This window comes from Natrix helvetica (assembly GCF_964273705.1).
Source record: "Natrix helvetica genome assembly, chromosome: Z".
NCBI lineage: Eukaryota > Metazoa > Chordata > Lepidosauria > Squamata > Natricidae > Natrix > Natrix helvetica.
The window spans coordinates 125,078,481-125,366,838 of record NC_138554.1 but is presented as its reverse complement, the minus strand read 5'-3'; positions in this window follow the sequence as shown (position 1 = coordinate 125,366,838).

The following is a 288,358-nucleotide window of genomic DNA, read 5'->3' as shown; positions in this document are numbered from 1 at the left end:
TGTTAATACAGTTTTAAATTAAAGTTTTAACTATTGCTTAGTTTTTTGGATGATAAAGATTCTTAATTCAATTTTTTTTTCAATCTTCCTTTGTACTGTTGCAAGAGAATTTCCAATAATTGGTCTCACCAACTCCTGGTGATCAACAGATGGGATACTTAAAATATTTTCATTACTTGCCTGAAGAAGTTGCAACAGAGGAAATAGCTGTTTAACTTCATCACTTGGTTTGGTAGGGGGCAATTTATAAGTATGTCAGTAAACGTATTTAATCCAATCTTACACTGCTGATTAAAAACTCATGTTACTTTAATACTACAGTATCAGAGGTGGTGTTCTGCCCGTTTGCCCCAGTTTAGGTGCACCAGTAGTGGTAGGGATGGAAGGTTGTGCCCACTTGCCTAGATGTCATTAGGGATGCTCTGGGCATGCGCAGAAGGTTCTGTGCATGTGCATAAGTGCTCCCATGTGCGCTCTCGTTTTTGAACCGGAAGCAAAAGTAAGAACATTTCATGCCTGTACAGTATGATATTTTGGTATGCAGAAATATATTCATTTTGGAAGCTAGTGTGATAAAACCATACAAGTTTGAAATTTTAGTTAGATTTCAACTGATAAAAATTGCAACAAATATTTGCTCTTTTCTTTTATCTACAAGGTAGTTTGATATCTCTCTCTCTCTCTCTCTCTCTCTCTCTCTCTCTCTCTCTCTCTCTCTCTCTCTCTCTCTCTCTCTCTCTCTCTCCAACAATCTCTTAAAAATAGCATAGACGCAGGAAATTATCAAATAAACAAAAGTATTCACTGGTATTTCCACCAAGTTTCCATACTCACTGAAGAGAAATAACATTTACTTTGGGCATTCATAACAAGCATTATTATAATTTTTTTTAACTTAAGTTGTAGTCAGTAGATGTTTGCTTTATGCCTGGTGATATAGGATAGTTCTAGCTTCATAAAAAGAATATTTCACAAGTAAGGGTGAAACATGAAATATCACTCCAAAAGTTTTGTACTCTTGTGTTTACTCTCATGATATGGTCTATCTGCTGAATTTATTTCACAAATGTTATCTTCCCCGATGCTTCTTCATCTGATTACACAAAATCAAATTACACTGGTGGACAAATCATGCTCATAAAGATGACATATAGATGGTCAGCTCCAGCACAAGGCTGCAGGACAAAAATTATTTTAAATGTACATAACTCCCTTTCCATTTATGATAGGGGAAAAAAATCCAAATTCAATTCCTAGCACTAATCTAATTTTCCCTATCTAAAAATGAGCTTAACTTTTACACAGTAAAAACAAAGCATAGCAAACTACTAGTAGATAATTGATGTTTGCTACATTTTCCATTATTTATGTATCTATTAGTCTTAACTGTCTGTTATTGTATTATGCAGTATGCCATCAATCGCTATAAATATTGTGTACTTTTTCTCATTGGTTTCAGAATATTATTATATTCTGTGGGAAGACAAATGAAGTAATTCCTCCCATAATGTGAGTAGATGCTCACAGTGTAACAGAGAAGAATACTAGCACCAGTGACGTGCGGTGAGGTTTATGGCTGGTGAGGCTGGTGACGTCATCAGGAAGGCGGGGAATGGGATGTGTGCTGGAGGCTCAGGCTGCCTCAGCCTCCAGCACACGTGATCCCATTCCCCGCCTTCCTGAGCGTGCTCCACCGGCTCGCGCTCCGCAGTCCTCTAAAGCGACTGGGGAACGACGAGAACCTTCCTGCCTCTGCTGGACTTTGCGCACTCCTCGTGACTGCATATTGCAGTCGCGAGGAGCACGCGAAATCCATCAGAGGCAGGAAGGTTCTCGTCGTTCCCCAGTCGCTTTCATGCCTTCGTCATCTGGGAGCACCGACAACATTTCTGCCTCCGCAGCTCCCGGGCACGGCCGGACGGATGTATATAATATTATATACTATTATTTCATGAAGAGAGATGAGGCTCTGCCTCCCTTGCCTCCCTGGACCGCACGTCCCTGACTAGCACTAGAAGTACTTCAAACAGTTCAGTTAGATCAGCACCTCCAAGAGAAAAATGAATGATGAATAGGTTGAATAAGAAGGTAGAAAATGAGAATATTTTTCTTATAAAGATTTTTTTTAATATAACATTATCCAGTTGACGATTTAATTCATAAGGGTAGGAAAAGCAAGCAATCTTAATAAGAAGGAAAGAAGGAAAGTACGTGAAAAATATATGATTGTGCAAGATCTTTTCATGGAAGAGACTAAAGGGAAGTTTTAAAACAATAGATAACTTTGCCAGATAGTTCAATATAGTGAAATAAAGGTAGAATAGCTACAGTTTCTCAATAAATAATTAGCAAAAGTGGTCAATAGGAGTCAGGCTATGGGCAATTTGGCAGTTAATTAAGGACTTCTCTGCAGGAAAAAAATGTCTCTGGCAAGGAATCCTGGAACCTATTAATTTGTCATCAACTTTCAAACATCATTCAGCCTACGGTCAGTTAGGGAAGATTTCATTTTAACTCTTGTACATCATCATTAGTAGCTTGATGGGGGCATTATTTTCCAATCTCCGAATCCACTGATCCTCTATAATAACTTAAATTAGTGCTCATAGTTCTGTTGCATGTATCAGGAAAGGTGGAATTTTTTTCTCCCCTTTCACATCTTCTTTTAGCATAAAATCATTTTATCTTGTTAACCTTTACTTCTTTTAGAATTATATTAACTTTCTTTATTGGAAGTTCCAGAACATGAAGGCAACTACAAATCCAAAGACATTATCAGATCATTTTTATGCATTGGTCATGCAAAAGAATTGACAAATGGTAACATTCTCTTCACTGACAAGAAGGAAAATTTAGAGTACATTTTATGGTGTTCTGCGTGTCTTTATTGCTCCATCTTCTTGGGCACCTATTTCTCCTCCACCTACTTCAAATTGGGGGCAACAGATTGCTATTTACCCTTCTGAGGAATAACAATCTGAGAAGGAAGGTACCACTTTAGTATCAGAGATGATTTAAACCTGTAGGCCACCCATCTATCAATAATTTGAGACTTTGTGTGCAGTCTTGTATATATATATGCACATTCATGTATTTCCTGGCTTTGAGTGAAGACAGGGCCTTGGCTCATTACCGGTCCTTGGGAGGTTTGGAACTGGGCTGAGGAAGCGTGGGCGAGTGTGTATGTGTATCCCACATGTGCACACTTGCCCATTGCTCATGTGGAACCATCCCCCCTCCCCTCACCGCCAGTCCACAAAGCTGGAAAGATTGGGGAACTCTGTGCAAAGGTACCGGAATCAACCTGAACTTGAGAGATTGTAAGTTCTAAGCCTGCCTTATGTATGGAAGGCAATTGGTGATTTTGGGTCAGTCACCCAAAAAACCTGTGAGTTCTAATCACGCCTTATTCATGAAAGCCAGCTGGGTGACTTTTAGCCAATAGCTCTCTCCCTCTCTCCCTTCCCCTCCCTCCCTCCCTCCATCTCTCCCTCTCTCCTCCCTTTCTCTCTCTTCTTCCCTCCCTCCCTCCCTCTCTCTCTCTCCCCTTTCTCTCTCTTCCTCCCTGCCTCCCTCCCTCCCTCTGTTTTTCTCTGTCTCTCTCTTTCTCACTCCCCCAAATCCACCTCACAGTATTGTTGTGAGGAAAGCAGGAGGAAGGACTAATAGGTATGTATGCCACCTTGAGTTATTTACAAAAATAATATAAAGATGGGATAAAAATAAATAAATAATAACATGCCCTTGCACCCAGTGTGTTTCTTGGCCAAAATAAAGATCTACTGTTTGATGCGCTGGCAGTAAGATTAGAATGGATAAGTTAGATGGTAATTGAGTCCTAAGTGCAAAGACTGCAAGCATGCTGTGTGTGTATGTGTGTGTGTTCGTTCATGAGTAAGGGAGAAACATAAGCTGTTTTTCAGCTGTTAGGTTTGAGGTAGCTGATGGGGTTGCCCATCTGCTAGTTTTGGCTTGAAGATTAACTTACCTGGCGCAAATAAGACTCATAGCCTTGAACGTCATGTCTAGCTCCAGGGCAAATCTTCCCCACTTCCTGCTGGACTTCCTCAGAAACTAAACTTTGGAAATATAATATGCAATCCAACAAAGCAGAGTCACTAAGAACATTCATTCAGTTTCTCTTTCTCTTTCTCTTTCTCTCTTTCTCTCTCTCTCCCCCTCCCTCCCCCTCCCTCCCTACCCCCCTACCCCCATCTCTCTCTCTCACACACACACACAAACACTCACTGGGGTAAAGGTTTTTGTATTACATTAAGAATGCTAGTGCAAAGATCCTTTTATGGGCTTCAAATGCTGAGAAATCTTGTCGTTTTTTCTTAAACTGTCTCATTAATGTACTGCTTCAGGCATAAGGTATGATGCTGTCCAAGGTATTATCTAATCCTTTGTCCTTCTTCTATTGCAGTGATCAAAGACACCTTGATACTGGCAAGGAGAGCAAATTTTTTTGCCACTTTTTTTATGCAAGCCTCCTGGATGCACTTAAAAAGTGGTTGGCTCCACAGTGGAAGGAAGTGTGAAGTCAATAACTTTTCAACTCTATTCACTGGAAAATATGTTGCTGAATGGAACGTCACCTGGGCAATTCATCATCAAAAAATTTATTCTTAAAACAAAAACAGTGGAAGAGATATACTTTCCCTGCATCATCCCCTCCAAGAGGGATCCCCAAGGATGAGCTCTGAAAATTTAAATGTCAGCAGCATTCATATCTAAATGACAGATAGAAAGAAATAATGTTCTCCTTGCCTTGTGCAACACGCTAGGTTGATATTTTTCCTGAATTTCTCTGCTGTTTCTTTACGTACCTGTTTATTTACATTATTCATAAGCCACCAAATAACAAGTCATTCTCTGGGCAGATCACAATATAAAAATAACAAATTAAAAATACAACAGCAAAACAACATAAAGAGCAAAACAAACAAAAAAAGTCAACACCCCCCACCCAGATCATGGAAAACAGGAGAGAATAAAAACCAACAGAGCAAAAGCAACAATAAATAGAACATGATTTTTGAGAATCAGCTTTTAAAGAAAAAAATAAGAAAGAAAGAAAGCTGTTAAGGCTAAGTCTAGGTTAACTTGTCCAGGGAAGCAGGGATCTAGGAAAATTTTGTGTAGTGAAAAGATTGCAAAGAACAAATTGAACCTAACACGCCTAGCAAGCTTAACAGTCCTGATCCCATCCATCACCACATTAAATAACAACTTAGCACCTTTTCAACCTCAGTAGCATATTATGAAAAATGAACCAAGTATCTGGGTCACATTATGGTAGTATCTGTACTAGAAATCTCTGGACTATCTTTTAATAATATAAGACCAGCAATAGAAATAACACTTAGATTTATATACTGTTTGATAGTGCTTTACAACCCCTCTCTAAGCGATTTACAGAGTTAGCATATTGCTCTCAACAATCTGGGTCCTTATTTTATGGACCTCAAAAGGAATGGAAGGCTGAGTCAACCTTGAGCTGGTCAGGATCAAAGGAATTGAACCCCTGGCAATTGTGAACACAGGTAACCACCGCCACTCACAAGTACACTGGAAGAATCCAAGAAACAAGTCTATCCCAGAAGAGTACAACAGGGGTCAGAAATCTTCAGTATACAAGTCAAACAGGCCTCATAATGTTTTCTCATTACTGTATTTTTTTGGAGTATAAGATGCACCAGAATATAAGACGCACCAAGGTTTTGAAGAGGCAAAAAAGGGGGGGTGCACTTTGCAAATCCCCCCAAAAAGGCCCGTTCTTCACAAAAACGGGCCCATTTTTTTGAAACAAAGGCACACATAGCCCTTAGGAGGCTTGTAGAGTGCTCCTGGGAGCTGGGGGGGGGGGCAAAAACGAGCAAAAAATGGTGTGTTTTTCGTGAAAACAGGCCCTTTTTTTCGCCAAAAGGACGGCATACATAGCCTTATGGAGGCTTATAGAGTGCACCTGCCTGTTCTTTGCTCATTTCTGCCCTTTCCAGCCCCCAGTAGCTCTCTGAAAGCATCCATTAGGGTCTGCAAGGCCATTTTGGTGAAGGGGGGGGGGGGAAGTTTCAGTGTATAAGACACACCCTGATTTTCAGCCTCTTTTTTTGAGGGGAAAATGTGCGTCTTATACTCCTAAAAATACGGTAAGTGTTTTCTCCAGGGGTGGGCTTAAAATTTTTTAGGGGTTCTCTGCTTGGTTGCTAGGTGGGTGTGGCCATGGTGAGCATGGCTTAGTCAGCCCTCCCCAGACTCTGGAGACCCTCAAACTTACCCCCATTTCTTGCCCTCCGTGAGCCTCTGTGTGTGCCATGCACTTGCCTGCATCCAAAACAGGCCACATAGAGTCTCCTGGGAGGGGAAGGGTGGGAGGGGTCAGCCAGGAGTGGGATTTGGGGGTTCGCCAAAATGCACAGAATCTTTGCTAGAGGTTCTCCCGAACCCCTGAAAACCCCAGCAGCCCACCCCTGGTTTCTCCATTCCCATCCAATTTCATTTATGTAAACTTCTTCCTTCCTGGAAAAAATACCTTCCTTCTGGGAAAAATACTTTTCTCCATACAGAAATAATAAGAAAACAATTCTTTTCTCAGGAACCAAAAATAAGGATTAGGGGTGCAATCATTCTCTCCCTCTTTCTGAATAAAGGAAGGCCTATCAAGGTTGGATAGAGACATGAAGTGGAAGGGGGGGATGTCCCTCAGTAGAAATGCCCTGCAGAGATGTTCTTGTTTAAGAAAATATTAAGTTTCCTAGCAGTCTATAGGGTGCTTGGCAATTGTTCTCATTCTACTAATACATCTTATATTGCATTCGTAGCCCGATTCAAATTAACTTAACAAGTAGAAATGAAGGTGATGTTCTCATGAAAATAATGGTAAGACTTAGTGTTGCCAAGGGTGACCTATGCCTTGTTTTAATGCAAATGATCTTCTGTGGAAAATGAATCTATTTTAAATGGGAAAACCAATTCAAAGAAAGAGTAAAAAGATTTGGTTGCATCTTTAAGAAAATTGGCCTGTTTCATCCTTCTCTCATCAATTGATGCATTGGGAAGCATTTATTCTATGGAAACTGCTCAATTGCAAAGTTTATGTCTGTAGTTTTTTTTAAAAAAAAGATATGTTTTTTTGTGTGTGTTTGTTTGTGTGTGTGTGTGTGTGTGTGTGTGTGTGTTATTTACATACCCACACATGTGAACCCACACCCATACATCCACAGAGGGATAGAAACCTAGATAGAAACAGACACTTTAAAATTCATATTTTCTGTTCAGAGATGTATAATAATATTGCTGTTCAAAAACATATTTGATTTTAAGAAGTGCATGACAATAATCAAGTTGCTGAATAGTTGAGATGGACAGCCTATAAATTGCATTAAACAAACAAACAAACAAACGAGTGTGTGAGTGAGTGAGTGAGTGAATGAATGAATGAATAAAATGTCCTGTGTGAGCTTTTTATTGAGAAACCTTCACTCAGACTTTTGTATTCCACTCAGTTCCAGACACTCTAAATCAGGGGTGTAAAAATAACTCCATTTTATTGAGTGCCACAACAGAATTCTGTTTGAACTTGGGAGGACTGGGACGGTGTGGGCATAACCAGAGTGGGTGTGGCCAGCTGTACATCACTCATGCCTGTAGAGGGACTCAAACACTCTGCCGGAGAAAACAGGCTTCCAAGCTCTGTTTTTGGCTACAACAGCCTCCTGCAAACCTCTGCTAGTGAAAACCACGTTCTGTTACTTTGGTGTTTTTAGGGTGGCCCCATGGGCCAGTCTAAGCACTCCATGGACTAGATTTGACCCCAGGGCCTTGAGTTTGACACCCCTGCTCTAGATAATTTAAAGTTATTGTCAAACCGACAAATCAGCAACAGCCAACTATGAGTAAAGACAATGAATCATTTCATTGGGGAAGCCCATCCTCACCATTAAATCTGAAGGCCTTCAGGAACCCCTGAGTGTTGAGACTGCCATAGATTTAAAAAAGATGCTTAAAAATGTATGGCAGCTCATCTAAGGGCAGCTGAGGAGTTCTTTCTGCATGAAAAGAAAGCCAATAGCAATAGCACTTAGCAATATTACTTAGATTTATATACCGCTTCATAGTGCTTTACAGTCCTCTCTAAATGGTTTACAGAGTTAACAATTGCCCCCAACAATCTGGGTCCTCATTTTACCCACCTTGGAAGGATGGAAAGATGAGTCAACCTTGAGCCTGGTGAGATTTGAACTGGCAAATTGCAGACAGCCGGCAGGCAGCAGAAGTAGCTGCACTCTAACCATTGTGCCACTCCAGCTTAATATCTAGATTCTCTTGAGGAAACATTTGTATTTACATGCCTACTAATAACACATCTTCAAGGTAGATTAGACTGAAAACTAATCTCATTATTCTAAAGCTATAGTAATAAAATCTTACACGTCTGAATGGCTTTCTTCTCCCATCCCTTTATCTTCATGAGAACTAGGGTTATCTGAGATGTTTACTCACTCTACACTCTCTCTCTGGACTCAGGCTTCTTTTATCAGATCATTTCCTTGGTAGCAGGTTTTCTTCCCATCCCTCAAGATCATTTCCTCTTTCCTCTACAACCATAAATAACTTGGAAATAGTGACATTTAATATCAATGTTATTATCCTTCATCTTCATAGGGCTATATTAGTGTTTCTGAACCTCAGGAACTTTAAGATGTGTGGACTTCAACTCCCCAAATCCCCCAACTTAGTAGTTGGGGAATTCTGGGAGTTGATGTTCATATATCTTACAGCTCCTGACATTGAAAAACACTGGACTATTTATAGAGAGCAACTATGTGTTTCAATACGTTCAGATAATACCTATATAAAGATAACAATATAATTAGCAATGTGCAACAGACTTGGCCAATAATGCTTCAATTTTAAAGTCCAAGATTTTCTTGGACAGAACTGCAGGTGGTAAAGAAGCCAGATTTCAGAAGCAGCCATTTGGTTGATCAGCACAGCCTTCACGGTAGGAGATAAAGATTTATTCCTCTTGGTTATTAGATTGATTTCTAAATCCAATTTGATTCCTTTTAAAACTCAATGCCAGCAAGAACATTGGCCAAAAATATAAACTCCACCCGTTCCTTAAGTAGATTTATTCAGATCATTAGGTACTGGGGAAAAAAGCAAATTAGCCAGATTCTTCTTTTTGTTCTTTAATACCCATGATTAAGAGAAAATAAAACAAGCATGGCTAACTGAACACTTAATAGAGGTGGTTCTATATTTGTGCCTATTTTGTGACATATTTGTTTCACCGAAATGCAAATAATTCAGGTTAGCCGAGGAGCTGTCCAGCATCAAGCAGAGCACGGAAGACGCTCCTTCAACACAACCATAGTTAGACTCCAATTGAGTAGGGTTTTTTTTTAAGCAAGGTTGAACAAATGAATGAATGAATGCTCCATTATAACTAAAGCAATTTGAAATAACCCACAAGGGGTAAAATGTACTGACAATAAACAGCCAACAGTGCATAGTAAAAAGAGATATTAGCATACTAAAATAAATAATCTCATAAAAACAGTGGGATAATATTGTTGAGATGGCGGGGTTGCCTGTCTTGCTGGAGAACCCCTATTATCTTCTGCCACACTCTGTAGCTCATTGCACAAAACATTGTTCCTTGAGAGGTTAAAGCAGCCCTCCTGTCTGCAAGTTAAAAGGGTGAGAAGGATTCATCTGGGTAGCTAAGAGAATTTGCAGACAGAAGCATCATAAGTTTCCTGCCGAGATCCATATAATGTTTGAGGCATTACAGGATCACGCCCAATTGTTTCAACCACTCATGAATCATAAGGACAAGTGAGACCCTCATAGGGGGCTCTATCTGTTTCCCAACCTAGCAGATGGGAGGCTGTTCAATGAGGCCTGGGAGAAAGCAGTTCCAAAGTGGTGACATATGTGGCTGGCTGTAAGCCACCTTCTCTGTGTTCCCATTAGGCTGTGATTCAGAAAATATTTTCTGCTCACAAGTAGGACCTGGGGATATCTGATGTCCTGCCAAGCTGGCAGTGCTACTCTGGGCATGCTGTGGCTGGAAATGATACTAGTAAATCTTTAGCAGGAGAATGGAACATATCAAGAGAGTCTGATTAGTTGAAAATAGTTTTAGAAGGAGTGGGGTTTTTTGGCCTTTCAATTTCCCTTCTACCTGTCAAGTGATGAATGCATCACAAGAATGCAGAGAATGTAAACATGCATTATTTCACAAATACGCCAGAAAGGAAGGCTTAACAAATAATTTACATATGAGGAATGCAAGAGAACAATATACCAGGTTGCAAAAAAAAAAAAAAAAAAAAAAAGGAGGGGAGAAATTATGTATGTATGTGAGTGTGTCTGTTTGTATATACGTATGTATAAGAGTATCTTATCTCTGCAGGGATGATGTTCGACAGGGAGGGAGCCACCACAGAGAAGGCCCTTCTTCTTGGTTTCACTAGATGTATCTCCTTAAGAAAGGGAACCAGAACATATCCTCCTTCCCCACTCTGGCTTGTTGGGTAGAAGTAACTGGAAAATGATTAACCCTTGATTAACCTGGCCTCAAGGGCTTTAATGTGACTACCAGCACCTGGAATTGGACCTAAAAGTGTAGTTTCCAGAAGAGAGGTGGTATGTCTGCCAATCAGACTTGCACAAAACCATGCAGCTTGCCACATTTCAAACCTATTATGTTGTCACAGTAAAAGGGTTGGGTGGTTCCCCTTGTCCTTTGAAAACCCTTCCCCCTGACACACTCTACCCTTCTAGCCTTCCAAAAAATACTTGGCTGTTCCCAGAAGCATTAGGACAGTGTGAGTCTAGAGCTCCAAAATATCTTTTGTGCAGGGTTAAAATCAACTTATGTTCACCACTGGTTAGCAAATGTGAGTGCATGCGCTTGCTCGCTTCACACGCGCACACCACCTCCCCGCATGCAGAGAGCATAAAAAACAGGATGTGAAGATGTCCGGGTGAGTGGGTAGAACCTCCCGCCACTGCTACTGGGTCACCCTAACTGGATAGAACTGGCTGAATTGCACCACTACTTTTGTGACTGTGTGGCAGTTGTGAGACTCTGGGAGTTTTCTGGTGTGGGGTCCAACAATTCCATTGCTTTTATCGTTCCTGGTTGCACAAGATGAGCCACTGCACAGATCATTTACATAAATAAATAAATTTTAAGCAAAGTCTGGTGCTAAAGATTATCCCCAATATCAGTTTTTAATTTTTACATCATTAGAATCTAGAGAAGCACTGAAACTTTTTCTAAGCACTGAACATCTCATAAAAAAGAGGTATCTTAATAGCAACAGCACTTAGACTTATATACCACTTCATAATGCTTTACAGCCTTTTCTAAGCGGTTTACAGATTGTTGTCCCCAACAATCTGGGTCCTCATTTTACTGACCTTGGAAGGATGGAAGGCTGAGTCAACCTTGAGCTGCTCAGAATCAAACTCCTGGAGTGAGCAGTGAGTTAGCCTGCAGTATTGCATTCTAACCACTGTGCCACCACATCTCTTCTTTGTTTTCCTTACAATGATATTTGTCTGGGAGATTTCATTGAGCTTTTCTCAAATTGGCTGGCTTGCTAGATATTCATCTTGGATAATTGCTAGCAGTAAATGAGAGGAAATGTTCACAGCCTCTGGAATTAATAGCAATCGAACCTTCAGCGTTTCTGCCCCTCGACCAGTCCACATCCAAGTTAGCTATTGATTGCCGTTGACAGATATCATTGAAATAGCAATGAATAATTGATCAGGCATCAATATTTCTTCTCCTTCTCTCTTCCTGTCTGATGATGAAGAGGATTTTAATGGAACTCGTAGCTTCACACCATCCTGAGATGGCTGAGGGGGTCACTTATTTTATTTCACAAGATAAAGTTGTGCCAGATTACAGCAAGTTTAAGCAACATGATCCAAGTGGCAAAAGCTCTTCTTAGAATTAAAGCAATGGAGAACAACATTTCAATTTAAGAGCCGAGGTTAGAGTGCAGTACTGCAGGCTATTTCAGCTGACTGCTAGCTGCAGTTTGGCAGTTCAAATCCCACCAGGCTCAAGGTTGACTTAGCCTTCCATCCTTCCAAGGTGGGTAGAATGATGACACAGATTGTTGGGGGCAAGAGGCTGACTCTGTAAACCGCTTAGAGGAGGCTATAAAAAGCACTAGAAGTGGTATATAAGTCTAAGTGCTATTGCTACTGTCAATTTAATTGTAATTTAAAAAAGGTTCCCCTGTACAGTTGTGTCTGATTCTAGGGGACGGTGGTCATTTCCATTTCTTAGCCAAGGGAATCAGCATTGTCCAAAGATATTTTCCATAGTCATGTGTCCAGCATGGCTATATGCCAAAGGTGCACAGAAAACTGTTACCTTTTCACCCAAATGATGCCTATTAATCTACTTACATTTAATGCTTTCAAACTGCTAGGTGGACAGGAGCTCATCCTGTCTTGAACCCAGGCTGTCAGCTTTGCAGGTGGTGAGATCAGCATCTTTAATCACTGAGCCATCATGCCTCCTTTAATTCTAAAAAAAAAATACCCAAAATAAGGAGTCTTCAAAAACTTTTGAGGCATGCAAGATCATTTGCATCTGTAAGAATGCATTTCTGGATTGTTTTTAAGGGACATTTCTTCCCTCTTTCTCCACACATAGCAGCTATTTATTGTGAAATGTGTAATTATCAATTGGAACTGATCCCATTTCTAATGGTCTATGATAAACACAAAAAATGAACAAAGGACTAATGAGGGAAGAATATCCTCCATCCTCCAATCTACTTTTCACCCTTGCTCACACTTTTCTGTTTGCCATTGCCTGTGGACACAGTTGGTTTCATATTCTGATTATCTCTAGACATCTAACACAGGGGGGCTTTTGTGCATTCAAATGGCAGTCCAGACAAGTGCTGTCTTGATGAGTTTGTTGATTCTCCAGTAAATATAACAAAGAGTTCTGTTTGGTTGGGAATAGGAAAGCTGCCAAAAAGATATTTTGGAAAGAAATGTCTTTATTTGAAGCAGGGTAGGGTTGGCTTTGAATCATCAGCGAAGAGCCAGAACACTGAATTTTAATTGCAGGCTGTTGGTGGTATCAGAAGTGACAATCACAAGTTTGCACACCTGGACACCTTGCACTCTCAGACAAAACTTTTGTCAGGTTTTGCTCCTCAAAAGGGGGAAAGGATGCATTCTTTTGTGGTTTCAGAACAGCATGCATTTTTGTTGGTTTTCGAAACAGAATGACAATCCAAGAAATAAACTTTAATTGTTGTTGTTGTTGGTTATGAAGCCATGTCCATTCTTGTATAGTTCTTCTGTGTAATTTTGTCACCTCTTCTTAATCTCTTCTGCCTCTGTTAGGTCCCTGTCATTTCAGTCCTTCATCATGCCCACCTCTGCATGAAACATTCCCTTCATATCTCCAATTTTCTTGGAGAGATCTCTGGTCCTTCATACTCTAATATTTTCTTCTATTTCTTTGCACTGTTCATTTAAGAAGGCATTTTAATCTCTTCTAGCTATTCTCTGAAATCAGTTTAGTAGATTGCTATTGAAATGCTTTTTCTGGACTACACTATCATGCTGCCCAAAGTCACTTAGATGGGATGGGTGGTACAGAAATGTAACAAATAAATAAATAAAATACAACAAATGTACCTTAAGGACCAACACAGTATAAAATAAGTCAATTGGTTCCTAGCCATGTAAAACTGGCACTGGCAGTCCCAGTTTTATTCCAAACTTTTTATTTGTTGGATTTATTCACTTATTTACTTGTATGCCTTTCAACCCAGAAGCTAATAGCATAAAATAATACAGGAACATTTTAAAACATTTAACTTTAAAAACAAAACAACCTCTAGAGCATGGCAAATATGAAATTTTAAACTGAGTTGATCAAAATATACTGAGTCATATTTGGAAGTTCATTGCCACTTTAAGAGACCCACTTGAGAATTCATATCCAAGAAATGGTTTGATTGAACTGTTTTTGTCAAATTTTGGAACTTCATAGAATCATACAATGATGAATACTGTAGTCCAACTGCAAACCAAAAGAAAAGGACACATTTAATTGCTCTCCTAAAAATAGATCTATGCTCAACACAACTTCAGAGGGAATCTATTCTAAAGCTTGGAAACATAATGCAAAGCTTTCTAAAATGTAAACATCTTTAAGGCAGTTTTAAAATTATTAGTCAGTTATGCTTGAGCTATCTTTCCTGTTCCTTTGTAACTAAATAATAGTTTGTTCTTTCAGTTTGGAGTACAGAAAAGCTTGGAAGCCAAACTGAAATGGTTACTTTTTGCCATTCTTTGCTTCAGGATATAGGATATAATATCCAAGCAATGAAGGAGGACTCAGTTCAACAAGTCATTTCAGGACATGAGTGCCAACAGTCTTCACTAGTTTCATTCATGTTTCTTTGGCCTGATGTAACTGAAACTCAACCTGTGTTGAAAAGGGCAAGTGGTATGGATGAGTGAATCCTCCTATATATGATCTCTGCCACTATCCTATATATATCTAGGAGAGTCGTTCCACTGATTGTTTTAACTATAAGGAAATTTCCCTTTAGTTCTAGGTTACTTTTCTCCTTGATTAATTTCCATCCATATTCTCCAAAGCACCAGAAATTAAAGACAAGAAACAATGGATGAAAACTAACTTAATTAGTGACTTGCCTTCAGAAGTTGTGGTTGCTTTATCACTAGAGGTTTTTAAGAAGAGATTGGAACACCATTTGTCTGAAATATCTTAGGGTTTTCTCCTAAAAAAAAGGGTTGGACTAGAAGACCTTCAAGGTCCCTTCCAACTCTGTTTTTCTGTTATTCTGTCTCATAAGCAACTTCAATTGCCAAGCTACCGATAGATTTTCCAGATTACCATTTGAAAAAAAAAATCTCTTTTATGTATAACATGCTTAAACTTCCTTTTTTGGCATTAGATTTGAACTCTAGAAACATTTCAATTTTCTGTAGTATGTTTAGGTATGAAATGATTCTCTGTTAATTTCAAGAATTCACAACATGTGCTAATAGTTTGAACTCCTACATCTGCAAATCATCTGTTTAAATTTATCCCAGGCTTCACTGCATAGGGCTTTTCCATGTTCTTCAAATGTTTCATATTTTTTTGGTCTGGCACACTCCTTCCTTTTGAAATGCATTCCCCCACTTAATAATGCATTGTGTGTATAAGCTTTATTTGTGCAGTCAGACGCGTGAAATTGACACCTATGGAAATGTACCTGAGTGCAAATGTCTTTTGCTGCCACCTCTAAAATCAACATAAAGCTGGAGTTTATCTGGAATAAACCTTTAATTATGCATCACTTTCTCTCTTGTTATTTGCTTAAGTATTTGCCATCCGTGCAAACCTGACATCAAACAAACCATTTGTGCCTGTCTTTCCTGGAGGCACTAGTAATTCCCCAATACACTGGAGATTCATGAACTGCAGTCATCATTTTGCTAGCATCCTTTATGACCCTGTCAATTGATTAGCAAACCATGGGTAGCTCTTCTAGTGATTAAGAAACAAATTATACTCCCCCCTCCCATTCTTTATATGTAAGAGGATCTGTGGTATTTTTGTCCAACTGCTAAATATTCGTTTTTTGCATTGCATCCCACGTATTGATTAATCATGTCCAAATCAGCCTTGATTCAATTTGAATTGGAGATTTGAAGAGGGCAGGGCTTGGTCCAAGCTTGTGATCTGAGGCTCAGGGGGAAACAGATGTAAACTGAGCTACTTTGAGATTTGATTTGAAAAAGATTTGCCCTCAGGTGATACCTGAAACTGCTTGTCTTGATAGAAATGGAAGAAAATAGCCATTGTGAATAACAGAATAACAGAGTTGGAAAAGACATTTGGGTCTTTTAATCCAATTTCCTGCTCAAGCAGTAGACTCTATACCATTCCAGACAAATGGCTGTCCAATTTTTTGTTAAAAACCTCCAGTGATGGAACACCCATACCTTCTAGAGGTAAGCTGTTCCACTGATTAATTTTTCTCACTGCCAAGAAATTCCTCCTTAGTTCTAGGTTGCATCTCTCTTTGATAAGTTTTGATCCATTACTTCTTGTCCAGAAATGTTGGACAATAGAATGACCCTCTCTTCTTTATGACAGTCCCTTAAGTATTTGAAGATTGCTGTCATGTCCCCCTTTAGTCTTTCTTTTTGTTAGACATATCACTTTCCTAAAATCATTCTTCATACACTTTAGCCTCCAATCCCTTAGTTATCTTTCTTCATCTTCTCTGCAGTCTTTCGAAATCTTTTTGTATCATGGTGATCAAATACAATGCAAACTTAATACAATGTTTGAAGTGTGATCTTACCAAATAATTATAAAGTGGTACTAAGACTTCATGTGATATTGATTCTATCATTCTTTTGGTGGATGCAGCCTAAAACTGCATTAGCTTTTTTGGCAGCTGCAGGACATTTCTGGCTCATATTTAAATGGTTGTCCATTAGGACCTCTAGATTCATTTCACAATTACTACTTATCAGCTACATACCATCTAATCTACACCTATGCATTTGTCTTTTCTTGCCTAGGTGTAAAACCTTGCTTTTCTCACCAATGAATTGCATTTTGTATTCAGATCTATCAAGTGCTTCTAGATCTTGAGCCTATATTCTAAAGTGTTGGCTATTTCTCCCCTAACTTGATGTTGTCTGCAAATGTGTTGACTTTTATTCCTTTATCTGAATACTTTATGAAGATGTTGAAGATGACTGGCTCTAAGAGAGAGAACCTTGGAGTATCCCACTGCATGCTTTTCTCCATATAAATGTAGCTCCATTAATGACACATTGTGGTTGGTCAGCCAGATACAAATATGTCTGGTGGAGATGTTGTCTAACCCATTTTTTTTCTATTTTACCAAGTAGGAGGTTGTGGTCTACTTTATCAAATGCCTTACTTAAGTCCAAGAATAATAGGTCTACAGCATTTCTGGTCCACTAATTTAGCCACTTTGTCAAATAATGCAATAAAGTTTGTCTGACATGATCTGTTTTTGAGAAACCCATGTTGGATTCTAGTTTGCTTGCTTCTAGGTGTTCCCAGATTCATTGTTTTATGTTATTTTCCAGGATCTTCCCAGATATTAATAATATAACGTTAATGATAACTGTTGAGAAGAAATCAAAGGCAATATCAAGTAATAGACACCAAAATAGTTGGAAAACAGTTGAACTGCATAGGTATTGATAACTTCTCCATCAATCAATTCCAAAAGGCAGCTTTATTTGGAACAGCTTACATCCTGTGATAATAACTGTATGACCATCAAACATCCACATCTGCCTATCCCAAGTCCTTAGAAGGATTCAATAGGCAGATAAAAATGTGAAATCCAATCTGAACATCTGGCTGACTGTGCAGCAGACCATAATGATAATGATAATCATTCATGATAATGATAATCATTCATGGCAATCATTAATGATAATGGTAATGATAACTCTTGTCAAGACATTAACCTCTATAAATGACAGGTCTCCACTGAAATACATTTTTGAAATCCCACCACCACCATACATAGACACCCATAGACACAGGTTTTTAAAGGTAGAAATAACAAAGATGAGAAAAGGCAACACACAGCAGCCTCAAGTTGTGCTGGATCAATTCGGTATTTCAAAATAAAAATGTAAAAAACTATTTCCAAAGTTAGTTTTTACATTTCCAGTTATTTATCAGAGATCCCTTGGTATGACATTAAATAATGGCAAAGAATGTTCTTGTGACAAAAGATAGGTTTTCTTTCTTTCTTTCTTTCTTTCTTTCTTTCTTTCTTTCTTTCTTTCTTTCTTTCTTTCTTTCTTTCTTTCTGATCTTGGAATTTGGGAAAATAGGTATCTTCTGGCACTATCTCCTAACCCCGGGCATATTTTAGCTACATTTAATTGAGAGTTGCTGACAATACTCTAGTTAGTTATTTTGTTGGCAAAAGTATTAGAAAAGTGTTGTTGATCCAGGGACACATGATGCCATGGATCAGCAAGCCACAGAGAAGAAGGCTGGCATAGAACAAGCAGTTTTTGAATCCTTATGTCATGTCAGTAAACATACACTCTCTTCAGGACACTGAAATGACATAAAATTGTTGATTTGGCCCAAGAAAACATATTGAATTTGTTAACCCTGAACTCAGATTCCGAGAAAAGATCAGTTCCCAATTGTTCCTGTTTGGACCAGCATAGAAGAGTAACATGCCAGTATCACCAGACAGAGCAAAATTGTGCTGCACCATGCTAAAAAAGGGGAGAGCTGACAAAATGAATGGAGCCCAAACTTATGTTAACCCTCCAGTGGTGGTTTCCGGATCCCGTTGCAACTGGTATGGTGTAATGGGGCCGGGCGTCCATCACATGCACACATGCAGCATGTACTTACTGCCCGCGATGCTCTGCAATGCTCCAGCTGCTCAGCAGCGCATCACACATGTGCCATATGCTCTGATCAGCTCAAATACAGATAAGGAGGGTGGGCGGGTGGGCATCCGGAGCTCTGTACAGGAACCTGGTGCTGCCAGCAGGCATCGATACACCCGTACCGGGGCATACTGGTTGTATCCCACCATTGTAACCCTCCCACCCCAAAACAGCTCTCACATACTTGGTCTGAGATAATAGAACTTATTGGCTATCAAGTTATGTCAGTGTTAGAAATTACAAGATGCTCACCCCCCAGCATTTTCTGTATATGAGAGTCTAGTTGCAACATTATCTTGTTTCCACCTTCTCCTGAGGCCTGGTGAAGTGAAACCACAATAGCTTTAGAGGTTCATCACCTTCTATGTCTGTTGATGCAACTTCCTAGGATTTCCGTATTGATGTTGGTGATATTCCTATTCCTGTCTCCAACCTCCCCAGTATCTTCTCACTATAATACCTTTGAGTCTATATAAGAAGACCACCTTCTTATATGAGCACCTTCGGCATTTAGTCATGCCGGGTACGTGACCACGGAGATATTTTTTGGACAGTGCTGGCTCTTTGGAATTGAAATGGAGATGAACACCGCCCCCTAGAATCAGGAACGACTGGCACTTAAGTGCAAGGGGAACCTTTACCTTTATATAAGAAGCACAGTCTTCCCTCTTTTCAGAAAACTATGGACGGTTTTTTCTAAAGCACGTCCCATTCTTGGGGGTCACAGAAATATTTACTGGTTGTCCAATATATGTCTCTTCTTCTTCTCTCGTCTCCAAAAGTAAAAACACTTCCCTGTATCCTTTCTGATTTTGCAATATTTTGCAAGGTAGGAGGTGGGTCAAAATTTCCACAGATGTTAGAATTCCAAATATAGAAGGCATAGGGAATGGCCTTCAAGGCAGGAGTAAGAGCCATCACCAATATCATGGGAAGATAAGCAGAGCTTGAGTCTGGTTCAAGAAAATAACTTGTGAAAACATCTCAGCAAGTGAAGATAAAGTTAGGAAGGGAGAAGCACATTCAGACTTGCAAGATTTTATAACTACAGCTAGGAAATAGTAAAGTTAAAGGTTTCTCCTCACATGTATACTAGTCGTTCTCAACACTAGGGGGCAGTGCTCATCTCCGTTTCAAAGCCAAAGAGCCAGTACTGTGCGAAAACATCTCCATGGTCATGTGGCCAGCATGACTAAATGCTGAAGGTGCACAGAATGCTGTTACCTTCCCACCAAAGGTAGGTTTCAATAAGGGACGTGATGGCTCAGTGGCTAAGATGCTGAGCTTTCGATCAGAAAGGTCAACAGTTTGGCAGTTCGAATCCCTAGCACCACATAATGGAATGAGCTCCCGTTACTTGTCCCAGTTTCTGCCAACATAGCAGTTTGAAAGCATGTAAAAATCCAAGTGGAAAAATAGGGACCACCTTCGATGAGAAGATAACAGCTTTCCATGTCCTTCAGTGTTTAGTCATGCCGACCACATGACCAGGGAGACATCTTCAGACAGTGTTGACTGAAACAGAAATGAGCACAGCCCCCTACAGTCTGGAACAACTAGAATGTATGTGCGAGGGGAGCCTTTACTTTTATGCAATAGTAATTGAGAATGTCTTTGAAAGATAGTGCGGGAGGGGAGGATTCTGTCCAGAAAATGCTCAAATAACAGAAGTGAGTGTTCCCAGTGACTTAATAGTCAGAGCAAGACATTTAAGAACTTCCCCTTTTTATCCAGGTACTTAAAACTGGCAGCATCTGACTTGAAAAATTCTGTTGATGTAACCTTACAATAGAGATGCAGTTAGTACTCATGGCTGTGCTTCTTTTATGGACTACATCAAAGGCTTCTCAGTGAGAATATACTGGGAAGTTGGAGAAGAAGAGTATATCAGCACATCTCAGTAGGGGGGTGCTAGAAAGTTTTGTAGAAGTGTACAGCAAGACCAATTGGTTGCTAAATGGCACCATAACAATGCTCAGTCCTATGAGTAGCTTGCTTCACTTATTTTTCTGGAGTGGTGGGGTGTGTGGACAAGCAATCCTTCTTAATTTTTGTGCCAATCTAAAAGCCAACTCACTGCTGGCTTGAATTTGAGCCAGAGTTGTACAATTTATGGTCCCAAATCTCTACATTTCAGGGGCCCCTATCAGTTTGTTCAAACATCATTGCCAAATTGCAATTCTAATTAATATCAGGATAAAATTATATGTATGTATGTATGTATGTATGTATGTATGTATGTATGTATGTATGTATGTATGTAATCGAATTGGTTGCATTCAGTTACTCAGTTGATTTATTTTAAATGAAAATCTGAATTATTTCACTTCAGTTTTAGTTTATGTCACATCTGCTTTTTGGAAAATAAGTGTCTTGTGCATTCTGTTACACACACACACACACACACACATACACACACACAAAACATCACCACCACTACATAGGCAAATATTGCATTCAGCTATATTAAGCAGTAGAAGGCAAGAGAATGGAACAGGATGTCCAGAACAACAAGCCTTTTACCTTAGTGTAATCATATATTTATACCAATTTGATCTGGTGCTGGAATTATTTTATTTCAAATATCTGCAGAGAGAAATATTTACAAATCTCCTTCACTTACCTGTCATGATGAACGGGCTGCGTGGAGACTCCTGGGACGGGTGGGCAGGTAAGGGTGGGCAGGTAGGGTGGGCGGGGTGGGATGGGAGGGGCCAGCCAGGGGTGGCATTTGGGAATTCGCTGAACTGAGCAGAATCCTAGCTAAAGGATCACCCAAACCCATGCAAACCTTAAGCAGCCCACCCCTGGTTACAGAGTTATACAGGTACTGGATAGCAGATTGGAAATAATATAGGATCTGCTCCTAACTCACTTCTATTAACTGATTCTTGTTTGTAGACTGGAAGTAGACTATTTCTCCTGAGAACATTTGACATACATATTCAGGGTGACTGTAGATGATTAAATGTTCCTGACAATATTTATAGGAGAATGATAAGATAGTATAGCAGGAAACTTAATTTGTGCATTCTCTTTTTCCTCCTTAAATTATTTTGATGTCAAGTCATTTCCAAAGTCTTGTTATTTGGCTTTAGATCAAAACTCCACAGCAGCTCAGAATAAAAATACATCAGATGCATGTTCAAAATAGCAGATCAGATTACTGGCATATCTACTGCTCAACCCTAATGAGCAATAATATATCAACCTCATTAAAAATTGCTAAAAGCCTAAGGAAAACAAATACATCTTTCTAAAATTGGGCAAAGGTGAATAAATCTCACTAAATAGAGGTTTCCATAATTCAGGAAAAGAGATGGTTAGTTAAATATTTGTTTCATAATATATATTTTTAAATAATAGACATATGATCCTTTTAATAGTCTTCATACGTTTAATTAGATTGCTTGGGCATTCTTTATTTATTGTAGTCCGTCCTTTCTTATTTCTCCTATGCTAAAATATAATGACCACACAGAATATATTTGATCTCCAGCAGCTTCTGGGGTATGTGTCCATAACATACTAATTTCAAAAAATTCATTAAAAACCTTTTCACATAGCTATATTACTCACTGCCATGTAGTAATCTTAAAACAACTCTTCTGGCTTAGCAAAACTGTTTCTGATATCCATAACTTATAGACTTAGAATAACTTTATTGTTACTTTAAATGTATGCCAACCCTCATACATTAAAATGAAATTTTGTTACATACAGCCCTGAAAAGATCACCATTCCCAATATACACTACATAAAATGACAAAATAAATAAATAAACAAACAAAATTATGCATAGCCACATATTTTATATGACACACAAAAAACAACAACAACACAGTCTACTTCGGATGTATACATGTCCTTGGCGAGAAAAACTAATCTTGTGAGTTCACTAGATGGATGGAATAGGGCACGGACAGACAACTCTTTTTCGCCTCGGGTGCCAAAAGCACAAGCATGCCCACCTCATAACTTAATTCCCTCTGCGTTGTTACCTCTGCACATGCAGGCATGAAGTTCCATCCCCAAACTTCTGGTTTGTGCGCTGGGTGGTTTTTTGCCTTCCGGAGGCTTCAGGAGGCTTCCCTGAAGCCTCTGGAAGGAGAAAAACAGCCCAACACGCAAACTTGAAGTCTGTTCCCGAACTTCCAGTTTGTGTATTGGGTTGTTTTTCGCCCTCCAGAGTCTTCAGGGAAGCCTCCGGAGGATGAAAAACAGCCGAAAATGAAGGCCAAAATCAGCTGGCCAGCACACTCATGCATGCTGGAGTTGACAGGGCAACACCTCATGTGCCCTAAGAAATGGTTCTGCATGCACTTGTGGCACACATGCCATAGGTTCGCTATCACGGGCATAGGGGAACAGAATCTGGTAGAAATACTTTGAAACTGCTTCCCAGAGGGGAGCAGCAGAACCTGATCATAATGTGGGTCTGTGGGGTCTCTAACAATGCTTTGAGCTCTAAGCACATAGCACTTATAAGCAGCATTCTGAATAACAATAAGGTGCAATGGAATAATAACAATGCAAAAGCAGAGCATCAACACAATAACATTTCTCCCGCTGTTTCAATGACATTCTGATTTTTATTATGGACTTGAAACATTAAGGGCTTAAAATCTCAGTCATTTACACCTGTGTCCCACATAGATAACAGTGTACCTGAGTTCTACCTGTAATAGGGACAGCATTTATGAGAAACATTGTTTTAAGCTCCAAGCTGTTACATGTTAACCTTTGAGTAAGCTCTATAGAATTCATTTGGACTCCAACTAGAATAAGCAAATACACAGATGTGTTGCTGAAGCAGGCCTATATTTTTCAAACACTGCAAACAAATTCAAACCAGGAATGTGGATCATAACAAGCTTCGCCATATAATTCTCTCTTCTTTATGAAAAAGTGTTGATGTTGTAGCAAGACCCTCCTTTTAAGAGTAGCTGTTCTAATTTATCAAGGGTGGCGGGAGAAGGCATATCCTTAAGAAGCAACAGGCTAATTAGAACACACACAACCTTCCAGCAGATGCTGCTGTTATTCTACCAGGAGATAAAAATAATTAGCCTTCTATAGACCAGCAGAAATAGCAGAATCTGAAATGTTGAGGACAAGGTGAACAACAGGGTGCAGATGTCAGAATTTTGCTTCAGCTTTTAAGTGCATTAAGAGCTGGGGAGGTTGTAGATGAATGTGGCACCATTGTGTTTTCAATTTTCTCACAAAGAAAGGGGTGTTCATCTTGATTTCAAGAATGCTGAATCTAAATAATTCTAAAGATTCGAAAAGTAACAGCTTAGAGCTGGAAACATGTACAAGGGAAGCAACAAAGTGATCCTAAGATTGCAAAACCAAATCTTCAAAGTTTTGGCATCTTAAAGACACCATAAACCATGCATTAAATATCAAAAGCTTTGGAAAGAGAAAATGAATAGATTAGATCACCCTAATAAGTTGTGTTCTTTTTCACGGTTAGAGTTGCTGAAGACTTCTTCCCTTCATAATGGAGGATGCTTTATAAGGGGTTGTCCTTGAAAATAACTCAAGGAGCTGAAATGTATCCAAAACACAGCAGTGAAAGGAAGCAGAATTTGTTGTTTATTTATTGAAAATTTATGAAGCTGCCCAACTCACTCATAGTGACTCTTGGTAGCTTACAGAAATGCAACCCCAATACAAAACACCCTAATTCCCCTTCCACACAACAATCAAACCAGGCAATTGCTCCTGAAAAAGCACCCTTGGGTTGCATCCATATATACAAGAAAGGGCATGCTCCTTCTTTTTTGTGAGAGGAAATTGTTCCAGCAAAAGTCTCTGGGGCACCCTCACAAATTGTTCTGATTACATGAGGAGACTCACAGGTGGTAATAGAGGTGGTATTCAGCCAGTTCTTCCAGGTTCTGGAGAACCGGTAGTGGAAATTTTGAGTAGTTATGAGAACTGGCAAATAGGCTGGCCCCACCCCTGCTGCCTCCCAGTCTCCCAGCTGATATTCTTTTGTTGACCTGAACAGGAGAACAGAGCTACAAAGCAGGTTAGTAGGGTGGGGAGGGAATTGGGATTTTGAAGTATCCTTCCCCTGCCACACCCACAAAGCCATGCCCACAAAGTCACACCACTCCCACAAAGTCATGCCCACAGAACCGGTAGTAAAAAAAATTGAATCGTGCGCGTGTGTGCGCGCGCACGCACGCATGCATGCACACACACACACACACACACACACACACACAGGGCTAGTTTACTGATTTCTGGTAGGCAGGAGGCTGGAGGTATCATCATGTTTATTCATGTTGTGGGGGTGTTTCTCTATTTCAATAGCTTCCATAATTATTCTCTTGTTGAAGTGTTCAGTTTTGGAGAGTAATTTATGGACTAGAAAATCAAGGAGTCTCTGAAATTCCAAGCAAAATCTGCCCAGCCACATACTTTGGACAAACTAATAGGAGAATAAATGCACACATCACAGAACACAAGAACGCAGTCAGAAAAAAAAAAAGAAAAGAAACAGGACATGAAATTGATTTTGAAGGATTAAATTAATCTCCAAAACTGAACACTTCAACAAGAGAATAATTATGGAAGCCATCAAAATAGAGAAACACCCCCACAACATGAATAAACATGACGATACCTCCCACCTATCAGACATCTGGAAACTATCCCTAGTCAACAAACGAGTCCCAGCCACCAAAACCGACACTGGACCCAGAACAACCCAAGACGCCACCACCAATCACCCTCATCAGACTCAAACCCAAACCCATCCCATAGACGAAATGCAACCTCCATCCAGAAGCCAAACCACAGCGGCATCACCAATTGATGCACCCCCCAACCCCCAACACAAAGCAAAATGACACACGCCATGAACACATGGCCAGACCGCAAACTCGGAGCCAAACCAAAGCCCGGGATGTTACATCAAAGCCATCTGCTCAGGACATTACATCACAGAACTCAGGAGGTTACAACTCAAAGGCTCAGGATGTTACAACGCAGCCAACCTCCCATGATGTTGCAGCACAGGACTCAGGATATCACTACACTAGGGCTCAGGATGTCATCACACAGCCCAATACCTAGGTTGTTACAACACAAAAGACTAATGGGCACACAGCTAGTACCTCAGCCACACAGGATGTTATGAAACAGCTGACTAATCTGCATACATCAACTCCATCAACTAATCAAGATGTAACAACAAAGCCAGCACTCCACGCACATGCACCAATATTTATAGAAAGACGGCAGCTTGTTGAATATTTATTTTGTGATTGAAATAAAGTTCAGAGATCGCAATACACAATGTCCACAATGTTAGCCAGGACCCCATCCCTTTTTAAGACTGATGCTTGAAAAGAAAGAATGAATGTATGGTTCTGTGTAGGATCTAAAAACATTTTGCTTCTGATTTTCTTAATAACATGGACATTCTTTTTCATAAGCAATTATCAGAAAAGTTTCTTCCAGCATCCACCTCCTTTCAAACCAAAATAAGCTAATGTAGGTTCAGTGTGCAACCCAGGGCATGTTTTCAAAGGAACCAGGTAAAAATAGACTCACCACCTGCTTTGGAGACTTGTGTTCCAAATCACTTCTCATTAAACAAGGAAGGAAGCAGAAATAAGAGAGCCTATTTTAAATTAATTATCAAAGCATAAAAGCAGGCATTTTCCTCTGAAGTCTACCCATTCTCAGGCATTCTCTCTTTGCCCAGTGATATACTCCTTTAATTTGATTGGTTATTTGTTTGCCAGGATTTTACCTTCAGGGCTTGCCAACATCAACTCTTCAGGATCTGTTTTGTTTCCTTTTTTAAAAAAGCCCAGTTTATCCAAAGCAAAACAAAAACAAACAAACAAACAATGGACTTGTTCACAAAAAAGTAATGGACTTGTTCACAAAAAAGTAAGGATCTTTTTCATTGGACCCATTACGTTCAAAAGAAGCTATAGGGATGAGCAAATAAGCCTCTTTCATTCCATGTGCATTCAGATGTAACTTGTTTTAAAATTTTATTTTGTTCAACAAGTCTGCATTTCTAAATGGTTTGTACTTCCCATTTGCATTGACGTCAAATCCCAGTATGTTCTTTGAGCCAAAAGCTCTGCTGAAACATTGGGGGGGGGAGAGAAAATCAGGGATATGAGCCAAAAAAGGTGGAATATAGATATTTTAATGAAGTTTGGAAAATCATTCCAAATTATGTAATAGTGTGGTAAGTAATATATATTTCATATCAGTTTAAATTGGGATATATGAAGATCAAATTCCATTTAACCCCATTAAGTAACCTAAGACCACACTTAATTTTTATATTCTTATAGCTGATCACATGATCTGTCAGATGTTTAGATTGGATTTGGCATTTTTATCTAGTCTAAATATCTGGCTGGCTATGCGACGAATAAGATGATGGAATGGTGAAATACTATTAAACAATTAATACCGTTAATCAATATGTACTTTGAATAGTTGAGTGGACGTAGGTGAACTTGATAACCTGGATTGGAAAACAAGAAAATGAAAGTGATATTGTTTATGTGTATTTGCCATCCTACAGATGAAACAAACTATGGAGGAGGCAAATTGCTTGAATGACTGCATTAAGAAAAGCCAAGAACCCTTACTGAAGGAAGTCTGACTTCTTAATTGGAAGAATGAGTCAACTCAGGGTCAATAAAGAATAGATGTGAAAAGCTGTTAAAAAAAAAACACCTCATGGAGTTTATTAACATCAAGACTGTTAGAGAAGGAAACTGAAGGTTTCATTTTAGGGGCTGAAGAACAACCTTTGCCAACTTATTTTCACAGAAGTAAAACTTCAACATGCAATACATAATAGCACATGACACTTTTGCAGCAAAAAAATAAAACAATACAATAATACAATACAATAGTAGAGTTGGAAGGGACCTTGGAGGTCTTCTAGTCCAAACCCCTGCCTAGGCAGGAAACCCTATACCATTTCAGACAAATAGCTATCCAACATCTTCTTAAAGACTTCCAGTGTTGGGGCATTCACAACTTCTGGAGGCAACTTCTGTTCCACTGATTAATTGTTCTCACTGTCAGGAAATTTCTCCTCAGTTCTAAGTTGCTTCTCACCTTGATTAGTTTCCACCCATTGCTTCTTGTTCTACCCTCAGGTGCCTTGTAGAATAGCTGTACTCTCTCTTCTTTGTGGCAACCCCTGAGATATTGGAACACTGCTATCATGTCTCCCCTAGTCCTTCTTTCTCTTAAGCTAAACATACCCAGTTCCTGCAACCGTTCTTCATATGTTTTAGTCTCCAGTCAATTGACCAGTTGATCAGTGGCTGCTGCAAAATTTCACAAACTAACTACAAACAGTGTCATGAATTGCCAGAATTATTCATTGGACACTTTGCTAGCATTTTAAATCTAAATGTACTATTGTGATCATCAAGTTGAGAAGGTTTTGGAAAATGAGCAAATAATCAGAGGTGGTATTCAGCCAGTTCGGACAGTTCACCCGAACCGGTAGTGGAAATTGTGGGGAGGCTCACAACCTGCCCCAGTTCTATGCCATCCTATTTAGGCACATTTTCAAGATGTGCACATATGAGCAAGCTGTGCATGAGATCAAAGCTTATGCACAGAAAGCTGAGCATAAGAATGGATGGGAGCGCTGACACTTTTGAACCAGTAGAGAAAGTAAGTGAATGACACCCTGAAAAAAAACAATTACTACACAACCTACCTTCCACTGAGGACCCGTACAATGCATGAGTCAAAAAGAGGGCTGTGAAAATATTTACAGACCCCTCACATCCTGGACATAAATTGGTTCAATTCCTACCCTCAAAACGACACCATAGAGCACTGCACACCAGAACAACTAGATACAAGAACAGTTTTTTCCCCGAACACCATCACTCTGCTAAACAAATAATTCCCTCAACACTGTCAAACCATTCACTAAGGCTGCATGACTATTACTCATCATTCCTATCACCCATCTCCTTCCACTTATGACTGCAGGAGTGTAACTTTGTTGCTTGCATCCTTATGATTTATATAGATATTGATTATTTCCTGATTGCTTATTTGTACCCTATGACTATCATTAAGTGTTGTATCTTATGATTCTTGATGAATGTATCTTGTCTTTTTATGTACATTAAGAGCATAAGCACCAAAGACAAATTCCTTGTGTGTTCAATCACACTTGGCCAAGAGAGAATTCATCTATCTATCTGAGCAAGTTGATATCTTATGGGACTTTAAGATCCAAACAGACAGGATATATTGTTCATAACATGCTGGATATAACAATTGTTGAAATTTAAAAAGTCTGACTCATTGATGTTTCTATACTGAGTGATGCTAGGATTGAAGAAAAGCAATTGGAAAAATTATGAAATATTGGAACTCCCGGATCAAAGGTGAATGATTATGGAAAAATCAATTTGTTGTTATATCAACTGTAATTTATTCTCCTGGAGCAATACCTAAAAGGCTTCCTTAATATCTGGAAATATTGAATTTATCAGACTTGAACATCTTAATTTTGTCAGCAACAACAACAACAGCAACAACAAAACCACAAACAAATCCCATCCCTACTTGGAACTGCATATATTCTTAGATCGTTTCTCAGTAATTCTTAAATCCTTGGCTATGGCTTGAATTATTAAATTTCCACCAGTCTTAGACTGTGAATTTAATTATACAGTAGATTACCCCACACATAGGATTATGGTATAAACCAGCTATGGTGGTAACAGTGGTTATTTGTACACTGAGTGCCACATCAAAAATCTTGGACAGTGCTTAGAAAATCTGTGTGTTGAGAAAATTTCCATCTGTCAATTGCAAAAGCTAACTGCTTGTATCCACACATACGTATATTACGCAGATACATTATTTGGGTTAGGTTCTGCCTAGGTTTTTTGGAGGGACTTGCTGATGGCCAACACCAGCTAAAGAACTAAGAGCTGTGACTTCACATTGTTGTGAATATAATAATAATAATAATAATAATAATAATAATAATAATAATAATAATAATAATAATCCTAGTGTATAAGCAGTGCATATTTAAAAATATTATGTACAAAAGTTAAAAATTGAGCTGAGTATTTTAAAAAGTATGAATTAAACCTAACTACATTTAGTTCAGTTTATTTAAGATGTAGTTGATTTTATATGTGTGTGTGTGTGTTGTATTTGTGCTGATAAATAAATAAAGGGAGACTAGTAAAGATCTATTTCAAGCTATTTAGCTCTCATCAGCTAGCCATACCCTTACTGGGATTTGGCTAGCTGATGAGAGCTAAATAGCTTGAAATAGATCTATACTAGTCTCCCTTTATTTATTTATCAGCACAAATACAACACAACATAGCAAAGGCAACATTAAAAAATAAAAATATAGTTTTCTGCCTGGATGATCTTCTGTAATGAACCGAAGGACAGAAAGAGGGAGTAGTGAGCTCCCTCCCATATTTGGGTATACCAGGGGTTGTAACACAAATACATACATATACATACATACATACATACATACATACATACATACATATGCATGCACACGCACACACACACACACACACACACTTTGTACAGGAAGTTGCAGTGGCAATAAATAAAAACATGTAAATGGTTTTACATGTAAATAAAAACATGTAAATGTAAATAAAAACATGTTCTCTAGGAATACTTATGTACATAGAGAAATGCACATAAGCCTTCTCATATTTTTAAGGCTCATACATACAAAATCTATACAATTATGGATATTTGATCTATCCATTGATTCATTCATTCATTCTGTGTGGTTGTGCACACATTAGGGGTTGTTAACTCCATTTTCTCTAAGATGACATTTAAAATCAATTAAAACATTCATTTTCAAGTTATTTGATAAATTGGCTTTGATGAAGTAATGCTCAATATAATGTTACTTGAGGAAGCTGCTTTGTGTTCTTTGGACAGCCAAAAGGTTTAGTATTCTGTATTAGAGTAAATGAAGCTTGAATGCTCATTAGAAGCCAGGATTATGAAACAAAAATGATTGTATTTTGAATGCTTTATGCAGGCTGATGCCTCTATGGAGAAATGAAGAATGTCAGGAAGAAGAAAGAAGGAAAGGAGAAAGAAAAGAGAAGAAGAAAGAGAAAGGGGGAGAGGGAAAAGGAAATGGAGGGAGGAAGGAAGGAAGGAAGAAAAGAAAGAAAGAAAGAAAGAAAGAAAGAAAGAAAGAAAGGGAGGAAGGAAAGAAGGAAGGAAGAAAGAAAGGAAGGAAGGAAGGAAGGAAGGAAGGAAGGAAAGCTTGTCAATTAGATTAGAAACTATAGGAATACACCTTTAAGAACTGTGTAATGTGGCAGAAGAGCATTTATTTATAGGATCACAAGAACTCCTCCATAACTTAATATAACATAACACTGTGCAAACCCTAATTTACCTCTAGGTCAGATTTGGATGAACTTAGGACTGATGATAGGACTGGAAACATAAGATGAAGGGTGTGTGAATACTTCATTTACTTCAATTTTAAGTTTCATTTGCCTTTCCTGTGCCTTTTATAGAAAAATCAGGCCCAACCTTAACTTAATCGTCATGAGTCACAAACTAAAAATTCTACTTTCCAGTTGTAGAACGTTCTGTGTTGCAGTGATCATAACCAAACAAGGCTTCCTTAACAATTTCCCAAATGTTTTCCCCCTCTTTCTCCTCCCATGTATAAATCATTTAATTTCATAGAACACCCAACGTGTGGGAGGAATGCTGAATTCCATTCATACAATTGTGTTCCCAGTTCTTCTCCCATGGGCGTTCTCCTTTTTAGCTGTTCTACTTTTAAATTGTCTCTGGGACTTCTTGTATTTCTCCCCTACATACAAAGCTGCCTGAGGAATTCAGTAAGTTGGAGCCCACAGATCCTAAGGTTGAGAAATACTATATTCTGCCAAACATCTATGGACATTCTCAGTCATTCAGGTCGTGATTTTCCTTGAAGACATTTTACTTCTCACCCAAGAAGCTTCTTCAGCTCTGACTGATTCTCTAGTCAGAACTGAAGAAGCTTCTTGGATGGGAAGTGAAACATCTTCAAGGAAAAACAAAGAAATGCAGTTGCCTTTTGCAAAAGTACCTTTGGGCCTGTATCAGGCTGTTTCCAGTCCTTCAAAACCTTCATTATGGATCTATTTCTCACCAATTTCAGTTATGCATATATCTAACAAAAAATCAATTTCTTTTAATTTTAAAGTCATAACAATTGCTTTAATGATAAACTGTATGCATTATTATATTTATTTTCCCTAAACTGTGGCATGTATTTTTAAAATGTACTTAATGGAGCTGGTAATGACATCACAAAATAGGGAGAAATGCACAAAGTGACACATAACAATGTTCTGATTCGTCTATTAGTCGGGGAATTGCAAATTGGGTTCAGATTCTCCAATATTATGAGGCCTTTTATCCTGCCAGCCTCTTAATATGAATGTACAAGAATTGTATGCCACTCTTTTTTTTTTGCTAAGGCAGCTTAACCAATTGTCATTAAAACATCAACTGTTAGGGGAAAAAATAAAGAGCACACACAATAAAGGAGGACACTAGGCAAGAAAATGCAAAAGCAGCAATTGAGCAATTCAGCAATCTTTACCTTCCTCCATTTTAAGAACTGCTGAGAAGCTTTGGGAGCGAAACCAGGTATTCCAGTTAATGAATGAAATTACCAAGATAAACGATTGCAGGTTGATACAACCAAGGTAGCATTAGATCTTCTGTTTATAGAGAACAGTCCTCTAACTGAAGATTATTCGATTAGAATTCTTGGGAAAGCCTACATTCCATTCTGTCATTCTTAGATGGATCAGATGGGAAAATCAATTAGAACAAACTAATTCTACTTCAACAATGACTCTAATATATAAATTCCTGTTGTCTCTTCTATAAGCTAAGAGGTTAGAGTTTCTTTCCCGGTCTGTTATGCAGCTGTGGGCTCTACCCTTCCATATCAGATCATTCCCTAGGCATGTTTCTTTCACCATCTCTCCTCATTCCCATTATACATTAACCACTCAGTCTAAGTATTATTTCCATTTTGGGTGTTCCAAAGATGCTTTTTCAAAAGGCAACTGGGCTTTCTTGGGTTTTTTTTCCCTTGAAAATGTTTTGCTTCATATCCAAGAAGATTCTTCAATTTGGGATGAGTTCTGGACTTCTTGGATGAGAAGTGAAACATTTTCAAGGGGAAAAAAATCAAGAAAATCTAATTGCCTTTTGAAAAAGCACCTTTGGGGCAATCATGAACTGGGTTGAGAATCTCCATAGACATGCATCCAACTTGGTTGAGTTGCATTCCCTTCAGTCCTACTTTAAAGTCTTGTTGTAGGGATTTTTAAAAAGGGCAAATACTATGTCCCAAACTCACCATCTTGACCTTCAGAATAGAAATACTTTTTTAAAAAGTATTAAAAAAATACAGTACAATGAGGAGCCTTAAATTAGAGCTTAAAAGATAATAAATAAATCAGTTGATGTCTACACTAAGAATAGATTAAAGAGAAGAGGAAGATTGCAATGTAACTTGCTAAGCAAATATTAATAAAGCACCAATGGGGGTTATGACTTTTGGAAAGGGTTTAAAAGAAGAGTTGGCTTTCCAAATCTTTTGCTAAGCCAAGATGGTGTCAGTCACTGAGCATAATGTAATTCAATCGCTGATTACAAAGTTAATGATGCATAAGAAGGCAGGAAAGTAATATATTTAAACCCTTTGATTTTTGTTCAATGAGGTAAACGTAGTTGCCTTTGGAATGTCATTATAATAACTAGATTGCCTATTTCTACCAGGAAGCCCCTCAAATGACTTTTCCACTTCTGACCATTTCCTGGATAACTTTTCAATGCCACAAATAAATCAGGAAAGAGCACACCTTGATTGTGACCAAATGGAATAGCAATATGTATGTTTTAGAAAGAATGCTATTGTGGATTGTGTGTACTCAAAACATTTTGCCTTCACTCAGATCAGGGGAACTAAATCAATGTAACTGATCTATAGAGCCCTTTTAATGGGATTTACTTGCCATGGATTGAGGCCTTTGAACTATGGGGCTGGAGAAGAACCACTGTGAGTCCTTTGGACTGCAAGGCAATCAAATTGGTCAGCCCTTGAGGAGATCAATCCTGACTGCTCTTTAGAAGGCCAGATCCCGAAGATGGAACTCAAGTACTTTGGCCACCTAATAAGAAGGAAGGTCTCACTGGAGAAGAGCCTAATGCTGGGAAAGACTGAGAGCAAAAGAAGAAGGGGACGACAGAGAATGAGGTGGTTGGATGGAATCATGGAAGCAGTCGGTGTGAGCTTAAATGGACTCCAGAGCATGGTAGAAGACAGGAAGGTCTGGAGGAATGTTGTCCATGGGGTTGTGATGGTCGGCATGACTTTGCAGCTAACAGCAATAACTTGCCATGGTTCAGGTGCAAGAAGTGGTTGATAAGAAGAAGATTCCAGACAGGGTTCTGTAGCACCACATTTAGAAAATTGTGAATATATTTGAAGTGCAGCTGTATTTGTTTCATTTATTGGCTCAGAAAGTATGTCTACAATAAGATCATTGTAGCAGGTGAACTAAACCAAGTCCTCCCCTATCCCATCAAGAACAATATTGTATGATACTTTTAAAATCAAAAAGGACTTCAAAGCTTGATGGGTAAGAATTCCAAACAGCAATTGGTGGAGATCACTGATGGAGAAGGATTGTTGCATTCATTTATGGAGTTTACAGAATCCTTGAGGTGAACATGTTGGGGGCAAAAAGATTTAGACTGATTTTTCAACCTTTAACATTTTCTGTTTTTGAGTTTATTAAGATCATCAAATATGCTAAGAAAGGTTGATTGACCCCGATCAACGAACTTGGAGTTTCCTGTACATTTGACAAGAATAAATTGATTATGCTCTGAAATATTTGGAATAAGATGCTTAGTTCATGTTTTGTTTATTGCAGCTAACTGAAAATACAATGTTTAGCAATAAACATGTGTCAGCCTGCTATATAACTGCTTATTATACACAGTTAGGGAATCACTGAAGCAGACATGCATAACTATTCATATCTTTGCTCAGCCCTAGCATTAACCAATCCTGACCTTAATATAATTCTTAAGAGCAGATATGACTAGAATTGTTCTACTTAACCTTTATTTCTTGATTTAAGTAAGTGTGCAGAAGCCTACCCTGTTGATATTTACAGGAAGAATAAGAGACCATTGTAATAACCAGGAATCTACACAAACTTGTTAAACAAAATAAGCATCTGTTTCAATGAGATTATAACAGAATAACAAACATGGAAAGGATTTTGGATATCTTCTAACCCAACCCTCTGCTCAACTAAGAGACCTAGTTACTTGCGGGATCGTATCCTGCCCCATACATCCCTGCGACCAATTCGCTCACACAGAGAGGGACTTCTCCAGGTGCCGTCTACCAGACAGTGTCAGGGGGCGACGCCTAGGAGCAGAGCCTTCTCTGTGACGGGCCCAGCCCTATGGAATGACCTCCCCCCTGATATTAGGACTACCTCTGACCTCCGCTCCTTCCGCGCAAAGCTCAAGACCCACCTCTTCCAAGTAGCTGGCCTGGCTCAACCATAGTTTTACCATATCGCTCCTGACGGGTTTTTTAATTGTGTGTTTTGTATTTTAATTGAGGGGATTTTAAATTGAAATTTTAATTCTATTTTATTCATTTGTTTACCTCCTCCATGCATATGTATATGTATATGTACTGTTTATATTTGTATATTTTATGTGTTTTTATTTGTATATTTTATGAGTCCTTCTGGAGAGGGTGCGGCTAACAAATAAAATTTATTTATTTATTTTTATTATTTTTATTATTTTTATTATTTTTATTATTTTTTTTATTATTATTATTATTAGTATTATTAGTATTAGTATTAGTATTAGTATTAGTATTAGTATTAGTATTAGTATTAGTATTAGTATTAGTATTGTTGTTGTTGTTGTTGTTGTTGTTATTGTTATTATTACTATTACTATTACTGTTACTGCTACTGTTGTTGTTGTTATTGTTATTGTTATTGTTATTGTTATTGTTATTGTTATTGTTATTGTTATTGTTACTATTACTGTTACTGTTACTGTTGTTGTTGTTGTTGTTATTATTGTTATTGTTATTGTTATTGTTACTGTTACTATTACTGTTACTGTTACTGTTGTTGTTGTTGTTGTTATTGTTACTGTTACTGTTACTGTTACTGTTACTATTACTACTACTACTACTACTACTACTACTACTACTATTATTATTATTATTATTATTATTATTATTATTATTATTATTATTATATCATGCCATTGCAGACATGTGGCTGTCCAGTCTTTTGTTAAAGACTTGACAGTCTTTTGTGGTGTTGGAGCACTGCAACTTCTGGAGGCAAGTCATTCCATTGATTAATTTAACTGTCGGCAAATTTTTCCTTAGCTCTAGGTTGATTCTCTTCTTGATTAGTTTCCATCCATAACTTCTTGTCCTGCCTTCCGGTGCTTTGGAGAATAAGTTGATCCCCCTTTTCTTTGTGGCAGCTCCTCAGATATTTAAAGACTGCTATCATGTCACCCTTAATCCTTCTTTTCACTAGACTAGACATACTCAATTCCTGCAACCTTCAATTTATTGCCTCTTCATGCACTTACAGGTAATCCTTGATTTATGATGACAATTGACTCCCAAATTTTCACTGTTAACCTAGGTAGTTGTTATATGAGTTTTGCCCCATTTTACTATCTTTCTTGCCGCAGTTGTTAAGTGATTCACAGCTGTTATAAGTTAATAATAGGCTTGTTAAGTGAATTTGTCTTCCCCATTGACTTTGCTTGTGTTCAGCTTAGATTTTCCATTTTAGTTTTTCCCCTTATTTTCAAATCTGCTAATCTAGGCAATCAGAGATGCTCATACTTGAATATGCTAAATTCACACTGCTCTCTACCCATCAGCTTTTTACATGAGTGTGAGAAATCACAAGAAGCAAAATAAATGCACTGTGTGTGTTGCCCTGGAAATCTCAAGAAAACAAAACAAATCCAGTAGCATATGAAAAGGATTGGTCCCATATGTAGTCAATCACACAAAATCAAAATAATAAAATTTTCAAAAGAGAACTGATAACAAATTTCATATACTGTAATACAGCTTGGACATATCACCCAGTTGGTCTAAACTGGTAAAACATTGCAGAAAGGATGACTTTTTCTTTGCCTATCCCAAGGTAGACTACAGGCAATTGTGAAGTTAGATTAGAGTTGTGTAGATGACCACAGTCCCTATGCATTTGCCTGATTTTGATCTGCCCTGTGATTGATGACAGCCTTTGATCCTTGAAGCAGATACTTGAATACCATTTATGGAAGAATTAAAAGACCAACAGTATTCTCACTTGTAGTTCATTTACAGATCTCTCATCCAATATGCTAGTACTTAAAACCCTGCAACAATTTTGGCAGGGTCTCTTGATGGAGCAGCAATAAAAAAAAGACAGTAGAACTGAAAAATGTAATATGTTCTTGTCCGGAGAAGGTGATAATTAACTCAAACCCTAAGAAGCATCTAAGTAAGTTCTCATTTGTAACTGATGAATAGAAGCAATGGAAAGTACAAAATATTAAGAAAAAGCCCACATTTAGAATATTTGTGAAGATATTTGTGTTTCATTTTCCAGTCATCTTACCAGAATTGATGGTTTCCCTAGCTTCTAAGCATTATTCATTCATGATCCCTATATATTATTATTATTTTCCTTTTCTAAGTTATTATTTTGATATTCAGAGAAACATGTTTCTGTTGAATCACTCCATTAGGTTACTTGAAAATTCATTAGTTAACATACATTTCTTGTAAAGCTGTGTAATGCTCCAATTTTTATTTGGAAGAGATGTTTTTGGAACATGTAAATGCACAAATATAGCATCAATCTGGGACTCATTTAAGCTATCAAATCCACTCAAATATTTATAGCTAGATGTATATTAATATAGAAACAGAACAAGTTGGTCTATGTCAAGAATGGTAAATCTGCACTTCGTAATTGTGAGCTGAGCTAGATCTTTTAGCACTGATTATGCTGGTTGCAATCATAAGGAGCAGCAATTTAGGATTACAAATTAATTCCAGAAAAATGTTAATTCAGCAAACATCTTCAAAAGCTAATACTCGGACAGAACAACTTGATTGAGAGAACACACTGATGTTGGGATATTCAGATGAATCCATCATGTTACTGGCAATAGACCAATAATGGGGAAATGTGGGGGGGACGACAACTCTTACTTCCTTCTTCCCTCCTTCCCTCCCTTCTCATCTTCCTTCATTTATATTTAAACTTGTTCTCCTCAATCTCACCCTCTCTGTCTCTCCCTTTTCCCATTGTCTCATCCTAGCTTCCCACCATTCATCTCTTCTTCCTCCATTTCTCATTTCTCCTTGTTGACTCTCTCTTATCTTCCTCTTCTTGTCATCTGGCACCCATCTCTTTTTCTGTCAGCATTTCATACATTTGTTCTGTTTTTCTCATCTCTTCATGATATTTCTCATTTCCTCTGGTTATCCCTGTTTGCACTATCTTATGTCTTCTTTATTATCATTTGACTCATTTCTTTCTCTTCATTGTTTTGTCTGCTTCTCTTTTCTTATCCTTGAATGACTCACCTTTCCTTCTGGTGTGGCTTTATATTTTTCTTGTCTCCTATTTCTATAATCACTAACATCATTTTAATTTTATTTATTTAAAACTGATAGTCACCCATCTTATAACCAACTCCAGGCAGCTGCCAATCACCACCATCATCATCATCATCATCATCATCATCATCATCATCATCATCATCTAATTTCTTCTCTCTGACTGATCTTTTTAATAATTATATTTTCTCCCTTTTTCATGGTAAAAACATATTTCTTCCTTATATTCTCTTCCAACCAAACTCTCTTTGCAACACCTCTAATGGAATTCATGTAAATCTATCACTGCAACGGTCCAAATTTGTCCCAGGATAAAGATAAATTAGATGATCTAGTCCACACTTATCCAAAATCCAATGCTCATTAATTCATAATAGGCAGCAGAGAAGGACTGCAGGAAATATCAGAAGAAAACAGAAGAAAAAATATATTGTTGTATTCCACTTCCAAGATTGCAATCTTCTCTGTAATCTTATGGGGAGGCTCTAATATAATTGATATTATACAGAAGTGATCAATTCATGGAAAAAAACCAGCTCCCAACTGCCAAGTGCCTTCAGGATGGGCAATGAAATAATATAATACACGTGGCAAGTGATCATGATAGAATTTCTGTTTTCATCATTACACTTCTCACTAAGTTTCATTTGGTCCCAAACACAGTTTTATTTATTTTTGTTTCATTTATTAAATTTATTACACACTCATCTTCTACCAAAGGCAAATATGGCAGATCTACAAAGTTAAAAACCCTTAACCCTAATCCTAATTCTATACAAAACATGCACACACATACACACACACACACACACGCATGCATGCATACACATACATACATGTGTGTGTGTCTATATGTGTGTGGTATATGTATGTATGTATGTATGTATGTACATAAAATACAAATCTCAACTCTAATAAATGCGAAGGGAGAGAGTAGGATGACTCAGAGGGAGATTGGGATTTCTGTTATTAATCTATCAACCATGTCCAATGTGAAGCTGGGAGGTCTCCATTGGGCCTCCAAGCTAACTGTCAGAGTATTTAGGTAGCTGGGAAGTCTCCATTGGGCCTCCAAGCTAACTGTCAGAGTATTTAGGTTCTTACAGGAAAGTTGGAGCCAACCTGATGGGAATGGGGGGGGGGCAAGATGTTCCAAAGGGCAGGAGCAATGGTAGAGAAGACTTTTCTTCTGGATCCCACCAGCTGATGGGATCTGTAGCATGTCTCCTCTGCCAGCATTGGTAGAGCAGGCCAATCCCATTGAGATGAGATGGTTTATTAAATAGTTTCAAGTTTTGAACTATAATTGTTCTTTTACACTTTGTCCAGAAAATATGATAAATCTCTCTTTTCTTCTCCCTATTCCTATTCCTTTCCCTCTCTTCGTTTTCCTCTTGTTTGCTCCTCTCTCTTTCTCCCTCTCTCTCCTCTCTTTTTCCCTCTCTGCTCTTTCTGTCTTTCCCCCTCTTCTTTCTCTCTCTGTCTCTCTTTCTGCCCCCTTGTTTCCCTTCTCCTTCTCTCTCTCTCTCTCTCTCTCTCTCTCTCTCACACACACACACACACACACACACACACACACACACACCATCCTCTAACTTTTCCAATTCAATTGATTGTTGTTTCTTATAACCTCTATCACCATTTTCAAGCTGCCTATATTTCAATCATTCCATTTTGTTCAAATGTCTCATTCTTTGACCTCTTGTGCCTTACACAACTGGAATAGTCTTTTTATTTTTACCCTAATTATTTGAGAAACAATGATCTCTTTCATTTTTCTAATTTCACTGTTTTAAATTTGATTTTCTTCAGCTGATTTGTTATTTTTTTATAGTCCTCTTTGGCCATACCAAATGTTCCATTTCTCCATCTACCTGTCATTATTTTGATAGTGAATCATAACAGTTATAGAATATATATATATATATATATATATATATATATATATATATATATATATATATATATATATATATATATATATATATATATATATATTAGAAATGCTAAAATTGTATAGAATATTATATTATACAAAAAGCACACTATTTGAACCTAGTTTGCAGGGCTCCCAAATGAATCAATGAGCTGTGTATCTCAATGATTAAAACAAACTCATTTGTTTTATTCCTTTGAAAAAGTTCACATGTAATTACATTTTGAAAGATGGAAATATATAAGGACATCTTGTTCCTTAACAGAGAAGCAAAAGTAGCTATGACTACAGCAGCTTCAGTAAGAAATCACAGTCAGTGTTCTCAAACTTTAAACCATTCATTGAAAGAAGAATCTATATAGCAGATTCATATTTTCGTGGAACTGTACGATAGGTCAAGGATGGGCAGCCCACAGTTATTGCACTGCATGCTACCTCAGATCCCCTTTTGGGCTACCTTATATAGACTCTGTTTAAGCCTACATAAACACCCCATACTCTTTCCCTTTCCAGAGAATCTGATTCCTGTCAAATTGCATTGTTCTTTGGCAGCACAAGCCATGGGGGAGGGGGAGAGAGACTCCCAGCTGCTGAAATGTTGTCTGATTTATGGCTCAGAAAGTCAATGCCAGCATTTTAAGCTGGATTTAGAAAAAGAATTGGAAGCCAAGATGCATAGCTTGATTTGTTCCCTAACACTGAGTCCTTCCAAGCCTTCTAGTTAAAATTAGACAACGTTCTAATCTCCATAATGTTAATTGCTGTTAAATTCAGTTGGAATTCAATGAGATCAATAAATTGCAACTCATTGACTTCAACTCAGTGGTTGATTTTTCTTAAGTAGTGTTTTTTTAAAAAAAAAAAAGTTATAAACGTTATGCAATCTTGAGCATTGCCGAGAAAATAAACGGCTGTTGAGCGGTATCCAAAGGAATCCTTATTTTGTTATTCTGCTTTAATGGAAATTTATGTTCAAATCCCAGGGCTATTTATTTTCCCAATTTCTGATGATTTTGAAGAGGAAATCATCCCTAAAGAAAAACCACAAAAATAATAATTCATTGAAAAAAAGTTATATTCCCATGGCAGCTTCTTTTTTTGCTTCTTGTATTTGTTACCTTTCCCCATCCATCACTTTATTGTCAAAACAAAGTAGGGCAGAGAATTTGTATTTGCCCAGCCATCTTGTTTTCCTCTTCCTCCTCCTTCAGTTTTAAAAATTGGGAGGTTTTTTTTTAAAAGTTGGATGAAAACATAGCTAAGGTATAGCTAGTATTTTCCATCGGCTCATGTCAGAGTTATTTTGCAGATAATTGTTTAAGGGCCTAGGTGTGCCCTTGGTAGTCACAACTCTGCCTGAAGATACATAGAGTAGTACTGCAAGAATATTCATGCACATATATCAGGTCAAAAAGGCTACAGGTGAACTCTGTAAAGCAAGTACAAGGCCAAGAATGACTTCAGAGGAATTCTGATAGAGGTGAATAAATAAGCCACAATGAAATGATTTATTCATCCACATTTTTCAAGAATGGTTGAGGAACAGTAGGCAATAGTAACTTTTTTTTTGCAAATTAGTAAACACCATAAGGAAGAATGACATTTCATGTCTTTTTTCCCCACAGGTACAGTGGTTATTACATTGATGACTAGCTGATAACCTGATGTTGCCTGGGTATTTATTTATAGGGGGAAAATGTCCGGATCAAACGTAATTTCTAATGTTGGATTTCCCCCCCTACCAGATGGAGCCCCCTTGTGGAGTAACATTACCATGGCAACACCACTGCACTTTATAGTAGAAGCCATTTTATGACAGTACAGTAGAAGCCATTTTAAGGCACAACAGCGTGCCTTAAAACCTGTGCTTTAAGGTTTCCCTTTTAACAGAATACACAGAATTCAAGAGAGTAAGTCATCTGTGTAGTGTGTTCCAAGTTTGGTTGAAATTGCTCGAGATCTTCCAGAGTTATGCACGCACGCACGCACGCACGCGCACACACACACACACCAGAGCCATTGATAGATAAATAGATAGATGATAGATAGATAGATAGATGATAGATGATAGATAGATAGATAGATAGATAGATAGATAGATAGATAGATAGATAGATAGATAGATAGATGATATATAGGACAGACATACAGACATACAGACACTTTTCGTCCCCTTGGAGGAGGTTTCAGGGTCATACAGATTTTTCAGATTAATTCCTTTCTTTTTCTTTTCATCATGAAATAGAACATTGGCCAGCATGTATTCCTATTAGGGGGAGGGTTGAAGTAAGGAATGAATTTCATTTAGAGCATAGTCTCTGATTGTATACTAGCTACATTTATATAAGACCGTTCATGATAAAGCATTTATAACATTTTTAATGATGTAAAAAAGAAATGGATTTAGTAATTTCAGCCTGGAATTATTCCAGTCTCTCTCTCTTCCTCCCTCTCTCCCTCCCTCCATGCATGCATACATAGATGGATGGATGGATGGATGGATGGATGGATGGATGGATGGATGGATATGGGAGTATATATATTCCTATAAATGTGTGCCAGTCGTTTCCAGCTCTAGGGGTGGTGCTCATCTCTGTTTTAAAGTCAAAGAGCCAGTGCTGTCTGAAGACGTCTCCGTGGTCATGTGGCCAGCATTACTAAACACCAAGGGCACAGGAAACACTGTTGGTTCCTATTTTTCTACTTGCATTTTTTATGTGTTTTCAAACTACTAGAAGCTGGGACAAGTAAAGGTGGTTCCTATTTTTCTACTTGCATTTTTATGTGCTTTCAAACTACTAGAATCTGGGACAAGTAATGGGAGCACACTCTGTTACACAGTGCTAGGGATTCAAACTACTGAACTGCCGAACTTCTGATTGACAAGCTCAATGTTTTAGCCATTGAGCCACTAAGTCCCTTTTATATATATAAAAAACATATATAAGGATTTTTTTTCAAATATCCCAAACAATGGACAACCTGCTATTTCACGCAGTGGCCAATTAGACACATTTGGGAAGCACTAAAGCTCTTCTACTGTTACGCTGTAGCAGCTGCTACTTAAGATATGATGTTTGTATTCCGGAGGTAATATGCAGTCAAGAAAGCTAGGAGTTATTGATAATTCAGAATTTCTCCTCTTTAAAATCATCTACAGTTCATCCTTGATTTATGACCAATTGCCTGGTGATCATTCAGAGTTACATCAGACATCCCCAGAGCTGCTTACAACCTGGATTTGAAGCTCTGACTTTTGTGTTCCAAGGCAAGGAGTAAAAGGCGGCTACTAGACGTTGATCTTTATTTAAAAACAACAGTAACTGACTAAGCCAAGATACACAATCCCCGGCTGACCGCAATTTATGCAAACGCCGTGAGTCGGGGAACCAATAGGGTAATCAAGATTCTCCCGCCGGATGTATGGACCAATGAAAGGAAGGTCTACGCGCGCCACCTACTGGTGGACCGGCTCAGTACACAACACTGACAGCTGCCCCTTCCCCATGGTTATATACTTGCATTTGGGTACTCAGCCCTGATCCACACTTGTAGTTATTTTCAGTGTTCTATGATTTATGACATGTTTATGTTTCTGGAAACTGGCATTTGCTTCTGGTTTCTAGCAGAAAAAAAAAAGCAAGACCATTGTGGACAACCATGCTGCTTGTTTCGGGACTGCCAAATTTACTTAACAATTGCTGCAAAAAAGATATGGTCACATGGTGACCCACTTAATGATTGACATGACTTACAATTGTAATTATGGGCTTCGTAGATTGAGGACTACTAGTACACTAGCAGACATGGTCATACTGGATAACAATTCCATACTTGTGAAGATTTTTTTAAAAAAAAATAATTTGGAGTCTTCCTGAATTCTTCGGAAGAGAGTGGGGCTATCTTTTCGCTGTTCATATTTTCAACATTAGGCAGTGTGCTGTATACATCTGCTATGTTTCCATTCCCATAGCTTCACACAAAAGTAAAGAAGGTCTAAATACTGCAGTGTTTCCTCCTATGGAAGCTGCCATAAGATACACTATATTGCCAAAAGTATTCGCTCACCCATCCAAATAATCAGAATCAGGTGTTCCAATCACTTCCATGGCCACAGGTGTATAAAATCAAGTACCTAGGCATGCAGACTGTTTTTCCAAACATTGGTGAAAGAATGGGTCGCTCTCAGGAGCTCAGTGAATTCCAGCGTGGAACTGTGATAGGATGCCACCTGTGCAACAAATCCTGTCGTGAAATTTCCTCGCTCCTAAATATTCCACAGTCAACTGTCAGCTGTATTATAAGAATGTGGAAGTGTTTGGGAATGACAGCAACTCAGCCACGAAGTGGTGGGCCACGTAAACCCGTCCAACATCAGTGTGTGACCTCACAAATGCATTTCTGGAAGAATGGTCAAAAATCCCCATAAATACATTCCCATGAACCTTGTGGACAGCTTTCCCAGAACAGTTGAAGCTGTTATAGCTGCAAAGGGTGGACCGACGTCCAAATGAACCCTATGGATTAGGAATGGGATGTCACTTACAGTAAGTTCATATGTGAGTAAAGGCAGGTGAGCAAATACTTTTGACCATCTAGTGTAAGTGGTGCAGTGGTTTGAGTGCAGTGTTGCAGGCTAATTCTGCTGACTGCCAGCAGTTCAATTCTCACTGGCTCAAAAATGACTCAGTCTTCTATCCTTCCCAGGTTGGTAAATTGTTGGGAGCAATATGATGACATTGTAAACCACTAAGCTAGGGCTGTAAAACACTGTATTTTCTTTAAGTGCTATTACTATTGCTATGCCAGAGAACCTTTCCCACCCTTTTTCTTTCTCCCACTATCATGTCCAGAATACTCTTCCAAGTGAGGCCATACCAGGGATTCCTGTAAGTGTGTTAACATAGGAGCACTGATATAAGGTACTTTCCCATCCATTCCTAACATGGAATTCATCGTTTTGTTTTTAACAGAAGCCATGCAGTAGATGGTACTATCCAGTATTGTTCCAAAATTTCTTTGCTTGTCAATCATTACCAGTCTGACCACCTTAATAAATGTGCTGTGTTCAGATCTGTATGAATATGAATGAGTCCGCTCTAAACTTCCTAGTCAATATGGGGTTTATTTATTTTATTTATTTAGTATATGGCATCTAGAGGGATCATGCAATCACTGTTGATATACAATACTAATAAAACACATTATGCATACAAACACAAATAAGTATGTTGAAGTAGAACATCAGCAAATTAGATAAATGACAGAGATGATAGATAGATAGATAGATAGATAGATAGATAGATAGATAGATAGATAGATGATAGATAGATAGATAGATAGATAGATAGATAGATAGATAGATAGATAGATAGATAGATAGATAGATAGATAGAGTTGTGTGAAAAAGTCCCACACACTTTACGGTTTACGATTTATGGTTTACAGTTTACGACATTTTTTAGATAGACCATTGATTTTATGATATTTTATGCTAACTGCTATGCAAATATTGTTATATTTAAATAATATAATTAAATATTTATATTTAAATACTGGCGGTTTTTAAGTGAAAAGCATAAGCTTTTTGCAATTTGGTGCAATTTGGATGGGAATTGTGAATTTTCTTGCATGCTACAATGGATGCTTATCATGTCTATGAAAACAGATTAACTGATGCAAACCCAGTGGCATACATGTTGCACTTACTAAGGCTGATGCTAGTGTTTTGTTAACATTTTTAGTTTGTGGCTCTGAAAAGGACCATTTATGTAACCAAACATGGTTACTAATATGAAATTGCCCAGTCCTTATTGCTTATCACCAAGTGGCATCGCTTCAGCTTAGTCTGTATAATCCTTTGCACATGATCTTTGGTGACAATATGGTGCCAGTCTGCAATAATGGATTCAATGAGCTCCTGCTTGGTCTTTGGATGCTTCTTGCTTATTTCGAAACTAATCTTGGCCCACAAGTTCTTAATTGGGTTCAAATCTGGGCTCTGAGCTGGCCAATCGAGGAGTCAAACAACATGGTTCTTCATCCACTGTTAGACGAACTTGGCTTGTCATCCTGGAAGTAAAAGTCCTTCCTTACAAGTTCCTGAGCTGAAGGAAGCATGGTCTTTTCCAGGACTTTAACATATTGCTCAGAATTCATGATTCCCTGCACGATTTGTATCCGACCAATACCATAAGCAGCAATACAGCCCTAGATGATCACGTGCAATGAATGCTTCACAGATATGATAGACAGACAGACAGACAGACACACTAGTAGATAGGTGGATGGGTAGATGGGTAGATGGGTAGATGGGTAGATAGGTAGATAGGTAGATAGGTAGGTAGTTAGGTAGATAGGTAGGTAGTTAGGTAGTTAGGTAGATAGGTAGGTAGATGATAGGTAGATGGTAGACAGGTAGACAGGTAGACAGGTAGACAGGTAGACAGGTAGACAGGTAGACAGATAGACAGATAGACAGATAGACAGATAGACAGATAGATAGATAGATAGATAGATAGAGATAGATAGAGACAGACAGACAGACAGACAGACAGACAGACAGATAGATACTGGCAGACAGGTGGATGGGTAGATAGGTAGATAGGTAGGTAGGTAGCAGTGGTGGGTTTCTACCGGTTCGCACCGGTTCTGGCGAACCTGTTGGACAATGAACCCGGAAGTAAGTTCCTGCCCCGCCCCTATCACTCACTTGCTCACCCCTGCCGGTTCAGAAGCCACTCCATTGCTCGCTCACCCCCCTTTCTCCCGTTCCTCCTCTCAGCGATCTGAGGATTCCCCACCCCACTTTTCCCTTCCCAAAAGATCGCTGAGAGGAGGAAAGGGAGGATTCCCCACCCCACTTTTCCCTTCCCAAAAGATCGCTGAGAGGAGGAAAGGGAAGGGAAAAGTGGGGTGGGGAATCCTCCCATTCCTCCTCTCAGCGATCTTTTGGGAAGGGAAAAGTGGGGTGGGGAATCCTCCCTTTCCCCCTCTCAGCGATCTGAGGATTCCCCACCCCACTTTTCCCTTCCCAAAAGATGGCTGAGAGGAGGAATGGGAGGATTCCCCACCCCACTTTTCCCTTCCCAAAAGATCGCTGAGAGGAGGAATGGGAGGATTCCCCACCCCCCTTTTCCCTTCCCTTTCCTCCTCTCAGCGATCTTTTGGGAAGGGAAAAGTGGGGTGGGGAATCCTCCCATTCCTCCTCTCAGCCATCTTTTGGGAAGGGAAAAGTGGGGTGGGGAATCCTCCCATTCCTCCTCTCAGCGATCTGAGGATTCCCCACCCCACTTTTCCCTTCCCAAATGATCGCTGAGAGGAGGAAAGGGAGGATTCCCCACCCCACTTTTCCCTTCCCAAAAGATCGCTGAGAGGAGGAAAGGGAAGGGAAAAGTGGGGTGGGGAATCCTCCCTTTCCTCCTCTCAGCGATCATTTGGGAAGGGAAAAGTGGGGTGGGGAATCCTCAGATCGCTGAGAGGAGGAAAGGGAGGATTCCCCACCCCACTTTTCCCTTCCCAAATGATCGCTGAGAGGAGGAAAGGGAGGATTCCCCACCCCACTTTTCCCTTCCCAAAAGATCGCTGAGAGGTGGAAAGGGAAGGGAAAAGTGGGGTGGGGAATCCTCCCTTTCCTCCTCTCAGCGATCTTTTGGAAAGGGAAAAGTGGGGTGGGGAATCCTCCCTTCCTCCTGTCAGCGATCTTTTGCTAAGGGAGGCTTCTCAAAATGGGAAGCCCATCTCTTTGCACCCTTCAATCCGTCTCTCTCTCCCTCTGACCTCCCCCAATGGCTCAGCTTGAAAAACTGGGGGGAACAGAGGAAAAGGAGGAGGAAGGAAAGGGGGGAGAGAAACGGGGGGAAGAGAGAGAGAGAAAGAGTGACACACCAAGGGGGGAAGTTGGGGGACTTCCCTCTAAATACTGACGCCCTCTGCTTTTGGGGGGAAAGGAGAGGAGGGTCCTTGGTGATTTGTGAACCTCTACCCCCTATTCACCCTATCCCAGTTAAGCCAGCTGGGTTTGGGACCCAGCCTTTCTAACTTCATTTGGGATCTTCTAACATCCCACTCCCACCCGGTCACACGGCCAGCAAGCCACTCCCACCCGGTCACATGGCTGGCAAGCCACTCCCACCTGCTCACATGGCAGGCAAGCCACTCCCACAAAGCAGGCCACACCCACAGAGTAGGTTCCAAAAAATTTTGAAACCCACCACTGGTAGGTAGGTAGGTAGGTAGATAGGTAGGTAGATGATAGGTAGATGGTAGGTAGGTAGGTAGGTAGGTAGGTAGGAAGGAAGGAAGGAAGGAAGGAAGGAAGAAAGAAAGAAAGAAAGAAAGAAAGAAAGAAAGAAAGAAAGACAGACAGACAGACAGACAGACAGACAGACAGACAGACAGACAGACAGACAGACAGACAGACAGACAGACAGACAGACAGACAGACAGACAGACAGACAGACAGACAGACAGACAGACATGGCACAATGGCTCAATAGTTAAAGAAGCTGAGCTTCTCAGCTAGAAATCTGACAGCCTGGGTTCAAGACCCAAGTGCCATGCGACAGGGTCACCTCCCATTGCTTGCCAATCTAGCAGTTCAAAACCATGCAAATTTAGGTAGATAAATATGTTCCACTTTGGTGGGAAAATGACAGATTCCATGCATCTCAGTCTAAGGTCATGCTGATCACATGGTTAGGGAAGTGCCTTCTGACCAAATGCCTTCTGTCATTATGTGGACAGTACAATCTATGAAATAAAATATTAAATTAAGGCGAATGTGGGGATGATATGCTCTATAAAACCAAAACTACGTGCTTATGTGTGGTGGCTCTTGATTAGGTTTCTCATAAAATACCTACATACCGTAGGTTTAATTGCAATTGCTTGAAGAAAACATTAGCAAATGCCAAATATTTCCTTTTAAATTGCTTCATAATCATGTATTATTATTATTTTTTTGAAGAACACAATGAAATCTCTATTGGTATTTTCAGTTCTGTTATGAAAGTGCAACTTTATAAAGGGCAATTTTGACCATATCCTTGTTCAGTGCCTGCCCTTTTTAGCTGATACAGTGAATGAGAACTGGCACTCCTTTCCTTTTATTGCTGGGTGTTGCTTAGCAATATATTACCCTGACATTGAACAAATGTGGAATAGTAAATATTATGGTTTCATCTAACATTTGGACTGTGAAAATAAACTGCCTCCAAATGAAGTTCAGAGAACAGATTCCAGGGTCAAAGACCACTAGAACAGGCTTTTCACAACTGCCACAGTACCTTTCACACAAAAGAGAAATTATTTATTGGAACATGTTTCCTTCCAACGCTGGTGATTCATTGCATGCCATTCTCTGGAAAATTCCACCCTCCGCTCTTAGCAAATGTGAACTGAACTATTTGTGCATTAGGTGTTGCATGGGCCCCTCTGGATGAGCCTTCAAAGTGACAGCCTGTCCCACTTGAAAAATGACAGGTCTTTAATATGCTTGTCAAGTGGACATGATCGAACAAAGCAACATCTTCATAGCTCTTGGCCAGACAGATCTAAATGATCAAATATGGGTGAAAACTGTTCAGATGGGCTCTTGGTACTTTTCATTTGAGTTTCAGCATTTTTCCTGTGTGATTTATGTGAGTGTCCTGTCCACCCCATTTCCTTATTAAAATATCTTTCTCTCAATCTGAATTAATATAAGGGGTTTGCTTTGCTTGTTAGATGTTTTAAAGCGTCTTTCCTCCTCCCATCAAACCAACCTTTTTTGCATTTCAAATTCAGCTAAAAATATCCCCCCCATTAAAATAGCAATCATCATTAAAATTAACTTCCTGAATTTGTCAGTTATATTTTCTCCCCAGTAACAGGCATGCTGTAATTAAACATATTTTTAGATTAAACCTGTAATGTAAAATATGGGCACAAAGATAGGCAGTGTGATGATACACCATTAAAACACAGGGAATAAGAAACAGAAACATGTTTTTTTTCCCCAAATGTAATGAGTTACATTGATCACTTTATTGTAATTGTCATCTCCTACAACCAGCACTAAATATTCTTAGGAAAGATTTAGTTAATCTTCTAGTCCTGTTTGAGGATGGACCACCTTTTATCCCAATACAACAGAAGTAACTGAAATTTCAATTTCAGCAATTCTTATTTTTTGTCTTCCCAGCTTTATAGTTAGTGTATTAGCTTTATAGTTAATTCAACAGTAGATGTGGCATGGCTCAGGGAATCCAATAGACAACACAACTGAAAGTCACAAAATTATTACCAGGGCATCTATTCAATTATTTATCTTGACTATCTTCTCCCCTACCTGATTTAGGGGTGGTATTCAGCAGGTTCTGACCAGTTTTGGAGAACTGGTAGCAGTCATTTTGAATAGTTTGGATAACCGGTAAATGCCAGCTCTGACTGGTCCCTCCCCCATCTATTCTCTGCCTGCCGAGTTCCAGCTGATTGGGAGGGAATGGGGATTTTGCAGTAACCTTTCCTGGAGTGGGAGAGAATGGAGAGTTTATAGTATCCTTCCCCTGGAGTGGGGTGGGAATGGAGATTTTGCAGTATCTTTCCCCTGCCACATCCACCAAGCTACACCCACAAAACCAGTAGTATTTTTTTTTAAAATCCTACCACTGACCTGGTTCATATTTTAGTACAGAAGATTCTCAAAACACATATAAAATTCAAACCAGAGTCTCTTCTTTTAGGTTTTTTGAACAAGCAACCTGAAAAAAATATCTGGAATTTTGCTGTTGTATATTCTGACTGCCGCAAGAATGGTTTATCTGCAAAAAATGGAAAGTGATGCTAATTCCCACCATGGAAGAATGGCTGGAAAAACTGATGCAGCGGGCAAAAATAGTCAAATTAACAGCTTTAATAATAATAAAAAAGAATACATCCAACTTTGATTCTACTTGGAAATCACTTCTAGATGTTGCGCTCAAGACAAAAAGAAAGAAAGAAAGAAAGAAATTCTGGTATTTGCTGATTAGATAGGTTTATTGTCACAGAAATGCCTGTCATATACTAAGCATGCAAAAGGAAAAAGTTGAGACTGCAATTTTATTACCTTTATTCTACTGCACTCGAAAAAAATTGGAAATTAACACTTTTCTTGAAGTTCCCACACTTCTCTTTTCCTCTCCTTTTCCTTCCAAATTTCCCTATTAACATTATTTTACTTCTATTTTATATTTTGATATTTTCAATACTATACATAACAAAACTGCCTTCTCTTCTTCCTGTGGAATGCAAATAGTGGGAACTTGTGACACAGCAAAGCCCAGATAGGGGTTATATACAGCCTGGGACTTTGAATGTCTATGGAGATTCTCAGTCATTCAGCTCATGGTTGTCCCAAAGGTTCTTTTTCAAGAGGCAACAGGACTTTAGGTTTTGTTTTTTTTGGGGGGGGGACATCTCATCTAAGAGGCTTCTTGAACTCTGACTGGATGCTGGGGAATAGAAGGGCAGAGCTGAATAAATTTATTGGATGAAAAGTCAAATGTCTTCAAAGAAAAAACAGGAAGTCCAATTGCCTCTTGAAAAAGCATATTTGAGTTGCATCCATATATACAAGAAAGGGCATGTTCCTCCTTTTGGCCTTGCCTTTTCTCCTTATTGAAAAGAAGGAAAGAGAGAGGAAATGGTTCCAGCAGAAGGGTCCCTGGGACAATCTTCCCGGATTGTCCTGATTACCTGGGGAGACCCACAGATAGTAAGTAACTGGATGAGTGAGACCACCGATGGAAAAAGGATGCATGGCCATTTCTAACCCAGTATGCTTCATTTTAGGAATGTGCTCAGTGATGTGTATGTATGTATGCATCAAAAAACTGGATATGTTGTCTATGTGACCAAAGTCTTCTTTAGATATTGCCTTCTTTAGATATTGCCTAGTACAGTGATAGCTAACCTTTTTTGGCTCCCATGCCAAAAACAGGGGGGGTGCAGGGGGGCATGCAAGGGCATGCCACACCCATAATGTGATGTGCATGACAACCCCCATGCATTTGTGCACACGACCAGCACCACCCCACAACTTTTCGTACATTTTTTTGCCCTCCCCAGACTCCAGGGGTTTTCTAGGAGCCTGGGGAGGGCAAAAACAGCCACCCACCCCTCGGAGGGCAAAAAATGGGCCTCCTGGGAACCCGGAAGTTCGGGAATGGTGACTTCTGGTTTGTCCATAGAGCTGGTTTTTGCCCTCTGGAGCTTTCAGAGAAGCCTCCTGAAGCCTCCGGAGGGTGAAAAATGGCCCCAAAAGAAGGCCAAAGTCAGCTGGCCAGTTTGTGCATGCTTGCTGGCCAGCTGACAGGCCAAAGCCTTGCGTGCCCTAACAAATGGCTCTGTTTGCCATAGGTTCACCATCACAGGCTTAGTGCAATATTTTCCCAAATCTTAGGAAAATGAAGGTGACTGTACTTTAACTCCCAGAATAGATATGCTGGCTGTGGAATTCCAGAAGTTGATGTCCATAAAGCAAGAAGCTTCTTCAGCTCTTCAGTGCCTTTGGGATAATGTGGGACATTGAGTTTCCCATCCTTTAGCCTTTGTTACCAGCATGCCTTTCTTTACTGCTTACCATTAGCTTGTATTCCCAGATCCACAGAATCAACCCAACCTCTCTGAAACAAGCTTATTGAAATTTCCTATGGGGGACCCATTAAATTAATGCTCACATATTTACCAGGATGGCAATACTTGGGGTGACTATTTCTATATAAACTCATCCTTCCCCCAGAAAAAAAAATATCAGCAGGGAAGTCAATGGTTCAGTTTTCCTCCTGGGAAAGTTTCAAGAGCACTTCCCAAAGATCTGATCTCATCTGTCAAGTCTCTTGGTGCACCCTCCCTCAAATTGGCAAGGAACAAGATATCCTCAAGTTGCTGGTGCAGGTGGTTTAAATGAGTATCCCAGTTTAGAGTAATATTTTTTCCAGATGCTTCCTAAGCAACAAGCTACTCTGACCGCAAACTTTACTTTCTGAAGTTTGAAGCATAAAGTTCTAATGCAGCCCTTTCTAATTTACATTTGTGATGAAAAATCTACAGTCCATTTTCCCTCCTGTCCCTGGAGCTGCTTCTATAGACTCTTGCAATTGATTTATTTCTTCAGTGTATGAGATGTCTTACATGGACATTTCACATCAATTAGTAAAACACAATAAAATATAAATGTTAAAAAGATCTATCTTCAATTACCAAGGTCTAGGCCATCTAACCATTATAGTGTAACTTTGTTTGTATTAAAAAAAAATCAGATACTGGGTTGGGTCCAGCTGGGTCAAAAAGTGATTTCTGGTTTGATGTGGATTCCTACAGTCAAGGGACAATTACTATAAAGTACAGTAGCTCATCTGTTGTATTTCCAGTAGGTCTACCTCACAAGGCTGGCATCATTCTTGCAAATTTGAAATTATATTTGTCCTCACCATTCCCTTTATATTCCATTAAGTTAGGAAGGGTTGCTTTGAGCCTTGGTGGTGCAGTGATTAGAGTGCAGTACTGCAGGCTACTTCTGTTGACTGCCAGCTGCCTGCAATTTAGCAGTTCAAATCCCACCAGGCTCAAGATTGATTCAGCTTTCCATCCTTCTGAGGTGGGTAAAATGAGGACCCAGATTGTTTGGGGGAAATATGCTGATTCTGTAAACTGCTTAGAGAGGGCTGTAAAGCACAAAGTGTTATATAAGTCTAAATGCTATTGCTATTTCCCATCACATTCATGATGTGGGTTACATTGTCTTTTATATGATGTTCCTTTGGCTGCATCTTTCCTCTGTTTCCCAAGGCCATTCTCACATACCATTACAACGTGGTCCTGTTTGTTGCAACAGTTTTGCAGAAGCAAAGAAGGGAAAAAAACATGCTACGAGGGGAATCATTACTTTGACCATGTTATTTAAAAGATTGTTGTGCAGAGTAAGATAAGGAATAGCAGCTACCCAATATTATCACTTCTTCTCAAATATATGACTTGAATATTTCCCTTTTTCTTTTAAAAGGAGGAAGCCCATAACATAAAAGAAAGTGAGATTTCTCTTTAAATGAATGAGCTGCTTTATGGGGGGGGGGATGGGAAGGAAAGTAGGTATCTGAAAGATTTCACTTCCTTTCCCTCTGCTATCATTTCAGCAATTGCAATTCTGTCATTTCAAAGCCAAAATGGTGTGATTGAAAGTATTTTTAGCTAACCCCTGATGTGGGGTCAAATAGAAATCTAGAGGGCCATATGCTTCACATTCATATATTAGTTTCTTTGTGTGTTTGTTTTTAAATCAAACTCAGATTTGGGAGCCAGAGAACTGTAGTAGACCATTTAAGCCATTGAGTTCAATTGCTGTTCAGTGTAAAAAATAAATAAATGAATGAGCCACATAAGCCTTCATATTGCTTGTTAATTCCCCCCCCCCCCCATTTCTGCTATTTGGCTGACCATAGCTTAACAACGAGTTATTGTTTATTAAATGTTGCAAAGGAACTATGTAAATTGTGTGATCCATCCAGGGCTGCAGATGGCTCAGCGGCAGACAGGAACATCTGGGCATTTCAAAAGAAATAATAACATGGAGGCTGTGACCAAGTGATTGAATTCACACTCCTTTTTGATAGGCAGATGGCCTTGCATGCAACCATTTGTGGCCCTCAAGAAAGAATCCCCTTAACCATCCAAATATTTAGCCCTTATTTTGCATTTTTGAGAATTGCAGAGATGGATCCAGAGAAAACTGGGCCATTCAACTCTTGCAACACTTAAGCTGCTGGTTTTGTTTTACAAAATTCCCATGTTCTCATGCACGGACCTTGGTTACATCCTCTTCGGGAAGGAGGCCTGTGTGCAGTAGTGGGATTCAATATTTTTTCCTACTGGTTCTTTTGGCGTGGCTCAATGGTGGGTTCCGGATTCCGTTGAACCGGTATGGTGCAAGGGGGCCAGGCAGCCACCACATGAATGTGTGCAGTGCGTGCATGCATATTTACTGCACATGGCGCTCTGGGATGCCTCTGCAATGCTCCAGCTGCTTAGTGGAGCATTGCACAGGCGCTGTATGCTCCGTGTGCATGCGCGGAAGCCCCAAACAGCTCAAATACCGGTAAGGAGTGCCGGGTGGGTGGGTGGATGGATCCTCCAGAGCACTGTACTGGAATGGTACCTGGTACTTCTGGCAGGCACTGGTATGCCCATACTGGGGCATACCAGTTGTAACCCACCACTGGCATGGCTTGGTGGGTATGGCGTGGCTTGATGGGCATGGCAAGGGAAGGTTACTGCAAAATGCCCATTCCCTCCCGATCATCTGGGACTCGGGAGGCAGAGAATAGATGGGGATGGGGCCAGCCAGAGATGGTATTTGCTGGTTCTCCGAACTACTCAAAATTTCTGCTACCAGAACTGGTCAGAACCTGCTGAATACCACGTCTGCCTCTGTGGCCCTTCAGAAGCTGAAGAAAACCTTGCATGAGAGAAGCCTTGAAGCCTTAATTGCAAACAGTTCAGGACCAACCAGTAGAAGACAAGCTTTGTTGACTTTAATAGGCAAGTTAAACAGAAAGTTTACCTTCCTTGCACTGAAGCCAGATTACTTAATTCTGCTTGGATCATTACGCAAACCCTTGCCACACAGTTGTCTTACAAAATTGCAATCGGCAAGGCTGACAAGATGTTGAACATTAGCTGAATTGTGCACTTTGTCTCATTTTCTCCACATCATATAGCACTGATTCATCAATCAGCAATCTTCAGAGATCGTCACTTGATAAATAAGCAATGTAAAGGAATTTAACTGAATTTTAATTGTAAATGTCTATTGATCAACCAAACTGCTCACAAGGAAGCTAAAAGGGGTGTGTGGGAATACAATTTTGTTTCCTTGATTTCAGTAGTGCAGGTTCAATGGAAAAAAAAGGAGTCCCTGTTTCCAGGGAGTGTGGGAATCCCTGGTCATCACTAACAGAGTGTGGTAAACAGATTAAGAGATTTCACAATCAGTGGATGAAGTGACACAGCTCAAATTATCTGTGCAGTGGTGGCTATAGCAGCAGGGTGATGTCACCATTTTGGTATGGGAGTTCTGGTAATAAACAAGCCAACTCTTAGAACATGCTCACTGTGGGGTCAGAGATATTCAAAAGCCTGTTTTGAGATCAGCTCTGCCTTGACTCAAGAGCTCTCCCCAGAGGCAAGTCAAGCATCAGAAACCTGACAGGGCATACTGGATATTTTCCCAGCTTTTCCTCTTTTTTTATAAAGTTAGAAATCTGGCTCATGAAAGAATGAAGATCAAAAATTATAAATATCTTTATGGTAAGAATGTTCTTGTTAGCAAAGAACGATTGGAAGAATGTGGGACTAAAACTTTACATATTCAATGCAGAGAACTCTTTATGGGCCTTTGTCAATAAGTATACAGTTCTAGACTTAATTCTGGAAAGAGAGCTCTGGTTTTCAATTTGGGGCCATGCTTTGATCTATGCTTATGAAAGCCTAGTGAATACCAAACTTTCTAATCATAAACTAGTCTAATGTGTTATGAGAGTCTTCCTATTATGAATTGTACAAATCAGTGTAATTGAATTAACTTCACAAACATGATTATATATACTATAGGGAACTATATCACACAAAGCTAGCCGTCCAAATTTTGAGAAAAACATTGCTGGATTCTCTCTTCTTCCAAGTCCTACAACATTGGAGGGAATTTTCAAGAAATCATTTTCATTATAAAGGCTTCTTCAGGTGCTCCAGGTAGTAACTGAAACCTTATATCCAACTCTCATATAACAACATGATCAAGGCATATCAAACCCAAGTAAGGATCTTAGTTGATATACCACCATGTGGGCAAAAAGAGCTACAACTATTCATTTAGAGCAGTGGTCACCAACTGGTGGTCTCTGGATCACTGGCGGTCCACAAGAAAATGTTGGTGGTCTGCAGAAAAATTATTTGCATTTTTTATATTGCATTAAACAGACAACAGACTCAAGCTCAACCCCTCCAAGACGGAGTGGCTGTGGCTACCGGCGACCCGGTTCAACCAGTGGATTCCATCACTGGCCATTGGGGGCGAGCAACTGGCCCCTGTGGAGCGGGTGCGCAATTGGGCATCCTCCTGGATGCCCGGCTGTCGATGAATGAGCATGTGGCAGCCGTGGCGAGGGGGACGTTCCACCAGGTTCGCCTGGTGCGCCAATTGCGCCCCCTATTGGACCGGGACGCCCTTCGCACAGTCACTCATGCGCTGGTGACGTCCTGTCTGGACTACTGCAACGCTCTCTACATGGGGCTTCCCTTGAGATGCACCTGGAGACTACAGCTGGTTCAGAATGCGGCCGCGCGGGCAATTATGGGGAGTACCAGGTACTCCCATGTAATACCTATCCTGCGCGAGCTGCACTGGCTACCTGTGGTCTACCGGGTGCATTTCAAGGTGTTGATTAGCATCTTCAAAGCGCTCCATGGCACAGGACCTAGTTACTTGCGGGATCGCATCCTACCCCATACATCCCTGCGGCCAATTCGCTCTCACAGAGAGGGACTCCTTCGGGTGCCATCCACTAAGCAATGCCAGCGGGCGGCGCCCAGGAGTGGGGCCTTCTCTGTGATGGGCCCAGCCCTCTGGAATGACCTCCCCTCAGATATTTGGACCACCACCTATCTCCGCTCTTTCTGTACGAAACTCAAGACCCACCTGTTCCAACTAGCCGGCCTGGCTCAACTATAGTATTATCTTCTAATCCTCCTGGCAGTTATTTTAAACTATAGGGTAGTTTTTAATGTTGTATTATATTTTACCATTACTGGACTAATTTTACCATTATTGGATTGATTTTAATGAATTGGTTTTATGAGTCCTAATGCCTCCTCTATATAAATGTAATTGTATATACATTATGTAATGTCTATGTAATTATATAAGCTTTTAACTTCCGATTGTACACCGCCCCGAGTCCCTTTGGGGAGAGGGAGCGGTTTAGAAATGCAATAAATCTAATCTAATCTAATCTAGGACCCTGAGCCAGATACTTGCAATGAGTGTTTGTGCTGCTGCAGAGAGTCTCCCCCTTTGGGTTTTTTTTTGTGTGGGTCAGAGTGGGGAAGAAATTCTGACTTGTGATCTGCTTCAGCTTCCTGGTGTGGGGCTTTGGGTAAAGGCTGGAGGGAAGTGCCGCTGATGGCAAAGAGCCGGAGGTCCTTCTTCCAGTGGGACTGCATCATGCCTGGAACTGGCTGACCATCTCAATCCACTGAGCCTCCAGGTGCTGGTACCTGGTCTTACACTCCCACAGGTCTTCCCTCTGCTTCGAAAGCCTATGTTCATTGTCCTAAGTGAGGTGCTTCTGCTGAGCCTCCTTCTCGGTCAGATCCAATTTGAACTGAGCCACCTGTTTTAGCAACTCTTTCTCATGGTGACTGCTTAGCTGCAACAACTGCTTCCTGTTGGGGCCCTAAGGAGCCCTGGGAGGGGAATGGTGAGTAGAGGCCAGCGAGGTGCCCCTTGACATGAGTGACCTCAGTTTGGCCAAGCCCACCCAACCAGTCACTAAGCAGATCATATTAGTGTTCTGTGGGATTTAAAATTATGAATTTAGTGGTCCAAAAGGTTGGGGACCTCTGATTTAGTTTTCATTCGAAGTCACAACAGCACTGAAAAACGTGACATTACTGTTATGACCATTCATGAACCGTCATGTATTTATGATAGTTATGCCATCCCAGGGGTCATATGATCACCATTTGTAACTTCCTATTTGCCTTCCAACAAGCAAAGTCAATGGGGGAAGTCAAATTCCCTTAATGACCACATAATTCACTTAACAATGCCAGTGATTCATTTAACAACTGTAGCAAAAAAAAAGTCACTAAATGGGCAAAACTCACTTAACAACTGCCTTGGTTAGCACTAGAAATCTTGGGCTCAATTATGGTCGAGGAGTATCTATGTCTACTCTAGTCAAGTTGAGGATTCAACTAAAATCTTTCATGAATAGAATTACCCAAGGAAAAATTAATATAGAAATGGATGGGGGGAATGATACAAAGCAAATCTTTATTTATCAAAGAAAGTTCTTTGAGCAAACTTTTTGAACCAAGGGCATATGTGGAATATTGAAAGAATACAGTAGATTTGAGGAGGACACATTCCCAAAATGGTTGCATTGAGGATCACAACTAATCAGAAACAACTTCTTGATCGCAAGTTATTTTTCTGCTTATCATCTAAGCAGGATCTTTAGGAGTCCAAAGGCAATGAATCAAATAATTATGAGCCTTGTGTTTTTCTCTGTAAACTACCAGCTTTCTATGATTTGTGCAAGCACAACACAATTGCCTAGTTCTGCCTTAAGTTCCATGTACTAGAAACTGGACCATTTCAGTTGGGTAGGAGTCCAAACTCCTAAAATAGCCCTAAAATCTATTATTTAGAGATTCTGCTTACTACTAACAAAATGGATGAAATAAATCTCTTGCAGGAAGAACTGAAAATTAAAATGAAATAACAATATAAAATGAAACAATACAAGAAATGAAAAGCATATATAAAAAGAAGTGGAAAAAAACACCCTTCCCCCTAAAAAATAACGCCTATTTCAATGACCCAACAAAATTTAACAAATTGTATACTAAAGGCTTAAGCTATGTTTAAAAACAAATGGAACAGGGCCATTAAAATGAGAAAATTCCTGACTTAGCATAATCATTACACCCAGTGTGACACTTGGCCACCAGAAGAATAGAAGCACAAATGTTTAGCCAACCAAAGATTGCCAAATCCTGGTGAAGAAGCAGAAAATAAAATACAAAGTTGATATATTAGTTTAATATCTCCCTCCAAAATCCTGCTTTGGCCATAGATAATAAGGTAATCAACCTTACATGGTACTTTAAAGGTAGGGACTGTTTTGAAGAAAGCATTTAAACAGTTACATGCTTTCCCTGTACGTTCCTCTTAAATGTTAAGATTAAAAGGAAGATCAGGGAAGAAAAGATTATGTTTAAATAGAGCCATTGCTTGGCAAGATGTAGTAAGCATCTGCAAGTCCATCTCTTCCTAGAGAACATGTCTGTGTCATCATCAGCTCGTATTCTTTCAGTCAGATGGAACACTCTTCACAATTAAATAAGACATGGAGCTCCTACAGATGTTTCATGAGACTCATATCTCTGCATAATCTGGAAATTAGAGAGGCAACCGACTGGAGCATATTAGTTAATGGGAGAAAATGACAAAGGAAGGCTGTCTAATGAACAAGGAGAAGAGTGTATGTACATATTAAATATTTTCTTCGCTGTAATAATCCAAATTATTTCACTGCATTGCTGGAAAATATTGATCCATGGATTGATAAATTGCTTTTAAGGTGATACAGACACACAAATATACACAATTGATTCATAGGGACTAAAGGTCATTTTGAGACAAAGAAGTATATAGAGATATACTTACGTCTCACAAATATGTATTTACAGACACTGACCATGGACAACATTGCTAAATTTAATTTCTACTTCTAACAGTGAAGTTGCTCAGCTACCAAAATACTTTTTGGGAAATTCTTTTAACTGTTAATTTCCTTTGTTATGGAATGGGAAAGTATCTGGATAGCCTATATTAGGATAAGAGTACTAGAGATTTAGGTTGATTTTTCTTCCAACAACTTGTTTGATTATGAATAATGGTGGGAAAACATAGATTGAATCAACAATTTAGCTCCTAGTATCTGTTTGAAAGGGAGAGATATCTGTAAGCAATAGCAATAGTATTTAGATTTATATACTGTTTTACAATGCTTTACAGCCCTCTCTAAGTAGTTTACAGAGTCAGCATCTGGGTCCTCATTTTACTGACCTCAGAAGGATAGAAGGCTAAGTCAACCTTCAGCCGGTGAAAATCAAACTCTTTTGGCAGTTGGCAGAATTAGCCTGCAATACTGTATTCTAACCATTATGCCACCTTTCACTCGTGCTTTAACTGGAGAGTTAAAGAAAATACCATAAAATTGATTGGGAATGCCTGTGGATTAGCTTTCCTATTCACACTGGATTTGCAGTAGCAACCTTTGGCTAGTATTCAATATGACTTCCACTTAGAATTTATGTAGGAAGAAGATGGAGAGAAGGGATGCAGAACAAGAAGTACATGCAATTAAATGTCTCATACAAAGACATTATTATTATGTTCTCAAAAGTCACTATTTTCAAGAAGCCCGCTGGTGACACATGTTTCAGAGGGCAGAATAATTAACATAAAAAAGGAAAAGAAATCTTGGGCAATTTAAGGCCACAGCTCTATAGCATGTGAAAAGTGTAGAATGTTACAAATAGAGGCAAGGATAAAGATTTTGATGAATTAAACACAAAATTGTAAAGGAAAAATGTCAGGCTAGAATTCTGTCTTGATAATGTGACAAGATTCTGACTTACATGTTTATTCTAATCACATGCTGTCTTTGTTTCATCAGCCCCAAGTTCTTCGCTCTCTTCAAAGTGGAATAAAATAAGAACGGCATCCCTGAATCCTGATTGTTGGCCACAAGCACAGAGACTATAATTTGACATTATCTTGTAATAGGTGGATAGGGATAAAACCATTTTGCTTTCTCCTGACTGGCATCTCTGTATGTGGAGTAGGTCAAAAAAAATGCAAGATGGCAGCCACAATCATACAAACTGAAACTCCAACCATATTTTTATATGTGAGACATATAGAAAAGATCCGGGGCATTTATTATGCAGTTGCAGCTACCATCTGGATTTTTTTTTAGCTTTGGGGACAATCCTAGGCCAGGCACTTCCATATTTTCCCACCAATGAACTCAAAAAGATAGCTCAAACAGATATCAAAGGCCAAACCATCCATTTCTGCTTCTTTTTAGTAACATGATATACCTCTTCCATAATTTAGGTGATTGAGATGACTGCACTTTGGTAGTACAATTCACAAGATAGAAGCTCCAGAATAAGCCCAGAAACTCTCAACTGTGGTAGGTTGATGGTGACCATCATGATATTCTTATATCCTTCACATGATGGGCTCAGAATCAGTTGCTACTTGTCTAACTCAGAGATCTAAAATGACATGACAAATTGATCAATTGATTTCCATTCACTTAGCCTTGGGTAACAGCTCTTTTAGGAAAGAGCTAGGAAAGATTCTTAGTCTTGTTATTAGTCTTTGTCTTCTGAGGGTCACAATGAAGCAGTGATGAGGTTTCTAGAAGGTTTATAATTTCAGATGTTCCAAAACTATTTAGCCTTTGGTCATGGAAGGTTTCTTTAGTCTGTAAACTATGAAAAACATATCCAGCCCCGAACTTAGAAATTTCAAACCAAAACTCAAAGAAAAGACCAGATTATTCCAAACCTTATAAACGGTTTAGTCCAACACATCAACTTTATCTGTTTGAGCAACATTTCCTGAAATCAGACAGCATATCTACCAGTTATTTAACAGAATAACAAATTTGGAAGAGACCTTGGAAGTCTTCTAGTCCAATCCCTTGCTCAGGGCAAGAAACACTATACCATTTCAGACAAACAATTGTCCAATCTCTTCTTAAAAACCTCAACTGTTGGAGCATCTACATCTTCTGGAGGCAAGAAGGTCCACTGATTATTCATTCTAACTGTCTGAAAACGTCTCCCTAATTCTAGGTTGGCTCTCTTCTTGATTGGTTCCAATCCATTGTTCCTTGTCCCGCTTTCAGGTGCTTTGAGAATAGATTGACCCCTCTTCTTTGTGGCAGTCCCTTAGATATTGGAACACTGCTTCATGTCAACCATAGTCCTTTTCTTCATTAAGACACTTGACATATCCAATTTCTGCAACTATTCTTCATGTTTTAGTTTCCAGTCCCTAATCATCTTTGATGTTCTTCTCTGTATTCTTTCTAGAGTCTCCACATCTTTTTTTTATGTTATGATGACCAAAATTGGATGCATAATTCCGATTATAGTCACCCCAATGTATTTTTTAAAAAAATAATCAATATAGATATTTTTAAAGAAAATAAGTGCCTTACGATAGAGACTCCTAAAGCTTTGATAATGGGAAGAAGAATGGGTTAAATGTTTATTGGGGATGACAATATGCTATCAATACAATAATCAGGGTCAGTCCAATAGTTGTGAGGAAAGCATTTGTGAAAGCAGAGAGGTGTGGGAAGGAGGAACAAAGAGGTAAATCATATGAATTCCTTCCTGAAGAATTTCCACTAAAATAAGCTGTGATGCAAAAGAAAGAAATGGGGCTTGGTGGACATAAAACTTCAGGGGAGGAAATCATTTGCCATCTGGAAAACAAACAGCAGCACAAGGCCAACACACTAAGCAAAAACATACAACATTTCTGTTTTTTCCTTTAGTGGCTGAGCTATGTAATGAACAGATGTGATGAATTGCCACTGGTTTTTGTTTTGTTGTTTTGCTTTATTTTTTAGGAAGTAGATTCTTATTTCGGGTGGAGTCACATGAAGATCTGAAGGAGTTCCCTTCTGAAGTTGTTCCATCTTACAATTTTCTTGGGAAATTTTTTTCTTTTCAAACTGAGGTGGGTGAACTATAGTCCTTGGATCCCACGTGACTTTCAATGTCAACATCTTTCTCTAAGACAACTGGTTCACACCTGTGTCCTATTCTGAAAACTCCTTTGTCCTTTTCCCCCTTTATTGAACTTGAAAGAAGAATGTCTTTCAAAGAAGAGAAGTCTCTTTTGGCAGGGAAAGAAAATCTATTGAGAAATCACAAAGCTGTTTTTAAAGAAAATGTTAGTTTAAGACTTCCCCCATGAATACATGATGTAGTATAGAATAAGGAAGGGATGAGGCTGTGTAAGCGTTTGTGTGAATGTGTGCATGATAGAGGGAGAAAATGACAGAAAGGCAAAAGAATGGAAGTGGGGTATCCTCCCTTTTTAGATCTGATTCACACACCAATGATGTGTTTCCACCCCTCAACAGACAAAAAACCCCCCACATTTCAGCTGTGATCTTCAAGGTCAATATTGATGGAAGGAAACTTTTTGCCTTAAAGCACCCTTTATTTTTCCAGGCATTTCCTGATCTTCCAAAGAAAAACATCTCCCAGAGACATTTCTACTCATGATATAGTTACATAGTGGCCTTTGGGAAGATTTTGGATCATCCTTCTGTGATGACACAATACAAATTCCTTACTTTACTTTCCCACAGTCAGATGAAAGAACAGGGACTGAATATTGCCTCTCTCTGCAACCCCCACCCCATGTGAAGTAATCATTTTGTAAAGAGTCACCCACTATTCTTAAAATGTTCTTTGGCTAACACAAATAACACTTCTTCAATATTGCTCACAAGGTAATGGAATGTCCACGAAAGGGTGCTTAAAGAAGTCACTCATATTGATCAATCCTGTGGAAGGAGGAGGGTGACATTATTTGACTCCGGAAATCATTTTATGTGAAAGAGGTTTAGGATTCCAGGTTCAGAATTCCTGGCCCTATCCCAGATACCTGGACATAGCCAACAAAATTTACTTTATTTTTATTTATTTATTTTGTCAAGCATGAATTAGATGACAGATATAAGTATAAACATGATTATGAAAACATGACATGGATATGAATGCAAGGGAATATTAGAACAGGGGTGGTAGGCTTATGAACACCCTTAAAGACCTCAAAGGAATGGGCTGAGGGCAACAGTGGACAGTGTAAGGTTAAAGTTTTGGGGGTTTGGGGAAGAAACCACAAAGTCAGGTGGTGCATTCCAGCCATTGACAACTCTGTTACTGAAGTCCTATTTTCTGCAATCACATTTGGAGCGGTTTAGCATAAGTTTTTTATCTATTGTAAAATGAATCAGGGTTCAAAGTTCGATCTTCTCTGGTAGGACTAGATTGCTACTGCTTTCTCCTCTTCCTTTTAAAGTTGCCATACCACCAAAGGCACCCTGCTTTTTCAGATTTGTGCTTCATACCTGTTTCTGCATTCCTAAGATTGCAGAAAAAAAAAATCAACACTTAGTGTAGTGGGTCTTAAGACAGAATTAAAGAGGGCACCATCTTGTTCTTTAGATCAGACAATAAAATAGATTCTATTGGACATTCTAGTTAGATCATCATTAGGTTATACAAATTTTGACTCTGCTTGTAACTAAAGTAAATTGTTGAAGTACTTCACTTATATTTTTGTATTTGGAAACATGTATGAAATGCAATTTCATTTCAGTCTCAAATTAAGCAGTGGGATAACGGAAATGCAGAAGAAACTTCTATGATTATATTGTTATTATTATGGTTAATGACATAATCAGCCAGATGCTTAGACTGGCTTGGCATTTTTATCCATCTATCAAGGAACTAGGATAGACAGATAGACAGATATTGTTGTTTGATGAAAGAATATAAGCTGTTCACAGTAAATCTGCCTTTTGCAATTGATGGTGGTGATTTTGTTAATGCCAATAGTGTTCAAATGCTGCTCCACTTGTTTTGGGATAGGAAGGTGCCCATCACTATTGGTGTTATATTTCCTTTCTTTTGCCCCAGTTGTTCTATTTGCAGGACTTTCTATCTTTTGATTTTTCCAGTTCCTCCTCCCCCCCTTCCTCCTCCCCCCTCCTCCTCTCTACTAAGCAGGCTTTCCATCATCATGTCAAAGAGGAAGAGAAAAACAGGAAATTGCTAATCATTTTCCTGTATTTCAATCCCAAATGGGGATTTCTAGTGGATGATTATCTTTATATAATCTGTAAATGTAAAGAGAGAGGGGGAGGGGGGAGGGAGAGAGGGAGGGAGGGAGGGAGAGGATTCCACGCTGAGAGAAATGGAGAGAAATCTAACTGTATATCCATGTACGTAACGATGGATGCGCTACCCTTTGTGATCAAGAACAATATCTATAGGAATAACATTTGTCAGCAAATCAAACAGAATATATGGAACATACTCCTATGAAAATTCATGAATTAAAATAATATCCTTTTTAAAGACAGGGCATCAACCACAAAGAATGTGAGAAAGACAGGCTACCCTGAGAAACGTTGAATAATAGATCAACCAGATCAACTATTTAAAACAAAGCAAAACAAAGAAGCATTAACTTACTAAGACATTTTTGAGTGATTAAAATGCAGGTAGTCCTCAACGTATGACCACAATTGAACCCAAAATATCTTTTCACTAATGAAACAGTTGTTAAGTGAGTTTTACCCAATTTTTATGACCTTTCTTGCCACAGTTGTTAAGTCAGGGGTGTCCAAACTTGGGAACTTTAAGACTTGTAGACTTCAACTCCTAGAATTCTGGGAGTTGAAGTCCACAAGTCTTAAAGTTCTCAAGTTTGGACACCCCTGTGTTAAGTGAATCACCACAGTTGTGAGATCATTAGCAGAATTGCTAAGCGAATCCGGCTTCCCCATTGACTTTGTTTGTCAGAAGGTTGCGAAAGGTGGTTACACGACCCCAGGACACTGCAACCATCATAAATATGTGTGAGTTTCCAAGCATCTGAATTTTGATCCCATGGCCATGGGAATGCGACAAAGGTTGTAAGTGTAAAAGATTTATTTATTATTTATTAATCATTTTTATATGCCGCACCCTCTCCACCAAGGGACTCGGGGCGGCGCACAATTTACTACATAACAAATAATGACAATGACAAGGAGGAGATATACAAAAAGCATTATACACACACAATAAATAAATAATCAATTAATTAAATAAATAAATTAATAAATAAATAATCAATTAATTAAAACAGCAAAAAGCAATTAAAAAAACAATTAAAACACCCAGAGTCAAACCTAATTTAAAATTGTATCCAGAGGGATTAGAATAGCTATAATTCAAGCCAGGCTGTAAAGATGGTTGTAAGTCACTTTTTTTCAGTATTGTTGTAACTTTGAACAGTCACTAAACAAACTGTTGTAAGTCAAGGACTAACTATATAGTTTTGGATCTACAAATGAAGCCCATATCAGGTGTAGAAACTTGGCACTCAGCATGGATCATTCTGACTTTTTCTATCCTGCAGCCTAAAGAAAGTTTGTGGAGATTGATCTCAACTGATATGGGCCTGATTTGGACCATAGGGAAAATGGAGTCCCCATTTTCTAAGCCTCATAGTCCCCCTCCCTTCAAAATTGTATAATTCCAATTCTTATGGGGTCTAGTCCAGTATTTTTCAAATTGAGCAACCTTTAAGATATGTGAAATTCAACTCCCAGAATTCCCCAGCCATGTTTAGCAATAGCAAATTATATTAGCTATATATATACTATTTTCAGTTCTTTACTGCTCTCTCCAAGTGGTTTACAGAGTCAGCATATTGCCCACAACAATCTGGCTCCTCATTTTATCCATCCAAGAAAGATGGAAGGCTGAGTCAACCTTGAGCCTGGTGAGATTTGAAGTGTCAAATTGCAGGCAGCCAGCAATCTGTGTTTCCTAGTCATCTCAGAATTCTGGGAATTGATGGCCACATGTCTTAAAGTGGCCAAATTTGAAAAACATTGATTTAACCAGTTTCATCAGCGTTCAGGTTACTACAACTACAATCTAGTTCTTTATAGAGCAGTAGATTCCACTACAGTTGAGGAATCCTGATACCCAGCCAATGATGTTCATTCCTCTGCTTGCTTCCATCTACCAAGGATTCCTTTCTAAGTCCTCTGATTAACAAATATGCCAACACATTCTCCTGCTCTTCAAAAGGAAGTCAAGATAGCCAGCCGATCTAAAAATGATTCTAGAACTCACTGTTCTTTTCCCATCAAGAATTGGGAACATTGTTTAACCAGATTATTTGGGGCCATGGTATTTTTTCTTGGAAGAACTATTCCAGCTGCTATTTCTTTCTCTTGTTGGTATTGCTACTAGAAATAGAGTTCTAGGACAGCCCTTCCTCCTACACACCACATGTTTTACAGTAAAAGATGACTCTAATCTCATCAACGCTGCCAATCAGGTAACCTAAACTGAAGGCTTCAGTCAGAGAAGGTCACTGTATATTTTGAGCCCTGCAAGTCACTCTGACTCTATTTGAATAATGCTACCTAGTCATTTATTGCTGGTAACTCATCAGCAGGTTTGAGAATTAGTATTATTCCGGTAATACGGTCCCTGCCTTATGCAGTATATCACAGAAGTGAGTACAGCCCTCACATTTTGCAAATATTTAAGTATATCTTTTCATGTGACAACACTGAAGAAATGACACTTGGGTATAATGTAAAGTAGTGAATATACAGCTTGTATAGCAGTGTAAATGTGCAAGACACAGCCATTAATGTCTAAACAGCTACAATGTCCTATCTGACTACTTCTGCTTCAATCACAATAATACATTGGCAAACAATAGATACAAACTCAAGGTAAACTGCTCCAAACTTGATTGCAGAAAATACGACTTCGGAGACAAAGTGGTCAATACCCGGAATGCACTACATGACTCTGTTGTTACATCCTCAAACCCCCAAAACTTGAACCTTAAACTGTCTAGCGTGGACCCCACCCTTTTCCTAAGGGGTCTGTAGGGGATGTGCATAAGCACACCAGCAAGCCCACCCTCCCTGCCTTGCTGTCCACATTTATTTGTATTCATTTCCTTTGTCCATGTTCATACTTAACCACGTTATCTCGTACATGTTTGACAAAATAAATAAATAAATAAATTTTCTCAGTTACATAAAAATGCCATTGAAAGGGTTATTGTTTCTTCAGAACATTCTCTCTTTTTTTAATAAAAAAAAGTGCGGCCTATGTTTCCTCTTCCTTCAAATACAGTATCCCAGAATGAAGCCAGATTTGTGGCATTTTGGAAGATGCAAATGGACAATTTCTCCAAATGTTCAATTCCTCATGTCCTCAACTCCCAACATTCTTGGAGTTTGGGGAGGGGGGGGAGGAATGAAATAATGTTATGTTCGCTGATGGCCACCAGAATCCTTAAGTAAGTTTTGTATAATTTCTGTCTAAATAATTTGCAATTTGCATCCTGCAATTTTGATAGAAAAGTTGAAGTTATTAAGTTTATTAAATAATAATGTACAAGTAACTGAAAATTCATTTCAAAATTTCAAAGGGCATTTTTGAAAAGCCTTTTTATTTTTATAGAGAAGATCGAGCAATATGTTTAATATTGAGTAGATTTAATAATAGGTGCTAGAGGTTCCCTTGGAGAACAAAACAGACAGTTACATAGTGTGTCGTTGATGCAATGAACATAAATTTGGGCAAATTCTTGGAAACGAGGAGGATGGATGGCCTAACGTGCTATAATCTATGGAGTTGTGAAGAGTTGGACACAATTTAGCAACTGAACAACATTATTTAATAGTTGAATTAATTCTAACATGTGTATTAAAATGGATCCTTTTATTCTAGTTCACTCTGGTCATAATTATGTATTCGTTTTTATTATGTAATCAATGATGCGGTTTTTTTTTCTATTTCGGTTATTATATTTCATATATATCCCTCATAAGGTTACAGAACCATATGTCTATTTCCTTTGCTGCCAACCACTTACTTTGTACTCAAGTCCCTTCCTGTCCTTTGTGGCTGGACAGGAATTGTTGCAGACACCCCCAGGAGCAACAGGTAAATTAGATTTTTAATTGGCCCATAGCTCTGTCACTTGTCAGCCACTTTGAGAATAATTTAAGTGAAAAGTTGCATAGACACGGTTGGAATAGTAATGGCAAATATCAGATTGAGAAATAATGTAAGATTACAAGAATAGAGGCCAACCAAGAATGCAGGCCTAATTAGAGGTTTGCATGAATGCTGCCTAGCAACTAGATAGACCTAAAGAAGTTTGGTGAGATTTCTCTATGAATGATGTTGCAGCTTTCTAGCCTCTTTTGATCTAGTTTGCTAAAAGTTCTTTTGGGTACATGAATGAGGTTTCTTTTAATTTACTTTCTTCTAAACTAGAAGAAACTAAACCTCCGGAATAGATTGATGTATTCTTTGCTCCTATTTTGTCTAAACTTCAGCTTATATATTCCAGCACATATTAATTTATTTAAAATTAATTGTAACATTTATTCCAAACTTGGTCTATGTACAATTGTGGAGAGGAATTCTACACTAGGATTTGGGCATGGTGATGGGTTGGATGGGAGCTAATAGTCACTAAAATAAGTTATTTCCTTTGAAAAAGCAGGATTGCAAACCTATACTTTGATCTGGATATGAATTTGCTCTGGAAAGCTATGAATATGCTTGCAAAATTTGTGTTGGTTTTAGAGAAGATTCATTCTGTTATGTACAATTATTGGGCCTTGGCATTCATTTAGATTGCTTTGATTTACATTGTGCTTGGTTGTCTTTTAAAAATGTTCAAAAACAACAGTTAGCAGAAAGCTGCTGTCCATTAGTAGAATGTTGATAGAACTTTTTTTTTAAAAAAAAATCTGCACTGGATTTGAGACACCCATGTATGGATAGTAGTCACCAGCAATCAGTGATAGTAATTTTGAGCATTGTTCTCAGATCCCTAGAGACTAGAGAACGACAATCAATTGGGTTTCTATCACAATCTGTATTTCTAGCAGAGTCATATAACAGAATCTTGAAATCCTGCAAAAGCAATTCTCCAAATCAGTTTACACCTAAGGTAATTAATACAGAGTTGATTCTTTGATTTTTTTTCCCACGCTCCCTTCTCACTTGCACTCACTTGCTCTTCTGCAATTGTCCGCCTCCTTCCTCTAGGTTCTCAGAGTCTGCTGGGTAGTCCATCAGAATTATATATTGCTAGCATCTCCAGAACTAACGACAGTGTGTTTTATAGGATAGGAAAGAATGAATAATGGAAGAAGACTTTTGCCCTTCTTCTCTCTAGTGAACTTCCTCCTTAAATTATTATTCTCTGACCCCATTCTCTTTGGGTTCCAAAATTGAAATTCCCAATTTTTTTAAATTTATTTACTAGCTGATAATCCGGCGTTGCCTGGGCATTTATTTATAGGGGGAAAATGTCCAGACCAAATGCAATTTCTAATGTTGGATTTTCCTTCTTACCAGAGGGAGCCCCCTTGTGGAGTAATGTGAAGCCATTACTATGGCAACTCCACTGTACAGTAGAAGCTATTTTATGGCAATACAGTAGAAGCCATTTAAAGATACAATAGGTTGTATCTTAACGGAACACCCCCCCCCCCGAGAGGCGTTAAGGGTGTTTTACCACTACAGCATTTTTCTCCAGAGAGTAAGTCATCTGTGCACCAAGTTTGGCTGTGCACCAAGTTTGAGGCATTTCAGAGTTATGCTGGAACACACACACGCAAACAATATATATATATTGGCATACCAGGGGTTGTAACACAAACATATATATATATATATATATATATATATATATATATATATATATATATATATATATATATGTGTGTGTGTGTGTGTGTGTGTGTGTGTGTGTGTGTGTGTGTGTGTGTTACCCTGGTATGCCCAAATATGGGATATAAAAATGCAACACACACACACATATATACATATACACATACATACATACATACATGTATGTGTATGTATATGTATGTATGTATGTATGTATATATATTTATTTTATTTTATTTTATTTTTATTTTATCAGCACAAATACAACATTTATATATATATATATATATATATATATATATATATATATATATATATATATATATATATATATATATATATATATATATATGCGTGTGTGTGTGTGTATGTATGTATGTGTGTGTGTGTGTGTATATATATATGTATGTATGTATGTATGTATGTATGTACGTACGTAGGTATGTACGTAGGTAGGTAGGTAGGTAGGTAGGTAGGTAGGTAGGTAGGTAGGTAGATAGGTATGCTGGTCTTGTTGTATTCGGGTCTTTTCCCATATAAGATTGAGATTGTTTTGGCAACGTTTCGGTGAGGTCTCACTTGCCATCTGCAGGCTGGGTGTTGGGCTTACAGCGTGGTTGGAGCTGCAGTCGTTCTATAAATCCTCATCAAACAACTCCAACTCCAACTCTATGCAGAATCCATCACCTCACATGTACAAAACTCACTCCACTTCATAGAAACAATAAAGAAACAAAACTGAATTACATGCTCTCAGAAACATATTCATCTCCAATGGATTCCAAAGAAAAACAATTACTGATAACCGCCCTGCCGCCCTGTTTCGGGTGACCCGCTCTCTCTTATCACAGAGGACGCGGGAAGCCCCTTTACAGGGCAGAGCAGAGGAGTTTGGGGAATATCTGCAGGACAAAATCGCTCAGATCCGGAGCGGATGGGCCCCCTTCAGTGGACCAGAGGAGCCGCCAACAGTGAGTCTTGTGAGACCATTCTGGGAGGAGTTTGATTCTGTTGCCCCTGAGGATTTGGATAGGTTGCGAGGACGGCTGCGACCGACCACATGTTTAATGGACCCTCCTGGTTGGTACTGGCATCCTGGAAAGTGACACGAGGCTGGCTACTGGGCTTGGTGAACGCCTCTTTGAGTGAGGAGTCCTTACCTGCCACCTTGAAAGAGGCGATGGTGAGGCCCTTACTCAAGAAGCCTTCCCTTGACCCGATGGAGCTAGCTAATTATCGTCCAGTCTCCAACCTTCCCTTTTTAGCGAAGGTTGTAGAGAATGTGGTGGCACAGCAGTTCCCACGACACCTTGAGGAATCCGAATATCTAGACCCACGCCAGTCCGGCTTCCGGCCCGGACACAGCACGGAGACAGCCTTGGTCGCATTGGTCGATGATCTCTGGAGGGCCAGAGATAGGGGTTGTTCCTCTATCCTGGTCCTATTAGATCTGTCGGTGGCTTTTGATACCATCGACCATGGTATCCTATTGCGCCGGCTGGGGGGGATGGGAGTTGGAGGCACCGTTCTGCGGTGGTTTGGCTCCTACCTCTCCGACCGGACGCAATGTGTGTTGGCAGGGGGGAAGAGGTCGACCCTAAGGCCACTCACTTGTGGGGTGCCTCAGGGGTCGGTCCTCTCTCCCCTTCTGTTCAACGCATATGTGAAGCCGCTGGGGGAGATCATCCATGGTTTTGGGGTGGAGTATCATCTGTACGCTGATGATATGCAGCTGTACATTTCCACCCCAGACCCACCCCAACAAGGCTGTCGAGGTGATGACCCAGTGTTTGGAAGCTGTCGGGGTCTGGATTGGGGACAACAGACTCAAGCTCAACCCCTCCAAGACTGAGTAGCTGTGGCTACCGGCACCCCGGTTCAGTCAGTTGATTCTATCACTGACCATAGGGGGCAAGCAATTTCCCCTGTGGAACGGGCGCGCAATTTGGGCGTCCTCCTAGATGCCCGGCTGTCTATGGATGACCATGTGGCAGCCGTGGCAAGGGGGGCATTCCACCAGGTTCGCCTGGTGCGCCAATTGCGCCCCCTACTGGACCGGGATGCCCTACGCACGGTCACTCACGCACTGGTGACGTCTCGGCTGGACTACTGCAATGCCCTCTACATGGGGCTTCCCTTGGGACGCGCTCGAAGACTGCAGCTAGTCCAGAACGCGGCCGCGCGGGCTATTATGGGGAGTACTAGGTACTCCCACGTAACACCGCTCCTGCGTGAGCTGCACTGGCTGCCTGTGGTCTTCCGGGTGCATTTCAAGGTGTTAATTACCATCTTTAAAGCGCTCCATGGCTCAGGACCTAGGTACTTGCGGGATCGCATCCTACCACACACTTCCCTGCGACCGATTCGCTCTCATAGGGAAGGACTCCTCCGGGTGCCGTCCACTAAGCAATGCCAACGGGTGGCGCCTAGGAGTAGAGCCTTCTCTGTGATGGGCCTAACCCTCTGGAATGACCTCCCCCCCCGATATCAGAACCACCACCAACTTCCGCTCCTTCCGACAAAAACTGAAGACTCACCTGTTCCGTTTAGCTGGCCTGGCCCATTCATAGTCTTATTCTACCTCCTGGCAGATATTTTAATTGGGTATTTTAATTGGGTATTTTTAGGGTTATTTAAATATTGTTTTTAGTCGCTTTGCTTTATGTACAGTTTCTTAGTGCCTCCTCCTTTAGGTACTGAGTATGTAATTATGTTTGTACTTTCTATTTATTTATGTGTTTTATCCGACTGTACACCGCCCTGAGTCCCTTTGGTGAGAGGGGGCGGTATAAAAGTCCAAATAAAGTCAAAAGTCAAAGTCAAAGACCAATCTAATCCAAAGAGAGACTCCCCCCAAAAAACGAGACACAGAACAGGACAATGGCATCGCACTCCTCCCTTGCATCAAAGGCACCACAAGTAAAATCAGCAAAATTATCCACAAACACTTCTTCTTTCTGTAAGTTGCTTCTGGGTGGATTGCTGGAGCAGAGGACATTGGTGACTTCAAGTCTGATTTTATTGGCTTCATCTGGGTTGATTTTGGTGAGGGTAGCTTCAACTCCGCAGATGATGTTTTCAGTGGGGATGCGTTTAGGGGCAACTGCAAAGTTGAATCCTCTGGAAAGGACATTGGTTTCTGCTGTGGTGAGGGTCCTGACTGATACGTTGTGTACTGTTTGTTTCATGAGTTGCTGTAGAGTGGGATTGGGCTTCTGTTGTATTTCTAGTCTGTGGAGTTTGTTGGTGTGTGTGTCTGACTTGTAGGAGGTTTCGGTTTTGGCTCTCCAGAGAGCTAGTTGTTTGGATTTGTTCCAGAGTGCTGGGTGGATTTTGTTGCTGAGTTTGAGGTGAAGAATGAGTTGGTCCCGGTTGATTTGGTCTAGTAGGAATCTTTTCCTGTGGAGTTCGTTTCTGATTAGGGCTAATTCAGTTCTTTCCAGGATCCTTTCGGTGGCTGAGGTTTTAGAATGGAATTTTAGTTGGAAGTATGTGGGGATCAGGCTTTTGTCTTGGCAGTTGGATAAGAATGTGAGGTCACATAAGATGGTGACTCTTTGGACTCCAAGTTTCTCGTAGGTCCTGGTGAACAGGAAGGTTTCCTCCCCATAGAGGTAAGATATTTGTTTTCGTAGATTTTCACGGTATGCTGGTCTTGTTGTATTCGGGTCTTTTTCCATATAAGATGTTGTCTTGGCAACGTTTCGGCAAGGTCTCACTTGCCATCCTCAGGCTGGTGTTTTTGGCTTCATGCTTGTGCGAGTAAGGCATGGTCGGAGCTGTCTTTCTATGAATCTTGGTGGGGGTGTGTGGAGTGCTGGCTTTGTTGTTGTAAGTGGGTTGATTGGTTGTGTAGTTGCATCCTGATTGGTAGATGGAGTTGATGTTTATAGATTGGTTGGCTGTTTCGTATCATCCTGTGTGGCTGAGGTGCTGGCTGTGTGTCCGTTGTTCTTTTGTGTTGTAATGATCTGGGTGGTGGGTGGGTTTTGTTTGTTGACTAGGGTTGTTTTTCAGATGTCTGGTAATCAGGGGGTAATGTCACATTTCTTCATGCTGTGGGGGTGTTTCTCTATTTCGATAGCTTCCATAATTATTCTCTTGTTGAAGTGTTCTGTTTTGGAGATTAACATGGTTCCTTCAAAATTAATTTCATGTCCTGCAGTTTTAAGGTGCTGGAAAAGGGAGAAAGTTTTTTTTTTCTTTTTTTCTTACTGCATTCTTGTGTTCTCCGATATGAGCATTTATTCTTCTGTTTGTTTGTCCTATGTATGTTGCAGGGCAGATTTTGCATGGTATTTTGTAGACTCCTTGGTTTTCTAGCTGGATCTTGTCTTTGGGGTTTCTTAAGATGTTGGCTATTTTTTGGTCAGTGTTGAAGGCTGTCTTGATATTGTGTTTGTAGAGGATTTTGCTGATTTTATCTGTGGTGCCTTTGATGTAAGGGACGAGGGAGATAATAATAATAATAATAATAATAATAATAATAATAATAATAATAATAATAATAATAATAATAATAATAATAAATTTGGATTTATTAGCCGCTCCCTTTCCGAGTAGGACTCGGGGCGGCGTACAATGGAGCATAAAACATAAAAGATAAATAACAGCACAAAAACGTACATACATACACAACACACATACATACATACACGGAGGAGGAAACAAATTACATCATTAGACAGTTAAAAATCAGCTTTAAAATACCCCAATTGTAAAAACCCAATATGCAGTTAAGAATTAATATTTAAGAACAATTTAAAAAACAGTTAGGAGGAATGAGAAAATTACGATTGCGATTGAGCCAGGCCAGGAGATGCCAGGAGAGCCAGGAGATGCCGTTGTCCTGTTCTGTCTCAGTTCTTGGGGGGAATCTCCCTTTGGATTAGATTGGTGATCGTTTTTCTTTGGAATCCGTTGGAGATTAATATGTTTGTGAGAGTGTGTAATTCAGTTTTCAGGTTGTCTTTGTTGGCTAGGTGATTGGTTCTGGAGATGAGGGTCTTGGCTACAGAGTTGATCTGTGCAGGGTGGTGATGGGATTATCTGTTTAAGTAGCGGTTGGTGTGAGTTTTTTTTCCAGTAGATGGTGTGTCCTAGGGAGCCATTGAGTTTTTTGTAGATTAGGACGTCCAGAAAGGGAAGTTGGTTGTTTGCTTCTATTTCCATAGTGAATTGAATTGTGTAGGCTGTTGAGATGTGTGAGGAAGTTGTCCAGTTTTTCTTTCCCATGTGGCCAAATCACGAAAGTGTTATTAACATATCTAAGACAGAGATTGAGTTTGTGTTCAGATTTAGCTAAGGTGTTAGTTTCAAAATGTTCCATGTATAAGTTTATGATGGCAGCTGAGAGGGGTGATCCCATGGGTGCTCCTTCTACCTGTTTGTATCTTTGTCCATTATGGATGAAGTATGTGTTGGTTAGGCAGTGGTTGATCAGGTGCAGGATGTGTTTAGGGGGGTTCTGTTTGTTATGGATAGCTGTGAAGGCTTGTTTTATAGGCACTATGGGTGAAGAGGGATATAACATTGAAACTCACGAGTAGGTCGCTGGGTTGTAGATTTAGTTTTTTTATTGTTTATTGTTTCTATGAAGTGGAGTGAGTTTTGTATGTGTGAGGTGATGGATTCTGTGTAGGGTTGAAGTTGTTTGGCAAGGAATTTGGCAAGATTCTGTAGAGGTGAGCCTATGGAGCTGACTATTGGTCAGCTGAGTGGTGTGCATTTATTCTCCTATTAGTTTGTCTGATATATGTGGAAGGGCAGATTTTGCATGGTATTTCGTAGACTCCTTGGTTTTCAAGCTGGATCTGGTGTTTGGGATTTCTTAAGATGTTGGGTATTTTTTTGGTCAGTGCTGAAGTGTCTTGATATTGTGCTTGTGGAGAATTTTGCTGATTTTATGAAAAAAAGGGCTAGTTGTTTGGATTTGTCCCAGAGTCCTGGGTGGATTTTGTTACTGAGTTTGAGGTGAAGAGTGAGTAGGTCCCTATTGGTTTGGTCTAATAGGAATCTTTTCCTGTGGAGTTCATTTCTCATTAAGGCTAATTCAGTTCTTTTCAGGATCCTTCCGGTGGCTGAGGTTTTAGAATGGAATTTTAGTTGGAAGCATGTGGGGATCACATTTTTGTCTCGGTAGTTGCATAGGAATGTGAGGTCACATAAGATGGTGGCTTGTTGGACTTCAAGTTTCTCATAGGTCCTGGAGAGCAGGAAGGTTTCCTTCCCGTAGAGGTAAGATATTTATTTCCATAGATTTTCATGGGTACAGGTATGCAGGTCTTGGCGTATTCGGGTCTTTTCCCATGTAAGATCGAGGGTATCTTGGCAACATTTTGACGAGGTCCCACTCGCCATCTTCAGGCTGGTGCCTTCAGCTTCATGCTTGTGCGAGCAAAGCGTGATCATCAAAACGTCACCAAGATAACCTCAGAAAAACTGTTTTCCTTGATCCTCCTTGGTTTTACAGTTGATAACTAATACCTGGAATTGGACCCCAAAACAAACCAGCAAACAATGTGCATTGCATAATAGTGGTTACACATACCATTGAAGATTGCATCTATGGAAACTATGGAATGTAGAAAATATAGACAAAAGTAAAGTTTACACTTAGGCAAGTAGAACATATAGACTGGATAAAACAAGGCTTAATAGCAGTAACTGTGAGAGGGATCTTGGAGTCTTAGTGGACAACAAATTAAATATGAGCCAACAGTGTGTGGTGGAAGCAAAAAAAGCCAATGCAATCCTAAATTGCATTAACAGAGGGATAAAATCAAGATAAAGTGAGGTACTAATACCACTCTATAAAGCCTTAGTTAAGACATGACATGTCTTAACTAAGGTATGAATATGGCATTCAGTTTTGGTCACCATACTATAAAAAAGATATTGTGACTCTAGAAAAAGTGCAGAGAAGAGCAACCAAGATGATTATGGGACTGGAGATTAAAACATATGAAGAACGGTTGCAAGTATTGTAATGGATAGTGAAGAGTGAAGAGAAGGACCAGGGGAGACATGAAAGAAGTCTACCAATGTTTGAGGGGCTGCTACAAAGGGAAAGGAGTCAAACTACTTTCCAAAGCACCTGAAGGCCAGACAAGGAATAATGGATGGAAACTGATCAAGAAGAGATTCAACCTGGAAATAAGGAGAACTTTTCTGACAGTGAGAGCATTCAAGCAATGGAACAGAAGTTGCCTTCAGAGGATGTGGGTGCTTCATCACTGGAAGTTTTCAAGAAGAGACTGGACTGCCATTTGTCAGGAATGGTGTAGGGCCATGATGGTGAACCTATGGCGCACGTGCCACAGGTGGCATGTGGAGCCATATCAGCAGGCACATGAGCTGTTGCCCCAACTCAGCTGCAGCATACATGCACATGCTGGCCATCTGATTTTTGGCTGGCCTGCCCATGCTATCTTTCCCTTCCTAGGAGTCTCCATATGATGCCATATAAGTACAGGGCTTGCACAGAGGCTCTGGGAGGGCGTTTTCAGCCTCTGTAGGGCCTTTGAGGGGGGTGGATGGAGGCCATTTTTGCCCTCCCCAGGCTCCAGGAGAGCCTCTGTGGAGGGCAAAAATGGGCCTACTCTGCCAACCAGAAGTCAGGAAACAGGCTGTTTCTGGCCTCCAGAGGGCATCCAGGAGGGTGGTGGGGGCTGTTTTCGCCCTCCTCATCCTCGAAGAAAGCTTGTGGAGCCTGGGAAGGGTAAAAACAGGCCCAGCAGAAACTGGGAAATGGGCCATTTCTGGCTTTTGGAGGACCTCAGGGTGTGGGGGAAGGCAATTTTTGCCCTTCTCAGGCTCAAGAAAAACTGTGGGCACATGCATGGGGCATCAGGGGGGATGTCACACATGCATGCACAGGGGGCATGATGCATGGGGGCATTAAATTATGTGTGTGGGTACACACGTGCGATAGCACATGCGATTGCACACACGTGTGCTTTTGGCACCCAAGGGAAGAAAGGTTCACCATTACTTCTCTGTGATGGGTCCAACCCTCTGGAACGACCTCCCCCCCCCCCCCCCCGATATTTGAACTACTGTTGATCTCCACTCCTTCCGTAAGAAACTCAAGACTAGCCGGCCTGGCCCAATTGTAATCATAAGTAACATCTATTACTGACCTTCCTGGATGGCTTTTTAAATTTTAAATTTTGGGGTTTTAATTGGTTTTAGATTGTTTTTAACTATTAATTAGTTTGGGCTAATATACAGACTGTATGTTTACGTTGTTTGCCTGGGTTTTCATGTTGTGCTTTGTTGTTTTTATATATGTGATGTCTGTACACCGCCCCGAGTCCCTGCGGGGAGAGGGGGCGGTTTATAAATTTAATAAACTCAAACTCAAACTACTAGGGTCTCCTGATTGGGCTGGGATTTGGATTACAAGACCTACAAGGTCCCTTCCAATTCTGTTAAATCTGAATAACAATCAAGATTAGTGCTGGATGTTAAAACAGACCCTAATAATTTTATAGTCTTTTTTTATACATCTCCTTTTCTGAAGCTCTCCAAAAGCAGTAAATATTGGAAAGCAGACATGTCGCTAAGATTACATCCATCTTTTCCAGAGGTTACAGATAAAGAAGCAATGTTGCAGATGGTAAATCTTCAAATCAGTTGTACCATAATCGCCAGCAGACAGCATTTCCAGTTTACGATCAGCAGGCAGAGTATTTCAAAACTGACTTCTAAAGTCATGCTGCTAAGAAGAGGGCTCTTTAGAAAAACACTGCGCACTTTGGATTGAGATCAGTAGAAGAATGTGCAGACAACAGCCTCCCACTGAGAGCTTTAGATTCATGGGGAATCATTGAGACTTTGATAGCTTGATGTTTTATTGCCAACCTAATCATATGCCCTGGCTTGAAAATGGCAGGTTTCTTAAAGCCTTTCTCTCATTTATTTTGAGTCCCATTTAACAAAACCTAGAAAGGCATTTTATTCATGGAATATTAAGGATGCAATCTAGGATGGGAGAAAAAATAGGGCAAATAATTATCTCTAGAAAATCTGGTATAAGATTGAAATGAAAACCTATGTTTACTTGAAACGAATGTGGCATTGCTTCCCTTCCAATTTCTGAAAAGTCTACCCCATTCTCAAAGAATATATAAATATATATATTTCTGTCCAAGGTGCTGCAGAATTATTTTCCAATTTATTATCATTATTGGTTTGCATTTAATTTATTTATGGATGTAGCAATATGTTCTACTTCTATGTTACTTGTCTCTGTTTTGAATCTTCCCAACTATCTGAACCAGTTTATACTTCCCAGTGATTTTTTTTTAATGGAACTTATCTGAAATAAGGAAAGTTAATGAGGCTTCTGGACAGTGAAGTGAAAATTGCAAAGTGAAAAAAGAACCTTTACACTTAACAGTATATCTTTGTTATAAGCCAGGGAAGGCAAACCTTTTAGACACCAAGTGTCCAAACTGAGCACTTGTGCATGCCCAAACTGAAAGATGTGTATGCGAACGTGTGAATGCACAAATGCACAGACATGCATGCATGCATGCATGGACATAAGTGCGGACTTGTGTGTTGACATCCATGCATGTGCAGCAGAGACCCGAAGATCAGCTGGCCGGCCGAAGGCAGGGCATTCCAACACCAGCAGCGCAGCTAGAAGTAACACTTTTTTCTTTCATGAGCTTCTGTTTAGTTGTTTGCAGGGAAACCGAAGCTCACAAAAGAAATACCACGGAGATCTGACCTGGCTCTGTATGCCACCTCTGGCATGCATGCCATAGGTTTGCCATCATGGTTATAAACGATGGTTCAGAGACTGACTCTGACCTAGAATGGGGTACTGCTTCAGAATTATCCATTTAGAAATCAGTAAGCCAGGATTCAGTTTAAGCTGATCAGTCTTACGCATCTGCTATGTTGTCAAATGATGAGGCACAATTCCCAAGTCTAGATGCAGATAGAAGCAACCAACCAGTGACGTTTCTGGAGAAACAAAGGGCAAGGCATGAATAATTGCAGCCAACTGGCTGCAGACAAATTTAGTTTGCTCAGGTGCATGCAGTCCTTTTTGGAGACAACCATTTAGCTGTCCAGCTCTTAAATCATATTATTGCTCCTTGTTTGTGTTTCTTGACCCTTGGAACAACTGATTTCCCAATTTGGTATCTCATGACTCTTGGAAATGTTTTAGGTTATGCTATTTCTTATCCGGCTGTATTGGTTTCCTTTCAGGCAAGCACTCTTTATGAGCTGCTATTTGCCTAAACTGCCTAAATTTGCCAAATGAATATTCCTGCTTATAAAGTACTATGTACATGTGAATCAGCAACCATGAAACACAGCCCTCTTTGTTAACTCAGATAATGCCAAACTACTCTTCTAATCATTATGATGTCATCAAATTCTTTTCTCCCAGGAGAGGTAGGTTCAGTGTAAGGCGTAAAAGTTCCTCTCACACATATGTGCTAGTCATTCCTGACTCTAGGGGGCAGTGCTCATCTATGTTTCAAAGCCAAAGAGCCAGCACTGTCTGATGATGTCTCCCTGGTCATGTGGCTGGCATGACTAAATGCTGAAGGCGCACGGAACACTGTTACCTTCTCACCAAATTTGGTTTCTATTTTTCTACTTGCATTTTTATGTGCTTTCAAACTGCTAGGTTGGCAGAAGCTGGGACAAGTAACAGGAGCTCACTCCATAATGTGGCACTAGGAATTTGAACTGCTGAACTGCCAACCTGCTGATCAACAAGCTCAGTGTTTTAGCCAGTGAGCCACTGCATCCCTATAGGTTCAGTGTAGAGGAGTACAGAAGGAGTCTTGAAGAAGATATGTAACATTATTAAAGGATGAAAAATAATGACAGGAAATGATGTTTCTTAAATCCTATAAGGACGGTGAGATGACTAGATGGGGAGGTGGGGAAAAGTTAGTGTTAGTGTTCATTTCTTGAAAATAAGAAGAAAAACTTGGAGCAATTGTGACATATTTGATCAACTTCTCTTTTGAGCCACACATACATGTGTTCATTGACAAATAACAACTTATCACTCTCTACCTGCTTCTGAACTTCTTGATCTGGTCCCATATTTGTTGTGGTGTTAGGAACTGTGGTTCAGGACATCTGCACAATAACAGCTTCCCTGTGCTTTTTCTTTTTCACTGATGGAAAGTTAGTTCACCCTAAAAGAGCACTGGAGCTACAATTATTTGCAGCTCTCCATCAGATGATCAGTTTTTCTCCTAATTATTCCATTTTGTTTAAAAGTCATCTAATTTCTGAAAATACCCATTAATATCCCATCTCTCCAGGACATTAAGTATAATTAAAAATTCTAACCCATTATGGAGCTTATCAGAAACCCAGGTCAAAGACAGCAGTCAATGCATTGGATGGCACACACAATATATATACTATTCAGTGTGGGTATATATATATATATATACACACAGACACACACACACACATACACACACAGTATAATTTAAAGTTGACCACCTAAGGGACTGAACAAAAGTAGTCAACATAAGGAGGGGATCAACAGACAGAACTGTACTGATATAAAAGATCAATATAACTTTTATTGTCATTTGTTTTCTCATGGACACTCTAGCACCCATTAAAATGAAATTATGTTGCCCGCTCTCAAAAAGTGTGCACATACATAACATAATACAATATATATATACATATATATACCTACACCCCAACATACAACTATGTACCCATTTTATTTGTACAGCTTTTATTCAAGAACGACATACAGGAACACATTGTCAACCTGGAAGATTACATATGTGTAGCCATATTTTATTTTAGCCTTTGTCTATTTCTTCTTAGTTTTTTTAGGTTTGCAAGTAAAGAAACGTAATGGTATTTCAAGCTCGTCACTCTCTAACTGTTGAAAGGGGGGTTTACTTAAAGGGGGAACGTTATGTCTAGGTGGCATTCCTTTCTCGTGGATGCCTTGGGCATTATTTCATGGGACATGTTACTTGGAAGCTTGGCACACACAGAGTGTAAGCACAGAGAAATACTGCGTCATACGTGTGTGTGTGTGTGTGTGTGTGTGTGTGAAGGTTTTCTCATAAACAGATTTTATTAGTTTATAATATAGCATACAAAAAAACTGCAAACGTAAATAGTAGGGAAAAGGAAATGGAAAAGTGAGGAAAAGAAAGGGGGAAAAAAGGCATTGACTTCCAACTCCCTCTGGTGCAGTAGAATAAGGCATTAACACCAAACCTCCACTTTTTACTTTTACATATTATAAAGTAGTCATTTCTGCAACAGCAAATCTATCTCATTGTTAAAACCCAAAATCAAAGTTTCGTTTTTTTTCCACCCCAAGCACAAAGTCCAGAAGAGGTTTCCAAGTAGTGTGTGTTTCTCTATGTTAAGTTGTCTGCCTCAGTGAGGCCAGGCATTTATTATCTTATAACCTGAATTATTTAATTAAACCATTCATTCATTAGCACTGTCTGCAATCACTTCCAGGCACATGAAGTGTCTGTATAGCAAAAAAAAAAAAAAATGCTAGTCAATATCTGAACTAAACGAAAATTGAAATGGCATTGCAGCACCTGAGACAGAAAAAAAAAGATTACTTCTAGATAGGAAAAAAAAAATCACCACTCCATCAACACTGTTGTCAGAATCTCCCCTCCTGTTGGACCTCCTATCCATGCTCCTTTTCCCTCGTGACTGCATCACTGTCACTGAACTTTTGTCGACACATCATTGATTGCCCTTTAGTTATGACTTTGGAGGCCTCTCTAGAGAATTCAGTTAGAAATAGTGATATTGAAAAACAGCTAGAATGGCAACCTTCTGATATATCATCCCTAAACCCTCTTTAGAGATGAATCTTGGTCTCTGTCCACCACTTATCCCATTCTGCTTCTTAAAGTCATTGCCTTATTTGACTGAATGATAGGCCAGCTCACTGAGGAAGGTCACTTCTGATTTAAATGGCAAAATATAGGCAGCTTCTGGAGAAAACATAAAGACTATCTGGAAAATAAAAGACAAGTTTTGTAGGCAGACTGACTGAAATGTCAATGGAAATTACTGAGTGTCCATGACTCAGTTCATTTCCTTGCAGAAGAGGGAATCAAAGTTTTCATTTAAGTTTTTTATCAATTTTTGGTCTGTTATTTTAATTGTTGAGGCTAAATATAACTATGCAAGATGATATATACTTGCAATTGAACAATGAGGAACATTGTTGCTATCACTGCTATCCTCCCAACCAATATGGTTTCCTTATATTTCTATTTCCTTTATTTATATTCTCTGTCTCATGCCTTCATTATTTACTCCTTACCATCCCAGGAATGAATAATGAAGGCATGAGACAGAGAAGGTAAATTGCTTGATGCCATTCAATGGGAATGCATGTTCTGGCCTGATCATCCCTTTTTGCTCATCTTTCTTAGCTTTGTGCGCAAAATCCTTCTTTAGAGTCCTTGGATGTCTTATGTTAAAATCTTGTGAACTGAACATCCACCCAGAAGGAAATATAATGATTTAAAATCATCTCGAAAAGGAAAAAAATATTGGAAAGAAAACCAAGCATAAGCAATTGCCCATTTCAGCCTCCAGTTATCTACATCTACAAATTTCACTGGAAACTTCCACTGGATTTCCACTGGACTCACTGGAGAAAATCCTAATGCTGGGAAAGATTGAGGGCAAAAGAAGAAGGGGACGGCAGAGAATGAGGTGGCTGGATGGAGTCACCAAAGCAGTAGGTGTGAGCTTAAATGGACTCCGAGAGATGGTGGAGGACAGGGATGTCTGGAGGAACATTGTCCATGGGGTTGCGATGGGTCAGGCACAACTTCACAACTAACAACAACTAGCTTCATAAATGACACACCAATAAATCAACTGAGAGAAAAATGCAGGATGGTTATAGACAACCAGGAATGTATTTCTCGCCTTAATACATGGAAGAATTGCTGGGACTTATTCTGGGGTTCCATAGAGCGAGCTTCAGATTGACAAGCAGTAAATCTGGGCTGTGTGGTAAAAGTTATGTTCATGCTGGTCATGTCTGGAACCACCGCTTTTCCCCCTTGAAGGATCCATCAAAGTAACTGATGCAGAAGAAACGCAATTATCATGAACGATAAGATGTTTGATGAATGGACTGAGGTGAGCAAAGGCAATGAGAATGCAGACTTGGTCACCAACATATCTGCTTTCATTTCCTGTTTCTTGAGATCTGGGCAACTGCTGAACCATTTGATATACTATGTCTGTTATGGGTGTCTATAAGACACCGGGGGGGGGGGGGGCTGTGGAGGAATCTGATTTCAGCTAGACATGAGCAGACATTGTGATATAAAGTGCAAGAACTCATAATGAGGACACTGTTAAGAAAAGTAAAACTAACAATATGATAATCACTCTATTTATATATTCTGTGACCCTACTGGGAGAGAGGGAGGAAGAAAGGGAGGGAGGGAATGAATGAATGAAGGAAGGAAGGAAGGAAAGAATGCACTGTTTATATAGTCCTTTTGTATGTAATTATTATTTTACAATAAAGCCCACATTTACATCATATTATAATATGTAGTCCTCCATTTTAATGTTGTGACTGTAAAAGGATTGCTTTAATTGAATTTTATAGATTATTTCTGGGAATATGTTTGAATGGGCTTTGCTCCAAAAGATGAGATGTCAGTTCTGGAAATCCAATAAATATTAATAAACAACTCAGCATTCATAAGACAAAATATCCAAGGAAAGGGAAATAGAAGTGGGTTAAAAAAAACCAGAGAAAACACCTCCCTCCCTTCCCACTTTTCTTCTCTCTGTTCAAAATGCTTTCCTTTGAAACTCCATTCCTGGCTTTAAAAAAAAAAAACTTGTGTTTTTGCACACCTCTGCATGAGAAGCACAGCTAGATCTTCAATTCCTGTGGTTAAATGTATTAATAATGAGGCATCATTGTAAGATTCTTTATAATGGGATTATCCTAAGAATCATGGAAAGAATGAGAAAGACAAGAAACACATGGGGAAAGGATGAACTGTTTGACAGTAGAAGAACATACAAAATGCAGAACAAATTGAATATTTCTTCCTCATGTGCTCTTCTGAAGGCTACTCCCCCCCCCACCATAGAGTCCTTTGTTATAGAGCCACTTTACAAGACTTCTGACTCATTCAGGAAGCCACAAAATACTGTGGGGGTAAGATATCCCTAACACCTCTCGAGGTGTGTATTCTGCTAAGATGCAGCCTGTTGTGCCTTCAAATGGCTTCTACTGTACTGCCATAAAATGGCTTCTATTGTACAGCACAGTGGAGTTGCCATGGTAACGGCTTCACAGTATTCCACAAGGGGACTCCCTCTGTTAATGGAGAAAATCCAACACTAGAAATTACATTTGGTCTGGACATTTTCCCCTATAAATAAATACCTGGGCCACACCAGGTTATCAGCTAATCTATTATAATAATATGAAAAATATCCTACTCTAGTGGTCTTTTCTAAAATACAGTCTGTTAGCAAAGAACTGAATTCAATTACAAGAGGCCAGATCTCCTTCAGATGTGTGTGTGCATGTGTGTACGTGTGTGTGTACATGTGTGTGTGTGTATCTCCCTCCCTCTCTTTCTCTATACATACATACGTACACACAGACAGACAGACAGACAGACAGACAGACAGACAGACATATTCAGTCAGCATCATTTTTGCTTCCACCATCTGTGAAAGAGGCAGGGTGACTTTAATCTAATACAGAACTTCGGGTATTATGAAATAGACTCTGGATGAATAGTCAACAGTGTTTGAGAGAAATAAAAACAGAAGGTAGCTTTACCACTTGATACAAAGGAAATATCAACAAAGGCCCTTAATCATTCCTGTGAAGAAGTTTCTCAAAAATCTGTTTCTCCTCAGTGAGCATCCGGATCCCCCAATGAAGTTCTGACTCATTCTCATATGATTTCATTCCAGTAATAACAGACCTTAACAGCACTTTCCCATCAGAACTTTAGAGCCACAATAATTGCCTTAAGAACAAGTGAGTAAATTCCATTGCTAAGTGGAACCTCCAAAGAAGAGTTAAATCTTTGTGGAATTTAGTTCATGGAGAGCAAAAATGATGACACAGTGCAAAGAAAGCATGAAGAGAAATAAATAAAAGTGGTTATAAGGAATCACTGCAGATGTCACTGGATTAAATGGCTTTAATCCATTTGTCCAAGATGCAATCAAGTCTCCTTCCTTCATGGGGAGATGGACTAGAAGTTCTCCAAGTTCACTTCCAGCTCTGTGATTTTATGATTCTTTTCTATAGTCCGGACAGGCAATTCCTTTCCATTGGCAAACTCCCCAGGAAACAAAATTCTAACCACTGCACCAGCATGGCTCATTAGAATAGATAGATGATAGATGGTAGATTAGATAGATGATGGAGATAGATAGATAGATAGATAGATAGATAGATAGATAGATAGATAGGTGGGTGGGTGGGTGGGTGGGTGGGTGGGTGGGTGGGTGGGTGGATGGATGGACGGACGGACAGACAGACAGACAGACAGGGGGATGGAGTTATGCAGGGGTGTGTTCCAGCTTCTGGTACTGCTGGTTCGTTCAGGGCTGGGCTTTGGGCACATATGTGCTTTGCATGTGCTGAAGCTTGATGCATGCTATGCACACATGCACAGTAGTAAAAACACAAGATAGAACTGGTTCGGGGGCTTGGCAGGCCAAGTTACTACCTACTCGGCCAAACCAGTCCAAACCAGTAGGAACCCACCTTAGGATGGATGGAGGAATGGATGGAGGAATAGATAGATAGATGATAGATAGATAGATAGATGATAGATAGATAGATAGATAGATAGATAGATAGATAGATAGATAGATAGATGAGTGTTGATTTCTGCTTCTTCTTAAAAGAAGTAAACTGGGTGATGATACTGAGTATTTCTGCTAAAGTACCAGCCAAGAAGAACAAAAATATATTAAGGGATTATTTCTTTCCCACATAAACAGAACAGGTGATGCTAAACTCGATGATTCATTGAAAGAAAATGTACTATTTAAATTGAGTAATTTATTGATGATCTAATCTGATTACATCAAATATTGGAAATCTATCTCAGTTCATCCCACTTCCATAATTTTCATTTTTTTCCCATTTCTATACGATAGTCCTTGCTTGTCAGTTCAGTGACCGCTTGAAGCTACAATGATACTAGAAAAATAACTTTATGACCAATGTTTACTTTTAACAACTTTATAGTCTCTCTCAGTGATGTAATTGCCACTATGGTCGTAAAACATGGTCTAGTTTTGGGGTTTTTTTGCCCCTTGAAGAGCACAGAGAATGGAGAGAAAGGAATCACAAGAAACTAAACTAGTACACAATGAAGAATACAGATCAAATGCAATGTATTTGGCAGTGCCTGTGCAAATAGCCCAGTAAATTCTTCATTTACGTTCCTGCTTATCCTTTTTTGTAATATTTTCCTTTCCAGCTTCTCCAGTTTTCTTCAGGAGGCATTTGAAAAAAAAACACAACAAGCAATTTTTGTAGAAAATTGTTTTGTGCCACACCTATTCCACCCTGCTCTGAGAGTGAAGCAATTGGAGCTAAAAGGATTACAAAAGAGTAAGCAGGCACATAATGGAGAATACATCCAGTTACTTGTATAGCATGCTCATAACTGCCAGTTCCTGGGCATTGTTTTTGATGTGCATTCCCCATTGTTTCCCTCTTACTCTCTTGTAATCCCTTTATCTCCAATTGCTTCTCTCAGAGAACAGGGTGGAACAGGTGAGGCATAACATGATTGGCTATAATAATTGCTTGTATTTTTTCTTCTTCAACCCCTTACTGGTCTCGGAGTGGATAAATTAGAGAGGAAGGGATTACAAAAGAGTAAGCAAGAACATAATAGGGAAATCACTGGACTATTTGCATAGGCATACTCAGTTCTGCCAATGGCATTGCATTGCTTTTGATACGTATTCGTCATTGTTTGTGTCAGGGTGGAATTTCAGCCCTGACCCCTCCTGGGGTAATTGTATTTAATGAGGGATGAACCGTGGTTTTTCCTTGAAGTATACTTCGAAATTAAGAAAAATAAACCTGAGATATATTCTAAGAAACACATTTTATTGTAAAGAAAATGAAAACAAAACTTACTAGCTAATGATTACATTTTGGTAGCGTTCCTGCCTACCATCTTGGCAGGCGAACAAAGAAGACAATAATGTGTGGAAAAGAATGTGGACATGCGTAGTGAGCTTAGTGATAAGAGTCAGATCAGTCTACCGTATGTCTTAGAGTTTAAGCACAGCTGGCAAACAAAAAACGCAGTGACAGTGTCCTTGTTTACTCTCTTGTAATCCCCTTTTCTCCATTCTTTCTGCTGTTCAAGGGGCTAAAAAACACTCAGGACAATGTATTATGAGCAGAGATGGGTTGCTTCTGGTTCAGCCCGGATCAGGCAAACCGGTGGTGGCAGCAGTGGGAGGCTCTGCCCACCCGCCCGGATGCTTCTGCGCATGAGCATGGGTGAAACAGTAGTGCCAGGATTTGCAACCCACCTCTGACTATGAGGCACAGGACAATACATTATGACCACAATGGCAATCACATGAGAGAGGGGCATGTGATTTAAAGAACAGATTGAAAGGAGTCATTAATGTACATTCTTACAATACTTTTTCCCCAATATATTTTTCAGATCATACATTTGAGCTAGCCAGATCTCCATCACAATATACGGAAAAAAGTGTGGTAAGGAATATAGATAAATTCAGGCAGGTTCACAACTTGTTATGTTCTAAAACAATTTATAAGCTGCATCCTTCAAATAGCAATGAAATGCAGTTAAAATCAAGCCTATTGGTTTTTGGTCCACAGAGCTATGCTGTGTTGTTGTTGTTGTTGTTGTTTGGGGGGGAGAACCTTCGTAAGTATTTTTCCCCATTTCAGAAAATGAAGACTATCTTTCACAATTTCTTCAAATATTACACAACTTAAGAAACTGACTTTGTTTGTTGTGAAAATTGTTGTGATGTTTATGGATTGAGAATGTGAAGTTGTGTGTAAATACATTGACAACCCAAGAGGGGAGAATGTTAGGGATGTAACCATAGGCTTGGCTTGGCAATGTATATAAGCTATGATTATTTTACTGTTACTTTAAATGCTTAAGAGGTGTAATTGGTTTGTTACCTCATGCAGCTATAAGAGGGAGCCAGAATGGCTGTTAGCTCTCTGTTTTGTTAGAAGCTGATCAAGTGTATTTTGAGGTATTGTGGTTTGCTACTGTTTAGCTATATTTTGTGTGTTAGACTGACTATTTGATAACTGAATTACTGAACCGTGTATGACTTGGACTGTTAACCGGACTCTGAATACCTCCATATTTCTACATAGTAAACTACTATATTTTTATACTATTCAGTGTCTCTGTATGCTGATTTGTGTGTGTTATTCCATATCACTCTCATTACCCTTCTCTGCATACTTGCTCTCCCAATGGAGAGCTTAATTACTTAACACATCCTTAAGAAGGGTATACTCAGAATGCATTCAATTACAAGAAATAATTTACCAGAATATTTTTTATAAAATGCAAAAGTTGTGAAAGTAATGGAAACAGAGAAATGAATAAGTGAACTATTGGTTTGTTTATTTTTAAAAAGATGACAAAACTGATCAGAAGGAGATTGCAGTAAATTTAAGGCTGGAAAAGGCTAGATAGAATTTGAGATTCATCACAGAATAATAAAGTTCTACACTTAAAATAAGTAATCTGATACTTTACAGAGGTTATGAACTATATCTTCCATGGTCTCCCATCATTGATGTTGCTACCTAAGGTTTGTGAAGGACAACAGAAACATTTTCTGCTATCTTCCAGAACAGCTAAAAGAGATTTTATAGCAACAGAGTGACAGCAGAGATCCATAAGGAATATCTTGTCAGTTTCTTCTTCATAGAAAAACAGCAAAGCAAAAAAATAAAAACACTCAAACTCAAGTGAAAAGTGAATAGAGGATAAATAGCAAAGGCATTGTGAAGGGAAAATGACATTGCTGGGAGTAATGATATATGGTGGATGGAAAATGAGTTGCAAATTTTTAAAAACATCTGGAATGCATTTTCTGAGATGTCTCTGAATAATAACACAAACCACAAGAGGAAAGTCAGACTAAGAATTACTCAGTTATTTTCTTCTTTCACTCTCTTGCTGTAAGAGTATGGGAACCTCATCTCAGAATTTCATTCCTCGCTGAAGGGGATGCCATGTTGGTTTATTTTTGAGAGGTGAATCTTAATCCTTTCCTCTTTTGATTTGTCTGGAAAATTGTGGAATTGGAAAGTTCCATTTACCCTAACAGGAAAAAAATGAAACTTGAAAATAATGAAACTTCCCACTGCTTGAATATATCCAGAGAAGGTATCAACCATATGTTTGAACAATTGCTTCCAGTTACCAAGTGCTTTTTTTTCCTGCTGTCCCATGACCATTTTGTGCTTTTATTTTTTAGCATTATAACTTTTTAAGATTTTAAACAGAAGGCAGGGACTTTCTTGTGTTTATTTTTCTGTGAAAGAATCTAGGAACCTTTCTGAGAAGTAGACACATGCTTTAAGTAAGAGTGTGAAACAAACTAGGATTTTCTTTAATTCATATAGGATTGTTTCATGTAGAAACTACAGTGGACAATGTCTTGTCTCAAAGGTGCTTTTCCAGGATGCAACTGGTCTTTCTTACTTTTTCTTTTGAAGATGTTTCACTTCTCCTCCAAGAAGCTTCTTAAGCTCTGACAGGAAAGCACCTTTAGGACAACCATGACCTGGATGACTGAGAATCTCTACAGACTTATACAATGTATTAGTTTGAAAAGAACATATTAAAAAAAAAACTTACTAGTCTTTTAGTCATTTGTCTTTTTAATGTGATAAAATAGGATTCTGTAGGAAGAGAAACTTGTGGAATCAAATCTTAGTGGCAAAGGCTTTATTATTGTTTCACTGTTTGCTCTTTTTAAATACATCTACCTCGACTTACAACTCTTTGTATAGTGACCATTTGAAGTTGCAATGCCACTTTAAAAATGGACTTACGGCCATTTTTCACACTTATGAATATTGCTGCATCTCCATGGTCACGTGATCCAAATTAGGACACTTGGCCAACTAGCAAGTATTTATGACAGTTGCAATGTCCCAGGGTTATGTAATCATTATTTGCAACTTTCCCAGCCAGTTTCCAACAAGCAAAACCAATAGGGAAATCAGCTTCAATTAATAACTATGTTACTAACTTAACAACTGCAGTGATTTGCTTAACAACTCTGGCAAAAAAGGATCTAAAATGTGGCGAAACTCAACCACTGTCTCCCTTAGCGATGGAAATTTGGGACTCAGTTGCGCTTGTAAGTCACAGACCCCTTGTAATGCTTTTGCAAAGCCCTAAGAGTGCTCATTAATTACAAAAAGATGCAACCTGTTTAGTGCAGTGATTAAAGTGACAGGTTAGAAAACAGGAGACTGAATTCTAGTCCTGCAGAATTCCCTAATCCACAAAGCCTATTAGGTAATCTTGAGTCAGTCACCCTTTCTCAGCCCTGTGAAAAAATAGACAGCTAAGGAACAAGGGTCGACTTGGGAGTAAGGCCACAGGTAGATGGTGAATGGCTCTTCCCATAGGGAATAAAAGAGGAGCGAAAGGGGAGGGAAGTTTGCAGGATACAATTAGTTCATTCCTGCTTCCTTGCCAAGTATTTCGGCATGTGAAAGATATCAGTCTGGCCACTCTCCACGCCTGATAAAGGTCAGTCATTGTGAACTATCTTGAAAGACTGTGGGCTGGGAGTTTGCTGGAGAAGAATTTACTATAAATTAAATAAAAGACATTTAGCGGAATGAGGATTCGGTTTCGTGCTACTGGGGAAGCCTAGAACAGGTTTTGACTTTCCAGAAAGTCCTGTTGCCTCTTGAAAAAGCACCTTTGGGACTTCCCTTCTAATGAAACAAGACTTTCATCCTCACCAACCATTGTTTCTAATTTTACTGTTGCTATCAAAATTAACTTGTATCTTTCAAATACCTGCACAAAAAAAATGAGCCATTTGCTTACAGGCATTTACACTGTACTCTACCTGCTGGTTCCGCATCTTCTATTTTCTGTTTAAAATATGTTTCCTTGCAAGCACATTGTAACACTCTTTGAAACAAGATCTGTAACCCATACAAAATGACCAAACAATGGGGACTTTCCACTGTTGTCCATAAACCTCTGAGTGAAAGAAACAAACTTGCTTTGTCCTCCAAAGATTGGTATGTTCATCTCTCAGTGCCAACAACTGGACAGTTTATGAGGAATAAGAGATATGGAGGAAGTTCCTTGTTGTAAACCACTGTAGGACAGAACTAAGTAAAAGGGGGGGGGACAAGAAAAACAGAGAATGGGGGGGGTGGAACTAAATGGTAACAGGAAGATCTCTGAATTAAACTTGCATCCTGTGGGTATTTTCTAGCTGCTGATATTTGGTTGAAAAGAAACTGGGAGTCTGTCTTCTATGTGATTCCCATCTGATTCCACCAGCTATATGATGCAAGTACACAAAGAACATTTCAGAATTTCAATGGAACAATAGCACAACTCTTGCCAAAATTACATCACACAAATTGGGTAGAAGGAGGTGGAGAGAGACAGGAATTGCAAGCATGCCAAAAGTTTTGTTTTGATTCCCAAAGAGGCTGAGAACACTATTTTCTTAAAAAAAAAATGGAACTTACATATACCAGAAAAACTACTTGTACTCTTAAAAGCCTCCAGTTTTGCTGACTACACTGTTTTGAAATGCCAAATTGCATACCCTTCTTCCTGTCACTCCTCTTAATGCTGTTTTCAAACTTAGTGTAACCAAAAGAAAACACCAACTTTTTCTGTTCTGCTACTAGAAGAACTGTCTTCCCACTTCCTCCCCAAACATCTTAGGGTGAATTAAGGAAAAGGAAAGTGCAAAGAAATTATTATACTTTTCAAGAAGTACCAGCTTAAAATATTAACACTGTAATTCAAACTGGGTTTTTAAAATGTTTTTGGTCCTAGGATGATCCCAAATGCATGTATTTAAAGTTGCAAGCACAACATATGTTTTCCATTCTATGCAAAGAGAAGTAGTGTATCCTTCCTCCTTTCCTATGCTTATGTTAGCCTAGAATCCTCTTTCAGCTAGCCATGCCCTTACTGGTATTTGAACTTGGGCTATTTTACGTGTTAGGCAGTTCTAATAACCTCTGAGCCACAAGCTCTCCTCTGTTATCAGCTGAGCCAGGGGAATAATTAGATGTTTTGCCAAGGTACCTGGTATGCTCCAAATATGGGAGGGAGCATACTGCTTCACATATACATACACACACACACACACACACACACACACACACACACACACATTTGTATCAACCATATGTGTCAACTGCACATCTTTCAGTCCAATTCAACCATCCAGGAAAATGTCCATTTTGAATCAATTGAGAGGCCATCCAGTTTGGTTCTGCCATTGAAATCTGAATCACAATTTGAACTTGCAAGGTCCCACACTTTTCCTGTTACTGCAATGCTACCGAGGTTCAAGTAATTTCAAGAGTTCGATGGAGGTAAGTAAATAAACAAATACAATTATAATAATTTTGACCAATCACTATTTTCCCTCACATTAATCTACTTCACATGGTTGTTAATGAGGGGAGACCTCTACTGATCTTTGATCTAATCTAAATTACTCTAGATTAATTAATTAATGGTGCAGTGGTTAGAATGCAGTACTGCAGGCTACTTCTGCTGATTACCAGCTGCCAGCAGTTTGGCAGATCAAATCTCACCAGGCTCAAGGTTGACTCAGCCTTCCATCCTTACGAGGTGGGTAAAATGAGGACCCAGATTGTTGGGGGAAATATGCTGACTCTGAAAACCACTTAGAGAGAGCTGTAAAGCACTGGGAAGTAGTACATAACTCTAAGTGCTATTGCTATTAAGGGATTCTTGAAAGAATGCTTGATTTAAAAAAAAACATTAATTGAGTCATATTATAACTCTCCTTCAAAGAAATCTTGAATCAGCCAATCCCTAGTATGAGCATTTTAGTAATGCCAAATTCTATTGCACACTGGATATTGAACAGGGCATGATTGTAACCTAGGAAGTTCAACAATAAATTAGTGCAGAAGAATAATAAAGCTGCCAGCATAGGCCAGATCATGGTAGAATTTTTGAAAACTGGTGGAAATGGAACTAACCAGATTATTAAACATGTGTTGGCACACATAATGCAGAAGGGAGTTATCGTTAAATTTCCCAAGAAAGAGAATATCAGCAACTGTAATAACTGGCAAGGTATCACTCTTCTTTCCATACCTGGAAAAGTCTTCTTGGTCATTCTTCTTAGCCACCTTCAAGATGCAGATGATAAAATGCTATGTGAGTAACAGGCTGTATTTGTCATGGCAAATGTGCATGCTATGCAACATTGTTGAGCAGTTCCCATGGCCACTTGTCATAAATTTTATAGCTTTCAGCAAGGCTTTTGATAGTATACACCAGGACTCCAGCTAGAGCATCCACAGAAAATATGGAATCCCTGCTCAATGTATTAACATCTTTAAAAATATCTATGATAACAGCATTGATGTGTAAAGATCAATTGTAGAGCCACTAACTTTTTCAACATTGTTGCTGGTGTTGGAGAGGGCTGATTATATCACTCTTTCTGTTTCTCCTTTGTTATATGGAAAGTAATGAATGGGCCAAATGCTGGAATTCCTTGGGGAAAAAAATCACACAAGGCTCACAGGTCTTGATTATGTTGTATTGTTGTCAGAAACTAGTGCTTCCTTATAGGACATGACTAACATGACTAGACACTGAAGCTAGAAAAGTAGGACTATGTATTTGGATAAGATCAAAATCATGATTGATTGGGACTTATCCTCCCAAAACATTAATCACAACTGACCAACAGCCATTAGAACATGTCCAACAATTTATATACCTCAGTAGCATCTTATCATAATAAGACATGTAGATGCAATTGCCAAACACAGAACTGGTAAAGTCTCAGCATGATTCCCATGCTTATAGCCTATTTGGTCAGCTCCAGCAGTAGATAAGAAGACCAAGTTACAGCTTTATAAGGCAACCGTTGTATCAACAGCAATTTATACTAGTGAAACATGGACATTAACAGCGCACATTGCACAAAAGCTTAATAAGTTACATCAACATTGCCTAGAATTTTAGGCAAATTCTGGATGTCACTTGATGTGAACATGTCATCAATGAGGAAATTTTCTGTTGGAGTAGATCCAGAAATTTGCAGGCCATTATAATGGACTGTTCGTAGCTAACCATATTCGTCACTTGCCAAAAAACTGATATTTGAAAAATGGTACATGATGGAAGCTGCCAAAAGGAAAGTGGGGGTAGGGCAGACCATCCAAAACTCGGTGTCACACATTAAAAGATGACAATGGATGCCAACTTATGGACAATGGACATCAAAGGGGAAATACTGAAGATACTGCATTGGATTCATAGGAAGAAACTTGCTGCCCTATGAATTTCATACAAAGGGAACCAATGATGATAATGATAACTTTCCTTTCTTCAAGGTCATCAAGGTACCATGCACATACCCTTCACCACATTCCTGCACAATAACACTATGAGATATCTATGGAGATTCTCAATCAACCAGGTGATGGTTGTATCAAAAGTGCCTTTTCAAAAGGCAACTAGACTTTCTGGTTTTTCTTTGAAGACATTTTGCTTCTCCTCCAAGATGTGTTTTTGGTTGAGAGGTGAAACATCTTCAAAGAAAAAAACAGAAGAGTCCAGTTGCCTCTTGAAAATGCACCTTTGAGACAATACTATGAGTTGAATTGTACTGAACTGTTTGTCTCCGTCACCTCTTCTGCGGACAAAGGTGGATTTGAATCCTTGATTTTGTCATCTAACTCTTAGGTTTAGAAAGCCTCTGATCTTCCTCTCCAAACATCATATGGACACAACAAACATTTTAGGTTCTGGCTGCCCTTATTTGAAAATCAGATTTTCCTTACATATTCTGCTTTCTTGTCTCAATAATTACTCTGCAATATAATTTTGAGTGAAAAACAGTAATTGTTCAGGCTCTCCTAGGAAATGTATTGACCCAAAAGATTTGAACTTGGAGCTCTAGAGTCAGAGTAGAAACACAGCAACTGGAGGAGAATTGACTAATTTGTATATGTCAGAAAAGATGCATGTTCTGAACTCATTTTTTTTTTTACAAAATATAAAGTCACATTAATAAATTCTTAGGAAAGCAGCATCTTTAATAATCTTTAATAATGTCTCACCCTCGGAACTAATGCATAAATCAACCTGTTTTAATTCCTGCTGCTGTACATTATGAAATGTGTTAGCGATTTTACATAACCAATGGGTAAAAAGATGCACTGTTTCCATCTGGAAATTAAGGGGAAAATATTTGGGCTCAATTTCCTTGTAGTACTATAAACAATTCTTCCTGAATAGTTTAGCGCTCTCTCTCTCTCCCTCTCTCCCTCTCTTTCTCTCCCTCCCTCCCTCCCTCCCTCTCCCTCTCTCCCTCCCTCCCTCACTTCCCCCCTCCCTCTCCACATACTTCAGCATTTTATTCCACAAACTACAAGGTTTTGTAGGGGATAAATTATTTATCCTTTTCAGCAAGCAAAACAACATGCAAATCATTCAAATACTGTATGTCAACAAGCCCACTAAAGAAAAGGAAGAACAAAGACGAAAGTCACAATTCCTATGCCTTATCTGTTCAAATAGTCTATTTACTGCTTATAAACACCCTTGACTGTCATTGTATCTCCTCCTCCTTGTAAGGATTAATGATGCCAAAAGGGAGACAGGAAAAAGATCTAGAAGTAGACAGTAGATTTAATATGTAAGAAGAATCTTCTTCCTTCTGTTCGCCCAAAGGAAAAAGAAATGAAAACACACACACACACACACACACACACACACACACTATCACGGGTCAAGTGAGGGTTTTTCTTTTTATCAAAACCAGCATTGAAATGTTGTTGGCAAATCTTCTTTCAGACTGAATTTGGCTCAAGAATGGCATGCTTTATTTTATTTTTTTCACTCTTTCCAATTTGTACAAAAGGCGAATGGTCTGCCACTCCTAATACATAAATAGCTATTGGAGGTTAAAGAGGGTGCTCCCTGCCAAAACAGTTGTTCCTACTTGCATGATTTCTGGTATTCCACCCAGCAGAGTACAAAATGTTTTGGACTACATGCATTATTGAACATGCTTTGCATATATCTGTTTGAAAAGCCAGGCACGTTAAAATAAGAAAGGGAAAACTCCATCCTTTTAGGCCCCAGTGGGGAAATAAGCTACAAATTACACACAAGTTTGTAAAAACAACTTCACAACATGAGGAGCTTGTCTGGATCAGGGTAAAACCCTGTCTTCACCTGCATTTCTTATTTCACAATGATCAACCAGATAAACTGAAGGATAGCATTTTTTCCCACAATAGGACTTACCTATCTGGGCTGCTAAAATCCAAATTTTTGCAGCCCAGATAGGTTAGCCCAAATTTTCTAATGAGTAGAAAGAAAAAACCTTGAGGAACAGGAGGAATATTATTTTGTACTGGTATTTATTAGTTTGTCAAACACGTATAAGATAGCAGGCATAAATATAAACATGGACATGAACGAAAGAAATGAATACAAATAGATGGTGAAAGTAGGATAGGGATGATAGGCCCTCTGATGCGCTTATGCACGGCCCTTTTATGGACCTCTTAGGAATGGAGTAAGATCTATGGTAGACAGTTTAAGGTTGAAGCTGTGAGGGTTAGAAGATATAACAACGGAGTCAGGTAATGCATTCCAGACGTTGACCCCTCTGTGGTTCTGTTCCAAGACAACAGTAAGGTAAAAGAAATCTGAGTTCTGCTCAAAAAAGTAATCTGAGAAACATCTCAGAGCTGCAGTGAAAGTACAGTTTTTCACTAATTCATATCCACCCATCCACAGTCCAGTGGCTTCTATGACATGAGGAGAGGGGGCAGCTTGAACAAGATGATATCAGGCCTGCAGCCATCTTTTCTTTTGGATCTTTGGCCTGCCACACTTTCTATTATTCTATTATGCATTTTCTATTGTGGGGAAATGGGAGGGGGGATTGTAGGAGTGAGATGATATGTAATTATAACAAAACTCTTTGTAGAAAGCCAAGGTCATCCTTTATCTTTGCACCTCTGCGCTTGACTGGAACTGGATGGGTGGAACTGACAGCAAGGCAGTGGAAGATTGGACCATGTGATGGACTTGTGGGTGTGGGGGCAAGATCTTGAACTTTCACCTGGGTGGGGAAAACTTGGAAGCTTTCAGATTTCCCAGATGTGCCAACATGGCTCTCTTAATAAATTTGAACTTTGAGAAATACTTTGCCTTGGACTCTGATTTACTTTTGGATGCTATTTGGAACCCTGACAAATAAATCATCCCAATCCTTCAGCACAAGCACAATGAAATTCATGCAAGATCATCAGAAGTCCAGGAAAGTCAAGGCATAAAAAGTCAATGAAGACACTAGAAAAGAACCAAGAAGTCCAGATGAAGGCAATGTAGCCAAGGCACAAGAAGTCAAAAGCATGCATGGATGATGGGTTGAGAACGATTGTCTCTGACAACCTTAGGCTCCAAAAGCTGAGCTAAATGTGTGCTGCCCAGTGCACTGCATAAGGAGGGATGAGACTGCCTGAGTAGCCTCATCTACCTCCATTGAGCTTCCTTCGCTTGACTCTTTGCACCTAGGATCCAGCGAGGGGAGGCAACTTCTCTTCGCCAGTGACTGGCTGCAGCAGCACCTGCAAAGCCAGCTGATCATCTATGCTTACTAGCTGCAGTGCTACTCCTTCTGCCTGGATATCCAGATGTTTATCTGGTTGCTCAATCATGGATTCTCCTGACATGCCTCACCTTAAACATCCACTCCGGTTACAGAGCCTTCCAGATGCTCCTGATGCTCTTCAGTTTCTCCCTCTAATGTCCCCTGAGCCAGTTTTTCCTCCTCATCTGAACTGACATTCAGGAAAGCCATTACAATTACCAAAATAAGAAGCAGGTGAAACCATTCCTCCTGCCAAAAAAAAGGAATAACTGGATGTTCAATAGCTTCTTGAATATTGTCAGGATGGGACTCTTTCAAGCATAATTTTCTCTCTCTCAATTAAGTTCAGCCCTTTTCCATCTAATAATAATAATAAAAATCAGAGAATCCCTTACAAATGCCCCTTCTTTTTCTACTCTGCATCAGGAGAAAACTTATCACTTTTATGGGGAAGAGATTCTAACATTAAATTATTCTTGCTCCCAAGATATTTCTTGCAATGTTTAATAGAAATCTATTTTCTTTTAATTTAGCCCATTATTGTAAAATATTTTCCAGGGCAGTAACAAAACACTCCTTTGTCTTCTTCTCTGTGTGACAACTTTTTTCTGAAATATGACCTGTTCAATTTTTTTTTCCAGATTAATCAGTTTCTTCAACATTTTCTTACAGACCTTCCCGCAACTGTCATATAACAATCATTCTGATATGTTCTCTTCCTTGCATCATTCAACCCTTGGCATCTCAAAATGATGAAACAGCACAATGCCGTGATGGAAGCTTTGCCTTTTCATTTTTGCATAACAATGTCACATGAATGAAGAACAGAATTTGTATCATGATGTTATGATAGAGGTGTAATCATTAGTGCTTCCTTGTCTTTCTCCTGGGTAATATGCATTCCAATCAATCCAGAAACTCAACATTATGTTAAATTGTAAGAATGAAACTCGTTGACTCAATAATTGCAACATTCTAAGGATCTGCATTTTTTTTTTTTGAGAAAGAGTCTGGAGCAGTGGTGGGATCCTGTTGGTTTAACACTGGTTTGGTGATTGCATGCCGCGTGTGCATTAGCAGTTTTAAAACTTACCTTCCATGTTACTTCTGCGGAGTAACACAACTCAGGTGTGGCAATCCACTCTGCCATGCAAATCAGCTGAGAAGATATAGGCAAGTAAAGTGCAGGAGCGGGTGGGCAGGCTAACCTGATTGTCAGAGTGAACTGGTTTGCTCCCCAGCGGATCGTCAGACCTACCAGTTCACCCAAACCTGTCTGAACAGGCTGAATCCCACCCCTGGTCTGGAGACTAAATTTTATGATGAATTGGATATGTTTAACCTAATAAAGAGAATGCTTAGAGGACACCTGATAGCAATCTTTCAATACTTGAAAACCTGGCATAAGGAAGAGGGGGTTGATTTATTCTCCAAAACTCCTGAGGGTTGGACAAGAAGTAATGGATGGAAGTTCACCAGAGGGAGATTCAACTTGGAAATAAGAAAGAATTTCTGATAGTGAGAAGGATTAATCAATGGAACAATTTTCCTTCTGGGTTGTGGATGCTCCAAAACTGGAGATTTTCAAGAAAAGTTTGGACAACTATTTATTATAAGAATATTGCCTTGGGAAAAGGGTTGAACTTGAAGATCTCCAAATTCCTTTCACCCTTATGATTCTATGAAAGCAATGCTAAATTGACTGTCCTATCTACACAATCATTAGTGTAGAAGGAGGAAAAATAGTAATAATAAGAAATATCAATAGAAGAGAATATTTGTATTCAGGCATTCATCCTTAGGGTCCTTAGTGCTTTCTAAGTTGCTTTCTTGTAGGTGTTTCAGTACCTAACTAGGTAACATCACTAGTTGGTAATGAAACATCTGTAAGAAAACAACCAAGCTCAAAGAACACCAAGGACTCCATATAATGAGATATGTTGGTCACAGAATAACAATTATGAAAGAACTTAGAAGTAAGTACAAATATGTCAATTTAGAGTGATTGAAATAAGAATTCCAATATCTTACATTGGCTTTGCTTATATGAAATTAATACCTTGATTCAGCCATAAATAAATAAATAAAATATTTCACTTAATATCTATGGAGATTCTCAGTCCCCCAGGTCATAGTTGTCCCAAAGGACAACCTTCCCAAAGCTGAAGAAGTTTCTTGAATGAGATGCGAAACATCTTCAAAGAAAAACCAGAAAGTCCATTGCCTCTTGAAAAAAGCACCTTTGGGATTCCACTTAATGTCACCTTTTCCTCTTAAGATCTGTTTCATAGATGGATGGCTCCTGGACAAACACAGCCCTAGATAAATTGAGGAACCCCTGACACTGTTGATGCTGTGAACATCTACACAGAAATGTAATTGCTGTTCCTCTTAAATAATACAGCTGGCATGGGGTAAACTACATATTTTCAATTCAGTTCAATTCAAACCTTTATTGTCAATGCACAACATGCGTACAATGAAATTGAATGATCCTGCTTTGGTGCTGCCTACAAAAGAACACAGAATACATCTCAATTAATTAATCGATAAATAAAAATAAATCACTAAATCCAAATAAATAATAAACTAGAACACATTTCCACATACATACATGCATAGTATTATATTACACAGGTACACGTTACACTGGCAATGTAAGTGTTAGATTTGGGCAACGAGAGAACAGACTCCAGACACGTAGTGACTTAACAGCTCTTTATTAGTAGTGGTAGTGATCCAGCTTGCTCTGTGGTCTGAGGGTTCCCCTTTTATAGGGATCGGGTACGCCTCTCGACCAATCAGAATGATACCTGGTTCCCGCCCTAGCGGCGGACCTGAGTGGAGACTTGCTGCGATATATGTTAATATCTAACACCCCCTCCCCTCCTAGATGGAGTGTTCCTGTTAGTAACAAAGTCTTTTAAGTATGTTGGTTTTTGTCTTACACGGGTGGATCGTCGTAGTTCGGGTTGAACTGGAGTGGTCTCGGGATCGGCTTGTTCTGCTCTCCCTGTTTCGCAGTTAGGGGTCTGGAGGCTTTCCTCGTTTGGGAGCTGTTCCAATTCGCCATCGACCGCTGGTTCTACCCTGGGTTCCAAGGTGTTTTGCTCTTCTGTGTGTGGGCTCTCGGGTTGCTGACTTTGCGCTGGCAAATAGTCCTCGTTTCCGGATCGTAGTTCTGAGTGTGCAAGGCGGCCCCGGAGTTGATCGATGTGCCTTTTCCAGTTCCTTCCATCTTCTAGCTCCAGCAAATATGATCGTGGACCCGTGATACCAATTACCGTTGCCGGCATCCACAATGTTCCCCCTGCATAGTTGTGGGCGTATATCAAATCCCCTATGCTAAAACTCCGAATTCTGCTTGTAGAGTCTGGAGGCAATGTGGCAGAGTAATTTGGGTGAAGACGGTCCAGGTGAGACCGTAGACGGCGGCCCATGAGCAATTCAGTGGCGCTCCTACCCGTCGTTGCGCTGGGGGTAATGTGCTGAATTAAGAGGTAATGATCAATGCGTGTTTGCCAATCACCTGGACCCATCCTAGCAAGGGCCTCTTTTGCAGATCGCACCATTCTCTCCACCTGTCCATTCAATGCCGGATGGAATGGCGCGACGAGGGCATGCCGAATTCCCTGACCTGCTAAAAACGTTTCGAAATACATGGCCATGAATTGGGGCCCGTTATCGGAGACCAGGAGGTCGGGCAGGCCATGAGTGGCGAAAAGTCGCCGTAGTACCTTAATGACTGCCTCTGCCGTGATTGAAGTCATTAGGACTACTTCTAGCCATTTGGAGTATGCATCCACAACTATAAGAAATGTTTGTCCCTGGACTGGCCCTGCGAAATCAATGTGTATTCGCGACCAGGGTGCTTTCGGCTTCTCCCATTCCGTGGCGGTTGCTTCAGGGGGTGCTGGTCTAGACTCTTGGCACAGATTACAAGTGGCCACCCATTCCTCTATCTCTTTGTCCATATATGGCCACCAAACGTAACTCCTTGCTAACGCCTTCATTCTAACAATTCCCGGATGCCCAACATGTAACGCTTCTAAAACATTTCTTCTCAAAGCATATGGTATAACAACTCGATCCCCCCACAACAAACAACCCTGTAACACTGATAGCTCATCACGTTTCGCCCAAAACAGTTTAAATTCCGGCCCCACGTTTCCCTTGGGCCACCCCCTCCAAACCCAAGTTTGAACTTGTTTTATTACATTGTCCCTAGAAGAGAATCTGGCAACATCGCATGAAGAAACAGGTCCTGAGTCCAAACAGTCAATTAATAAAACCGGTACCTCGGGAGTGGGGTCTGGCAAAAGTTCTGGAAGTGGGCAACGGCTGAGTGCGTCTGCATGCCCTACAGTGGAGCCCAGTTGATGTATTAGTTTGTAGGAATACACTGCCAGGAAAACAGTCCACCTGGTCATGCGTGGAGAGAGTGAAACTGGTGTGGGCCGGTTTCCCGCCAAAAGTCCCAACAGCGCTTTATGGACTGTAATGAGTTCGAAATCGCGGCCATAGAGGTATTCGTGAAAATGTTTGACTCCAGCTACAGCGGCTAACGCTTCTCTGTCCATCTGGCTGTAGTTCCTCTCGGCTGATGAAAGAGTCCTTGAATAGAAAGCGATGGGTGCTTCGTTCCCGTTTGGCATGCGGTGGCTGAGAACTGCGCCGACGCCGAATGGTGCTGCATCGCAGGTCAATACCAGTGGTAGCGTCTGGCTGTATTGCACTAGTAGCGAGTTGGTGGTGAGCAGGCGCTTGACTGCGGCAAAAGCGGCTGCTTTGGAACGTCCCCATCTCCATGTTGCGTTCTTGGCGAGGAGTCGATGTAGTGGTTCAGCGACGGTCGCTTTCTGTCTTAGAAAAACGCTGTAGAAGTTAAGTAGTCTGAGGAAGGCCTGCAACTCGGTCTGATTTCGTGGTGTGGGGGCGTCCTGGATCGCCTTAATTTTCTTCGATGTAGGGTGTATCCCAGACCATCGATTCTATATCCCAGGAATTCTACGCTAGGCACTTTAATTTGGCATTTCTCTTTTTTGAGGCGGAGACCCTTTTCTCTGATTCTGGCCAAAACAGTTCTGACTCTTTTTAATAGTTGCTCCTCGTTTGCAGCGGACACCAAAATGTCATCTAAATATGGGACGACTCCTGGTATTCCTTGCAATAACCGTTCCATGACGCTCTGGAACAGACCGGGGGCAATACTCACACCGAATTGTAACCGGTTACATTTGAATGCGCCTCTGTGCGTCACTATAGTTTGGGCCTCCGCTGTGGCGCTATCCACAGGCAGCTGCTGATACGCTTCTGCCATGTCTATTTTTGCAAATATCTTTCCTGGCCCCAACGAATGCAATAAGTGTTGGACTACTGGCACAGGATATGCGCTTTGTTGTAGCGCGACATTAATTGTGCATTTATAGTCCGCGCAGATGCGGACTGACCCGTCTGGTTTAACTGGGGTCATGATGGGTGTTTCCCAGCGCGCGTGATCCACCGGTTCAAGGATCCCTTGCTCAACTAGTTTGTCAATTTCTTTGTCTATTTTGGGGCGGAGCGCAAAAGGCACTCTTCTTGGTTTAAGTCGGATTGGCGCCACGTTTGGGTCTAGATTGAATGAAATAGGTTTATCCACATACCAAGACCGGGGCTGAACACATCCTCGAACTCCTTAAAAATCTGTTCAGCGCTGCTGTTCTCCACGGCGTTGATTTCAGTGACTTCCAACCCCAGGGCTCCAAACCAATCCAATCCTAGAAGGTTCTGTAATGGCGCGCTGGCGACGGTTACAGGCAGCTGGGCTACGATGTCCTTGAACTGTATCCGGAACGTGCCTTGGCCCACGATGGGGACCCTGTTCCCCTGGTAGTCTCGTAGCAGGATGTCTGGTGTGCGTAGTTGGCTCTTTTTGAGGCTAGGGATAGCCTTTTTCATGGCGGACCATGAGATGATCATTAGGGACGATCCTGTGTCAACTTCCAGCTCGCAAGGGGAGTCCTCCAGGAGGACTGTGACTTTCAGCTTTTTAGGCCGCTTGGTGCGGACTTGACCTATCATGGTGAGATAGGTTCACAGTTGCTCTCTCTGGGTCAACTCTATCTCAGCATCGGTATCCTGGGAATACTCTCGCTCAGCGTTCTGGTAATACACTCGCTCAGCTCTTTGTGTGTAATCTCTCTGGGAATATTCGCCTTCAGCTCTTTGTGAATACTCTCTCTGGGTAAACTCTCTTGGGGTTCTCTCTGGGCGCCCTTTTTGCTTTCGCCAAGCCCCTGGGTTGGGCTTCTGTTGGCGGTACATGGGAGGCTGCTGTTGTGAGGAAGGGACTTCGCTCCGGCACACTCTTGCGATGTGCCCAAGTTTGTCGCAGTGCGAACAAACAACGTTCCTGAACCGACAGGTAGACCGGGGGTGGTTTCCTCCGCAGCTTGCGCAGGGTGGCAAACGGAATCCGGGTTTACCCCCAGGTCTCATGTGACTGCTCCTCATCAGGTGACTGTCCTCTACTTCGGGATCCTCGAACTCTGGTTCGGTGTCCTCAAAGTGAACTCTGGCGTGTCTGGATCCTGATTGGATCGCGCTGAACCCACGTTGTATGGTCTCGGAAGATCTATCTGCTGACTCGGACGCCCTTGCTTCATTTAGCGCTATTTGTAGGGTTAAATTGGGATTTGCCAACAGCCGTTTTTGTAGAGAAATGTCCTTTAACCCACAAACGAGTCTTGCCAGGATTTGTTCGTCCAGATCCCTGAACTCGCACTGAGTCGCTGCTTTCCGTAGTGCTGCAACATATTGGTTGATTGATTCTCCCGCCTTCTGGTTCCTCATGTTGAACTCTTGTTGGCAAACATGGCGGGAAGGTTTGGGCGCGTAGTGTGTTTGCAAGGTCTGTTGTAGCGCCGTCCATGATACTGCTTGAATCGGTGTTGGCTCGGAGAGGTCTCTGGCCGTCTCGAAAACTTCTCGCCCACAGTAGCTAAGGAAAATGTTTTTCTTACGGGAGTCTGTTATTCCCATGTATTCGTTTGCTTCGAGAAAACACTCGAACCGGATCATGTAGGATTCCCAATGGTTGCTCATTGGGTCGAATGGAGCAGGAGGAGTGTGCATCGCCATCTTCTCTGCGTTGAATTTCCCGCGCTGCGATGGCGTGAGATGGCTGCCGGAATTTCCGCCGAATTCCTGGGCTGGATCGAATCCTGGGATTCTGGAGGTAGCTTCGTCCTATCTGTCTCTCGATCCCACCTTCGTCGCCAATGTTAGATTTGGGCAATGAGAGAACAGACTCCGGACTTAACAGCTCTTTATTAGTAGTGGTAGTGATCCAGCTTGCTCTGTGGTCTGAGGGTTCCCCTTTTATAGGGATCGGGTACGCCTCTCGACCAATCAGAATGATACCTGGTTCCCGCCCTAGCGGCGGACCTGAGTGGAGACTTGCTGCGATATATGTTAATATCTAACACCCCCTCCCCTCCTAGATGGAGTGTTCCTGTTAGTAACAAAGTCTTTTAAGTATGTTGGTTTTTGTCTTACACGGGTGGATCGTCGTAGTTCGGGTTGAACTGGAGTGGTCTCGGGATCGGCTTGTTCTGCTCTCCCTGTTTCGCAGTTAGGGGTCTGGAGGCTTTCCTCGTTTGGGAGCTGTTCCAATTCGCCATCGACCGCTGGTTCTACCCTGGGTTCCAAGGTGTTTTGCTCTTCTGTGTGTGGGCTCTCGGGTTGCTGACTTTGCGCTGGCAAATAGTCCTCGTTTCCGGATCGTAGTTCTGAGTGTGCAAGGCGGCCCCGGAGTTGATCGATGTGCCTTTTCCAGTTCCTTCCATCTTCTAGCTCCAGCAAATATGATCGTGGACCCGTGATACCAATTACCGTTGCCGGCATCCACAATGTTCCCCCTGCATAGTTGTGGGCGTATATCAAATCCCCTATGCTAAAACTCCGAATTCTGCTTGTAGAGTCTGGAGGCAATGTGGCAGAGTAATTTGGGTGAAGACGGTCCAGGTGAGACCGTAGACGGCGGCCCATGAGCAATTCAGTGGCGCTCCTACCCGTCGTTGCGCTGGGGGTAATGTGCTGAATTAAGAGGTAATGATCAATGCGTGTTTGCCAATCACCTGGACCCATCCTAGCAAGGGCCTCTTTTGCAGATCGCACCATTCTCTCCACCTGTCCATTCAATGCCGGATGGAATGGCGCGACGAGGGCATGCCGAATTCCCTGACCTGCTAAAAACGTTTCGAAATACATGGCCATGAATTGGGGCCCGTTATCGGAGACCAGGAGGTCGGGCAGGCCATGAGTGGCGAAAAGTCGCCGTAGTACCTTAATGACTGCCTCTGCCGTGATTGAAGTCATTAGGACTACTTCTAGCCATTTGGAGTATGCATCCACAACTATAAGAAATGTTTGTCCCTGGACTGGCCCTGCGAAATCAATGTGTATTCGCGACCAGGGTGCTTTCGGCTTCTCCCATTCCGTGGCGGTTGCTTCAGGGGGTGCTGGTCTAGACTCTTGGCACAGATTACAAGTGGCCACCCATTCCTCTATCTCTTTGTCCATATATGGCCACCAAACGTAACTCCTTGCTAACGCCTTCATTCTAACAATTCCCGGATGCCCAACATGTAACGCTTCTAAAACATTTCTTCTCAAAGCATATGGTATAACAACTCGATCCCCCCACAACAAACAACCCTGTAACACTGATAGCTCATCACGTTTCGCCCAAAACAGTTTAAATTCCGGCCCCACGTTTCCCTTGGGCCACCCCCTCCAAACCCAAGTTTGAACTTGTTTTATTACATTGTCCCTAGAAGAGAATCTGGCAACATCGCATGAAGAAACAGGTCCTGAGTCCAAACAGTCAATTAATAAAACCGGTACCTCGGGAGTGGGGTCTGGCAAAAGTTCTGGAAGTGGGCAACGGCTGAGTGCGTCTGCATGCCCTACAGTGGAGCCCAGTTGATGTATTAGTTTGTAGGAATACACTGCCAGGAAAACAGTCCACCTGGTCATGCGTGGAGAGAGTGAAACTGGTGTGGGCCGGTTTCCCGCCAAAAGTCCCAACAGCGCTTTATGGACTGTAATGAGTTCGAAATCGCGGCCATAGAGGTATTCGTGAAAATGTTTGACTCCAGCTACAGCGGCTAACGCTTCTCTGTCCATCTGGCTGTAGTTCCTCTCGGCTGATGAAAGAGTCCTTGAATAGAAAGCGATGGGTGCTTCGTTCCCGTTTGGCATGCGGTGGCTGAGAACTGCGCCGACGCCGAATGGTGCTGCATCGCAGGTCAATACCAGTGGTAGCGTCTGGCTGTATTGCACTAGTAGCGAGTTGGTGGTGAGCAGGCGCTTGACTGCGGCAAAAGCGGCTGCTTTGGAACGTCCCCATCTCCATGTTGCGTTCTTGGCGAGGAGTCGATGTAGTGGTTCAGCGACGGTCGCTTTCTGTCTTAGAAAAACGCTGTAGAAGTTAAGTAGTCTGAGGAAGGCCTGCAACTCGGTCTGATTTCGTGGTGTGGGGGCGTCCTGGATCGCCTTAATTTTCTTCGATGTAGGGTGTATCCCAGACCATCGATTCTATATCCCAGGAATTCTACGCTAGGCACTTTAATTTGGCATTTCTCTTTTTTGAGGCGGAGACCCTTTTCTCTGATTCTGGCCAAAACAGTTCTGACTCTTTTTAATAGTTGCTCCTCGTTTGCAGCGGACACCAAAATGTCATCTAAATATGGGACGACTCCTGGTATTCCTTGCAATAACCGTTCCATGACGCTCTGGAACAGACCGGGGGCAATACTCACACCGAATTGTAACCGGTTACATTTGAATGCGCCTCTGTGCGTCACTATAGTTTGGGCCTCCGCTGTGGCGCTATCCACAGGCAGCTGCTGATACGCTTCTGCCATGTCTATTTTTGCAAATATCTTTCCTGGCCCCAACGAATGCAATAAGTGTTGGACTACTGGCACAGGATATGCGCTTTGTTGTAGCGCGACATTAATTGTGCATTTATAGTCCGCGCAGATGCGGACTGACCCGTCTGGTTTAACTGGGGTCATGATGGGTGTTTCCCAGCGCGCGTGATCCACCGGTTCAAGGATCCCTTGCTCAACTAGTTTGTCAATTTCTTTGTCTATTTTGGGGCGGAGCGCAAAAGGCACTCTTCTTGGTTTAAGTCGGATTGGCGCCACGTTTGGGTCTAGATTGAATGAAATAGGTTTATCCACATACCAAGACCGGGGCTGAACACATCCTCGAACTCCTTAAAAATCTGTTCAGCGCTGCTGTTCTCCACGGCGTTGATTTCGGTGACTTCCAACCCCAGGGCTCCAAACCAATCCAATCCTAGAAGGTTCTGTAATGGCGCGCTGGCGACGGTTACAGGCAGCTGGGCTACGATGTCCTTGAACTGTATCCGGAACGTGCCTTGGCCCACGATGGGGACCCTGTTCCCCTGGTAGTCTCGTAGCAGGATGTCTGGTGTGCGTAGTTGGCTCTTTTTGAGGCTAGGGATAGCCTTTTTCATGGCGGACCATGAGATGATCATTAGGGACGATCCTGTGTCAACTTCCAGCTCGCAAGGGGAGTCCTCCAGGAGGACTGTGACTTTCAGCTTTTTAGGCCGCTTGGTGCGGACTTGACCTATCATGGTGAGATAGGTTCACAGTTGCTCTCTCTGGGTCAACTCTATCTCAGCATCGGTATCCTGGGAATACTCTCGCTCAGCGTTCTGGTAATACACTCGCTCAGCTCTTTGTGTGTAATCTCTCTGGGAATATTCGCCTTCAGCTCTTTGTGAATACTCTCTCTGGGTAAACTCTCTTGGGGTTCTCTCTGGGCGCCCTTTTTGCTTTCGCCAAGCCCCTGGGTTGGGCTTCTGTTGGCGGTACATGGGAGGCTGCTGTTGTGAGGAAGGGACTTCGCTCCGGCACACTCTTGCGATGTGCCCAAGTTTGTCGCAGTGCGAACAAACAACGTTCCTGAACCGACAGGTAGACCGGGGGTGGTTTCCTCCACAGCTTGCGCAGGGTGGCAAACGGAATCCGGGTTTACCCCCAGGTCTCATGTGACTGCTCCTCATCAGGTGACTGTCCTCTACTTCGGGATCCTCGAACTCTGGTTCGGTGTCCTCAAAGTGAACTCTGGCGTGTCTGGATCCTGATTGGATCGCGCTGAACCCACGTTGTATGGTCTCGGAAGATCTATCTGCTGACTCGGACGCCCTTGCTTCATTTAGCGCTATTTGTAGGGTTAAATTGGGATTTGCCAACAGCCGTTTTTGTAGAGAAATGTCCTTTAACCCACAAACGAGTCTTGCCAGGATTTGTTCGTCCAGATCCCTGAACTCGCACTGAGTCGCTGCTTTCCGTAGTGCTGCAACATATTGGTTGATTGATTCTCCCGCCTTCTGGTTCCTCATGTTGAACTCTTGTTGGCAAACATGGCGGGAAGGTTTGGGCGCGTAGTGTGTTTGCAAGGTCTGTTGTAGCGCCGTCCATGATACTGCTTGAATCGGTGTTGGCTCGGAGAGGTCTCTGGCCGTCTCGAAAACTTCTCGCCCACAGTAGCTAAGGAAAATGTTTTTCTTACGGGAGTCTGTTATTCCCATGTATTCGTTTGCTTCGAGAAAACACTCGAACCGGATCATGTAGGATTCCCAATGGTTGCTCATTGGGTCGAATGGAGCAGGAGGAGTGTGCATCGCCATCTTCTCTGCGTTGAATTTCCCGCGCTGCGATGGCGTGAGATGGCTGCCGGAATTTCCGCCGAATTCCTGGGCTGGATCGAATCCTGGGATTCTGGAGGTAGCTTCGTCCTATCTGTCTCTCGATCCCACCTTCGTCGCCAATGTTAGATTTGGGCAATGAGAGAACAGACTCCGGACTTAACAGCTCTTTATTAGTAGTGGTAGTGATCCAGCTTGCTCTGTGGTCTGAGGGTTCCCCTTTTATAGGGATCGGGTACGCCTCTCGACCAATCAGAATGATACCTGGTTCCCGCCCTAGCGGCGGACCTGAGTGGAGACTTGCTGCGATATATGTTAATATCTAACACCCCCTCCCCTCCTAGATGGAGTGTTCCTGTTAGTAACAAAGTCTTTTAAGTATGTTGGTTTTTGTCTTACACGGGTGGATCGTCGTAGTTCGGGTTGAACTGGAGTGGTCTCGGGTTCGGCTTGTTCTGCTCTCCCTGTTTCGCAGTTAGGGGTCTGGAGGCTTTCCTCGTTTGGGAGCTGTTCCAATTCGCCATCGACCGCTGGTTCTACCCTGGGTTCCAAGGTGTTTTGCTCTTCTGTGTGTGGGCTCTCGGGTTGCTGACTTTGCGCTGGCAAATAGTCCTCGTTTCCGGATCGTAGTTCTGAGTGTGCAAGGCGGCCCCGGAGTTGATCGATGTGCCTTTTCCAGTTCCTTCCATCTTCTAGCTCCAGCAAATATGATCGTGGACCCGTGATACCAATTACCGTTGCCGGCATCCACAATGTTCCCCCTGCATAGTTGTGGGCGTATATCAAATCCCCTATGCTAAAACTCCGAATTCTGCTTGTAGAGTCTGGAGGCAATGTGGCAGAGTAATTTGGGTGAAGACGGTCCAGGTGAGACCGTAGACGGCGGCCCATGAGCAATTCAGTGGCGCTCCTACCCGTCGTTGCGCTGGGGGTAATGTGCTGAATTAAGAGGTAATGATCAATGCGTGTTTGCCAATCACCTGGACCCATCCTAGCAAGGGCCTCTTTTGCAGATCGCACCATTCTCTCCACCTGTCCATTCAATGCCGGATGGAATGGCGCGACGAGGGCATGCCGAATTCCCTGACCTGCTAAAAACGTTTCGAAATACATGGCCATGAATTGGGGCCCGTTATCGGAGACCAGGAGGTCGGGCAGGCCATGAGTGGCGAAAAGTCGCCGTAGTACCTTAATGACTGCCTCTGCCGTGATTGAAGTCATTAGGACTACTTCTAGCCATTTGGAGTATGCATCCACAACTATAAGAAATGTTTGTCCCTGGACTGGCCCTGCGAAATCAATGTGTATTCGCGACCAGGGTGCTTTCGGCTTCTCCCATTCCGTGGCGGTTGCTTCAGGGGGTGCTGGTCTAGACTCTTGGCACAGATTACAAGTGGCCACCCATTCCTCTATCTCTTTGTCCATATATGGCCACCAAACGTAACTCCTTGCTAACGCCTTCATTCTAACAATTCCCGGATGCCCAACATGTAACGCTTCTAAAACATTTCTTCTCAAAGCATATGGTATAACAACTCGATCCCCCCACAACAAACAACCCTGTAACACTGATAGCTCATCACGTTTCGCCCAAAACAGTTTAAATTCCGGCCCCACGTTTCCCTTGGGCCACCCCCTCCAAACCCAAGTTTGAACTTGTTTTATTACATTGTCCCTAGAAGAGAATCTGGCAACATCGCATGAAGAAACAGGTCCTGAGTCCAAACAGTCAATTAATAAAACCGGTACCTCGGGAGTGGGGTCTGGCAAAAGTTCTGGAAGTGGGCAACGGCTGAGTGCGTCTGCATGCCCTACAGTGGAGCCCAGTTGATGTATTAGTTTGTAGGAATACACTGCCAGGAAAACAGTCCACCTGGTCATGCGTGGAGAGAGTGAAACTGGTGTGGGCCGGTTTCCCGCCAAAAGTCCCAACAGCGCTTTATGGACTGTAATGAGTTCGAAATCGCGGCCATAGAGGTATTCGTGAAAATGTTTGACTCCAGCTACAGCGGCTAACGCTTCTCTGTCCATCTGGCTGTAGTTCCTCTCGGCTGATGAAAGAGTCCTTGAATAGAAAGCGATGGGTGCTTCGTTCCCGTTTGGCATGCGGTGGCTGAGAACTGCGCCGACGCCGAATGGTGCTGCATCGCAGGTCAATACCAGTGGTAGCGTCTGGCTGTATTGCACTAGTAGCGAGTTGGTGGTGAGCAGGCGCTTGACTGCGGCAAAAGCGGCTGCTTTGGAACGTCCCCATCTCCATGTTGCGTTCTTGGCGAGGAGTCGATGTAGTGGTTCAGCGACGGTCGCTTTCTGTCTTAGAAAAACGCTGTAGAAGTTAAGTAGTCTGAGGAAGGCCTGCAACTCGGTCTGATTTCGTGGTGTGGGGGCGTCCTGGATCGCCTTAATTTTCTTCGATGTAGGGTGTATCCCAGACCATCGATTCTATATCCCAGGAATTCTACGCTAGGCACTTTAATTTGGCATTTCTCTTTTTTGAGGCGGAGACCCTTTTCTCTGATTCTGGCCAAAACAGTTCTGACTCTTTTTAATAGTTGCTCCTCGTTTGCAGCGGACACCAAAATGTCATCTAAATATGGGACGACTCCTGGTATTCCTTGCAATAACCGTTCCATGACGCTCTGGAACAGACCGGGGGCAATACTCACACCGAATTGTAACCGGTTACATTTGAATGCGCCTCTGTGCGTCACTATAGTTTGGGCCTCCGCTGTGGCGCTATCCACAGGCAGCTGCTGATACGCTTCTGCCATGTCTATTTTTGCAAATATCTTTCCTGGCCCCAACGAATGCAATAAGTGTTGGACTACTGGCACAGGATATGCGCTTTGTTGTAGCGCGACATTAATTGTGCATTTATAGTCCGCGCAGATGCGGACTGACCCGTCTGGTTTAACTGGGGTCATGATGGGTGTTTCCCAGCGCGCGTGATCCACCGGTTCAAGGATCCCTTGCTCAACTAGTTTGTCAATTTCTTTGTCTATTTTGGGGCGGAGCGCAAAAGGCACTCTTCTTGGTTTAAGTCGGATTGGCGCCACGTTTGGGTCTAGATTGAATGAAATAGGTTTATCCACATACCAAGACCGGGGCTGAACACATCCTCGAACTCCTTAAAAATCTGTTCAGCGCTGCTGTTCTCCACGGCGTTGATTTCGGTGACTTCCAACCCCAGGGCTCCAAACCAATCCAATCCTAGAAGGTTCTGTAATGGCGCGCTGGCGACGGTTACAGGCAGCTGGGCTACGATGTCCTTGAACTGTATCCGGAACGTGCCTTGGCCCACGATGGGGACCCTGTTCCCCTGGTAGTCTCGTAGCAGGATGTCTGGTGTGCGTAGTTGGCTCTTTTTGAGGCTAGGGATAGCCTTTTTCATGGCGGACCATGAGATGATCATTAGGGACGATCCTGTGTCAACTTCCAGCTCGCAAGGGGAGTCCTCCAGGAGGACTGTGACTTTCAGCTTTTTAGGCCGCTTGGTGCGGACTTGACCTATCATGGTGAGATAGGTTCACAGTTGCTCTCTCTGGGTCAACTCTATCTCAGCATCGGTATCCTGGGAATACTCTCGCTCAGCGTTCTGGTAATACACTCGCTCAGCTCTTTGTGTGTAATCTCTCTGGGAATATTCGCCTTCAGCTCTTTGTGAATACTCTCTCTGGGTAAACTCTCTTGGGGTTCTCTCTGGGCGCCCTTTTTGCTTTCGCCAAGCCCCTGGGTTGGGCTTCTGTTGGCGGTACATGGGAGGCTGCTGTTGTGAGGAAGGGACTTCGCTCCGGCACACTCTTGCGATGTGCCCAAGTTTGTCGCAGTGCGAACAAACAACGTTCCTGAACCGACAGGTAGACCGGGGGTGGTTTCCTCCGCAGCTTGCGCAGGGTGGCAAACGGAATCCGGGTTTACCCCCAGGTCTCATGTGACTGCTCCTCATCAGGTGACTGTCCTCTACTTCGGGATCCTCGAACTCTGGTTCGGTGTCCTCAAAGTGAACTCTGGCGTGTCTGGATCCTGATTGGATCGCGCTGAACCCACGTTGTATGGTCTCGGAAGATCTATCTGCTGACTCGGACGCCCTTGCTTCATTTAGCGCTATTTGTAGGGTTAAATTGGGATTTGCCAACAGCCGTTTTTGTAGAGAAATGTCCTTTAACCCACAAACGAGTCTTGCCAGGATTTGTTCGTCCAGATCCCTGAACTCGCACTGAGTCGCTGCTTTCCGTAGTGCTGCAACATATTGGTTGATTGATTCTCCCGCCTTCTGGTTCCTCATGTTGAACTCTTGTTGGCAAACATGGCGGGAAGGTTTGGGCGCGTAGTGTGTTTGCAAGGTCTGTTGTAGCGCCGTCCATGATACTGCTTGAATCGGTGTTGGCTCGGAGAGGTCTCTGGCCGTCTCGAAAACTTCTCGCCCACAGTAGCTAAGGAAAATGTTTTTCTTACGGGAGTCTGTTATTCCCATGTATTCGTTTGCTTCGAGAAAACACTCGAACCGGATCATGTAGGATTCCCAATGGTTGCTCATTGGGTCGAATGGAGCAGGAGGAGTGTGCATCGCCATCTTCTCTGCGTTGAATTTCCCGCGCTGCGATGGCGTGAGATGGCTGCCGGAATTTCCGCCGAATTCCTGGGCTGGATCGAATCCTGGGATTCTGGAGGTAGCTTCGTCCTATCTTTCTCTCGATCCCACCTTCGTCGCCAATGTTAGATTTGGGCAATGAGAGAACAGACTCCGGACTTAACAGCTCTTTATTAGTAGTGGTAGTGATCCAGCTTGCTCTGTGGTCTGAGGGTTCCCCTTTTATAGGGATCGGGTACACCTCTCGACCAATCAGAATGATACCTGGTTCCCGCCCTAGCGGCGGACCTGAGTGGAGACTTGCTGCAATATATGTTAATATCTAACAGTAAGTCTATCATATTAAGCCTGATTGTGGTGTTATGTTCCGTTTAAGAGTCTGACAGCCCATAAATAAAAGCTATTTTTCAGTCTATTTGTTTTGCTGGCTATGCTTCTATATCTGTGATGTAAGTAAATCGAAGAGCTGGCATTTCTAGTTACTTACCTTCATTTCTTTCTTTCTTTTTCTGATTTTTATCTTTTCACTGCCATTTTATGAATTTGAGATATATTGATACACACACTGGGAATAAGGACAGGGTGCCAAGTATGGCACCCCCAGAAGATTTTGTAGATGGCAGCAGTGGTAATTATCAAGCAGCTTTGAAGAACAGAGTAAGAGGTGGGACAAGGATGAGTATTCTCAGTGGTATTCTGGGAAAGTATGTTTGAAACTTTCAGACTTTTATGGTGTAAATTCAGCCATGCTACAAGTTTATTAATTTATTTTGTGCAATACATATTTAAGGGCAAAAAGATACAGAAGCATTCAACTAAAAGCAAGCTTACATTTGCAGGCTTTCCCATCACTCTGAAGCACATATCCTTCAATGCACTGGCAAATGTAAGATGTTCCGGAGTTCACACATAAATGTTCGCAGCCATGGTCATTCAGCAAACAATAATCTGCTCCTGAGGACTAGTTTAAGCATAATTAATTAATTTATATAGGTATATAATCTATAATATGCTATTTAAAAAAAATGTTGGTTTAATTGTCCCTATTTGTTATGCCCAATGGTAGGAGAATAAAGAAATGCTGTCCGGGGTGTGAATCATCCCTAAGGATTTTTCTCACTCTGCTGAGACAGAAGAATCTGGTAATTTCATGCAGTGGGTTAGGGGTGACATCAGCAGGTTCTGACAGGTTCTGGAGAACCGGTAGCAGAAATTCTGAGTAGTTTGGCAAAATTTTGATTAGTTAGGAGAATTGGCAAATGCCACCCCTGGCTGGCCGCTGAGTGGGGTGGGAATGGAGATTTTGCAATATCCTTCCCCTGCAACGCCCACCAAGCCACCCCCACAGAACTGGTAGTAAAAAAAATTGAAGTTCATCACTGGGGCAGCCCTTAATTTTTCGTGCTGTGCTCATCACTCTCTGTAATGTTTTCCTCTCCGTGGCTGTTAAACCAGCATACCAGACCGTGACATAGTAGGTAAGGGCACTTTTTATCATGGACCTGTAGAAGGAAGTCAGCAGCCATTGTTCCACCTGATTTTTCCACAAGACCCTGAGGAAATGGAGTCTCTTTGATTCTAACAGGAGTTCAATTCCTTATCCATTTCTTTGCCAGCATAAAACAAATAGCCATTTGTAGGTTGTGTACCATCTCTGCATAGCTATAAATTGATGATGAAGGTAATCCTCAACTTATGAACACAATTGGGATCAGAATTTCTGTTATGAAGCATGAAAATTATTAAGTAAGTCATATTTCATTTTACAACATTTCTTTGCCATGGTTGTTAAGCAAATTATTTTTGTGCTTAAGTGAATCATGCAGTTCTTCAAGCAAATCTCTCTTAAACGGGGGTTAACCTTCCTTGTCAGAAGCCAACTGGGAAGGTTGCAAATAGTGATCCCATGACTCAGCGCTGCAACCATCAAAAATGCATGACAATCACCAAGCACTTAAATTGTGATCAAATGTCTGTGTGTGTGTGTGTGTGTGTGTGTGTGTGTCCCTCTCTGTTTCTTTCTGTTTATATCTCTCTCTCTCTCTCTCTCTCTCTCTGTCCCTCTGCCTCTGCCTCTCTCTGTCTCTCTCCATGTGTGTGTGTCTCTCTCTTTCCTTCTCTCTCTCTCTCTTTCCTTCTCTCTCTCTCTCTCTCTCTCTCTCTCTCTCTCTCTCTGTGTGTGTGTGTATGTGTGTGTGTGTACCTCTCCCCACTCTCTCCTCATACTTCATTGGGTCCAAAGAAGCAAAAGCAGTAGGAACGGAGAATAAAATAAAATGGCAGTGCTAAGAAAAAGGGAGAATTTGAAACTCCCCTCGTTTCAAATTAAGAAAAAAAACATAAACAAGAAAACAAGGGTTCCAAATGAAGAAATATTTTCTGGAAATTGCAACTGAGTTTTCCATATATCTACAACATTTTATCTCTCTAGATACTGAGCTGTATCCATGTTGTTTGATGTAACTATGCCAGGATGAATGTAAATTCCTTGTTTTGAGACAAACTTTCCTTCACGTAATCAATTGAATCAATTGTGACAAAAGGAAATTCCACAATGTCCTCCAAGGGAGTATTTCTCTAGTCATACTATCTAAAAACCAAAAGTACAATTATAATAAATGTTCAGTGTATAACTCAATGTTTTTTCTTTGAAAATTGTTGCAAAGCTATGTTCTTGATGGGAACACAGCTTGTGGGAGACTTGTTTCTTTACCTCTCCAGACACAATTAGAATGCAAACTACCACCAGAGGCAAAAAAATAATAATAAACTTAATGAATGTGTTGGTCCTGCCAATGGATTTATGATAATAATTTCTGTATTTCTCATGAGTCAGAATGTACATTAATTGAGAATTTTTGCTGGTGCTTCCAACTCCACTGACTCCTTTCAAACGACCACATAATTACCACTCAGAAAGAAAGAAATCTTTCTTATCATTTAGTGTAAGTGAAAGGCAGTGATAGTTTAATGTTACTTCTCTCCATCATTAAGAAAACCTATTTGAGCAGATTACAGTTAAAAAAAAAAACAGAAACATATTATTGACATTGAAGATACTGATGGGAAAGGTTGCATAAAATAAAATGCAGGATACATAAAACTATCCCAATTCAGTGAAGATGTTTGAAACTATCAAAACTAAAATTATTCTTTGAAAACTATAAATATCCCAAGAATATAAATACCAGCAATGTTGCTGTGAATATTAAGTAATAGATCCAATTCCATTTTTTTTTAGAAATACTTTCAGTAATCAAAATTGAACTCTCCCTTTACTCTGTGCCCAAGGCAAGAATGCTACTCTATGATTGCTCATTTAATGTTGAATCAGGCAGTGAATCAGTGACTGTGTGAATCAGGCAGGGGAGAAGGAGAGGGAGGAGTTGTTGTTTTTCAGAAAGTGGGAAAGAGACAGCATAGCCCAGAGGAGGGAGCTGGGTGAAGGAAACATTTCAAAGAGACTCTGCTTTAATTGGATTCCTATAAGGCTGGTGGAACTTACTTTTTAAGTTTTCAAGATGATGCTTTTACCTTAAAATTACATATATCTTTTTGACATTTGTGTGGTTGCCTATATATTGTCTGAGAAGTTCTGTAAAATCATTCATTTCTTTCAGATAATATCTCCTCCTTCTCCTCCTCTTCCTACTCCTATTTTCTTTCCTTCCTTCCTTCCCTCCTCCCTCCCTCCCTCTCTCCCTCCTTCCCTTCCTTCTTTCCTTCCTTGGAAAATATCCCTACCTGAATAAGGAGTGCCTGTATACAGCTTAAGGATCTTGTCAAATCCATTTGAAGCTTCTAGACTCCCAGTGTATGTGGACAAGTAGAGTCCTTGGTGTTCTGTGAACTTGGTTATTTTACTTGCCGATGTTTCATTACCAAACTAGGTAACATCTTCAGTGCATTGAACAGGTAACTTAATCTGGGAATGAAATTTCTGCAAGTAAATAGCCAGGCTCAGAGCACATCAAGGATTCCCCAGTTCAACCCTGAGCTACAAATTTTCCTTGAGTCTTAAGATATCATAGTCCAACAAAATTTGGACTTATACCCTCCGTTGGGCTACCATGCCAAAAGCAAATAAACCACAACAAAGAGATTAAGGCAGTATTTATCACAGCTATAATTCACACTCTAATTCACTATTGGGGCAGAAAGATTCCATTCTGAGATAAAATTTTCATTGATGAATGTTGACTCCGGAACTGGGTATTTGAGCTAGGCACATTGTGGATAGAAAACTGTGCAAATACTCACATCATTCCCACTAAGTGCATTTTGCTCCAAATATCTCCATACTATTCAAGTAGAAATAAAAATCCTATATAAACACTGTTCTTAGAGGCACTCTGCTTTTTTTCCAGAATTAAACTCTATGTATTTACTCTTACAAGGTATCAGCAAAATACAATTTTTCATAACACTAGTCTTTTTGTGAGATTCCAATCATGGTACATGCTCTATTTAACAATCTGATTTTTTTCTTATTCTTCTTTAGGGTTCATTTGTGGTACCATTTTTTAGTGCGCCAATCCATGCCATAAAGTAAGGTTTGTTTTTTAAATATGGGCTGAATTGTAATCTTGAGATCAATCATAAATAAGGTTAGAGGGTAAAGGTGAAAGTTTAATGAAATGCACAAACAAATATCCCCCACTGAAAATAGGATAAAATTCTCTCTGTGTGTGCGCGCACACACACACACACACACACCAAAAGGGATGCTAATTTACAATACTTTCCATTTATTTATAAAGTTTAAGGCAATAAAAGAAGTGCCATGGGCAAATACTTTCTCCCCTATTTTTTTAAAAAATAGCATATTCCTGTTTAAGTGTTGCTGCTAAGCTTGTTACATATGTCTTCTTTTTAAAAAAAACTGACTTAATTTTTAATACATTACCTAATTTGGTGATTGGAATTTGATTGGAAAATTGATAATGAATTAAGACCTAACAGTTTCATTCAGCAAGGGCTCTCAAAGTTACAGAATCTGTCAAGTACCTTATTTCAGTCAGCAAATAGTTGAAGATCCCGTTTGGATTATGGGCTTTGTAAAATAATTAACTAAGCAGATACCTAAAATGAAGCATATCTTGGAAGCAGAGAGAGACTAATAGCACCTTCAGATGTCATCTTGTCCAGAATATAAATCTATATTTTCTTATTGAGTGTGTAACAAATGTGACCTCCTTATGAGATTCATTTTTAATGCAGTTCTTTTATTTTGTCTGAAAAGCACATTTTGCACATAATAACTTATTGAATAAGAGTCAGAAGAGATTAGCATTCATTTTAATTCTGTCACTATAATTCAAAGGATGTATTGCTATAAAAACGGATGGCAGAATCAAACACATGGATGTCATTATAAATTGTCATAGTGACACCTTGACAATACAAAATGTATACAGTACACTGATTCTAGTTATTTTCTACAACATGTGTTACAGCTTCTTTCTTATTGTTTCTCATGTTCAATTAATTTAAAGATAAAGTCTCCTTCAGGTAAAATGTCAACTGTTTTTATGTGTGTTTTCAAATCAGTGTTGACTTCCGCAAATCTTTGGACAAATCCCTGCAGTTTTGGGGGCAAGGTTTTGTGAAATGGTGGTCTACTCAGTTAGAGTATCTGATTTAAATTTGGTTCAAGTGCATTTCTGATTGATTGATTGATTGACTAATTGATCATGTAGTATCAAATCAGTAACCACATAGGTAAATTTTCTTAGGAGAATCTGTCCCCCAACTTTTCAATTTTTCAATAACAGAATAATGAAATAACAGAATTTGGAAAAACTTTGGAGGTCTTCTAGTCTACGCTCCTTCTCAGACAGAAAACCTTATACCAATTCAGACAAAAGTCTGTCCAATCTCTTCTTTAAAAAACCTCCGGTGATGAAGCACCCACAACTTCTGGAGGCACATCATTCCACTGATAAATTGTTCTACCTGTCAGAAAATTCCTCCTTAGTTCTAGGTTTTCTCCTTGATTAGTTTTCATCCATTGCTTCTTGTCCTATCTTCAGGTGCTTTGCAGTATAGTTTGCCTCCCCCTCTTCTTTGTGATGCACTCATTACTGCTAGTAGTCCTCTTCTGCTTATTTTGCATAGTATCTCTGTGATAAGACAATTCTTCCAAGTTGCTATCAGTATTGGAATGTGTTTGGATGATTTGAAGTCTGGATGATGATGATGATGATGATGATGATAATGATGATGATGATGACGACAATGACATCTTCAAGCCAATATTGACTACTGTCATTTGCCTGAATTAGTTTTTGTATTTTTCTTAGCCAGATCCTTTGGAAATGATTTGCTCTTGCCATCTAACTAAGGCTAAGAAGAAGAAGAAAAATTACTAGCCCAAGGTCACCTAACTAGTCTATGCTAAAGCAGGACTAGAACACATAGTTTCCTTGTTTCTAGCCTAGTGCCTTAAATGCTATACCACTATGGCTCTTTCGGTGTCTTTATGAAAAGATTTAAATTTTGTATGAAGATTTAAACTTGAGCATGAATGGAAACTGGAAAATTTCAGAACAGATTTGAGAATCTGGCTTCAAGGGTCTAGCTAGATTCCAAAATCCAATAAGCCAGTCTTATAAGCAAGTGGTAGTATGTAATCATGTGCTTTAGTTTTATCATCCTATGGCCCAAGTCTCACCATTATTGCAAATGTCTAGTAAGAGGATTGGGGAACTATGGCTAACAAACAGTTTGGTTTGTTGGCTTGTCAAATATCCAAATTTCTTCTACCCTTAATATGGGGGAACTGATATTGATGTGGTTTATTTTCATGCTACATTGCTCCTAATATTCCCTCATTGTTTTCTTTTTTATGTATAAGTTTGCTCAATAGCAGTAATGTGAAAGAGATCTTGGAGTCCTGTGGACAATCACTTAAACAAGAGCCAGCAGTCTATATCAGCAGCCAAAAAAGCCAATGAAGTCCTAGGTTGCATAAATACAGGGATAGAATCAAGGTTACACAAAGTATTAGTACCATTATATAAGACCTTAGTAAGACCACACTTAAAATACAGCATCCAGTTGTTGTCACTGTATTATAAAAAAAGATGTAGATACTCTGATAAGAATGCAGAAAAGAGCAACAAAGATGATAAGGGGCCTGGAGGCTAAACCATATGAAGAATGGTTGCAGGAATTGGGTATGTCTAGTCTGGTGAAAAGAAGGAGTAGGATTGACATAATAGCAGTGTTCCAATATGTGAGGGTTTGCCACAAAGAAGGTGGGATCAACCTTTTTGTTAAAGCACCAGAAGGCAAGATGAGAAACAATGGATGGAAACTAATCAAGAGAATCAATCTAGAACTAAAAAGAAAAGTGAGAACAGTTAGCCAGTGAAATATCTTGCCTTCAGAAGGTATGGATGTTTCACCACTGAAGCATTTAAGAAAAGACTAGACAAGCAGTTGTCTGGAATAGTATAGTGTTTCCTACTTGAGCATAGGGTTGAATTAGAAGTTCTCCAAGATCCTTTCTAACTTTGTTATTCTGTTATTATATTCTTTAGTTGACATATTAGATAAAAAGGTGCACTGAAAAGATATACTTTCCTTGATCTTGACTACTTAAATGTGTCTAAGTTGTTTTCTTGACAAATTTCTATCTACTGTAAAGAACTGAGATCTCAGCAGACTGGTATCTAAGTAGTAACCCTGCTTGTACTTTTCAGCCAGAGTTGGCTAAATGATTCCTGCAGATATATCTGTCTCTAATTCCAAAAGAAGGTCTTCTCCCAGTATTTGCATGTAATTAAATTGTTTCGTGGACCGCTTTAAATCATTCTGCTTTTTGCAAGAAAGCAATCAAATCTTTAACAGCTTCCATATAATTTTGTAATGATATGGTGAATGAACAAAGGAGAGTGCACACACAGTGTCCAAAACCACTCAGTCTGTGGCCCGTTTAATTAATACTGCAAAGTTTCTCCTATTAAAGCAAGATATTACCTGAGATCCATGGAGGTGTTCTACTAAACTTGTTGTGTAGTAGGTATAGCAATAGCACTTATATACCACTTCATAGTGTTTTACAGCCCTCTCTAAGCAGTTTACAGAGTCAGCCTATTGCCCCCAACAATCTGGGTCCTCATTTTACCCACCTCGGAAGGATGGAAGGCTGAGTCAACCTTGAGACAGTCAGGATCAAACTCCTTGCAATGGGAATGCAGAGTTAGCTTGCTTGCACTGCATTCTAACCACTGCACCATCATAGTTCTTTATGGATATGCTATTTCTGGCAACTTATAAGCCACTGACCTATTCCTTTCACCTAAATCCGGATGAATCCTGCATTATATGGGAGAAATCCTGGGGGGGGGGGGAGGAGATTAGCCCAAATATAGGCACATTCTTAGCGAAGAGTATTGGCCTATGATTTTTCCCAAATGCCTATTTTAGTCCTGTTCACAGTGAGATAGCAAGAAAGGCAGTGGAGTTGTGAATAATTGATGAAGGATTCTGTCCTTGGGGAACTGATTCTTTGCTTTCATAAGGACTTCGTTCGGTGTTTTTGTGTGATTATAATTTTACTCTTTTTGTAAAGTAATAACATGGAGTTGTACTGCCTTTTTTCTCAGATACAGATTTTCAGCGTTTCACTTCAATAAACCAGCACTTGGCGGTGTTTCTAAATTAGCTCAGGGGTATTAATGTTTCTCAAACTTGGCAACCTTAAGATATGTGCATGTCAACACCCATAATTCCCCAGTCAGGGAATAGAAGGATTGTTCCTCCCTTGGAAAGATGAAGTATAGGTGTTTGTGTGTTAGGTAGGAGGATGGAAAATAATCACCTTTCCATTTTCAGTGTCTAGGACCGAAATAGAACCACTGAAAAATGTAGCTACTTAATCACAAATGTTAAACATAATCTCTATTATAATGAGTTTTATCACTAAAAGGCCAAGAAATCTTCCTTATTAAATTACTTACTTTTCTTCCTTCTGATAGCAATAAATAACCTGGTATCAGGCAGGTTTTCCTCACAACCAAAACTGTAGCCTACCTTCAAACAACAGATGCCCTTGTTGAAGTACAAACATTCCCTTCGGTTAGAAATTCAGCTTGGTAATAAAACGGACCTATTAAATAGAATAGAATAACAGAATCGGAAGGGACCTTGGAGGTCTTTTAGTCCAACCCCCTGCCTAGGCAGGAAACCCTATACCGTTTCAGACAAATGGTTATCCAACATCTTCTTAAAGACTCCCTATGTTGGGGCATTCACAACTTATGGAGGCAAGCTGTTCCACTGATTAATTGTTCTAACTGTCAGGAAATTGCTCCTCAGTTCTAAGTTGCTTCTCTCCTTGATTAGTTTCCACCCATTACTTCTTGTGCCTTGGAGAATAGTTTGACTCCCTCTTCTTTGTGGCAACCCCTGAGATATTGGAACTGTTGAAGCTTCGAATGAGGAGACTGAGGCGAATATAATACAACTGTAGTTTATTGAATAAGAACTGACAGGAACACAAACTAGTCGTCTGACAGCTATTTATACCAAGAGCTGTCAGACGACGAACCAATTGGAACAAAGTATTTCTCCCGCCGGCTGGCCGGTGCGTCTGAACCAATCAGAGGAGTCCAACTCTTCACTGCCCTCTGCTGGCCAGGCTCACCGGTACACAACACCCCTTTCCCCTGGATTGCGCAGGCGTAATCGTCTAGGTACGACGGACGCCTGCGCACGCGCTGAGAGCGTCTCAAGGAAGATGGCGCCTCGCCCCGGGGAGGTGGAGTGTCGGCTCCACTCTTGTGGCGAACAGGCCTGGCAGCGTCCTGGATGGGTCTTCCTTCCGGCAATGCACCGACAGCCAATGGTAAGTGAGCCAGCGCACCGGGGGGGGCGGTTGCGAGGTCGGAGCTAGTGGTGTGTGGACGGTCGAGCCGGCAGGCGGCGTCGTTAGGGCCTGGTTGCTTTTCTGCAGGTGTGTTGTGCTCAGGTCCCTCCGGTCGCCGACGCAACTGGCTTATGTGCCGCCGCCAATGTCTGCCATCATCGAGGAGGACCCTGTAAGAACAGGGCCCCGTGATGTCAGTCACTCTGCCAGGTAGCCACTTTGGCTCGCCGGTATAATTGCGAGCAAATATCCCCTCACCCACCAGAAAAGACCTGGGAGGGGGAGGAACGGCAGGGAAGGAAGGATGGTAGAGAGGGTGGAAACGGTCGAGGAGGGAACGAATGCGGCGGCCAAGCAATAGCTCCGCAGGGCTTTTGCCCGTGGTGGGGCAAGGGGTGGAGTGCTGGGAGCGGAGGTAGGTGGAGATGCGGGATGGCCAGGGAAGGGAGGCCATACGGGCCAGAGCTTCTTTAGCGGAGCGAACCGCACGTTCGGCAAGGCCGTTGCCCGCAGGGTGGTAGGGGGCCACCGGGGCATGGCGGATGCCCAGGGAGGCAAGGTAGGACTGGAATTCGGTGGAGGAAAATTGGGGCCCGTTATCGGAAACGATAACGTCAGGAAGGCCATGGGTGTTAAAGAGGGAATCCAAGATGCGGATAGTGGCCGAAGAGGTGGAGCTGGGCATGGGAAACAGCTCAACCCACTTTGACCAGGCATCCACCAAGAGGAAGAAGAGGCGGCCCTCAATGGGCCCCATGAAGTCGACGTGGAGTCGGCTCCATGGGCCCATAGGGAGTTCCCACTCCCTAGGTGGGGAAGAAGGTGGCGCGGAGCGCACCTGCTGGCAAGGGGTGCAACGTTGGACGTAGGCTGCGATGTCCGCATCCATGGACGGCCACCAGACATAGCCGCGGCCGAGGCTTTTCATCCGGACTATGCCAGGGTGACCGTCATGGAGGCGAGACAGGACAGCCGGCCGCAGGGAAGAGGGAACAACCACGCGGTTGCCCCACAGGAGGCAATCCTGCATGATGGAGAGCTCCAGGCGGCGGCGGAAAAAGGGGGAGAGTTGGGGATCATTGGAGGCTGCAGACCAGCCCCGAGTGACAGCGGCCATGGCACGATGAATGATGGGGTCAGTTCGGGAGGCCAGAGCGATGTCCAAAACGGACATCGGTAGAGAGAGATCAGCCAGGAGGTTAATAGAGTGGACAGGGGCTGGATCCGTGACAGGAAGAGGCAGAGGGCAGCGGCTCAACGCGTCAGCGTGAGCGATGTGGCCGCCAGGCCTGTAGGACAATGTGTAGGAATAGGACGAGAGGAATTCAGCCCAACGGGACATGCGGGGGGAGAGAATGGGGGGTGTGGGACGGTCTCCTGCAATAATGCCTAGGAGGGGCTTGTGATCGGTGATCAGGGAGAAGGGCCGGCCATATAAGTAATAGTGAAAACGTTTTACTCCCGCAACGGCAGCAAGAGCCTCCTTATCCAGCTGGCTGTAATTCCGCTCAGTTCTGGATAAGGTGCGGGAGTAAAAGGCTATAGGCGCTTCAGAGCCATCAGGGTAAGAATGGCTTAGAACAGCCCCGACCCCAAAGGGGGAAGCGTCGCAGGCCAGGGTTAGAGGTAAGCGCTCGTCATACTGGGCGAGGACTGGTGGGGCAGTGAGCGAGCGCTTGACAGCCGCGAGCGCATGCGCTTCGCGGCTGGACCAGACCCATGGAGTGGAAGAGTCTAGTAAACGGTGAAGGGGTTCGGCCAGGGAAGCTTTGTGGGGAATAAAAGAGGAATAGAAATTAAGGAGGCCAAGGAAGGCTTGGAGCTCCACTTTGTTGGAAGGAGTGGGGGCGGAGAGAATGGCTTCGACCTTTGATGGGTCAGGGTGGATGCCGTTGGCATCGATGAGGAAGCCGAGGAAGGTGACAGAGGGAACGCCGAGCTGGCATTTTGAAGGTTTGAGGTGCAAGCCGGCAGAACGGAATTTTTGCAGGACCAGGCGTAGGGTTTTGATGAGTTCTAATTGGTTGGGGGCGGCAATTAGAACATCATCAAAATAGGGGGTGACCCCGGGAATGCCATGGAGCAACCGCTCCATGAGTCCCTGGAAAATGCCGGGGGCCACGCTCACGCCAAACTGAAGGCGGCGGCATTTGAAAGCGCCGCGGTGCGTGACGATCGTCTGCGCAAGCGCGGTGGACTCGTCGACAGGCAGTTGCTGGTACGCCTGCGCGAGGTCCAGCTTTGCGAAGATGCGACCCTGGCCCAGAGTGTGCAGGACGTGCTGCACCACTGGCACAGGGTAGGGGTGTGATTGGAGGGCTTTGTTAAGTGTGGATTTGAAGTCCGCGCAGATCCTAATAGATCCGTCGGACTTCAAAGGCACGACTATGGGAGTCTCCCAGGGGGAGAAATCAACGGGTTCCAAAATGCCCTGGCCGATTAGTTTGTCCAGTTCGGCGTCGACTTTTGCTTTTAACGCAAAGGGAAGTCGGCGGGCCTTCAGGCGGATTGGAGAAACAGACGGGTCGAGGTTGAGGGAGATAGGAGAGCCGGTATAGCAGCCTAAAGAGGGGGAGAAAACATCGGAGAAGTCAGAAAGGAGGGAGGAGATGGAGGGCGGGGTAACAGGAGGGAGGGGTGAAAGTGAGTGAACCCCAGCAATAGAAAGGCCGAGGGCCTTAAACCAGTCCAGTCCTAGAAGGGAAGCGAGGGTTTTTTTTACAATTAGCAAGGGAAGCTTTGCCTTGCGAGAACCCAAAGAGATGTTAAAGGGTCGGCAGCCCAATAGGTCTATGACATTTCCCTGATAGTCGCGTAAGCGGCAATCAGGGGGTTGTAGATGGTGAAGTTTAACCCAAGGCAGTAAGGAGTTAAGGGTGGCCCATGACATAACGGATCGGGCCGACCCTGTGTCCACTTCCATAGGGCAGGGCACCCCCTCAATGGAGATTTGGAGGTGCAGCTTACCTCGGCCCTCCAAAGTTGAGGAGGCCGAGTCTACAAGCCATTCAGGGTAGGCTTCAGCTGGGTCCCCCACGGAGAGGGAGTGCTGACGTCGGGAAGGCATAGAAGGTGGCTGACGGGCCGGAGGAGGTTGCGGCAGAGGGCTGCGGCGGTTCTGTTGGCCGGAACGGCAAACTGCAGCGAGGTGGCCTTTCCTGCCGCATTGGTGGCAGAGGGCTTGCCGGAACCTGCATTGGGAGCGTTGGTGGCGGCCGCCACAACTGAGGCACTGACGTCCATCCCGGGTGGAGAGGGTTTGAAGGCGATCGGCAGTTTGGTCTACCTCAGCGTGAAAAGAAGAAGCGGTAGATGGAGCGTAGGCAGAAGAAGGTGCCGCGTAGGGAGAGGGTGGCAAGTAAGCGGCATGCGGGTGCTGACTGAGGTGGCTGAAATCCGGTGTGGATTGATCAGCCATTTCATAAGCCCTGGCATCATCGACCGCGATCTTTAAAGTTAACTCAGGGCGAGCTAGGATGCGGCGATGGAGTTTTATGTCTCGTAGCCCATAGATAAATTGTTCTAACAGCGCGTCTTCCAAGTCACTAAATTCACAGAGACTTGCCTCAGCGCGGAGAGCGGCCACGTACTGGGCAATGGTTTGGCCCTCCTTTTGAATGCACCGGCGGAAATATTGCCGCCGGGCAAAACGAGACGGGGCGGGCTCGTAGTGTTGTTTGAGGCGAGCCAGAAGTTCGTCCCAGGGCAGCGAATTGGCAGGATCGGGAGCAGCGAGAGCCCTCGCAGTGGCGAACATCTCCCTCCCGCAGTAGTTCAGGAAGATTCCGCGCTTTCGTTCCTGGGAGAGGCTGACGAGATCGTGTGCTACGAGGAAGCAGTCGAACCTCTCGAGGAAAGCTTCCCAAGCCTCAGCCTCTGGCCGGAACGGCGAAAAGGCAGCATTTGAAGCCATTTGCGGCACTGTGTAGGGTTCCACGTCGCCCGTCCTCGTCGCCAGTGTTGAAGCTTCGAATGAGGAGACTGAGGCGAATATAATACAACTGTAGTTTATTGAATAAGAACTGACAGGAACACAAACTAGTCGTCTGACAGCTATTTATACCAAGAGCTGTCAGACGACGAACCAATTGGAACAAAGTATTTCTCCCGCCGGCTGGCCGGTGCGTCTGAACCAATCAGAGGAGTCCAACTCTTCACTGCCCTCTGCTGGCCAGGCTCACCGGTGCACAACAGGAACACTGCTATCATGTCTCCCCTAGTCCTTCTTTCTCTTAAGCTAAACATACCCAGTTCCTGCAACCGTCCTTCATATGTTTTAGTCTCCAGTCCCCTAATCATATTTGTTGCTCTTCTCTGAACTCTTTCTAGAGTCCACATCTTTTTTACATCATGATGACCAAAACTCAGTTCCTTACAAATGAATTTATGTGTTAAGACACTCCAACCAAGTGTCAATCACTCATCCTTACAGGATTAAAAATACAAGGTGTTTGGGGTGGTTTATACTTTTAAAGTATATTAGTGATGCATTAATGGCGGACAATAGGTAATCACTTCCTAACAAATGTTAATTGTTCTTAATTGGATAAGTAGTTGTGAGACTCACAGCCCTTTGAAGTAGCCCAGATCAGAAGACAAGTACCACAACAATCACTGGAATATATACTGTACATATTTAGATTAACAGAATTAATATTTTCTCCCCCATAATTAAGGAGGGGATACTTTGCATTTATTTCTTACCCTTTCTTCTTTTCTAGAGCTAAGGAAGAGCATAGCTCTAATTGATTCCAAGGGGAATGACTCTGATGATTTGCTGAACAACTGCTGTAAAAAAGATTCATAAAATCATGTCTGTCACATGACTGATTCATTTTACAACTGTCATGACCATGATGGATAGGCTCCATTATTGGGATCATAAGTCAAGTACTACCTGTATTTACTAGATGGCAGTAAAGATTACAATTTTCTCTATGCTGCCATCTAGTGGTAGTCTAGTAACCTACATTTTGGCAGAAAAGAAAGGAAGTTATACATGTCATGAAATTCAAATTAATCAGAGGCCCAGATCAACACAGTATTGACCTTTTGAGGTAAGCAAGGTTAAAAAGAAAACATAGATGAATATTCTTGTTATTGTGTGGTAAAATTAGAGAATCCTGAAAACCCATAAAACTTTCTGTCTGCTCCATCTTATACTAAATACAGACAAGAAAAGTTTATTTTGTTTTCCTCATCATGCTTTCTTCTTCTTTCTTCAAGGGTTTTTCCCCCCAGAAACTCCTGCCTTCATGATTCAATCATTACAGTTTGACATCCATCCATCCACCTGGTTGGATGGATGCAAAACTGACTGCATCAGGTGGAATTCAACTATTGTTCTTTGATTAAGTGTTGTCCTATTAATAAATAAATTAACTGCTAGATAACTGAGCCAAGTCAGATATATTTCAGGACTAACCTGGAGCTATGAGGAATTGCAAGTGGAAGAGAGTGGAAGTGTGAACAATAAATAGCAAGTTACACATTTTAAAAATAAATACTCTTTATAAATAATATTCAATAATATTCTGCCGATCCACCAAACAATTGGTTATCAGCAAGAAATATTTTTGCAATTCAATATTTTATGAAGGCTTTAATCTAAATTTCCATTGTATAATAGCTTATTTTACATTTGTTCTATCTGTTGTATTGTTCTATCAGTTGCATGAAACTTGGGAAATCCTTGTTGTCTAATGCAAATTAACCCTGCCATCCATACCTTCCATTTCTTGAGGGACCCAAGTAATTGGTTTTATTATCACAACAATTCTGGGGCATATCTCAGCATCTCAAATGTAAGCAATTATAAGAAAAAAAACTCCAGTTGCTTTCGACAGAATATTCTATTTGACAGGCAATTCTCTTGATGCATCTTCATAAATATGGCAAATAAAAGCAGATTGTTTAAGTCTTCCTCAAAGGATCAGAACTGTCTGCCCTATTGTGCACATTTGAAATTGTAAATTTTGCTGGAAGGTTATGCATTATAACCCTCTTTCAGCCATTGCTTTAGAGCCAGTTTAGTTCTTATGTTAAATATTTTACCATGGAATATCGAGACCTAGTAGATTCCATGAAGTTTTTTGATTCCTCAGGTCAGTAACCGAGTATATATGATGTAGTCCTGTTCCTTTAAAGTTTCCTAACACTTTTTATCTTATCAATGAGGTCAAACAATTAAGATTGGATTAGGGCTAAAGAGTTTAGAATGGGAAGGTTCATTTTCTGAATAAAATTGAGCCTAAAATTTCTGTTGAATTAAAACAAATCAAACATTTGATAGGTGTTTTATGACCTTTCTTGCTACAGTTGTTAAGTGAATCACTGCAGTTTTTAAGTTAGTAATATGGTTGCTAAGTGAATCTGGCTTTATATACCCTGTTTCCCCCAAAATAAGACCTCTCTCCAGATAATAAGCCCAATCGGGCTTTTGAGTACATGCACTAAAATAAGCCCTCTCCCAAAAGTAAGCCTCCCCTGAAAATATTGCAACACAGCAGCAGCCATGAGGTGACCATGCTCTCCGCCTCCTGCACCTCAAAAATAATAAGACCTCCCTGAAAATAAGGCCAAATGCTTATTTTGGGGGTCAATAAGAAAATAAGAAAAGAATGTTAGTATTAACAAAAGAGCAGCAAATGTATTACAGCTATTTGCAAATAGTTTTGAAAATAGCTAGGACGAAGGGGATAAGATTTTTTTTTTAGGTGAAGAAGATCTGAAAGAATATTTTGTTTTAACTTGAAACCAAAAGAGAAGAAAATATCTTTTCTGGACATTATATAGTCCCAAGCCAAAAAAAAGAGTCTACAGATTTAACAACCACCGAAAAAATTCATGGTTGTTTGGACACAGGGGATCTGCCAGAGGATTGGAAAAGAGCTGATGTGGTTCCCATCTTCAAAAAAAGTCAAAAAATAGATCCAGGAAACCACTGATATATCAGCCTGACCTCAATACCAGGGAAGATTCTGGAAAAGATAATCAAGCAACGAATCAGCAAACACCTAGAAGCCAACAAAATAATAGCCAAAAGCCAACATGGGCCAAACAGATCATGCGAGACTAATCCGATTGCAGTCTTTGACAAAGTGACACAATTAGTGGACCAGAGGAATACGGTAGATATAATTTACTTGGACTTCAGTAAGGCATTTGATAAAGAAGACCATAACCTACTACTAGAAAAAGTAGAGAAATGTGGGTTAGACTGCATTACCACCAGATGGATTTGCAACTGGCAGACCAACTGTACTCAATGTGTAGTCCTCAATGGAACTGCATCTACATGGAGGGAAGAATGCACCGGAGTACCCCCAGGCTCTGTTTTAGGTCCAGTACTCTTCAACATCTTCATCAATGACTTGGATGATGGGATAGATGGGAAACTCATCAAATTTGCAGATGACACCAAACTGGCAGGAATAGCCAACACTTCAGAAGAAAGACTTAATATACAGAAGGATCTTGACAAACTTGAACATTGGGCACTATCTAATAAAATGAAATTCAATGGTAAAAAAGTAAGATTCTACATTTAGGCAAGAAAAATAAAATGCACAGGTACAGTACATGGGGCAGCTTGCTCAATAGTCCTTGTGGATAAGCATTTAAATATGAGCCAGCAGCTGCCAAAAAAGCCAACACAGTTCTAGGCTGCATAAACAGAGGGACAGAATCAAGATCACATGAAGTGTTAATACCACTTTATAATGCCTTGGTAAGGCCACACTTGGAATACTGCATTCAGTTTTGGTCACCATGATGTAGAAAAGATGTGGAGACTCTAGAAAGAGTGCAGACAAGAGCAACAAAGATGATTAGGGGCAGTGGTGGGTTCCTGCCGGATCGCACCGGATTGCGCGCTCCCTTTCGCGCGCTCCCTTTCAGCGCTAAACCCGGAAGTACGGTGTTGCCCCGCCCCTGGCGACGCGACGACGCTTGCCTGCGCTCCACCAGCTTGGCTGGGAACGGAGACGTTTCTCTGCTCAGCAATGTCTTCAGTGGAGTGGTGGCAGCCTGGCAGGCTGAGCCTGCGTCCCTTTCAGGTGCTCCGCTCCGCTGAGGAAACGTCTCCGTTCCCAGCCGAGCTGGTGGAGCGCAGGCAAGCGTCGTCCCGTCGCCAGGGGCGGGGCAACATCGTACTTCCGGATTTAGCGCCGAAAGGGAGCGCGCGAAAGGGAGCGCGCAATCCGGTGCGATCCGGCAGGAACCCACCACTGATTAGGGGATTGAAGACTAAAACATATGTGGAACAGTTGCAGGAACTGGGTATGTTTAGTTTAATGAAAAGAAGGACTAGGGAAGACATGATAGCAGTGTTCCAATATCTCAGGGATTGCCACAAAGAAAGGTAGTCAAGCTATTCTCCAAAGTTCCTGAGGGTAGAACAAGAAGCAATGCATGGAAACAAATCAAGGAGAGAAGCAACCTAGAACTAAGAAGAAATGTTCTTACAGTTAGAACGATTAAACAGGGAACAATTTGCCTCCAAAAGTTGTGAATGCTCCAACACTGGAAGTTTTTAAGAAGATGTTCATTTATCTGAAGTGGTGTAGGGTTTCCTGCCTAAACAGGGGGTTGGACTAGAAGACCTCCAAGGTCACTTCCAACTCTGTTATTCTATATTCTAATTCCACTCATGTCATTCTGCAAACACAAATTAAAACGGTTAGCCTCTTGATTTAATCTGAAGCACATTAGAATGAAGCTTCAGCAAATGCTCCAATTTAGAAATTGTTCTTTCTTGCATATGAATTAATTATACTCAATAACATTTCCATGCTCATTTAATATTGCAAATGTCTGATTTCTTTTCTCATTTACACCAGTATCAGGCATCATCAGGAACTAAAATTGTCAGCATCAAGTCCCATTCTATTTCTTTTGTATGTCCTGGGATTTATACATTTGTTTGTTCATCTCTATCAAAAAATAGTCAGAACCCAAGAAACACTCTTTGGAATTTCAATTCCCCTAATTTGTTTATATTGTCTAAAGGAAGGCAATAAGTGTATTTCTTTAAAGGTTCAAGGAAGCATACATAACTCTCCTTCCTATAATTTCTCGAACAACCCTGCAATATTTGGGTGAGAAGTAACTAGCCTTAAGTCCTATTTTGCCAGGTGCAAAGAAGCCGGACTGTTTGTAGGTTTGCAGGATAGAAGATTTATTCAAGATTGCACACAAGAATCTGGTCAATGAAAGTTCAACACGTACTAAATTGGTGCCAGATAAAGTTCAACAGCATTTGGGAGTATTTGGGGGTTGGAGTGCTTGTGGGAACACAACTCTAAGCTAACTGGATGCTTAACTCTGCAGCCCCATGTCTGCTTGCTTATCTACATATTTTGAGTTTACAAAATTGAAGGTTGAATTTTTGAATCCCAGTTCTAGTGCAACACATTAACCATGATACTGGTAGTTTTAATGCTACAACTGAACTTGCCATTATTTGTGTGTCAGCCATTTATAAAAGACTTAAATATAAAACTTAAGCATTAGGAAGAACCTAAACATCATAAAGAAGAGTGACAGAAAAAGTTGATTTAAAAACATATTTTTTTAAAAAAAAAAACCTGTAGAGATTGTAAAATGGACTCAACAGCAAGATTCCTATGTTATCTTCCAGTTGTGATATATTGATATGTAAGACACACACAACACACACACACCTATATATATGTACATATGTAGAATGATATATAGGTAAGATATATGCAAGGTATATATTGATATGTAAGAGTTACAAAGACACATACAAGAGTTGCACAAAGCAGGAGAACCATTTGGCTTAAAAATAAACCTGAAAATAAACCTGAAATAAAATATACCTGAAAAAAAACCTGAAAAAGAGACAAGTTATGTTTCATAAATTCACCAAAGGAGAATGTGTGTGTGTGTGTGTGTGTGTGTGTGTGTGTGTGTGTCAGAGTTGGTATTCTGCCAGTTTACTCTGATTCGGGTGAACTGGTAGTAGCAGTGGCAGGAGGCTCTGCCCACCTGCCCAGACATCATCATGGATGCTCTGTGCATGCACAGAAGTGCTGCAGGTAAGCGAAGCAGGTGTGCACACTCCCTGTTCCGAACCGGTAGCAAAAGTAAGAGGATTTCATGCCTGAACTAGATTTAGTGCACCACTACATATAGCCAACAAATCTCAATGGAAGGGGATACAATAAAGGGAATTTAACAGCATGTTAAATGTTGTTGGCAGGCCTTTGGCAAGCTAAGCATAATTTTCAATAACGATCTGAAGAGAAACGTTTTTGATCAGTGTGTGCTACCTGTTCTAACACATGCTGGTGAAACATGGACACTAACTTCACAATCAATACAAAAGCTGAAAGTGGTGCAAAGAGCCATAGAAATATACATGCTTTTGCATTACAAGACTAGAAAGACTCACAAATGAAGTAGAGAACAAATGAAAGTATACAATATCATGAAGAGAGTAAAAGAATGGGAATGGGCTGGCCACAGAGCAAGAAGAACAGATGGCAGGTGGACCCTGGCAGTCCTAGAATGGATCCCACTTGATAAAGAATGTCCATGAAAGAAACCTAAAACAAGATGGGTAGACAACATCAGCAAATATCAGGAGCCCAACTGGTGAAAGAAAGCTCAGGACCGTATAGTTTGGAAACATGGGGAACATCTCTTCATCCTGCAGTGGATAGATAATGGCTAGAATAATATTGATATGTGGGAAGAGACACCTATCTTGCTCTTGTTATTGCAATCAATATTGCAGGAAGGAGATCAATAAATAAAACAGGAAAAAATTATTGCTACTAAAACTTGGCATCTTTGCCACCAGAATTCAACAGCGCAATATTCAGGTGTTCAAGTGGTGCAGTCAGTCGGTTGCCCATTTTATGAGACTAAAAATTTCAAACATAGGGAATGAAACTCGGCTCATAATTTTAAAAAAAATGCCATCACAACTTGTATTACAAGCTTGTTATAGACAAATGCTATGAACCTCACTCTTAACTGTTACAGCCATTTTGTACAGAATGTATGACAGGTGGCTTGAGATATAAGAATTTGATTGAATACAAAGCTACTGTATTTTCTCACTCAGGAGTATCTCTTCTTCTTTTTATTAAGTTCCCTTCTTGCTGACTGTTTCCATGGTAATCATCACACTCCCGAACTCTTTTGAGAAAAGTGATTCATCCCAAAGATATCTTTTAGGTTTTTTAAGGATCCGCTCAGTTCTTTGCTGCTTAGTTGGTACTAAACCATGAGCAGGCCACTGGCTGGAACTTAGCTCTGAGTCAACTCCTTTTAAAACCATTCTGTTTCTGAATGCTATAATTATGCCATATTATTTTAGTCCATGTTCTGAATCATCCACTGGTTTTAGCAGGGTGGAAAAAGAAGAAACCAACAACAATTCCATACTGTTGCTACAACAGAAAACCTCAAGAAATCCATCTGCAACTGACTTGCATTTCTCTATTCAAAATAGTACCTACCTGTTTCAGCTATAGCTTGCATATATTTAAGTAGAGCTTTTTTTTAAAAAAAATGCATTCATTCCTTTATTTATTATACAGAAGGGCAGAAAGGTCTGTATTTGGAGACTATGGGATGTAACTGCTTTTTTTTTTAATCCACAGATTGGTGAGTGGGATCTGCATAAATGTTTGCACCAGCTTTCTCACTCTTTATCAGTTTATCTTGTTCTCTTTCTTTTTTCTTCTTCTCCTCCAGTGCTTAAAAACATGTTTTTGTAAAGGTTACCCTGGCACATATGTGCTAGTAATTCCAAACTCTAGGGGGCGGTGTTCATCTCCGTTTCAAAGCCGAAGAGCCAGCACTTTCCAGAGACATCTCCGTGGTCATGTGGCCGGCATGACTAAATGGCAAAGCTGCATGGAACACTGTTACCTTCCCACCAAAGGAGGTTTCTGTTTTTCTACTTGCCTTTTTACATACTTTTGAATTCCTAGGTTGGCAGAGGCTGAGACAAGTAATGGGAGCTCACTCTGTTACATGGCACTAGGAATTCAAACTGTCAAACTGCCTACCTTTCTGATCAACAAGCTCAGCGTCTTAGCCACTGAGCCACCGTGTCCCAGCAGTTATCTTTCAACTGTTGAAATGTAAATTTCTCTCAAGTGAAGGATTTGAGAGAAATTGTCATGATAGCAAAGATGATGATCTTGTGTTTATTGATCTTGCAACCTAGCAGTGGGGGGGAAGGGGAGAGTAGAATACCCTGCATTTGACTGTAGTTTTGTCTCAAGAAGTCTATACCTTCCCTCGCTTCCCATGCTTTCATGAAAGTCCAAGGGGGATTTGTCCATCAAATTTTCAGATAAAGCAATTGAGTGGATGATTTTATCACATTTCTCCACTGTGAATGGAATAGAAAATCTATTAAAGAAATAAAAACTCCCCACAATGCCCTTTTTGATCTCTGCATGGTATTCCTGTACAAAGGGAAAGGTAATTAAAGCAGGATAGCATCAAGTTGCAGATGAAGGGTCTGAATGTTAGATCACTGTGTTGAGTTAAATCTGAGCTTTGGGCATCTACTGTAGGTAAGAATATGCCAAAATCCAATCCTTACATCTGAAGGGAGATACTTCAGAAAAGATTTGCTCTAGTTAAGCAGGCAGTCTACAGAGAGTCAGGTTTGGGAAATCAAGACTTAAATTTGGCAGCTTAAAGAGTCCAGGACTCTATATCCAGAAAGTGATAATTTACAACAGCTTGACAATATAACTGACTCCTCTGAAAAGCAGCAAAGTTCTGTCTTCACAATGTACACAAATCACTGGAATACAATTTTCTTTTATTCCCTCATCTGCAAGCTTCTTAATAAACAGGGATGGGAGGTGGCACATTCATTCCTTTTTCTGGAAAAGAATGAGAGGCATTTGTGCTTTGTTTTATCCTGACCTTCAAAAGTTTCCTGTCACTAAATTCTTACCCCACAGATATAAGATTCAAACTCGTGCTTCCAAAGTTGAAGCAAACAGCCGTTTGAGGGGCAGAAGAGGAAGAGGGAAACACAAGGTCACAATACAGTTAATAACACAGCAGAGATCTCTTGTCTGTTTTCTTCCATCCTCAAATGGAGCAGACATCTCTTGATCACACTCAGTTGCTCAGTCACTGTCTGGCGAAAAGCTGCTTTTGCAAATGAGCTGGTTTCTCCTTTGCATTGTGAGTGTGTGTTTGGGTTGAGGGAGCCATCATTTTTTTCCTGCCATGGATACACAGGGGAGGGAAGCACAGCCAATCCTGATGTGCTGGAACATTTGCATTGCAAACAGGTGCCTGAAAATATGGGCATTGAAAAAGGTTTTCTTTTTTTTCTTTTTTTTTTTAAAGGGCATTTTAGCTACAGTACAGCAGCTTTACGTGGATTAAGCCTATTGATTTTAATAGGCTTAATCATACTCGGCACAATATTGCATTAAGATCCTTCTCTGATACTGACAATAGAATTAGATATCACCATTAAAAGCATAATCAAAAAAAAATGGACGTTTGCCAATGCCTCCCCTGCCCAAGGCATAATAAATGCTAATCTCCAGTAATGTGATAACTTCCAGATTCCCAACTAACTATCTAGAAAGTGACAGATTGAAAAAGTTATCCCTTAAGGTTCTAAAGGAATCATTTATTTATTTAATATATATTTTTATCCTGTCTTTATTACTTTGTAAATAACACAACTGCATGTTTGTTTCCAAAATTCATGGGTCTGATTAATTATTCACTCATTAGATTTACACCAATATTTCCTCTGAAAAATGAAAGGCAGAGATAGCACATTCACTCATTTTAGTCCTGCAGGAGGAGTGAGGAAGAGAGACTAGTTAGCTTCTATAGCTGAAGTTATGTCTCTCTCATTACAGTCATATTTGTCTTAATTTTATAACATTCCTATCAGCCAAGATTGATATTATTCTTAAAGACCAATTTTTTACAGACTGATATATAGGATTAATTTTATATCATTCTTATATAATATATACTAGGGGTGACATGATAGCAGTGTTCCAATACCTTAGGGGTTGTAACAGAGAAGATGGAATCAAGCTATTCTCCAAAGCACCTGAAAAGAGGACAAAAAGCAATGGTTGGACACTAATCAAGGAGAGAGGAAACCTAGAACTAAGGAGAACTTTCCTGGTAGTTAGAACAGTTAATGAGTGGAACACCTTGCCTCCAGAAGTTGTGAATTCCTCAACACTGGAAGTTTTTAAGAAGAGATTGGACAACCATTTGTCTGAAATGGTATAGGGTTTCCTGCCTGAGCAAGGGGTTGGACTAGAAAACCTCCAACGTTCCTTCCAACTCTGTTATTCTATTCTAATCTAATATCTTTTTTGTTTGATTCCATTGGTCTTATTGGCTATTTAAGCTTATATCTTGAGTTGCATCTTTTTATTTTCAATCTGGATTCTTTTTTAAAAAAACGAATTTTATTGATTTTTAAACATTTATGGGAATGGGTAAGTGGATATGCAAAAATTTTGGCAGCTCCATTGTGCTAGAGGAAGAAATCTCTCCAAATCTCACAACTTTTACAGAAAAGAAAAAAACAAAAGATAAAAAATAAGCAGAAACAGTGTCTTGTTATACATTGTATCAACCATGTGTTCAATCATCTCTTTTGCCACTTTCTAATATATCAACAATTAGAATGATATTTCAAATACATTTATTTTTGTGACCTGAACCTTTTCGATATTGCTCCCTCCCCCCTGTCCCCAGATGGAGCCAGCTCCCCTCCCTCCTTCATATCTTATGTATTGTCACCTTTTTCACTACCTCTTATATTTTCGTCTTCTAGGAGGGCACTATGTTTTTTTATTGAAGGCTTCTGCCTCCACAACTGTGTTAATTCTAATTCTGTCTCTCTCCCAGAAGATCAACATTCCTTCTGGCAATAACCATCTAAACCAAACTCCTTTATTATATAATTTCTTTGATAAGGAGGAATACTTCCTCCTCTTATCTTTTATTTTTTTCAGAATTTGCTTAAAAATGGTAATTTCTTTGTCTTTATGTTTTAGTGGTCCCCCCTTTGGGCCCCTAGTACCTCATCCCTTGTGGTCTTCCTAAGAAATTTAACATGTACTTCCATTGGAACATTATGTGTTCTGGCATTGGCTGAGTTGATCCTGTAAACCAGATCCATATCCCACCACAAATGTTCTTTATTTCTCTTAATATATTCTGCTAAAATTGTACTCATAATATCCTTAAGATCTTCATCTTCTGTCTCCGGTAGGTTCTGGAATCTGAAAAAAAAGGACATTCTTTCAAGTTCTATCTTTACCATAAAATTTTCCAATTCTCTATTCCCCTTCTGGACTGCCTTAACCTCCTACCCCAGCCCGACCGCACACTTCTCCAGCACACCAATTTTTTGTTTATTTTCTGTTGTTTGCTGCTGTACACCTCTGAGCTCTTCTTTAAACTCTGCCACCTCTTTTTTCAACTCATTTTGTCCCTTCATAAGAGCCTGGAACATTTGGATAACAGATAAATCTTTTGAACTCTCTCCAGTCCCTTCGTTGTAAAAATGATGGAATTTTTGTCTGTTGAGTCATTGGGCTGGATGTAGAGGAGGTAGGTGCCAAGGCTGCCTTGCCTGAAGGTGGTTTTCTGGGCCCCATTTGTCTGAGTTCAGAGATGACTGTAAATCTGCAAAAGAAATGGCATCTGTGGAGCATGCAGTTGGGTGAGGCCGAGAAGACAGGCAAGTACAAAAGTGAAAGTTAATCCTCAATCACAGTTCCAAGCCAAAAAAGAAAAAAAAAGAAAATCAAATAATCCAAATCCAGAAAGACCACATAACAGGAGGAGCTCCAGGAGTCCTTCAGGGGGGAGTAATAATATAAAGCTAGGAATTTCTTCAAAGGTAGTTTCAAAAGGCAAATTTCATTTATAAGTGCGAAGAAGAAGATGGAAGCAGGTCATCTTGGCTCCCCCTTTCACCGAGAACCAGGGAACATAAAAAGTTTCCATAAAGTTTTTAAAACAACTCAGCAATCACCTCTTGAAGTTGTGATATAAATCTTTCTCACATAGCTAGTGCAAGTGACTGATTCAACTTTTGCTCTCTCTCTCCCTTCCGAGATTGAGAGATAGTCCAAATGCCACTCTACCTGAGGGGGTGAAAGACCCCCCCTCCAATCTTCCAACTTCAAATAGATTGAATCCACAACTTACAAAAGGCTGCTCATCAATTAAAGAGGGTTAAAGAGATTGGAGCGAACTTCTCACCTCCAGCACTTCAGCCGCTACTTTTGATTAATTGCTTCCTTCTGGAATCCATTCAGCGAAGGTGCAGGCAGCCGACTGCTGTGCTATGCACGCCCCTCTCTCCCCGGCTCCTGAGGCAAGGCTGGAAACCCCCCCATGGCTGCTGCTGATTCCAAGGGTTCCAGCAAGCCGCCCTATGGCAGGTGGTCCCTCCAAGACCGCCTGTACTCCTAAAAGGAGCCCACCGGAGAGGCGAACAGCGGACGCCCAGCTCCAATCTGGATTCTTTGAATGGCCTTCAAGGATCTCCCATTATGTTTTTAATTTTTCACCTATAAAAGATCTGAATTTTCTGACTATTTGGTGATCATGATTAAAAATTTAATCTGCCTTTTAATATTTGTAATTGATAAAGGAATGGTTTTTTTTAAAAAAAATCACTACTTTTGACTTTGGTTGTGTCCTGTGACAAGCACAAAGAGCTGATCTGCAGAGGCTGATACAACATTTTTTTTTTTGGCAGGGGTTTTTTCTTCAAATTGTTGCAAATCAAACTTTCAGCAGTAGATTTGCTCTTCAATGTCTTCCAGCTCTCTCTATAATAAGCTCCCTCTAAGCTTTAATTGGTAGGAAATCATACAGGAAGAATATTAAATGTCGAATTTGCTGTTTTCTTTTTACACCTGTTCTTTAAAGCTCTGCTATAATTTTATTACCAAGTTAAGAACTAGGGGGCATTTGAATCCAAAGTTTCTGGGCCAATGTAGCAATGGTTAATTTATGCACTTTTTTCCTGCTATCATAATTACATACTGGTAATCCTCTGCTTAAGACCACAATTGAGCCCAAAATTTATATTGCTAAGTGATACATTTATTGAGTGAGTTTTTCCCCATTTTACAGTGGGGTAAATAGTACATGTTACACTACCCGTTAAATTAGCAGCATGATTGTTAAATACATCTGGCTTCCCCATTGACTTTGCTTGTCAGAAGGTCAGAAAAAGTGATCACATGACCCCGTGACACTGCAAGTGTCATAAATATGAGTCAGTATCCATGTGTCTGAATTCTGACCACTTGACCATGGGGATGTTGCTATAGTCCTCATGTGAAAAATGGTCATGTCATTTTTTTCAATGCTGTTGTAAACTTTGCACTGTTCCTAAATGTTCTGTTGTAAGCCAAGGAGTATCTGTAGTTGATCCTGGTATGTATGTGCCTATGTATTTGATTTATATCCCACCTTCCTTTTAAGAGAAGAAGTGGCCTCCATAACACCAAATCTTTCATTTTTTCTCCATTATAACCCTTGTGAGATACAATAGGTCAAGAAAGAATGACCCAAAGTTAGCCAAGAACGGTTGAGAATAGAGTAGGAGTTGAGTCTTCCTACTACAATACAATACAATACAATACAATAGCAGAGTTGAAAGGGACCTTGGAAGTCTTCTAGTCCAACCCCCTGCCTAGACAGGAAACCCTACACCAGTACAGGCAAAAGGCTATCCAGCATCTTCTTAAAGACTTCCAGTGTGGGGCATTCACAACTTCTGGAGGCAAGCTGTTCCACTGATTAATTGTTCTAACTATCAGGAAATTCTCCTCAGGTCTAAGTTGCTTCTTTCCTTGATCAGTTTTCACCCATTGCTTCTTGTTCCCTCCTCAGGTGCCTTGGAGAATACTTTAACTCTCCCTTCTTTGTGGCAACCCATGAGATATTGGAACACTGCTATCATGTCTCTCCTAGTCCTTCTTTTCTTTTCTTCTTTTTTAGCATTTTTTTTATTTTTTCCCTTCTATAACACATTACAGTCATTATATCAACATTGTTTTTTTAAAAAAAAATTATTGGTTTTTAAACATTTATGGGGAAAGGTAAAAAGGTACATAGAAAATTTTGGCAGCTCCCATGTTAGTGGTAGAAATCCCTCCAAATCTCACAATTTTTACAATGTTAAAGACAATGTATAAAAGATAAGCAAAAACAGAATCTTGTTCTACAGTATATCAACAATGTGTTCAATCATCTCTTTTTTGTCACTTTCTAGTATATCAAAAATTACAATTATATTTCAAATACATTTTTTTTGTGTCCTGAGCCTTTTCGATATTGCTCCCTCCCCCCTGTCCCCAGATGGAGCCAGTGCCCCTCCTTCCTTCATATCTTCTACATTGCTACCTTTTTCACTACCTCCCATATTTTTGTCCTCTAGGAGAGAAGCCTTTAATGAAGGCTTCTGCCTTCCCCACTGTATTAATTCTATTCTGTATTAATTCTAATTCTAATTCTATTCCCTCTGGCAATAACCACCTAAACCAAACTCCTTTATTATATAATTTCTTTGATAAGGAGGAGTACTTCCTCCTTTTTTCTCTTATTTTTTTCAGAATTTACTTAAGAATGGTAATTTCTTTGTCTTTATATTTTAGTGGTCCCCCCTTTGGGCCCCTAGCACCTCATCCCTCGTGGTCCTCCTAAGAAATTTAACATGTACCTCTCTTGGAACATTATGTGTTCTAGCATATGCTGAATTAATCCTGTAGACCAGCATATCCCACCACAACTGTTCTTTATCTCTCTTAATATATTCTGCTAAAATTGTACTCATAATATCCTTAAAGTCTTCATTTTCTATCTCAGGTAGGTTCTGGAATCTGAGAAAAAAAGGAGATTCTTTCAAGTTCTATCTTTGCCATAAAATTTTCCAATTCTAAATTCCCCTTCTGGACTACCTTAACCTCCTCCCCCAACCCAGCCGTCCCCTCCTCCAACACACTAATTCTTTGTTTGTTTTCTGTTATATGGTGTTGTACACCTCTGAGTTCTTCTTTGAGGTCTGTCACCTCTTTTTTCAACTCATTTTGACCCCTCATAATTTCCTGAAACATTTGGGTAACAGATAAGTCTTTTGGGCTCTCTCCAGTCCCTTCTTGTTGTAACAATGAAGTAATTTTCTTCTGATGCATACTTGGGGTGGAGGTGGCAGAAGTGGGAGCTGAGAATGACTTGCCCGTTGGTAGTTTTTTGCGCCCATTCATCTGAGTTCAGAGATGGTATAAATCTTTTACAAAAGAAATGGCGTCAGTGGAGTGCGCAGCTGTGCCGATCCAAGGAGGCAGGCAAATCCAAAAGTGAAAAGTTAGTTCTCCTTCACAGTTCCAAGGCACGGAGGCACACCAGAAAGAGGAAAATCAAATAATCAAAATCCAGGAAGACCACATAACAGGAGAGGTCCAGGGGTCCTTCAGAGGAGGTAATAATACAATGCTAGAGATTTTTTCAAAAGTGGTTTCAAAAGGCAGATTTCATTTGTAAGTAAAAGAATGAAGACGGAGGGGATCCATCTTAGCTCCTCCTTTCACAGGGAGAAGAACAAAGATTTCCATAAAGTTTTTTTTCCTTTAAGAAAACAGCTCAGCAATCACCTCTTGCAGTTGTGATATAAATCTTTCTCACATAGTTAATATAGGTGACAAGTCAGCCTTTATTATCTCTCCATTCTGATATAGAGAGAGATAATTCAAATGGCGCTTTATCTGAGGGAGGTAAAAAGAAAGAACCCCTCCCCTCTAATCTTCCAGCTTCAAATAGATTGAATACAAACTTATAATAGTCTGCTGCTTATCCGTTAACGATAATTAAGGATATTAGGACGAATCTCTCACCACCCACATTCCAGCTGCTCCTCCTTAATTAACTCCTTCCTCCTGGAGCCCATTCAGCGAAAGGGCAGACAGCCAAATGCTGTTCCATGACCCCCCCTCCGCTCCCCGGCTCCTGGGATGAGGCTGGAAACCCCCCGCCGGCTGCCGCCGTATCCGGGGGTTCCAGGAAGCCGCCCTGCAGCAGGTGGTCCCTCCGACACCCCCTGTGCTCCTAAAAGGAGCCCACCAGAGAGACCAACAGCGGACAACAACGTCTGTCGCCTTCAGTGACCGGAAGTGATCTCCAATTATATCAACATTGTTATATCATCATATCTGTACATGTATATAACATTTCGCTTCTATATTTACACACCTTTATACACAGTTCTATATATATTTATATATATTGTTTTTCGGCTTAATTAATTTTCTGTTTTGCAGCCATTTGTACCAATTATGCCAAATTTCATAATATTCTGACTTTTCTTTATCTTTTAATTTCAGTGTTAATTTATTCATCTCTGCACAATCCAAAGTTTTTTTTATCACTAATTCATCCGAGGGGGCATTATTTTGTTTCCAGCATTGGGAAAATGCTATTCTAGCCGTAGCTAGCAGATGTGCTAATATGTATTTAATTTTCTTTGTATATTTCCCTTTGATTATTCCCAGCAGAAAGATTTTGGGTTTGTATTTTATCTGTTCTCCTGTAATTTCTTGCACCCATTTCCAGATTTTTGTCAAATATTTTTGTGTTTCCAGGCAGGTCCATCATATGTGATAAAAAGTCCTTTGTACTTTTTTACACTTCCAGCAGGTCGGCTTCATGTTTGGGTACATTTTAGCCAATCTTGTTGGTGGTAAATGCCAACAATAAAACATTTTGTCGCATATTATCTTTAAGTGCTGCTGATCGTGTTAGTTTATAATTTGTGTTCCAAATTCTTTCCCAATCCACTAGATCTATGTTATAACCAAAGTTTTTGGCCCATGCTATCATGCAACCTTTAACTTTTTCTTCTTCTGTTACTTCTAATAAATAATTGTAAATTTTCGTTATGAGTTTATTTTCCGGGCCAATTAAAATTTTATCTATTTGTTGTAATTCTGTGTATATATTCCATATTATTTTACATCTTTTTTGTATCTCGATTGTAGTTGGAGATATGGCCACCAATCTATATTTATATTTTGCTCCTTTAATTTTTGATTTGTTTTCAAATTCTCTTGGCTGTCAAAAATTTCACTATATCTAACCATTTTCGATAGATCTAGCATATTGGGATGTGTCATGGCTTCCATAGTGGAAAGCCTTGTCGGTATTTTCATGTAATGTTTTTCTCTAATTTTATTCCAGACCTGTATCAGTGCATCTCTAATATCGTGTTTGTGAAAATATTTTTGTTTCTTTTTACCCTCTTCCCATAGGAAAAAATGCCATCCCGTTTGCAAATCGTGACCCTCTAATGTTAGTATTCTTTTATTTTTTAAATTGATCCAATCCCTGATTCATGTTAGTGCTGTTGCTTTGTAATAAAGCTCCCAGTCAGGGAATCCCATACCACCTCTGCTTCTGTCATCCTGTAGAGCTTTCAACTTTATCCTGGCTTTCTTCCCTTGCCACATAAATTTTAATATAATCTTACTCAATTCGTTAAAAAAAGATTTCCCTAATTTTATGGAGATTGTTTGAAATAAGTATAATATTCTTGGTAGTACATTCATTTTTATCATTGCTATTTTCCCTAATAATGATAGTTGTAGTTTCCCCCATAATTCTAGATCTTTTTTTACTTGTTGCACTAATTTTGTATAATTATTTTCTTTTATAGTTGAGCACTTTGCAGTTACCATATTCCAAGATATTTAACTTTCTTTGTCACTTGCAGTCCTATTATTCTTTCTAATTCTTTATTTTGTTCTTCCTTCAAATTTTTAGTTATCATTTTAGTCTTTTCTCTACATGGGGCTTCCCTTGAGATGCACTCGGAGACTACAGTTGGTCCAGAACGCGGCCGCGCGGGTGATTATGGGGAGGACTAGGTACTCCCCTGTAACACCTCTCCTGCGCGAGCTGCACTGGCTTCCTGTGGTCTACCGAGTGCGTTTCAAGGTTTTGATTATGATCTTTAAAGCGCTTCATGGCACAGGGCCTAGTTATATGCAGGATCGCATCCTGCCCCACACATCCCTACGACCAATTCGCTCACACAGAGAGGGACTTCTCCGGGTGCCGTCCGCCAAACAGTGCCGGGGGGCGACACCCAGGAGCAGAGCCTTCTCTGTGGTGGGCCCAGCCCTGTGGAATGACCTCCCCCGTGACATCAGGATTACTTCCGATCTCCGCTCCTTCCGTGTACAGCTGAAGACCCACCTCTTTCAATTATCTGGCCTGGCTCAATCGTAATTATTCTTATTCCTCCTAACTGTTTTTAAATTGTATTTTAAACGTTAAATCTTAATTTTATATCGGGTTTTTACAATTGGGGTATTTTAATGCGGGTCTTTTAACTGTCTATATGATGTAAATTGTTTACCTCCTCCGAGTCCGTGTTTGTGTATCTGTATGTACGTTCTGTATGTACGCCTATGTGTTTTATATATTCTCTGTGTTTTATATGCCCCATTGTACGCCGCCCCGAGTCCTACTTGGAAAGGGAGCGGCTAATAAATTCAAACTTATTATTATTATTATTAATCTTTAACCCTGCTATATCTCCATATTTTCCTAATTCTCGCATTAAGCTATTTCCTGTTTCTAGTGGGTCTTCTATAAAGAATACCAAATCATCTGCAAAGGCCTGGATTTTATACTCCTCTTTTTTAATTTTAGTTCTTCTTATCTCCGAATTTTGTCTAATTCTTATTAAAAGACTTTCAAGTGTCAGGATAAAGAGCAGAGGTGATAATGGGCAACCCTGCCTTACTCCTTTCATTATTTTAAAGGTCTCCATACTTTCCCCATTTAATAGTATATTTGCCCTTTGGGTGGAGTATATCGTTTCTATTAATCTTTCAAATTGGTCCTCTAATTTCATATTCTTAATTTGTTGTATCATGAATTCCCAATTTAAATTGTCAAATGCCTTCTGTGCATCCAGAAAGACGAGTGCCACTTGTTTCTCTGAATGCACCTCATAGTACTCTAAAATATTTGCTATTATTCTAGTGTTATTCCTGATTTTTGGGAGAAATCTATTTTGGTCTGGATGTATATAGTCATTTAATAGTTTTTTCAATCTATCCGCTATTATTGTTGTGAATATTTTATAGTTGGCATTTAACAACAAGATTGGCCTATAGTTTTGAATCTGTTTTTTATCTGCACCTTCTTTAAATATTAATGTAATATGTGCTTCCCTCCATGAATCCGGTATTTTTCCTTTCATCAGTGCCTCATTGTACATCTCCAACATCAAGGGTTCTATTGATTCATTCAATTCATCTATTATTTTGTACCATTCTGCTGGGAATCCATCTGGGCCTGGCGTTTTATTATTTTTCTGTTTCTGAATCGCCTGTTTCAATTCTAGTTTTGTTATTTTTTTTGACAACATTTCTTTCATATCTTCTGTTATTGACGGGGTTTCTTCTCCATTTAGATATTCTTTCATTTGTTTTCCATCTACTTGTTTCCCTTTATACAGATTCTCAAAATACTTGTACGCAATCTTTTTCTTCCCTTCCATTATATGTTGTAGTTCACCAGTTTCCTCTTGAAGTTGATATACTAATCTTTTTTCTCTTTCTTTTCTCAATCTATATGACAGCCACATCCCCGGTTTATTTGCTTGCTCAAAGAAGTTTTGTTTTGTTAGTTTTAGGCCCTTTACCATTTCTTCCTGGTCTAATATATTTAATTTATGTTTTGCTAACATCCAATCCTTTCTAATTTTGTCACTTTGTGGCTTATTTTTAAATTCTATTTCTAAATTTTTAATTTCCTTCTCTAATATCTTCTGTTGTGCCTATTTTTCTTTGTTTCTTTTTGCTGAATACGCTATAATAATTCCACGGGAATAAGATTTCATGGTGTCCCATAAATTTTGTATAGATGTCTGTTCTTTTGTGTTTTCCTTAAGGAATAATTCCAATTCGTTTCTACATTTTTGAATAAATTCTTTTTCTTTTAATATTTGCAAATTTAACATCCATCTTCATCTAGTTTTTTTCCCCTTTCCAGATTATTTTAATGCGTTGTGGTCTGCCCAAGTATTTGGTAATATTTCAATTGTATGTATTTCTGCCCCAATTTCCCCATTCATCCATGCCATATCAATCCGTGACCAGGAATAAAAAGTAAATTGTTTTTTTTTCTGGTTCCAGTAGTATTGATTTTTGATTTATCCATATCTCTATCATTAATATTCTTCCCTTTGGGTCTGCATAAATTAAATTTGTCTTTATCCCATCTTTAACATATATCACTATCCCTTTTCTCTTTTCTTCTGCTGATGCTGCATATAATTTTCCTAATTTAGGACATTCCAGCTATTTTATATCTTGTTTTTTAATGTGTGTTTCCTGTAAGTATATTATGTATGCCTTTTGTTTTGTTAATTTTGCCCAGATATGCTTTCTTTTTGTTGGCGAATTTAAACCGTTAATATTTACTGACAATAATTGAATTTCTTCTTCCATCCTCCTAATTCTCTACCTGTCTTTGTTTTTTATTAACTCTAGTTTCTTTTTTGGCTCCTTGTTTTTGGTCTCACTTCCTTCCCTCTCTGTTGTTCTTCCTTCTCCCTACTACTTCCTCCCTGTTCTTCTTCCATTATTCTTTGTTGTCATTCTTCCTGGCTTCTATATTCCATCTCCTCTTTACTGTTCTTTTCCTCTTCCGGGCCTACTAGTTGCTCATATAAATCCTGTGTCTTCTCCAGATTGTCAACTTTAATCCTTTTCTCCTGCCAGGTTACCAGCATCCCTTCAGGTACCAACCTCCTAAATAGTATATCTTGTTTAATCAATTGTGTCGCCGGGAATTGATATTCTCTCCTTTGCTCCCTCACTCTTCACGAGATTTGTTTCAGGATTTGTATCTCTTTCCCTTTGTACATCATCGGTTCATCTCTTCTTATTTTATAAATTATATCTCTTACTTTTTTCCTCGTGAATCTGATGTGTACTTCTCTAGGCAATCGGTGTTTTCTGGCATAATTGGTGCTTACCCTGTATATATCGTCCAACTTATTTAGAATCTCATGTCTGTCTCTTTTTAACATCTCTGCTATTAATCCTGACATTATCATTGGTAAATTTTCCTCTTTTGTCTCAGTTACATTCTGGAATCGAAGGTAAAATGCTGCACGGTCCATTTCCAGGTGGATGAGAGAGTCTTCTAAGTTTTTGCTTGATGTTTTCATCTGCTGTTCAACTAAGTTTAGTTTCTTCTCTGTTTGTTCTGTTCTTTTTTCTACCACTTTTATTGACTGCTCATTTTTTTCTAGTATTTGTTGTATAATTCCCATTTTGTTATCTAATTTCTGTATATCATTTTAAACTTCATTTTTCATTTCACTCATCTCTATTTTCAATTCATTCATATCCATTTTCAATTCACTGTGGTTTTTAGCTACTGCCTCTTGAAGCTTAATCATAGTTTCTTGGATAGTTAGCAGTGCTGTCTGCACATTTTCGATATACAATCCAAAGTTTGGTTTTTCCATTGTAGTCATTTCTTCTGTTGACCTTTGGGATGCTGGAGAAGCAATCAATACCTTTGTCTTTTTCCTGGTTCTCAGTGCTGTTGTTGTGATATCTGCCATCTCTCTTAAAGTTTTATCTTGCTGTTTTAGTATCTTATATATGTTATCCCAAATTAGCATCCAATATCTTTCCCTTTCCCCCCTTTTTAAATGATTCCTTAACTTAGCTTGTTCTATCTATATTAATATACAAACAGTAGTCTTAAAGCAGTATAAGCAACTTAAATAATATCTATAAGTTATTCAATAATAACTGGAAATAGTAAGAAAGAAGTAAACAAACAGAGAGGGAAGGACAGAGAGAGAAAGCCTCAGTGATCATTCATATCAACAGTACTATATCTTAAAGGTACGATTATTTCATTATATGCTTAGTATGATTACCGGAATTTAACTCAGATAGGTATTTATAACATAGACATATATATGAATATCCACAAGCTTTCTACTTACTTGTTTATGAATATAAATATTGATTTGAGTACTTATTTATAGGCATTATAAATATTATATATAGATATTGTATATAATTGTAACTTATTTCACTAAACTATTAATGCAGTCAGTTCATTCACTACTTTTTCTTTAAATTCTGGGTTGAGTTACTTTCTTTTCAGTCTTTGCAAAATTGTCCATGTTCTTCTAAATGGTTCTAAATAATTTCAGAACAGCTGTTGCATCAGCCTCTTCCCCTTCCGTTTCGTTGTTCTCTTCTCTTCCTAAATAATGTCTGTCAACCACTGCTCTCAAGCACATCACAGTTCTCCAAGTTCTCCCTCTTACTCGATTTCTTTCCACTACTTGAGTCTGTATGACTTAGAGTCAGTTCCTACTCTTTCTTTGCCTCTAAAATCTGCTGCTCTCACTCAATGAAACAAGGCAGACACTTGCACGCTTGATTAAAAGGGTATCCACATGTCATAACAGGCGGTCGCCCTCTGCCTCATTAGTCCTAGTGTTTCCCTACTCCTCCGCGTCTCTCTCCAAGATCGGCGTATCCCCGAAGGGATCCTCCAAACGTGTAGATTGGGATAAGAAGTCAGAGCCCTGATTTCTTCCCCACACTCGTCTCAACATCACCACTGGAAGTCCCTAGTCCTTCTTTTCATTAAACTAGACATACCCAGTTCCTGCAATCATTCCTCTTATGTTTTAGTCTCCAGTCCCCTAATCATCTTTGTTGCTCTTCTCTGCACTCTTTCTAGAGTCTGCACATCTTTTCTACATCGTGGCGACCAAAACTTAATGCAGGATTCCAATGCCTTACTAAGGCATTATAAAGTGGTATTAACATTTCACGTGATCTTGATTCTGTCCCTCTGTTTATGTAGCCTAGAACTGTGTTGCCTTTTTTGGCAGCTGCTGCACACTGCTGGCTCATATTTAAATGGTTGTTCACTAGGACTCCAAGATTCCTCTCACAGTTACTACTATTGAGCAAAGTACCACCTATACTGTACCTGTGCATTTCATTTTTCTTGCCTAAATGTAGAATCTTACTCTTTTCACCATTGAATTTCTTTTTATTAGATAGTGCCCAATGTTCAAGTTTGTCAAGATCCTTCTGTATACATTTACCATTACACCACATTTTTGAGAAGTTTGTATAAAAGCACAGTATCCACACTATAAATCAGTGCTAATATGGTTTCTGACTTCAGAGGAGACGTATATACAGTATCATGGACCTTTTCATCCTAACTCAGGGCTAGTCATTATAGCTTAGAACCTATTTTTCACATCTTCCTTCACTTCCCTTGCACATAGTTTCTGATTAACATAGAGCAAATCCAGAGTTTGATGAATACATATGGTAGGCAGATGTTGGCTTTAACTCCTAGGAGTTGCACTTTCAAAATATTTATTTTGAACTTCTGAGAGTTGTAGAAGTTATAACTGATAATGTCACACTGGTTTGGAAGATAGCTTGGAGGATTTGGGATTATTGAACGGACATTAGCAATAGCAGTTAGACTTATCTACCACTTTACAGTGCTTTACATCCCTCTCTAAGCGGTTTACAGAGTCAGCAACACTTGCCCCCAACAATCTGAACCCCATTTTTGCTGATCTCAGAAGGATGGAAGGCTGAGTCAACCTTGAGCCTGGTGAGATTTGAAGGGACAAATTGCAGACAGAAAACAGTCAGCAGAAGTAGCCTGCAATACTGCACTCTAACCACTGTGCCACCATGGCTCAATGTGGGAGCTGTAACTTTTCAAAAGCTTAAGATACCCATTTTGTTCCTTGAAATACTGCCAACATAGAAACAAAAAGTCTTTGTAAATTCTTTTGAGGGATCAGAAATTTGAAGAGATGGAATGGTTCTTCAAGATACCAATTTTGACTCCTAATACTCACACCCTTGCCCAAATCCAGATGACAATATTGACACCATAACTCCTAAGGTATTCCGATGCTCATTTAACCATATTTAAAATTGGTTGAAATATTTTCCTCCTTATATACACAGATATTAATAGTAGGATGAATCATCCCATTGGTACTTACAATTTTTTAAAGAAATACTCAGGTATCCAAGGGCAATTTTAATTCCTGATCCCTGAACTGAAGACAATTCATTCTCCCAGCAATGCCTTCTTTCCTTCTTCTCTTTTTTCTTTCCTTCCTTCCTTCCTTCCTTCCTTCTTTCCTTCCCTCCCCTTTTCTTTCTTTCTTTCTTTCTTTCTTTCTTTCTTTCTTTCTTTCTTTCTTTCTGTCTGTCTGTCTGTCTGTCTGTCTGTCTGTCTTTCTTTCTTTCTTTCTTTCTTTCTTTCTTTCTTTCTTTCTTTCTTTCTTTCTCTTCTTTCTTCCTTGTATATCAGTCTGCTTTGTATAACCAGATGGTTCCTTAGGTTATCCAAATTGTTTTGCCACATGTCTTGTCTGCAACATGACTTGGCAGATCTAAATTTCTGTTCCATACCTCCATTCATAGCCAAATGAGATCATGAGTCAGTTGATGCTCCTTTATTCCCAAATTGGGCTTATGTTTCAACAGCTTTGTGGCCAGCAATTCGGCTTAAACATTTTGAGGCCAATTTAGAAAGGGGATTTCCTTTCTGCAGGCTTCTTATTTATGAAAAGCATGACATAGGTGTGTAATGCTTTTTTTTTAAAAAAAAGAGATCATGCCGCAATTGATTTTTAAAGTATTTGCTAAGGTAGTCACAATCTTGTCATGTGGATCTGCTAAAATACTTAACTTATGCTTTACTTTCTCTATTGTGAGAAGGAAGGAATAAAGATGGGGCAATGGTAGAGAGGCGAGAAGAGTAGATTTCTACTTTTATTTATTTGTTTGTTAAATTTATTTGCCACCTACCTCATCTTGAAGCAACTCTGGGCAGCTTACAGCACAAAAAAATTAAAATCATCCAAAGTAAATATTTCTAGCCCAACAAAATGACAATACAGGTAGTAATCAACTTATAACAGTTCATTTACTGATTATTCAAAGTTACAATGGCACTGAAAAATATGATTTATCACTGTTTTTCATAGTTACAATTTTTGCAGCATCTCCATGGTCATGTAATTAAAATTCAGATGTTTGGCAACTGTTTCATATTTATGACAATGGCTAAGGTTTTGTGAACTTATGATAAGCAATGTCAATAGCTTATCATAAGCCATATTCATTTAACAACCAGGTTACCAACTTATGCATTGCAGTAATTCACTTAACAATGTGAGCAGGAAAGGTTGTAAAATGGGACAAAACTCATTTAACAAATGTCCCACTTAACAATGAAAAATTTGGGATAAATTGTGGTGATAAGTCGAGGACTACCTGTACCAGTGATGGCTAACCTTTTTCAGATTGCATGCCAAAAGCGGGGGGAGTGCAGGCAGGATCATGCATGGGTGTGCCCAAATCCATAATGCTATGTGCATGACCTGCCTCCACGCGCACATGCGTGTGCGACCCCCCACCCTCTTCTCCCCTGCTTTGGGCCCACGATTGACCCATTTTTCTCCCTCAAACGCAACCCAACAGAGGCCCTCCAGAGGCTTCCCTGAAGGCTCCAAAGGGCAAAAAAACCACCTTACGGGCAACCCAGAAGTTCAGGAATGGTGACTTCTGGTTTCCCCAGAGGGCTGTTTTTCGCCCTCTTGGAGCCTTCAGGGGTTTCCCTGAAGACTCTGGGGGGTGAAAAATGGCCCTATGGACAAACCAGAAGTCATAGTTCCCAAATTTCTGGGTTGCACATTGGGTGGTTTTTTGCCATCCGGAGGCTTCTGGGAAGTCTCCGGAGGGTGAAAAATGGCCGTAAAAAAAAGGCTGAAGTCAGTTGGCCAGCACGTGCATGTGTTCTGGAGCTGACAAGGCAATGCCTTGCGTGACCTAGCAAATGGCTCCTCTTGCCACCTGTGGCACATATGCCATAGGTTCGTCATAATGGATCTACACAATCAAAATAAAATCATAATCTTATGTAGTTACAGGCATGCTCTTTCTTTGGTCTTTTTCCTATAGATTCCATTTTTTTAAAATTGTACAAATACAATATATGTCATGGGAGCTATAGGATAATGTTTAGCTTAAGAGAAAGAAGGACTAGGGGAGACATGATAGCAGTCTTCCAATCTCTAGGGGCTGCCACAAAGAAGAGGGGGTCAAGCTATTCTCCAAGGCACCTGAGGGTAGAACAAGAAGCAATGGGTGGAAACTAATCAAGGAGAGAAGCAACTTAGAACTGAAGATTAATTTCCTGACAGTTAGAACAATTAATCAGTGGAACAGCTTGCCTCCAGAAGTTGTGAATGCCCCAACCCTGGAAGTCTTTAAGAAGATGTTGGATAGCCATTTGTCTGAAACGGTATAGGGTTTCCTGCCTAGGCAGGGGGTTGGACTAGAAGACCTCCAAGGTCCCTTCCAACTCTGCTATTGTATTGTATTGTATTGTATAACCAAAAAACACAATAAGAATTCTACATTTTTTTTAAAAAATAGCATATTTCATGTTATTATAATAAATTTTTGTCAACACAATTAGATCCTTCATTTACAACCACTACTGAGGCCAAAATTTCCATTGCAGTTGTGAAGTGAGTTTTGTCCCATTTTAAGGCTTTTTTGCTACAATTGTCAAGGGAATCACTGCAGTTGTTAAGTGAATCACGTGCTCATTAAGTGAATCTGCTCCCCCCCCATTGATTTTGATTGTCAGTACGCAGCTGGAAAGGTTACAAGTGGTGATCCCATCACCCGGGGACAGTTAGACCGTCATAAATACATGCCAGTTGCCATTTACCCAAATTTGATCACGTGACTATGGGTCTGCTGCAATGGACATAAGTGTGAAACCTGGTTATTACTTTGTTCAGTGCCATTATAACTTTGAATGGTCACTAAATGAATGGTTGTAAATCAAGAGTTACCTGTATTATCACCTGAACATTAAATTAGCTAAAACACTAGAGTGCATAGATAGTATTGTCTTTAACAAACTGAAATGCTAAGAGTTATTAGTGCTACAACTCCCAGGAACCAAGAGAAGAAAGGGATTTTGACAGCTACAATGGTGCCATGGCAAATATAGTTAACATTGATACCTCTTAAATCCTCCAATGTCCAGTTGCAGAAAATGTAGACTTTTGGTGCCATCACACCTAGCAAGTGCCAAACTGCAAAATTATAACTTAAATTATTATTTTCAACTTTAGGAGGGGGGATAATTTTCCAATCTAATTTCTTCAGCTGAAAATCAAAAAGACAGGCCACACCAATCGAATACATTTTGTCTTCTTCCTATAACTTCATTGAATCTTGCCGTTTTCATTAGATTCTCTTATTTGTGTAGTTCTTCTATTAGGCATTATTTTCTTTGTCTGCTTCAGATCCCCAAAGATTCTAACTGACTAAATCCATTAGTATTCTAATTTTATCTTCTAAATTGGGTGAATGTCCTATCCCAATGGCAATAAACTCTTTGCAGCAGCTCTTATCTTAAAAACGGAGTAAAAACTGTGGCTGATCCAGAACAAGGCAGTAGGGACCAATGTTTCACAATCCCCACAGTGATTTCGATATATCTTTTGCCAGCTGCTAACTAAATCCAGTTCAAGGAACTAATTGAGCCACATAAAAACTTATAAATGAGTTAGGTGCAAATTACTTGAAGGATTTATTTCTTTACTTACCAAATTTTAAATGAAATGAAATTTTAATAACGCCATTTGAATTTTAATACATTTTAGGGGTCCTTGATGTTCTCTAAGTTTGCTGGGTTTCTTTCAGATGTTTCTTTATCCAAATCAATGCAGCACTGATGATATTACCTAGTGTGGGTAATGAAGCATCTGCAAGAAAACAAAGCTCAAAGAGCACCAAGGACCCCTCATGTCAACCCTGGGCTACAAATATTCTTCGTTATTAGTACATTAAAAAAAAAAAATTAAGTACCCAGAGTCACTGACTGTGAATGGGCAGCCATATACAGGTAGTCCTCAACTTACAACCCCAATTGAGCCAAAACTTTATGTTGATAAGTGAGAAAAATTTTTTAGTGAGTTTTGCCCCATTTTACAACTTTGCTTGCCACATTTGTTAAGTAACTCATTGCACGGTAAAGTTAGTAACATGGTTGTTAAGTGAATCTAGCTTCCCCATTGGCTTTGCTTGGTTATAAAAGGTAATTGCATGATCCCGGGATATTGCAACTGCCATAAATATGAATCAGTTTCTAAGCATTTGAATTTTGATCGCATGACCACAGGGATGCTGTAATGCTCATAAGTGTGAAAAATAATCATGTCACTTTTTTCAGTAATGCTGTAACTTTGAACAGTCATTGAATGAACTGTTGTAAGTCAAGGACTGACCCTCTCTCTCTATAAAATTGATGTAGTGGCAATTTTTGTTTAATCACTACATGATTCACTTAATTGTGGTGACTTGCTTTATAACCATCATAAAATTGAACCTGGTCATATAGTGGCTCAACTTATGACTATAATGATTCACAAAATTATAGGGTCCATTGCAGTAATAAATCAAGGACTATCTTCATGTATATGGGCAATTGATCAGGCTATGTTACCTCTTCAGGGCTCTTCCAAGCTATTGAGCTTTGATACTGTTGTGTGTGTATATCAGTGACGTGCGGTGAGGTTTATGACTGGTGAGGCACTGACACAGTGCTGAGTTTCAAATATTTTTAGACTTGTGGACTTCAACTCCCAGAATTCCACAGCCAGGCATGCTCAGTTCCAATTTAAAGCGACAGCATTTGTTTTTCTCCTTTGCTCCTTCTTTCTTTTTCTTTTTCTTCTCCTTCCCCTCCTTCCTCCCTCTCTCCCTTCCTCCCCCTCTCTCAAACACACACACACACACACACACACACACACACACACACACAAAAAGTTGGATTGGATATCTTTTCCAGTGGCTTGAAGAGTCTTTGCCTGGCTTCCTGCCTCCTCCTGTGGTCTCCTCAGTGCTCGCTTGTGCTCTCCCTCCCCAAGTGTAGTTTGATTGCAGGTGGAGCCACGTTGCCTTTTCAAACTTGTAATCAGTGAAGCTGGGCTAGATTTTTATATAGTTTTATCCAGCTGTGTGTGTGAGAGAGAGAAATGAATGGGGGCCTGGGGAGGAAGTCACTACACTTGGGGAGGGAGAGCACCAGTGAGGTTAAGCAGAGTCATCCACGGTGAGGCAGCAACTAGCTCAGCTTTTTCCTTTTACTTTTTTTTTTTTCATGATGAGAGTGGTGAGGCTGTGCCTCACTTGCCTCACCTGACTCCACGTCACTGGTGTATATATATACACAACAGTATATATATTAGGCCGATGTAATTGCCACTTAGCCACAGGCTCTCTTCCTTAGGGAAATAGGTATGTATTTATGTTACAACCCCTGGTATGCCCAAATATGGGAGGGAGCTCACTACTCCCCCTTTCCAATATGCAATACAGCCCTGGTTCGATTCCCAGTAAGGTTATGGCTAGCTGATGAGACTTAAATAGGTTGAAATAGATCTATATTAGTCTCCCTTTATTTATTTATCAGTACAAATACAACACAAATATAAAAAGGCAACATTAAAAATAAAAATATGGTTTTCTGCCTGGATGGTCCTCTGTAATGAGCCAAAGGACAGAAAGGGGAGTAGTGAGCTCCCTCCCATATTTGGGCATACCAGGGGTAGTAACACAAATACATACATACATACATACATACATACATACATACATACATGTGTGTGTGTGTATGTATTTGTGTTACAACCCCTGTTATGCCCAAATATGGGAGGGAGCTCACTACTCCCCTTTCTGTCCTTTGGCTCATTACAGAGGACCATCCAGCCAGAAAACCATATTTTTATTTTTAATGTTGCCTTTGCTATGTTTGTGTTGTATTTGTGCTGATAAATAAATAAAGGGAGATTAGTATAATAAGACCTCCCTGAAAATAAGCCCAAGTGCTTATTTCAGAGGTCAAAAGAAAAAAAGACCCTGCCTTATTTTCAGGGAAACACAGTAATAGAGTTCAGTGACTAAAACAGGAGTGAAATTCAGAAGGTTCTGACAGGTTCTGGAGAGCCAGTAGCAGAAATTTTGAGTTCAGAGAACCAGAAAATACCACCTCTGGCTGGCCCCAGAGTGGGGTTGGAATGGAGATTTTGTAGTATCAATCTCCTACCATACCTACGAAGCCACGCCCGCAGGATTGGTAGTAAAAAAAAAAAATGAATTTCACCACTGGATTAAAGGGTTCTGGTTTTACAAGCCATATATTCACTGGATTGTTATTGTTTTCTTTAATAACAGTCCCATTAGACTTTAGTAGCACAAAGCCACTCCTAAGTGCATCTATTTCGATTATCATCGTAGGGCACTGAAATGGAGCTTACCAATATCCAAGGAAGATAGACTGGATCATGAGAAGTGACAAGAGCATCTGGAACAATAAAGGCTTCTGACATGTTGAACAAGGAAATGCTTTCTTTTTTTTCTTTCTCAATTAGAAATAGAAAATAAGTCACATTTTTTCCCAAGGACAATGCTTAATTACAATACAATACAATACAATACAATACAATAGTAGAGTTGGAAGGGACCTTGGAGGTCTTCTAGTCCAACCCCCTGCCTAGGCAGGAAACCCTATACCGTTTCAGACAAATAGCTATCCAACATCTTCTTAAAGACTTCCAGTGTTGGGGCATTCACAACTTCTGGAGGCAAGCTGTTCCACTGATTAATTGTTCTCACTGTCAGGAAATTCCTCCTCAGTTCTAAATTGCTTCTCTCCTTGATTAGTTTCCACCCATTGCTTCTTGTTCTACCCTCAGGTGCTTTGGAGAATTGGAGGAATTGGAGGAATTAATTGGAGGAATCATTTGCCCATTTTTCTCTGGGAAGAAAGAAATTCATTCACATCCTGTTTTTCATTCCTTACTTTGAGAATGGAGGGTTAAATTGGAGGTGAGAATCATATTTATTTCTTTGGATTCTATGGAAGTATGAAAGAGATTATTACACAACAAAAGGACAGTCATTCATAGCCATTCTTGATCACCATACAAGAAAATATAATCACTTTCCACCTAGGACAATTTATTTGTCGTTCTATCTTTCTTTGAAAAAAAAAGAATTTCTCAAGTGAATTCTGTTAGCTTAAACAGAGTGAAAAACCAGTAGAGAAATACTCAAGAGAACTTTCCTTCCTTGATATAAGAAAGTCCCTTGCAGGAAGCCAAACTTATTTTGAGTACCCAAACAAGAATGGGTTATCCAAACCTGCAAAGGTGAGACTGGCTGTTTAGGGCTGCTATTAGTCATCTGACGTTTGGCAATTTGTTGGGCAAAGCTTCCAATGTTACCTCCAGAGTTGCCCAAATCATAGTAAACCATATTATACCTAACCATGGTTTATTGACTGAACTATATAATACGTTTTTTCTTTTACATCTTTGCTTTAAAGCAGGGCAGAGGTGGTATTCAGCAGGTTACTGTTTCTGGAGAACCAGTAGCAGAAATTTTGAGTAGTTCGGAGAACCGGTAAATAGACTGGCCCCACCTCATTTTTTCTCTGTCCCGAATCACAGCTGATTGGGAGGGAATGGAGATTTTACAATATCCTTCCCCTGCCACGCCCACAAAGCCACACCACAAAGCCTTGCCATTCCCCACCAAGCCATGCCCACAGAACCAATAGTAAAAAAAATTGAATCCCACCCCTGAAGCAGGAGTGTCCTCAGGGTTGTGTTTGACCTTGGGGATGGAAGTGGCCAGGGTGATCTTGGCTTCACTCATGTTGGGGGTGCCTGTGGCGATCTGAAGGCTCTGTCAGTGAAAATGGGCTTGTGAGCTCTGTTTTTGGCTGGGACCGCCTCCTGCAACCCTATGCCATTGAAAATGGAGCTCAGGGGAGCCATGCATGGCCATTGTGAGCTCTGTCTTTGGCTAGGATGGTCTTCTGCAACTCTCTACCAGTGAAAACAGAGTACCTGGCCCTCCTGAGCACTGTTTGCTGGCAGAGGCACTGCAGGCCAGTCCTTTGTTGTTTCCAGGGCACCCTATGGGCCAGATCTAAGCACCCTGGTGGCCATATTTGGCCCTCAGGCCTTGAGTTTGATGCCCCTGCTTTAAGGGTTAAAGGTAAAGTTTTCTCTTGTCCAGCTATGTCCATGCTCATCTCTGTTTCTTAGCCAGGGAACTAGTGTTATCTGAGGAATTAATAATAATAATTTATTAAATTTCTAGATCGCCCCCTCTCCCCGGAGGGACTCTTCATGTGGCGAGCATGACTATATTCCAAATATAGAATCCTGTTACCATTCCACCAAAGTGATACCTATTTATCTATTCACATTTACAAGCTTTCAAACTGTTAGGTTGGCAAGAGCTGAGATCAGTAATGGGACTCATCCCATCGAGCAGCAGTCAGATCTCAAACTGAGGCTGTCAGCTTTTTAGCTGAGAAGTTCAGTGCCTTTACCCACTAAGAAATTATGCCCTCTTTTCTTGCCTGAGACAGATTGAAATGTGGGTTGTGGGTCAAAGGATGCTCCCTACAAACTATCTAACTGAAGAATTATCCTTATAGATAAATTACAAAATTAAAAAAAAACTTATGATATGATACATTGCAACAACTATTGGAGCAATGTTGTGTAATACAGAAATTATCTCTCTCTCCCTCCCTCTCTCTTTCTCTCTCGTCCTACCACTGTTTGAAGGGAAAAAAAAGAAAGGGGTGGAACTACTTATTCTCTTTGGAACACGAGAAACACTATCCTTTATTTCTAGAAAGTGTCTTCAGAAAGTGTCCCTAGAGATATTTACCTCCCTTTAATTTGTTTTCTTTGAACTGCTGGGAGGTATGCTTCTTAATAACTATATGTTTCTCGTGGGTTATAATTTGACCATCCTCTGTTGGACAAAATATATAATTTTGTTTCTTCTTTCTCTCTCTCTCTCTTTTTTAAGGGAATCAACTTTCTTGTTGGCCAATTATACTTATATATAATTAATCTGTTTTGGGGTTTTGATAAATTATTTCCCAAGCATTAACATTAAGTAGCGAAGAAATCATTTGGTTGAATTGTATTGTGTTGGGGGAATGCAGTGAGGAAGCTCAGCCAATCTCATTGTACGTATGTTGTACATTGATAATGAATTATTATTATTCAATTGTATCACAGAGGTCAGTTGTTTCACCGGATTTGGCATTGATTACTAGTCGGGCCCCACCCAGGGGCCTAGGACGTCGTAACCTATTTTCGTAATATATGTGCGGATCCAAGCAGTGCAGCTTTTTGCATTTGACTGATGATGATTTTGTCAAGTTTTAACTGTTTTAAATGTAATTTCAGTGCTTTTGGATTGCACCCAGTGTGCTGATTACCACTGGAATTACCACTGCTGGTTTGTGCCATAATCATTGAATTTCAATTTTTAGGTCCTGGTACTTTATGATTTTTTCATGTTCCTTCTCGTCGACCCTGCTATCACCTGGTATTGCGATGTCTTTGATTGTAACCTTATTTTTCTCAACCAGCGTGATGTCTGGTGTGTTATGCGGCAGTATTTTGTCCGTTTGTATTCGAAAATCCCATAGGATCTTGACCATCTGATTTTCGGTGGCTTTTTCAGGCTTATATTCCCACCAGTTTATTGTTGTTTTAATATTATAATTTTTGCACAAATTCCAGCGGATCATTTGTGCTACTGAATTGTGCCACAATTTATAAACAGTCTGCGCGATTTCTGCACTGCAGCTGAGTATGTGGTCAACAGTTTCATCAACTTCTTTGCAGAGTCTGCATTTGGCATTTTATGATCCAACTATGTGGCAATGAGTTGAATGCCTTTTTATAATCAATCCAGACCATATTCAAGTTCGTTTTTCTTTTCTTACAATTTTCTAATATCATTTTATCAATCAGGAGCTGATCTTTTGTGCCCTTGCTCCTTCTTTTATTACCTTTTTGCTCTACTGGCAAGATGTTGTTTGTTTCCAAATAATCCATAATGTTATCTGCAATAATGCCTGTGAGTAATTTGAAGGTTGTTGGCAAGCATGTTATTGGTCTGTAGTTTTCAGGTATTGTTCCTTTAGTTGCATCTTTCTGAATCAAGTATGTTTTTCCAGTTGTCAACCATTCATCAATTTGACCATTTTGTAAAATTTCATTCAGTTGCCTAGCCAATATTGCATGTAAACTGGTCAGATATTTGAGCCAGAAACCATGTAATGGGTCATTTCCAGGTAATGTCCAATTCTTTACTTTTTTACTCAATTTTTGACCATCTCAGTTGTTATTTCTAATACTTGCATTTGTTTGTTACCAATGCTTTTCTCAAAGGCATGTATCCACTTTGCTTCCTTATTGTAGTCCTTTGCATTTTCCCACAATTCTTTCCAGAATTCAACTGTGGCCTGCTTTTCTGGTTTTTGACTTTTGGTGTCACCATTCACATTAAGACTTTGATAAAAAATGCCGTTGGTCTGATCAAAATTGTTGATTTTGTTTGTATTGGATGATTCGTGCCTCATATCTCTCAATTTTTCTAGCTGTTGCTGTTATCTGCTGTTTCACAATCTCTACAGCTTCATTGATATTTCTTGTATCCAATCTATATCTTCTGATCAGCTGATCTATGATTTTGCTGTTTTTAAGCCGTTGCTCATGCATATTCTTTAAGTTGCTAGCATCTGCCCTTAATTTTTTGACTTTTTGTTCTAATCGGATTTTCCACTTTGGCTTTGATGCTTTTTCCATTGTGTGCTTAGGTGTTTTGATTTTAATGCCTGGTTCATTAGTGACTATTACAGCTGCACTGTACATTAACTGATTCGTTTCCAATATGGATCCCGATTCAATTGTTGAAATCACTGCATTAACCATTTTCATGATAGGACCCAAAATTTTCTTAGGGACAGTTTTTAATGATGGTAAACGTTGCCTTTCCTCACTAGCCAGAAAATGCTCCATGATCTTGTCCTTCAGTGCACTATATTTTTGTCGTTTTGTTGGCTGGTCCACTTGTAGCACACTTGTCGATGGATGCCCAGGGACATCAACATCTGCCGCAGCCCTTGTTAACCCGCGCGATGACCAATGCGGTATAGAATTTTTATTCGTTTCTTTCACCATGTTGTATGGGTTGGCGAGTTTTTATGGGGCCAGATTGCCAACCTGACCCCAACCCTCCTCCTTTCTCATCCAGGCTTGGGACCGGCAACGGCGGAGTTGTTGTTGCTGTTGTGATGATGATGATGATGATGATGATGATGATGATGATGATGATGGTGAAATGGGGCCCAGGGAGGCAGTTGGGTTTGCTGATTGTATACTTGGCTCCTCGCTATACATCAGCGGCCCTGCCCGAGCTCCTCGAGCTGATCTCGGAGACGGCAGTTGAGATCCCCAGGCTTGTGGTTATGGGGGATTTCAACCTGCCGTCGACGGGAGCAGCGTCTGAGGTGGCTCGGGAGTTCATGGCTTCCATGACAGCCATGGGCCTGACCCAGTTAATTCAGGACCCCACACACGAAGGTGGCCACACATTGGACCTTGTTTTTGTATCTGAGCAGTGGACGAGTGATCTGGGTATAGGGGACTTTGTTGTTACACCCCTGTCATGGTCGGATCACTCATGTCTCCGGCTGGACTTCCCTGGCGCTAACCCCCACCGCAAGGAGGCGGGACCAGATGGTCCAAGCTGGTACCGCCCCAAGCACCTGATGGAGCCGGATAGGTTCCAGACGGAGCTTGGGCCATTACCTGTAGCCCTGACCCGCGCTCGGTCGGAGGACCTAGCGGCCGCCTGGAATAGGGCGGCGGCTGGGGCCTTGGACCGGGTTGCGCCTTTGCGACCTCTCCTGCGGCAGCGACCCACCCGGGCTCCTTGGTATACCGAGGAGCTGAGGGTGATGAAGCGCCATAGGAGACGTCTAGAGAGCAGGTGGAGGTCCTCACGCTCCGAATCTGATCGAACACAGGTAAGAGCCTATTTACGGACCTACCTTGTGGCATTAAGGGCGGCCAAACGTAGATATTGCACTGCTCTTATTGCGTCCACGGATAACCGCCCTGCCGCCCTGTTTAGGGTGACCCGCTCCCTCTTGTCACAGAGGACGCAGGGGGCACCCTTGCAGGGCAGAGCAGAGGAGTTTGGGGAATATCTGCAGGATAAAGTCGCTCAGATCCGGAGCGGATGGGCCCCCCTCAGTGGACCAGACGGGCCGCCAACAGCGAGTCTTGTGAGACCATCCTGGGAGGAGTTTGATTCTGTTGCCCCCGAGGATTTGGATAGGTTGCGTGGACGGCTACGACCCACCACATGTTTAATGGACCCGTGTCCCTCCTGGTTGGTACTGGCATCTTGGGAGGTGACCCGAGGCTGGCTTCTGGGCCTGGTGAATGCCTCATTGGGTGAGGGATCCTTACCAGCCGCCTTGAAGGAGGCGGTGGTGAGACCCTTACTTAAGAGGCCTGCACTCGATCCAATGGAGCTAGCTAACTATCGTCCAGTCTCCAACCTTCCATTTTTAGCGAAGGTTGTCGAGAATGTGGTGGCGCAGCAGTTTCCACAACACCTTGACGAATCCGAGTATCTAGACTCATGCCAGTCCGGCTTCCGACCCGGGCACAGCACAGAGACAGCCTTGGTCGCGTTGGTCGATGATCTCTGGAGGGCCAGAGATAGAGGTTGTTCCTCTATCCTGGTCCTATTAGACCTCTCGGCGGCTTTTGATACCATCGACCATGGTATCCTATTGCGCCGGTTGGAGGGGATAGGAGTCGGAGGTACCGTTCTGCGGTGGTTCGGCTCCTACCTCTCCGACCGGAAGCAATGTGTGTTGACAGGGGGACAGAGGTCGACCCCGAGGCCACTCACTTGTGGAGTGCCACAGGGGTCGGTCCTCTCGCCTCTCCTGTTCAACACATATGTGAAGCCGCTGGGTGAGATCATCCGTGGTTTTGGGGTTGAGTGTCACTTCTACGCTGATGATACCCAGCTGTATATTTCAACCCCAAACCACCCCAACGAGGCTGTCGAAGTGATGTCCCGGTGTTTGGAAGCCATCGGGGTCTGGATGGGGGACAACAGACTTAAACTCAACCCCTCCAAGACTGAGTGGCTGTGGCTACCGGCACCTTGGTTCAGCCAGCTGATTCCATCGCTGGCCATAGGGGGCGAACAATTGCCCCCTGTGGAACGGGCGCGCAATTTGGGCGTCCTCCTTGATGCCCGGCTGTCAATGGATGACCATGTGGCAGCCGTGGCGAGGGGGGCGTTCCACCAGGTTCGCCTGGTGCGCCAATTGCGCCCCCTACTGGACCGGGATGCCCTACGCACGGTCACTCACGCGTTGGTGACGTCCCGCCTGGATTACTGCAACACTCTCTACATGGGGCTGCCCTTGGGACGCGCCCGGAGACTGCAGTTAGTTCAGAACGCAGCCGCGCGGGCTGTGATGGGGAGTACAGGGTACTCCCACGTAACACCTCTCCTGCGCGAGCTGCACTGGCTACCTGTGGTTTTTCGGGTGCGTTTCAAGGTGCTGATTACCATCTTTAAAGCGCTCCATGGCACGGGACCTAGTTACTTGCGGGATCGCATCCTCCCACATACATCCCTGCGGCCAATTCGCTCACACAGAGAGGGACTTCTCCTGGTGCCGTCCACTAGGCAATGCCAACGGGCGACACCAAGGAGTAGGGCCTTCTCTGTGATGGGCCCAACCCTCTGGAATGACCTCCCCCCCGACATTAGAACCACTACTGACCTCCGCTCCTTCCGGCAAAAATTGAAGACTCACCTGTTCCGATTAGCAGGCCTGGCATAATTACAACTGTCCCTCCTGGCAAATGTATTAACTGGTTATTTTAGGGGTATTGTTTTTAACTTATTGTGTGTGTTTTAGGGGTTCAAAATCCTATATTTATATATATTGCTTTGTACAGTTCTTTTAATTCCATTTTTAACCTCCTCCATTCCAACTGTACATATTCAATTTTTATTGTATTTTGATATATTTTGCATGGACTGTACACCGCCCCGAGTCCCTTTTGGGAGAGGGGGTGGTCTAGAAGCATGAATAATAAATAAATAAATAAAATGATGTTAATCTTTGTTGAGATTCACAGCCTTTGGGGCTGGTTGGTAGCTCAACAGCTCGAATCCTAATTAAAGACCTAGGAACTGTTAAGGTAACATCAGAGGATATAAGTTGTTCCAAGTAGGGTGGTTTTTTGTAGAATCAGAATGTTCAAGTCAGATAAATTTAGAATTTTCAAATAGCAAAGTAGCCCTTTAGGTATTGCTCCAAGGGCTCCAATTACAATTGGGACAACACATGATTTCGTTTTCTACAGTTGCTCAAACTCAATTTGCAAGTCCCAGTATTTTGTGATTTTTTTCTTGCTGTTTATCTTCAATTTGTGCATCACCAGGTATTGCAATGTCAATGAACCATCACCAGGTATTGCAATGTCAATGAAACTCAGTCAATCGAACATTCAAAAATGTATCACAAATACTAATGACTAGTGTTAATGGTTGATATGGATTGCTGCCAGTATCCTAGGTATCAACCAAATACCTTCTTAAAATATATGATGTTCTGAGTAGCGCAGTTTTTAACAGTTCCGCTGGTGTTTTTGCAGAAAGTTGCAATTTTTTGATGTATCTTATAAAATTATTGGACATGGTAACAAGTACCCCGATGACAGTGGGTATTACTGTTACATGTTTCACCCATAATCAGGTAGTTTCAATGGCCAGGTTGTGATATTTTGTGATTTTTTTCCAGTTCTTTTTCTTTGACTCTGGTACCGTGATGTCAATAAATTGTACATTTCAGCCCTCTACAATCATGATATCTGGTGTGTTGTGTTTCAAATGATGATCTGTCTGTATTCAAAAGTCCAACAAGATCTTCACCTCATTTTCTATAACTTTTTCCACTTTGTGCTCCCATAACTTTTTGGATACAGGTAAGTTGTATTTGTGCAATTTTGCTGCATTCACATATTAAATGTGAAGCAGTTTCAACTTTGTTGTTGCAAAGTCAGCAGTATGGATTGTCAGTGGATTTTTGTATCTTCGCTTTCATGGCATTAATGAGTAGAGCCTGTTCTTGAGCAGCGAGTATTTAACCATCTGTCTCTTTCTTGATGGTTCCCATCTTTAGCCATGTCCATGTCAAGTTGTCATCACATTTTTCTTCAATGTTTTTCAAGTGCTGTCCATGCAAAGCTTTGGTTTTCCATCTATTTAATCTGTCATCCAGATGTTTTTCCTTATATTCTGCCTTTGTTTCTGTTGTTTTTATACTGTTCTCCGTTTTCACATCCTGTAGCAACTTTACTGTACTTTGAGTCACATAATCATTCAAACTTTGTTTTTCTTCTTCTACAGTTTGATGGATTTGCAATAGCCCCCTACCCCTATTTTTCATGGCAGGTACAATCTGTCGATGTCACTTCATAAATATAAAGCATGATGCATATATTCAAAAGTTTGTGCATTTTCTGGTCCAAGTTTTCCAGTTTGGCCGAAGTCCAGTTGATGATTCCAGCTGAATAGCATAACACTGGAACTATTCATGCATTAAGTTAATTATGTTTCCATAATTGTTGTTGTTGTTGTTGTTGTTGTTGTTGTTGTTGTTGTTGTTGTTGTTGTTATTATTATTATTATTATTATTATTATTATTATTATTATTATTATTATTATTATTATAGAACAGTACAAAATAATAGTAACAGGTAAGTTACTCTGAGTTTTCTATTTACAATATTTCAGAACAAAGTCGCCATCCCATTCCCCCCACCCTATTTTCCTCCCCCAAAACTAAGGTGTGTCTTATACTTCGGAGTGTCTTATTTTTCTGAGTATAAGACACTCCGGAGTATAAGACGCACCTTAGTTTTTGGGGAGGAAAATAAGGGGGGAAATGCCTACCAGGTATTCATCTGGCTAGCATCCTTAGCCTCAGCTTCAGCACATTAGTTCACTGGTTGTGAGTGAGCAACCAGCAAATTAATGCTTACATCAAAAGCACAAGCCATTGTCTGTGGCAATCTCTGCAGCCAGAAAGAGGATGCACGGAGGCCGAAGGGTGGGGGCCAGTGGGTGGGTGGGGCTACATTTGGAGTATAAGACACACCCACATTTTCAAGGGGGAAGTGTGTATTATACTCTGAAAATATAGTAAATTATATAAAAAGGTTATTTTTTTGCTATTTATTCATAAAGTTTGCTGATGTTCTTACTATGGGACATGGGAAATGATTTTTTCTAGGAATGTCACTGGCCTCCAGAATGACTTCATATTGGAGATTCATTTTGTCCTTAGGATTTTTGACCTTCAGAAAAAGCTGTAGACTTTCAGAGATTTTCTGGGTGTATTACACTGGGTTTTCTTGGCCTCATTTTTCTATTGTTTTGTTTGATTGTATTATTTATCTTGTTAAATGCAAAAAGTATTGTGATTGCACCAGCCTACAAACCTGCTTAATAATAAACAAACAAACAAACAAACAAACAAATAAATAAATAAATAAATAAATAAATAAATAAATAAATAAAGCAATAGAAATGCAAGTGCTATCATGGGAAAATTAGAATATGAAATATGCTTTATATTAAATATGCATGTGGATACTTGGCCATTTTGTATTCCAGGTGGTTTAAGCTTTAAATTATCTGATTTATTCATCAGAAGTGAATTTAAAATGTCAGAAGTAATTCATCTTCCAGAGTTATATATATATATTTAGATTAAACTAGTCTTCTTATTCACCCCTTTTCCTCAAGTATAAAACATATCAATTTACAAGTTAAAACATATTTCTTTAGAAAAAGAATCATCCTATTTCTAAGACCCACAAATGATTCTTGTAACATTTCCATTTTTGTTGTGCAGTCATAGTGCTTTCTCTTATTTTTTGCCAATTCTTTTCTAGAAATGCAAGGGGAAAACACTTTTGCAAAAGCTATTACCAAAATCTTGCTAAAATTCATGTGGCTAGGAAATCAATGTGATAGAAGAACAACAGGAATAAGAGCGAAATGAAGCCAAGGAAAATATGTTCAACTAAGGCTTAAGGGTGGGAGTTTAAGTATAAAGTTCCAAATGTCTAAATATTAGCCACCCAGTTATTCAGCTAAAATGGACAACCATATACAGTATATTTGCAAATAAATAAACATGACAATAGTCTGATTTACAAGTGTTCATTTAGTGAGTATTCAAAATTACAACAGCACTGAAAAATGGTTTTATAATTCAAATAGTAACCAATCCATTCTTGCTTAGCTTCTGAACATATGCAAGGCATAGGAGACTGAAGTACTTATATCTACTTATCCATGAAAGATGAAATTTTCTGGATTTTTCTACTATTCCCAATGAAACTCACAGATCTCTCATCAAAGTAATATTGGAAATCAACCTTTGTAATATTTTTTTTAGAATCACACAAGTTTGGATACATTCTTTCTCTTAAGTAGTGGAACTTACTGATAGGTGACTTACTTTGGAGAGTTTGAAGATTTACTTCATGAGGCAGGCTAATTTTTTTAAGGATGAGACTATTTGACTATAGCTAAGCAGAGAAATTAGAAAAGTTTAGAATGTTTTTTTTGTTTTTTAGTAATTAATTTAATTATATTGCATATGGTGTTTTGTATTGTAATTTTTAAATTTGCATAATAAAATACCAAGTTTTTTCTAGATTCTAATGTTTACACGTCCAGTAGATAAAGAAACAAACAATCAGAATTATGCTGAATGGCTTTGAACTGCATTTTCAAAGCCTTTTGTAGGAAACATGCAAAACATATATGTAAGCATTAGGTCTAAGATACATGAAATAAAAATGAATTCAGCCATAGATTAGATTGGACTGGAAACAGATTTGTAGAGGAAGGACAGTGTATAGTAATCCATCCTTGCTCTGTGTCACAAATAATAGTTTTGAAGAAATTTGATGCATCTAAAACACAATTGCCATTTCCTAAAGGTTAAAAAAAGGGAAAAGTCATATATTTATTTTTACAATTATGGGAAAGGGATGAGGGTCAGAAATGGAAAAAGGGTATTAGCTAGTGAATTAATCAAGAGTGAGTTAATTATCAGAATTTCATGTATCTACTGCATTCAATACTCCAATATATACTTATTTTTAAAGGAGGAAGAGGAAGAGAAGGAGTTTCTTCATATGCAAATGACCAGTGAATTAAATAAATAAAAACATACAAAATTGGATAATATGAATGATTGCTATGAGATTGCAAATACTTCTGCCAGTTCTAAGTTTTTATGAAGGCAAAAGACTGTTAGCTGAGTTTTGACGAAGTTGGGATAAGATACAATATAATTAATAAATAAATATATAAAGTAGAATAAAATGACATAAACTTATATTTCAATGTTACCCTTAAAATCTACTCCAATCAGTCTCGCACATACAGATCTCAACTGAATCATTTTGTTTAAATACTGTGTTGTGTTAAATGTTATTTTCAGGTTGTGGTCACACATAAAGTAAATTGTTTTGATATGGGGATCCCTATGGGCCATTTGTTTGGTACATGGACCAAAGTACCTGTCTCTCAACCCCTTATACAAGCATTAATAGCAGGGATAAATTTTTCTCTTGTTAAAACAATGAGAACCACAACCTATTACCTAAGAAATATAATGTAGCTTTAGCACTATAGTTTTATGACTGCACAATATTTAACATATTATTCTAGGAATATTTTACTGATTCATGGCAGAGATGTAAGAAGAAATAAAGCCATCATCTCAAAGATTTATCAGGCTGTTTTGAATTCCAAGTTGTTCCAAATGACGAAACATTGAAGGAAGAACAAATATATCAAGTTTTCTGATAGTCAAAACATATCTGACATTCAAAATCAAAGGATGCTTCCTTTTCCTTATAATTATGTCTCTTGAAGCTGAATCTCTGATCCAACAGTGCTTTATTTAGCAGAAGAAAAGTTAGAATGGCCAAATTTGCAGCAAGTTAAATATACAACCTCCATTGTGCTCTTTGGCCGATAAGATGGAGCCTCATAAACAACAACAAAAACCTCAAATTCTTATGTTTGTGATCTTGCTTGAGGAATCCTGTTCTGAGGATTTCTGAGGATCTAAGAAAGAAGAAGGGATGTGGTGGTTCAGTGGCTAAGACTCTGAGCTTATCTATCAGAAAGGTCTGCAGTTCGGCAGTTTGAATCCCTAGCGCTACGTAATGGAGTGGGCTTCTGTTACTTGTCCCAGCTTCTGCCAACCTAGCAGTCCGAAAGCATGTAAAAATGCAAGTAGAAAAATGGGAACCATCTTTGGTGGGAAGGTAATAGTATTCCATGCACCTTCGGCATTTAGTCATGCCGGCCACATTACCACAGGGACATCTTCAGGAAGCGCTGGCTCTTCGGCTTTGAAACAGAGATGAGCACTGCCCCCTAGAGTCGGGAATGACCAGTACATATGTGTGAGGGGAACCTTTACCTTAAGAAAGAAGACCAAGAAACATGTTTCAAAAACTAGTTCCCCAACTGTTGTTTTAGATGTTATGCTTGGAGATGAACCATGACTTTAAAATTCCTGGAAATTCAATGATATAAATGTGTTACAAAATGTATATAAATTTGCCTTGTTTTAAGAGAAATGATTTTAAAAATCAGCTTGGTATATTAAAAAAAGTATCTTTATTATTTTGATAAACACTTAATTACTGTAACTACATGGACAAGTTCATAAGGACCTCTAGTGTCAGGGTTCCAAGTAACTCCCCCAACAAAATCAAAACTCCAAGGCAGGCATTTTTCTCAAAGTTTGAATTTATTAGAGATGTCATATTGGCACTTCTGGGAAAACCTGAATCCGAAAGCTCAGAGTTTTCCTCCCCAAAGTAAAGTCAAAGTCCCTCCCCATGCATCCACATGGACATCACATGGTTCAATCAGGTTACTGTAGTTGACTCCCAGTCATGCCTTCCCAGGTGCGGGCTGAATATCCTTGACTCCCAAGATGAAAATGTTGTTATGACTACACACCAGGGGTGAAATTCAGCAGGTTCTGACAGGTTCTGGAGAACTAGTAGCGGAAATTTTGAGAAGTTCGGAGAACCAGCAGGTGGGAATGGAGATTTTGCCATGCCCATCAAGCCACACCCACAGAACTGGTAGTAAAAAACATGAATTGTGCTACACACTCCACACTGACTCCGCCCCCCTTCCTTTCCCCACGACTTGCCCATCCACCACTGTGGCAGCCCTGAAGATTCCAATTTAATGATGGCTCCAGGGTTGACATTTGGGCAATATGCTTAGAAATGTCTTGGTCATAGCCTTGTTTTCTCCTAGGGAGACATTTACTACTCCAAGGTTCACCAGATGGCTTTGTCCCTAAAGTAGAACTAGATTTTCAGTTTTCCTGTTCTTAATCCAAAACTTCAGCCACCAGACTAAACTGATTCCTATATGCTTATTTACTGTAGTCTATGTAAGCCACTACAATCATTAGCTGGGTGATAGGCATAAGTATATGAACACATTTGGTATAGGCATTTTTTTTAAAAATCTCAAATGTTGTGGAAACAAGAAAACAAATTTGAAGTTAATCGAACTGAGTAATTGGGACAGCCGGGTCTGCCCATTCATTCACTCTTTGCAAATGTAGATGCTTTCTTCTTGTTGCAGACTTCAAGAGACACAATTGCCTCTCCTTATTAATAGTAAGTTTCTGACAATGTACCTAACCAAAAAGAGATCATTGGTCAGAGCCCATCTTCAGAAATATTCCACCCTTGGAGAATAATTCAGAGGTACTTGAACTAGTTGCAAAAGATAGATAGTAATAGAACTGGCTAAGCTTAGCCTTGAGGGAAAGAATAATAAGTTAAAGGAAATAAGCTAATACCCTTCAAGTAACCTATAGGGTATCATCCAGAAAGGTCAGATCTCACCTTTATTAGCCCTAAGTGGTAAGCATGGAATCTTTGTCTAAAGTTACAGAAAGACTGATTCTGATTGTATGTCACAAAAAGCTTTCCACAGGTAAGAGCAGTTCAACACTGAAACAATCATCTAAGTGAAGTGAAGGTCTCCCTGTTTCTGGGTATACTCAAAAAGTGGTCTGACAACCATTTCTTAGACATGTTTTAATTTGTATTTCTACACTCAATTATAGATTGGATTCAATTAACTAGAATAGAATAGAATTCTTTATTGGCCAAGTGTGATTGGACACACAAGGAATTTGTCTTTGGTGTGTATGCTTTCAGTGCACATAAAAGAAAATATACATTCATCACGAATCATAAGGTACAACACTTAATGAAAGCCATGGGGAACAAATAAGCAATCAAATCATACTAGGAAGCAATCAATATAAATCACAAGGATATAAGCAGCAAAATTACAGTCATACAGTCATAAGTGGGAGGAGATGGGTGATAGGAACAATGAGAAGATTAATAGTAATAATAATGCAGACTTAGTAAATAGCTTGACAGTATTGAAGGAATTATTTGCTTAGCAGAGTGATGGCGTTCGGAAAAAACTGTTCTTGTGTCTAATTATTCTGGTGTGCAGTGCTCTATAGTGTTGTTTTGAGGGTAGGAGTTGAAACAATTTATGTCCAGGATGTGAGGGGTGTGTAAATATTTCCACAGCCCTCTTTTTGACTCGTGCAGTATACAAGTCCTCAATGGAAGGCAGGTTGGTAGTAATTGTTTTTTCTGCAGTTCTAATTATCCTCTGAAGTCTGTGTCTGTCTTGTTGGATTGCAGAACCAAATGAGATAGTTATAGAGGTGAGATGACAGACTTAATAATTCCTTTGTAGAACAGTATCAGCAGTTCTTTGAACAGTTTGAACTTTCTGAGTTGGAACAGAGAGAACATTCTTTTTTGTTCTTTTTTAATGACGTTTTTGATGTTAGATGTCCATTTTAAGTCTTGATATATGATAGAACCTAGAAATTTGCCGATCCTGTGTTGTCTAGTATTGTAAGAGATGGTAGTATCGGAGTGTTTCATCTAAAGTCTACCACCATTTCTATGCTTTTGAGTGTGTTCACTTCCAGATTGTTCCGGTCGCACCAACAAGGTCACACAACCAAAGCATCCCTGATTTAATGGCTCTAGATTGCAACTCCATAAACAAAGAATAGAATATATCTTTATTACGGTTGAAGACCAGCAATAGACATTACGTTTTACAATATATTAGAAAAAAAGAAGTACTGATATTAAAAGTGGATAATAACATCCCTATTAAGAAAATACATGTTCTCAAACTGTTCGGGTCACTCCCTGGTTTATGTGGGTGACAAGCCGATAATTATGTGAGTAAATATAATGATCCAGAAATTGTTGTTAGTTAACTCCATCAACTTAATCCCAAGACTTAAGAAAATGTGGAAAACAGTTCACAAATAGTTGAAAAGGACAGTTCTGATTTAAGAAGAAAGACTGGTGAATCCAGCCAAGAAGAGGGTTGGTGAATCCTACCAGATAGACGATGAGAGGTTTTGACTCGTGCTCCATCTGGTTGCTGACAGCAGGGCTCCAGATTCTACTGACCAAATGCAGCAAGGGATGAATGTTTAACCATCCTTTAAATGTGCTATTTCTCACTGCTAAACTTAAAACATAGACCAAAGCCTTCAGGCATTCTTAAAAGCAATGCAAAAAAAACCTGAGCTACTGGAGTTCTTATTAATCAGGCCCAAGTCAATATGATGATAGAAAAAAATACTTTGAACAGAATATATATAGTATCCATTATAGTGGATGAAGAGTTGAGGGTCCTAATTCAACCCCCGGCTTAGTATTTGAACCATTACAGCATGTTTGACACAGAGCCCAAAGGTGCCTTTTCAGGAGGCAACTGGACTTTCTTGCTTTTTCTTTGAAGACATTTCGCTTCTAATCCAAGAAGCTTCTTCAGCTCTGACAGGATAGTGGGGAATGGAAGGGTTTATATTCCTCACAGGCAGCTGCTCATTTGCATCCTTTTAGAGGGTCATTGAAGCCCTTGGAGGTTTATCTCAGGGGTGAAATGCTACCAGTTTGGGCCAGTTCGCCCGAAATGGTAGTAAAAAAATACTGAATTTTTTAAAAAAACACTGTTCTGCACAGCTCATCTTCGGAAGTTTTTTTTTTATATATATATACAGGTTCTGTGAAAACGTGGGGATGGGGGGGCATTTTTACTCCCAGCATGCTTCCCTGAGGCCTGCTAGGCCAAAAACAGTGGTGGGGGTGGAGAGAGGGGGGGGGAGAGAGAGAGAGAGAGGGAGAGGGAGAGGAGAGGAAGGAAGGAAGGAGTACAAACCTGAGACTAGAAGCAGCTTCAGAGGATAATCCAGGACTGGAAGGGACCTAGAGGTCATCTAGTCCAACCCTGCTCCAGCAGGGCATTATTAAAGTGGGTTTCTGTCTTTTGATTCCCCAAAAGATTGTATCTGACTACATAGCCACACCCATCACCAAGCCATGCCCACAGAACTGGTAGTAAAAAAAAAATAGATTTCACCCCTGGTTTATCTGTGGCCTCAGTGTCACCTGAGTAGTGTTCCTGGTTCCTCTAATCTGAAAAAAAGATAGCACCTTTGGGATAACCATTACCTGGATGACTGAGAATCTCTGCCGACCTTTGACAGAAGACGACTCAGAATCTGTCTATGATTTCCTATGAAGGAAGATTCATCACTTCATTTTAAAGCCAAGAATCATCATTAGACTGTCCTAGCTTCACAAAAGGCAACTTGTTCCTTTTGTGAAGGATGACTACACTAAGTCTGTCAAGATAATCTCTTGTTCCATCTAGTTCTGTCTAAATTCAAACAAAACTAAGTTCAGGAAACAGCATCAAAAGAGATAAGGGAAGAGTAAGACACAATTCACCTTTCAAAATTGTCAGACAAATGTGTATGCCTGAAAGGTGCATGGATAATTTCTTAAAATTCTCAGAGGAAGGACAAATTCTTCAGCTATTTTCTATAGCAGTGATGGCCAACTGAGTGCTTAAACCAGTGTGTGTGTGTGTGTGCGTGTGTGTGTGTGCGCGTGTGTGTGTGTGTGTGTGCATATGCACACTCTGGAGTACCGGAAACCCGAAGACTAGTTGGCGGGTGCATATGCACATGCTGGCCAGCTGGTCTTCAGATTTCTGGCACTCTGGCATGCATTATAATGCCAGCTGGCTGGTGTGCATTCATGTGCCTGAAACCAGAAGAGCAGCTGTCAAAGGTGTGCATGCCCACAGAAAGGGCTCTGTGTGCCACCTCTGGCACACATGCCATAGGTTTGCAATCACAGTTCTATAGTCTCAAAGCACCCAAAGCTGTGGGCGGGGGGGGGGGCATTCTTCACAATGTCTTCTCTTGGGATTAAGTGTTTTGTGTAAAACCAAGAACAGTGCAAATTGCTGGAGAAAGAAGGTCATCTGCTAAGGGGAGATGAAGGTATCCAAGCAATGGTGAAGATTAAGGTATAAGGGTCCAATTATCTGGCAGACATTTTGAGCTCATTGGGCACCTTTCTGCATATGTCTCTGCCAAGTTTACACAATATGAGACCATATTACAAACAAATAGAACTCCAAGCTCCAAATTCTACCCATGAGAATGTTGAAATGTTACATCAAAGTGAATGATAACTAATTCTAAACTTTTTAAAAATAAAAGGAGAATAGTTTGACTCAGTATTATGCTGCTTTACAGGTAGTTCTCACTTAACAATTTAATGTTTAACAACTGCTGAAAGTTAAAATGTTTATTTTAGCTTATTTTACAGCCCAGATTCAAAGTTCTGACATCTGCTCTTCACTCCACATGATCATATTTTTGGCATTGGGCAACTGTTCTGACCCACCTCCATCCAGTAATGAATGCTGACACAGGCTTAGCTGGATGCCACACTTTAATAACAGGACTACAATCTTGGTGGCTGAAAGCCCAAACACGAACTAACAGATAAGAACCTTGGCAGCAATCCAGACTCCGATAGATACAGATAACAGCTTCTCCAGCATGTTACAAACGGGAATCCAAAACAGTTCAGACCAGACGTACTGCAGATTACTTTAAACGGTTGTGTCCTGCAAGAAGTCTCCTCCCAAAATCTCTGTTTATATAAGCTCTTGGGAGCGGCCACACCCCAACCACCTGGGCTTCATTGTCTTTTATGAGCTTGTTTCTGGAGCAGCTGTTGCCTTTGTTTCTCCGCCCTTCTTAATCTGGCGTCAGACACAAACTCCCTCCAATCTTCCCCACTGCTCCATGCCTCAGGCGCCTCCTGGTGGCCAACCAGCCTCTCTGGTCCCTGCTCTGCATCTGAATCCTGCCCAGGGTCCTCCACCTCCTCCATAGCCGACTCATAATGTTCGTCGCTATCTAAGTCGCTCAGCAGCTGCAAAGGATCCTGCTGGGTCACAACAGGTAACCATCCCACATTTATGGTTGTTTGTGGCATCCCTCAATCATGTGACCACAATTTACTTTTTGGGGGGCTAGAAATCAGTGTTTACTTCCAAATAACCATAGTCTTTGCTTAACCACAATGTTTGCTTTATGACCATGGCTTTCATTTAATGACCACCAAAAAAAAAGGTTGTGCAATTGGGCCAATCACCCACTTAATGATCAACATGACTTATAATAGTCATTTTAGGCTCAATTATAGTTATAAATTGAGGACCATCTGTATTATAGATGCCACATTTGAATAACTATTAAAAATGAAAATTACATTATAACTCACCTCCCAAATCTAGGTTGCCACATTTGCTTTGATTTATTTTCTATTGCTGAATTCATCCTGTCTTGTTTCCTTATCCATTTGAGAATCTGACTTAAAAACTCATCTTAAAATTCATATGTTTCCATGAATGTTTATCTTTACACACACATTCCCGTAGATGTGCTTAGCCTAAAAGGCATATTTTATGTAAGCTATTTTCTTGACTTTAATGTTCTTTTTGTTCACACTTTACCCGAGACATGCATTTCTATGCATTTCCTATAAAATATATTTATTTGGTGCCTTACTTTATTGTCAAATTGTAAACAACAAGGATTTGGGCATATAAGTATATTCCACCATATATATATATATATATATATGTTCAAAAAGTGGATAATTTTCCACTGCCACTACCTAGGGTCTGCATATTGGGATTCAGCACCGGTAATTGCTTATGTTATCATCACCCTGCCCTTAGTTAAAATTCAATCAATTTTTTGCCCTTGGTTAAAATTCATGAACCACACAGTGTGAGTTTATGAATCCTTATCATCATGCAAAAGAAAATGCTGTAGTAAGGGTCATCTGAAACTGACCTTTGTTTCTTGCAAGCATTTTTTTTCCAGTCAAATAATGCCTTTGAAGAACTACTATGCTTGTCAGGCCTGATCTTTATTAAAAACATGAATGTGGTGCTAACTTTCTTAAGGTATTTGTTTTATAAAGAAAATTATTCTTTAAAATGGAACTATAGAAAGATGGCAATTATTTTCCCCATTTGCATACGAAGCAGAATGCTTTCTTATCTCACCTGCTATAATATAACACTTTGGCCTGCCTACTGATTATATGCATTATTAAATATAGTATTTACTATAAAAACAATGGGAGCTTTTGTATAATTGACTTGCTCTGATGTAAACATTATTTCCTGTTTTATTGCCCATCTTTGCCCATAATATAAAGCTGAAACCTCAAGTTCAACTGCTAATTGCAAAAATGATCGTGGGAGGGAGTTGCCTCCATAATTGATTTCAGTGATGCTAAACTGCAAATTAAGAAGAAAAAAATGACATTGATTGTGGTCTTTATTTGTTTATATGAAGCCTACTAAACAGATGTTTTCATTTTTAAAAATACACTGCACAGTAGCTCTGCTTTCAAGGCAACTATCCAGAGGGTATGTGATAAAGCTACAATCTAATTTACTTCCTGGAAAATAAAGGCTAGGTTGAATGAATGAACGAATGAAGCAGGATTGCTTAGAATGTGACATCCATCCCCTCCCTTTCTCATCTGTTTTAGTATACTACATAGTTACCATGAGAGAAAGAGAGAGATAGGTTGATCCATACCAATTCAATACTGCTTCTATTGCTTCAATTTCTCAGTTCAAATTATAATGTGTTATTTGCTGAAATATTAGGGTCATATTTTGATCTGCAGAAATCAAATGGTTGCTAGATGGTAGTATGTTTGCTGCTACATAGATTTTTTGCAGTCCAGGTATAGTAACTCAAGCATGGCAAGCATTGTCATTTCTAGTAACAAACTAACCTTTGTTGAACTATTAAAATTTCTAGAAAAAGCATCATGCCATACATTTATTTTGTTTAAGTCAAATGTAACTACTTCAATTTACATACATCAAAGACAAGATCATATCTTGATCTCTAGATTGTTTTTGATCTTCACTAACATAATATAATATTTTCTGAAGGGCCTGATCATTGTAAGATTGCTATTTGAAAATTCTGAATTGACCTGACTTGAACATTCTGACTCTACAAAGAAAAACCCACCCTATTTGGAAAAACTTATATCCTCCGACATTACCTTAACAGTTCCTAGGTCCTTGGTTAGAACTTGAGCTGTTGAGCTACCAACCAGCCCCAAAGGCTGTGAATCTCACCAAAGATTAACAACAACAACAACAACAACAACAACAACAATAATAATAATAATAACAGCAGCAACAACAACAACAACAACAATAATAATAACAGCAGCAACAACAACAACAACAACAACAACATTGTCTGTAGATATTTGTTATTATACCATATATTGTATACCAAGTAGCCTAACTAAATATATATCCCCAGTTTACCCTCTGGATTTGTTGCTGTAAAGATTAAAATAGCTCTTTGCTTATGTCCAGACCAACAACTGATGTACTTCAGGGTCGTTATTAATAGATGGGGAATTAATAAGAATTTATGGAGTTACTGTTTTCTTGAATGTGAAAATGCTATTATAGATGGCAAAAAGAGAGTTTGGCTGGAAAATAAATTATTATTCTTTCTTATTCAATTTGATGAAAGAATTTAAATTTGAAGTTGTAGTTGCTGTTAGTTTAAAGAATGAGAGAATTTGGATTTATTATCCCAGATACAGCATAGTGTTCTTCCTCGATTTTTTTTTTTACAAAATGCAAGTGTGAATGTCTTTTCTGATAAGCAATGTTCAGTTAACTGAGTTTTATGTTTAATGAATACAGCATAATAATAATTAAAAAACAATGATTTACCTGTATCCAGAAAGCCATGGGAACATAAAGTGGAAAAAATATCAAAAATGAGAATATGAAGATCTTGTGGGAATTTCAAATACAAATGGATCATCATTTGGAACACAATATGTCAGATATCACAGTTGTTGCAAACTTAAATGTATAATTTTTTGACATTGTGGTAACAGGAGATGCCAGAGTTGAAGAAAAAGAACTAGAAAAAATAATGAAATATCGCAACCTGGCCATCGAAACTGCACAGCTATGGATGAAGCATGTAACAGTGATACCAGTGGTGGGTTTCTGCCGGTCCTCACCAGTCTGCACAAACCGGTTGGTGACCGGACCCGGAAGTAACTTCTGGGCCCTGGGAACCGGCACTGGCCCTGTCGCTCGTTCCCCCTGCCCCTCCGGTCGCTGCTCGCTTGCTCCCCCCACCTGTCCCCGGACTTGCCTAAGATGCCTGGCCACTAGCAAGTATGGCACGGGGCAGCGGGGCAGCAGTAGCTTGTGTGGCGTGGCCTGGCCACCAGCAAAACACCTCCCCAGACTTGTCCAGCAAAGCACAGGGCGATGGGGCGGCCCTTTGCTTTGACAGCTGCCTCATTTCCAATTGGGTTGGGAAGAAATCCATCTTTTCTGTCTCTCTCCATGGATCCCTCCCAATTGGAAATGAGGGGGCTGTGAAAGACAAGGTAGTGCACCCTGCGTGGCTGTTCAAGGAGCAAAAGAAGGAACAGGAGAGGAGTTCCACGTGGGGCTTTTTAAACAGCCAAACTCCCCTCCAGTTAATTATTCTGTTTGAACAAGCCATGTGGGGTATGCTCCCTTGATTTGACAGCCGCCTCGTTTCCAATGGGGGGGGGGGAGAAATCCATATGTTAGAGAGAAAGGAAAAACGCATGGATTTCTCTCCCCCCTATTGGAAACCAGGTGGCTGTCAAAGAGTAGGGGGCAGTGTGCACCAGGTGGGCTATCCCCCAACAGTTGAAGAAGGTACAGGAGGGGAGGATTCGGCTGTTGGGGGATAGCCCATGTGGTGTGAGATCCCTTCTTTTTCACAGCTGCCTGGTTTCCAAAGGGGGGGGGAGAAATCCATGCATTTTACCTCCCTCTGCATGGATTTATCCCCCCCCATTGGAAACCAGGTCTCTCTCTCTCTCTCTCTCTCTCTCTCTCTCTCTCTCTCTCTCTCTCTCTCTCTCTCTCTCTCTCTCTCACACACACACACACACACACACACACACACACACACCTCACCTGTGGGTACGTAGAGATTCTGGGACATAGAGTTTTGTCCCCTTCCATGCAAGGTCATCTCTCTTTGTCAAGATGTGTTGGTTGGTTTGGAACCATGGGTCTGCTAGCAGTTCAGTTTTGAGCCTCATGGTAAGGTCACTTGCAAGTTGGTCTTGCTGGTCACGGTGTTGCCGCCTGGTGGTCACTTGGACAGCGGTTTGGGTAGAGGGAATGACGGCGTCCACTACGTGCTCCTGTTCACATTTGTACTGAGGCATGAGGGAGAGGGTGTCAGCTAGAAAGTTCCTCCTGCCTGGAATGTGCTTTAAGACAAAATCAAAATGGTTGAAGTATTGAGCCCATCAGATTTGTTTGGGTGATAGTCTCCGTGGGATCTTAAGCGCCTCCAGATTTTTGTGGTTGGTCCACACTTTGAACGGTCTATGGCTTCATTCCAACAGGTGTCTCCAGGTTAGCAGTGCCCATCTTACTGCAAAAGCCTCCTTTTCCCATATGGCCCATCATCTCTCTGTGTCTGTGAGCTTGCGGGAGGTGTAGGCACAGGGTTGTAAGTTTCCTTGGTTGTTTCTTTGGAGTAGCACTGCTCCCACTGCCACATCACTGCCATCTGCCTGGATCATGAAAGGTTGCTCAGGGTCAGGATGCTTCAGCACTGGCTCCTTTGCAAACATTTCTTTTAGTGTCTCAAACTCCTCTTGGCAGGTTAGGTCCCATGGTAGGGATTGTCCCAGATGAGGTTTCATTCCTGGGCTCCCTGTCTTCAGAAGATCTGTCAGAGGTTTGGCAATCTTCACAAAGGAGGGGATGGATTGCCTGTAGAAGTTCACAAACCCTAGGAAGCTTTGTAGCTGTCTGCGGGTGCGAGGGGGATGCCAGCTTAGGATGGCTTGCACTTTTTCTGGGTCCATCTATATTCCTTCATTTGACACTCGGTAATCAAAGTAGTCTAACCGTGCATGGTGGAATTCACATTTTGATACCTTGACATACAGGTTGGCTGCCAGAAGTTTCTCCAGTACTTGGTGGACCAGGAGTCGTCCATGGTCTCCATGTAGATAAGGATGTCATCTAGGTAGACGAGGACCCCCTTGTAGAGGTGCTCATGCAACACCTAATTTATTAGCTGCATGAATACTGCTGGGTTCCCCTACAGTCCGAAAGGCATCACTTTGAATTGAAAGCTCCCTACGGGGCAGTTGAATAGTGTTTTCCACTCATCTCCCTCTCTGATTCGTACTCGGTAGTATGCTTCTCTGAGGTCTAGTTTGGTGAAGACTTTTCCCTTGGCCAGATGAGATAGCATATCTGTCATGAGGGGGAGATGGGTATAGGTTGTGTACGCACACCCCATTTATCCCTTGAAAGTCCACACACAATCTCATGGTTCCATCTCATGGTTCCATCTTTCTTTTCTTTAAAGAGGACTGGTGCCGTGACCCATGGCTTGGCTGGCTCAATGAACCCCCTTGCTAGTTTTTTCTCTATGTATTTGCACATCTCTTGCATTTCCCGGGGCGTCACGGCACACAGTTTGGGATTGGGTAGTTTTGCCCCAGGGATGATTTCGATGGCACAGTCTGTTTCCCTGTGGGGAGGCAGAATATCACACTCAGCTGTGCTGAATACTTCTGTGAGGTCCTGATATTCTATCAGAATATTGGCTTCTGGGGTTTTGTCAGATGTGGTTGCCAGTTGTTCTCATGGGCTTTCTTGGGGGGTTTCCAGTGAGGGTGGTGTTTATGCTTGCTGGTGTGGGAGGGGTTGTGGCCCCCTTTATATCCTAAGTTTTTGGGTACCCCCTTGCCACCAGATATTCGGTCCCCACTTGTCTAACCAGGAAAGTCCCAGTATGAATGTGTCTGTCATTTTGGGGACTATTATGAATTTAATTACTTCCCAGTGATCCGCTAGTTCTAGCCTCACTGGTTCAGTTAGGTGGGTGGCATAGGCTTCTCCCATTAGGGACCCATTGACCTGCTTGAACCAGATCAGGTGGGCCAGTCTTTTTGCTCTGATACCCAGTTTCAGGACTGTGGTTAGGTTGATAAAGCACCTTGTGCAGCCTGAGTCTATTTCCCTCCCTTATCAAGTTGATAGTAGTCATGGAAATGCCTTAGGTGTTGACACAAGGCTTAGCCACAAACTGCATGAAGGCAAAAATTCAACATGTTACCACCAACAGCAAATGTCGCCTCTGTAATGAGAAAGATGAGACAGTCGACCACTTAATCAGTGGGTGCAGCAAAATTTCACAAACTGACTACCTACAACACCATGACCACATTGCTAAGATTATTCACTAGAAATTGTGCCAAAAGCTTGGATTTGAGTACAGCAAAAACCACTGGGACCATCAGGTTGAGAAGATTTTAGAGAATGAGAAAGGCACTTTTGGTACTTTAGAATCCAGACTGATAGGCACTTGGCCTACAACGCACCTGACATAACAATAATTGAAAAGAAAAAAAAGTATGGTTCATTGACATTGCAATACCTGGTGATGCACGAATTGAACATAAAAAGCAAGAAAAAATCACAAAATACCGGGACTTTCAAATTGAGGTTGAGAGACTGTGGAAAAAGAAATCATGTGTTGTCCCAATTGTAATTGGATCCCTTGGAGCAATACCTAAAGGGCTATCTCACTAGTTGAAAATTCTAAATTTATCTGACTTGAACATTCTGATTCTAAAAAACCACCCTACTTGGAACAACTTATATCCTCCAACGTTATCTTAACAGTTCCTAGGTCCTTGGTTAGGACTCAAGCTGTTGAGCTACCACCCAGCCCCAAAGGCTGTGAATCTCACCAAAGATTAATAATAATAATAATAATAATAATAATGATGATGATGATGATGATGATGATGATGATGATGATGATGATGATGATGATGAAGAAGAATAAAGATGAAAACCGTGCCATAATGGCCTGTTACTACAACTCAGAGCCTGGAAAAAGAGGTTATTTAAAGCGAATGTATGAATTATGGAAACAACAATATCCAGATTCAAATGTTAGTGAACAACGACTTGCAGATCAAAGGCGATTTATTACACGGAATAAAGTGTTTAGTGAAGTTGAACTTGAGAAAATTCAGGCAAATTGCAAAACTAAGAAAACAACATCACAAGCAGAAATAACTGATACTCAAGACACACCTAAAGACATTGTAGTAGAACTCCCAGAAGAAGCTATCGGGGAGGAAATAACAACACTATCACCAGAACCAGTTATCACTGAACCAACTGATGAACTAACTCAAAAACAGAAAGAATTGAAGGACAAGATCATGGAGCATTTTCTGTTTAATAAGGAACGGCAACGTTTACCATCATTAAAAACTGTGCTTAAGAAAATTTTGGCCCCTATCATGAAAATGGTTAATGCAGTGCTTTCAACAATTGAATCGGGATCCATCTTGGAAACGAATGAGTTAATGCACAGTGCAGCTGTAATAGTCACTAATGAACTAGGCATTAAAATCAAAGCACCTAATCACATAATTGAAAAAGCATCAAAGCCAAAGTGGAAAATCTGATTAGAACAAAAAGTCAAAAAATTAAGAGCAGATAATAATAATAATAATAAATTTAAACTTAAAGAACATGCATGAGCAACGGCTTAAAAACAGAAAAATCATAGATCAGCTAATCAGTAGATATAGATTGGATACAAGAAACATCATTGAAGCTGTAGAGATTGTAAAACAGCAGATAACAGCAACAGTTAGAAAAATTGAGAGATATGAGGCACGAATCATTCAATATAAACAAAATCAACCATTTCGATCAGACCAATGGCATTTTTATCAAAGTCTTAATGTGAATGGTGACACCAAAAGTGAAAAACCAGAAAAGCAGGCCACAGCTGAATTCTGGAAAGAATTGTGGGAAAATGCAAAGGACTACAATAAGGAAGCAAAGTGGATACATGACTTTGAGAAAAGCATTGGCAACAAACAAATGCAAGTATTAGAAATAACAACTGAGATGGTCCTAGGCCCCTGGGTGGGGCCCAACTAGTAATCAATGCCAAATCCGGCGAAACAACTGGCCGCTGTGATACAATCGTATCATCATCATCATCATCATCATCATCATCATCATCATCATCATAATACATCACTAACAGAAATGCAAAAAGAAATATCCAGGCAGTTTGTTAATAAATCAGAAAAACGAAATGCTCTACTACAAGAAAAGGAAACTGCGAAATATAAAGTAGAATTCTAGGATAATATAAGAGTTTATACTACTTATGTAAGTATATGTACTTATTTGAGCAAGTACTGTACAGAATTGTACGTGCATACAATTTCATACAATTTCCTTTTGTTCTTCTTTAGGCTGTTTGACATATTGCAATGAAAATGAAGAATGTGTACAAAAATGCTTGCACAAAAATGTGTATATGAAGAACTTGGGTATAAAAAATGATTGTTTTGATTAAAAGCACCTTACTATTATATTAAGAACAATATATAAAATATGTGTGTTAGTAAACCTTTACTTGAATTTTGCAAATTGTGAACTGCACAAATTGAACATTTAAATTACAAAATTGAAAATTATACTCCTCTCAGTTCAAAATATCTCTTTTTGTTTGGATCCAATAATCTTTCTGTAGATTAAGTCCCATTGATCACCCTGGAAGAGATTTATAGACCATGCTAATACAAATGTATACAGAAATAAATGTCAGTGTAATAGATAGGTTTACTCCCACATCAATGAGTATCTCCAAATAGTCAAATATAGCACTTTACAAAATTGTATTCTATTAGCTTTGGTGGCATAAAAACATTGCATCCTGGATGCTGAGGGGAAGATAATGAAATCTGTAAAATTAAAAAAGAAAAGGGAAACTCTTTTTTGAATTGCTCCACTACTTACAGTTTATGCCTTTATTCAGAAAGTGGTTACTGAAATTTCTTTCATATCTGTATTTTCTTTTCCACCATTTTAACTTTCTTCTAAGACTTTCACTTAGAGTTAAATTTGATTTTCTGGAGCCCTCTCTTCAAAGGTCTCTAACATGCAGGAATAAAATAATATTTTAAAAATAAAATTGTAGTTGATTTATGGGACCTTCCTGGGCAGCAAGGCCCAATGTAACTGGAGGTTACAGATGTCAGTGTCCGAAAAGGATCTTTTTCACTTCTCCCTCCATTCAACATGCCCTGGAATTCACAAATTCTATTTGCATCTTACAGCCCTTGGAATTTGAACTGAAAGCTGTTTCCTAGGCAACAAGCAAACTACCCTCCCCCCAAAAAAAATCACCACATGGCAGCAAACCTACTTGCAACCTTCTCTCTCCCCTCCCTCTGCCTTATATTTCATTAAAACTCAAACTAAGATTTCTCATTTTTTTAAACAAATTGGATTGTCTTCAGCTTCACATTGGTGATACCGAAGTTATATCACAAAAGCAGAATGAATTTCATTTACCAGATTACAGGTAGTTCATGGTTTATGACCATAATTGAGCCAAAATTTATGTTGTTGAGATTTTGTTAAATGAGTTTTGGTCCATTTTAAGGTCTTGCTTGCCAGAGCTGTTATGTGAATCACTGCGTCAAGGTTCAAAGTAACCCTCCCAACGAAAGAAGACTCCAAGGCTTGAATTTCCTCAAAGTTCCATTTTATTAGAGATGTCATATTGGCACATCTGGGAAAACCCAAATCTGAAAGTTTCCAGGTTTTCCCTATCCAATTGAAAGTTCAAGTTCCTGCCCAGCACCCACATGTCCATCACATGGTCCAATCAGGCACCGTCCCAACTGGAGATGCCTCCCAGTCACACCACTTCAAGTGCAGGGCAAGATGTCCTTGTCTCTCTGAGAAAGGAATGTTATTTTGACTATATCTACCCCACTCCAAATAACCCCCTCCCCCTCCCAGTTTTCCACAGTAGAAAATGTGGCAGGCCTGAAGGCCCAATGTAAAAGATGGCTTCCAGGCCTGACACACTGCACTTGTTAAGTTACTATCACAGTTGCTGTGAATCTGGCTTCCACATTGACTTTCCTTGTCAAAAGTCTCAAAATGCTCCTGGAACATTACAACTGTTATAAATACGAGTCAATTGTCAAAAGTCTGAATTGTGATCACATGACTGAAAAGGTCATAAGCATAAAAAATGGCCACATGTCACTTTTTTTAGTGTTGTCATAACTTTGAATGGTGGATGTAGTTGTAAGTTGAGAACTACCTGTATTGAAATCTAATGGCCTGTCACGGTAGGAACGGCTAAATTTTCACTTTTGCATGAGCTTGAGTTCTATCCATCTTATTTACTGAAGATCTCCTTAGATACTTTAATGAATATATAAATTATTTTTCTTCTCCCATCACCCATATTAATTCATTTCATTTCTATATGTTTTCTTTATATTATGTAGGCAAATAGGCCACACATGTTTGATGAAGTGCTCTGCCTTCTCCTACCATACTCCAATCCCTGAGGAGAATCTTAATTTTTAAAATATACTGGGTTTTTTTCTCACCATAGTAACAAGAGTCACTTGAAATTTGGAAAGTAGAAATTGAGCTTACCTCAACTTCTGACTTCTAAAAATGCCATTTTCCAAGTTTTGAGAATGCCAATCTCAGAAATTTTGGAGCAGAAAAAGTAATATGTATGAGACAGAACATTCTGGAAAAGGAAATGACCCACATGGTGATTAGGAAAAAAAACAGGTTTTATAAGTATAACAGAAAATAAATTGCTTTATTTCTTTACAGAGATAGACAAAGCCTACTACCTAGCTAATGATATGCTAGTAAGAGAAAAGTCATTTTATATTTTGATTATGTCTGGGAAGGAACCATTAATTATCAATCTCTTAGATCAAGAGTAGATAGTGTGAGAAAAAGAGGGACATTGTGTCAATCCTTAACTTTCTGCACCATTGCTTATTAAGATCACCAGGTTATGGGGTGCTGAAGAATCAGTCTTACCAAGTTTGCACTTCCAACAAGGAAGTCATCCAAATAAAGCCTAGTGGTTAAATCACCAGGCTAGAAAGTGAGAGACTGAGAGTTCAAGAGACTTTGGACCACTCACTCTCTCCCTCAGCTCAACCCACCTCATGGGTTGTACTGGTGGAAGCTCTGTTGAATATGTTCATCATCTTGAGTTGTTTTTAAAAACAGCTAGCCAATAACCTGGTGTTGCCCAGATATTTATTTATACGGGGAAAATGTCTGGGCCAAACATAATTTCTAATGTTACCAGACGGAGCCCCCTTGTGGAATACTGTGAAGCCATTACCATGGCAACTCCACTGCATTGTACAGTAGAAGCTATTTTACAGCAGAACAGTAGAAGCCATTTTAAAGCACAACAGCCATAACTTAACAGAACACACATCCCGAGGGGTGTTAGGGGTGACTTACTCCAACAGTATTTGTTTCCAGAGAGTAAGTCATATGTGTACCAAGTTTGGTTGAAATTGCTCGAGGTGTTCCAGAATGATGCTGGAACACACACACACACAGACACACACACATACAGACACACACGATAGATAGAAAATAGAAGATGAGGAGGAGGAGGAGGAGGCAGGAAATAATAGACTAACAAATAAATAAGGATCTCTTGTTCTTGTGCTCAATATTCAACACTTAAATTATGTCTTAAAAGAGAAAGATTTTTAAATGCTTATGTTGCAAGATCAAGCAGCATAATTAACAAAAATAATTAAAATATAAACTTGGAGGAGGGCTTGCCCTTCAGGTTTCAGTCTGGGAAAAGTCAGAGCTTTCCATGTTTAAATTGACTGGATTGATAGAATTATTGTTAGTATTATTCTAACCAATTGCAATCTTGGAAACATATTTGGGAGTGAGCCGTTTTGAATTCAGCATGGATTTCTTTTTGATGCCAAGGAGACCTGTATAACATTTCATAGTTGAATTGCTAAGGCAGAACAACTAAGAAGTGCAAAATCTGATATGGTTAAGGCAATCTTAACAAGTAGAGGGGAACCAGCTGATAGACCTTGGTTGGTTTGCAAATGAAATAGGATTGGACCTGATTAATATCTACATCAAAATCCTTCAAGCAATACCAATTAAGCTGTAGCCTAACTAGGGGTCCCCAACTCCTATTCAGGCTGTGTGAGTGGTGGGCTGGCATAATCTAAAGTCGAGCTGTGTGCACATACACATGTGTACTGGCCTCTCACTTATGTAAGTCGAGTTCCACATGCATGTACATGTCCAGTTCCTCTCCCCACCCAGCCAGACAGGCTGCCAAGCCACAAAGGTTGGGGGCCATTGGCCTAGACTGAGAAGACTTGGAAGAAGACAACAGCAAATCACTTCTGTCCCACTATCCAGAAAACTAATGGACACGTCCACAAAGTCACCAGGAATCAAATTAGACTTGAAGGAGACTTAATCAATGTCCCTCATTGGTCCAAAAGTTATGGGTTAAATAACAAGATTTTTCAGTATTTCAGGACTATTTACTGACCTAGCAAACTCTGCAACCAATGACGAGGAAAGGTAGGTCATCTCAGCACTGCCCTTATGAATTCATGCTACTGGCCCACTCTGTTTCAGGCACAAAGCATCCTTTGTCTCTTGATTTTTAAGACACCATATTTTAATCTCTTCTAAGCTGTTGGAAGAACATGATGCTAACAATGAAATCAGCAGGAAGAAAATGAAGCCCAACTGTTCCTCTTCCCTCCTAGGGACTTGCCCATATGGGGCCCTATAGTATCTTTGCCTTCCCTTCTCTACTGAGTTTTGAATTTCCTTTGCCTTTGCTACACACCAGGGAAGTTAGGATGTTAGAGTTTGCACATCACCTTCTACTGCAAAGGCTCCACAATTCGAAATATCTTCCTAGAGCAAACATATCTGGCATTTTGTCTGTTACACTTTTGAAATTCTGCCTTTGTGAAGTCAAGAGTAAGCTTCATTGTATCAACACTAATGCAATTTGGGGGGATGTTTGGACAACAGCCATCTCTGTGGGAAAGGAATTGAGCTTTGGACAGGAAGTGTCCCATGTCATGACTTATGTCTGAACCCTGTAAATGACTCAGATTCAGCTATATCATTACTGGCTTAAGACAAATATTATAGAGCATACCAGAGATGCTTACTCTAGCCTCCTAGGTTTGTTTTCTTAGTAATTGGCTGTAACCCAAAAGTATTTGTAGATATCAAGCGTGGATATTTTCCTCAATTTTTTTTTTTAAATCCTGGCAAGAAATTTAGCAATGCTGCCATTATGGAATCAAATTGTGTTACAGTTCTACAGTGTCTATCCAAAGCTTTCTATATGACAGTGATGGCTAACCTTTTTGTAAAGGTGTGCCAAAAGTGTGTGCGTGCACTATCATGCATGTGTGCCCAGACCCACAATGGAATGTGCCCTCTCTGTGCATGCATGCACAACCCACCAGGGGGAGTTCCTGGAGCCTGGGGAGGGGAAAACAGCCTCACCTGGCCCCTGGAGGACCTCTGGATGTCAGTGTTCCAAATATCATGCAGAAAGTTCATGATCTTATCCCCACACCCATAAATCCATCACATGGTCCAATCTTCTTTGGCCATGCTGGCATCTCCACCCAGCTGGTTCCTGTCAGGTGCAGAGGTGCGGAGACAAAAGATGACCTTGAGCTTCTAGAAAGGAATGACAACAACACATTCCACAATTCTACTCCTTTCTATTCCCCCCTCCCAACTACTACACTAATGAAACAGCACAGTGAAATAATAGACAGTGTGGCAGGCCAAAGATCCTAAAAGGAACATAACTACAGGCTTGACACTGGAAGGTGGAAATTGATTTTTTTTTAACTTCCACTTAGCCCATTGGGCCTGTTTTTCACCCTCCTCAAGTTTCAGTAAGGCCTACGGAGCCTGGCGAAGGCAGAAAATGAGCCCAACGGGCCAACAAGATGTTTGGAAATGATGGCTTTCCGCCTTCCGGAGGGCCTCTGGAGGGACTGCGGAGGCCATTTTCGCCCTCCTCAGGCTTCAGGAAAGCCTACAGAGCTTGAGGAGGGTGAAAAACAGGCCCAATGGGTCAGAATGAACTTCTGGTTGACCCATTGGGCCTGTATTTTTCCCTCCCCAGCTCTGAAGGCTTTCCTGAAGCCTGAGGAGGGTAAAAATGGTCTCCCTGGCCCTCTGGAAGGTCAAAAATCAGTTGGCTGACACATGCACTGGAGCTGAGGCTGGCATGCCGACAAATATGGCCCCAAGTGTCACCTGTGACATATGCGCTATAGGTTCACCATCATGGCTATATGACATTAAGTTTAAGTAATATAAATATTCTACATTTCAAAACAATGCCTAGTAAACTCTCTAAAACGGGTCTATGGAGATTCTCAGTCATCCATGTTTTTTCAAGGGGCAAATGGACTTTCCGGTTTTTCTTTGAAGATGTTTCGCTTCTCATCCAAGAAGCTTCATCAGCTCAATAAGTTTCTTGGGTGAGAAGTGAAGCATCTTCAAAGAAGAAAAAACAAACAAATAGAAAATCCAGTTGCCTCTTGAAAAAGCACCTTTGGGTCTCTAAATCAAGGTTTCCCCACCTTGGCAACCTTAATAGGTGTGCACTTCAACCCTGGGGTGGAATTCTGGGAGTTGAAGTCCAAATGTCTTAAAGTTGCCAAGGTTGTGAAACCTTGATATTGCCCAGTGATGGCTAACCTTTTTGTTGTCGCATGTCAAAAGTGTGCACTTACACGACAGAATGTGAGTATGCATGCCCATACCCATAATGCAATACATGTGTGACACTCCCCATGCCTCACCCCCTGTGCATGTGTGTGTCACCCACCAGGGCCCCATTTTGGGCCTAGTAGGCCTCCCTGCAGCCTCCTGGGAGCAAAAACAGGCCGCAAAGGGGAAAAAACATTCCACACACATCTGTGTCCCATTTTGGGCCTAGCAGGCCTCCCTTTAGCCTCCTGGGATGAAAAACAGGCTGTGGGGGGTCCTCCCCTCTCACACTCCCCCCAACACATGCATATGTGATCCCCTAGCCCCCAAGCATGTGTGCACATCTCCCACATGTGTCCTGCATATGCTTGGCAGAGACCCAAAAATCAGCTGGCCGGTGGGAGATGTGTACGCATGTGCAGTGGAGCTGAGGTGAGGCAATGGCTTGTGTGCCTTCAGAGAGGGCTTTGCATGCCACCTGTGTCATATATGCCATAGGTTCGCCATCATGGATGTAGCCTATATTGCTTCCAGAATTCCAATTATATCCATACATGGAATTGAGCAAACAGGAGCCTCTCTTTTTGAATCATGGTTTATCAACTACAATAGGTATGTACACAGTGACGTGCGGTGAGGTTTATGGCTGGTGAGGCTGGTGATGTCATCAGGAAGGCGGAGAATGGGACCACTGTTATATTCCTTTCCTCCCCGACATACGACCGGGGATTCCCTCTGTTGACAGCTAGCAACAGCCATGCCGCGCCTTAGCCAATCAGGCGCGGCTTGACTAAAGGCGGGCTGTTCGGCCATTCTGATTGGTTTCTCTGCTTGACAGCTCTTCGTATAAATAGCTGTCAAGCAGAGAAACGCGCTGATTCTCTCCTGTAATTGTTACTGCTGTTCTGTTAAATAAAATAGAGTTGGACGTTCCTCAGCGTGTCAAGCCTCGTCTCTTCCCACTATTCTTCACTGGCGACGAGGATGGGATCACTCTGAGGCGACGAGCCTGACGGAACCCGACTACCGCGATCTTCCGCTCGAGTTCCAGCTTTCCGAGCCGCACAACTCCGAGCTATATGGCATCGCTTCCCCCGTTCGCTCCCTTCGGGACAGACGGAGAAGGATGGGCCGGTTTTTTAGAGCGCTTTGAGTGCTTCCTCAGGGCCAATGGGAAGCGGGGCATTCCGATGGAGGAGAAATGTAGTTTCTTCCTCAGCAATTGTGGAACCCCAATGTTCAACGCCGCCCGGGCGTTGGCAGCACCTCTGCCAGTCCACGAACTTGACTGGGACACTTTAATGACCAAGCTGCGAGGTCATTATGCCCCGACCCCGTCGAAGATAGTGCGACGATACGCGTTCCGCCAATGTGTCCAGAAACCGCAGGAAGATGTGAGCCAGTTCCTCCAGTCCTTGAGGACTACGGCCATCCCCTGCAAATTCCTGGACCTTGAGGACAACCTGGTGGAGCAGTTCGTCAGCGAGGTCAAGGACCTCCGGCTGAAGAGGTGCCTCCTGGCTCGGCCTGAAATCACCTTGGCCGAAGCGGTCACTGAGGCGCGGGCGGTGGAGTTGTCCGAACAATCCACCGCAGAAATGGACCGCCACCAGCCGCCGAACTATCCAGCCCGCACCTGCCTCATCGACCAGCTGGCACCCTTGCCTAGCCCGGCTGAAGAGGAGGAAGAGCTCGTGGCCCGTCTGGCAGCGCTGCAGAGATGCCGCAATCCATAACCACCGCGCCAGACTGCGGCAGCCTGCCTTGGCTGTGGGGGCAGCCACGACCGGTCAGGCTGCCCGTTCCGGGTGTCCATCTGCCACCGGTGCTCCAAAAAAGGGCACCTGGCCCAGGTCTGCCGGGCTGTGCTGCCTCCGCCACCTCTCCAGGGAGCCTCTGGCCAACAGACGACTGCAGGACCGCAGCAGCCCCGCCGTCAGCCGTGCATGAGAGCCAGCTGTTACGCCGTGGAGCCGGGACCAGCAGCCGCCCCTGCTGAGGCAATCTACCAAGCCTCCGCAGGTGCTGACAGAATTAAGGCGTCAGTCCTCATTGAGGGCGCCCCGTGCGTAATGGAGGTGGACTCCGGCTCGTCCCGCTCCATACTATCTTGGGCTGACTTTACTGAACTCTGCCCTGGCGTTCTAAAACGCCAGTTGAATGCCAGCTCCGTGGCCCTCAGGGACTACCAGGTGTCACTTATCCCAACCCTGGGTAGCTACACCGTCAGGGTGGAATACGGGGTTTTTTTCTGGGTGCCTGCCCGTATTGGTGGTTGAGAAGCCCCTCCCCGCATTTCTGGGGCTGGACTGGTTCCCTGCCCTGGGTCTCTCCATGCAGGGGGTGCATTCCCTCTCCGAAACGCCCCCTGACGTCGTTGACGTCATCGCCGCCTACGCGGACGTGTTTGACGGACAGCTTGGGCTGTACAAGGGCACCCCCATCTCTCTCAACCTAGATCCCCAGGTTGCCCCCATTAGGCTGAAGGCCCGCAGGGTGCCTTTTGCCTTGAGGGCCACAGTTGATGCGGAGATTGACCATTTGCTGGCGCAGAGCGTATTGGAGCCTGTTGACTACTCACGATGGGAGACCCCAATAGTGGTCCCAGTGAAGGCCGACGGCTCCATACATCTCTGCGCCGACTTTAAATCCACCATCAATTTGGCCCTTCAGGCAAACCCCTATCCAGTCCCTGTTGTACAGCACCTGCTCCACTCCCTGGGGCAGGGCTGTATTTTCGTGAAACTGGATATGGCGCAGGCCTACCAGCAGCTCCCGGTGGATGACGAAGCGGCGGCTGCGGAGACTATCGTCACCCACCGAGGGGCTTTCCGTTGCCGCCTCCTCCAATTCGGTGTTTCCGTGGCCCCGGGGATCTTCCAGAGCCTCATGGAGCGATTGCTCCATGGGCTCCCTGGCATTGTACCCTATTTCGACGATGTCCTGATCGCTGCTTCCAGCCGCTCCTGACTCCTCGAAATGTTGGGGAAGGTCCTCGACCGTTTTAGGGGCGCGGGTCTCAAATTAAAACGCAGCAAATGTTCATTTGCTGTGCCTAAAGTGGACTTCCTGGGTTTCTCCATAGATGCCCATGGAATCCACCCCACCCCTGCTAAGGTTGCAGCCATTAAGAACGCCCCCACCCCCGCCTCTAAGGCGGAGCTGCAGTCGTTCTTAGGGCTTTTAAACTTTTACGCGCCATTTTTGCCGCACAAGGCGTCACTAGCCGAGCCACTGCATCGGTTGCTCGACCGATCCGCGGCCTGGCGCTGGGGCAGCCGCGAAGCGCATGCGTTCGTGGCTGTCAAAGACATGCTGACGTCAGAGGCAGTCCTAGTCCAATACAGTGACAGGATGCCCCTGACTCTAGCTTGTGACGCCTCCCCAGTGGGTTTGGGGGCTGTCCTGAGCCATGTCCTCCCCAACGGCTCGGAAGCCCCCATAGCTTTTTATTCCTGGACACTCTCTCTGGCGGAGAGGAACTACAGCCAGATCGATAAGGAGGCTCTGGCTGCTGTGTCCGGGGTTAAAAAGTTCCACGAGTACCTGTACGGACGGCATTTCATGCTCTTCACTGACCACAAGCCACTCCTTGGGCTTCTGGCCGGTGACCGTCCGACCCCTCCCATTCTGCCCCCCGCATGACCCGTTCGGTGGAGTTCCTAGCGGCATACTCATATGCCCTGGTCTACCGCCCTGGCAAGCAGTTGGGGCACGCTGATGCCCTCAGCCGCTGCCCCTTGCCTGTCTCCAATCCACAGACTGTGCCTTGCCTGTCTGTTTTGGCCATCGCAGACCTGGCCTTGCCGCTCTCCGCGAGCGAGGTGGCTGCAGTGTCCCGGGCTGACCCCACCCTCTCCCAGGTGATGGCTTGGGTTCTGCGGGGATGGCCTGGTGGGCCGGTGTCCGACGACTACCGCCCCTTCAAGGCCAGGCAGCTGGAGATGTCTCTCCACAGTGGGTGCCTCCTGTGGGGGGACAGGGTGATCATCCCACCCAACCTGCGCGAGCAGGTGCTGTCTCGCCTCCATGAGGGCCACCCAGGCATAGCGCGCATGAAGGGGCTCGCGCGCAGCTATGTTTGGTGGCCCCGTCTGGACGACGAGATCGCTACCTGGGTTGCCAGGTGCTCCACCTGCCAACACTCCCGTCCAGCGCCTCCGGCGGCCCTGCCGCGGGAGTGGGAGATTCTTCGCGGCCCATGGTCACGCCTACACCTGGACTTCGCTGGGCCTTTCCGAGGCCAGGTCTTCCTGGTCGTGGTGGACGCCTACTCTCGCTGGGTGGAGCTCATCCTCATGGCCTCCACCACAGCCGAGGCCACTGTCCGGGCATTAATGCGTGTGTTCGCCACCCACGGCTTGCCAGAGGTCGTGGTGTCAGACAATGGGCCCCAGTTTGCGTCCACTGTCTTCCAGGAATTCCTGGCCTCCCAGGGCATCAGGCACGCCCCGGTAGCCCCCTATCATCCGGCCAGCAATGGACGGGCGGAACGCGCTGTCCACTCGGCCAAGGACGCCCTTGGACGAATGGACAAGGGCGAATGGCCCACAAGGGTGGCTGCTTACCTCCTCATTCAGCATTCCACCCCGTGCCCCCTCACCGGAAAATCACCTGCTGAGATGCTGATGGGCCGGCGCCTGAGGACCACCTTAGATAGGCTGCACCCATCCTATTCAGAGGCACAGCTGGGCAACCTGGGGTCCCCTTCCCGTTCCTTCCGCGAGGGCGATCCGGTCTGGGCGAAGGCCTTCTCAGGAGAATTGAAGTGGGTGCCTGCCACCGTCACCTCCGTAACCGGCCCCTGTTCTTACAGGGTCTGGACGGCCAACGGTGCAGACTGGCGCCACCACGTGGATCAATTGAGGTGTCGCCTGCCTCCACAGCCAACCACCAACCCTGCAGGGTCGGCCACTACCTCTCAACCACCGGGCCTCGGGTTGGCACAGCAACCGATCCCTCCACCGTGGCCGTTGCCCGCTCCACAAGACCTGCCAGCCGAGACAGGGCCAGGCACCACCCGCTGGCCACAGCCTTCCAACGGTCCAGTCCCCGTTGGGTAACCAGTTCCCGCGTTGTTACCCGCCTTGGCCTTCCCTTAATCAGGCCAGCCCTATTCTTCCGTTAGTTCAAAGTTCCCTGACTCAAACCCGCCTGCGGCCGCGCCACCCCAGCCCTGCCTACCTGCTCCGGAGTCTCCGCCTCCTCCTGGGATAGGCCTCCAAGATGGCGCCCGGAGCTCCACTCCCTCCCGGGAGGAGCTCCCACGGGCACCACCTCCTCCTCCGATGGTCTGCCCCATTCTGAGGCGCTCTGGGCAGGTCCGACGCCGCCCTGCGTACCTACGCGACTACGCATGCTCCACTGTCGCGCATGCGTCCTCGCTGGGGGGGAAGGAGTGTTATATTCCTTTCCTCCCCGACTTACGACCGGGGATTCCCTCTGTTGACAGCTAGCAACAGCCATGCCGCGCCTTAGCCAATCAGGCATGGCTTGACTAAAGGCGGGCTGTTCCGCCATTCTGATTGGTTTCTCTGCTTGACAGCTCTTCGTATAAATAGCTGTCAAGCAGAGGAACGGCTGATTCTCTCCTGTAACTGTTACTGCTGTTCTGTTAAATAAAATAGAGTTGGACGTTCCTCAGCGTGTCAAGCCTCGTCTCTTCCCACTATTCTTCAACCACGTGTGCTGGAGGCTGAGGCTGCCTCAGCCTCCAGCACACATGATCCCATTCCCGCCTTCCTGAGTGCGCTCCTCCGGCTCGTGCTCCGTGGTCCCCAACAGCAGCTGCTTTTCAGTGCTTTTCTGTGTGTCTGGCGTTTAGGACATCCGGCTATCTACCTAAACGCCAGATGCACAGAAAAGCACTGAAAAGCACTTCGCCTCCAAGCCACTTCGTCTTGATGATGTTGCCGCAGCTGCTGGGCACAGCTGGACAGAGGTAGCCAGAGTGGCGCCGAGGAGTCCGGGCGGACGAAAGAGCGAGCGAGCGAGTGATGGAGGATCAGGCAGCCTGATCCTCGGTCGCTCGTCCGCCGAACTGCTTCAGTGCCACTCTGGCTACCTCCATCCGTCTGTGCCCAGCAGCTGCGGTGACATCATCAAGATGAAGTCCAGCGGAAGCAGAAATGTTGTCGGTGCTCCAGGACTTCGTCTTGATGACGAAGCCATGAAAGTGACTGGGGAATGACGAGAACCTTCCTGCCTCTGCTGGACTTCGCACGCTCCTCATGACTGCAATATACATCCAGAAGCGGTTTTTGTGGCTAATGGGGTTTGGGCTTCCAGCCCAACAGCCCCTGCCACTTCTGGACGTCTATTGCAGTCGTGAGGAGCGCGCAAAGTACAGTGGAGGCAGGAAGATTATTGGTGCTTCCGAGAACCCTCCTGCCTCCGCTGGTTGCCCAGCTGGCACTGCCCTGAGCGCGCACCTCCTCCTCCTCCTTCCTCCTCTTCCTCTTCACTCCCCATAGGCTCTTCTCCTTACCGGAGCTTAGCGGGAGCCGTGTAAAAGGGATGGGAGGAAATATATATTATTATTATACATTATTATTTCATGATGAGAGGTGAGGCTCTGCCTCCCCTGCCTCCCCTGACCGCACCTCCCTGTATGTACATTTTCTAATTAAAATGTACATTAAGCCAAAGAGAGAAGAAGCATATTATGATTTACTCCAATGCATAAGGCCATTCAGGGCTTCTGCATCCATTGTTGGGATAAGTAGTTGGAGGGTTGCAGTTTATCAATAAGCAAAGTTCTGAAACAGATGGATCTGTCTACAAAATACATCATTTCTTTTATTTCAAAGGCAAATCATTACCAAAGACAAATCTTCCCTAACAGGAAAGCTGTTTAATTGTCATTCCTTCATCCCAGGTCTAGGTAAGATTTATTTACCAGAAATTGCAATTTGTCTAGCCAGTGGGCCTATAAAGACAGTCTCTTTCTGGCCTTGTTAAATGTTCCAAGTGGCAGAGCACAGAATTCACAGTGTGATTGAAAAGAAATGAGGATTTTAAAAAGTATATGAATTCTCAGAGTACACAGGGCCTTCTGTTGTTGCCTTGACCACATTTTCAGCTTCCTTTGCAAAATATGCTATTACCATTCAGCCACAACAAGGAGAAAATGTATGACTCTTTCGTCAGTGGAATAATAAGAGAAGATGTGTGGTTAATACTCTGCATAATTTCACAATAAGGTAATTCTCAATTTCCAGTGTCTTGGCCACTGGGTATAAAGGAAGGGAGAAAAGAATGGAAAATATGCTCAATAAATAAACATCAAGCCAGACATTGATAAAATATTCTAAGGTTAAAATCAGCTTTGTCCCCAACTTTGTCCTTCCAACCCTATTATTCTATGTTCAATGAGCTGCCCCGGAGACAATAATATTTAAAGCGACCACTACCAAAAAGATCCTGTGCTTTGTTTTTTTGTGAAGGGGGAAATACAGAGAATCAAGAAGATGATTTCTTTGGCATTTTTCTGATATCAGTGAAAGTACAAGAGATGAAAGTGAAAGCTCCAGTTCTTTAATCTTAAAAGTTGAATAAATCATTACACATTGACAAGAACAAAGCAAATGGAGAGGCAAATGCCTGAGTAATTATAGAGACATGATATTTTAATGACATGGGGGGAGGGGGTGTCTAGTAATTAAAAACCCAACCTTCCATTTGAGATAGGATTTGGTTCCATAGTGACCTACTTAAGGTAATATTAAAAGAAAAACATCTGCTTTTTATTTCTATGTGGGATTTATGATGTGAACAGTTGTTTTGTGACAGGTATGTAAATAGTACAGCCTGTGTGTCATAACTAACTTTGAATCACCCTTTTCGTGACCCCCAGAGACATTCAAAGTAAAGCAGGGCTGAAACATTGGCCTTTACTACTGGCATTGTCAGGGATTTATTTATTTATTTTTTAAAGGGGAGGGAGCATCTCAAGATTGCTTTAAGACCATATTTCATTCTTAAATAATCTAACGCTACCCAATCAAACCACACTGGGTCTTGGCCCCATCTAATTTTTGGAGTATATCGCTCAACAATCTGTACAAAGTCCAATATAATCCATCATGCCTCTTAGAAAGGGACAAAATGCTGCATGTGATAATGGCAGCAAGATTGGTATTTGCACATAATTGGAAAAACAGAGATTCCCCCACTGAAGAAGAGGTAATAAATAAAATTTTGATCTGTGCAGAAATGGACAGACTGACACTAGAAATCAAAAATAGAGAGGAGGCAGAATATTATGAAATTTGGAAAAAAATGTATCAATGGTTGGAAATGAGGAAAAGGAGTCAGAACAGAATATTTTGAGGATTGTAAAATTGGAAATGGATAATACATAGATAAATATACAAAAGGGAATAAGGGATATGTTAATAGAATCAAAGTAGCTATGTACGATAAGTAGAAACTGTATTTGTTGTTATGTTAAAATATATATGGAAAGGACAAAGCCAGAAAGGTTGCTCTATGTTCAATGTTTTAATGTATATTCAATAAAAAAAATTAAAAACAAAAAATGACGGGACAAAATAATTCCAGAAATCCATTTAAATTTTAAACTTCTGAGGAGAAATTCAATAGAATACATAATAGAATAGAATACTGAATAGAGCTTGGAGGTCTTGGAGCAGTAGTGGGTTGCAGGCGGTATGCACCAGTACGGGTGTACCAGAGCCTGCCTGGAGCACCGGGTACCGTTCTGGTACAGTGCTCTGGAGGGCCCACCTGCCCGCCCGAGCTCCTTACCTGTCCTTTAAGCCTTTTGGTGCTTCCACGCACATGCATGGCACATACGGTGCATGTGCGATGCTCCACCAAGCAGCTGGAGCATCACGGAGGCTTGTGGAAGCATCTCAAGCAAGTATGATGCGTGCATGCACCACACACGTCCGTGTGGGTGATGCCAGGGCCATTCCAACCGTACTGGTTGGAACAGAATCCAGAACCCACCACTGTCTTGGAGGGACCTTGGAGGTCTTCTAATCAAACCCCCTGCTCAAGTAGGAGATCCTATACTATTCCAGACAAGTGGATGTTCAGTCTCTTCTTAAAAGCCTCCATATAGAGCATCCATAACTTCTGAAGGCAAGCCATTCCCCCAGTTAATTGTTTTCACCGTTAGGAAATTTCTCTCTAGTTCTAAGTTACTTTCCCCCCTTGATTTGTGTCTATCCATTGCTTCTTGTCCTGCCTTCTGGTGCTTTGGAAATAGGTTGACCCCCTCTTCTTTATACCTCAAATATCTCACGATAGCATCAAATATTAGAACACTGATATTAGAGCTCACATTATAAGAATGCTGACAAATCATTAATATTTGTATAGCCTTCCTTGCATCTGTTTCCAGAAGATTATGGAGAGAGTGATCTGGCAAGATTCCTATGAGATAGGGATTTGTGAATTGCTAATTTCTTGAAGAGAAATTGAAAAGTAAGTGAAGAAATCAGGATTTGCTGAGCCCCATGAAATTTACAATGAAACAATGAAAAGAGTGATGTCTTTCATTGCTATGTGAAGCAAAGATTATAGAGCTGGAAACTCCAGAGGCCAATTTTAAGACTATAGCAGGTAGTCTTTCAATGAATTTGAGGAGTCATTAGCTAATGAAATTTCATTGTGTTTTAAATTATAAAAGAATGAAGCAGAGAAAGAAACTCAGCCACTTAGCCTCAAAACATGGAAAATGACTTGCACAAACATTGCTAAGAATTTTCTTTCTTAGCTCACTGCAATAACCACAATAATCCTGCTGAATTTTTAAAAGAGACCAAATGGTCTCATAAAAATAGGATTTCATTTCATTCCCTAGAAAAAGAAAGAAAAATGTAACAATTCAATGAATATAAAATCATAATACTACATTTGTTGCCACCTCGTATATATTACAATAGTCTTTAGAAGTCTGGTGTTCTCATTATGTTTCGTCCAAAAAATATGGTAGAATGTAGTCAGAAGAAAGGGGCTCCTCCATTCCAGAGGAGAAAGAGGTAGCAAAATGTAGCGACACTAGCAACAGCACTTAGACTTATATACCACTTTATAGTGCTCTAAGTGGTTTACAGAGTTAGCTTATTGACCCCAACAATCCTAATTTTACCCCCCTCCGAAGGATGGAAAGATGAGTGAATCTTGAGCCTGGTGAGAATCGAACTGCCAAACTGCTGGCAGCCGTTGATCAGCAGAAGTAGCAAGCAGTACTGCACTCTAACCACTGTGCCCCATGGCTCATTTAAATAGTTTTCTTGGGAGGAAGACAATTAAGAAGGATGTTTCCTAGCATTTCTAAGAATGTATTATCAATGATGCAAGTAGTTAAAATAGTTTTGCAAGAATTCTGTCTATAAATGGGCAACAATAAAATAAATTGCTTGGAAGAAGCTCTACATGCCTGTCTTGATTTTGAGATCCGTGGTGGTGCAGTGGTTCCCCTCACACATATATGGTAGTCATTCCCGACTCTAGGGGGTAGTGCTTGAATCTTCAGCGCTGTCTGAAGACGTCCCTGTGGTCATGTGGCTGGCATGACTAAATGCTTAAGGTATACAGAACACTGTTACCTTCCCATCAAAGGTGGTTCCTATTTTTCTACTTGGATTTTTACGTGCTTTCAAACTACTAGACACAATATTGTATTGTATTGTATTACTAGGTTGGCAGAAGCTGGGACAAGTAACAGGAACTCACCCTGTTGCATAGCACTAGGGATTCAAATCACTGACTTCTGATTGACAAGCTCAGTGTCTTAGCCACTGGCTAATTCTGCTGAATGCCAGCAGTTGGCAGTTTGATTCTCAGCTCAAGTTTGACTCAGCCTTTCATCCTACCAAGCTCAGTAAAATGAGGACCTAGATTTTTAGGAGCAATATGCTGACTCTGGGAACCACTTAGAGGGCACTGTGAAATGATATACTATAAATCTAGGTACTATTGCTATTGCTATTTTGAGGCCCTGACATTTTAAGGCCCTAATATTAAAAACACAGAGGATGAAACAACAACCAATTACCACCTTACCAGCTCAGGAATGATAGTTGTAGTTTAAGATGTGTTTTCAGTTTGAAGGTGAGAATTAATTGTTGGTGTGGTATATGGTTGAGGTATTGGACTAGAAGTGATTATAGCAAGATTCTCATTCAACACTAACCATGAAAGCTTTATTGAGTAATTTTGGGCCAATTGCAATCTCTCAGCTCAGCAAACTTCATTGGATTGAGGTTTTGGGAGAAAACAGGAAGAAGTGTTCTGTGTATGTACTCAGCTCCTTAACAAAAAGGCAGAATATGAGCAGTGGTGGGATTCAATTTTTTTTACTACCTGTTCTGTGGGCACGGGTTGGTGGCATGGCTTAGTGGGCATGTGTTGGTGGGTATGGCGGGGGAAGGATACTGTAAAATCTCCATTCCCTCTCCACTCCAGGGGAAGGTTACTGCAAAATCTCCATTCCCTCCTGATCAGCTGGGACTCGGGAGGCAGAGAATAGATGGAAGTGGGGCCAGTCAGAGATGGTATTCACCATACTACCAACATAAAAGGGAGCTTGCTCAGGAGCTGAAATACACTAAGTAAATGAGATGAAGAGTAGAAAGTAAAGGAGAAAGGGAGGGAAGGAGAGAGGGATAGGAGGGAAGGTAAGGGGGTCAGAGGAGGAGAAAAATGAGGAGTGGTAAGGGGAGGGAGGAGAAGGAGAGAGGAGGTGGAAGTTGAGAAAAGGGAAGAAAGGAGGTAGGGAGGGGGAGTAGAGAGGGAGAAGAAAGTGATGGACAAAGTACAAATATGGTGTATGGAGAGCAGAAGAGCCAATAATTGGTTTTGGGGAGTTGTTGGTAAGATGAATTGATGTAAACATTTAATAATACAATATGATGTTGGTTATGTAATAGTATGCATGTGATTATATGTTATGAAAATGAAAAAAATAAATAATCAGAGGTGGTATTCACCAGTTCTCCAAACTACTCAAAATTTCCACTATCGGTTGTCCAGAACTGGTCAGAACCTGCTGAATACCATCTCTAGATATGACTCTCAAAAATAAATAAATAAATTTCTCCAGATGTGTCTATTGACATGCCATAAAAATGATATTCCAGGGGCCTCCAATATTGATCATGTTTAAATAAGACTAAATGTATAGCAATAACATAGCATTGAATTTACAGCACACAATATCTTTCTAGCTGCCCAGTTTTCATTAATAGCCAAAGTGCCTATTAATTCATCATCCAGGTATGAACTCGGACATTCAGAGGACACAAAGGCTATTCTCAGACAACATTCTGACCACCCTAAGGCATGCTTATGGAGCTATTAGGTATTTAAGAAGTTTTTCTTTTCTCTTGAGAAGAAAATAAAGGAGCCAAGTGAGCATCTGCTTCAAAAAGGTTATTAAAAAGAGGGAAAATAGGTATATTCTCTCAGCCTGAGAAGAAAAGAAAGACAAGAGGTAGTTATTCTAGGAGGTATATCAAGGTTACAGGGCCATTTCAAAAGTTTTAATGTGTTTCATTCCATCTTCTTCTTCAGCTTCACCAGTCTGTACATTTAATAGCCAGCAGTTTTCTGTCACAGTTTTAACCATCTGTGACTTTTATGACTTTAACCTTTTATGGTGACTTTGATATTACTGAAGCATGTATTTTTTGGTTTTCAGAAGACCAGTGAGAAAATCCCTTTCTCGTATCATTTAGGGTAACATAAAATTCTCTTATTTTAATTGTTCTGGAAGCTGGGAACCCAGTTTGGCACTGGGAATTTATGAGCCCAAAGTAAGTCAATCAAAAAATTGTGTGTTTATGTGTATGAGATAGAGAGAGAGCACTTGTGTGTGTGTGTGTGTGTGTGTGTGTGTGTGTAAAACAAGGCTACAAAGGCATTAATTTTTATTTAAAGTACTTTCATGGAAGAAGGTTATTTAAGTTTTAAAACAACTGTTTTCAAGAACTTTTATAAGGATTAGAAGGTCAAAAGCTAAATCGAGAGAAAAACTTGAGAAAAAATTCCTGGAATAAAAAGATATCCATGAAAATTGTGCCTACATTTTTTTCCCAATACATCATTCTTTAAGAGAGGAGACCAGAGAAATCTCTGTTTCTTAGCGAGGGGTCTTCCGGATAGTTTTACAGAAATGGTAAGCAGAAAACTATGCTCTGAGGAAGCTCTCTTATCTTTAGGGTTTCCTCTGATAAGTTTATTTTTTTAATATCTCCATCTACCATTTTTTGCACTATAAGACGTTGTAGACCATATGATGCACCTAGCTTTTGGGGAGAAAAACAAGCAAAACAAAATCTGTTTCTGCCTCCCAGCATCCATCAGTATTCATCTGGCTGGTGTCCTTGCAGCAAACAGTAAGCAGCCTGGTCAGTTTCAGCATGTTATCGCAGCCTGATTTAGCATGAGCAGCTGATTGGTTAAATAACCTCAGAATACCAATGATCAGTTGCTCCAAGCTGTAGTGATGGCTACCACCCATCGCTGATGCCGCCACCTATCACCCCATTTTCGGCCTCCCTGTGCCCGATTTTCAGTTTGTTCCAGGCAGTGGCAGCTTCCACCACTGCCACCACCTATCACTTGCAGCAGCAATCAGTGGTGGAGATCAGAGGCAATAAGCCACAACAGCAATGATCCATGCTGCCTGGAATGGGCCAAAAACAGTATTCATGAACACCAAAAATGGGGCATGCAAAGACCGAAAATGGGGCACATGGAGGCCCTAAAAGGCTGAAGACAGGGTACTGGTGGGTGGGTGGGTCTTTGGCAACATTCACTCTATAAGACGCACAGACATTTCCATCCACTTTTTGGGAGAGAGGGGAAAGTACATCTTATAGACTGAAAAATGTGGTATCTTATTATCCTTAACAATACAATCAGCCAACATTATTTTATTGAATATGGTAGAGTTGGTTAAAACCCATGAATATTTTCAAAAGTCACAATGTAATGTTTTTTTTCTTTTCTCTAGCCTAAGACTTTCAACAGTCTAATAAATTCTACCACCATCTGAATCCAATTGATGTAAATATTGACTTTGTTTGCAATATGTATTATCCATGGATAAATTAGCTTAATCATGACCTATTCAAGCCTATTTGCTGGATATACTAAATCATGAGCAAATTAGCTGACTGGGTTTGTACAACCACACTGAATCAGAAGCGGATCAACCTCGTTTTAATTTGGTCTGTTGTGAGATTTCAGGCATGGATATCTGGCCTGATTTCTGATCATATCACTCCTATAACATCAACTTTGCAATATTTTAAATCTTAAGGCGTATCCCACAGGATTTTCTGATTTTAATATAATGATGTTGAGAATTCCCTTTTAAGATTTCTACTAGAGATGTGTGGTGGAATGTGGTCTGGATTCCCAGGAGAGAAGAGATTCGTTCTGGAAGAGCAGGAAAGAGCAGACTCAGGAAAATGTATGTAAGGGGGAAAAAAAACTTAAAACAATTCCTTCCAAGGAGTTCTCAGAGTATTTGTTCAATGGTGCAGGTGCTCTTTGATAAGATTTCTCTCTATAGGTGGGGAACAATAAAGGAAACTGCTCACTGGGGAAATTCATTTTTTTTTTTTACTACCACTTTGGTGAGCATGGCTTGGTGGGCGTGGCAGGGGAAAGAAAGCAAAATCTCCATTCCCACTCCACTCTGGAGCCACCCAAAGGTGGTATTGTGTACTGACTTACGTAGCACAGATTTGCATGTCCCCGCGGATTGGTTCTCCAAGCAGTGGAAAATGTAAATCGCTGTCATTGACCAGCTAGTCTGCCGGAGCTCCTTAAAGGGTGAGCTCCCTAAAGGGTGAGCTCTGGCAGCATAGTCAGCAGTTCATATTTGCATGTTCCTGCAGATTGGCTCACCAAACCATGGGAAATTTAAACTGTTGTCATTGGCCAGCTAGTCTGCTGGAGCTCCTTAAAAGGTGAACTCCAGCAGATTAGCCGACAGTTCGTATTGCAGCAGCTAGGGAAATAAACATGTGCTGAACGTCTCTCAAGCCTCTTGTCTAAGGTGACCAACTTTTTTACAATGAAAAGGAGGACAAATAAATTGGAAAAAATATATCGTAAATAAAAGAATTTTTTTTCCCCCATTACAACAATAATACACTAAAATATGATATATGCATAATAAAAACATTTGCAACATTTTATATTGTAATCATGCTTACATGCCTGTTAATTATTATTTAAATGAGTACTTTTCCATTGAATTAATATTTTTTGTCAATGTATCATCTTCTAACAATATATTGGAAATATCTGAACAAGAAATATCCTTCATATTGAATTTTACGGCAAGTGCTGCAGCTAGAGTATCAACATTCAATCTCGATTTCTCACTTGTCGAAAAATCATTGGCAATTGAAAAAACGCTTTCAACTGCTGCATTAGTTCCAGGGCAGCACAACGTAAATTGAACAAGTATAAATAAATGTTCACATGGAATATGTTCATTTTTGAAATGGCTGAAAATATCCACCCATCTTTTATCAATTTCAACATGTTGATTTTCCCATTGTATTAATTTTTCAGAATTTAAATATACATTCAGTCTTCTAATTTCTTCAGAGACAATTGTCGTCTATTTTAATGTCTAGCATTTCTTTAGATAAAAATTCAACACAAGATTCAATATCTGTCCAATATACTTGCGATGAAGTAAAAAAAAAACCATTAAAAACTGTTTAATAAAATACGTCACATAACGAGCAACAGATTAGCCTTCATATATCGAAAAGGAGGACATGTAGGAGGACACTTTTCGAGGGAGGACAGAACTTACAAAAGAAGGACTGTCCTCCCTAAAGGAGGACGGTTGGTCACCTTACTCTTGTCTCTTCTTTCATGCCAATATAACAGGTGGCATTTGCTGGTTCACCGAACTACTCAAAATTTCCACTACTGGTTCTCCAGAACTTGTCATAACCTGCTGTATTTCACCCCTGAAACTGCTTAGAATAACCTCTAAATGTGTCTTTCTAGGTTTTTGCAGTTCGACAGACTGTGCAAAATGGTCAAAAGATAAATAAACAAGCAAACACTTATGTAAATACTGTACATAATTAAATATATAAATAAATACATAAATAAATAATGGGCTTCTAAAGACAATGCGTATACACCTGTAAAAATGTTAGCCTTGAAAGTTTAGCACGTTAATGTACTTTAACGTTCATTGCTTGAGGAAAATGTTGTGGAAAATCTCTATATCCATGTGGAAAATAATAAGCAGAATCGGATGAATGGTAAAAAAAAAAAAACCTATCAACTTCTTTTAAGAACACTCTCAGACATGCTCTCTAACTCTGGGCAAGTTGTTGTGGATCTGTTAAGGGAGACAAGCATAAGATTTTTCTCAGGACCAACTGAATTTATATGGTGATAAGCATAGCTAGGAATTGTGATCTGTTTTTTTTCTCTTTCCTTTCCCTCTTTCATGTTCCACATCACAGCTCCTGAGGAGTGTTAATCTTTTTTTTTTTTTGAGGTTACTGTTCAGTAGCATCAATTCATCTAACAGCAGTAAATCCCTATAATATATGACGAATGCATATCAGGAAGAATTCATTATTGGGCGCCAATCTGACATCATAGGACGGTGATGAGTTAGGGCCATCTTCCCCCCTCTAGAACAGACTCAAGTCTGCAAAACCTGACTTCGAGATAATTGAATGTCTTATCTGAAGCTCAGCTTCTTAAATTGATACTTTACAGATGGATACTGAACTGTTCTTCCAAAGCCACAAATCTAAATTATCCTTATATACAAGGGAGGCTTAGGAGGCACTGACTCACAAATATAGCTTAAAAATCTCTTGAGACCTAGAAAGATTCACTAACTTCCCCCCCCCCCTCCTTATTCAGGCAGGACTAAAGTTTTGCAAATGCTAGAAAAAGGAAATTGGACACACATTTGCTGAATTGTACACATTGTTATTTCCAACCTTAGAATTATTCTGCAGTCAATTGTAATTAATATGCAAGGCTTCAGAGCTAAAGAAACTGGATATCAAAATACACACATACACACATGCACACACATACATGCACACACAACAGGAGTGGGTTCTGGCAGGCACTACTGCTGGTTCCCTCATGTGCACACTGCATGCACTTGATGTGCACTACATATGCTTGATGCACACTGTGCATGCTTGATGCGCGCCGCGTGTGCATGTCCGCTGTAATTTAAATTGTTCTGTGCATGAGCAAAACCAAAAAACAAGATGGCGCCTCCGTAGGCACCACCGGGAGAACTGGTTCAGGGGCGTGCCAGGCCCGGGAAAATGCCACTTCCAGCGACTAAGCCTGCTGAACCGGTCCAAACCAGTAGGAACCCACCAGGTGGGTTGTGATTATTGTCTTTTTTTTAAAAAAAGTTTTTATTTTATTTTTTACAAACATATCATTGTGTCAACAATGTGGCACCTGAGTGTCATACATTTTTAAATGCAAATGTATTAATTGTATTTGTTTCATTTAACAAGTTTTATATAATCCTTGTAATAATACAAACATTTTTGTTAAAATATATATTTCATTATTTAATCATTCAATATTTCAATGTGTCATTTCTACGCCAATCACCCTATTCTAAGTATCATACCTTTTAATACAAATAGAATATTATTAATCACATTTATTACTTTTAGCAAGCTTATATGATTCTAATTATAGTACAAACATTTATGCTAGACCAGCTGGATACCCATTTCTCCATCAACAAATTCTGAACAGGTAATCCTTTTTTATTTATTTTTTGTTAAATTCATTTCTTAGTGCTTAATAAACATTGTGCTGTCTGGGTATATAATTTGCTTAACAATACAAATTATATTCTTAACCTCCAGGTAGTCCTTAATTTATGACCACAAGCGAGGCCAGAATTTCCATCAAGGCAGTTATTAAATGAGTTGTGCCCAGTTTTACAACTTTTTTAGCCACAGTTGTTAAGTGAATCACTTCAATTGTTAAGTGAATCATGTGGTCATTAAGCAGATCCAGCACCCCCATTGACTTTGCTTGTTAGAAGCTGGCTGGGATGCACACAAATGACTCCAGGATGCTGCAACCATCATAAAAATATGCCGATTGCCAAGCACCTGAATTTAATGACCATGGGGATGTAATGATTGTAAGTGTGAGGACTGATTGTAGGTCATTTTTTTAAGTGTCAAGTTTTGAACAATTACTAAACAAATGGTTCTATGTTGAGACTATCTTTTAATACTGCAATCCAAAAGCATTGCAAATCTCCGTATCTTCAAACATACACACACAGTTTTCTTTATGCATATATTTATGCATATATTTAGAAGTTGAAATGTAACATGCAGAGATTAGATTTATGAAGTACCACAACGCGCTCCTTTAAAAATGCATTAATTGCAAAAGTTAACTTTTTAGAGCAGAAAATACCCTATTTTTCCTCTCCTTTGGGAACACTCATCGTTCAGTGATGGTTTTATAATGTGGAAAGTGAGCCTTGGAAAGCAATGTATTTTTAGTGAATGCTTGCCTGTCTCATGAGTCCAAGTGATCAATATATTTGTTCAACTTGGATTTATTGTACATACTTTTATGGTTTTATTGTCAAGATCACAGACTGCAACAAACTATATGTACAGCTACAATGGAGCAGTTCTACACAGACAAATGTAATGCATGCCTGTGACAAATACACATAATTCAAGTGAAATAATGAGCTGTGCTGCTTTTAGAATTAGATATACTGCTAATTCATTGCCACTGATCAAGATAAGCAAGTGCACCTGCCAGGATAACCTTTCTTTTCTTATATATATATACAAATTGCACCATGACAATTTTATACACACCCATATCTGGCATAATAAATATGTTATGTGTTTCCGCATCAGTTCAAAATGACTCTGTATTAGCAACCTAACCATGCAATACAAACCCGAATCACCTTTGGGGGGAGATGGGCAGCTATATAAATTTGATAAATGAATGAATGAAGAAACAAACAAACAAACAACAAATCCTAAGCACATTTACCAAGAAAACTCATTATGTTCTGTGGGATTTAGTATCAAATCATTTTGTTATTCAATCCAAAATTCACATATCAGAAGACCCCTTGAACAACCTGATGCAAATCTTTTTCACAAAGAATGCTTCGCACTTTGCTCCATGGAAAGAGTAGACAAGCACTGGGGCAATATAAAGCACTCAGATTCTGTTTTGTGAATGTTGGAACCGTTGAGATCATACTAAAAAATTAATTGGTAAAAAATCCCACTAGAGATCATTTTCATTAAAAAAAAAAATCATCTCATACTCCCATACACACCACACAAATTTGGAGTTGAAGATTTGAACATTTAAATAATATTAGTGGCTAATACATCTGCCTAATATGTAATACAGCCCAGGTTCGAATCCCAGTAAGGGTATGGCTAGCTGATGAGAGCTAAATAGCTTGAAATAGATCTATACTAGTCTTCCTTTATTTATTTATCAGCACAAATACAACACAAATATAAAAAGGCAACATTAAAAATATGGTTTTCTGCCTGGATGGTCTCCTGCAGTGAGCCGATAGACAGAAAGGGGGAGTAGTGAGTTCCATATTTGGGCATACCAGGGGTTGTAACACAAATACATACCTATTTCCCTGGCTCAGCTGATAAGGAGGAGAGCCTGTGGCTTAGTGGCTAATACATCTGCCTAATATGTAATACAGCCCAGTTTCGAATCCCAGTAAGGGTATGGCTAGCTGATGAGAGCTAAATAGCTTGAAATAGATCTATACTAGTCTCCCTTTATTTATTTATCAGCACAAATACAACACACACACAAACACACACACACACACACACATATATACACATATACATATACATACATAAACACACACACATACACACACACACACACACACACACACACACACACCACTTTTTTCATTTAAAAACATCCTTTAATTTGGTCTTTTTGGTGACACCAGGAAGTCTTGGGCATTCCCTTCCATTTCAAATTCCACTTAACCTAATTTTAGTAATAACAACAACAACCACCACAATAATAGTTGTTAATTGCTTTTCTACTTTGGATCAGATACCTTTTGTTAAAATATGACAGTTAATTATGATCACAAAATAATTGAGAGAACAGTTATTTAACCTCATTAAAGTTATGTGAGATTTGAATTTGATGGCTGTTTCCATGGAAATGACTGGTCTCTCTGCAAATCATATGAAGGCTGACATTACATCCTCATGAAGATCTTGGAAAAAAGATTTTTCAATACATAACTCTAATTCACAGTCTTTATAAATCAAATGTTGATCAGCCTCTCTTTAGCTAGAATAGATCATCATCTTTGTCCCAAAGGTGCTTTTTCAAAAAGCAACTGAACTTTGTTTTTCCTTGAAGGCGTTTCACTTATCATCCAAGAAGCTTCTTTAGTTCTGACTGAATGGTGGAGGATGGAAGAATTTATGTTCCTTGCAGTCATCTGGTTGTTAGCACTCTTTCTGAGAGACGTTGAGGCCACTTAGAGGTTTATCAGTGCTCTCACAGTATTATTTATTTAGTATACAGCAAATACATGGACTTAAAGTAGTTCAAATGTTAGTTGTTTGCCATGTATTTAGAGAGCCAGGAGTTCAACAAAGAGGTCTACAAAGACATCACAGTCATCTGAATAGTGCAAATGAGTGTGGAACCTTCTTGGAACTGTTGAGAATCTCCATATATCAGAGGTGTCAAACTCAAGGCCCACGGGCTGGATCCGGCCCACATGATACTTAGATCTGGCCCACGGGGAAATATCAAAGGAGTCGCCCACAGTGCCTTTGCCAGCCAAAACGTGCCAGGGGGGGGGATGTGTGTGTCCCCCCTATGGCCCATTTTCAGCTGGCAGAGTATTGCAGGAGGACTGAATTACAATTATGTGGTCTCAAGCAAGTGCCTAATCTGGATAGAAAACAAGCAGCATCCTATGTTAATACTACAGTTTAATGCCAGATTTTACATACTGTGGGTCCATTTAATCTACAATCAACAATCTATTCTGTATTCTATTCTGTATCTATAATTGACAGACATTTCTATTGAGTATCCTGGAAATTTAACTCTGCTGTTAGATATTGCATTCTCATGTCATTAAGGCTATTGTATTTTTATTATTGGTTGAATAATAAAAATACAATAGTATAAATAACTTTTCTGCCTAGAAAAGCGAATTTACAATTAAACAATGTGGTATAAATTTAGAAATAAGTTTAGAGAAATATGAAAAATAAGTAATAAATGTTTGCCAGAAATTTCTGGTAGAAGAGACAGGAAAATGGTTATAGTAAAAAATTGTGGAAAGAAAGAAGAGAAGGGGAAAAATGCATCTTGGGCTTGTGTCAAATGCCCACCATGGCCACGCCCACCATAGCCACGCCCACCCAGTCACACCCATCATGGGCATGCCCAACTCTAGCCACCACCACCCCCAACCCCACTTTAAGTATTAAGTATAAAGGTTATTTTTTGTGAAATCCTGGTTGCAATGATTCATTTATATATAGCAATAGCAATAGCATTTAGACTTATATACTGCTTCACAGCGCTTTACAGCTCTTTCTAAGCAGTCTATAGAATCAGCATATTGCCCCCCAATAATCTGGGTCCTCATTTTACCCAGCTTGGAATGGTACACACACAGAAGGATGGAAAACACACACACACACACACACACAGCATCTTAGAGATGTTTGCTCCTTGGCCAATCACAATCCTACCACAATTCTATTTAGTGAAGAAATATTTTTAAATCCCATCTTTTTAACTTTAATTGTGGGTTAAATGAATCCCAATAAAAGGAAGTAGATGTGTGAAACATGCCCAGGGATCATGTCAATTTCAATTTACAACTTAAATCTAAATTCTGCTTTGAGGTTTAGTGAAGAGGAAATAAAATGTCATTATTGTGTACTTTTGCTGTAAGGTGTGATTTGCGTATTAATGCCCAGCTTATTGATTACAATGTATTTGAACTAAATCAGTTTCCTACTGCAGCATAGGCTATAAATATTTAAAGTCCCATATCAATAAAAATGATGCCATAAGTCACCAAATATAAATATCTACATGGTGAAATCCACATAAATTATTAAGAAACGTCAAAGACACAGACTTTAACAAATGAGATTCAAGGTCAATTCATTGGCACAGTCTGAAAAAAGTGTATTTTAGATCAGAGTGGCAGGGTGGATAGGAATAACACTGAGTCAAATTCAGACGATATATATAGCAGCATATAATCTATATAAGTGCTGTCCAAAACTCATAAAAGAGAATAGCTAGGATAGCTGTGGTCAGATAAGTTTCTCAGCTGTACATATTCCAGGAGAAATTCTTGGTGGATTATCACTTTTTTTTTTAGAATTAATCTAATAAAGCAAAAAAACACAACTGGGAAACAGAGCATTTTGATACTGTAAATTTTCTGCATTTTCTCTTTGATTATCATCCCTTCTACAGCAATTATTAAACATGCTGCCAATCATCATCATCATAATGATATAGAAATATTGCTAAACATTCAAGTCTTGGCTCACACCAGATATAACTGTGGTTGAAAAGAATCAAATATAGATATAAGGGTATATCTATATATAGATAGATAACTGCAAACAGTTAGAATATATAAAGATTTTAAAAACAAAGTTTTATGGCATAAACCAGTTGTGGCGATTCCAGTGGTTATCAGAACATTGGTGTCCAACAAAAAAAAATATTTGATGTCCTGTAGAAAATCAACCCATTGATAAAATTTCTATCTGTCAAGTTGCAAAATGTCACACTGCTTGGATCCATATGTATCCTACCTTAATGTATTGCAACATTAATCAATTATAGTAGAGCTGGAAGGCACCTTGGAGCTCCTTTAATCCAGGGGTTCTCAACCTGTGGGTCGGGACCCATTTGGGGGTCGAATGACCCTTTCACAGGGGTCGCCTAAGATCATCGGAAAATTGCAAAATTACAGTTATGAAGTAGCAACTGAAATAATTTCATGGTTGGGGGTCACCACAATATGAGGAACTGTATTAAAGGGTTGTGTCATTGGGAAGGTTGAGAACCACTGCTCTAATCCAACCCCCTCCTCAAGCAGGAGTTCCTTTACCATTACTAGTGACTATTGAATCTCTTCTTAAAAACCTCCAATGATAAAGCACCCAAATCTCTGGGAAGAACTCAAGGTATATTATCAGCTATGATGAGTTCACATTGAACAGATAATAATAACGGGAGAAACAATGGGGCATTGCAATATCTGAAAGAAATACCATTTACCTGGAAGGACTTGATATATGGATAAAAGTGCCTAATCCAGTCTGAATATCTGGCTAACTGCGCAATGAACAACAACAGCAATAATAACTGAGCTGCTAAATTAATCCACTGGTCATTATGTAAAAAATACAATTACACCTGTCATGGGAACATAAAGTCAAAAAAACGTTGTCAAAAATAAGAAGGTGAAGAACTTGTGGGACTTTCAAATACAGACAGATTGCCATTTGGAACACAACATGCCAGATATCACAGTTGTCAAAAATCAAAGTGTACAATTTATTGATATCTCTGTACCAGGAAACACTAGATTCGAAGAAAAAGAACTGGAATTATGGATAAAGCATGTAAGAGTGATACCCATTGTCATTGGGGCACTTGGTACCATGTCCAAAAATGTTACAAAATACATCAAGAAATTTCAGCTTCCTGCTATTACATCAGCAGAACTGAAAAAGACTGTCTACTCGGAACAACATACATTTTAAGAAGATACTTAGTTAAATACCTAGGATGCTGGCAGCAATCCGTATCAACCATCAGTGCCAGTCAATGGTATATGAGATACATTTTTAAATGTAGAGTTGACCGAGTTTTATGTTTAATGATTAATAATATAAAGCAGGAGATCCATTATTTCCAAAAGCACATGTGTTTAGAGGGCCAGATTATACATGTTTGAATGAAACACTCTTCCTCTTCCTTGCAAATAGCATCCTTGGTAACATCAAGGCCATACCAAAGTGAAAGATAACTTATGTGGGTCAAGCATAGATAAACTCCCATTTCATAAAGAAGTATATATCCCTTGGTTCCGCCTGAAGTTTTGCATTGGTTCCCAATCTTTTTCAGTGTAACCAATTTTCAAAGAGCATTACTTAAAAGAGTTAACACTAATATACTCTGCCATGAGCTTATCAGTAGAAAAATGGTCTATTCATGTAAATGCTGGTAGAAACATTATTGCTTGTTGTATTCTGTTAGAATGTGGAAGACAGGAGACAAGGAACTTGACAAAGGAAAACTGGGAATAAGCCTAACTCAGTGTGGACAAAAAAGATTTTAAAAAGAAGGACTGGGGTGACATGACAGCAGTGCTCCAATATCTAAGGGACTGGCATAAAGAAGGGGGGTTTCAATTTATTTTCCAAAGCACCGGAAGGCGAGACAAGAAACAATAGATGGAAGCTAATCAAGGAGGAGAAGCAACATAGAACTAAGGCTAAATTTCCTAACAGTAAGAATAATTAACCAGCGGAATGGCTTGTAGAAGTTGTGGGTGCCCCAACACTGGAGGTTTTTAAGAAGAGATTGGATTACCATTTGTATGAAATGGTGGTATAGGGTTTCCTGCCTGAGCAGAGGGTTGGAATAGAAGAACTCCAAGGTCCCTTCCAACTCTGTTGTTCTGTTAGAAGATTAAGTAATTCTCCCCTACCCCTAATTATACTTCAGCCAGTTTGCAGTTATAATGTTCTATCATTCTTAAAGGATAAATCATAATAACTGCTTGTCATATGGATCATATTTAGTGACCTTGATTAGGCCCCATTGACTAGTAGGGGCACCACATCATCTTTTTGTTTGTCTGTTTTTAATTAGAGAGATGGGGAAAGGACGAAAGGCTGCAACTGGAAATACCATACAACCCCAAAGTCCTGGGTTGTCCAATTCTACCCTTAAGCCTAAGAAATCCACATATAAATTCCTACTCTCATTTTCTTGAGCAATAGAAGAGATCATAAATTGTGTGTGTGTGTGCGCACGTGTGTGTGTGTGTGTGTGTGTGTATGCAGTCAAAAACAGCAAGATGGTGGAAACAGAGCCCCTTTTCCCTTTTAGGATGGGCTTCAATCTTTTGCTTTTTTAGCATCCTTCCCCCATGGATGGATAATGGATGACACACAATCTTTTACATTCTTATGCTTCAGGATGCTCACCCAGATTCTCTCAACTATCTGCACAAAATTATGAATGGATACAGGACCATAAAACCACAAATCTTCCATTGCTGATCCTGGACTGGCTCCTTAATAAGTAGCAGGAAGACTCTTACATTGCTAACAAGGAGAAGTTTATAGGGTGACACAGAAAGAAAAGGTCATAAATAGAATTAGGTGGCCATAAATATCCTTGTCCCACACCTTGATAAAAATGTGGCTTCAACATATAATTCTGTCAGTCTTGATTAGTTTCAAAATGATATGCTTTATCAACAGATTTTCCATGAATTGCAGTTTTCCATTTGACTCATCATAATATGTAAAAGATACTAGTGTGGAAATGAATCCCAAATGTTATCTTTCAATATTTTAAACAAGAAGGATGGAGAAAAACTCTTTATCTTCTGATAACAGTAGACCAGTGCTAGAGTCCCCAGTTCTTTGCTTCGAAAATAGCTTCAATGCACATTTTTATGGGTAACTAGTAGTGCTGGAAAAAGCAGTTCTAATGTGAATTGGTCATTGGTAATAATTGATGGCTGATTTACCCATTAACTTTACAATAAACATTAGCATTACATTACTAACAAAAATGAATGCACTTTAGACAAACCATTAAACATTGTTCATTGGCTCCCTTCTGCCCCCTTGTTAAATATTCACAATTTCAATTACAGCCATCTGAAACTGACATTTGTTTTAGACAAAGGGACTGCAGCCAATATGCAGCACTTTCTATTAGTTTATGAGTTCATTTCTGAAGATTGTATTGCACTGATCCATTACCCAAGTCTGGAATTTCTAAATAGCTCTGTGCCTGGACTCCATAAAATGGTCCTTTAGCCGAATCATAATTGCTGAACAACTTGCCACCCATTCATTTTATTTGCAATAGTTCAATCTCCGTTGAAAGTCCAAAAAACTGGCGGGGGGGGGGGGAATAGGTAGCACTCTTGCCATCTTGTAGAGAAATTAAAATATTGCTTGTTGATTTTCTTAGCTGCTTGTCCCCGTCTCACCAGGCAAGTGTATAAGTGCACAGAAGCTTATTATTTTCAGCTATTTCTGGACATTAGCAAATCAGAAATGAAAGGAGGGGGGTAAGGAGACTGAAATTAATGACAGTAGTTTATATTCTTGGGCAGTTGCTATGAAGCACTGGCTTGGCAGGCAAGGATGATGACCAGTTGTCCTTGCAAAACTGGAATTAGAAATTTATGCAAAAATAGGGATACCAGGGGCAGCTGCAGAATCTGGTTGTTTTCATCAGATGAGAAAAATAGCATCACAGTCTTACAATACAAGCTTCACCCTTCGAAGGATGTGTGCAATGCCCTGACATGTTTAGAAAGGGTCAGGGCTTGGATCATGATGCCCCAGTGATGCTTCTGTCAGTCTTGTCCCCCCCCCCCACAACCATTGTCCCCTGCCCACAACCCAACTATGCAAAATCTACCATGTAGTTCCCTTCCCTCAATAAAGTTTTCTGTGTTTTTATTTTATTCTCAAGACAGGAATGGATTCATCAAGCTATATAAGGTTCAAATGCAACTAATACCACTCTATGAAGCCTTAGTAAGACCACACCTAGAATACAGCATCCAATTTTGGTCACTACACTATAAAAAAGATGTTGAGATTCTAGAAAGAGTGCAGAGAAGAGCAACCAAGATGGTTACGGGACTGGAGGCTAAAACATACAATGAACAGTTGCAGGAACTGTGCATGGCTAGTCTAGTGAAAAGAAGGACGAGGGGGAGACATGAACTGTGGTGGCGCAGTGGTTAGAGTGCAGTACTGCAGGCTATTTTTGTTGACTGCCAGCTGCCTCCAATTTGGCAACTTGAATCTCACCATGTTCAAGGTCAACTCAGCCTTCAGATTGTTGGGGACAATAGACTGACTCTGTAAACCACTCAGCAGATCTAAGTCTAAGTGCTACTGCTATTGCTATATTTGAGGAGTTGCCGCAGAAAGGAGGGGGATCAAACTATTTTCCAAAGCACCTGAAGGGCAGAGAAGGAATAATGGGTGGAAACTTAACATGGAGAGCTTCAACCTGGAAATAAGGAGAAATTTTCTGATAATGAGAACAGTCAACCAATAGAACAGCTTGCCCACAGAAGTTGTGGGAGCTTCATCACTGGATAAGGATTCAGAAATCAGTCATTGCAGGGTTCATCCCAAAATGTCTGTCTGCCTTCGCAGAGTTTATTCTTTTTATACAGTTTTAACAATCAAAGAAAAGAGTGTATAGCAACAGCATCGTTATTGGCGTATTCTCCTTGTCAATCTTTTAAGAACATCCCAGCCAGGGTAAAGTCTTGCGTATCTTGATAGTTCCTGGCAGTTCCTGGTTCTGCTAATTAGGTGACCTCATAGACTTCTGAGGTAAACAGTTACTGAGTCATGGCAGTATGTTGCACTGGCCTCTTCGTAACCTTCCTTTATCCTTACAGCTGGAAGTTTTCAAGAAGAGACTGGACTTCCATCAGTCAGAAATGCTGTAGGGTCTCCTGCTTTGGGTGTGTGTGGACTAGATGACCTTTAATGTCCCTTACAACTCTGTTAATTTGTTAATGTTGGTTACCTCAATTAGCAATGAAAAGGTAAAGATTTCTCTGTTAGTCATATCCAACTTTAGGGCATGGTGCTCATCTTCATTTCTTGGCCAGTGTTGTCTGAAGACAATTTCATGTGATCATGTAGCCAGTATGGCTATGCCCCAAAAACACACAGAATGCTGCTTCCTTCCCACTGAAGTGGTACCTGTTTATCTAATCACATTTGCATGCTTTTACCCCATTGTATGGATCTCAGGTCTTGAACCCGGGCTATCAGTTCTCCCGCTGAAAAGCTCACTGAACAGCCAAGCCATCTCGCCCTCTCTGCTGTCAATATTAACATTAAAATCCAGTTTAATTTATGACAGGCAACACAAAATTCAACTATGTGTAAGGATTTGCAAGCCATGAATTTCAGTATAGCTATACCAATAGCACTTAGACTTATATACTGCTTCATGGTGCTTTACAGTCCTCTCTAAGTGGTTTACAAAGTCAGCATATTGCCCATAACAAACTGGGTCCTCATTTTATCGACCTCGGAAGGATGGAAAGCTGAGTCAACCTTGAGCCTGGTGAGATTCAATCTGCCAAACTGCTGGCAGCCGGTGATTCAGTAGAAGTAGCCTGCAGTACTGCACTATAACCACTGCACCACCGCAGCCCATATGTTATCTAATAGTTCTTTTTAAAATCAAATTCAAGTCTATTTTATTTATTTCCTGTGGAAAAGGAAAGCAAAAGAATGGAATTTCAGAGTCTAAGGTTCAAAATTACAAATCGAGATAATAATTCCAGAGTAAATTGGAATTTCAAGAAAACTAGGCTTACAAAATCATATCAGCTTTAAAAGCAACCAAAGTGTTTTTTGTTTCCCCAGCACAACATGGAACAGGCTTGGAATTGTTAAACTGACCAACTTCAAGTAAAATGTGCAATCAAAGCAATGGTTTTTTAGATATGAGAACAGGGAGGGGAAAATTATTTGATCTTTCAGCATCAAAAAGGATACATCTGTTAAATTGAAAACTGAACATTCCGTTTAACTGGATATGTTTTTGTTAAATAGAGAAAGGAGTCAGAAACCCATACTGATGGGGAGGAGAGGGAAAGGAAGGATTTTTCTGAAAAGAATGGCAGTCAAAATGTATTGCTCCAGGCTCCAAGTCTAACTGAATTTAAAAGGTAAACAACAAAGCATAAACCAATATTTTTTTTTCTGCAACATGGTTTCTCACAATAGCTCCTTATATCAAAATAATGTACAAAGACACCAGCTGAGACCAAGGGGAAAAAAACCCTGTTTTAAATGTAATGCTATTAAAGAGTTGTTGTTTTTTATTTTTTAAAAAGAATGTTGCTTTTTTAAAAAAAAATGAAACTTTGTTAAGTACACATGCATCACATGCCCCTTTGGCTTTATTATCTCTAAAGGATTATATGTGAAATAAAACATTTAACTGGAAACATGGTAGCGGGAATTCAGATGGGAATTGTGGAACAAGACAAGGGAATTGATTCTTATCCTTTCCCTCGAAACAATTTTCTTAATTTATGTCACCACTAAAGTTTTATTGCCTCATCCCTGTCCCTCAGCATGAGAAGACCAAATGTAATTACAAAAAATATCCAGGGCAAAGTGTTAAAGTATTCCTTCCTCTGTCCACCAATACAAGCTGCCATTAAAAAAACAATCTCTGGAGACTGGAACCCAGATGTCACATTTTACAATCCATTAAGATCAAATTAGATAAACTTGGAAATACTGCCCGATGATATGTCTGAAATTTTGCATGGAATGGTTTTGACACCATAAGAACAAGGAAAAGTAAGGGATGTCATAATCTTCAGCAGCTTGGTAAAACTGGTAAGCCTTTTTTGGGGGTGACAAGCATTTCTAAATGTCAATCTCCAAAATCCTCCTCCTTCCTCCCAGGAACTTTTTTTTCCCATTCAAGGTTTTATTTTTTTTAATACAAATTATACATATTATAGAAACAAAGAGTTGTCTGGGTCTTTTCTTTTGCATCCTCTCATTTGCATAGTCCGTTTTACATCATAGTTTCATTTTCACTTTCTGCCAAATTATTCTCTTCCATTATTTTTCATCTTTATGATTATATTTTCCTAATACATAAACAATATCTTCAATTACTCCTTCAAAGTTACACCAAATTGCCCTTTCTTATTTTCTCCATTGGTATATTTTGCTATAAACAGAATACATTCTCTATTCAATTTAGAGAAGAGAGCATTTCTTTCCATTTTTTTTCTACAATGAACAATGTACTATCATTTCTTTATTTCTTAATTAGTTACATCACAATAACAATCTTACTACTATTCTCTTTAGTCTACTAATATAATTCTTTTTTCCCTTTTTTCCTCTTTTAATTCCCAGGAACTTTTAAAATGATTTAAAACATGAAATACAAGAAGACAATAAGAAAGAGTAACTAAACAAGAACAACCAAACCAGATGTGAACAAAGGAAAAACAGCACCCCCCCCCTAATTGATATAGGACTTCTCTCTTCATTGAACTAATTGAACCTTAAGAGGTATCTTTTTCTTTCTCTTGAAAAATGGGAGAAGGGAAAAAGTACTTTAGAGAAAAATGGAGTCTGTCAATTTATAGAAAAAGTGAGGAGTAGAATTGAGCTTTTCATAGTCATTATGTACAAAAGTTCTTTGAAGCTTCTGGTGGGCTTCTTATCTGGACTAACTTTATAAACCAGGTCTCAACAAAGCTTCCACATGATCAACATTCCGAAAGTAGCCCCTTTTAAGCCACTATTATATAACCAATATTGATATAACCTCTTTGTGTTGCATGCCTAAGAGTTACCTCTAACATATCTGCAGATGATCTCATGGGATGTAACAGAAATGAATTGGCACGAGAAGCTGAGGGGAAGGGTGAAGTGGGCGGGAAGAAAGATTGCAATAGAGTGTTTTGTACAATGAATCAATGATTTTTGCACAGGTAATTCACAAATACACCTTGGCCAAGGAGGTACAGGGACATTACCCACTTCCCATAAAAACGTGATCTGAATTTTCTTCAAAATCAATATTGAAAACCAGTTTTCTTTCAGCACCGAGCTTATACTGGAGCACAGAGATGAGCTTGTTGAACATGAGACCATTGTAGACCCTTAGACAGTGGTGGAATTCATCCAGTTCGTACCTATTTGGGAGAATTGGTTGTTAACTTTCTAAGCAGTTAAGAGAACTGGTTGCTGACAGAAATATCCATTGGTTTTTTGTCTTTTCACTTTACAGGGCTAATCCTGTAAGGAAGGCAGGAAGGAAACATTCTGGTGTTGTTTCTAGCCTAATATTTATTGCCCTGTTACAGAAACTGCCCCTACGGTTAACCCTTATTACATTGTAACAGCTAAGGTGAAGCCTCCATCGATGTGAATGACGTTGAGTTGGCCATGCCCACCCAGTCACATGACCACCAAGCCACACCTACCCAGCTGGTCATTAGGACAGAGAACCGGTTGTTAAATTATTAGAATCCCGCCATTGCCCTTAGACCAAATCATAAACTCAGTACAAGAAAACAAAGCCTAAGGGTGTGTGTGTGTAAGGTTGCTTAACTTGACTTTTTAAAGTGATTTAAAGTATGAAAAACTCCTGACTCTTTTTGGAATAAGGGTAGGGAATATGATCAGGCTTTCCAGAGCCTGTTTCTATAACCTACAGCGGTATAATACAGATCTAATATTTCTTGTGGAAGCTGTTTCCTGGTCTGGCCTGTGTCAAAAGGCTGACGAAGCTGAATGAATACTGGTGTGAAAAAAGTCAGAATATTTAAAGTGCAAGACTGATGTCTATAGCTATCCAAATTTATATTTATTGTTTTTACTTAGTTGCTATTCCCTTGCCTAGTTCTTATTTTAAAAGAAGCTTATCAGAATCTTTTTTTTTCTTTTTTGTCTGAGGCAATGAGAGATTTTGACATTTAGCCACCTTGCTGGAAATCCTAATGCAAATTTGAAATGAGAGAATATCACTGGCCAAATGTCACTTAGCTGACTTCTGGTCCCTCTGTCCTTAGACCAGCATTTAATCACTACACTACCCTAGACCCATCTTCATCTCTGTTTGAGGATGAAGGTTCATTCTCTGAGCTTATGGATTGGTTTCTGAACATTTCATTACCAGGCTAGGTAACATCTACGCAGAGTTTAGGGCAGGGCTGTCAAACTCAATGTCATTGAGGGTCGCATCAGGGTTGTGTTTGACCTCAGGGGGCCAGGGAGGTGTCCAGGGGGGCATGGCCAGCTCAACATCACTCATATTGAGGGTGTCTGTGACGGCCGGAGTCCTCTGCCAGCAAAAATGAGTTCCCGAGCTCTATTTTCGGCTGTGACAGCCTCCTCCAACCCTCTGCCAGAGGCACCATGAACCAACCCTTCACTGTTTCCAAGGTAGCCCCATGGCAGGGGTAGGTTCCGGCAGACTCTACTTCCAGTTTGCTAATGGGCATGCTGTCCACATGCGCATGCTTGATGTGCACCCCGCCTGCATGCACAATACAATTAAAACTGTTCTGCTCATACACAGAACTGAAAAACAAGATGGCGCTGCCCGGGGAACCAGTTCAGGAGTGTGACAGGCCTGGGTCACTGCTGGTTCCAGCAACCCAGGCTGCCAAACTTCTACCAGTTTAGCCAAATCAGTCTGAACTGGTAGGAACCCATCACTGCCCCTCAAGCCAGATTTACGCACCCCATGAGCCGGATCCAGCCCCAAACCTTGAGTTTGATGCCCCTGGTTTAGATGATATCCATTTCAGTGTTTCAACATTATTACAGTCTTAAAACAGATTCCATAGATAAAATAGGACATAAAAGAACGTAAATACATTGAACTTGAATAAGCACCTATTAGAACTCTTCTATTATGGCATCATAGGAGACAACTCTTTAGGTCGTTTTTAGGTTTCTGTTAGTCAAAAACTCAGGGCCAGTTTGTGATGGCACCAGGCTAAAAGCCAGAAGTGCCAATCCCACCTTAAGGCACAAAGCCAGGTGACTTTTGGCCAGGTACTCTCTCTCTCAGCCCAAGGAAGCAGGCAAGGGCAAATCACTTCCAGAAACGCTTGGCCAAAAAAAAAAAAAACCCTGCCAGGGACATGTCCAGGGACATGTCCAGGCAGTTACCAAAAGTCAACAATAATTAGAAGGCACCCATATGCGGGCACATTCATCCCCACCCAGCCACATGACAAACAAATAGAACTCAGTGAGGTAGCTAAGCATTTTAGATCATAGGATTTATTTCTTACGTTTTTATAGCCACAAATATAAAACTTGCATTGTAAAATTTTATGTTTTAGTATTCAAATTCTTCCAGGGCAAAGCTTTTGCATGGCTAGGTTGATGCTAAATTTACATTCTTGGACTGACCAGAAAAGGAGGAAACCCTGAAATATTTAACGTATATTAAGATAAATGTCTTAATTTGCAGGATAATTTCTTGGACTTTTCTTAAGAGAACAATCCATTCTAGAGGTTTAGCTGACTTCACACTGTAACTAAACATCCTCAGTCTGTTACTTAATAGCCCCCAACCCCCGGCTTTGTTTAAACTTAATAGATATTCAGAACCAGTCCATAACTGTGCAGTTTATTCAAAACAATTTCCCACTATTTTTATCTGGATTTGTTCAATGCTATTGGTGGGGAAGAAACTCCTAATTGCCAAATTGTCCTACAGACAAATTACATTACTTTTCCAAATTTGGGGGAGAGCAGCTTTGAATCTGAGAATCACTAATATCTGTTTAAGTGGGTACTATATTTGCTGTATATCCTGCAAATGTAATCCAGGACACTAAATTCAACCAATTGTTTCCCTGACTTGTGAAATTGCCAGATTCTTGAAGAATATCCAAGAATAATAAACATGGAAATAAGTATGACATAAATAAATCTAAGAATATCTACAGGGCATTATTCTGACTTCTCTGAAACACAGAAATCAGAGCCTCTGCAATATCATTTGCATAGGCCTGAAGCATTCTGGGGAGAGAACAGAAGATACCTTGATCAAGAGTAAAGTGGGATTTCATTTCATCAACAAAAGGGGGGAAAAACTGCAGGTTGACTTATTGTGAATGTTTACATAGGACTGGGGCATTTTGAGAAATCAGCAGAAGGTCACTGTGAGCTGTTGTGAAGTGATATTTTGTCTTTTAATTTTAAACTAGTAGACTAGAAATGCATTTATTGCTTTAAGAGGATTGATACTGTATGTACTTATTTAATTGCTTTTGAAGCTTTTTCCATAAGACCTTTATGGAAAACATGATAAATCTTAATCTCACAACTCAGGAACAGACTCGACTAATTTCTGAAAAACTGAGCTAGACCAAGTTGAATTCTAAAATGTTATGGAATTCATGGAAGCTTAGCATTCAGATAAATCAGCCATCAACAGATAGAAAGAGATGAGCCACATTTGCACATTATTCAAAAAAAGACAATAAAAAAGCTGAAAAGGAAACAAAAAAAAAACAGAACATGTCATCTCCAAAAGCCAAAAGGACAGAAAGGGGGAGTAGTGAGCTCCCTCCCATATTTGGGCATACCAGAGGTTGTAACACAAATACATACCTATTTCCCTGGCTCAGCTGATATGGAGGAGAGTCTGTGGCTTAGTGGCTAAGACTTCTACCTAATATGTAATACAGCCCAGGTTCAAATCCCAGTAAGGGTATGGCTAGCTGATGAGAGCTAAATCTCACGGTTGAATTGTAGAGTCTTTAGTGTTCTCTGATTTGACTGCTTGCAAATGTTTCACTACCTGATTATGTAACATCATCAGTGTTACAGTGGTGGGTTCCTACTGGTTCAGACTGGTTCGGTCAAACCGGTAGTGGTTTGGCAGCCTGGGTTTCTGGAACTGGCAGTGACCCAGGCCTGCCACGCCCCAAACAGGTTCTTCATACAGCACTGTAGGTGCCACCATCTTGTTTTTCAGTTCTGCTCATGCGTGGAATAATTTTAATTGCACACATTTTTTTTCATTTTTTAAAACATTTTGTGCATGTACAGACCTATTTATGGTCAACTGCACGCACACACACACACACACACACACACACACACACACACACACACTGAGTGCACATCAGGCACGGCCACAAAATTGTGTGCACACCAAACCATCAGTAATACCAGCAGCAGCCCATCCCTGCAGTACTAGTGAATGTGGGTTTGTTCTTTTTTTGTATCAGTAGTTTGCTCCAAAAACCTTGATGACGGTGGGGTTTTTTCTTCCTTTTGGTAGTTGCTTAAGTAGAGTATAGTTTTCTGCTTATTTGTTTGGAGTTAATCCCTGTTTATCTGGGTGTTGGCTTTTGGAGATGAAGTGTTCTGGTTTTTTTGTTTTGTTTTGTTTCCTTTTCAGCTTTTTTATTGTCTTTTTTTGAATAATGTGCAAATGTGGTTCATCTCTTTCTATCTATTAATGGCTAATTTATATGAATGCCTACAGCCCAAAATACAATTCACCATGGAAATAGAAGCAAACAACCAACTTCCCTTCTTGGATGTCCTAATCTACAAAAAACCCAATGGCTCCCTAGGACACACCATCTACCAGAAAAAAACATACACCAACCGCTACTTCAATGCACAATCTCATGACCACCCTGCACAGATCAACTCTGTAGCCAAGACCCTCATCTCCAGAACCAAACGCCTAGCCAACAAAGATCACCTGAAAACTGAATTACACAAACTCACAAATGTATTAATCTCCAACAGATTCCAAAGAAAAACAATCACCAACCTAATCCAAAAGGAGACTCCCCCAAAAAACCAAGACACAGAACAGGACAATGGCATCACCCTCCTCCCTTACATCAAAGGCACCACAGATAAAATCAGCAAAATTCTCCACAAGCACAATATCAGGACAGCCTTCACCACTGACCAAAAAATAGCCAACATCTTAAGAAACCCGAAAGACAAAATCCAGCTAGGAAACCAAGGAGTCTACGAAATACCATGCAAAATCTGCCCGGCAACATATATAGACAACAAACAGGAGGATAAATGCATGCATCACAGAACACAAGAACGCAGTAAGATAAAAAAGAAAAAAAACTTCCTCCCTTTTCCAGCACCTTAAAGTTACAGGACATGAAATCAACTTTGAAGGAGCCAGGTTAATCTCCAAAACAGAACACCTCAACAAGAGAATAATTATGGAAGCCATCGAAATAGAGAAACACCCCTACAACATGAATAAACGTGATGATACCTCCCGCCTACCAAACATCTGGAAACCAGCCCTAGCCAACAAACACCACCCACCACCCAAGCCGTTACAATACAAAACAACAATGCACACACAGCCAGCACCAATCAGCACCAATCTACCAATCATGATACAACCACACAACCAATCATTCCACTTACTGATACAAAGCCAGCACTCCATCCCCTCCCACCAAGATTTACAGAAAGACGGCAGCTCCGATCCCATTTTAAGTCCAAGCCTGAAGATGGCAAGTGAGATCTTGCCGAAACGTTGCCAAGACAATCTCAGTCCTGCACGGGAAAAGACCCGAATACAACAAAACCAGCATACCTACACCCGTGATATATATATTCAGTTCTATTGGAACTATAAATTATTATATTATACTTCAGTTCCAAAATTTATTAGCAATTGAAAACTTCCTCCATTCTTACTAGTTTTTCTTCAGAAAAACTCAATTGATGTGAGAGAGGTATCTCTTCACTTCTCTCCTTCCTGAGCATCATACTATGTGTATATGGATGTGTTAGGTTTTAAACTACTGAAATGTTTTAAATTTGTTAAAATAATGTTTGAATTGTTCTACATTTGATCTGTATTTTAGCATCTAAACTTCTGCCTACTTCAACATATCATACTCAAAACAAGAGTCAATAAAAGGACTGTTATATCAGAAGAAAATAAAGAATTAATAAACATATAATCTGCACTAGGGCAATAGCTTTCTAGTTATCTCTTAAATATTTTTAATTGTTTTTGTTGCTGTATGTCTGGATTTTCACCACTGCATTTTTAAAAATATTTTTTGTTTAAAAAAAAAACCAGTCTTTTCATTTGTTATCAGTATTCTCATAATAACATAAAAGATGAATAAATTAAGATGCAATTATATTTTCTTCATTTTCTTAAAAATCAAAAGAGGTTTTACCTTTTTTTAAAAAAAAACTTAGTACTCTAGATTCTATTTTTCTGAGTGCCTTAGAGAAAATTGGATGGAAGTACATGTGTATGTGTAAATTTCTTTTCTTGCAGAGCTGAAATATTTTACATGCTAGGTGAAGAATTTGTGGCATTTTTCCAAGCCTAAAGACGATGTCAAGTAAGTCTTATCTATTTATTTGATTAATGGGGTGAAGGTTTAACACTATCATCCTAGATTAAAGTAGTGAAATCCACTGTGGAATAATTTACTGTAATTTAGGAGAAAATATGTGCTTTTTGTACAGCACATGGTTAAAGATTGGGAAAGGCTATATTGTTGAACTCAGTTGGAAACTCATCCAAAAAGAGTTTTCACAGACTTCTTGAAACCCATGTGTTTTCAATCTCCGGTGTTTACTATCCTTCAAACCATGTTATGAAAGATGAGACTTGGTGAAGAAAAGGTAGAAATAATGAAACAAAGTAGATGGTGCATAGAATTTGTATCATTCTGTACTATTTTCAATGTCTAGTTACCTGCGGGATCGCATCTTCCCACATACATCCCTGCGGCCAATTCGCTCTCACAGGGAGGGCCTTCTCCTGGTGCCGTCCACGAGGCAATGCCAACGGGCGACACCAAGGAGTAGGGCCTTCTCTGTGATGGGCCCAACCCTCTGGAACGACCTCCCCCCCGACATTAGAACCACTACTGACCTCCGCTCCTTCCGACAGAAACTGAAGACACACCTGTTCCGACTGGCTGGTTTGGCATAATTTATAACGTCTACCTCCTGGCATACACATTCTTACTGGTTTTTAGAGGGATAGTGTTTTAAATTTAATCTGATATTTTAAACTTTTGTATTGACTTATTTATTAGCAGTACAGTTTGGCATATTTTATCCTCCTCATATACATGTATTTCTGTAGTTATTTCTATGTTTTAATCTGTTGCATTTTAATGTGGACTGTACACCGCCCCGAGTCCCTTTCGGGAGAGGGGGCGGTATATAAACACTAATAATAAATAAATAAATAAATAAATAAATAAATAATAATGTATTATCCATACTCAGGCTCATTGTATATGAATGGAAAAGCCAAATACTTCATTGCAGATTCCTTTGCTTTCAACAATTCACATTTAATCCAAGGTCTGGAATACAGCTATTTTCTTTTTCTTTTTTTTAAATTGTTAATACTGAAATTGAAATTAAATATTCTTAAACCATCCATGATTAATAATTTAGACAAAATATGCAGGATGTTCGGAAACCACCAGCTAGGAAATTTCCTAGCAGGAGTCAAGCGTGGTTTTAGCTTAGTGTCCATACACAGCTGCAAAAAAACATAAACTTGACCTTTCCCAAGATCCATGAAACCTTCTCTGGTACGCCTAGAGAAAGGCAAATAGTCTGGTAAAATTCTTGTAATATAGGTGGAAGTCAATAAAGTTGCTTACTTCAGCTATTTGAAAGTGGCTCTAGTTGCTGGCATTAGGCCTACAGCCATGATCCATTTGGATCTTTGGCCTGCCACACTTCTATTCTACTATGCTGTTACTATAGTGGGGAATTTGGAGGGGGATAGTATGGAGTAGAATGTTATGTAGCCAAAATAAAATACCTTTGTCTTGGTACCTCTGCACCTAACTGGAACTGGATGGGTGGAACTGCCAGCATGGCAGTGGAAGATTGGACCATGTGGCGGACTTGTGAGTGTGGGGGCAAGATATTGAACTTTAACTTGGGTGGGGAAAACTGAGAAGCTTCAGATTCGGGTTTTCCCCAGATGTGCCAGCATGGCTCTCTTAATAAATTTAAACTTTGAGCAGAACTTTGCCTTGAACTCTGATTTAATTTTGGATGCTATCTGGAATGCTGACAGCTGGTGTTTGACACAGGATGATAGTTATTCTGGTTACAATGTGGATGTTTGAATGTAAATGTGATGCTGACACACACACATGCAAGGTATAAGGCTTTGATACCAATACCTTGGCCACCATCTTATCTATTTTGACTCTTCCTCATGGAAGTGGATGCCACTGCGACAAACCTAGTAAATATCTGATATTGCATATCAATTAAGGAAATTGTAGAGCAGAAGGATGTAGATTTTTAATGATCGTTTGCTAATTAGATACAAAGTCTCTGAGAGAAGATAAGAAGCAAGAAATATGATTTTTCCATTTAGTACAAACATTACGTGCTATATCATTGATCTTAGAAAATTGCAGTCATTTCATTATTTACAGTATTTCTAAAAATCACTTTAATTTCAACCAGTTTCAAAAGCAGCAGTTTCAGAAATATCATTTTTAAATGTATAATTATGGTATTGAACTTCTCATATACTACTTTTCAAAGCGATTTGTAAGCACATATTACCAATCACTCTAAAAAACTATACAAGCAGATATTTTAATATTTATATATTTGTCTGAGAATAGAGGAAGTGTGTCTTTCATATTGACAGTTGATATTTCTTAATTATAGTTTCCATCCCCCCTCTTCCAAATGCTTTGTAATCCTGTCAGGTTCGGGACTTACTAGAAAAAGAAAACTATAGCTTTCCTGAATGCTTTTCATGTCAAAAGAATTTCAAAACTCTTTTTAAAAGCCTGAAAAGCAGAAGGAAATTAATTCAGGTCAAGTTGATTGTTTAATTTAAAAAGTGTATGTTGCATTCATATTGCATAAAAATCAACACCCTAAAATTGTTGTAGTTAGAACTTTAAAACCTGAAAAAGGTCCAATGGATTGGCAATGGAACTGGATGTCTGCATCATGTTTGTACACTGGAAATATTTTGCAAATGTTCTTGGCATGATTTACAGGGCACTCCTTGGCCTCTAACATTTCTATCATTTTTTTTCTCAAAACTGTCTTCATGTTCTCAGTAAACATAGGTGTGTTTTTATTTTCATCCTTCCCATTATTTTCAATAAAGAGCTGGTGAAGGCATACATAGATTTTTTTTTTTCTCTCTCTCTCTGTAGGGTTACCATAATCATTAAGGGACAGAAAGCTATTTGTGGCCTATGAAAACCTCTAAATAGATGTCACCACTTTACTTTATTATTTTAACATTCTGTATGGAAACATGCATGTTGGCATACACATTGTAGGAAAAACAACAACAGTCAATCGATATACCTGGATATATTTTTTTCCTTGGGACTAAAGATAATTTAAGAGTTGGATAGGACTGTTAGTTTGATCTTAATTTTGGTGTTATTTTATGTTCATATGGGTGTTGATTACTGTTGGGGAAGTATTTTTATATTTTTGTTCTCTTTTTGGCTTGTTCATTGTTTCTTTTGCACAGTAGGTAGACATTTTTTTATGTCTTCGTGTCTACTGATGGCCAATTTGTCAGAATGCCAGTCTTCCAGAAATTCTCTAGCACATTTGGACTTAGCTCAGTCTAGAATGGTTGCAGTTTTCCAGTTGAAACTGTGGATAGGTCTCTCCATATATTGTGAAATTTAAAAAATTCATCATGACTTCTGACTGCCAGTTAGTATTCATGGATGCATTCTGCTAGTCTTCCTATTTATCCTACACAATAGCTGTTACTACTATTGCATTGTAACCTGTAAATGACACATTTTTTCTTCTTCTGGGGCTGCTGGGTCTTTTAGTTTACTTTGGATGTTTTCGAGGGCTTTAGTTCATTTGTCTGAAAATGTTGATTCCATTTGGTTATAATAGTTGGTTTCTAAAATGTTTTTGAAGTATGGCAGTGCTATCCTTTTTACAGCTTCTATTGGTTGCGCTATATTGAGTTGAGTTGACTTTCTTTTTATGAAGTTGCATGAATATCTTTTTAGTTGGGGAGAGCACCATTAGAGAAACATCTTTTGAAATATATTGATTCAACTGTACAACCTTATTTGCTTACTACCACAGGGTATTGTTGATGTCTAAAGAAAATATTCCTCTTGCTGTTTACTAAGTCTCAACAAGGTGCTTTATATTGCACAGACAATATGATTCTCTTCACCAAAGAGATGTGATTCGTCAACAAGACACTACAAGGGTTTTTTTTTTCCACCTGAAATGGTAGCAGATTGCACTTTCACTATCCACCATTTAAATGGAAAAATCATTGGAGTTCTGGTTATTCAAACATTTTTTTATCCTGTTTGTTTCAACTCAGTAAAATTAATTTGAAGCTCTTTAACCAAAGATTCCAGACGCTGTATAGGAAGCTTAGAATTCAATGCCAAAGTGAAGTATCACCATTGGACCACAGAGTCAAATGAGCTGATGTTTGAGAGCGTTTTGCAGAAATCACTTGGGAGTGTATGTATTCACTGTTCTTTACGCTAATGATCTCATAGTTGCTTTAACTTTCTCTGTTGTGCTGGTTAGTTTCACTGAGATTAATGCCTAGAAGAATAAACAAATCAGGAAACCATTCAAGTATCTGTTCATAATGGCCAGAAATATCTTTAAAAACTAGATAGAATAAAGCCCCGTAGAGCAATGCCAGTATATTCTAGGACAAAGTGGAACATATTTTTATTGCATTCTTCGTCCTCCTGTGATTACTTTGTATGAGGAGCTCTTGTTTGTTTTCACTTCTATCTGCTTAATGGCCCATTGCAGCACAAATAGTGCTCTTTACAATGAGAAAAATGCCTAGAATGTGGGTAATCAGTGACCAACCTCTGTTTACACCTTTGCTTCTGAAATCTAAGTGACCCATTTGATTTCCTGTAAACCTGAAAACTTGGGACAGCTGCAAACTGATGTGCCATTTATAAAACGAGCAATTAGAAAGTAAAACGACATTGTATTGTGCTTTTGTTTTAGATCAATCTCACCTTATTTCTCAGGGAGTTAGGATTTTGCTGAGCAGTTATAACCAGTGTTTCCCAACCTTGTCAACTTTAAGATGGGTGACTTCAACTCCCCAAATTCCCCAGCTACAAATTCCACACATCTTAAAGCTGCTCTGTTGAAAAACATTGTATAAATTTTCAAGGTCATTTCAGGAAGAAATAATCTCTCTACTTTGCCTCCGCTAGACTTATCCATTGAACTGGATTGGACGCTGGACTTGTCAAGCAAGGCTCTTGTAGCCTTCAGGAAGCTAAGTCCAATTCCCATGAATATTGGTATTTCTCAAGTCTCTTTTCTGTGGCCATAGAGTTTTCACCAGCTGCAGGCAGAGCAATGGGGGCAGACCCAGGTAACTACACCCAATCCCACCTCTTTTCTGGGATATTATGACATCACACATATGCAGAACTGAAAGCAGTGATATCCTACAGAAGCAGTGATATCTTATAAGTGTCTCTGGTCCATGGGTATCATAAAGGTAAAGGTTCTCCTTGCACACATGTGCTAGTTGTTCCCGAATCTAGGGGGTGCTGCTGAAGACCCAGTTCTGGCCGAAGATGTCTCCCTGGTCATGTGGCCAGCATTACTAAAGGACCAAGGCATATAGAATGCTCTTACCTTCCCACCAAAGTGTTCCCTATTTTATACTTGCATTTTTACATGCTTTCAAACTGTTAGGTTGGCAGAAGTTGGGACAAATAAAAGGAGCTCACTCCACTATGCAGTGCTAGGGATTTGAACTGTCAAACTGCCAACCCTTCTGATTGACAAGCTCAACATTTTAGCCATTGAGCCACTATGTGAAAGAAATATTTCCAGAAGAGCCTCTAAAGTGTGATAAGTTGCCCTGCTTAACATGTAGTCCGCATAGCTACCCCAAATATTAAATGTAGCCACCAAATAGTTTCCCATCACTGACATATTGACTCTCAGCTATGGTTCAGAAACAAGCACCATTTGCACCTGTAGAATCCATAGGAGATTCTGCGAATGGATAATTTATTTGCTCAGCCACGATGCGAAAAGAAGATTCTGTATGAATGTCAACATGTCATCACCTGATACTGAAGTCAAGTTACTATAATGATTTTTTTCAAACTGCTGATTAGTGTGGCATTGTTGAAAATAAAGAAATAAACAGTTGATTAGAGGCTTGTTGGTTTGATACTATTTTGTATGCTTATAAAAGATCCTGAAGATGAAACTCAAATACTTTGGCCACCTAATGAAAATGAAGGACTCACTGGAGAAGAGCCTCATGCTGGGAAAGATTGAGGGCAAAAAAAAAGAAAGGGATGGCAGAGAATGGGGTGGTTGGATAGAGTCACTGAAGCATTAGGCGTGAACTTAAATGGACTCTGGGGGATGGTAGAGGGCAGGAAGGACTAGAGGAACATTCTCCATAGGGTCGTGATGAGTTGGACATGACTTTGCAACTCACAACAAAAGCGGTGGTTCGGCTCCTACCTCTCCGACCGGAAGCAATGTGTGTTGACAGGGGGGCAGAGGTCGTCCCTGAGGCCACTCACTTGTGGGGTGCCACAGGGGTCGGTCCTCTCGCCTCTCCTGTTCAACGCATATGTGAAGCCGCTGGGTGAGATCATCCATGGTTTTGGGGTTGAGTACCATCTTTACGCTGATGATACTCAGCTGTACATTTCAACCCCAAACCACCCCAACGAGGCTGTCGAAGTGATGTCCCGGTGTTTGGAAGCCGTCGGGGTCTGGATGGGGGACAACAGACTCAAACTCAACCCCTCCAAGACCGAGTGGCTGTGGGTACCGGCACCTCGGTTCAGCCAGCTGACTCCATCGCTGGCCATAGGGGGTGAACAACTGTCCCCCGTGGAGCGGGCGCGCAATTTGGGCGTCCTCCTCGATGCCCGGCTGTCAATGGAGGACCATGTGGCAGCCATGGCAAGGGGGGCGTTCCACCAGGTCCGCCTGGTGCGCCAATTGTGCCCCCTACTGGACCCGAGTGCCCTGCGCACGGTCACTCATGCGCTGGTGACGTCTCGCCTGGACTACTGCAATGCCCTCTACATGGGGCTTCCCTTGGGACGCATCCGGAGACTGCAGCTAGTTCAGAACGCAGCCGCGCGGGTTATTATGGGAAGTACACGTTACTCCCACGTAACACCTCTCCTGCGCGAGCTGCACTGGCTACCTGTGGCCTTTCGGGTGCGTTTCAAGGTATTGATCACCATCTTTAAAGTGCTCCATGGCATAGGACCTAGTTATCTGCAGGATCGCATCCTACCACACACGTCCCTGCGACCTATCCGCTCACACAGGGAGGGGCTCCTCCTGGTGCCGCCTGCTAGGCAATGCCAGCGGGTGACACCTAGGAGTAGATCCTTCTCTGTGATGGGCCCAACCCTCTGGAATGACCTCCCCCCAGACATTCGAACTACCACCGACCTCCGTTCCTTCCGGCAAAAGTTAAAGACTCACCTATTTCAATCAGCTGGCCTGGCACTTTCTTAGTTTTACCTCCCGGGGATTTATTTTATTTTAATTGGGTTTGGGGTTTTAATTGGGATGTTTTTAGGATTAGAATATATTTATTTCTTAGTACAGCCTATCTCCCCCTCCAAATGTATCTTAAATGTATTTTATTATTATGACTGATTTTATTTGTATTGACTGTACACCGCCCCGAGTCCCTTTCTGGGAGAGGGGCGGTCTAAAAATCTAAGAAATAAATAAAATAAAAAAATAAAGAAGTTTAAGGGTTGTACTTTAAGGCAAAGGATAATTCATAACTCTCTTTAATAAACAACTAGGTTTAATAGTTTCAAATTTATCTACCTTGAGAACATTGTCTTTGTGAAATGACTAATAATTGGCTTGTAAGTCAATGCATTATATAGAGAGTCCTTGACTTATGGCCACAATTTGGCACAGAAAATGTAATTAAGCAGTGCAACTGTTATGTTACCATCCCAAGATTATGATTTGCAATTTTCCCTGCTGACTTTACCATTGACTTTGCTTGTTGGAAGCCAAATGAGAAGATGGAAAAAGGTGGTCACATGACCCTAGGATGCTGCAGTTGTCACAAAAACATGCCACTTGCCATGCATCTGAATCATGACCACATGGATAATGCAACAGTCAAAAAATGTGAGGATTGGTCATAAGTACTTTTTTTCAGAGCCATCATAATTTTGCATGGTTGCTAAAGGAATAGTCATAATTCAAGGACTACCTTAAAAGACTCAATTATATGTCCACCTGGGAAAATCTAAGTTTGAGAAAATAGCAAGAAGTAAATGTTATGAAGATGTCAGGGTTTTAGACTAGATTAAGAGATTGAGGAAACTGCATAAGGCAAGGGCAAACCACTCCTGTGAAGAAATTGGCACATTTATTTCCATGAAGTCATCAACAACAGAGTTCAATTGAACTTTACTTTAAAAATCCATTCTTCCCAATATTTAAAACAAGCCAATTGAAATCAGTGGTAGATCATTTTATTTTTTAAAAGCCTCCAGTGATGGAGTGCCCATAACTTCTGGAGGCAAATCGTTCTACTGGTTTATTGTTCTCACTGCTAGGGAATTTCTCCTTAGTTCAAGGTTGCTTCTCTCCTTGATTAGTTTCCATCCATTATTTCTTGTCTTGCCTTCTGGTGCTTTGGAAAATAGGTTTACTCCTCATCTTTGTGATTAATTAGAAAACTAATGGAAAGCTTATAAGAATTTTAGCAATATTTTGGGGGTTCTGGAAGGAGCTTTCCAAAACATATGAAGAAAATATGTTGATGTAATATCTTCCTGTCCTGACTTGAAACGTAGCCAAAGGAGACTGTACCAATCCAGAATGCAGGACCCTATAAACAATGTCTTCCTTCTCTTATGTAAAAATACTCTAGGGTTAAAAAAAATAGGGTTATGAAATGAAAACATATTTTTCTTGTTATTTTTGTTACGCCGAGTTATTGTAACCAAATACTGCCATTCATTAGTCAGCTTACATTCCCCTTTTCTTTAAACCTCCTTGCAACTCTTTGTATCTACACCTTTTCTAATGATTCTGGGCTAAAAGGGCTGTATTTTAATGTCATTTATACAAGCATGAAATGACTGCTGTATTCACATTGATGGTGTGATATTGGAATACCAAATGCTCACTGATATCTTATCTAAAGTATAAATATTGAGAAGCAAGTGATAATTGCTAATGAAACATAATGAACTGAATAAATCTTAATAAATCTCAAAAGACCTTACTGTTTCCTATTTTTGCTTCAAGCTGACTATCCTTCTGGAAAAAGTATATTTGACATCATTTCAATGTAACTGAAGCAGAAATATGGATATACTCAAGACATGCTAAAAAGCTTCATCTATAAATGTAGTACTCAAGCTTTAATCTACAGATGCAGGAGAAATATGGAATTAGGACCCAAACTTCAGCAACTGGAGCTGGAGCGGATTTATGGAGTTGGAAGGATCCTCATTGGTCATCTAGTCCAACCCCTCGTTCAAGCAGGAGCTGACAGATGACAGTTCAATTTCTTCTTGAAAGTCTCAAGTGTTGAAGCCTCCACAACTTCCAAAGACAAGCTGTTCCATTGGTTGATTATTCTCACTGTCAGAAAGTTCATCCTTATTTCTAGGTCGAATCTCTCCTTGATCAATTTCCATCCATTATTCCTTGTCTGGCCTTCAGGTGCTTTGGAAAATAGTTTGACTTCCTCTTATCTGTGATAGCTCCTCAAATATTGGAACATTGCTATCATGTCTCCCCTGGTCCTTCTCTTCACTAGACTAGCCATGCCCAGTTCCTGCAACTGTTCTTCATATGTTTTAGTCTCCAGTCCCCTAATTATCCTGATTGCTCTTCTCTGCAATTTTTCTAGAGCCTCAGTGAGACTAAACAGTCTCAAAACAGATTTTAAAATAAACAAATCTAAACAGAGGACCTTAACAATTGACCTTGTCAGCCCTTTTGTAAGCCTTTTCCTACCTTGTACTATGTCCAGGTAGATGTGGTGTCAATTGTGCAAACAGTGGGAGACCCAGAGATAGTGAACAGAAGTAGGCAAAGTTTTGGTGTCCACAGATGTGCTTACTATTTTTAGAAGACTAACATCCAATGGCAACCACTTATAGGTAGTCCTCGACTTAGGACCAGAATTTCCATTGCTAAGCAAGTTGGTGGTTAAGTGAGTCATGCCTATTTTTGTGGGCTTTTTGTGGTTGTTAAGCAAATCATTGCAGTTGTCAAGTGAATTATATGATAGTTAAACAAATCTGGCTCTCCCCATTGACTTTGTTGGTTGGTAATTGCAAATGGTGATTGTGTGATCCCAAGACACTGCAGCCTTCAAAAAGCCACTCAAAGTCACTGCAAACCAATAGAACCAAATTAATGAAATTGAACATTTAAGAGATATGCATTGTTGCTTGATTGATTTTAATTTATCTTAGTTGTTGTAATTGTTCTTTATTCATCTGTTTAATTTTTTTCTTATTGTGGATACACCAACAGGGAATAAACCTAGATATTACAAAGCCGCTCAAAATCACTTCAAACTAATGGAAACCAAACATTTAAGAGATATACATTGTTGGTTGATTGATTTTAATTTGTCTCAGTTGTTTTAATTGCTCTTTATTGATATTATTTTGTCTTATTGTGAATTCACCACCAGGGAATGGCCCTAGATGGATTTATGATTGTGTGATTAATATTTTTCATCTTCTGATACAAGAGCACATTACTTCATTTGCTTCAAAACAAAGTCTTCAAAAATAATGTTATTGCTTTTAAAATAAGAGAGAATATAATTGTATGAAAATGTCAGCTATTTTTGCATAGTCACATTTATATAGTTCACTGCTTTCAACCAAACTTAATAAGTGTAGCACATTATATAATGTGTTATGGAAGCACTGTCCTTATATCACTAGCAAGATGCTGTTCTGGTAATCCTTTTCAGTAAAGGCATAATGAAGTTCAATACATTCTGAACATTACTTTTTGTTATATAAGTCATGGTTTAAAGTCTATTGACACTCTTGCTGCAGCAGTTAAGACTCTTTCTCATTTAATATACCTTCAAAACAAAGTTGCCTTCCACACTATGTTGGAGGCCCTGTCCATAGTGGAGCCCCTTTTCTCAAAAATCCATTGAATCCAACATATAGGATTACTCGTATTCATAACACTTATGGTTTAGGCTACAATGATATCAGTATTATAAAAATAGGACAGGGTGTTAAACTCAATTTCATTGTAAGTTGCAGTACTTAATAGAAAACCTTGGAATCTTTTGTTATTCATATATACATATACATACATATATGTGCCTGTGTCCATAGCTATATCTATATCTCTACCTCTCAATCTCTCTGTTTCTCTCTCTATCATATCTATCTATCTATCTGTCTGTCTGTCTGTCTGTCTGTCTGTCTGTCTGTCTATCCATCCATCCATCCATCCATCCATCCATCCATCTATCTATCTATCTATCTATCTATCTAATCTCTCTCTCATCTGTGTGTCTGTGTGTGTCTGTCTGTCTGTCTGTCTATCTCTATCTCTATTTCTATCATCTCTCTTTCTCATCTCTCTCTCCCATCTATCTATCTATCTATCTATCTATCTATCTATCTATCTATCTATCTATCTATCATCTATCTTAACTTAACAGTAATCATTATTAGTCTTAGTTTTTTTACAAGCAATTTTATTTGTATTTAACATTTCATTTGAATGGCAGTTATCCATATATCATTAAGTTGCTTGCAAAAAAACAAAAAACAAAAATTAAAACCAACAATGTTTCCTATTCAGTAAATAAAAATATCCAACAATTTCCGTTCCCTAGGTTAGCTCTTAGACCATCACAAAAGGTAAATTAGAGTTGAAAGAAAATTGATTAATCATGGTGATTGACTCATTCATTTACAGAAGATTAACGCCTAGATTTTTAATCAGCTGTTAATTGCAGTAAAAGGGCATGAAATGCTTTTGGGCTCTCTTGGAAAAAGCAAAAAAAGAACAATAACTTCAGGTAATCATTATTTTGAGCTGATTTACAATCTTTGTAGTGGAATAACAATTCCACACCCAATGAGTAGGGAAAACCAGTGGCTAAAGATGAAACAAGTATTTAGCAGCAATCCTTGGATCTGTCCTATAGAAGCAGGTATCAGCAGTGCAATGTTTATTTCTAAATTACTGAGAAAATGAATATTTGTATTTATATACAGATCTGGTAGTCCTGGAATTGCAACCATAATTGAACCTCACAATTAAAGTCCTAAGTATGATGATCATAAAATTGGACCCAATTTTATGATTCTTTTAGCAGTGATCATTAAGCAAACACTAAGTATACTTTGCTATGGGGTAGCTTTTGCTTGAAACCAGAATTAAAGATTGATTTGCAGCAACACTGTTGTAAAAGGCAGTCATATGATTATCAATGTGGGCCAGTTGCCAAGCACCCCAAATGCAGTCACATGAAGCAGTGATGTGGGAACTTCAAATTGGGTCAAAAGTAGATGTTGGGAGATCTGCAATAACTTCTAACAGTTGCTAAGTAACAGTCAAGGACAACTTGTACAGAACTTTGGTAGTAAATACAGTAATAGGAAATATAATAAGAAATATATTATATTATGCTATGCTATGCCATGCCATGCTATAATAAATATTCAATGCAAATATTCTTCTGGTATGAGAGGTCCCATCTCAGATCATAAGAATGTGAAAAGAGTCCATATAGAAGCCAATGAACCTCTGGAGAATATAGGGTTAGGCACACCAATGCAGAATTATGAGTGGTGTGGCAGCCTAGAGGTGGAGCTCTTGCCTCACAACCAGAAGGCTGTGAGTTTGATCCTAGGTAGAGGCAGATATTGCTCTCTCTTGCCACAATGAGAATATACCTGCTGAACAAAGCTTCTCACTGGTGACAGGAAGGGCATCTGGCTAGTAAACCCTCAGTTCCATTCAGTTGCCCACCCCACAAGGAATTAAAGCAAATGATAACTATGCAGAATTATAAGTCTGATGTAATGATTTCTTTCATTGGAAATAATAAAACAGCCAAGGTTTATAATCCTCTACTGTTGTGTAATTCCTTGTTTGTGTTTTGGAATTAAAGCACCACCAGTCTTTTTGTTCGCTTTTCTACAAGTTGATGGAAGTTGATGGAACCATTTCCCCTGATAAAAGTGATACCTCCAGCCACACAATATTTGCCGGCATAGTCCCAATTCGGTTACGGTGGCATCATTTTTCAGTCTGGATGAAATAATTCCTTGGATTGATAATAGCATAAAGCAATTAATGGGAAATAGGTGCCCAGCATAGTAGCAAGATTGAGAATAGTGAAAATGGATATTTTTTTTTTTTGCTAATTTCTATCCAACATATTTGGCTCATTTCCAGACTAAATGAAAGAACTCCTGTGCAGTGAAAATCAGTGTCAGGATGGCAGAGTGACCTTTTGAACCATAAGCATAACAGAGTGAGATAAAAAGAAATAGTTGCCAAAGCCAACCTTCTGTTGTGGGCCTTCATCTTGCTTTCCTTGACACATGGATTTGCCTAGCATTCTTCCTCTTTTTCTCTCCCCCACATGCCTTCAAATCTGTTGCCTTGTCTAAATTCTGCCAAACAGGAGTTTATCTGTGGAAGGTTCCAATCATAGAGTAGAGCAAAATTAATATTGCAGACAATTCTAGTGTTGTGGAGAGATGCAGAAGGATGAGAGTTCAAAGTATTTGGGAGCCTTATTCTCTTTTTTTTTTTCCCTTTGTTACATTCCCCTACAAGGTATGGCCAAAATATGTGCATTAACCACATGGATTGTGCCTTGCATTCCAGCCCTTAATTCGTTTGGCTGCTAAACAAGAAACAGAACCTAAGGAAGCTAATCATGAGCTTCCCAATCAGGTCCACCCCACACGGAAACCTTCCAGCACCCCCACCCACCCACCCAAAAAGACAAAAATAAATAAGCAGAGTCAGTTCAGTATCACTCTGTGAAACATTGTGAAGTCAAAGCTCAATCAAATAGCGAAGATGAGCATGTGTAACAGTGCTGGGTTTCAAATAATTTAATAACCGGCTCTCTGCCCAGATGACCAGCTGGGTAGGTGTGGCTCAGTAGTCATGTGACTTGGTGGGTGTGGCCGACTCAATGTCACTCAAGTTGATGGGTGCTTTGTCTTAGCTGTTGCAATGTAATAAGGGCTAACTGGAGAGACAGCTTCTGTAAGCAGGGCAATAAAGATTAGGCTAGAAACAATACCAGAATCTTTACCTTCCCACCTTCCTTACAGGATTATACCTGTAAAGTGGGAAAAACAAAAACAAAATGAGATTTCTTCTAACAACTGGTTCTCTGAACTGCTTAGAAAGTTAAAAATAGGTTCTCCCGAATAGATGTGAACTGGCTGAATCCCACCACTGATGTGTAAGCATGTATCTAGAACCATACACCAGTTATGGTTGCAAATAACAAAACAACCAATATGAAAGAATGGAGAGCAGAAGACTAGCAATGAGTTGTGTGGGAGTTGGGTATCACCTAAATAAATATAAATTAAAAAGGCTATGTTTCAGCCTCAAGGTGAAAACTGTCAACTAGACACATTAGTGAACCCTGGTGTTATCAAAGTCAGGCAGCATCTAACATTCAAAGATAAAGAATAATGACCTTCTCTTCTCTGTCTCTCAGTACATTAATGCACCTTTGAAAAATACAAAGTCCAATCTGATTTTTTGGGTGGGTGGGGGGATGCCTTGGTTCCTAGCCTAGAAGAAATCAGAAATGAATAACAACAGCATTCTCTTATCAGCAAAGCTGGATTGTCTCAAGAAAACAGTCCATCTGAATAATTTAACTCAATCCCACCGCAAATAAAATGCAAATAGAAATGTTTTGCTCATGTGTCAATCAATATTCAACTTGCCCAAAGCAAAGGAAGAGTTTGTGTTTCCCATTGGTGGTGAAAACACAACTGCACCTAAACAATTTAATTTATTTTTCAACTGAATAAGATGAAATTTGAAGGAATAATAAATAATTCTGATGGATTATTGCTATCTGCTTTCAGAGAAAAGTAGTGAAGGAATTAGACTGCTTAATTTCTGTTGCTGTTTTAGGTAGTGATGTAACTGTAATTTTGCTCATATGAACCAAATTGAGTGATTTTTGGCAAGCTTATTTTGGCCCTCTTGTATGGAGGTTTCATAGAGGTGTGCTGATTTAAAAAAATGAGATGAAAAAGTTGGCTTTCAAAATTGTAAAAAGAAGGATAATTAATTATCCACTCAGCTGTTTAGTGAGAAATGTTATTCATGTGGGTGCATGTATAAGTTTGCTTTAGGACAAAGTTAAAGGCCATTTATAAAAAAGACAATTATTTAAACAAATGTTCAGAGAATGTTCACTTTAGCTCTGTCATTGCTTTCCTATAGCCATTTGCAACAAGCTGTTAAGTTACTCTGGGGCATTTACCATCCTTTTTAATATAACCTTATTTATGGTGGAAAAAGAATGTGCAGAATGTAGAATCGGGGGACAATTATCTATTTACACGTGATTATAAAGTAGCTTTTATCCACTTACAGTCCTTTCCTCCCCTGTTTCCTCTGGCCCTTTTCAGAAAATGGAAACAATTGTGTGATTTCTTAAAAATTTGGTGTACTTTTATAATTCTTGGAACATTGAATGGTCCCTTAAAAAAAAACACCTCAATTTGATTGGGATTGCTTCATTCAGAAGCCATGTGGTTAATAAAGCTACGATTTGTTCAAAACTGCCCCTTTGGTTTCAAGATTTAGTTAAATAGGGCAATATTCCCATTCATATGCGCTGATCAAATTGTAGAGTCCTTGGTGGTCTCTGAGATTGGTTGTTTGTAGACATTTCATTACCAAACTAGATAACATCATTAGTATGGGTATGATGAGTATGGGGTTTGCTTCTCTTTTTATTTAACAGTAACTTGCCCTACCAATGTTAGTGGGGCTGTGGTTTCCTTCTTGATATTTTTTTTGATTAATGTTTTCTCTTTGATAGTTTGTTTGGTGTTAATCCCTGCTCATTTGGATGTTGGCTGTTCTACAGAGGTAGTATTCAGCCAGTTCTGACAGGTTCTAGAGAACCGGTAGCAGAAATTTTGAGTAGCTCAGAGAACCAGCAAACAGGCTGCCTTCCCACCCCACTGCCTTCCAGCCTCCTAGCTGATCTTCTTTCGTTACCCTGAATAGGAGAACGGAGCTGGTTTTTCATGTGGGGGTGGGGAGGCAATGGGGATTTTGCAGTAACCTTTTCCTGCCATGCCTACAAAGCCATGCCCACAGAACAAGCAGTAAACATTTTTGAACCCCACCACTGTTGCTTTAGCCCAGGATTCGCCAACTTTTCCAGATCAGTGGACTGGTGTAGGCAGCAGTGATGATGTGTGTGGGGAGAGGGGATTGTTTTGTACACACATGTCCACTGATTTACACATGCAGCTTCGTACTCACTCACCCAGCACCTCTGCAGCCAGGTTCTGGACATACTGAAGCCCAGCATTGAGTTGCAGCCTGGAGGCCCCATATTCTAGCAGACCTTCTTTTCTGGTCTTTTAGTTTCTTTCTTAACTTTTTAATTGTCTCTTTTGAATAGTGTGTAAATATGTTTTATCTCTATGTATCTATTGATGGTTGATTTGTCTGAGTGCCAAACTTCTAAGAATTCTCTAGCTAGTTTTAGATTTAGCTTTGTCTAGGTTGCTCATAGTTTCCCAGTTGAAACTATGGTTGAGTTTGACTATACCGTGTGAAATTAAGTAGCGTTCATAATGTTTTCTGACTGCTAGTTGGTGTTCATGATTGCCCTATGCTAGTCTTCTGCCCATTGGTCTGCATAGTGGATATCGGCTTTTGCAAGATTTATAATATATATATAAATAGATGATGATATACATAGTCATACAACTCATTACTTAGGAAGATATTTTTCAGTGGTGGGTTTCGGATCCCGTTGCAACCGGCACAGCGCACGCATGTGTCTTACCTTCCAGCAATGCCTCCGCGAGCCTCCGCAACACTCAAGCTGCTCGGCGGAGCATCATGCAGGCGCTGTATGTGCCGTGCGTGGAAGCACCGAAGAGTTTAAAGACAGGTAAGGAGCTCGGGCAGGCGGGTGGGCCCTCCAGAGCACCGGAACAGTGTGTGTGATCCCTAGTCCTTCCTTTTCACTAGACTAGACATACCCAATTCTAAAAATATTCAATTCTGCCACTATTCTTCATGTTTTAGCCTCAATCCTCTTTGTTGCCCTTCTCTGTATTGTTTCCAGAGTCCCTTGCCTATAGCTTCTTTCCCCAAACCAGACACTTCCAGATATGTCAAACTTTTATCAATGACAGTACTGCTTGGCACATTCAGATTTCCATCTAGCAGTGCATTTTCTGTTGCTGTTCTACAGAAGTTAAATTAACTTCTTAAGCTATTAATTTTATAAGGACACAGACTAGATCTCATCACTCCTTTTGTGTAAATTTCTCCAATGTTGGAGAGTACAACACCTATCAAGGAGATTGTTCCATTATTCAACAGTTCATGCCATTTTTATCTTCCAATGCCCAACTGAAATCTATTCCGTTGTATGTTAAACCTATTTCTTCTCATCTTTTGGAACAATTATGTCTTAAATATTTCATGCCAGCTTCTCACAAGCTGCCAGCTATTATGCCTCTGGAGGCCAAAACTAATCTAACCAATGCTTCCAACTGTTTTCAGAAGCTTTTCTTTCCAGACACTTATAATCTTAATAGCTCTCCTATGAACATAAGCCAGTTTGTCAACATCCTTTCTACAATTTGGAGCCCAGAATTAGACATAATATTCTAGGTATGTCTAATCAATGTAGAATAGAAAAGAACAAAGACTTGTCTGTTGTGGTGTAGCATAGGTTAATATTTGCTTTTTTGAAACTTCGTCTTTTCATTGACCCACATTTATTATGATCCTTTAGACATCTAGATCCTTTATATATACGGAGTTGCCCAATTTGGGTCACGTTATCTATTTTCATGTTTCAATTTTTTTTCCACTTAAATATATGGCTTCATATTTGTTGAAATGTTAGTGGTTTCCACCCCATTGTTGCAGTCTGCAAGATTTTGCTGAATCTTGATATTGTCTGTTAAAAGTTTACTAGTCCCCCATTTCTGTGAATTGAAAATCTGATAAATCACATTTTCTGCTCCTTCATTTGAGTTATTTATAAATGGATTAGCAGCATACAACCTAGAACAGACCATAACATACTGTACTCAAAGCTTTCCTCAAACAATAAGGGATTATTCTTCTTCTTCTTCTTCTTCTTCTTCTTCTTCTTCTTCTTCTTCTTCTTCTTCTTCTTCTTCTTCTTCTTCTTCTTCTTCTTCTCCTCCTCCTCCTCCTCCTCCTCCTCCTCCTCCTCCTCCTCCTCCTCCCCCTCCTCCTCCTCCTCCTCCTCCTCCTCCTCCTCCCCTCCTCTTCCTTCTTCCATGTCCCTCATCGGACATTGGCGATCATGTTGGCGATCCTATTTTTATTGATAGCCACACGAAAAAGTGCTGCTGAGTTATCTAGTTCAATCTTTCCTTGGAGGACTAAGTGAAGTATGCTGTATTTTTTTCAGGTGTCACATCACATGTCCCAAGTATTCTAACTTTGGTTTTTTAATGGTTTTAATTATCTCCCTTGGCTTTCCCAGGTGGCTTATCACCTCATTTCTGATTTGGGGGAATTATTATGGATGTACATTTCTTGAGTTCTACCATGGTCCTTAGCTAACCTGGTCAGTCTGGATCATATTTATGAGAAGCATGATTTAGCACATGTGAAAGAGAACTCATATCTTATGGGGGCATTCTCAGTCATGCCTCCTCTGAATATCATTATCTTTCTGAACCATTTCACATAACTTTATGAAAGAAACACACATTCCTACTGACAAGTGAAATATGTGTCCTTTTTGCTCCAACAATCTTGGTGAAGCAAATAGCCGTCGCATGCTGTTCTTGGGCCTCTAATGGCACTTTTCAGAAAAAATCCCACACCCTGGTCAGCCCTTCTTTATTCTCCTACCATCTGGAAAGAGATACAGAAGCATAGTCAGCCACACAAACAGGCTGGAGAACAGTTTTTATCCATGGGTTGTCAGACTCCTGAATGAAAAATAACTCTACAACAACATAATACGATTGACTTGCGGGGCCGACGCAATGTGCAATAAGTTCACATGGTGCAATAGGACTGGGTGTTTGTTAGTAGGATTCACTGGCCTAGGGTTTTATTGTCATTCACTGTGAGTTGTCTTGGGTTGAGGAGATGCACGAAGGGAGTCTCAGCCAATCTCATTGTACACATGTTGTACTCTGACAATAAACATTTGAATATGAATTTGAATTGATTTACAACCATTAAATGAAGAGCAGACTACTTCCCCTGTATTCTACAAATTATTCATCCTCATGACACATCACCTGAACTAACCATGGGCTATTAGGAGAGAACAATTACTCCATTAAAAATTCTGTAATGAGGCTTTGATATGGTAGTATGCAATGGTTCCACAGGATGTACAGTGGTCTCTTGGGTCACTGATTTGTTAACTACATTTTCTTTTTTTGTGTGTACATGCCAGAACATTAATCAGCTTTAATGGCTCCAATGGAAGCATAATAATTAATTGCAGCTCCATTAATAATTCCCTGATTATGTATTTACCTGACCTGGGCTGCAGCACATATTTTAGAAATTCTTTAATTAGATTTTCTATTCATAGTAGCTCCAAGAGTGATTATAAATAGAGAGTTTGGAGTCATAGCAAAATGTGTAAAATAGAAATATTTGAACAGTATATAATGAAATATAGGATGCTCAGTATGAAAATTGAGCTGGTTTGATTGGTTTAAGACAATATTCCAAAGTGTAGATAAAAACATTTGAAGTCATAGAATCAGTGTTGTGTACTGTGTTTCCCTGAGTGCTTAGCCTTATTTTTGGGGAGGTCTTATTACTTTTGAGGTGCAGAAAGCCCCTTAACCTTGGCCTGCGACCCGCAGATCCAGAGAGGGCCGGAAGTTCTGTCTCTATTTCTGGCACACTTTTGCCAGCCCTAGTGTCACTTGGCATGCCACTCTTTGTGCAACCACCACTAAGAGAAGGGGTGCAGTAACCAGTGTTTGCAGGATTGGCCTCCACGAGCTTCCGTGTGGGTGGAAGGTGCATGTGGGGTGTGTGGGGCATGTTCCCCCCCCCACAGGAAATGGCAGGGACTGGCTGCATATGCATTTAAATATTTTAGGGAAGGGCTTATTTTGGGGAGAGGACTTATTTTAGTGCATGCGCTCAAAATGCCCAATTGGGCTTATTATCCAGGAAGGTCTTATTTTAGGGAAAACAGAGTATTTACTAGGGAGACTCAGCAATCCTTCAGAGATATCATCACTATTCAAAAGTATAGTAGTTAGTAGGGATAGGAAAGGAAGTTATTATCCATAATAAGTGACTAGTATGGTTACAGAACAATAGAGAAGTATTTATACAGAAAAATATAGCATTAACTTCCCAATGAATATGTCCCAATAAGCAACAATACTATACTACATTTTCCCCTCTTTTATGCTTCCAATATCCATTTGTTCACACCTTTCTTTTTTGAGATGTGGAGAGAATTCTGAGCCCATTCTTGTCGATCAGTTCAATTGCACAAGGGAGGGGAAAGGTGCCATACCATCGTTTGATCCATACTTCAACATGGCTGATGTTGTGTTATTAGTAGTATGAAATTTAAAAGAAAGAAAGAAAGAAAGAAAGAAAGAAAGAAAGAGAGAAACAAAAAAAGAAAGAAAGAAGAAAGAAAGAAAGAAAGAAAGAAAGAAAGAAAGAAAGAAAGAAAGAAAGAAAGAAAGAAAGAAAGAAGAAATAATTTGCAATCTGGTGGTTGTGTAAATAAACACAGAGAGACAAACCCTAAAAATAAGAATGTAGGAAGTTTTATACAAAAATGTAGGAAGTTTTATTCATGAAGCAAGATTTTTTTTTTGATGTATTTAACTCTGTGGTCAGAAGAGGCTGCTTGGCAAAGGTTCTATTGGAGAATTGATCCACTTCAGGGATATTCAAGGAATATTCTTGGCACTAATTGACTTGAATAACACTACCTAGTCAGGTTGAAACTTCGTTATGCAAATACTCTTGCTGATTCTTTGTTTTATATTTGCAGATGGCTGCATAAATGTATATGAATGCAACTTGAAAAAGAAACTGATTTATCACCATTAATCCAAAGTTTTGATGAAGAAAGCTTGAAGGAAGTTAACTGAAGCAGGTTTTTTTCCAAATGCTTGGTACTAATATAGTGTATTCTCCAAGGCCTTTTCAATGTTGTCATTCAAAAAGAATAATCCAAATCAGCCTGTCTGGAAAAAAAAATCCTTAATTCAATCGGTGTAAAGCAATATCCTTAATTGATTGTCTTCATCCTCATTTTAAAATAGCCAAATCAGGTCTAGATTGGATTAGGTACTAATGTTGTTTTCATCCATTAAAATTGTCACTTTGGAAAGCAGGTGGATAATGGTGTTTGTCTTTAGCCTCTGGGAATTATTAAATGAATGAGTACACTTATAAAAGATTCTTTCTTTGCAGATATAAATTGATTTCCAGTATTTCAGAGAGAATAGGAGGAAAACACAAATTATAAACCAAGAGATATTTAACGGCTGTCATGAATTTTATATGAAGGACATAATAGTCCTTCTAAACCTGGTGGGCTAGATTTTGTTGTTGTTAATTGCGAAGTCGTGCCTGACACATCATGACCCCATGGACAATGTTCCTCCAGGCCTTCCTGTCCTCTACCTTCCTCTGGAATCCATTCAAACTCACGCCTATTGCTTCGGTGATTCCATCCAGCCACCTCATTCTCTGTCGTCTCCTTCTTTTGCTCTCAATTGCTCCCAGAATGAGGCTCTTCTCCAGTGAGTCCTTCCTTCTCATTAGGTGGCCAAAGTTTTTGAGTTTCATCTTTAGAAGGAATTGGCCATCTAAAGAGCAGTCAGGATAGATCTCATCTAGGACTGACCGGTTTGATTGCCTTGCATTCCAAGGGACTCATAGGAGTCCTCTCCCGCACTATAGTTCAAAGGCATAGTTCAATTCTTTGGCGTTCAGCTTTTCTTATGCTCCAACTTTCACAGCCATACATTGCAACTGGGAAAACCATAGCTATACACACTTTTGGTGGCAGGGTGTTGTCTCTGCTTTTTAGTATGCTGTCTAGATTTGCCATAGTTTTCTTCCCAGGAGCAAGCGTCTTTTAATTTCTTGTTTTGACCTCGGCTTCTTGATACAGTAAAAACCACATGCTTAGTCCAAAAAAACCACTCTTTTTATTTCAAGGCTGCAAAATATGTTCATTCACAGCCTGTAATGAGTCACAAATAGTTTGCAAAGAGACAGCCGTGGCAAGGGGGGGCGTTCCACCAGGTTCGCCTGGTGCGCCAATTGCGCCCCCTACTGGACCGGGACGCCTTATGCACAGTCACTCATGCGCTGGTGACGTCTCGCCTGGACTACTGTAACGCTCTCTACATGGGGCTTCCCTTGAAATGCACTCGGAGGCTACAGTTGGTCCAGAACGCGGCCGCGCGGGTAATTATGGGGAGTACTAGGTACTCCCATGTGACACCTTTCCTGCGCGAGCTTCACTGGCTTCCTGTGGTCTATCGGGTGCGTTTCAAGGTTTTGATAACGATCTTTAAAGCGCTCCATGGCTCAGGACCTAGTTACTTGCGGGATCGTATCCTGCCCCATACATCCCTGCAACCAATTCGCTTGCACAGAGAGGGACTCCTCCAGGTGCCGTCCACCAGACAGTGCCGAGGGGCGGCGCCTAGGAGTAGAGCCTTCTCTGTAGCGGGCCCAGCCCTGTGGAATGACCTCCCTCCGTATATTAGGACTACCTCTGACCTCCGCTCCTTCCGTGTAAAGCTCAAGACCCACCTATTCCAAGTAGCTGGCCTGGCTCAACCATGATCTTACTATATCGCTCCTGACAGGTTTTTTATTTTTGTAATTTATTCATTTATTTAGGGGATTTTTAATATTGTGATTTTAATTGTTTTTATCCATCAGCCCACCTCCTCCTTGTACACGTCTATATTATATGTATGTTTTGTCCATTTTTGTATTTTTATGTGTTTTATTGTACGCCGCCCCGAGTCCTTCGGGAGAGGGTGCGGCTAAGAAATTATTATTATTATTATTATTATTATTATTATTATTATTATTATTATTATTATTATTATTATTATTATTATTATTCTGCCAAAGTCTTTCAGGACAAGCATGAACAAAGTTGCTTCCTGCAAAGGCTCATGTGCCTTTGCTCCTCCTTTATGTCCTATGGGAGGGGCCAATCACCTCCAAGCCTTACTCCCGAGTCCTCCCTTTTGTCTTAACTGTTTTTACCTTCTGGCAGCTCTGCGCATGTGCACAGTGGGAATAAGCTCCCCCTATTCCTCAGCCTCGCTGATATCTGATTCTGGAGGCTCCAAGGCAGTGCATAACTCCCAGATGGCCCTGGCCCCCTCCCTACCTCCGACACAGAGCCCTCGTCCAAGCCTTCCCCAGACTCCAGGACTGGCCCAACATTCATACATACATTCTAACTACTGCAGGGGAGGGGGGATTACTAGCTATTTTCAAACAATCTTAAAATGTAAGATTATTATGAGAATTAGAGTAAAAATAATTATACATCTTCTAAACATTCTTGCAACTTGTACAGAGGTGGGTTGTGGATATTGTGACAGGGTCGCGAAACCGGTAGGGATGGCAGACTCGCCACACCCTGAAGACTGGTTCCCCAGTCACCACGGCAGGTTTTTTTTTTTTTTTTTTTTTTTGACATTTTAATGTTCTGTGCATGCACAGACCTATTTTCAGGCAACTGCACATACTGTATGCACGAAGCACATCAAAATTGCAGAGTGCACCAAAATCATGTGTGCACCAAACCAGCAGTAACACTGGATGAAACTTACCTTTGTACGTGTAATATAGGAAACGTATTATACTCATTTTGTAATCCATGAGGATTCCTCTAACTATATTGCTAAAGTTCGGGTGTCCAATATTTTCTGGTAAAAAAAGCAAAATTGTAGTAAAAGACTTAATATAAGATTAGTGAGCCTATTAAACAAATCAATCAATCAATCAGAATAAAGCTGGAAGGGACTTTCAAGGCCTTATAATCCAGTCCCTTGCTCAAGCAGGAGACCCTATATTATTTCAGATAAATGGCTGTCCAGTCCCTTCTTAAAAACCTCCAGTAATGGAGTATCAGGGGTGGGTTTTGGCGGCTGCTACTGCCAGTTCACTCAGGGATGCCCCGCATGCACGCTTGATGCATGCTACAAACACATACACAGTACCATCTCCTTCTGGAATTAGTATGTTGCTGCCTCATGTTTTTTGCACAGAAGCAAAAAACAAGATGGCGCCACCTATGGCACCGCCAAGAGAACCAGTTTGGGGGCGTGGCAGGCTGAGTTACTATCTTCTCAGCCAAACCGATTCGAACCAGTAGGAACCCATCACTCTGGAGTACCCACAACTTCTGAAGGCAAACTGTTCCATTGGTTAATTGTTCTCACTGTTAGAGAGTTTCTCCTTAATTCCAGGTTGCTTCTGCCCCTGATTAGTTTCCATCCATTGTTTCTTGCCCTGCCCTCTGTTTCTTTGGAAAATAAGTTAATCCTTTTTGTAGCAACTTCTGAAATACTGTAATACTTCTAACAGTAGCTAGAAATTTCAAAGAACATTAGGTATGTTTCATATGATCTTAAACTAGCTGAATAAAAGATTGCTTTCACACTCAGAGGAAGCTTTTAAAGAGTCCATTAACAATATTATGCTGGAAATAAAAAAAAATGGGTGAGAGGATATCCATAATATGTACAATGGTGGTACAAGCATCAGTATTGTTCATGTTGTTTTTATTATTTTGAATTATACATCCAAAGTTGAAATTTTTCACTGTAGATGAAATCATGGTTTTATCAAACAGAAAAGCAAGCCAAGATCACTCTTCAAAGTTGGAAAGATATTAGAGTTACAGTTCTGAATTACTGACGCAATATTTTTTTCATTATACAGTATATCTATCAATGCAATGGAGAGACAGATCAGATCTTCATGTGTCAGAGCTTGGAATCTTTAAAAATTAAGCTAAATGGAGTTCTATGTAATACAATTTAGTTGTTTCCTTTTTGCTATGATTTTAGGGTTTGACTCTTTTTTTTCTTGTTACTTTTTTCTCCTTTTGTCATATATTAAACTATTAAAAAAATAGAATCCAGTTTCAGAAATAAACTGAAGGCCCTAGATCCTCTCTCTGCATTTAAGCAGAGTATCTGCCTTAAAAGCAGACAGCTGAGATAGATGAACCTGTAGTTTTCTTTCACTACTGTTTGTCTATGTTTGTCTGTTTACTGAGATTTTCAGACCTGATATTGCACAAAAACCCATGATGAAATGAAAATTCATAACTCACTGTCTGGCCATTGTAAAATCAGTTGGCTTAAAATTAAAACTGTATCTGCAGCCAGGGGAGGCCATGTATATGCCTTCACTCACAATTGATGGGCAAATTTAACTGGACAAGTTTGCTGGACAACATGAAAAATTATTTCATATCCTCAGTTCTGATGATTAATACACTTTTGATTTTCCACAATAAATCATCAGTTTTATCAGAAAGGCACCAGGAGCTTTGGTGGAGATCTAATGCAGCATCAATAAAATATTTTATTGATGTACGAGAGGGGAGGGAAGCAAAGAAAGGTATGAATTGTTAAGATGTGCCATAAACCTCTCAGTGAATTGAATGAGGCCATCAGCAGTGCTGATATTTTAAACAAAGCACCAAAATAAATGAGAAAAATGGGAAGAAATTGCTAAAGGAGCTTATGTTCAAAATCTAACATATTACATTGATCTAAGCTGAATCCCTTTCTAATGGTAGCCACAATATTTTTTTCCCCAAATAAGTTCTATTTCCAGCATTTTCTATAGCTGTAAAACAGGATGTTGCAGTGGAGTATGCAAGATGTTCCTAGAGATAGATAGCATCCTTAAAATTTCTCCAGTTGACTATCTGATTAAGGAAATGTTCTTTCGAAGGACAGATATGAAGCTAAATTTAAACACATTGGCCAACAAATAAGAACAGAGGAGTCATTGGAAAAGACCTTGATATTGGTAAACAATGAAGGCCAAAGGAGAAGATGGCAGAAGATGAGATGGTTGCATAGTGTGATCAATGTGGTAGGTATGAGTTTGGGCAGACTTGGCAGATTGTGAAGGACAACAGGGTGTGGTGTGGTGGTTCATTGGGGTTGCAGAGACTTAGGACATGATCTAGCAATTGAACAACAACAACTATCAATCCATCTATCTGTGCCAGCGGTGGTTTTACTACCGGTTCGCAAACTATGCATGCGCCAGACACTCACTGTGGCTGCATGCACTATTCAATGTAAATTCTTCTGTGCACAGGTGCAAAACAATTTACAGTGAACTGTGCATGCGCAGCAACTAAAATCCAACATGGTGGCGACATCAGCGGTGGTGAGGGAACCGGTTCAGGGGCGTGTCAGGCCTGGGTCGCTGCCAGTTGTGTGACCCAGGCCAGGATTCCACTTACGGTTTGGCCAAACCGGGCAGAACCGGTAGCAACCCACTTCTGATCTCTGCACATATTCCATAGCACTATCAAACGAACGCAAACAAGTTAAGAACATCATGGACAAATTTTGCACAATGTTACAAAAAAGTTGTTGCCTAATAATCTCAGATTGGGATCTTAAATTTGGAGAATGCACAGCAGTGGGGAAACAAAAAAATATTCATCTAAGATACAGATAGTTCTCAGGTTATAACCATTGGTATGGCGACTGTTTGAAGCTACAACATCCCTTCATAAAAAAATGACTTTTAGCCAAATCTTTTATTTACAACCATCAGAACATTTCCATGATCATGTAATCAAAATTCATGTTCTTGGCAACCGGCATATATTTACAATGGCTGCATTGTCCCAAGGTCATGTGATCACTGCTTGTCATCTTTCCATCCTGTTTCTTACAAGGAAAATCAATGGGAGAAGTCAGATTCGCTTAACAAATGCATGATTTATCTAACGATTGCCTAGTGATTCACTTAATAGTCATGGAGAAAATGTAAAATTGGGAATGACTCACTTAACAACTCCCTTGCTTAGCAACACAAATTCTGCTCCCAAGTGTGGTTTTAAGTCATGGACTACCTATAGGAATTTATCTAAATTCAAGCAAGAATGGATGCTTGAATTTATACAGTATTTTGTAGCAAGGCAAATTAAACTATTTAGAGCATGGTTTCAAAAGTTTATACCAATAGATACTGCAAATTTATTCGAGAGCAAAGAAGTGGGAAATCAAAACTCAAATATTTATCTATTGATTTTATATATGTTTTTCTTTTTTTGTTAATTTTTAACATTTATAAACAATAACATAATAAAGTCTTAGTCTCTAAGCTCAAAAATCAATTGTTTTGCCATTTTTAATATTATGAAAACAATCCAATGTTCTTTGCTTGGTATCTTTTATTAATGTTATATTGAGCATCAATTAAATATAATTAAAAAAAACACATGCGGAGAAAAACTTACATATTGGTTATAGATAAACAATTATTATCACTGGCCATTATCTTTTTGGAGAAAATACTTTTCCCATATATAGGTTTTTTAAAAAATATTTAATTATCATTACATGTTTTTGTATGTATGTGGGTAAGAGTGTCCGTATCTAATAAAAAAAGGATTATCCCATATTACAAGATTTGAACTAAGCATCATTTTATGATACTAAATTGCATTTGCAATTATATAACTGAAGTTTAAAGTTCAGTTACATAATACAAAACTTCAGTTACATAATACAAAAAAAAGCAGAATTACTGCCAAACTTCTACATTGTTAACTTCAGTTAAGGTCATATTTTCTATAAAGAATCTATGAACTCTTAAAAAATATGATTGTTGATACTTACAAGCTTTAATAAAAAATATATTTGGATTATAATGAATAATGTAATAAAGGAAAATAATATCAATATATAGCAAGGATCTATACTGACTGTGTTTCCATATCATAATGCATAATTCTCATCCTGAAAATGGTTGCACAACCCTGGCATCCTTATTAATAATAAAGGTAAAGGTTCCCCTCACATATATGTGCTAGTCGTTCCAGACTCTAGGGGCCAGTGCTCATGTCCATTTCAAAGCTGAAGAGCCAGTGCTGTCCAAAGTCGTCTCCGTGGTCCTGTGGCCGAAGGTGCACAGAATGCTGTTACCTTCCCACCAAAGATGGTCTCTATTTTTCTACTTGCATTTCTACGTGCTTATGAACTGCTAGGTTAGCAGAAGCTGGGACAAGTAATGGAAGCTCACTCTGTTACGCGGTACTGGGGATTCAAACTGCCAAACTGCTATCTTTCGGATCAACAAGCTCATCATCTTAGGCAGAGAGCCACTGCATCTAATAAATAATAATAATAATAATAATAATAATAATAATAATAATAATAATAATAATAATAATAATAATAATAAAGCTGAAGCAGAGGGTTGTTGCCATTGCTGAAAAGATTAAATGGTATGAAAATCGAGTAACTCAGTTCAAGGAAAACTCACAGTTCAGAGCAAATCAGCACTAGTTTTATAAGAGCTTAGAAAGTGGAGATGGAGTAACAACAAATGAAAAGCCTGATAAAGAGAAAGCTCTGAAATTCTGGAAGAATTTGTGGGAAAACAACAAGAAGCACAACATAAATGCAAAATGGATCAAGCAGGTTGAGGATTCTATTAAAGTCCATAAAATGGAAAGTGTGAAAATAACAAAAGAAATGGTGCAAAGGCAGTCAAGAAAAGCGAAGAATTGGAGTGCACCCAGACCAGATGAGCTACAGCTTTAGCCAGGTTTTTGGCTAAAGGCACTTACAAGTGTGCACGAAAGATTGGCTGCCCAAATGAACCAGATCTTAAAAACACTTGAAAATAATGAATCGATGACAACTGGAATGACATTTTTGATCCAAAAAGATAAAGAAAAAGGAACGGACCCTGGAAACTATAGGCCAATCACCTGTTTGCCAACAACATACAAGCTCCTTACTGGTATCATTGCAAACCAAATTTACGGATACTTGGAAAGAAATGACTTGCTTCCTTTACAACAGAAACGATGCTGCAAAAATTCAAGAGGAACAAAGGACCAATTGCTGATTGACAAGCTAATCCTAAAGAATTCAAAGGGAAGATGAACCAACCTGTTCATGGCTTGGATAGACTATAAGAAAGCATTTGATTCACTTCCCCACAGCTGGATCAAGAAATGCCTGAAAATCTTTGGCATCAGCAGCAACATACAAATTCATGGAAACTTCAATGAACCTCTGGAAAATGAAGCTTATGGCTAATGGAAAAGAACTGGGTGAAGTTGAAATTAAACCAGGCATTTTCCAAGGTCATTCCCTTTCACCCCTACATTTTATACTCTAAATGATACCACTGACAACCATTTTGAAGAAGATGAACTGTGTATATGAACTTGCAAAGAAAGGACTGAAAATTTTACACTTGGTGTACATGGATGGTTTGAAGCTGTTTGGTAAAACAGAAGGTGAACTGAATTTATTAATTGAAAGCACAAAAGAATTTAGCCAAGACATTGGTATGCAGTTTGCAATTGACAAATGTGCAACCACGGCAACCAAAGCAGGCAGGGTCATTGAAGATGATGGAACAGAACTTGAGAATGAAGAAATGATAAAGGCAGTAAAACTAAAAGAAGGTTACAAGTACTTGGGGATTTTAGAGCCTCTGACTTAATGCATAATAAAGTCAAAGAATCAACCTCAGTCAAGTACATTCAACGAATTCGCAAAATAGTAAAGTCCAAATTGAGTGGAGGAAACATCATGAAAGCAATAAATACCTGGGCTATACCTGTGATCCAATATTCTGCAGGAATTATTGACTGGACCCAGATTGAGTTGGACAATTTGGACAGAAAAACAAGGAAGCTTATGACAAGGAATTACGCCTTGCACTCTAAAAGTGATGTTGACCGATTATATCTACCAAGAGCAGAAGGTGGTCGAGGACTCCTACAAGAAAAGCAAACTGTAGAAGAAGAAAGACACAGCTTGAATGACTACATCCAGAAAAGTGAAGAACCAATTATTAAGGAAGTAAATAAAGGAGGCCTTCTGAAGACAACTGTCGAAAACTGAATACAAGAAAGAAGTAATTGAGAAGCAAGCTGAAAATTGGAAAAGCAAAGCTATGCATGGCCAATACTTGAAAAGTATTGAAGGCAAAGCTGACCAAAAGCTAACTTGGAACTGGTTAAGATCAGGAGTACTGAAAAAAGAAACAGAAGGCTCTATTTTGGCAGCTCAAGAACAAGCCTTAGCCACAAACTGCATGAAGGCAAAAATTCAACATGTCACCACCAACAGCAAATGTTGCCTCTGTAATGAGAAAGATGAGACAGTCGACCAGTTGATCAGTGGATGCAGCAAAATTTCACAAACTGACTACCTACAATGCCATGGCTGAGTTGCTAAGATCATTCACTGGAAATTGTGCCAGAGGTTTGGATTTGAGTATAGCAAATCCCACTGGGACCATCAGGTTGAGAAGGTTCTAGAAAATGAAAAAGTCAAGCTATTGTGGGATTTCAGAATTCAGACTGACAGGCACTTGGCCTAAAATACACCTGACATAATAATAGTTGAAAAGAAAAAAGATTGGTTCGTTGACATTGCAATACCTGGTAATGCACAAATTGAAGATAAGCAGCAAGAAAAAAATCACAAAGAACCGGGACTTGCAAATTGAAGTTGAGCAACTGTGGGAAAAGAAATTGAGTGTTGTCCCAATTGTAATTGGAGCCCTTGGTGTAATACTTAAAGACTAACTTGCTATTTGGAAATTCTAAATTTATTGGACTTGAACATTCTGACTACAAAAAACCACCCTACTTGGAACAGCTTATATCCTCCAACGTTACCTTAACAGTTGCTAGGTCGTTGGTTAGGACTCGAGTTGTTGAGCTACTAACCAGCCCTAAAGGCTGTGAATCTCACCAAAGATTAACATAATAATATTAGTAATAATAATAATAGTAATAGCAATAATAATAATAGTTTAAAGATTTCCTCTGTCCAATTGTGACTGACTTAAGGGACCAGTGCTTATCTCTGATTGTCATATGGCCAGCATGAAATTACATAATTTCGTAACCTTCGTATCAAATTGGTTCCTATTTATCTATTCTTGTTTGCATGCTTTCATACTGCTAGTTTAGCAGGAGTAGGGGCAAGAATGGAAGCTCATCCCAAAAGGGTGGTGCTTAGGTCTATACCCAGGTTGTCAGCTTTCCTCCTGACAAGTTTCAAAAGCACCAAGCCATTGTGCCAATATCTTGGCTACTTAAAATAAACAGATGCAAACGTTATGCTTTAAACTTTGAAAACAAATGACCAGATATTTGGAGCATGGCTGCATGAATGCAAATCTTAACAACATACCCTTCTGCATTTTTTAAAAAATCCACCACTTAAAAGTTTACACCATTTTGATGTAAGACATTGAAATGTTATTAGTTTTATTAGATTCTGTAAGACATTGAGATGTTCATAGTTTTAAATGTTTATTAGTTTTATAATACCCATTAAAACAAATGCCAGTATAAAGTATTATAACTCCCTACAATTTCTAAACTAGTTTTCACAATAGAACCTGGTATCCATAATTGTCAGTTGACTATCAAATAAGTTCCACTCCAGTCAACTCTCCATAATTAATTACCATATTGAAAAGGATATCCTGTCATCATCTTGAAAAGTAGGAATGATATGTAAAATACAGTTATGGAGATCACTTATTTAGTGAACATCCCACTATTATCTAATCTTCTCCATACCTGATTCTTTTCCCCTTTTCAGTGCTATAGGGAATTCCCCATAATATGTCACTGAAGTCATCTAAGTAGTAGGTAGGAATGAGGGACCTCTGTGAATAACATGTGTTAGAAAATAGAGGGAGGGCGGAAGGAAGGAAATAGAAAGACAGAGAGGGAAAGAGGAATGGAAAAAACAGACGGAGGGAGGAAAACAGAGATAGAGGGAAAGAGGAATGGAAAGAAGGGAGGGAGGGAGGGATGAGGGATTATAATCAGCAGGGGCTTTCCTTCTCTCCAAATTGCCATCTTTCTATTTTACAAAAACAGAAGTGTGGCAAATGGCTTCCTCTCTTCAGTTGCATATCATACAGGCTAGAGTGAAGAATGCAAACATTTCTGAAATAATTTACACAAGTCTCATTCCATTGAGACTGGAAGTGGTCACAGCCGTGTGGCTGAAAAAAAGAGAGGCTACAATCTAAGAGGGCCTCAACCACATGGAGTTAAAAAAAAGTCTAAACAGAATAGTGAGGAAAAAGGGGTAAAAACCAAAGAATATTAACCCAAGTTTGTAAGTTGGGTATAGGTGAAATTTATTGTGGGAAGAGATTGAGAAGAAATCTGCTAGGGTTTTGAGATCCCAATGGCATGGTGTGGTCTGCCAGAAGGGAATCAGTGATGAAAAAAATTGCTTTTGCTTTGCACTTGTGATTTCTTGATCCAACGTTTGCTCAAAACAGTTGTGGAGACTCTTCCCATACAAAGAAAGAGAGAGAGAGAGAGAGACAGACAGAAAGAAAGACAGAGACAGAGAGAGAAAGAGAGACAAAGAGACAGAAACACACACACACAGAGAGTGGGGGGAGGGAGAACCATTTGCCACTCTTTTGTTTTTATAAGCTGAAAGATGGTGAGTGGGAGGGAAGGCCCTTGGTGATTATTCATCCCTATTCTTAATGCAGGGTTTGAGCTTTCAAACTCCTCCTCCATCCTCCCTCCCCTCCTTCCTCCTTTCCTCCCTCCTCTTCTTTCTTACTTCCCAATTCTCCTTTCCTCTTTCCCCTTCCTTCCTTCCTTTGTTCCCTCCTTCCTTTGTTCATTCCTTCCCTCCCTTACTTTTCCTTGCTTTCCATTTCTTCTTCCCTCTCATTCTTTTCTTCCATCCTTCCTTCTAAAATCCATCTGATGAAAAATATTTGAGAAACATTCATGCAGAACATACATATATCACACTGAACAACAATATTTATATAAGAGAAAATACAATTTTAAAAATGTATTTTAAATAATGTTATCTATATATAATCCAAAATTATATTTATGGGGGTAAAGTATGGATAATACTATTTATTGCTTTTCTACTATTGTATTATTTATTTATTTTTTTAAAAAAGATTGTATGGGGTACCAAACATTTGAACTACTGTTGCTTGACAAGGTTTTCTTCCCTGTCTTTCATTGCTGCCATCCAGGGATTTCATTTTTTATCAATTTATTTATTTCAAGTTTTATGTGCTTTATTGTTCATTTCTTTTCTTCTCATTTATTTTCCAAGCTGATTAAGAAATTGTTTGCTTATGTTTAATGTTTTTCATTTGCATTCTGTTGCTTTCTAATAAATATCTTCCCTTGATATTCTTTGTTTTTTTGTGCAAAAATATGAAATTACCCTGCTTCCAAACGCTTCTGAAGATTCAAACAAATAGGATTCTATAGGCAATGCTAAAACTCCTACTCACTTCTCAATTTTCTATAATTTCATTTTGTGAGTTTTAGAGACTGTTCCAGCCCTAAGATGCAAACTAAAATGGATTAAAAAAATAAATGCATCTTTGTTCAGCACTCCTTCGTTAAAATGCCCATCTATTTCTATAACTATAATAAATTGAATTCATTTGTTGAATGTTCATTAGTTTTATAATGCACAGCCATAGGAAAATGGAAAGCTAAATGCAGATAGCTCACCAGAAAATGCTGACAATGTCTCTGAAAGATTGTGGAGGAAAACTGGAGTCGATTCAAAAAGGAATTACAAAGACAATCAGCACACTGAAAGCCAAGTCTACGAGAAAGAATGAGAACTTAGTATGTTTATTTTTAAATGAAAAAGATTAAGGAAGAAGTGTTCTTCAAAAACCTGAAGAATGTCATGCAGAAGAAAGGGAAAACATATTCTTTCTCATCCCAGGGGTAATATTATTATTATACGATTGTATCACAGCGGCCAGTTGATTCACCGGGTTTGGCATTGATTACTAGTCGGGCCCCACCCAGGGGCCTAGGACGTCGTAACGTATTTTCGTAATATACGTGCAGATCCAAGCAGTGCAGCTTTTTGCATTTGACTGATGGTGATTTTGTCAAGTTTTAACTGTTTTAAATGTAATTCCAGTGATTTTGAAATAGCACCCAGTGTGCCGATTACCACTGGAATTACCACTGCTGGTTTGTGCCATAATCGTTGGATTTCAATTTTTAAGTCCTGGTATTTCGCGACTTTTTCAAGTTCCTTCTCCTCGACCCTGCTATCACCTGGTATTGCGATGTCTATGATTGTAACCTTATTTTTCTCAACCAGTGTGATGTCTGGTGTGTTATGCGCCAGTATTTTGTCCGTTTGTATATGAAAATCCCATAGGATCTTGACCATCTGATTTTCGGTGAGTTTTTCAGGCTTATGTTCCCACCAGTTTGTTGTTGTTTTAATATTATAATTTTTGCACAAATTCCAGTGGATCATTTGATCATTATTATTATCAGTGGATCATCATCATCATCATCATCATCATCATCATCATTATTATTATTATTATTATTATTATTATTATTTGGTTAACCTTTGGTGAGATTCACTGCCTTTGGGGCTGATTTGGTACAGCAAAAACCACTGGGACCATCAGGTTGAGAAGGTTTTAAAGAATGAGAAAGTCAAGATCTTGTGGAACTTCAGAATCCAGACTCACAGGCACTTGGCCTTCAACACACCTGACATAACAATAATTGAAAAGAAAAAAGTAGGGTTCGTTGACATTGCAATACCTGGTGATGCACAAATTGAAAATAAACAGCAAGAAAAAAAATCACAAAATACCGGTACTTGCAAATTGAGGTTGAGCGACTGTGGAAAAAGAAATCATGTGTTGTCCCAATTGTAATTGGAGCCCTTGGAGCAATAGCTAAAGGGCTACCTCACTATTTGAAAATTCTAAATTTACCTGACTTGAACATTCTGACTCTACAAAAAACCATCCTACTTGGAAAAACTTATATCCTCTGATGTTACCTTAACAGTTCCCAGGTCCTTGGTTAGGACTCGAGCTGTTGAGCTACCAACCAGCCCCAAAGGCTGTGAATCTCACCAAAGATTAACCACTTCATCGTCGTCATCATCATCATCATCATCATCATCATCATCATCATCATCATCATCCAGAAAGTCATGAGAACATAAAGTGGAAAAGGTTATCAAAAATGAGAAAGTGAAGAACTTGTGGGACTTTCTAATACAAACGGATCATCATTTGGAGCACAACATGCCAGATATCATGGTTGTAGAGGGCCGATTTATACAGTTTATTGATATCACTGTTGCTGGAGATGCCAAGGTCGGGGAAAAAAAGAACTAGAAAAAAATCATGAAATATCGCGATCGAAACTACACAGCTATGAATGAAGCATGTAGCAGTGATACACATTGTCATCGGGGCACTTGGCACCATGGCCAAGAATTGTACAAGATACATGAACAAATTTCAGCTTCCTGCAATAACACCAGCGTAACTGCAAAAAACTGTGCTACTCGGAACATCTTATATTTTAAGAAGGTACTTGGTTGATGCCGAGGACGCTGGCAGAAAACCATATCAATCATTAGCACCAGTCAATGGTATTTGTAATGCATTTTTGAATGTTCAGTTGGCTGAGATTCATGTTTAATGAATAAAGTATATATTAATAATGATGATGATGATAATAATAATAATAATAATAATAATAATAATAATAATAATAATAATAATAATAATAATAATAATATTGATAAAAGTGACATTTATTTGGCACAGAAGTTACATAACTATTTAAGATTTAGAAAGTTATTTAAGATTTCAAACAAAGCATTTTACGGAGCACTTTAATTGAACTAAGTAGCAGGGCAACAACATGGTGAAAGTGAAACACAAAGAGGATAAACAGATATTTCAAAGGGAATGAGGATATTATTTGAATTTATTGCCTCAGGTGCTGAAATGCTGTGGAATTAATCTGATAGTTTTACAATATCATTTGTTAGTGCATTTAAATTACATGGTAGTCTATGAAAATAACTGGTTTTGGAGATTTTAAAAAAAACATGATTCTAAAATACATTGAAAGTGGGAGGGGGATGGGAGAGAGGGAGGGAGGGGGATTGGAATTTTTTTAAAAATCATCTTTAATTTCTTTTTTCCCCTATATTTTTCATATTTCTCATTCCACAGTTAACCTCAATTACTAAATGGTCTTTGCATCCTATGATTTTATGACACTGTTATGGAGTGTGAGATCCAGCTCACACTTAGTTAGTGTAATGCTCTTAGTGATCTTTTAGCAGTAGCAATAACAATTACGTACTTACTGCTTCTTAGTGCTTTACAGCACTCTCTCAGAGGTTTAAAGAGTCAGCATATTACCCCAACAATTTGGATTCTTATTTTTCTGACCTCAGAAGGATGGAAGGTTGAGTTAACTTTGATTGAACTCTTGGCATTGGACAGAATCAGCCTGCAATACTGCATTTTAACCATTGTGCCAACAAGCTCCTTTTCTACAGAATTCTTACAGTTTAAGGCAATGCCAAAGTCCTCTTTCTTATTTCTGCTACGTGATACTTGGAACATTGTGAAGACATGTAGCTCAACAGCCATGCTAAAATGAACCAAGCTAACTGGTATTGAAATAATACAGAATACAAGAACCCTGAAGACACTCAATAGTTTCATAATTGATAAAAGGTCAGCTGTATAATTTAGCAATGCATACTAAACAAAACTAGCTGCATTAATTAGTAATCTGTACTATTTGTGTTGTAGCACTATAGAAAGCAATCAATGTCCTTTTAGGCAGGTGTAAATGGAGCAGACTACTGGACTATATACTTTCTGATTGTAAATAAAGGGGGGGAAGCCAAAATGCACTTAGAAAACTAAATATGAACAAAAAGCTGAGCTTTGACAGTTTAATTTTTTGAAAAAAGTATGATAATTGACATCTGGGGGACCTCACCTACTAAGTGCTGTTAATTGGTGATTGATTTAGTAATACACAGGAATAGACAAACAAACAAATAAATTTAGTCTCCAATCTCATCCATCATCAGTCTACAATGGTATACTCTGTCATGCTCCCATTGAAATTGGGATAAACATAGCTACAACTTATTTTATTGTATTCCGAGAAACAGCAGCCATTAATAGATAACTGACAGTTCCTGAATAAGCTGGAATGGTGATTCAGAATTTATACCCAGCCATGTTGTCTCACAGAAAAGCAGAAGAAGAAGAGACTTGAATTTCTTCTTATTCCTAGCCCTAATGGGGCCTCTGGATGATGGATGCATGTTTACAATCTTGGCATTCTTCCTTGCCAGTTCTATAAACCTCCCAAGATATATTAGAATCTTCTAGTCATTAATTGAGCTCTGACGCACTTAAATATAACCATATAATTTTATTTTCCTGAAATTATATTCAGACTTCTAGCTATTTATTTATTTATTAAATTTATATGCTGCCCATTTTACTATCCAACTCTGAGTGGCTTGCAATACAATAAAAGCAGAAATATAAAACAGGAATTAGTTGAAACTAGGAATCAAGCAAGAAGCAATATAAAGGTGAGATATTCTCTTGCCCATTGGGGAACAAAGCCAATCAGCAAAGACAAGGCTAAGATGGTGAGGGTTACCTGTCGAGTCAAAATGTTCTAAAGGTCAGGGAGGACATGGCAGGAAAGTCTCGTCTTGTGGATCCTGCCAGCTGAAATTCCTTGACAAATGAAGTTTGCCTCCTTCAAAATATAAGAAAGGAAACCCCCAACTCCATGGTTTTAGAGAAAAGGTACTTTTACTGAATTTAAAGTGAAAGCAATGAAAGTAAAGCAAAATCTGAGGCTAAAGGCATAAAATTGTATATATCAAAAGTTTACCCAAATCCCTCCCCCCCCACAACAACCCCAAGCTAAATCTCCAGGCCCCAAGGATGTCATGTGGGGTGCATCTTCAGGTGGTTTCATCCATCTGGTATGCAGAGATGGGTGACCTTGACCAGACAAACAAAGTCCATTCAGCATGCACAAAAGATGTTGAGAACAAAACTCCCTCTTCTTTCTGAGGCATCTCCTCCAGCACGATTCCCCTCCCAAATACTGAAGCCCCCTCCTCACTGTTTCCATGGCAACTGATAGTAAACAAGAGCTATAGAGGCTGACAGGGTCTGTAGTATATCACCCATGTGGGGCAGACCAATCTCTTTGGAGAGAGATGTACATTAGATATCCCTAGGGAAACAGAAGCTCTCTGCCCACCTAACCGTTTTTTTTTTTTTTTCCAGGATTCAAGGACCTTTCAGTTCTGATCCTCACCACTTGAGGCAGCGACATACAAATTCCAGAATGAGGTTGAGCCTTAACAGAGTGGTCCCCAACCCTCTGGCCATGGGCCCTTCAGAACATATGTGAGTGGCTGACTGGCTGGCGCAGGTGCGCAGCTCAACTTGCACAGGTCGTGGCCGGTTTCCTTCTCCTCTCTCCAACCCAGAGGTGGTATTCAGCTGGTTCTCTCTGGTTTGGGTGAACCTGTAGTGGTGGCAGATGGAGGCTCCATCCACCTGCCCCGATGTAATGCATGAGCACTGCACATGCACAGAAGGCAGTGCACATGCATAGACTTGGTGTATGCGAGCAAAGCAAGCATGAGTGGGATACATGCACTCATATTTGCGGACCAGTAGGGAAGGTAAGTGAATCCCACCACTGCCCCACCCACTAGGCCTCCTCCATCCACTCCCTAGGTTGAGGACCACTGCACTAACAATTTGACATGTTATGTCACTTCTGTTGGGGTTCAACCATTGAATATGCTATTACAGGGAATGAGGGGGATGCTATGTATCTATTGGATCTCATCAAGCACTGCCCATGTCCCAGGTTTCATCATGGAGTCACTGAAGGTGAATACTACAAGAGCATTTTCCCTGCTTCCTTTTCAACCCATCTGCATCACCTCCAAATCAGCTTGTCTCATAGAAGGCAATACGATCAGAAGGCTCAGCATAAACTCAAAGCAATCAGTTGATGACAAGTTGACAATTGCTCAGGTCTAACTCTCCCTTGGAATAACAACCCAACAGCCTAACCTTCCTGCTCATGCCGAGTAGTGTTAATTATTCTACTTTACACCTGACTGTCAGGATTACCCACAAGGAATATAGTTAAGATTCAATGCTTTGGAATGATTGATGGCCACAAAGGCAATGACATTATTAAATTTGAAAGCAGATGTGAGATAAGATGCCAGTGTTTTAGTTACTGTCATTTAATTTGGAAGAAAAGCAGCAGGACCATTAATTTAGCTGTAATTTTGATAACCCTTCATTGTCCAGGAAGGGATCTTCTCAAATGCTATCAGTAAGGCAATACTTTTCCATCTGCTTTTGAGTATCTATGTCATTTCATACTAGTTGGAAGCAGTGGAGCTATGAATCAATAGATGTTTTAGAAGTATGTTACTAAATTTTCTTTACTGGGTTATGTGATTGTTTCTATATACGAGAACAACCACAATGCCCCATTGATTTGTATTTTTTAATTTAAGTGAGAAGGAAACACAATATATAGTGGAGTACTCTATTCTTGCAAATACATTGAGTCAAGTTATTTTAGAGAGAGGGGGGAGAAAGAGGGAGAGGCTGACAGACAAACAAGTATAGACTGCTACTACTATTTGAGGTACACGTTTTCTGTAGAATTGAACCAGAATCTAAGTCTACGGGCCTGATGCATGACCTGGGTACATACATTCCCATAAATTGGGAATCATTCCAGCTTTGTTATGAGGATCTGGGCATATTTAGCCAATAGAAGAAATGACTGCAGGGAGATGTGGTCATAATCTGAATACCGTCACATAATACAGGCAATGGACTTCTTCCCTCAGAAGACAGAGTCAGGATCAGTGGGTTAAAATTACACTTAAGCTAGGTTTTTGAGGGGACTTCTAGAACACATGAACTGTTGACCAGTAAAACAAGCTGCAACATGAAATGGTAAGTTCATAGAATCCAACAGGACTCTATAAATGGACATGATACCCAATCACGGGAGCCCATGGCATTCGTGATGTGCTCTGTGAATCCTAGTGGTGCCCACCAGCCCCAAAAGTTTGAAGATCCATGGCTTAAGCGTAAAAGGTCTGAAAAACAAGAATTTATCTCTAAAGAGACAGACCTTGGTTTCTCATACAATCAGGTTATGGCTAATATTTATTTATTTATTAGCTGATAACCTGGTGTTGCCAAGGTATTTATTTATGCTAACCCTGTAGTAGACAGAAAAGGAATAAATTATATCTATAGTGTTCAAGTCAAAGTAGTCTGGAACACACACACACACACACACACACACACACACAATCCAAAATGCACACTATTATTGTCAAAAGTACTGTGATTTGACACCATAGATATAATTCATTCCTTTTCATTTCAGAGGCCCACACGTTCCAGAGTTATGCTGGAACACACACAGAGACACACAGAAATACACACCGAGAGGTGTTAGAGGTGTCTTATCCCCACAATATTTTTTTTCCAGAGAGTAAGTCATCTGTGTATCAAGCTTGGTTGCAATTGCTCAAGGTGTTCCAGAGTTATGCTGGAACACACAAACACACAAAGCCATTTTTATAGATATATAGATTAATTTACATCCCTGCTTTATTAGTTTTACAAATAACTCAGGGTGGTGAACATATCTCTTTCATCCTCCTGTTTTCTCAACACCAACTATTCTGTGAGATGAGTTGGTCTGAGAGAAAGTGATTGGCTCAATGTCACCCAGCTAACTTTCATGGCTAAAGTGGGATTAGAATGCACAACCCCCTAGTTTCTAGCTTGGTTCCTTAGTCAGTAGGCCAAACTGGCCAACCTCCAAAGAAGTAGCTTACCTTATGCAATAAATAACATAAGACACTGAGACTTAGCAGGGATAATGTTTTGTTGATTTCAGATTTAAAAACAAACAAACAAACCACATTCAGTCTCTCATACCATTTTGCATATCTCCAGCTCACAACTGAGTTGGCCAACCTCAACTTGGCTAGCTGGGAAGACAGCTTTATAGTTCAGGTAGATAATTCAGATAATGGAGTTTTCCAAAACAAACCCAAACAGTTTGTTCTTGATTTTCTGCCAGCAGCATCCATCACACATTCCTTTCCATGTCACCCTAAACTTTCATTCATTTGTTGTCTGCTGAGTCAAAAGTGACTCATTGCCTGGCAGTTAACTGTTAACATTCTTATCTCTGGTTGCTGTCTTCCAATTTCTTTCTGATATGATCTTGATGAATTGTTTCCTGGTTCATGCATCAGTGCATCAGTGCAAGATCTGAACATGTACCTAGCTACAGACCACAATCTCCTTTTCCAAGCAATGATAACATTCTTTTCTTTTCACATTCCATTTGCTTATTAGTTAACTATTGCTGGTGCCAAGTTGCTTCTTGTCATCCAAAGTTCAGAACAAGGTAAAATGACTTTATAACTGATAACATGCAGGTTACATGGTGTTAGAATGCCCTGATAGACTTTGATAGCAAGGCGCTGGAAATAAGATTTGTCTCCTCTTTGACTATTTGCCATTGTGTCAGTGTTGGAAACAGCCAGCTATTGCAACCAAAGAGGGGGTGGCAATTTAGATACCCCTCTAAGATCAGGACCTTTTCTCCAATCTTATCTCCAGACTTGAGAAAGGGAATCCTATGGCACTTAAGAGTCAAGGTCAAAGATAAATCTCTGATCATAACTTGATTCATGTTGCTGTCTTACTTTTCAGTGCAGAATGGTTTGCAGGCAAAAAAACCCAACTTCTTCACACACCACATAAATAACTTCCAGAACTCATTACCACAAGATATGGTGATGGTCACTAACACAGTAGCTTTAAAGGATAAACACACGAAGGACAGATTTATCAAGATGTATTAGATGTGATGACTGAATGTTATGTCTTGTTAGGGGCAAACATCCCTCTAAATACCAGTTGTATGGAAACGGCAACAGGAGAAACACACCATCTGTGTTTCCCTGTTTGTGAGACATGGATAATTTGAATACCAGTGTATATTTTTGCATACATGTATAGAATTTTGAACTGGTGGTGTTAATGTGGATAAACATTAGATTCTCTGAAACATGTTCTCTGGCTGTTTTGACCTTAGGGACACTTTTATGACATTAGTGTCCTAAAGTAATGAGCTATAATGCTTTCTGGGATGCTTCTTATCAAGCAGACCAATTCAAACTATTCCTATTGATTGTTCTGCATCGTGGAGATCTTTCTACTACAAATTAAAATTCTATGGCTGATTTGACCTGCATAATTTTCTCTTTTTTCATATTCACCTTTAAGTTGAGGTTAAAATGGGGTGGTAGTGATGGAGATAATGGGAGTGGGATATCCCTGATGTTCTTACTTTCTAACCTGCACTTTGTGAGTGGTATTTGATAGCTGGGGGTGGGATGCGACCAGTGGTGGGTTGCTCCTGGTTTGGCTGAACCAGTAGTAGTGGTGGTGGGAGGCCCTGCTCACCCACCCGGACACTTCTGTGCATGCACAAAAGTTTTGCAGGAGCGAGTGCATGTGGGAGTGAGCCCGAACTGGTAGTAAAAGTATTTGCAACCCACCACTGGATGGGACCCTTTGAATATTGAAGAATAGGGAAAAAAATAGAATAACATTTGAGATGAAGGAGAGAAACCAATATTTTCCAGAGGCAAATATTGAAAGCCATCATGGTACATGATAAGCTTTAATACAAGAGGGAGGAGGAGAGAGAGAGAGAGAGAGAGAGAGAGAGAGAAGGAGTAGAGGAAAAATGGGAGTGAGGAAGGGAGTGAGAGAAATAGGCAGTGGGAGGTGAGAGACAAGGACAGAGGGAGGGAGAACAAGGGAGAGAGAGAAAGAGGGAGAAAAAGAAGGAGGAAGAGAAAGAGAGAGAAAAGGAACAAAAAAGGCAGAGAAAGAGAGAAAGGAGGGAAAGACAAAGAGAGTGAGGAAGGGAGAGGGAAAGAGGGAGGGAGAAGAAAGAGGGAGGGGGTGCAATTAGAGCCTACAGGAATCACAAAAAAGGAGTCAGATGGTCTCATGCTGCCCTCTGTGGCCAAAGGTTACTCACCACTGAATTTTAACTCTCATTTTTTAAACCACTTTTGGTCAGTATAAATTAGCCAGACAGCGGAATAAATAAAACAAATGAAATGCAACGTTATACTCTCTCTCTCTCTCTCTCTCTCTCTCTCTCTCTCTCTCTCTCTCTCTCTCTCTCTCTCACACACACACACACACACACACACACACACACACAAAGATACACACACACACACACACCCTTTGCCCCACTATACCTTATAGAAAGTAACAGGTGTTTTTCCCATCAGCAGGTAACATTTATGGGAAGGAAGATGAAGTAAGGCAATCTACTAATCGCTTTCTTTAATTGAACCTGCATTGCAATTGTAAAGATCACACCATTCACCCCTCTTGATAATGTCCTGACTTTGCTGTTTCGGAGCAGCACAATTTATGAAGGGACTAATATTTCCTGGTAGGAAGACTAGTGGATTTCACTTTAACACAAGTGTTTATGTCTATACCATAGCTTATTATTATGCAGTTATTTTTTCCTCTTTGGTTTTTCACATTATTTAAGGGGATGTGGTGGCTCAGTGGCTAAGACGCTGAGCTTGTCTATCAGAAAGGTTGGCAGTTCGGCAGTTGAAATCCCTAGAGCCATGTAATAGAGTGAGCTCCTGTTATTTGTCTCAGCTTCTGCCAACCTTGCAATTGGAAAGCATATAAAAGTGAAAATAGAAAAAAATAGGAGCCACTTTTGGTGGGAAGGTAGCAACATTCAATGCACCTTCAGTGTTTAGTCATGTCGGCCACTTGGCTATGGAGATGTCTTCGGACAGCACTGGCTCTTCAGCTTCGAAATGAAGATGAGCATCGCCCCCTAGAGTCAGGAATGACTAGAACATATGTGCGAGGGGAACCTTTACCTTTAAGATTCAAAAATGTAGCACATCATCAAAATGTCTATTTTAGGCGGTGGGGGGGAAGGCTATCAAATTGGCTACTATAGGACAAACCCTCCGCCACCACTACATATCTACCTTAGAACAAACATGCATGCAAAAAGAAAAAACTATTTTGTGAAAATGCAAAATGTGTCTGTATGTGTTTTAAATAGAGATCAATATAGAAGCAGGACAGAAAGGATTTATGGATAAGCAGACAGAAAGTTAGTATGAACAGAGAACACACTGATCTATCCATTTTTTCCATGTAACCTTGGACCAGATGCATGGCAAGAGCAGTTTTATGCAGTAATCTGGATTTTGTTGGGAAAACATGATTCAGAATATGTCTGGGAGTACAGCTGTTGACAGCAACTCCATAAAACTTCATTTTTTCACCCTACAATCACACCACAATTCCAGGAAAATAAATGCTTGATTTAAGAGACATCAAGAGGTATATGTTACATGTCCAACTATGCTTCATATTATTAATTTTTTTACCCCTTCAGGTTGAAATGCTATAGGCGCCTAGTCACCTACATCTTAAAGCAACATATACTTTTCCTGCAGATCAACTGACTTTATTTAAAATGCTGGTAGACCTTAACCTACAACAGTATTAATTTTATCAGTCTCTTTTTCTAATCTTCAGGAAAAAAATTGGAGATTTATTCTACATTGTGTAATTTGAAGATACATGTGCATGGTATTTGTTAGTTTTTAGTTCTTTGATATATGCATTTGTGGAATATCTGTGGTGTTTGTTTTTATTGTTACCATCCTAAAATATGAAGAAATGAGCAACTAAGTAAATAAATGAGCAAGAAGAAAGCCTTTGAGGTCTCCAAGATGTTGTCTCAAAGGTCATATAATATGATTCCATTGTGTATAACAAAAATCAATTGTTGATATGTCTACACTGAGAAAAAAAATGTTCCATAGTATTTACTTCTAAGCTTGTGTACATAGAACTGCATCTGTAAAAGCTTAATTGGAAAATGATAGGCCATCAGATCTAATCATTCCTTGTGAGTTGAAATCCCTCCAGTTAAAAATGCTTTCTGTAGGAAGTTCAGAGGTACAATTACTACACACAATTGTTGAATTATAAATGGAACATCCACAGGAAGATAATTCTTATTGCTGTTTAAATTGTACTCAGAAGGTGGTAAAACTATCTGAGAGGGGGAAAAAAAGCAAGCTTTAGATCCTTGCTAAGAAATATAAAGGGTATGACTTCATTATTTTCCATCCTTGTTGCTTAAGTGTGTTTCCAACCTTTCTAGGTGGGAGGAGGGTATTATAAGCTACTAATTGCAATAAGTTATTTCAGGTCATTACAGTATCCATAATTGTTTGCAGTCAACATACTCAATAATGTCAAGATCTGACCCAGCAACACACCATTCAACATTCAGAGATTATTGGGTTTGCGATGATATCAATGTGCTTTTTTGAATGTCTTCTTTCATTTCCAGAGAAAAGATGAAGGACAAAATTGGCATACATATTAGACATGAAAAGGCTTTTATCCAGAGAAAGATGCCAATGAATTCTTTTTGTCTGAAGGAAGAGTTTTCTTGTTTGCCCGAAAGGGTGACGCACTCAGTGCTGTCTAAATCTGCCTTCATACTTCAGCAATTTAGAACAGTTCAAAACAAAAACTAGTCAGAGAACCCTTCTGCCTGTCCCATAACTCAACTCTTCAAACAGTGATTAGGTGAATAATGTGAGCTAAAGATTATTCACTAACATTACAGGCTCTGGATTTGATGTGAAAGATCTCTGGCCTTGTGGCTCCAATATATTCTCATAGATTGAGTTGTTCATGCAGGTCGTAATGCATTAGAAGCTGGCAGGGTACTCATGGTGGGAAAAAGGAATTCATGTATCTGACTTCTCATTAAACTGTGAATAATATCTCATGGTGAAGTAAGTTTTCTTTGAAAAATCCCTCTCCTTCCTTCCTTCCTTCCTTCCTTCCTTCCTTCCTTCCTTCCTTCCTTCCTTCCTTCCTTCCTTCCTCCAGCTAGATTTTGAATAAACCTAACCTGAGATATGTCCATAGGGAAAAGCTCCTAATCCTTTTCTTATATTGTCAGCAAATATTTCAGAATGATAACTCAGTTTTGAAGTTCTGCCTCAATGACATTTATTTATTTATTTGTCAACAATTACAAGGAAACAAGCATGAAAACACATGAAAACAATGGCACAAATAAATGGATATAAATAAGCAAAACATAGCCATAAACACATAAGGTCAGTAGGACAGACTGGTAGGCAGGCTTGTGCGCTTATGCATGCCCCCTTAGGAACCTCTTAAGAAATGTGTAAGGTCCCCTGTAGACAGCTTAAGGTAAAAGGTATAGGGGTTAGAGGAACTAACAACAGGATCAGGTAGGGTGTTACATACATTTACTACTCTATTGCTGAAATCATTTTTCCTGCAATCAAGATTACAATGGATTACATTAAGTTTGTATCTATTGATAGCCCTTGCGTTATTGCAGTTGAAGTAAAATTAGTCATTAATAGTAGGACATTATGGCAGATTATCTTGTACACTAAACTCAGGACATAATGTAGACAGTATAGTTCTAGGTTATCCAGGCCTAAAGTTTCAAACGTAGTGGTATACAGAATTTTATTACGAGAGAGGAGTTGAGTACTCTTCTTGTAAAATACCTCTGGGCCCTCTCTAATGTTTTAATGTCTGAAATGCAGTGTGGGTTCCAGGCATTATTCAAGGATAAGTCTAGCAAAGGTTTTGTATGCCCTAATTAGCAGCACAGAGTTGCCAGAGAGAAAACTACGTAAAAACTGCATACATTTGTGGCAGAACTTTACAGGCAGATACAGCTCCCATTTTGCAAGGAATGCAATTTCTTATTTCAGAATCCAAGAACTGAGTTCAGTTTTTACCGAAGGAAAAAGAGGAAGGTCATTCAAAACTATGACATCCTTCAGACCTTGTCAGAAAATAAGAAATTAGATCATGAAGGCAATCAGCCAAGATATGGTTGCCACCTTCTCCTTCTGCATCTTGAATGTACTTATGTAACAGCATATTAGATGCAACAATTATGGAAATTAGAAGAGCTAAATTGCATGCCTCCTTTGCATAATATTCCATCTGTGCTTCATTTATATTTTGACAGTCCCCACTGGAACATTATGTTTACTTTGATGAGATTTTGTGTTATATCTCTTTTCTTCTACTTCAGTTCTGTCATTTATTATAAACAAGAATGTATAGAACATAGCTGTGGAACCCAAGGTTGTCCTCTGTTGTTCTCCATATCTCTCTCTCTCTCTCTCTCTCTCTCTCTCTCTCTCTCTCTCTCTCTCTCTCTCTCTCTCTCTCTCACACACACACACACACACACACACACACACACACACACACTTACATATACATACCAATGACGTGCAGTCAGGTGTGGCAAGTGAGGCACAGCCTCACTGCTCTCATCATGAAAAGAAAAAAAATGTAAAAGGAAAAAGCTGAACTAGTTGCTGCCTCACCATGGATGACTCTGCTTAACTGTTTTAAAAAAGCCTCTAAAAAAGCACCCTCTACTATGAGGCAGGAGAACTGCATGCTTCACCTAGTCTGACTTTTTAGGCATTTTATAATCACTATGTGTGGAACGTGTTTCTTGTGCTGAGCAATCATAAAACGCATAAAAATTCAGACTAGGTGAGGCACGCAGTTCTCCTGCCTCATAGTAGAGGGCACTCGTTTGGGCAGGGCTTCTTCAGAGGACCAGAGTCAAGAGCAAAGTTGAAGTCCTCTCTGAAGCAGCTGGAAAAGGTATGTGTGGGTCGGAGGGAGTGGGAGGAATTGATCCTCCTGGTGCTGTGTGGGGCTTTGGGCAAAGGTTGGAGGGAAGGACCCTGGCTCGCTTGTGCTCTCCCTCCCCAAGTGTAGTTTGATTGCAGGCAGAGCCATGTTGAGGGGCTGGGAGAAGGTGTGTGTGCTACAGCATGGCTCTTTGCCTGGCTTGTTGCCTCCTCCTGTGGTCTCCTCGCTGGTGCTCTCCCTCCTCAAGTGTAGTGACTTTCTCCCCAGGCCCCCATCCATTTCTCTCTCACACACTCACAGCTGGATAAAACTATATAAAAATCCAGCCCAGCTTCACTGATTACAAGTTTGAAAAGGCAATGTGGCTCCACCTGCAATCAAGCTACACTTGAGGAGGGAGAGCACAAGCGAACACTGAGGAGACAACAGAAGAAGGCAGGAAGCCAGGCAAAGAGCCATGCTGTAGCACACACAATTTCCCCCAGCCTCTTTCTTTGGAAGGCTCAGATTGGCTTCCCTCCGGCTTCTTCTCTGCCTCTCCTCTCACCCCAGCCTGCCAGCAGGAGGTGAGTGGGTGGGATTTATTGCATTTCAGGCATTTCCCACCCAGACAACAGGCTGCATTTGCAATGGTGGAGATGTTTGGGGGAGGCATCAGGGGAATGGGGGGGATGGCAGAGGAGCTGCTTTCAAGCCACTGGAAAATATATCCAATCCAACGTTTGTGTGTGTATGTGTTTGTTTGAGAGTGAGTGAGAGAGGGAAGGGGGTAGGAGAGATAGTCCAATCCAACTTGTGTGTGTGTGTGTGTGAGCGAGAGAGAGAGAGAGAGTATGTGTTTGAGAGAGGGGGAGGAAGGGAGAGAGGGAGGAAGGAGGGGAAGGGAGAAGAAAAAGAAAATGAAAAAAGGAAACTTATTTTGCAAAGGAGAAAAACAAATGCTGTTTTAAATCGGAACTGAGCATGCCTGGCTGTGGAATTCTGGGAGTTGAAGTCCACAATTTTCTGAAACAATTCACAAATAGGTTTGGGCTGAAGCGTCTTAACTCTCCACTTCCATTAATTCCACTGGGACGTCATTTGAACCAATGGGCGGTTTCACATTTTGTTACCACTGGTTCGCCATGCATGTGCTCAGCCTGAAAAACATGCCTAAACAGGATGGCATAAAGCCAGGGTGGATGGGCAGGCTCACCCATGATTTCCACTACTGGTTCAGGCAAACTGGTCCAAACTGGCTGAATACCACCTCTGAATTGAACATGATCTTGCTGACCTTCCAGAAAACAGGTCTTTGCCATCTGACCTAAGAGTCCAATAACATGGATATGGAACTTGCAAAATGGGTGTTGTGCTTTGGAAATCAAGCACATTCCTCCACATATATTTTTTTATGGTTTTATTGTTTTTAATCTTCTCTAATGAATTTTGTTCTTGTTTTGCTTTGCACTGCTCAGAGTCCCATACGGGATGGAAAGCTACATAAAAGTACCAAATAATGAATGAATGAATGAAAAATAAATAAATTGTATTACTCTTTTCTAAATGTATGCAAGTTTGCCAACTGAATGACCCAATGACATGTCTGTAGAGATTCTCAGTCATCCATGTCATAGTTGTTCCGAAGGTGCTTTTTCAAGAGGCAACTGAACTTTCTTGTTTTTTTCTTTAAAGACGTTTCGATTCTCATCCAAGAAGCTTTTTTGGCTCTGACAGGATTGTGGGGAGTGAAAGAATGTATAATCCTTGCCAATAGCTGGTCATTTGCATCCTTTTGAAGAGTCATTGAGGTTTATCTGCATCATTGGGGGTCACCTGAGTGTAAATGTTTGTGGAGTCTTCTTGGCTTCAGGATATTTTCTTCCCTCTGTCCCTTCACTATTGAAGAAAGGCCCAGGCTATTGGGGATGAGTATGTCTCTTTGTCTGCATCTCAAAGCACAAATGGCTTCTGTAGTCTGCAATTTGTTTCTAGAAATCTGGTCAAAATCCATCACCATGTTCATCCCAAAGCGCATCACTAAATTTCTATGGAGATTTTCAGACATCCAGGCCTTGATTGTCCCAAAGGTGCTTTTACAAGGGACAACTGGACATCCTTGTTTTTTTCATTGAAGATGTTTCGCTTCTCACCCAAAAGGCTTCTTTAGCTCTGATTGCATGTTGGAATGGAAGCATTTATATTCCTCAATGGAAGGAATGGAAAGAGTCATATTCCTCAATGGCGCTATAAAAAGAATGCAAATGATCAGCTGTCTGCAAGGAATACAAATCCTTCTATTCCCTGTCATCCAGTCAGGGCTGAAGAAGCTTCTTGGGAAACATCTTGAAAGGAAAAAAACAAGAATGTCCAGTTTCCTCCAGAAAAATCACCCTTGGGGTTCCAATGGAACATTAGTTCTGTTCTTAATCTCAAAAAAGTGGTTCCAGGTTCAAATAGCCATATAGCCTCCAAATGATAGCAAGGATTAGAAAACAGATGTATAGGCAGATGTGGGCTGCTGCCACTTGGCACTGATTTGGGTGAACTGGTAGTTAAGATTCTGTGCAGTTTGGCAAACTGGAAAATTCCATCACTGGATGGCCCTACCCATGCTTGTTTTCTGGGATATTTTCCAAAATGTTTTTTGGATCAAAAATAGCACAAAAAACAACCTGAAAATGACCTTAAAAACACCCCCCAAACAGCCAAAAATGGCCTGAAAAGAGCCCCAAAAATGGTCTGAAAACATACCGAAAAATGGCCTGGCCACACCAAAAAATAGCCTGACAATACCTGAAAAATGGCTTGATAACCACCTGAAAAATGGCCTGACAACACCCCAAAAAGAGCCTGAAAACATCCAAAAAATGGCCCGATAACACCTGAAAAATGGCCTGACAACCACCCAAAAATGGCCAAAAAACACCCCAAAAGGCCAAAAATCAGGCCGAAAAATGGGCTGGTGGAGCCAGCCACTGGTGGGATTAGCCCCAACTGTCTGAACCCTATCTCTGCCTTTGAGGTGAGTGGCCGGGAGGCAGGGCTGGGTGTGATGAGTAACATCACCCACCCAGTCACATGACCAATCAGCCATGCCTACTCAGCCAGAGAACCAGTGGTTAAGTTATTCAAGTCCCATCACTGTGTATAGTGGCATTCACACCTTTTCTGTGGAATGGCAGATCTTTTGTGAAGATGCAGAATGCATAAAAATCCTGTTCGTTCTCACAACAGGCCTTAATGTCTGGCGATCTGATCTATCAATCTATTCTTAAGACTGCAGGAAGTTTAATATAAGGAATTTACTTCAGCCACAAGTCCAAGCAAAAGAAATAATCCACAATTTTCTTTTTCTTCATCAGCAACAGGTTTGGTAAAGCTCAAAGGATTGTTCTGAATCAATCATTGATACATGGATAAAAAATACTTTGATATTTCTGGATGAAAGGCTTTACAATGATGAAAGTTCAAACTATACTCCATAATGATTATTATTCAGTTTTTCTCATCCTTGAATATTTAAATTCCCACTACACACATTATGGGATTAATGAAATGCAATCTCTTAGAAAGCTAACATGTTAGGATTGGGACTACATGTCTATTTATACAAATTGTATAGTGGCTGTTAATGAATGAGTAAAAATGATGTTCCAATAAGAAATCAAAGAAGTGTAGATTAGATAGAAACAACAAAAAAATATGAAAGGAAGGTATCAGAAAAAAAAAATCAAATGTTCTAAAAAAATATTTAGAGAAGCTTTTTGAAGTTTATTTTAAATGTATTTGCTTTTCAAAAATTATAGAGTTGGTATATTTTAAATTTCCCATAACATTTATACAAGCTATTGCTAGCTTATTTGCCTATTAATTATCTCTTACATAAATAATATCATCAAGCCAATCCTTGTAGAACAGCCATTCATTACTTTCCTTTTTAATAGAATGGATCTGATCAGAAACATTCTCAAGCAAAGCTATAGGTAAGAGCTTATCATGTCATCTAACTACTAAGATATCATCAAGGTATTTCCATTGTTTAGCAATAGCTAATTTGATATAGATCAGGGATGCCAAAGTCGATTTCACTGAGGGCTGCATCAAGGTTGTGGTTGACCTCGAGTGGCCGTGTGGGTGTGGCTGGGTGATTGCAGTCAACTGGGTGGGCATGACTGCCATGGAGGTGGCCCAGGCAGGGCTGGAGGATCTATTGTCTCCAGTGCACTCCCAGGGGAGGAGCAGCCCATCGCTGGCTCCAGGGTGGCCCCACAGATCTAAGGCTCACTGTGCTTTGGCCTGGATGGCCATCACCAAGTTGTGCCAAGCTGGCCTGGGCTGGGCTGAGACACCAGGGGCCAGTCTTTCACTGTTTCCCTGGACAGCCCCACGAGCCAGAACTAACTATATTGTGGGCTGGATCTGGCCCACCGGCCTTGAGTTTGACACCTCTGATATAGATACTTTGATATAAAATAACAATTTTGTATAGCTTCCAAGTTGTGGCTTGCAGGATATGTTGCTTTATTGGATTGGGACTTTGAAGAAAAAGATTAAACAAGTTATAGCCATTATGACTCAATCTTCTCTTTAAGATTGAACTTCCAATAACCTTTTTCCTCTAGCCAATTAAGAACACAATTGCTAGTGTAAATTATCTTCAGCTTACTTCAAGTTAATGTCAAGATTCAATTGAAAAGCTCCAAATCTTCCTTTCTTTCTTATAATTGCCCACCCCATTCTCAAAATATAATCAGTACCTCTTAGATTAGCATATGAGGCTGACGTTCCTTGCTTGTGTGAAGAAACTAAATTCTTTAATTGGCCAACATATTGTAGTTTATGACAGCAGCATATAAGAGGGAGGGAGGGAGCAAGGAATCTTCAAGAATGCCTTTCTCTTCTTTCAAAATGTTGTTGCTTTATCATTGGCAATTTCTGCTGTGGATGATTTAGAGGACAAGGAAAGGCCTTTTGGAATTATATATTGAGGCCAACATAAATCAAAATCCATAGGGTGTTAGTTGTAGAGAACCTTTCCAAAAAGGAAGTTTGTAATTTCTTTTTTCAGCTGTTACCCACTATCAATTGAGTATGAACTGTTTATATTTCTTGCCAGGTACTTTAATTATAAGGAGCCTGACTTTGGGATATTTCTAACTTGGCAGTTAGAAATAACAGGTTACATGTAATATCTGACTTTTAAAATCAGATACTCACCTTGATCGAACAAAGGGATAATGGCTCTCTAATGGATAGGAAAGTAGTTATAGTCCACAAAATTGTCAGTAATAATCACTGTTCAGTTCTCAACAATATAAACAGTGAAAACTTCAAGGAAATATATTGAATTCAAGGAATGTCAGAGTCTGTTGACATTGGGCAACTTATAAATTCAAATAAATATGTAAAACGTACTTTGTATGTTGATAATAAATTTCTAGGGACTACTCCGGGTGCCGTCCTCCAGAGAGTGCCAGAGGGCAGTGCCCAGGAGTAGGGCCTTCTCTGTAGTGGACCCCACCCTTTGGAATGACCTCCCCCCAGACATCAGGGCAACAACCGACCTTCGCTCCTTCCGTATGAAGCTGAAAACCTACCTGTTTCGACTAGCTGACCTGGCATAATACTACAACCTCTCCAGCCCAGGGCATTTTTAATTGGTAATTTTAGTTTTAAGGGTTAATTTCACTGGGGTTTTAACTTTTTTAGGTATTGTAACTTATTTATTTATTTTTACCTCCTCTGTACGCTATATAATACTTTTGTACGTCGCCCCGAGTCCCTGTGGGGAGAGGGGATGACTAATAAGTTCAAGTAATAAATAAATAAATAAATAAATAAATAAATGAATGAATGAATGAATGAATGAATGAATGAATAAATAAATAAATAATAAATTACATGAAGTGAATAATGAGATGACCATACAGTTTGGCAATTGCCAAATAGCAGGTAGTCGTTGACTTATAACCATTTGTTTAGTGATTGTTCAAATTAAAATGGCACTGGAAAAAAATGACTTATCATCAATCTTTGCACTTATAGTGATCAGACCATCCCTAGTTACATAATCAAAATTTGGATGCTTGACAACCTGACATATATCAATGAAGATTGCGATATCTCATGGCCATGTGAGTATCATTTACTACTTTCCCAAAGGGCTTCTGCCAAGGAAGTAGGGGAAGCTGGATTCACTTAATGAGTATGTGATTCACTTAATAACTGCAGTGATTTGCTTAGTAACCATGACATAAAAGATTGCATGATTGGGTATGACTCAATAACAACTGTCTTGCTTAGCAATGGAATTTCTAGTCCCAGTTTTGTTGTAAGCCAATGTGTTTGGAATTAATTGAAAGGGAAAATACATTCCTGTAAAGGTCTCCTCCAGGACAATAGATATTAAACATGTAATGTGATAAACAGTGGGGTAAACCTTCTAAATTTACATATTTATGCCGATGAAGTCCAACTTAGCAATGACTAACCAATACATATTTTAACTGGTTCAGTCTGTAGCTGGTCCAGAAAAAAAAAAGTAAACTCCTTTTGAGTCATGATTAGGTACAGTCTCAAAAATACAGCTGCTAATATTTAATTTCTTCACCCCTATCTATGGTATGATTTCATGCAGAATGCTGTTTTCTCTTATGTTCACTTCAAAAAAAAAAACTGTTATAGAGCCAAAAATGCTACAACATTGGACAAGCCAAATGATCAAAGGTTGGAACTATTATATGTTGTGTAACTCTAATGTTTCAAGATTATATATTGACTCAAGTAAGTGAGTCATGATGAATTGCCACTAAAATGTTAAATTAATCCCCCTTCAGTGAAGGGGGTGGGAAGAAAGAGAGGAAGTTGTAGTTATTAGATCAATTAGTAAGGAGAAATATCAGAGTTGAGAAGAAACAGCTCATGCTTAGGAAAAGTGTTGAACTTCATCTTTCTCTTAGATAATAGTATTAGAAATAGGTAGCTATTTAGGAAGCTTGAATCTATTTAGGTAGCTTGAAGGATTGACTCTCTGGTTCACCTAGGCCTACAAGAAAGAAAGTAGCTAAGTTTAATTATATTATAAACATCAGTTTGATTTTGGAGAAAGGGGCTGATGTCGTGATGGCACGACGTGCGATCTTGGTGCTCCGAGATCACAGCCGATATTTCTGCCACTGGACAGTCCATTCAGACCTAAACCAGCCTGCAGAGACGGTGATTGAGAAGGGCACCTCCTGCTGATCTCAGGGACACCACAATAGCCTTTTTTCCCGGTGACAGAAACGCAGCTAATAAAGCTGCTGAAGTTGGGACAGCTCCAGAATGGGAAGAAAGCGAAAAGAGAAAGTGTGTCAAATTAGTGAGGAAATTTTATTATTAGAAAATGATACAACCCCCCCCCCCCAAAAAAAAATTAAGTTAAATTAAATTGAAGATAGAAGACTGTAAGCGGCGAAATTAATCTACATTAAACAGTGTGTTATTCTGCTTCTAATTTTTTTTTCATGGATGAAATTTTTGCAAAGGTTCACTATTTTTTAAATTGAATGGATTAATTTCTTATTCTTTTTTCACTTTTGCTTATACCTATGGATTAAAATTTTCCTTCTTTTTTCAATATAATGCTTGATTGGATTGATTGGATTGTTTTTTACCTCAATTAAATCTTTTTTTTCTTTCTTAAGCTTGGAATATAAAGAAGATAATAATAAGGATTATAAAAAAAACCTTTATAACGAAAAGCAGTTACACTGCCACTTAGAGGCTGGAGGCTGGATTGTTTTTTTCTTCTTTTTCTTTGATCACTTGAGATTTAAGTTTCTTTCAGTTTGTTTACTGAGAGTGATAGTAGGAAGAGGACAAGTTGTTTATACAGTTGCTTTTGGGGAGTTCTATGACTAGCTATTGGAGGGAAGACAACATTTTGACTTGAAAGATAATAAATGAACCTGTTTGAAGTTTATTAAAATAGCCTTGAATCCTATAGTGGCAGTGCCTGCAAAATAATGATTAATAATGATAACAAAACATATAGATATATTAGTTTGATAATATGAAATTTTATATAAACAACACATGGAGAATATGAGAGGAGGTTTAAAAGCTTTATCTAGAATATGTTATAAAGATGTATTGTGATTGGATGATTTTAGGATGATTTAACAGAATGTTATCATATAATCATATTCTAGATTTTGAATATTATATATAAAAGGATGTAAAAACAATTATAGTCAAATTAAGGTTGAGATATAATAACCGTGATATACATGAATATATG